The sequence below is a fragment of the Molothrus ater genome, chromosome 5 (assembly GCF_012460135.2).
Source record: "Molothrus ater isolate BHLD 08-10-18 breed brown headed cowbird chromosome 5, BPBGC_Mater_1.1, whole genome shotgun sequence".
In the NCBI taxonomy this organism is placed as follows: Eukaryota; Metazoa; Chordata; class Aves; order Passeriformes; family Icteridae; genus Molothrus; species Molothrus ater.
This window is the reverse complement of record NC_050482.2, coordinates 40,110,536-40,366,978: the sequence shown is the minus strand read 5'-3', so window position 1 is coordinate 40,366,978 and position 256,443 is coordinate 40,110,536. Positions and strand designations below refer to the sequence as shown.

At 37.4% G+C, this 256,443-nt stretch overlaps 1 protein-coding gene across 1 annotated transcript; it reads right to left on the bottom strand.

Moving 5' to 3' along the window:
• Positions 1 to 14,890: 14,890 nt before the first annotated feature.
• TMTC2 (transmembrane O-mannosyltransferase targeting cadherins 2) lies at positions 14,891 to 249,107 on the bottom strand. The gene is made up of 12 exons (XM_036401042.2): positions 248,694 to 249,107; positions 150,476 to 151,046; positions 111,621 to 112,449; positions 97,370 to 97,484; positions 88,167 to 88,252; positions 87,150 to 87,334; positions 85,448 to 85,526; positions 72,617 to 72,738; positions 59,011 to 59,092; positions 44,704 to 44,818; positions 37,748 to 37,811; positions 14,891 to 17,726 (listed from the first exon to the last, which is right to left on the bottom strand). The coding sequence occupies exons 1-12, from the start codon at positions 248,774 to 248,776 to the stop codon at positions 17,547 to 17,549; spliced, it is 2,511 nt and encodes an 836-aa protein (XP_036256935.1). The 5' UTR covers positions 248,777 to 249,107; the 3' UTR covers positions 14,891 to 17,546.
• Positions 249,108 to 256,443: the final 7,336 nt, after the last annotated feature.

The following is a 256,443-nucleotide window of genomic DNA, read 5'->3' as shown; positions in this document are numbered from 1 at the left end:
TTCCATTCAGACAGCTCAGTGTGCAAGCAGATCAAACGCGTGACTGTCTGCACCCGTCTGCGCAGACAAAGCCTCGGCTGCTTTCTCTGGCTCATCCTGCTCAGGCTGGTTTTGATGCTCCCCAAAGAAAACACACTAAAGCCATTAAAAGTATTTATGTGTGCTCTCCTAAGGCCCCAAAAGCTAAGTGCTGGTGATCAGCAGGGCTTCCATCTCTTTTTTTGTGGAAAAGACTCTGCTAAGTAATCAGACCATAAGCTGAATGCTCATTCAATTACATAGCACACACAAGCAAGAAATTACCAGTGACTGATAAAGGCTCAACAATAGCTTTACTAAAGAATGTGCCATCTTGCTGAATTTCACTTACACATGGAATTAACTACACTTTTTAACTCACTGTAAGCACAGCTCAGGTTTGATCTGGAAGCAGTAGTCAGAACAGAGTGTAACACACATCAGCCCCATGATGACACATGCCTCCTAATAAAAGCAGTGCATTTTTTCCACTTCCCAATTTGAAGGAAAAGTCAATGATCTTTATTTTATCAAGAAGGCTCATCACCACATGCTACTATCACACCATGTCTGAACAGCAACAAAATGCTCCTTTGTCCTCTTGAAGAATCACCATCCCTTATGGAAGTGTTTACTAATGCTAAACATGCTTCTCCATCTCAACCATAGAGACTAGCAAAAGTTATCCTTGGCTTTCTTCAGTGGAAAAAGTCAAGTTGCAGGTCAAACAAGCCAATATTCATAAGTTTTCAGATATTTATATCTAGCATGTAAAATGTTTACATAAACCCCTTGACAAAAATCACGGTATACAGTTTTGCTTTTCTGGCACAACAGAGCACTTCAAAGCAAGGATAAATCTTGCACAACCATTAAATAACATTTTTACACGGGCTGGTCTGAAATGCTTTTATAGATTTTCATATAGTAAAGGTCCAAAGCCCTCAGTGGCTTTCACTCTAAGATGCTATTTTACATTTTTTGTGTCAAATATGCCCAGCATAAGCACAGAATAGGACAGTTAATGATAGTAAAAAAACCCCAACTATTACAACAATAACTACAAAGCAGATTTTAATTATAAATTTAAGTCATTCACATACATTTGTACTCTCTTGTCCCCTGGGAAGAAAATAAAAATGAGCAACAGGTCAGTATTTCAGGTCAGTATTTCAGGTCAGTTTATGAAATTCCAGAACGTACTCAGATACTATTATAAAGAAGTCTTAAAAAAAAAAAAGAACAGATAACACAGTAGTGTTGCCAATGCTTAGAGCTATATGTAATAAACATAATATTAAATTCCAATGGTCCATGCTCCCATTGAGTCTATAATTTTGCACCTCCCAAGCAGCTGCATAAAATAAGGAGATCCTCATTTGTTATGATTCTAAATAATTTTGGATACAGTAAGATGAAAGATACAATGTCAAGATACTCTATTTCTGGGTGGCCAGTTTTCTAGTTCACTGCTTTTGATGGTTTGTTCCTTGATGTCAGTTTCAAAATATGGTTTCGTTTATTGGAAGACTTTTGTTATAGTATTTTACACTGATCTCATGACCTCCCTTGATCTCCAGGAATCCCATATTGCAGCAGGAAGTGGGTAACTGAGCAAGCAACTACTGCACAGAACCTTGAACATAACACTTTAAAGCAGTAAACTTCACAGGGATTCTCTCTTTCCAAGAAGAATTAAGACAGAGTGTCTTCTCAGCTGTGGTTTCTAAAAACTTTGTGATCTTTGGTACAAGAATAGGGGGCTAACCTCATTATCTTTCAAAATTCCTAGACACATAATTGCATCTTGCTGGCTTACATTGCTCTGGCAGATGCAATTGGATGTAGTACTGTTTCTCATTGACAAAGGCAAACGCCTTTGAGCTTCAGTTGCTCTGAAGCGTTAAATATTGCTTTGTTTTGCTTCAAAGGCATTTCTGCCATGGGAAAACCATCACTTTATGACCCTTCTGTATGTTGCAGGAGTGATGGGACATTAAAATATTCTCATAGCCTCAGGAAAAGGTATTGAGGAATACACCAGTATTAATAAAATAGTGAGTGGTGTTTTAAACCTTCCCTTATATCAAAGCTCCTAATGTGACATTGAAATCTATAGAACACAGTGCATGAGGAGACTGCCAGTATTTCTCAGCTTATCTTACAAGGAATGGAAGTTTGAAAAATTCAAATACACAACAATTACACTACATGAAGTTTTCCTTCACTGCTCGAAATCGGGTCCCAAGTACCTTACGGCATATACCCTAAAACTACTCTTCCAGATTTCAAGTCTCAGAAGAAAAACCTGCTAGCAGAACTGAACCTCTGTACATTAGAAAAACAGGCCTGTGAAGTGCAGAACTAATTGGGCCTGATTTCCTTTGGGTTGTGCCTCATGGAAAGATCCCTTAATGTCCAAAAAGGTGCAAACTCTTGTTTTCCAACACCGAAGTTCTCACTCTCCAATCTGGATTTGCTTTCAACATCTATCTCTCTCCTCAAACAGACTGAAGGAGGGGGAGGATGGGGGAAAGCACAATAACAGAATCGTTTTTCCCATATCCAGCTGCCTATTCTCTGTTTACTAACAGTACAACTACATGTATGTCATTCTTGATAGAATTTGGCCAAGAAAGATCACCTGGTGGTAAGAGCAGGACAGACAGACATCAGGTAAGCCTCATCTCACTAAAAGAGAAGTCAAAGTTCATCCATATCCTTGTATTTCCAGCCAAATCTTTTGAAAGTCTTCTACTTGATGCTGGTCTTCTTTAACCACTGTTTCTGTTTAGAAAGCCATTCTTCATCATACTGATCACAGCATGACAATCGATCCAAGAGTGTGCAAGGAAACAGCCTCTTCAAGTGGTAAACATGTTTACTTATGCAAAACTACTAGTGAGACAAGAAAGCTAAACTGCATGCATACCAGTTGATAAAAGGGTTTTTCTACCTGACTTTGGGTAAAAAACACCTTGTTAAGTTCAATTTATGGAGGGTTTTACTGCTTTCTTTCAAACACTTCTGTATCAGGTTTTTTATTCTCCTCTCTCTTTCCCTTGCTTTATATTCCTGTCAGCATTTGATAGTCTTTGTTTAGGTAAGTTCTCTTGTTCTGGGGAAATGCAATTCCTTCATTACTTTAAAACAAGGAAGCAACAATGGAAGATGTCATCAAACTTTTAAATGTGGAAGCTCAAAAACAGGTTAATCACAAAGAAAATAAAATCTATTCTGCCAAAATAATGGTTTAGATTCTTCTGTTAGAGGCTTCTGAAGTAGAAGTACAAGTAAATTGTATTATGAAATGTTTGAAATTAATTAACTACATGAAATGGAACAGCATAATGATTAGTAATTTTGGTATTTTAAAGTAATAGAGCATAAATTTCTTAAGGAAACATATTTATTGAGCAATTTTAAATTGAGAATGTTTTCAAAACATAACAGCTTAGAAATGGATTGCCTCTCAACCAACTGAATAATTCTGTCAAAGTCAAGAGCACTTGGGGAAAAATCTTTCAAGGGAGCAAGAACAGTTTAAAAATACACTAAACAGAAAGCATGACAAAATTTCTCAGTAATGTTAAAAGCTAAATGAAACATTAAAAATGAAGCATCAATATCTCATATGTGCCAAAAGCCAACTAGACAACATCAAACAGCTGGAATTAGGAAAAATATAGACTGTTTAACTCTTTAGAATGCAAGTCCTATCCATATTCAAGAACAGTGAGATGTTGCACTCTTTGTTATGGGGACAGACAGCAGTGAGTCATGTCAGCTCTCTTGATATTCAAAATGAACTGGCCTGGTGTCCTTGAAACAGGACACAGAAGTGAGGCTGTTAAACATTAGTGCTAGAGTTATCATGAGATAAAACCATGTAAGTATGAAAAAAATTCATCCTCAGCTCAGAATTAACCTTTGTAAATTACTCTCAGACTGAATTGATTATTTGGAAAGTCCTAGGCACAAAAAAATTAAAATATCATTATGAATTCTGAATTATGCGTAGTTGTGTGAAAACAGGTATCTTTAAATCACGTAAGAGTAGACCTGTGGGTAAAATCAGACCTTCTCTCACCATGAAACAAACACTTTTCCTTAAGGTTAATTTTATCAGACTCACCTTTGTTGCAAAGCCACAGCTCCAGAGTGTATTTATCTAGTACCAAAAATAATTAGCAGGCACTCCAGCTCTTTGAAGGGCCAACTTTAGTCAGAACTGTCTTGAGTCCAAGCATGAGAAAAACAGGAAACCTCTTTTGAAACCTTAAAGTGCTGCAAGATGCAGTGACAAGTAATATTAGTGTCTCTAACCCACTGTATAAAGGTAATTAAAACTAGTAATTTCCTTTCTCATCTCTTTGCAGGATTAACGAAACAAGGATTAGCAAATATAGAATCAAACACAGAGCTGGTAGCTCTTCAGTTTGGCAAGTGTTTGTCATCACTGGTTCATCTGTAGTGAATAAAAGATAATATTAAATTTGTGTGGGTTTTTTCTTTAAGGGCTTACTTGGAAATAAATCCATATTCTGTTTAACAACATTCATTCTTTAGTGTGCTTTCCATTTTAAGCTTGCAGCAACAAAAAAGAATTATTGCTCTTCATAATTGTTACCTGTTATGAGGAATAAATGACATGATAAATAACAAGAAAAACCTGGGGTCTTTGGGTTCAGCTCTGTGCCTTAGCCAGTAGTGGGACCCTAAGATTTTTCTAGATATGGAAGTGTAATGTGTGGGCATTGTTACAGAATGCAACAAATTTGGGATTAATTTTTCATGTGATAGACAGCTGGCTTTCAAAAAGCTTACGCATCTAATCCTTATTACAGCACTGGATTGAAAACCAGATCCGATATAAAGGTCATTTCTGCTGTGTTTCTGAAATACATTCTCATGTGATATCCTCTGTCCCTGATGTATCCTTTTCCTCTTACTGTTGATGGATTGCATTTGATGCACCAGCTTTTCTCTGACCAGTTTCAAATGATCTGTGTATTTCAGTCAGTGTTCTGCTATGCTTGTGGCTTTACCAGACACACCACTGCTTGTCCTATTTCATCTCAATGGATTTCATTGAGTTCACCTAAAAGGGAGGTGATCATATTACAATTTGGTTTTCTTAGTCCTCTTTTTTATGCAGAAAATACTTTTATTGTTTTGCTCCTAAGCATTATGTTTTTGAAAGGATTAGCGATTACCCATTCTGGGGTGAGTGCTGTGATAGATTACATTAAGGCAGGGCCTATCAATAGATCCAATCATTCTGGCTTCTCAGATGGAATAATTGTCCTCATTCATGTGCTGTAAGCATGAAAGACATCAACTGGTACAATTATAGAAGCAGCTTCAACAAAATGAACTTGTCAATTTGCTTTGTTAACACCCTCAAATATAATTCTAGGTCAGCCTAGGATCCAGCTGTATCACTTCCAGTCATGTTAACTTGTACTTCACCAAAAAGTAGATTTTTGCTTTCAGCATGGATAATATTACACAAGTTACTGTAGATCAGCTGTCATACAGTAAACATCCATGAAAAAAAAGTGTTTAGACACATCAAGTGTGAGGTGACGAGCCTTAAATTCAGCTTCCTGCATTGTTGTTTAATTAAATTAAATTAGCCCATGCTTGCAGTAACTGTTGACGGTGACTGAACCCCAGCTGGAAAATATCCTGTAATAGCTACAACAGTTTAAAGGCAAAGTTGAGAAGCTGAGAGGTAATCTACATACACAACAACAATTAACCCTTCCAACACTTTGAAAAGGTAGAGTTCATCAATACAAAATCAATATTAAAACTGAAGATTAGATAAGATTAAAATACTGCATTTTAAATTCAAAAGAGAACCCCCCCTAATAAGCCACATGACTCATTAATTTTTAAAAAGCAAGTTTACTGCTTCAGTCATTCTTCAGCTGAATCTTTCAATTGAGCTGAATTTTTGTTTGCTTTGCCTTATGCTGTAAAACTGGAATCTGCCAGCTGAATGACCAGAACTGTGGCAGAAAATGAACACACCTGAACCTATTCAAGAGGTGGGAGGTGAAGCTATTAGAAAATTCAGGGAGGGAATGATGCTTTTAGAAAAATCAAGTGATCATGCAATAAATCCCAGCTGTGACAATGAAGGTAGGAAAGAACTAAACGTGAGAACCCAATCACTGGGAAAAAAATGAAATTAGGACAGAAAAAGACATCCATTAGTGAAGTTATTTTTGGTAAATAAAGTGAGGAACACATTTTTTCACTAAAAGTTAACTCAAAGTTAAACTTTTCATTTTTTAACAACATAAAAGCATTTCAGAGGAAAAGATTGTCCATGAGGTCTGTGATAAAAGAAAACTAATTATCAACATACAAGAGTTATTATAACTGGACTTTACAAAAGCAATGAGTAAGAAGGATTAAGGATAGATTTTACCCTGATCCTCATGAGGTAGCATATTTAGATTCTTTGTTTTACATCAACTAGAACCTGCTGTTTTTAATATGAACTTCAGGCTAGAGAAATCCACATAATTTAAAGAGGCTTGGGATTTATTAGGGGTGATGTATTTGTGATTTCTCCTTTTTTGTGTGTTAAAAACACCAGTAAAATAACTCATGTAACTTTCAGAAAATACAGCTTTTTGTTTCAGTTACATTTTGTGAGAACAGAAGTAAGTATCAGTCTGAGAATCCTCCTCTTCCCCTTGATTACTTGGCTTCATCCTATCAATCATGATTACGTTCCTGGTACAATAATTACAGTTTTTAATCAATTTTCAAATATTGCTCAGTGGACTGTGAAGTGCATTTGAAGCCCATCATAAGAGAAGTTATACTGAAAGCAACTAAAAACTAATGGTTTTTGCAGAATGGGAGGAGAAGGGGTTATATACAGGAATGACAGATCATCTTCTCATCAGGCTTTGCCATTAATTCAGTACAGCACTGAAATAATTGCAAACGTGCACTTGACTGAAACGTAAATTAGTTCTTAGCTGATTACTCCAGTTGCCTTAACAACAGAAGCTCTCCCAGCATTTGGAGGGAATATATCTTTCAATAAATTTTATTTTCCCATACATACACGAAAAAAAAAATTTCTTTTGCAAAGCATCCTTGTTATAATTTGGTAATGTGATCTTGCACAGGAAAACAACAACTCAGTGATTGTGTCCAGCCTTTCTCTGCTCCAGCACTGGCATTTTAAAGCAGTTTCTGTCTTGATGCTCCTAAATAACACAGCCTCACATTGCCTGAGTAAGGCAGTAGGCTCCAGCAGACAAACACAGTGTACCTAAGTGGTTTCTTGTGTAAAGACCACTTCATGTCTCTGTTCCTGAACAAAGAATGTGTAAAAGTAATTTTTACCATGCTAGGAGATCAGAAAAATAAACAGCAGAACCAGCACAAAAATGTTACTAAGTCCTTATTACAAACAGTTTTCTACAGTGAAATTTTAGCCACTTAAGTCAGTGACAAAAACATTATCATCTTCAACTGGGACAGAATTTCTTCCTTACAAGCCAAGTAAATGAAAACCAGCAGCACACTGTTTGAAAAGCAGCAGAAACAGTACAGCAACAATTTCTGTTATTTGGGAGCAGGCCCTCAAGCAGAAGGACTCTTGAGAAGTTTCCTGTTTGAAACAGCATGTTTGTTTATTTTTTCCAGGTTTGTCACATATACTGGCTATGTCTTGTTCTCTTAGGATTTTGTTAGCAATCAAAACTTCTCTCCTCAAGAGATTTATTGCCCTCTCCCAGTTTCAAAGTACCACCAAGACAGAAATGTCCGGCAGGGGAAATTACTGCCAGAAAAGTGCCAACATATTAAAGCATTTATTTAAAAGATATAACTACCTGGACCTTTCCTAGCATTTCAGACACAAGATATACTGTGTCTAATATAGAAGGATTGGAGCAAACCGTCGCCATTGAACTTTGCAGTGAGTGACACTCCACTAAAAAAAGCCCACCCTTCAGCACTTCTAATTGGGTATCCAACCTTGTGAATCAAGTAGGCTCCAAGGGCTTAGGTATATGCACAGAGTTATCATCCCCCTTGTACTGGGTCTGCTCCACATGTTCTTAGCAATCATTAATGTTTAATTTAACAGATGGCTGGAACCTGTACAATTCCTCTTATGATGTAGAGAGTATGGTTATATCATTTCCAATGTTGAATTAAAAGTAGAAATCTAACACCAAGTGATGCTGTGTATTCAGAATAAGTTAATCTATCAGTTTCTACAGCTTTCTCAGTCTTTCTGATCTGAAATGTTTGAGGTAATGTTATGCTTTAGGTATTACAGTCTTTTCTTGTCATTCAAGAGGTAAAACCAGAGGTGCATTTTAAAAAACTATTAACCCTGCAATGAAGTAATTTATATAAAAGTTAGATTTGTATACCCTGTTATTCTTACTTATAGTCCCTTGAATGAAGCAGAAAAACTAATTACTTTTATTTATACAGTCCCACTATAGCACTTTATAGCCAGCTGGAAGGAACAAATCACTGCTCTCAAGACAGAACTGTCTGCAATGAATATAGCAGGGCAAGCAGGGACAGGAGCCAGTGGTAGGAGTGAGGTTATGGGAAGACTAAGGTTAAGGAAGTTCGAGAGATGATCTCTTCATCTTGTCACTTCCTGAGATTCTAAGCAGGGAACAGTCAAGATGAGTATGTCAATTTGGGATTTGTCCAAAAATGTAGCCACGTAATCCCTTTCAACCTAAATTTCTAAGAGCCCAAATATAAATTGGTATTTCTATAATAAGGACTAAAATGGGGATTTCTTCTGTGCTTTTTCTTTAGATGTCAGTGAGTTGTTATGGCTACTTTATAATTTTGAAGGTAGAAAAAAAGCCAAACCAACAGACATGTTTTTGAACCCTCTAGCAAATGAGGACAGTATGCTCACCGTGGTGTCTCAGCTACTGCACAGCTTTGCAAGGTAATAATACTTGATTTAAAAGAAAAAAATCCTTTTGCATTTGTACACTTTGATTATAAATGCTTTCAGGAAGCTTTGGTCCAGTTTTGCTATGGCTCTGTATTTTGTATACCACAGGTCTAATGAGGTTGCTGGAATTCCACCTCTATAAAGAAAAAAATTCATATAATCTGTATAGGTGGTCCTTTTCATATTATACTTTTTAATAAGATGAGTGAAATCCATGCATGATTGCCAGCTTCTCTCTCCTGTCTCACTCCCTGGCCATTCTTTGGGGAACTATCAAGGTCCAGCCTGTTTCTCCCAGCCCAGCCTCTCCCTATGGTCAGTGAACACTTGCTGACTTCTAGAGGTTATTTACAGTAGAAATCATTTGCAGTCCCTGTGTAATCTTTCTAAGCATACCTTGCTTAGAGAGCAACTCTTCACAAACATGCAACAAGTGATTGCTAAGGCAATCTGAGAACCCAAGAACACCCACATGCATCACATCTCCCTGCTTTGTGGGCCAGATGACTGCAACAGTGCAAAAGAAAATCTCCTGATGTAATTCTTGCCTACACACGCAGCTCAATTATATAATATCTATATATTATATTATATTATATTATATTATATTATATTATATTATATTATATTATATTATATTATATTATATTATATTATATATATTATATTATATATAGTATATATAATACACTAAGTCTTAAAAATGGCCAGTTGCCATTTTTAAGACTTAGTGTATTATATTCTAGGTGTTCCAGGCCTGACCACCGTTTAGTTTATGCATTTCTTTCAGAAACAGACTTGATCTTGAGACTCAGATGGGCTCACCTGATTGCAGGATTAGCAAAATGATGGTACCTGTAATGTCATGTACAGCTACAAGCTGTAGCTGGCATGACTGGAGAGTGAAGATCCTGCTTCATAATTTTGTGGCTCTTCTAGGGAGAAGTGAGATATGTTTCTTTATCTTTATCTTCACTTGGGGTTACCTGGGCCCAGGTGCATGCATCAGTTTTCTGTGGAACTCTGAGGGTTTTGTAGAACTAATTATTTATATGGGAACAAAGCTAAAAAAATAACTAAATACAACCACAAGATTTCTCCTTCCTTATTCTTATTCCTAAGCTTCCCTCAGAAGAAGAGAAATATTGAAAAGAGGATCAATTTGATGACACCTTAATGAGTAATTTTTCAATAATTTTGAAAATCTTATACCTTAACTTACAAATTGGAGATTAAAGCTTAAATTATGATGAAAAAAAACAAGCAAACAGCAAAGCACAACAGAACTCCAGTAAATATTATTACACTGATCAGTATAAAAAGTATTTGAGTAACAAATCTGTTCACAAATCTTAGTAATTCTATTTGCAGGGAATTCCTTATCTTTTCAAAATCATGGTCTTCATTGAGTTAAACAAAAATCTACTTTTTTTATGGTCCCCTCTAATTTACATTTAAGTATCACTACTGAGAGTCCACAAAAGTCCTAAACAGTACCCATCTCATTTCACATGGCTGTTTATTTTCTTCCTATGTCAGAGAGGAAGTTTTCATACCAGTCAGAATAAACATTAGAGTAAATAACTGATTCAGAATGAATTGGGTAAATATCTGCAGACCTGACAGAAGAATATCAGGCTGTGATGGCACCAGTGGGACACACACTTGTTCATGTGAATGCAAAGAGTGTCTTTAGCACAATGAAGTGCAAAACCCATCAACTGGATATCAAATTATTCTTAGAATGCTGAAGCCAATTGTAAGTAACCAAACCAAACCAAACCGAATCAAAACAAATTTTATTCTTTTGGGCTTTGGCTAAAAGGCATAAAACTGGTGTAGATGCTCAAGGAAAGGTCTTCTCTGCCTTTTGCTTCAGGGAAAGTTGTTCCTTTTCTGGTCTCTAAATAATTCATAAAACTAACAGAGGAGATGGGGGAAAATTTTCTATGCAAGAATATCTAAAGACTCTTTCAATTAATGAGAACTATCAGGAGACATATTCCATTAAAAAAAAAATCGGGAAACAGAAATTTACAATTATATAGCTAAAAGATTAATTGCCACTAAAACTTCATAGAGAAATGGCATTTTGGAGGGAAGAATAGTAATTAAAATAATAGATTTTAATGACAGAGCTACTACACTCTATCCATGAATTTGAAGGCATAAGTGCCATTCATTGAGCTCTATTGCTATTAATAGTATGTTTAGTTTTTTAAAAAAATTATTGTTAAATGATTTCATTAAGGAAAAGGACAAAAAACTGAGATAATGGTGATTGAAAAAAAGAAGAGTCCTACTCTACCATCTTACATCTTCATGTTGTCATATCAAAATATTCTCTATCATGATAGGAAAAGCAATGCTGTATTCCAGAAACTGTGGGTGTGCAGAAATTAGCACATTGAAACTTTGGCAATGATTTGCTTTGAGTATCAGTATAAACCAGAAGAGGGAATTGATTTAATATAAGGAACAACACACTGAATTATACACTTATGTACTGTAGAGAAACTTATAGTTGTGGTTGCAACAAACATGACCAAATAATAAAGAAATCCATTCTGTGAAAAGCTAATTTCTCATTGTAATAAAGAAAAATACTGGGCATGCAGGAACATCTGTTTTCAAGAAAATTAGAGACAAAATAAAATATTTCTTCAGAAGAGGATAAAAAATGTTTTGCTGACAGGAGGAAAAAAACCTAGAGAAGAACCAACAAAGACTCTCAAACAATCACTGTTTTCCAGGATTGCCTGTTGCAGCAAACCACTGTATTATTGGATTGAAAAATCTGTTCACCTGGGTTAAATAATTACTGAAATTAAAACTGAACTCAAGTTTAGCCATCAAAGCTCCATCTCTCTCTAGCTCTAAATAGAATCTGTAACTTAAACTATTGAAACTCTGCAAGAGAGAAAACCCAAAAATATTCATATAGAAATAGAATGTCATCAGCTAAAGGACCAGTGATGCAAGGAAAGACAGGCTCACACACAGCTCTATCAAACGAAGAAAACCCCACATCTCTCACAACATGGCTTCTGCACTTGTTGCTTCAAAAGGAAATCTCAGATGTTTTTAAAACATAAATCTGTGGTTAAATGCACATAAACAGATAGAGATTTGTATGTATAAAGAATTTAATCTCCAGCCTTACACATAAACACTTTTAAGCTCAGTAACTTTAGTAAGTAAAACTAGGCTTTGTTACTGAAACTATATAAAAAATAATTTGAGTGTACAGCAAGAGTGAATGATTTAATCTATTTCATCTTAAACCTTCCTAGAAGGTGCACTGTGGTGTTTCTGCCCTTCTGAAATGCTTCCTCATACATAACTGTCAAAGCTGTCCAGCTCTAGAACTGTGTGCCACTACAGAGAGTGCACAACAACGGGATAAATAAGATAAAGAATTTCTTTAAGAGAAGGGAGAAACATTGACTTGAAATGTGAATAAAAGTACAACTTTAAATGTCTTCCAATCAAGTGGCATAACTTGAGTCAGACATTCAGTCTTTCTCGGGTATCGTGGTTTAACCCCTGCTGGCAACTAAGCACCTCAGAGCTCACTCACTCTTTCCTGGTGGGATGGAGGAGAGAATTGGAACAATAAAAGTAAGAAAGATCATAGGCTGATTTAGGAAAGATTTAATAATTAAAATTTAAATAAATGTAATACCTGAAAGAAAACGAACAGTAAGAATAATAATAATTGAATATTACAAAAACATGAGAAAAATAAAGCCCAAGAAACACACGTGATACAAGTGAAAAACAATTGCTCACCACCAGACAACCAACACCCAGATGGTTCCCAAGCAACAGCTGCCCCCTGCCAAACTCCACCCCAGTTTTACTGCTGAGCAGGAAACCATATGGTCTGGAATATCCCCATGGTCAGCTGTCCTGGCTGTGTCCCCTCCCAGCTCCTTGTGCACCCCAAGCCCCCTGGCTGGTGGGGAAGCGTGAGTGGCACAAAAGGCCTTGATGCTGTGTGAGCACTGCTCAGCAATAGCTAAAACATCCCTGTGACATCCCTGTGACATTTTCTAGCTCAAATCTGAAACAACACTATTCTAGCTACCGTGAAGAAAATTAACTCTACCTCAGCCAAAACCTGCACAATGGGGAATATATTTTTATGTCCTGAACTTTAAAATACTATGTTCCAAGGCCAGCCTTTCCTGTTGGCAATGTTTGGTTTGAATTTATTATTTTAGCAGAAGAACTTACAACTTCTTACCAGTCTGTATAGCTTTAGGGCTTTGTTTTGTGGCATTTAGAAAAAAATTACTGATGCATACACTTTTCCATAGTTTATCCTAGAATAATTTGATCTCAGAGTTCATTCTTTGCTCTTGGAATAAAGCTCATCCCTCTAAAGGTTTACTAATTTCCCCCAAAATCTTGGGAGCCTCTGCTCCCAGCCTCCCTCATAATATCCCCTCACAATATCAGCTGTTTCTATTGATGATTCTATTCCTCTAACCACATCTAACACCTGCTGAATCTCAGGGAGATTAAATCTTCAGTATCTGTGTGAAACAAGGCAGGGACTTTTCAAGTTGCAGGATCAGCCTACCTAAGGGAGCCTATCTGATCGTAATTCAGCTGCTGATGCCTATTATCATATGTGAACTGAAGCAGTGTCTCTCCCATGCTACCAGCATTCACCTCTGTCAGGCAGAACTGCTATGGGAATGCCTACAACAGAGTGCCAAGCCAGATCCAAATGAGCTGGTATGCTTACACAGAATAATTCAGTGCCTTACCTTCATCGTAGCTGAAATCCCAGAAGTGATACAGCCATCCGTACCAGCTACCGAGTGCAAATTCAGATGAGTCTGTGAAAGCAGGACTAAAAAAATCACCAGAGAGCTGTCATGTGCCTTCAACAGAAATGGAGACATAGCAAGTATCTGTTGCCTGAAAGTGTGATTCTTGGAAGAACAGAAACATTGGAAGCACAGCACAAGGCAGACAGAACAGGGTCTCACATAGAAGGGTTCCTGGCTAAGGTGCCAGAGCAGGAGCTCAAGCCCATGCTTAGACTCTGCTTCCACAAGAAACAGTGACACAGTTCAGATGATTCGTTGCATACTCTGCCTTCATCATCTGCTGTTTATAAACACCTCCCCAGGCAAGGAAAGTCTGAAGGTGAGGCGCGACCTTCAATAAAAAAAAGTCATGACAGCAGAATTTGCAAGTCAGTGACTAAAAGACTGCTCTGCTCATGCCCATGCACGTTTTTCAATCATAGAGCAAGCCTATTAATGCTCAGGACCCGAATGCAACAGAACTAGGCAGATATAAGAATATTAGTGCTGCAGTGAGCTAAGAAGGCTCTGTCCATAGAAGATTAAAAGACAGCCAAAAGGCAAAAGAACCATGTCAATTCATTAGATCTCTGCACAGGAAGGCAGAAGATTTGAAACTCACCATATGACTTCGCAGCATGAGGAAAAGTGACCTCATACATGCAAAAGAACTTGTATGTAGGCAGAATCTTCTCTTCAGCTTTTGTAACCAATTACATTTTAACAACGTTTTTACTGACATCGTGTTTGTATGGTAATATAAAAGTATTTTGTAAATATATTAATCAGCTTTTATTCCTACAGAGTTTAGATTCAATAATCAAATATGGTAGTTATCATATCCCTTTGGCTAGATTTAGTGAGTATAAATATTAAAAAATGCTTTCAGGGAACCTTTTTGAAAATATCCACTGAAGTCTAATTCCAATAGAGTTTAGAAGAAAGCCAAATGTGACATGTTGTATTTTACTTACACTATCCAGTTCTCCCATACATAAAATAATCAAGATTACTCATTAAATTAGAACAATTAAAAAACTCAAAGTGCTGTTACAGTAACACAAAGGAATACACAGGCTATTAGTTATCAATGCTTTATTATTGAAAACAAAATTGAAATTCTTTTATCTGGCACATAAACAATTATTTCTACAAAAAGGAAAGCCTACAAATCTGATAATTTATACAAATAACAGTTTTTCAAAAAATAAAATTTTAATTTAGTAAACTTGTCTTGTGCTCTTTTTTTCTTTTTCTTTTTTAGCACTGTCTGCAATAATCCACCACAAATCCCTGAGCAGAGAGATATATTTTAAACATGTTTTAAATTTATCCCAAAAGAAGAAAGTTATCAAGCCCAGACCTCTATTAAAAAAATGTATTCAGGGACATTCTTGGTAAATTTATGGTAGTCCTTTTTTCTTTTCCTTTTCTTTTGTTGTTTTTTTTTTTTAAAGAAAAAACCAAAACCAGTTATCAATGCAAGCATGACACCGTATCACAGGAGTGCTCCCCTCTTCCCCCTTTTTGTGCAATGAATAAAAATTAACAAACAAGGATAAGTACAAGTTGAAGGAGACAAATAACCTGGTGAATGATTAAGACCAAGAAACCATCGAAGTTTGATGGCTGTTGAGCAAATAAAGCTGCAGGATACCACAGTTCTATACCAAGCTCAGTTACAGTTACTATCTATTTCTATATCTTTTCCCAGAAAGTTAGTAAAGCAGGAGAATAAGTTCAAGCTACCATTGTATTCTAACACTGGTTTCAACGATCAAGTAGAAATTCAACTTTTGATCCTTCAGTTTTGCTTTTCCAGCAAGAACATTATTTGAGAAAAACTTGACACACTCCACAAAACCAAACAATCTTGCCCCTCTGGCCTTTCTGGTGGGCCAGTTGTAAACTTAGCAACTTATGGTATTTTAGTGAGCAAGAGGAAAGAAAAGGAAATACACATAACTACAGTTTTTCTACTATACTGACTTTGAAACAGCTATTCCCCAATCTATTCAATATAGATTTAAAATCCAAGTGTAAGGGTAGAATGACCAAGAAGGTAGAATATAACTCAAGTGTTCCCTTTCCCATTCGGTACATACAATAATCACAAAGCAAATGCAAGTAAAACCAAATAAAGGAAATAGCAACATTAGAGACTGTTGTGTTAATGGCAGGTAACATTGCTGCAGTCAAGTAATAAATAAATAAATACAGCAAGGTGTTCTTCTCTACATTTTTGTTGTAACGGTGCTCAACAGTTAAAAAGGAATACATAAACTAAAAACCCCAAACCCCTTTTCAGTAATAAAGAGTTTTTAACAGAAGATCCTGAAGAAGCTTCAGTTCAAGGTGCTCTACCACTTTAACATTTTATCTATCATTATGAAAGGAATACTGAAGCAGATACCAAAGGGCCATTAAATGAAATAGTAAATTTTCTTACAAACAATAATACTTATTCCAAAGAAAGAAAGCAGTTAACAAATGGCCTGGAAAAAAGAATTACTAAAGCTTCATATACTTTGATTTAAAATAAATTATTTTTACATTTAAGATCTGAAGACTAAAACAGTAATGAGGCTAAATCATTCTGAAACAGAAATAAACTGAACCTCACCAAAAGCATATTTAGATATTTGACAGCTCTGCTGCTAGCCTGTGTCAGAATACAAACAGAATACTAAAATTTGGTTAGAATCTGAATGGGTTTGTTTAAAACACCAACAATACGAAAAGTAACTGGCAACCACCATTACTGATTCCTCTCAATCTACACTATTTTAAGCAAGATCGAATCGAGTCCCTTCAGTTATTTGCTAGCCTCATCAATGCACAACATTACTTTTTCTCCAAGTTGCTCATGAAGTCTCATTTTAGCTACCTTCTAGTATTTTCCAATCCCATTTTAATTAGTAATTGCAAAAACATAGTATGCAGAGTCCAATTTAAAGTTGGATTTATCTGATAGCAAAGTATCAGGGCCAACATCCCTCCTGCTTGTATTGCTAAATCACACCTCTGGTCTTTTTCTTACCAGCCTACATACAACATCTGGTGTAGAACACAGACAGCTCCTTGGTCATTCTGTCTACCTCACAGAAATTTGACTGTGTATCTCAAGAAAACTGCACTATTAGTTAACAAGCTGAAGTAACAGGCATATTCTCAGTAAACAACTTGCAATGCTGTCATCTAATCATGTGACAGGTTGGAAAAAAATGGGCCATATACGCTGTGAAATTGGCTAGCAAGTGGTTCAAAAGTGAGATACAGCAGCATTAAGACAAACTGCAAACACACTGGATTTAGTACACTTTTTAATGAGTTACAGTATCAGCAAAATACTTTGACCTACTATTACCACTTTAAGTCCCATATGGCTTAGTGTATACTGTGTGATTTTCCCTTCATATTTCTGTGACAGTATACATTTCAAGTACCCACCCAAAAGTAAGCAATATGGGATTTGCAATTATTTATCAAATATACTGAAACAACTTCTATCACATGCCATTGTTCCAAATATATTTGCTGCGTAACAAGTTCTTCATGAATCCCTCAAAGCCTCCCTTTTTCTGTTTCTCTAGTGGAATAGCTTCTCCTAGCAGCAATTAGGACCTCAGATCCTTGCAGTCAAGTCCAGCAAGTTCTCTGACCTGACACCTCTGTGGAAGTTCAAGTTCTTGGGTTTAATCACTTTAAGGTAAAGTAGTTCAGAGTTTTCATCATCATGTTTTGGATGTTTTCAAACCTTGTTTCTCCATGATATTCCACAATTTGCGAAGATTGGACTGGGTGATGACATCATCAGGTTTAAGTTGAAGAGCAAGGAGGTAGTTTTCTTCAGCCTCTTTCAGTTTGCCATTCAGATGGAGAATGGCTCCAAGATTCATTAGGGCAGCTGGATACTGGTAAGAAATAAAAAAAAAGAAGGAGGAATATTACAAATATTTTCAATTTTTCTTTTTAGACAATCTTCTTCCACTTAAATTACTCCCTTATGTTTGCTGATTTTTCATGGAAGCAATTTAGTAATTTAAGCAAATACAGATAACAAGAAAAAGTTTCTGAACAGCTGCTGTGTAGTTTGTGCTTCAAACAGGTCAAGCTCTAGTGCCTACAGACATAAGACTTCTCTCTTTAATGAGAAAACACAGAACTTAAAAAGCTTTAAATGTGGTAATGTTGGCATAACACAGGTTCCAAGAGAAAATTAAAGTAATCCAAGAGTGAATTAGCGACAAGAATTTAATTTTAATCAAACCCCTTGCTAATAAAGAGTTCATAATCATTGGAATAATTAACACAATAATAATTGAACTTATCCCTTTCTTCTCTTTGTCTTAATTGTAACTACTAAGAAATGCAGCCTGCTCTCAGATTCTAAGGATGTCCAGGGGTTCTAGGATATCCATTTAGATTCAGGTTGTGGCAATTATTTCTTAAGAAATTATTGAATAAAATTAACAGGGGTGGAAAAATGCTATTTTAATAATAAAACTGTTAAAATTTTGTAACAAATCAATTTAAAAGCTTATGTTGCTGGAATTTTTTTTCATGTATAGCTAAGACAAAATGCTTAGCTTGTTTTTATTTTTTTCATCTCAAGGTTATTCCATTATGAAATAATAGGTTCTTCATGATAATAGCATGCCTGATCACTGGAATGAACAAATATTACAAGGGCAGAAAAGCACATTTATGAAGCTGAAGAGTCTAACCTACCTTTTGGCAAGCACCAAGGTATTCATATCCTAGTGAGAGCACAGTAAAGGCATTTGTCAAACCAGTGCTTTGCATTTTAAAGAAAAATGAGGAAAAAATACCACACAAAGTTCACTATAGTTCTCACCCTCAGGTCAGCCTAAGTTTCAATGAGCTTTAGGAAAACTCACTTTCAAAGTCACATAGTTTTGCCTCAGAGGATAAGTGTTTCAAGCCACCACTCATCAGTGTTCTGCTCAAAATAATATTCAAAATGTGAATGGCATATCAAGTTCAGACTACTGTGAGGGTGTGCTTTAGGAGCTCTCCAGTGACAATAACTTCAGGAAAATGGTTAGACACTGAAACGGGTTGCCCGGAGAAGCTGTGGAAGTGTTCAAGGCCAGGTTTGATGGGGTTGTAGCAGCCTGGTCTAGGTGTCCCTGCTCTTGGCAGGAAGGTTGGAATTAATGATCTTCAAGGTCCCTTCCAACCCAAACCATTTGATGATTATATGAAAATGCATTAGGTAGAAGGTCAATAAAATATGTACTACAGTTGGTCTCCCAGACTGATGTGGCAATATGAAATAATTACGATGAGGAAGACTTAGCTTTGTTCCAAGCCTCTCCACTACAAAGTAAAACTCGTTACTCTTATCCTTTTTAATCAAGCTCCAACGAAATCCCTATAATTCTTATGTCAGAAACCTAAATTTTGTGGTGGAAATGTTGTTCAGATAATTCCAACGCTGTGTAGTCTCATACTATATATTCATATTTTTTCAGCTTTCTTCTTGCTTCTTTTAACCTACTAATACACACATCACAGTCTCATAAAGAACTGCGATGCCTCAAATTTTCAGAACAAATGGCTTACAGAGTTTCAAAATTAAGCAAAACAAAATTAGTTCAGCTCTCCTTATTGTAAACATCGCAATGCTAATGAAGCGGAATCTGAAGATGTAATTTTTAGATTTACTTTTTCTTGCCTTACCCTGACAGATTTTTTCCACCTTCTCTAAGTCATTCCACTGTGAATCAAACAAACAAAAACTGCCAGCTGGGTTTTATATAGTTTTATCAGTTCAATACTCTTCAAAAGAAGGGAAAGTAGGCTCCTGAAACGTAATCTATGCTACAAGTAACTCATATTGGCAGCCATATTTCCATAGCTCCATTTTTGAAATGCCAGTCTTGCATACTGTTTTGTAATGAAATAATATACTCCTTAATTGCAGATGTTCAGGGTGCTAACTGATGTTATTAAAGTGAAGAATGCTTGGAAATCAACTCCCATGTACATTCATGACGGTCTAAATACCCCCCACATCTAATTCATTATTAGACTTCAGCTTGTTTGAGAGAATTTTCTCAAATCATGAATAGGAATGTCCATTCCCTCTAGTCATCCTATTTCTTTGTTTAATGAGAGTTCATGAATGAAAAAGCTTTCCTGAAGTTATTGACACACAGCTGTCATCTCACTTGAATTATAACTATGCGTGTGCTTGCACCGAGTCAAAGCTTACAACAGATAAGGACTAAAAATATCTTAAACCTAGAAAAACTCATAGAAATAAGACACATGTTTAAATGTCCTCAGGGCTAATTCTACAGCATTCACAAAACTTACTGTGCAGGAAATAACTCAGTTGTCTCATATGGCTTCCAGAATTCCTCCCCATTTCCTCCATACCCTCTTGAAAATATGGTGTGTGTGTATGGGACTAATCAAGAACATCATATATGTAAGACTATATGCCTAGCAAAGAAACTCTCCTACTGTCATGTCTTTAATTTGATACATAATTTCACAGGAGCAAGCAACAAAACCAAATAAAATCAACAAACTGCATGCCTTTTAACTGAAATTTTCCTTCTTCTACACATAATTTTTGATTTCCTGCAGGCCTAACTAATTCTAGGCCATTCATGCTCTAGACAAAGGTATCCACAGAAAATGTGAACTGATAAATCATTCCAGGTATGAACTGAAACATTCTAACTCCTTTATGCTTCAAATAAGGAAGTGCACAGGATTTTGGAAAGACTGCTCCCTAACTTTCTAGGAAAACAGTTGCCCCAACATTTACGGTTTATTGTAACAGTCCCAAGAATTTTGCACATTTGCAAGATTGTTCATCAGTGGCATTGCTCTCTGGCATTTAAAAAGGATGGTCAGAGGATAAGAGAGCAAGAGACGTTTGCTGTAGTTTTGCTTCACATAGATTGTCTTTTATTAAAGACAGCTGATAAAACTTTTCAGTACGTTAACAAAGGCAGCAGCTACCACTGCAATAACACGGGACTTGTAGCACTGTATAACAAATGACACCACCTACTACTTCAGAGACTTGAAAGGAGAAACAGGCCTGCCTTCATTTCCTTCTGTAGACAGATGCTTTACATCAAAAATAGCTGACTGGCATTTCTATTGAGGTTATAAATGCTGCCTTTTATGGTCTATTTGGAATTATTCCCATTATTAGCATTTTACCATGGTGTGCTTGTTTCCTTAGTGGTTTTTTGGGGGCAGTGGGGGAAGGTGCTCATGGGGAGGAGGGAAAAGGAATAACAGATTAGTTAATGAATAATGAAATAACACAAGGCAAGCATTTAGTTGCCTGAGGTGGTTTTGGTTTACATTGATGACAATTTTTTCAGATTTTCCCTTAAGTACCAAAATAAAAGGAGAGCACTGGACCATGCAAAAATCTTATCAATAAGTCCTCTCTAAAATTAGAGAACTATAAAATCTTCAAATAATTCAAAATAATTCTGAGTAGTATTTCAGTATTTCATATATATGTAACCATATACAGTATTGGACCCCCAAACAGAATCAATTTTAATGACATAGAAGATGAACTGCCTTCTTGTTTATCATCTTTGGCTACACATAGAGCAAATGCCATAGCAGAAGTACAGTCCCAAACACAAAAAGACAATTTTACTCCTACATGGTCAAGTTACGGAGAGAGAAACAAATACACAAACAATGTAGCACAAATATACCTTTTGCATGGCAGAGGAGTATGAAAAAAGAACAGTCCCAACACAAGCAAGGAAATTAGAAATTGTTTTCCTCAAAGCTCTGCTTACAGATGACCTTCTCTGCTCAACACCACAGAGATCAGGGCAGTAGATTCTGAGAGGAAAGAGCATTTTGTTGGTGCTGGGGTACTTCTAAGGAAATTATGGCAATTTTTACCCCAGTAGAATCACAAGTGCAAGATGCTTCTCAATTACCCATTTTAAAGAGTCACTGAAAAGATGTTGCCAAAATCCATCTTGCTCTGAAGGAATTACTGCTGTGTCTGATACTGTAGATGCTCCAAAACAACCCCAGGACTGTTGAATGAATACTGTAATAAGCGTGGCCAACCTACCAGAAACACAGAGGCTGTGTATTGTTTTTTAAAAGTGCAATTAAGGACTCTTTTTCTTTTAAGGATTTCTTTTGAGTTAAAGAAGGACACAAAACATGAATCACAAATGAATATTTCATGTCAGCACTTCGAGTTTAAAAGGGGTGAAGAATCAGATATTTCTCTTTGATAACTGAAGACACATAGGTGGCACAATGACTGAGTAGTAAAACAGCAGAATATTAGGTCTAGAATGGCTCACTAGGCATGAGAGAAAATCGTGCTGGACTGCCGCATCTGATCAGTGGCCACTAAGTAATCTGCTGCCATGCCCTTTTTTATCCTTCTGCAGTGATAGCAAGAATTTTCTCTTGAACTTTTACTACTGGTGGAAGGAAAAGCAGGAGAGGAACATGCTGAGAGACAACTGCTGCCAACTGCATCTTACTCTCCATTGAAAACACACAAAATCTTCAGTGGCTCATGGAAGCAGACATTTTTATCAGAGTGATCTGATGTTCTCAGATAAACCAAGCAGCAGTTATGGAGAGAGACTCATGTTTCTACCTGGTTCTCTACACTACAAGGCTTCTAAAGAACTGCATTTTGCATTGTGCTGTGTCTGGTATTTTGTCACAAACAGTACATGAACCACAACTAAGACACTGATCTCCCATAAGCTGGCTAAGACAACAAAAGTCAATTGTCTAGGTACTGATAATTTGGTGCAAAAAACATTCTGGATTAGGATGACAGGATGTATTGCAAAGTAGTATGGATCAGACAGAATAAAAAAGCTGAAATTCAAAATTAAAAGGGATTTCTGGTGTCATCAAACCAGACAGCAAAACATTCAGTTCTGCTGGAAAACAAATAAAAAAATCAGCATCTTTGCAAGCTCTTAAAATGGAAAAATGCTCTGCAACTTTTCCTCTACAAAAGTTAAATACATCACTTAAATTTCAAATCTGCTTATGAACAATTTTAGTAAGTATGCTTTTGTCTCAACAACAGCTTTCAGTTTCAACAGTTAAGAGGGGAAAAGGAGAGGAAAACATTCACCCTGCCAGTATTAATTTGAACACAGAGCACAGTTTCCACTGTTCTATTAGTCAGAAATGGACCTAAACATCTGTGCTGCAAATAGGGAATCTGTGTCCCTATTTAATTACCTTAAGAATGAGCAACATAAATAGCTATATAAATTTAAAGAAAAATAGACCAAGGATCTGGAGGGGAGTGGATCTGATCCTTGTATTCAGTCATCATTTTTAAGAGTAGTAGGTTCTTAACACCAAATACAGAATAACCTTACCTATTATTTACTAACATGTCATTAAACAAAGACCTCATTCATTGTTCAGCAAATTAACAAATTATTGATTTCCAGGGAAGATGCACACCCTGCAGAAAAAAAAGGACCTCAAAAGAAAGAATAAATAAATAAATACATGTAAAAAAGTAAATAGGAATTAAATAGTTTCTGTTGAACACTATTTATATATAGTCTCGGTGAGGATAATATATTATGCTAATAAGCTAGAAAACCAGAATGATTTAATACCTGGTCACCTTAACAGCTGATGATACTACAAAACATTAGGTCGTGCATTTTTTTTTTTAGTTTTTTTTTTCTTTCTTTTAGACTTGGATACTTTCATCTGGAACCTAAAGCAGATGACACTTTAACCCACCTGGTGAAAGGAGGATATATATGGAAATTGTATGCATCTAACCTTGTGTATTTTGAAACACTGGAGACTTTCCTATCTCAAATTGCAAACTACATGATACCTACATTTAAAGGCAGAAATTAAAAGGAGAAGGAAGGGTTTCTCACCATTTTTTTTCCTATTTATTGGTGACAGATGTGGGAGCCTTCATCCACAAGTATACCATGAAATTACTCAGTTTGCTTCTGGATGGAGACATCAGTATCATTGACCCACAGCTGTGAGTCAGGGAAGAGTTCTAGACTTGGCATAGGAAGGAAGCATCAAGCATTCTACTTTGTTTCTCAAATTACCACATCAATAGGGGACATTTTACTATCAATGTTCTCCAGCCAGTGGAGATTTTTTTCCCCTCAACATCTTGTTCATCTCAACCCTCCAAGACTGCTCAGCATATTATAAATATAGTTATCCAAAACCAAACAACCATATATGGATACATGCTACATCTTGATGCTGAAAAACTAGCTACCATTGGCCTTTATGTAAGTTCAGGGCAGGCCAGTTTACAGATCAGCAAGTTAACAAAAGCATGTGTTACAACTGTTAGAGGCTGTGGATCCTAACAACAGCTGAAAACATCCCACAAAAATGTACTTACACTTGTAATTTCTGTGTCTCTAGACATTTTTTCCCAATGGTCACGCATCAACGGCTTTGGTTTATGCTCAAGAAGCCTCCTAGTAATCACTCAGTTTATACGGAAACTGTGATGGACATTTTTAGATAACATACTTGTATTACCACAATAAAAGCTAAAGAGGAACATACGTTATGAGCATTTCATATTATGGTTGTATTAAAAAAAAAAAAAAAGGGTACCATTTTCCAGACCTAAAAGTGTTTCTAATTAAACTTCTTTGCTTTCCAGCTTAAATGTTGTCATCAGTATAGGATAGGATAATCTTATTCTGTCTCCTCACACTTCAGGATTCCATTTAAAACAAAAAACCCAAATCACGTAAATTCTGTTTATAGAAATCCAACTCTCTTCAATTGGATGATTTTAATATATAGTTATGATTATGTTATAAAACACTTAACAACTTATTTACCTTATCCAGCACAAATATGCTGCTTACTAAGTAGAAAGTTTGTACTTCAGGCAACTGAAAAACCTGATGAACAGAAATGTCATCTGTACTATCATAATGACAAATAGAAATTGCTCAAAATCTTTCACTAACAGAATTCTGCCTTATTAAAACAAAGTAAGTTTATTAAAATGAAAATCAATTTGTGAGTAAATGTATTTTTACCTGCATTTTCTTTCTAAACCTCGGAAAACAGAAAAGCAAAGGGCTTTGTGTTGTTGCCTAAAGACAAAGCTCACTTTTAATTTAAAAGAAATGTAAAGAGTTAAAAAAATATAATGTACTTCACCACAGCAGCTCACATGCAAGGCTGATTAGAATAGCTGTCCACACTAACACAATCAAAACTGGCTAATCTTCAGAGAAAAGTTGAATACACAGATCATCAGAATTTTTAATCACAATTATACTCACACTATTAACATTAAAAGATGTTCATTTTTCCAATCAAATAAAGTGTCATTAGAAAATAAAAATGACTGCTGAAAATGAATGCATTATCTACTTATTTTTGCCCAGATACTCATCAAATACATTGGTACACAGAGAAGGTTGTAAGCTTTTCCAAGATGCTTGTGACAGGCATATTACATTAGAGTTCTAGTTTCGAGTAGAATAGTCAACAACTGCAGTTTCAGAAAGAAGTAATGTTAATTTCTAGCCTTGAAAATTTAACTAGGTTCTAGTTAGGGGAATCTCAATGTAATGAGATTTCCAATATTTCAACTCAAATGTTCAGTTGAACATTAAATTTCCAGCAAGCCTTTGCACCTTTGGCTGACAACTCAATTAAATGCTTGAGAACTAGATTAATATTGGTATAACTGTATGTTTTCCCAAAGTATTTATGTACTTACAGTCAAAAGACATTACTTTTAGGCACATTGTATAAACCATTATGCAACTTGACATACCTGCTCTGAGCACAAAGAACAATAATCTTGTTAATTTTTTCTAAGGCTTCCATCATGCACAATCATTATTAAGACAGTCCACAGACAAAGGGTGGTCTTAGAGTATTACAGAAAAGAAAACGCTAGGACTTTTTGAGGCAGTGCATGTCTTCCCTTTGTCCTTTTTCATCTGGCTCCTATCACTTCCATGCTTTTACCTAATGCAATAAGCTTATGCCCAAACTTGTCTTCAGTTTGATTTTTACACACAGAATTATGAGAGCAGGTGAGAGGAGAGGCACCTACTAGAGGTCCTTTGCAAAATGCTGAACTACAGTGTTCTGTGTAATTCATAAAAATTCATGCCTTACTTTTTGGCAGCCAGTAACTGCAGGTGTCCCCTGTACAGTATTCAGCAATTAAATGCATAGTACATATTAAAATTATTAACTTCCACAGTAAGTGCACGGATTTAATTTTTATTCTTACAGTTTAAAGATTTCAGGGCTTCAGTTTCTAAAATTTGGTCTTTTGATCATTAATAGTAAGACCACTAATGGCTCGCTAGGCTTTTACAAGGTTGTGACTTCTAAAAAAACAAAATTACCTTGCAGCTAGGGTAGCCTTATTTACCACATCTGAATGATGACACATGTGTTTACACTAATTAATAGCAATAATAGCAGGACATGTTCAGGTGGTAAATTGCACATTCTACTCTGAAAGACTGCATGTGATGCAGCATATGCTGACAAATGCTGTTTATCAAACAGAGTTTTTCTGTATTTGTCAGACTAAAGTTTTAAGAAATGGACACATGAAGCAACAATTTGAATAATATTTTCTTTTTGTAAAAGCATTGATTTCTAAAGGTACAAGAGGACAATTAATAGTTGCAAGACTAGCACCAAGAAATCAAAGTTCAATTCCTGCCTCTGAAATTCAGTGTTAGAAATTATTCAATGAAACCAGATGCTTGCTCCAAACTGGACCAGATAAAGCCCTCTATGGCTGGGGCAAAGTGTAATCCAGAGCCAGTAGAATTGCTAAGCAATTTTGTACTTGATGACTCAGATTATTTTGCCTCAATTTTACTACACCTATCACTCATTCTATATGAATACCACAGGATCCCACAGAAATTAACTTAGGGTTCTACCAGTGAAAGCTCATTTTTCCACCCAAACCAAAAAGTTTGTCTCCTGTGCAATTTCCATAATCTCTGCTCAGAGAGCACTTTCTTCCTCTATTATGGGTAAAACATTCAACTTGTGAACTAGTCAGCAAAAAAACTCTTGCAATGTAGCTATCTGAATAGAATTTTCCAAGCAGAATTAATGAGGGATCATGGATTTTTCAAAAAGGACAGAACATGTCTGATAATTTTAAGTGCATTTAAATGCAGTCAGAATGTGAAAAAATGAAGTAGAACTACTGAGTTGCAATAAAACTCCACGAAATAACTCCACCATAAATATATTAATCATTCACCTCCACAGAATCTAAGAGACATACAGCAAATCTTCCTATGGAATTTAATCTAGGGGTTTTATTGTAGATTTTATTTATTGTTGTTGCTTTATTGGAAGAAGTTTATATTTTCTTTCATGCTGTAATTGTTTGCAATGAGCTTGAGGCAGCCAGATGTTGAGGCAACTGGCACTGTTACAAACCATAATGCCAGATTAAAGTTATTTATTGTTAAGGAAGACAATCCTTACTGGAACACCTGAAGAATTAGTAAAACTTCCTCAGCCTAGTAATAAAGCTGTTCATTGTATGGGAGACATTTCAATAGGGTAGGTACAATGGATTGCACATTTGCTCTCCAGTAAAACTAACTGTGGTAAACAGAATCATGTGAATGCAAAATGAAGAGGTAGCCAATAAACAATGGGGTTCAGACAGCTTCAAAAAGGGACTGTTCCTTGGGGGAAACAAGCAACTCCATCTCCTCCCCATTGCACCTTCTCATTTTCAGGCATCTGATCTCTGGACTAGCTTTCTGAGGCAAAAACATGTTCAAACTGATAGTGAAGTTACTTTTAAAACCAAATTCAAAGCAAATTACTTCATACAGACACCTGCCACCCATCCCCTTCCTAGCAGTCTGCAAAAGTACAGCTCTTCTCAGGCAGATCTCAGACCAAAACCAGCCTCACTAGAGGGCATTTCTCCTCTATACATGAAATTACATTCAACCCAAAGGTGTGGGAGGGTGGGGGAGAAGATCTCTTGCAGCAAAACCATCTTGTGAGAAAGAAACTTTCTCCAGAACTTGTAGGGGAAAAAAATCTAGTAGGATATGTCAATACACAACTAAAAATCATTCCTAGATTGAGAAATACGTCAGAAATACAGATTAGTAAGAAAATTAAGTAGTTATTTATTGCAAAACATCCTATCGAGAATGTATAGTTGCTGGTTTATTTAATGGGCATTAAACTCACATTCTTATGAGCTCTAATTGCGTGATAAATCCCTTGCATTGTTTCTAGAATCAGCACTAGAACATTCTATCAGGAAAAGCCTTGCTGGATTCCCTTTTAATTGAGTTCAAACAGATGGTTTAATTTCTGAAATGCTAATCTGCTGGTGTGAGTTCTCTATTTCATGGCACTTTATTTCTGATTGACACCAAGGGCAAATTTTCCAGGCAAAGGCAATCTTCCTCTCTCCAGGAGCTGATGCAGGCAGCACAGTATCCCCTGCCATATTACTATCAGAGTGTAAATCACAATCAAGTGCATAAATCTACCCATGACACACCATCTTCAATTCCACAATTTCAGCATCTTCACAAACTATTACCTCTCATCATCTCAAAGCATAATGATTTGTTTTATTTAACTCAATAGTACAAATCTAGACTATTTAGTTTCTTATTAATTAGTTTCAAAAACATAATTTTCAAATTATTTAGTAAATTAACATCACAGCTGAGTACAAACACAAACATTGTGCAGTTCTTTTCATTCTTGAAGAGTAAACACAGGAAAAAAAGAATATCTGCCTACTAAGATGTGGAAGAAAAACACAAAAATGATAGATGAAACAAATCTGCACTCCAAAGGACAGGCCTAGCTGACTTTACATCTTTTTTTTTTCTTTAAGCATTTTTGATGGTGGACTGAACATATTTATACATGAGATAAAGACTACATGAGATAAAGACTGGCATAATGAAAATACATATTAAAAATAATGCAAGATTTCCATTTCAAGTTAACTGAGGTATAGTCCTACAAAATTTCTGAATCAAAGTCTTGACAATGAAATAACTCAAGTATTATTTGGTATAAGAATGCCTTCACTTTGGAGAATTTATGAACTATCCAAGGATTACATCATCTAATGGTACTGGACGAACATGGGTAGGTGCCCAGAGAGAAACCAAAGTCTATAAATTAATACTTCCCTGCTTAACTTCTTGAGAAACATACTAAACCAACAAGAAACATGTATGATTTTCGTGAAAACATGGTCTTTTTCTTTTTTGGAGATTTAGTCACATACCATTTTGAACCTGTGGGCAACAGAGCCTACAATGGAAAATGGTTGCATTAACCAAACAGACCTGGGGTACTTTTTTTTTTTTTTACTTTTCTTTTTGTGTGAAGAAAAGACTTTATTAGCAAGCACACAAGGGATTGCCATCAGATGTACTGAAAACCTGGTATGACCCGTGTGCTAAGTAAATATCATATGAATTATCAGAGTGTTTCCTTCTCCCAGACTACATGCTTAGCACAAAATAAGTGTTTCAACCATTCTTGGTAAGAGTAATTGATTATTGAATGGAGTTCTAAAGGTTAAATGAATTAGAAAGGGGGAGTTAGTATATAGAAGCCTATATCCAACATTTGTTTCCCCTTTAGTAAATGCATGTCTATACATTTCACTGTTCACGAAGTCGAAAGACTTGGAAAATACATTACGTCAATAATTAGACTGTAGAATGACTAATATTTATGGCAATTTTGTAAACATTTTTATAGCTAAATATGAAATTTAAAACACTCTGAATTACCATAACAATGAACTTCTGGCTTACTTTGCCAAGTGTTTCTGGGTATGCAGCTTACTGCTTGGAAAACTTTACGCTTAGGACAGCTCATGGGTGCTTGCATGCTTCCACATGAAATCAGAACATACAGAGTTTAATTTATCTCACTTATGCAGGAGAGTCACTAAACAAGTGGTGGCATTGCAATGCAGTATCTGTATAAGCAAAAGAAACTTGAATGAATGTATTTTCATTTCAGTCATTTAGAACTTGCACAGACAAAATAGCTCTGTATTGATTAGAATATCAATGTACAACAAATTATTCTAGATGGGAAATAAAAAGCAACTTAAATGCATTTTAATTCAATTTCAAAGCTCACAAATTACACTGAGCAAACCAATTGATCTTAGACATTTGTGTTTAACTGCTTGTATAATCAGGAGAGTACAAATCAACTCCCCATAACCTAGCTCTCACAAAAGTGAAAATGAGAGCTGAAATGACAGGATTTCCAGCTTGTTCCTCTGCATCTTACACAAAGATGGATCACAATATTGAGAACTAGATTTAAGTATTCTATAATTGCCCAAAAGCACATTCAATCTTTGCTTTTACAGAGCTGCTACAATGCAGGAGAAAACACACGTACGATTTTCTGCAGTAAGGCAATAAATATTCTCATGTATTTCCCAAAGGAAATTCAGTGTTTTCCACAGCTGAGTAAATCGGTTTTCAAATTATATAACTCATTCTGATATTGTATTTCAGGTACAGGTAAATATCCCCATTCCAGTAGCCTGTATTCTTTTCTTTGTCCCTTGATGGAGGTCACAGGGATGGAAAACACTACATGAGGCTTTTTCTTTCTTCTGTTGTATTTTTTTTAAGGTGGGAGACACTAATCTCTGCTGAAGCAGGAATATTTTAAGATTCAGAGCAACACAGAAGCCTGTCTTGAAGCTGACAATTGTGCACAACAACCACTCCAAATGTGTAATAAAAATATTTTGGAGGGCTAACAAATATAATTGCAAATACAGAAAGAAATAGTTTTTTCAAAAGAATAAACATTGTTTTTCCCAAATAGCTGGATGTATATAATGTGTCTGCCCTGGACTTAGCCTCAGACAAGAAGGACCTGAAAGGGGTGAAGCTAAACAAAACCAAAAGAAAATTGAGTTGGGGACTAATAAGATTTTACAAAGCTCAGGAGGAGCAGAGAGACTTTGTGCATGGATAAACTCTTTACTTGGGGAAATATTGCCATTTCTGTGCAAATACTGAAGAGTCTTCATACCTGAAATGAATGGAATCTTGCATTCAGTTAATTTTCTTGAATTTTTCTGTTCTGCACAACCTTTAAGCTAGGTCACCCTTGCACTACACACACTGAAAAATGTCACAGATATTCTGATATCAAATCTCAGAGTCATTTTTTCATGGTGTTTCAACAGAGACAGTCTAAGCAATTTACAGTAACCAAGAATGGGTTCTCTTAACCTTTTGAGATCAGAGACTGATGTCCTCTTTTCAATAAGGATGTTCCACTATCTCCTCTCCCAGTGGAGCTAATCCATGCCTAAGCACCCCACCCCTGTATCTGTCTGAATTCAAACTAAAAAAAAATTAAAAACATGTTATCTGGAAATACAGTTCTCATCACTTATGCCTTTTCTTCTTATTAGGAAACCATAGTACCTGTTTTAGTGCCTGAAATTCCTACACGCCCTGTAACAATTGGTTCAGTCTTTAGCAGGAAGACAGGAAGAACTGGATCCTGGGAAGTTTTCTTTTTCCTCACACCTTCAACAGGAGCAAAGAAAGGAGGCATTTTCAGGAAGCCAAGAGCACTGCTGGGCTGGAAGGAATCCACAGCCATTCATATTATTGAAGCAGAAAGTTTGGCACACTTGAGAGGAAGCCTTAAACAATGCCAGGCTTAGCAGCAACTGGTGCTGGTAGTAGGAAGATGTGCAGCCCTGACAAAGGGCAGGAGAAGCTGGGAGCATCTCAGAGGGCACATGAGCAGTCAACAGAAGCTCCTTCTGCTCCACTTTCAGTACAGGCAGACAATTAAGCAGATGGATCAGCTGTACTTAAAAATACAGCTCTGTGGTCATGCTGTAACACCAGTAGATAAAGCTAAAATATTACCATGTGTTCATTATTTTCAATGAAGAAGTAAACAGGGAGAACAACATTTTAAAACAAGGATTTGCAGCTGTAAATTGTCATGTTTTACTGACAATAATACATGGTGTTAAAACCATATATATACCTGTTTCTCTGGGGAATTATCTGTACTATGGTCCAGAAACCAGGAGTATGGATGGCAAGGCACCACAGTTACATTTGAATAATAGGGACTAGGTAGACCTGCTCAAAACAGCTGCAGGAGCAGCAGATACATTGCTGGTGAGGGATCTGCTGTATCCCTGGAGCAGTGTGGCTGTGACATTGGATCCAGTGTAGCCAGTTTTTCTGTCAGCTGAGGATCAGCAGCAGACAATGCAAGAATCACTGCTAAACCATCCATTACTGGCATCATCAGTAGATTTAACATAGCAGAAGCTCTTAAAAAAGTTTATGAAAATTCTCCCTGGCAACAACAGGGCATGTCCTTAACAAGGCTGGCAAAATGCAATTAAGCTTTTTCCCCTCACAATTACTCCAAATCCGGTAAAGCTACGAGAGGCAATTACTGAATGTTCATGAGAAAATCAAATAGGAAGATTTGGCACAGCAACATTGAAGGAAAAAAATATATAATAAAGTAGATCTTGATTACAGATGTTTCAAGACAAAAATGCTATATTTACTTTATTTTTTTTAAAGATGTATGTACTAGTGGAAGTATTTTCTCTTAGAAGTCCTGCCATGAATAAACCCCATGAATTATGAGCACTTTCCTTAAGAAGGCAGTGAAAGCATGTTATCTCTAAGGTGCCTGTGAAATTACAGTCAATTATGTGGAAATCACTAGCATTCTTCTTTCACCAGTTAGACAGCTTGAGGTAGAGCTTATTGCAAGCCTGAAGCCTTTGGCATGAAATCTGTACTCCAGCATTAGGAAAAAAAAAATAAAGAAGCACTTGTAGAAACTGCTTTTTAATATGATATTGTGTTAACTGATTACATAAGCCCTTCAAGTCAAAAAATGGTTTAGTCCCCCACATCATGATTAAACCATCTAGTGGAAATTGTATTTATTTTGCTTATAGGTACATTTCTCCTTTCCCCCTCACTCTCCGTGTGTGTCTTTATGTATGTTGTTACAGTAAGACATTTAATCAAGCCCTTTTGAAGTGGTAGAGTGGAAACAGCTGTATCTGACAATGTGCTGATGACATGGGGCTTAAAGCTGTCATGAGCTCCAGACTGCAAGCAGCACTAATATGTGGTTGGGATGGTAGTGACTTACAGGTCATGACACCTCCTTGAGGAATGCTCCTAAGCCAATCAGCTCAAGGTGGTGGCTCAAAGTCTTAAGGCTCTGGTGAGCTCTCTTTCATTTAATACTCTTGAGGTCACACTTCAAAGTGCCCTTTCTTCTCAAAAGCCATTGGCCATATGTGGGGGTTCTAGAGCAGCTTTTTAATGACAGGCTGCTTCAGGCTCAGACTTAAAAAATTATAAATGCAGCTCTATTACACAAATGATATCTTAGAAGTTGAACAAAGGCTGAAGCTTAATTTGGTATCTCACATGCTTGTAAAGAATGGCAATTTAAAGACAGTTTCTGGTTGCCTGATTTTTCCACAACAAAGCAAGCTTAAAGCTCACATTTTAGAGTGCCTAATGACTTGTTAAAACAATTTCCTGGTTTGTGAAGATTACAATATGTAGGGCACCCAGAAATCATCTCTGAATACAGCTTTTCTTCAGCAATTCTCACACTCAGAATAATTACTGTATAAATGTCCAAGGAACTTACGGTTTCATTTCTTCATGCAACTGAATTTACTAAAATTAGACTAATGTGATTAATGTACACTCAAGGCAACACTGCTCGAACAAACATGTGCTTCTCACTGAGAAAGCTCTAAAATTATTTTGTTTTGATTATGGTACAACACACAATGCAGTAACATATTTTTTGGGAAGCATTCATAAAGATCAAGGGGCTAGGGAGGCTAATCTCTGTAGGTTACCTACATAGTTGAAGGAAGAAAACACAGTCCTGTAAGAAATAATTGATTGCAAATAAAAGTAGGTTTGTTTTCTGAACTGCTTCCTGGATTCCTCTCTACCTCTTGGCTGTCCAGGGGAAGTTGACTCTCTGAAAGCTAAAATAGACATAACTTTGAAAATGCTTGCTTCTTTAGTAAAGTTAAAGACAAATTATTCCCATCTTCAAAGCAGCAGTGTGTTCGCCAGAAAATATTGCTCTTCTGAAATTTGTCTGGAAATTACTTTCATGGAGGATAAATACCCACCTACTGTAAATAAGGCCAATTGTGAACATTATTAAGAAAACACTATATCTCAAACACTAATACAGCCAGATTTGTTTTTATTTGCATCCAAACTCCTTTTCAGCTGGTGCAGCTATTGTATCAAAGTGTTTTAATGCTTTTACCATCTGCAAACATAATGTGCATCCAAAAGCAAGGATGGCATTCAAGATGTGGATATACATTTTAACACACCTTTGCTGTATTCAGTTGTTCCTTTACTGAGTATATTTTTCTTGCAAATACTTCATTCATTGCAATTAAGGCTTCTAATGAAAAAAACAAACTGTACTCTCAGACCTCTCAGAATTAGTTCAGTGATGAATGAATCATGGCCAATATTGCAAAAATAAAACCTTTTTATGCTTGGTTTCTTAAAAACAATAGCCTGTAAGTTTCAGAGAAGTTACATTTTCTGTAACTGAATACTGTGTTTCTGGCAATGTTTTTAGCTGCCTTAGTCACAACTTTTCTAAAAATGGATTAGTTGAATGAGAATGTGACTCAGACATGCAGGCATATGGGTGCTCACTGCTGCTCTCCCATTTTGAGACCCTGAAATAAAAGGGCTTGTCTAGGAGACAAATGCAAGAGTGGAGACTGCTGTCTGGAAAAAGCACTAAAATAGCCAATTAAGTATCTCTGAAAGTAGTAAATCAGATGGCCATTTAAACTGGACACGGGTGTAGGAAAGCTCAGCAGAGCAGTTTCTGGATCCAAAGGGCTTATACATTAGGGAGCAGATGAGGAATTGTTGTGCACACAGTATTGCTTCATTTCAAAAGCAACAAGAATGGTTGAGAAACCAAAGAATGAGATGCAAAAGGAAGATAAAATGCTGAGAACAAAACTGTGTTATGATAGCTAAACAAGCATAAAAAATACACTAAAAATTAGTAAAAGACTTGTTTACAGTATTACTAAAATCTCTTATTGCTCTTAAGGACTGTATCCTATAGCAATATTAGAGATATTATACAATATGTTATATTTGCAAAGGAACAGATGCAAGAGAGTGGAAATTTGAGTTTTGTTTCAGATGAAAATCTCTCAGGAGCTAGGCATTGGTCTAAAGTTATTCTAAAGAATAAGTGATAATTTAATTGTCTTGGCACAGTGAAAGAAAGAAGTTGATAACAAAGAAATGGATCTTCAACTTGGGATCTGGCCAAGTGGCTGGGGAGCCAAAGGAAAAAAAGGTCATACAGAAAAAAAGCAGAGTCCCAGTTTACTTGGGATGCTGTTCCATAATTCACTCATACCAAACATACTGTTTAAAGCAACAGAAGAAAGCATCTTCTTAAGCAGACCCTTTGAGCACTTAATTGTACTAGTAACAAGGCTGATCCACTGCACAGAATGAGACTTCAATGGTGTCACAGTATTCTCACTGAGAGGCTCTTTGGGGACAGACCTACTAGCAGCTAAACAGATGCACACAAGTATACATATAGGTATGTGTTTACATACATGGAATGGTAGGAATCTGCATATTACATCACATGAATACATCTAGTAGTTTGAATTTTCTGTCAAGAAATGTTTCTAGACCATTAGTGATGGATAAAAAAAACCAAAACAAAACAAAAAGACAAAGCTCCTTCAAGCACCGATTCTTTTTAAGGATATTTCGTTACCTCTTGACTCAGATAATTTTGCTGATTCTTCATATTCATAAGACAGGGAGAGGATACACAAGCCACATACAAAATACCAAAATCAATTGTGGGCATTTTCATACTGTGAATATGGTTTCTACACAGCTCTGGCCTCGACCACTGCAGTCTCTAGGACAATACCTGGATGCACTCAAAGCAGCTGGTTCAATCAGCACTAGAGAATCGTTCCAGGCACATTTAATTTATCTGCACAGATGCAGCCACGAAGTACACAGTCCTTCAATTATTTTCATTCCATTTTCCTTTGGAAAGATTGGGAGCTTCTGTCTTACCATGTATACATTAGACTGCTTACTACCAAGTAAGCCTCCTCGAGTGGCTTCTTTTTCTCCCAGTCTGAAACTAGTATGGCAAATCTGAGAGTTAATAACAACAAGCAAAATATATATGACTACTTGTGGTTTTGTTCACATTTTTGAGACATATCCCTGTAAAGTCATCAGAAAGTTGATAATGGCTGTGAAAATGGATACAAGTTTCCCACTCCACACACACTAAAATATTCTTAAAAAGTTGTAAACCATATGCACACCATGCTTAGCTAGAAAATTAAACTATCACCTAGAACCTTAAAGCATAATCATCTTTTGAAGAAAGCTGAACACCAGTACCTATTAGATTTTTACTTACACTAATCAAAGTTAGAAGAAATTTTCTACAATAAAGTGTTTTGATAATTTGATTCTTCAAAAAGGATTTTTTGGTCATAACATGTAAAGTTTGTCATCAATAATCAGAAATACCTAACCTTTAGAGCACTATTGCTATGAGCTTGCTGTCAGTCACTCCAAAGCTCTCTGAGAAACTTCAAATATATAACCATATTTATATAGGGTTATACACAATAAACTTATTTCTTAGTTTCTGAGAAGCATTTTGAGCATACAATGAAGCACAGAAAAGAAAAATTGTGCCAATCTGCAGTCAGCTGAGGGAATACTTTCAATATTAAGCTATCCTCTCAGAAAAAAGGCAAAAGAGTCTTTAATTATGCAAGCATTATGAATCACAAAGTCTTTATTGTTATTTCGCAAAGTATCAAGTAATGAAGTAAGTAGTTTTTTGAGAGTTCTTAAGAGACAGTATTTCATATGAATAAGTTATTATGGGTTTTTTTATTATATTTTGTTGTTGCTTTTGATTCTTATCTCTGAAAACCCTTTTTAGTTTTTTGGGGTTTTTTTTCAAACTTGGGTTGTTCCTTTTTTTTTAACTGCATTTGCTGACTTGTATCCTCGAATTTGGCACTTTGGACTTCTGTGACAGAAATTTTCCTAGATTTGATTTATTGCATAGCCAAAGTGTTATGTATCTAAAATAAATTCTGCCCCATTCATATTCATGATTTTTTCCTCAAAATGAAAAGGTAATTGAAAATAAATGTAATATTTAGTAAAAAAAATGGTAAGTAAAAAGTATTTTATTTCTTTAATTCCTGACGCAATGAAAATTGGAAATGAGCTTCCCTTCTTAAAAGGCATGTCACTTACTCCTATATATATCTGCTCAAACAATAAGTATTTCTTTGCCAATATACAACTACATCAGAAATAAACATCTTTACGTTTGCAAGAAGTTCATGACAGAACGAAATGCATAAACATATTATTAAAAATTCCTTAAACTGTGGCTCACAGGATAGCCTTTCATTCCCTTTTACTAGTGAAGAGATGGAATTGGAAAAGCATTCCAAACTTAACACATTTAAACATAGTTAAATAAATCTAAATCTAGAAGTCTTTTCCAAGTATGTTGGCCTGTTGGCCAAGACTTATGGCTAGACCACTTCACTGAGGCAACTTGAAAGTGCAGTGATTGGTTTGACAGATGAACATCTTCATCTGAATACCCAACAATTAACTACTAAAAGAACATATATAACACAGGCTGAGAGAGCAAATGCTCCAGCAAGAAGTTCTCCTCAACACAAAGGGTTCAGCACCATAGCATGTTCATCAACTTATGTACTGGATATCATTAAGAAGGTACTTACATTAGGTCTTAATCCTGCTGCCATTTCATAATACTTCTCAGCCTCTTCATTAAGACTGGCTTGTCTATCAGGATGGAAAAGAACAGCACAGTTACACCTCATTCTTCTCGTGTTAAAATGAAACCGTACCTAAAGAAGCATAGCTAAAAAACTAAACACTGCAACTACTCCCTGCTGTTTAAGGATATTACCCTAACAAATGCACAAAATATGTAAATCTTGAAGTTTTCTTAGAGTTCAGAATGTCCATTAGTACAAATTCTCTTTGCTTACTTCATTTTCTTTTTAGTTCTGCAATAATATTTGTACATAATGGAAAGAAATAGAGAAAGCTGAACACTTCTCTCAGGCAAAAACAGAGACATACCAGTCTTCACCAGAAGAAAATGTGGCTCACTTTTTGTTATCAGACATACTTAAATTCTGAAACTGTATATTATAACACAATGTAAGTTCTCACTTTGCACCCTCCCAAAACCACTATAATTCCAGTAAATAAAGGAAAAAAAGTCAGGGAATGTGAAGTTTTCTAAAAACTAGCTTTCCACGATTGAGGGAATTAATTCAAAAAAGAGTTCTGATTTTAACATTTATTCACATAATTCTGAGCAGGCATATAAATGTAAATCTCATATTCCAAGAGAATGAGTTTCTGGGTACCTGAAACAGTATTAGCTCAACACTTTTTCTTCTCCTTACTACTACTGTCACCATCTACATGCTCCTCATAGCTTAGCTTCTTTTCTTCTCCTGAGTTTTCAGTTTAATGTCTTCAAATAAAAATGCAGTATGTTACTAAACAAATCCAAACATGTTTTTGTCTCAACAGGTCCTTTTTATCACTTCTCTCAAATTCCTCTCTTCTCCTTTTGTCTCCACCTTCTTAATTTCCCCTTGACTTTCCATTTTGGCCACTAATCCAATGAATATCAGTTGATCACATATATTTCAAAGGAAAAATGGCAAATCTGTAAGAACAACCAAGCAGGACTCTCAGGTGGGCTACTTATCTTCTGCTACCGTTATTTGCTATTTTCACATGAATCATAGTGTTAAGTACTTTCACAGGAGACTTAGGACAGGAGATCTTCAGCAGATTTGTGTTTGTTATGTGATTACAGCTGCATTTCTGTGACACAAAATGGAAACATTAGAAAACAAGGATAAGACTGTAGGGTGGGCAGTTTGAGGGTTTTTTCCTTCTTTTCCTGCTTTTGCAATGTTACTAGTCAAAAAGTATCAATCAACTGAGCACTTATTTTATCTTGTTCATTACATGAGCCTTTACATGATTTGGTATCAGATTGTGTTCTAATTTTGTTTCTATCCACATAGATTTTAAACATTACCCACATAATATATGGAGCGGCAATTAATCCCAAACAACATATTTTTACAGCTATTGGTCTTGGGAGGAGAAAGGGAGGATAATCCCTTTCAAGTTTCTCACGTAATTCCTGTGCAAGGTGAAACCACTTCATGACTAACAATTTGCTAAAAAGAACGTGGTTTATACCTGTTAACTGTTTTAAATTACTTTGCACATGTATCATTGACTCAGCGGTTGCAGTGGTTAGAGATGATTGAATGTCTAAAAATATTCATTCAACCTGCTTCTGAATCACTCCTGCTGGGCATCAGTAGCACTTGAAAGGATTGCAAAAAAAAAAAAAATCTCATACTTAGGAATTTCAGGATTTACAGCAAAGCACTGCAAAATGAAACATGTTACAGAGCTTTTTTTTTTTTCCCTGTTTGTACGAAACTGTCAGGACACAAATCACTTCTGAAGTGATGAAATAACATACAATAAACAAGGTGCCTTTCCCAGGAGGCAAATACAAATGCTACACTTCACCTCCAAAAAGAGTTGCTGGCATGGGAGTGTGGAACACATTCAAATCCTGTCCCCCTTAAGGCCAGTGGAAAATACACGGCTTGCTCTCCTGCCACATGTACATCTTGGAACAAGGGTCATTAATTGCCAAGTGGAAATCAGTTTGAATATATAGTTCTCTGTTAAAAACAGTTTATAGAAATGAATGCACAACACAATAACCTGGTCAGAAAAATGCTAGTTCCATTTTTGAGGCATTCAGCAACAGTTCCGTTAGCTAAGATGCTGCAGAATTCTAGTTCCTATTTCCACTGCAAATTTAAGCTAGAAATTAATTATGTTAAGCCCTGAAACAGCTTTCCCTTGAGAAAAATTAAAGGCACAGAGGTAGGAAATTGCAGTAACCCTATGCCATTGAGCAGTAAAGAGCTCTGGATCAATGTCAAATAATGGAAGGACACTATGAAAAGTAACATAACTCACATTAGAGTAAAATATTAGATAAAATGTTGATAAAAAATCAGAGAGGAAGAAAAGGGAGCAAAGAGAGGTTCAGAAGAGAGTCTTTTTCATAGTTATGAGCTATATTTTAACCTCTATCCTAAATCTTTTCATGAGAACTGCCCTTGAAAACTTATCTGATTTTCCCCACTAACAACTAGCATCCAGTCTTGTTTTAAGGGAAAAAATGTTTCCACTTTTTATTCTCTCATATCTCTTAACCTGAGCTTCCAGACCAAACAATTCCCCATACGTAGCTCCAGCTGACTAACAGTGACACCTAAAAATGTGCTTGATGACACATCACTCTTAGATTTTCCTGACACCCAGCTATAAGCAGTTTACATTCATTTTGATTTTCACTGGAAAAAATACTGTTGTAAGAGACAAACACCACCAAGGCTGAGTTATTCAGATACATGTGAGTGAGAAAGGGTTAGTTTTAACATGCCTGCTGCTTGGTACAAGGCTTCAGACTGTTGATTTTTACAGTAAAATCATAGATGTCAGCACATCTACGGAGAAATTTTCTTCAGCAATTCCTATTTTAAAATGCTGAATGGCTTTCTTAATGGACCTTTTTGTGTAACAACAAGATTATCAGGTTTTATAATCAGCTGCTCTGTTGCAAGGAACCATTTATCCATAGTTGTTCTTTTTTGTTTAAAAAATCTAGATAGACTATATGCTTTGCCCTACATATATATTTAAGCTGCTTTAGATAGCAAATATAGGTTCAATATAACCTGACAATAACACAGGGTTAAGTTGTGCCTATGGTACTGTATCAGCAATTACACTCCATGTTTGGTCAGTGTATTGGGGACAGCCAAAAACACTCTTGCAGAAAATCACTGAAAAATAAAGACCCTGTAATGTAGTGCTGCTCTAATTTACACTTCTTTTTTAACAGCCAATAAACATCCTGTAACTTCATGTCACATGAGATTTTCCCAGAACAAAACCCTCTCACAAAAGCCTGGAAAAATGAATTTTTCTGACAAAATGTGTTTTTAAGCAAAGAGGTCTTTTTCCTAAATCTGTTTTCATGTGGAGGCAAGGTGAAATTCCTTTCCTGTTTCTAATTACTATGGCAGTGCCACCACACTGCCACCCTTCATTCTAGAAATGTTCATTCCCTCTCCCACATGGTGCCTTGCTGCCCATGAGCTGCCTTGCTCCTGGCAGCTCCCCTGGGCCAGGAGAGCAAAGTGAACCGTGGCCCTTGCTAACACAGGGCTCAGCCACCGAGCAGCGTCACGCGCACGCCTCACTGCTCGGCTGGGAGACTGCTAACTCCTCTAAGCAGGAGCACTGCAAATACTGCAAACATAAAACACATGACCAGATACTGCTTTAGGAACCACCCAAATGGCTGCATGACCCTTGAAGTAAGCTGTCTGGAAAACAAATTTGTTGAGAAAATGAATTTTACAGACAAGTATTACACAAGTTAAAAGTTACCAGACTGTTGCAATGAAATTAATTGCATTCATCGCACATCTCAGCCCTCTCACAGATGACTTGAATCATCTTGCATTGCATTAATGGGTTGCTACAGAAGTCATTTAGGAAAAAAAATTAATAACTATAATGTAATTAGGAAAGGGGAGGTCTCTCAATAATGCAAACAGAACGAAGTCATTATTTTTTTTTTACTTCAGATTCAGTCACAAAGAGAGGAAATCAGCAACATTGGAATATCTGATTGAAAGAGCAGACGTTCTTCTTGTGACTGTTAAACTGAGAACAGGCTATCTATAAATACAGCTACTGCATTTGGATCCAGTTAACAATGCTGTTGCAAATTTAAGAAAAAGAAATTTAACTTGCAGCACTCCAGTTCTAAATTTTCAGAAGTTGTTCATTTTTATTTAGGTTGCATTTTAATTTTTTTTCCCAGCAAGTAGGGAGATTTAAAAAAAAAGGAAAATACTTAAGCACTAGACTAGAAAAATTAATTGTATTTTGAGAGAATAGTATATTTATTTTCTATCCAAAACAGCTGTAAACCAAGATATGTCTTCATATTTCTCAGTCTTGTGACACTCCTTAGGCTAATGGTGGAAACAGCAGTAGGAGAGGAGGGAAAGATGATTCCTTCCTAATTCAAAAATATATCACTGTGCAAAATATTTGGTCTGAAAAAGAAAATATCAGAATCTATATAAAAATCTAAGCCTCTGTTATTATCTTACAGCCATTTTGGAAACCTTGCATCATCCCCATTAATATCAATTTCTGTCTCTTATTCCACAACACGTCTTTAAAATTTATCCCGTGTCTCTCACAAGAGTCATTTCATTTTCATGCTCTGTGAACTTCTATAATGTATTTTCTATCTCACAGCTGTGCAGTTCATTCAAAATCCTTACTCACTTACCAGTCAGTTTTTATAGCTCTCTAGGGTACCTAAAGAGCAGTTGGTCACCTACTTGAAATTATGTCAGCCTTTCATTTATGACTGTCTTTAGCATTCCATTTCTAGCAGTGTCACTCTGTGCCAGTTGGAGTAATCCCTTCTTTCTGTCCTCCTTTGTGTCTTGGTATCTGTTCTCCTCTTGGAATCACCTCAGCCCTCCATTGTTCTAAAGATCCTGAAAATCATCTGCTTCTGAAGAGCCAGACTCCAGGTGGATTTGTAGCTCCTCTGTTACAATGAATGAATATGCATTGCCCTTGTCCAACATGTATCACAGAAGCAATATATTTGAATTAATTGCTAAGTAGAGCAGTGAACAAGGACGGATAACAAAATCACAACCTTTAGGAAAAATCAGTCAGATGCTAACACATGGGGTTTTGAGCAAATATTTGTCAGCACTGAATTCAGCTTTGCCACCCTGACTCTTTCTAAATCCTACAGACCGCTTTAGACTCTCAGAGAGTATTAGGAGGACATTATGATCTTCCACAAAGAGAGCTGAGAATTAAGTGAAAAATTAGATCAACTGGGTATCCCAAAGCAGCACAAGGGATTCCAGCTAAACTAAAACAGGCCTATTTTTTTTTAAGTGTTTCAGTTTAGTGCATTTTATTTGGTTTTGACGGTTTTGGCTTCACACTTACAGTAAAAATTGAGAATGCAGCTTAGAATCACTGAGATCATTGCTTGTCAAGGCCTCCCAAAAACAGTACACTCCCAACCAGATCAAGTAGGGTAACTGTGGCTGATGTACAGCACAGCAGCATAGCTATTACTTTGGAAGTGAAAAAATACTCATATCCAGATGTCAATAAATGTGCTTCAAAGACCTCAAATGCTACACTCGGTGCTCACAGAGAAAGCAGATTTATTAAAGCTATTTCAAAAATAGTATTGATTTACACCACCACATTTTATAATACACATAATCATGCCACAAAACCGTCTTCTAAAACACACACAGTAAAATGAAGAATCTGACCCCTCTATAACTTTCTAAATTCAGCTGTCATGCCTAACTTACTGTTCTTCTGTCTGTGAAGTTGTAACTTTAAATGTTTCAAATTACTGAATTCTGTCTTGAGCGGTATCATTCACAAAACAATCCTGGGGAAGGGAAGGATCCTTAAAATAGCTCATACACCTCTGCCATGTCAAACTGTTGTTTACCAATGAGCCATTTGTCTTGGTTTCCTTTCTAATCTACAAGCAGTAAGTTATTTTTAAAAAATAACTTTTGATTCTACCCTCTCTTCTATAGATTCTACATCCTCTTCTTTCTTTCTTTCATTTCTTATTTAAAACGCTAAAATATAAAGAAGCCTAGTAAGATATCTTCAGCAGAGAAATAATCTCAACAACTGCTTTGTGCTAATGAAGTATATTTTTGTAATTTCCTTTTTCATGCATTTTCTATGCTTAGACACTATCTAAATGAAATCAAGCATCCTTATAGCTGTTAAGTGGACAATAGACAATAATTAGATAGTTATCCTAGAAATAAGCATGGAGGATACCTATGACAGTAATGTGAGTTAACAAAATAATGTTAAACTCATAGACAGAAGCTTAATGTTATGGAATAACCAGGCCTGACAGCTTTAAAAGGTAAAATAGAAGTCCAAAGCTTCGTTCTATTCAGACAGAGATAATTAAATATAAGTTTACATTTTAAATCACAGATTCTGAGAATATCACTAAGTGCTCCTATGCATCTCAAAGTAATTATCAGCCTGGGAATATTTAGATTTCAAATTATCATAATGTTCTGATATTATCAGAAATTTTCAATATTCTCTATTTACATCCAGATGAGAAATATGGTCTCCTCTTCCTCTTTTCAGTTGATATGCACACTAAAATTTTAAAAGTCAGGTGAAAGGAAATGTTACAGAAGGTTCTTCACCAAAGAAACGCTTGTTCTCATATGCAAGCAAAATACATTTCCTGCTTGTGAAAACAGAAGTTTTGAAGGTAGGAAATTATGATATAATAAACAGAATTTAAGAAATGCAAAGTGCTAAATGCTGCAACAGTTTAATTCCACTTCTTTGTATCTTATTAGCAATATTATTGAATTATTCAAAAGAGTTGCTGAGCTTTAAAAAGAATCCTGCATAAGCAAAGGCTATAAAGACTTTTTTCCTCCAAAAGAAGAGGAAAATCAAGTGAGGCAGATGTACAAGCACTAACCTGAGCATATGGGCTGCATTGAAAACAACATCAAATTCCGTATTATCAAGTTCAGCTGCTTTTTTTGCCATTTCAGCTGCTTCTATCAGGCGGGATTCTTCTAGGAGGAACTGACCTGCAATGGAATGTGTGAACATCAGCCCACAGGAAATAACTGATGTAATACACCTCAGACAGTATAGTCAGGAAAAGAATGCACAAAAAAACCCAAACAAACAAACCCAAACCCCAAACTAATAAACCAAGCAACAAACCAATGTCTTGGATTCAATGTTTAGTTATTTCCTGATCTGTTCTGTATTTCAATATCTTCAAAATACAGTCAATGTAGAAAAATTGCAATAAATTTGAAAAGCAATAACAATATTTTTGGAATATATATTCAAGAAAATGGAGAATGATAGAGTAAAACTCAGACATCAAGAAACAATACTCCCAAACGCCAAGAAGCCTGCCATTTGAGAACATGCCTATACAATTACCATGATCTTTCCTTCCTCAAAACAAATTGAAATAAAATAGTATCCACAAATTAAACACATTCCTGAAGAATATCCCAAAATTTGTTTTAGAAGCATATCCCAAAATCACACAAAATGATAAATTCTGTATACATACATGATAATTTTTTCAGCTTAGAATTCTACATTGTATTTGCTTTAAAACCATTACATATATATGTATACCTTAATGGACTGGTATTTTATAATGTATTTCACTAACACTAAAAGAATCCCAACAGGTAGCTTTTTGAAAGTTTCGTATATGATACTTACTTCTCACATTAAACAAATATAGAAGATGGCTAAAATCAAATGACTCACATTTTACTAATGAAATTATCATTATCATTAAAGCAAGTATAAACTGAAAAGAATGAATAATTTAGCATTAGCCAACAAGCTTTAACTGAAGTACAGTAGTTTCAAAACAAAACATGTAACATACAGTAGAACTCTATAAAAATGAGTTTTCCTTTGTAGAAAGTGAAAAAAAGAATTTGGAAGATGCTCAGCCTTATTTTCGCTCGTTTTAATGCTTTTTCAGACCTAATCTGTAAGATGTGTCAATTTTTGCAAAAATATTTTAAGGAATTCAACCATCTAGTCTCTGTGCATACATAACTTTATATTTGGAAAAACTCTCCTAAAGCCTAGTGATTATACATTTCAGCATCCCATCCTTCTCTTTTTGTCTTACTTTGTCAAGTAAAGTCTCTCAACCAAAACTCTGCCATGCCACCACTAACCACAAACCTCAGCAGGAACAATAAAAAAAATAAATATGATAAATAAATAAACCAATAAATCAATAAAACCCTGAGCAAATTATATCCTGCCATGGTAAGGGATTTTCTCTTTTTTCTTCCCCCTTTCCTCATTCATTCCCTGCTGCTCACATATTTGCTGTGTGCTTATGTGAAAACTTCCCTTAACCACAGCTAGCAAGGTCTGTACAAGCATTGTGAACCCAGTCATGCTTTGGTACAACAAAGACATTCGCAGAAGGAATCATTTCAATACAAAAAGTGATGAAAGACAGCTTTCTTAGCTTTTTGTTTTCTCTGTGGATACATTTCAGCTTGGGAGAGTTGGCAGATTATTTACTCAGTCTCCTATATCTTAATTATTCAGATCTGCAAAACTTGTAAAAACATTATGGTACCTTCCTGCATTCACAGTATAAGGTTTGCTTGCTTTAGTTACATCCACACTCTAATATGTACCACACTTAGATGCAGTAGAATACTTTGTGCTTATTGTGCTCAGAAACAGATGATACACAAAAAAAGCCTTTGCACACATGAAAATAAGTAAATAAATAAATAAAAAGAGAGAAGAAAATAGAAGAAGAAAACATAACTTGAGAACAATTTCAACCACAAGAAATTAATTTGTCTTCAGAATTATAGATCAATGGCTGAACTGTTAATGGAAGTCTCTTCTAAAGGGGAGAAAAATCTGACAAAAGCTAATAGCTTACTTTTTAAAAAAAAAAAAAATTTTTTTCTTTTGGTTACCACATCAGAGTATGCCTTATATGAAGCAGGACAAACCCATATTTGAATCTGTAAATTCTCCAAGTAAATCTACCAAATAAAATAGTTCATATCTATTTAGGCTGAACTCCTATTTTCTTTAAAGAGCAATCTTTGAAATAAACTTGACCAACTAGTATTCCAATTCTCTTCCAATGAATGAAGCAAAACAGTATCCCTAATCTTTAAGTTCATGTTAAAGCACACCAGCCATAAAATGTTAACAGTAAGATACTTTTGCTAATGGAAGCCCTAGATTAGCAGAGTGAAACACTGGTACATGGATATGCTACTGATACATTCAGCCAGGGAGGGAAACAAAGATATAAGTAAAACTTTCACTTCTTCAAAACAGCAAGTTCTAGGACTGCACATTACCGTACAAATCTGCCCTGTACTGGAGGTGGCAATAACTCATGCTGAGCGGGTGCATATATGAAACCGACTGTTTAATCCTCTATATGCAAACCCTTACAGAACTCCAGTTTAGGGCCAGTTCTCTTCATAAATGACATGGATGCAGGTCTTAAAAGCATACTAAGTAAGTTTGCAAATTATTTGAAACTCAGAGGAACTGTCAACTCCTGTGAGGGCAAGTGCTAGATTCTGCACCTGGGATGGGGCAACCCTGGGTGTACAAACAGACTGTGGAATGAGATTCTGGAAAACAGCAACATGGAAAGGGACCTAGGGGTCCTGTTAGATGGCAAGTTAAACATGAGTCATGGTACCGTGGCATTGTGAGCCAGTTGAGGGAGGTGATTTTCCCACTCTACTCTGCAGTGGTTTTGATCTCACCTTGAATATTGTGTGCAGTTTTGGGCACCATAACATATGAAGGTTATGACCTATTAGAGAGCATCCAGAGGAGGGCTGCTGATCAAAGATTTCCTTAATTGCATGGGCTACAAATAAAAGATGCTGCAGCTTTTTCAGTCTAGTGAAAAAGTCAATACCTGAGATTATTACAGATGCATGGTGGGTTGCCCCCTGCCAGTATCCAAGCACTCACACAGGGTGAGGGGAGAAAACAAAAGAGCAAAACCAAGAAAATCTCTGCATCAAGATAAAGGCAGTTTAACATGGGTAAGAAAAAAAAAACCATACTAACGCAGCAAACAGCAAAGCGAAGGACATTTCTCACCATTTCTCACAGGAAGAGTAATGCTCAGCCAGTTTCCAAACAAAGCCACCTCAGAAGCCAAAACCCTTCTTGTTTCTCTACCCCAGTTTTTATTGCTGAATATGATGTAACAGTCCATATAACTTCTATCCCTTTGGCCAGCTCAGGTCAGCTGTCCAAGCTATGTTCCCTCCCAAAAAGAGAAAGCCTTGACACTGCTCAAATACTATTCAGCAGCAGCCAAAACATTGATGTGTGTTATCAAGGCTGCTTTAGTCACAAGGCATCATCCAGGCTGCTATGAAGTTAACACTATCACATCCAGAACCAGTACAAGGTGGAAACTTTCAGCTGAAAATTGATTTGCCAAGTTCTCCTGAAAGCTGGACTAATTTTATTCACACATCTCAATTTAATTTAAAACACCTAAATAGAAAAATAATGTTTTGAAAATATTAGCTGCCATTCCTTTTAATCTTACATACTAAATTCATACAAGAATGAGCTGGATTGGCTGTGCTTTACTGCTGTGCTTTCTTCATTATAAAACAGACTTCTGAAGCTTTCCTGTCAAAGCCATAAAGAGGTTTTCCCAAGAGAAGAGCACTAGCAGGGTGTAATATTGGCAAGGTGTTGAAGGTGGATCAGAGGGTATGATCTGCAAGCCCCTGCATCCAGGAACCACTTGTGTGGGTCTAAATTTATATATAGGATTTTCTTCTCTGACAAGCAGCTGGCAAACCTCATGATTTATGAGATACTGCCCAACACCACATAGAGAGCTTACTTATTGCAGGTGTCATGATTCCAGCTCTTGCCAACAACATAAATTATGGTAGCCTGACTGTTATTTGGAATCACAACAGCTTTTGAGAAAACAGCTCCAAATACCACACTTCCCTATCTAGAGGAAAGAATATTTTTCATTACTCTTCTCCTAAACTGGAAGTGGGAAATCCATAGTCCAGGAAAAAAAAGTGAGTTTCAGAAACACTGTTCTTTGCCTGAAATGCTGCTTTTTAAAATAAATTTTTCCACATTTCTTGCTAGACTGCACAGTTGTGAGAATAAATGTGTAGTCAAGAGTTGTTAAAGACCTTTGATAGCAGAGAACTGATTCAGTATTTCACAACCCTCTTTGTAATTTTTTCCTATACTATCTAAGAATCAGAAATAGCATTAAAGCTGCTGAAATCTGTACCTGCAGCCTTGACCAAATTTACCTTTCATTGCAACCCATCAACACTGGTTCTGAGTCTTTATTTGACCAAAAACTTCTGGGGCAATATATGCAATCTACTGAAAAGTGAGATATAAGTATGTATGTAATTCAAACAAGAACAGAATATTTCCAGTTCCCAGAAATTGAAAAGAATAGTTTATTTTCATATTTTATGAATTTTTAAAATGTATTCATCCACATAAATGAAAGCCCCTATAGTTCTCTATCCTGAATAATTGTGTCCCTTAAAGAATCCTGAACATTTGTAAAGAATTTGTTAAGATATGCACCATCAACAATTTAAAAGCTATACATCTGAACTGGTAGTTCTGCTGCTTTATTGTAACAAGAAAGGTATTAATTGGTTGGGATCTGTCTCTGTGTAAAAATCTTTTATGTTCAGAGCACAAAGGCATAAGTGTGTTCCCCTAGAATGGGCTTAACTATTCTTCGCAGGCACCGTGATTCTTGATTTTACTAGATAAATTTGCTTAATTTACTAGATAAAAGTGCAATTTGCACCAATCTTTTAGTTGAAATGTTCCCTCTTGTACTTACTGGCAAACATACAAAGGTACTCTGTCCAGAACACAGTAAATTTCTAAAATAGCTCATTGTGCTGGTGTTGCTTTTGAAAAGCACTACCTTGAATGTTCTCAGAATGCTGCTGTTTCTGCATTGACTCAGGTTGCCATACAGGCTTGTGGGATGATAGATTTAGTAATGCAAGCAAAACTGAGTAAACTACCTTTTGAATAATAACGAAAAAACTTCCAATGCTATCCTAACCTAGAATTCGCTTCTTTTAATATACATTTCTCACCAAGCCTTCTGCTTCTTATCCTCTTCAAAAGAGTTTTTTACTTCTACAACATGAAAAGTGGCTCTACCAAGATTCAACTGTAAAATCTGTTTGTAATAAACCTCACTAGAAGCTCTTTCAACACATTCAACATTGAGGATTGGAAGCTGAGTATCTGCTGGTGCTTCCAAAGCATTTCAAATTTCAACAGAAATCAGAAGAGGGAGTGGATTCTGACTGACTCAATGCATTGTATCTTGTCTGATGCAGATGATGTCTTGAGAGCAGAATTATATTCTCAGTGGCAGAACCATCACTGAAGTTTCTATCAACTTCGGCTCTGCGGCAGCAATGCAGAGCTAAAGAGCTGATGCAACCAGAGATTTCAAAATGGGAAATTTAAATTGCATTCAGTGGAAGAAATGAGGAGAGATCTTGTCTCCATGTTGATTTCCAAAGTATTTGAGGTGACAAATCAATGTCTCAAGATGCAAAGTTGTCACTGTTGTCTTACTGTAAAACTTTCGTACCTCCTTTGTGAATTCTCATGGGTAGCTCCTCATGGCCAGCTGACTTCTCCCTCCTTGCCACAGCACTGCCAGCTCACTCCAACTCTCTCTCAACTAGCTAGCCCACCCTTTTATATAAAACACTCAGCCTCATTGGATATACCTATGGCCTATTAAGGGCAGGCCTGTTCCTAATCCTTGGTAATTAGTACAGCTGCAACTCTTCAGGGGTGAGATTGCCTTTAGCACTATCTCTTATTCTCCTACAATCCATCCTCCCACACAAAGTCAACAGATGTGACCTAATGTAACTGCTTCCTTTAGGAGCTCCAAAACAGATTCACTGGCTGTGAAAGAGCAGCCCCCAAAGCAAGGGTACATTTGATTAAATATCCTGCTTTTCCAGGCCCGTTTAGACAATTTCTTGCTGAACGTGGAAGATGTGATAGGAGAAACAAAGGCAACTTATATCACAATCACGTAAATGGTAGCAGCACTTCAATTTTTGCTGCTCCTTGTATCCCATTCCATCTTAATTGAAAGGTGTACTCTTGATTTCTTGCGGAAGGACTTCTGGAGACTTTCTCCCTTGAATTAGTTCCCATAGAGAAAATTCTTCCATGCAAATAAAATATAATGAAACACTAAGAAAGTCAGCAGGGTGCTGCAATGTCATTATATGCACTGGCTTGGAAAATACTTATTTTATTAGTCCTTTCTTTGTCTGAAAAACCTATCTATTGCAATTGTGCTAAATATACCACTGGATGTCATTCAGAGCATGATCACAGACAAGAGGGAAAAAAATAACTAGCAAACCTTTGGGACTTGATAACTGAACCTGTGACCACATCTGGATCACTGGAAGCTCTCACTAAACCAAAGATTAATGATGAAAATATATACTACAGAGGATCTCATGATTTACAAATACTGAGGAAGATCCTGAACTCTGTATCGTTTCCCAGACATCTGATGATGTATAAGGTTTGGAAATGTAAAATTTGGCTGAAAAAGAACTATCCAGTTGCACTATTGTAGCAGTTTCATGCTATCTCTACAAAAATCCCCATGAGACAATACTTATAGGTCAAAACACATGACTATTAGCGAAGAAGCCCATAGCATTGTTTGTGCCACAAAACCTCCAGCCACAAAGCCTCCAGCATTTTCATGTTCATTTTTCAGTCCCTACAGAAATGCTACATTTTGGCAATATGGAAGAAACATACAGACACATTTCTAACCCGGTCTCTGATCTTCACTATCTATATCACATCTTTTGAGCAGTCTAGTATATTGTGCTGAGGAAGCAGAATAAACCATGTATTAGAGATGTCAGAATGATTAGATTTAAGGCTAAACCCAAGGGAAGAGCCAGAAGCATGGAAATTCCATAGCATTTCAGGTCAGTGACCTAGCTTGTTTGGAAATACTCCGCTGCATTCCACTTGAGTGATTGGTTCTAAAGGGTGTTTGGAAAAAATAGTTATTATAGTGGTCTGTAATAATCTTCTTTTAATGTTGTGTGGTAACAGTAGCCTAGAGTGAAGAAAGGACTTAAATTTGGTTGATTGTCCTGAACAGCTCAGTTTTTGTCCTCAGTTTGGAAGTAAGAAATACTGTCAGTTAGTAGTAGCTACAGATTTTCTTAAAGTTTGTAGAGAGAGTTCTGGGAGCAGAAAGGTCAGCAGCTTAATGAAGTCTTTCTGCAAGACGGTTACATCTTCCTGCTACAGGTCTAGGAATCCTGTCTTCTTGGAATTACGTTCATTGACATTGCAGGAGCAGATATAAGCCATAGTCCAAAGTCTGGACCCTGGTTTGATGGCACATGGTATGATAAAGACAGAGACCCCCTTTCTCCAAAAAGCACATATGTTCTACGAACATGTATTATTTGAGTATCATAAACTAGTTTATAGTTTCCCTACAAAGTCACTCTATACCAATGATGGGATTTCCCAAAGATTTAAAATGGCAAAGCCTCTGTCATTGGCAGAAAGGTTCACAAGTGCATATTGGGAAGTGACGTGGTGATGGACATACTATATCTGGTTCACTTTGACCCTGCCTCATTAAGGGATTTAATTTCTCAATACAAAATCATCATGTAGCATCTGGGGTTCCCAATGCAGCAGATCCATGCACTTTTATTTATCATTTGGTATATACTGCATTTAGCTAACCTGTCAGTCAGAAACAGGATAATCCATTCACCTGGATTTATGGCTTGTGAAGTTTTATTAATTTCATTGACAAAAGTGAACACTGACCTACGTGTGGACTAGTGTGACATTTCTACCATCCACATAAAACTCTCCTAAAGAAATTAGTAAGATCTCATGAGCAGGTCATGGTTGATGTTCCTCTTTCTTATAAATACAACATTGATACTCTATTTTTCATTAGTTCACTGCTTTCTTCATAGAAGCTTTTCCTTAAATATGTGGGGAAAATATATAAATTTTTCCTGGGCTGTTCTTCACTCAATGAAGACAAAAAGCACAAAGCTCAAGGACTGAGAACAATGTGACTACATGGAAATATTATAAATACAGCACAAAGAATAATTTAGGTTGAAAAAGACCTTAATAATCATCAAGTCCAACCTTTGACTGACCACCACCATGCTCATTAAACATAGTACTAAGTGCCATGACCCATCCTTTCTTGAACATCACCAGTGATGGTGACTCTACCAACTCCCTGGGCAGCCTGTTCCAATGTCTAACTATCCTTTCAGTGAAGAAATTCTTCCTGATGTCCAACCTGAACCTCCTCTGGCTCAGCTTGAGGCCTCTTCCTTTAATCCTGTCACTGGTTGCCTGGGGGATGAGACCAACTCCCATCTGGATACAGCCTCCTTTCAGATGGGTAGAGAGAGTGACAAGGGCTCCTCTGAGCCTCCTCTTCTCCAGACTGAACAACCTGAGTTTTCTCAGCCACTCCTCACAGGACTTGTGCTCCAGACCCTTCCCCAGCCTTGTTGCCCTTCTCTGGGCATTCTCCAGCACCTCAAGGTCCTTCTTGCAGTGAAGGGCCCAGAACCAGACACAGGACTCAAGGTGTGGCCTCACCAGTGCCAAGTACAGGGACACAATCCCTGCCCTGCTCCTGCTGGCCACACTATTGCTGATCCAGGTCAGGATGCCATTGGCCTTCTCGGCCACCTGAGCACAGCTGGCTCATGTTCAGCTGCTGACAACCAGCACCCCCAGTCCTTTTCCTCTGCCCAGCTTTCCTGCCACTCTGCCCCCAGCCTGCAGTGCTGCGAGGGGTCGTGGTGACTGAACCACGTAAGGTGGCTTCACCTTACTGAACCTCAATCTAAGCAGAAACATCTAAGAAAAAAAATAAAGTAACACCTGTAAGACATAAAAATTCTCCCACTCACTAATACATGTAAGCCTAAAACTTAAAGACTGAAAAAAATGGTGCTTGAAAACTCACTGCCATCATATTTCAATGAAATATACTTTGATCCTTAAACCATAGCAATTCCAACCCATTTTCAGGCTGTGACATAGGAGTGGTAATGCAGCCATCTTTGGAAGTAAGACAGATACAAAGTGCTCATAAATTTAGGTGAAAATTTAGGCATCAAAAAGGGCTAAGAGCCCTTTGCAGAAACAGTGATCAGAAAGATGATGATGAAATTGAAAAACAATAAAAAAGGTAGTTAAGAAGTTAAAAATGCTTAAAAAGAAACAGATAATGTAAGAAAATGTATAAAAATAACTCCTAAATTATCACAAAGTCAAAAGTGAAAGACAAAGTAAAAACAAAAGTGTATTTCGGAACACATTAATCTGTTCTTAGTTCAATGAGGACATATCTAATACACTTCAGTTTTATGTAATCTGAAAGTCTCTTTTTGTTATACACCTCTAATTGGGAATGCACTTAAAAAGGCAAATGATCAATGTGAACTGCCAAATTAATTGAATGCATAATTATTATAATAAGAATAATCCATTTTTATAATGAAAAAGGAATCTTGAAACACTTTAGGCTTATTAGAAATAATGTATTATTCAAAGGAAACTATTTTAAAAGGAGGTGTCAACAGCTATTAATAAAACAGAGTTAATTTGAACATCCTGTTGGGTTCTAGACTTTTCTATTCCAACGAAGCCATTACAAATATAAGGGAGAAGGGACCTCAACAAACATTTATCTTGAAATCTTACTCCTTCTTTGTCTCTTTGCTTTATTCCCTACTCCATTTTCATCATTTTGGAGAAAGGCCACTATATGCAAGTTAAGAGGCATATAGGCAAAACCTATTTTTTAGCAGACAAGTAAAATGAACTCCACTTTAGTGGTTTTTGGGGGGTTTGTTTGGTTTGGGGGTTTTTTGGAAGGTTTTTTTTGTGGGGGTTTTTTGTTTGTTTTATTGTTTTTTGCTTGGTGGGGTTTTTATGATTATTATTATTTTATTTTTTATTATTTTATTTTTGTTTTTAAACAGCAAATTATAAATAAAATACTCCTGGAGATAAACTCTTTATACAACAAATATCACTGTAGATTTATGGTGTTCTTCATTTAAGGAAAAGCTTGTACAGAAAGCTTCAACAATTTCAAACGTCTCAATTACACTGCATCCTACTTACTGAAGAATTTTTGTTGGTTTCTTTTTTTTAGAAGAGACGAGCACATAAATATGTCACTGTTTGAAATGCACCTCATCTCTGTGCACTGACAGATTTTATACATAATCTTTCTTCAGCTTCTCCTGAGATAGGTTCAGTGTAGACAGAAATAGAGACCTTTATCTCCTTTGTCATGCATCCAAAAACTATATCCAAAATTACATAGTCTCTGAGCTTTAAGGGCACTTGTCTGACCTGAGTGAACATCCCTATGTTGGGCACATTTGTTGACAAATTTGATGTACTGATTCTTTAGATGCCATTATGTTCTTAAAATATTTAGTAGACAGTTCCTTTTAACTTGTTTAGTTCATAGGTACCTCTTTGTGGTTTCTCAGACAGACACTTAGATTCATCCCTTTCAATTCATCAAGGCAAGTAGCTCAGGAAGAATCAATAGTCCGTGGAGATCACTTCAATTATGTCATAAATCTGTTGATGACCAACATTACCAAGATCTTGCAGGATTCAAAATGACCTACTTGAGTTAAATGTTCAAAGTAGAGGGGGATGCATGACTGCCAACATCTTGAGTAGATGTGGGTATGTCAGTTTGAAGAAAACTTTCCCAGGAAAAGAAATGGAAATTAAAAAAAAATAAATACTAAGTTTGACCTCTTTTAGTCACAAATGTTCATTCTAGGCAATCTTTCGAAAATGCGTATTAAAAATATCCAATTAAAAGCCTCAGACTTTACAGAAGCATACAAACTCAGTATCCAAAAAAAATCCTCTAGTTTTCTAGTTCAAAAACGTGTATATTGTGAAAAAAAAAAGTTTTGGCGCTTCTTCACTCTCTCACTTTTTCTTCTTCCTGAGTCAAGAGAATTTTCTCCCTTCCATCTGTGAGGTGTAGCATACTGTGCACCTGAGCGGCTTGTAGCAAATCATCATCAACCCTCATGTATTTGTAAGATGTAATGGTTTTGCACCAAGTTCAGATGTTCAGATAACTGACACATGAGAGGTAGAAAGCAAGAAGGGCAAAAGAAAGGTGGTCAGGTGAGCAGCAGCCTGCATTTCTATCTGAGAGGGAACTGCCATCCTCTCTGGTCACTAGAAAAAAAGCCGCTTCCCCTTATGTCCAATGAAGTGGCATCATGACAGGAGTCTACAGGGATTTATATATCTTCAGCTTTTCCACTATTTTTCCCGTCAGACATCTTCAAGCATAATGAGTCTGGGAAACACTGCTTAAAACTTAAATCCCCTTAAATCCAAAGTCAGCCAAGTACCTATAGAAAACTAACTGTAATGCCAGCTTGAGCAGAGAAACATGCTGTGGTGGTATCTTTCAAGGAGAAACCATGAAACTGTTCCACTCCCTCCAAATTTTCATGTGATTAACTAAGCTGCCTCCTGCACCAAGTCATACCTAAAAATAGCTTTGGCTTATGGCTTGAATTAAAGCACATTATAATACAAAGGTAAGCCTCTTAAAAGATACAGCATATTGACAGTTTTTCTCATAGCTCCAAGAAAAGTCCAGAAGGTTAGAAGTCAAAAAGAACATCTGCACAACCTTGAAGCAAAAATTATAAGCCCATGCAATCCATGTACACTTGGAAGAAAATCTTCAGTCCATTCATTCCTGCTACTCCATCAACACCCTGTCATGTCCCAGCTGACCACTCTTTTCATTTGGCTGCTTTGTGAAGTATGTGTTTTTTTAGGACTGATGCCAACTACTTTATTCTCTCATCTCAACATCTTCATGCTGAGGAAAAAGAGTAACCTCTAAGATTTACATGCAAAATATGGATGTATTTCCCCAGGATGTATAATGTACCTGTGACAAGGTGCTGGAACAAATTATTGAGATGGAGAGGTAAAGCTTGAAGTGTTCACTAGAGGTTCCAATGGATTATTTGGAATGCCCCTGGTAACACACAGTACATAGCCCTCATTATTACAGAAATAGGTGGAAAAGAGAAGAGAAATAAAGCAAGGAAGAAAAGAAAGAAAAAGCAAGGATAATTTAGTTTACATTTTATAAAGTTCTGTGCCCAAAGCGACAAGGATTTGAGACCAGCTGTACTACACAGACACAAGAGCCAAGCAGAAGTAGACCATACCTTCCTCATAGCTACTTTGATATAAATGTAGAATAACATCACTGAACCAGTGAGGTGATCATAAGTTATATTGTGAAAAGATTTCACACGCATTCAGAAGAGCTCTCTGGGTATAATGCTCCAAGACCTAGTGGCTGTTAAAGAGAATCTTCTTGTGTCTGTTGCCCTTCAGCAACCATTTCGCTATGCTGTTATTCCAAACACTGACTGCATTTCACCCTTCTCTCCTAATCTGCTGAGTAGAACCTCGCTTATGTTAATTATCACCTCTGCACAATGACAAAATCCACTTTTTGAACCTAGCACACAATAAAGGAAAAGTTTTCCCATGTTTTTAGGGAATAATCTTAATTAGGAAATAACACACCATGTTAATATTGTAATCTGGTAATGAAGAAGTCAATATATCAGACATGAATGATGATTTCAATAACCATCCTTTTAGTTTATAGGATACTTGAACATGGAACAGAGGGAATATTGCAGGAAAGGACAAACAAGTGAGAGTAATGAGTGAAAAAGAAAAAAGTTCTAGACTAATAATAAAATACACTAAATCCTAACATCGTTTGCTGAGATGAACTGTTGAGACCAACCACTGAATTTGTATAAAAGATTTCTTAATAATTGAGGACAGCTTTCTTAGTAACAAAAGCTGGAAGGGGTTTGAGTAGGATTTCAAGAAACCAGCAGTTGTAACTTTTACTCATTGTCTTGAGATATACATAATACTCACATCCAATTGAAATAATGGGGTTTACATGCAAAAATATCCTTATTGTCTTTACTTGTACAGGCATAAAGAGAAGACAAGTCTTTGAACTGCAATGTTTCATAATGCAAAATAATGCAGCACTGAGCTACATTAATTTAAATACAATGACATGTTTTATGTCCAAAGGTTGATTCTAGGAATCTAACATACAGAATTTCATACTGCATAGGACCAATGATACAACATATGAGCAATTCAGACAAAGATATCACAGAGTAAAAACATGGTTATTATGTGAGATTTATTTTCCCTCTTACCCACTCATTTTTATTTATTTTACCAGTAAGAACAGAAGAGAAATGAAAATAATACACAGAGAAATGAAAATAACACACTATATATATATAGTGTGCTTTGTAGTTCCCTACCTTCTTCCTAAACTAAGATGAAACTTACAAAGTGCTTTCTGTGCTCCAATTGGCACAACATAGCTTGCATTTTAAGATTTATCCATTATCAACTTTAAAATACATTAAGAATTAGTCCATAAAGATAAATAATTTTGGTTCCCTGAGACTAAACACATCTGGAAGTGTTTTTTGCACATCTAGCAAAACCAACCCAAAGTTACAAAGATACCTCAAATTAACTGTGTGCTTTATGCAACGTGCATGGTGTAAAAGGAAAGATACAGCCAACTTGTCAGAACCTTTTGTAATACTTAGCCATTTCAAGCAAAGAAGGTGGTGGGAAGGAGGTAGATGTAAGGCCTGTAAGACATTTCAATGTACGGAACTCACACACACTAAAGTAAAATTTCTGGTTGTCCACCCACCAACAATCAGTGAAGTCAGGCCAGAACTGTTAACAATAACACTCCAGAGCATGAAACTTTGACATATGGCAATAGTCACCTTTGTTCTTTCCCAGAGAGGCAGCAATACAGAAATTCCTCTCATAGCAGGAAAGTTACGCAAAATATGAAAATCTTCACCTCCCCCTCTACAGTGAAGGAAAAATGGTAATGAAGTAATATATGGTAGATTAGTTTCTTTCCTTTTAAAGAAGATATTTTGCCAGTAGAACTTCTCAAATCTTTAATCACTTGGAGAGATTAACAGCAAGCCTGGAATACATGTTGAAATCCTATCTATCTGAAACATACCATAATGCATGTAGCAGTTTCCTTTGGTAGGATCCAGCTGAATAGCCTTCATGAAGTACTTCTCCGCCTCACTCTTGCGTCCCTAAAAAAAAAAAAAAATCAGGGGTGAAATTATTTTAACAGCATGTCACCCTGCACAATCCTGTCCAGCAAAAATTTCCACATTCATGCACTGCAGAAAAACAGCCACTACTATCACTAGGCTTTAACCTAAATAAATATAAATATTTAAGTGTTACAGTAAGTTTTGTGGTCAGCTACCTCATCAATGTCCAAGAAGTAAGGAACTGGTAGAAACAGATTGCAAAAAGTATTGTAAAGGGCTTTGGAGTGCATAGCAGTTCCATGCTACTTTTCTGGACAAGCATTACACTTACCCAAGCTAAAATCAGGGAGAAACTAGGACAGAGCTTTAGTCATGCCCTTAAAAAAAAAGTCAGTGAGGGGTGGGGGAGGGAAGGCATGTTATGGTTCTATGAAATTAAAGAATCCTAGAAGTTCTTATGTTGGAAATGACCCATAAATATCATTCATTCCCACTCCCTGCTCCTCACAGGACTACCTAAAACCACGTGACCAAGTGTTTTCCAGATACTTCTTGAGCTCTGACAGGCTGGGTGCTGTAACCACTTCCCAGTGACCATTGCAGTGAAAAACCTTTGCCCAATATGCATTCTGAATGTCCCCTGCAGCTCCATTTCTTTGCCTTGTATCCTAAGTAACACTATATACACAGCCAAAGGTAAAGTTACCACAAATGAAAGTAAATAAATAGAAAGTATTTCAGGGTTTAATGTTGAAAGTTAAAAAAAAAGTATTTCTGATTTTAATGTGGGAAGTCAGATTTTATCAGAAATCAATTCTGAAAACCATAAAACAGCTGTTTTAGTTGTTAGAAATGGAAATTTTTAAAGACAATGGTAAAAGGTACAACAATTGGTCAGGGAAAAAAAAAACCCAAAACCCACCAAACTAAGCCTAACAGAACTGATAAAAAGAATAAACTGGTAAAAAGAATAGACATTTTCTGAGACAGAGATTTCCTTATCACTGGAATCACCAAATCACTATATGGTATAGAAGAGCCAGAGCAGATCCATTACTGGCCATTATTCTTGAAAAAACAGTGATATTGGATTAGTCTAGTCTGATACTCAAACACAAATCACTATCACATATTCAGTAAAACACCTGTGACCTGTTTATCCCTATCCCCACGAAATTAGCTGCTGTGGTTTGTGCTATAAAATAGGCAGCCTGCAGAATAAAGAACAGTTAAGCTTAACCCCTGTGCAAGAAAGGCATTGTGGTCTGCACCTCTCAAGTTGCCTTGAGTGTGATTTCACAGATACAACCATATAGGCCTTCTCAAGTTTTGTGGTCTGGAAACAGACATGGCACACATCCTGCACTATCCCACAAGTTAACATAGGAATAATAATGAGGTCTGTTCATGATTACAGCTGCTTTAGATTCTCAGTATTTCCCTCAGGGGTCTTAGAGACAATAAAATAGAGTGAAGGAAGTTGTACAGCACACCAAAAACCATATGAAGACCAGGTTCCACCAAGACTAACACAGAGGTCACATTTCAAGAGAGCATCCTGGCAGAGATACGAGCAGGCTTACCATTTACAGGATTCTAGTTTCACAGAATGAATGTTCATCGGGGTAAGAATTCAGCCTTATTATTTAGTGACCTTTCTTTGGTAAACCCATATTCCTTAAAGCCAAATACACATGGCACAAGGTTCCTATCAACCAAATGGTGCAATTACATGTTAGAGTACACTATCTTATATTGCAGTGGCCCATCCTGCTTTATAAAATACCCAAACCACAAACAACAAAACAACAAACCCATAAAGAAAAATCCCAAAGCAAAAAAACATATGACACAAAACTCAGACTGATTTTTCCTCTTTTACAAGTGCAGAAGAGACATTTATATAAATATATATATATAAAATACAGTTTTTTAAAATAGCATGTAACTATAGTTAAGAACAAAAAATGATGAAAAAAATCATCAATTAAAGCAACTGGCAGGGTGAGGTGATAATCGACCACTCAATTTTTCACATTTAAGTCTAAGGCTGGCAATTGTGGTCTGGCAAAAGTTACAATGGCTTATCTAAGTCTAGCTTTGAGTCTTCAAAATGAGAGGCACTAAGCATATGTATCATTAATACTGACAGAATGAACATCTACAGATTTTGCATAATTGCCTTTTTTAACAGACCAACATTAATTAGTTTTAGCCGGTTGCACTTTGTGTCTATTTCTAGAATATCAAAGCACAGTTCATTGAATACAGTCACAAAATTGTAGCTTCTACCTACAGAATTAGAAGGCCACAAACATTTGTCAAACATGATTAATTTTTATTTACTATAATCACCAAAAATACATGACTGCTCTACTCTTTTTGGCACTTTCCAAATGGCATACTGCACTCCAGTTCAGGCTAGTCAGGAGACCTACAATACACAGTGATGACACGTGCCAGCATACATAACATCAAAAGAACTGTGCTATTTACAGGCTCAAATGGTCATTTCACAGATAAAGGGGAGAAAAAGCTTTAATTATATCAATCAAGACATAAAGTTATCTGATTAAAAACAACAAAAGCTCTATTTGTTCATGTTGACCATCACTTTCATTTATCCACATTTGACAAAAATTATTTTAAAAAATGAATAAAAGTGTTGTCTTGCAGACTGGCATTGTGAGGAACCTAGCATCACACCAGCTAAAATGTCCTCTTTAATGCAGTCTACTGCTAAAATGTCAATACCTCAGCATAGATTTAACACACATTACTTTTTGTGACAAAATATGTAAAATACAACCACTTTACAGAATCAGGCTATTTCACAATTAAAACTTAGTATTTATCAACTTGTTTCAATTATCCAATATACATCTTAACTACCCAACCGAATGCAGACACTGTATATTTTCCTTGAGAGTGATCCTGTCACTGTTCCTTTCCCACTGTATGTTCTCAGTGTTAAATAAAACAGATGGCGTAAGTGAATAAAATGATAACTTTTAAAGAAAATCCAAATAATTGTTTAAACACTTGAAAACAACTGATTTGGGACAGGAAGGCATTTGGTGTGCATGCTCACTGTTACAGTATTGACCCATACAACGGCAGGAATTGAGAGCCACTGGTAACCTCCCAATTTCTAGCAGCAGGGTTTGCAGTCATATATGCATAATTACATGCTTTGGCAATTTTACAAGGCAAAAAACTGTAAGTTTACAACAGCATGACAGCAGACTTATTTGAAGGATAAAGAAGTTATTAATAAATTTTAATGAAAATACTTGACAGCCCTGAGGATCAATAATGGGATAGAAAATACCTTTCTCCTCTTGGTCACCAGTTTACATTCAGTCCAGGTCAGGAGCTAATGAAAAGGTGCTCTATGACAGCTACTGGTCTGCTCTGGAGAAATGAGTGGGTGGTCCCAGCCCAAGCCCTAATGGAGATCCTCTGCACAGAGGTACTGGCATATTTATGGCTTTTCAGAGACTAACAGTGCAGAGACTAACAAGACAGAATCATAAAACAATCAATGCCAATCTCCTTGCTGAAGAAAAGAACTTGAACATGATGAAGACACTTTAATAATTGATTTGGAGCATTGGCTGATATTTGCCTTACTGGATCTGGACCTAAAGCATATAATGAGGACAAGCTTCCTGGAGTTTTCCATTAATAAAGAAAACATCAGTCCCCCTCTCCCCTGTCTCACACCCAAATATAGATGAATTGCCCCTGCTTACCATCTTCCAGCAATACCAACAAATTAAAAATGAAAAAAAAAATATTAAAAGTGCAGGTAAGTAATACAGGGCTCTTATAACCTAACACATAAGTTGTCAGAAATACCAACTTCAGAAATACCTCACTCTCCACAGATCACACAGACTCTAAATCAGAATGGCTGGGTGCTTGCAGTTTTGGAAGACAAACTGTTAATTGTTTAAATATTATTTCAGGAGCTTGATTTTTAAGACCAGTTCTTTGCAGTTGACTGCAAGAGATTTTTTATTTTGTTGGTTGCTTCTTCCCTAGAGACCAAAACAATGTATCTGTGCTTGCTAATATGGTCAGACATACAGCTTTTACAGACATACAAATGAAATTTAAATTACTGTTATGATCACCAAAACAACTGAAAATAAGCCAGCTAAGGGCAGTTCATTCATTAGTAGAAGACTGTATTTATTCTTAAAATATTAAAAAGCTGAGGACAAAACTAGCATTTCGATATCCACCCCAATTTTTTTTTCCTCACTTTTCTCGTTAACTGTGCCAAATTCATGTTGAGGCAGCTGTTGTACTTCAGGCTGCTGGAGGCCCAGGGACCCTGCAATGGTAGTAAAACTGGGAAAGACTAATACAGCTGAGCAGCTCTGAATAACCCTCCTGTGGAAACTATGATGACACAGTGGCAACCAGTAAGGTGGTTCAACAAATTAGGTGGTCTCTGCAATTTGAACCAACTTTATATGACATAAATATTCATCATTCTTCAAAACTTAGGAAGGTTTCACCAGTAGGACACAGACTTCATTCTTCAATATAGTTTTACCAACTTTAACTGGAAATAAAGTGATTGCATAAAGAACTTAATTTATGCTACAAATGCAGTTGACTGTCACTCTCCACATCTGTTTTGTTTGGATTTTTTTGGCAAGCATTCACATTTTTAATAAAACAGATTGAATTATGAAAAGATTTATTAATGGAAGTTTGATTAAAATGTGCACATTGATAGAGAAAAATAAGTATTATGTTACATGCTTTTTTTCTTCCTCTCTAGAATGTTTTAAAGTCACAGACTATTCAGTGATAGTAAAAAAGTTTGAAAAAAGTTTGAACTGAACCAGTGACTTCCTTTCCATGTTTCTTTAAGTTATTGCAGACCTGCACATCCTATGTCATAACCAGTTCCTTTTGCCTCACAAAAATTGTGAGGCAAAACACAACTTAAATGGCGTGATACTGAGGAAATGCGTAATAAATTCTTCAAAAGTTTTTACTTAGCTGGACTAATGAAACAGGAACTATAGAGTTGCACCTTACAATGATGTCATTGACATAGGCAAGCTCGCCACCCCAGGTCTAAATATTAGTAGTTCAAAAACAACATTAATATTTAGCATTTAGTAGCTAAAGGGATTCTTCTTTTTTCCTTCATTTTGCTGTTATTTCTAACTCTTCCCTCTTCACTCTGAATTACAATACAAATATCTTGTACCATAATTCATATGTAAAATGCTAGACCAACTGAAATATACAGGACTTGGATTATTAACATCAAAGGTCTAAAATTTATCTCAGTTTCTATCCTTCCTGTGAGTAAGGAGACAAATCCTGTCTTTGCATCTCAACTTTATTAAAATAAAATAATAACAATCAAATACGGCAGAGAAGCCATCTCAGTGTATGGGAGCATGAACTGAACTGCTCTGAAGGAAATTACACTATAAATCTTTATCTACCAATTCAAAGTAATTCACCATTTATTAAATTTTATACTAAATTTAAAATAATGTTGTCCAGTGACACATAACTTGGTCACGACTAACACTCTCCTCCCCAAACATTTCACTGGACCAGGGCCCTCACATGCACAATCCAGTCCATTGCATACTGCTTGCATAACCCAGTACATAACCTAGTTGCTTTTCGAAATAAGCCTAGGTAGAATCAAGAACATCCAACCTCCTGTAGTTTCATCTTCTATTTGCACCTTAAGTGGCTCATTTTCACCTTAATATATAACATTAGTCCTCCTTCAAATACATGCAGAATTTTTTTGAGTAAAAATCCATCTACTAGCTTCACTGAGATGCTACTGAAGTCAGTGTGATACTTTTATGAGCCAAGGTTAATAGAGAGAATAGTAACATAAACTGTGTTCTTGAGTGTACATCTGTAGTGATAATTAAAGGCATGATAACCAGAGGGTTGAGATTGAAGCAGTGCCCATTGACTTTGCGGGAATCTACTGGACCTTAAGCATTTTGGAATGTGACACAACTGCATATGAACTGACACATAGATCTAGAAATTACAGCACAGCTCAAAACTTCACTGGCTTGGGACGTGACTGAGACACACTATTAGGGTGGTATGTTTTTCAAGTATTATGTAGCAAATTAATCAATAATATATTAAAGCTATGTGACATCCATTTTCTTGGTTTATGTGTCTCCTATCACCAAAATCATTCCTGTTCTATTAAAGTATTCAAACCAATATCAAAAAGAAATGTAAGCATAATTTTTTTTCCCTTGGAGGATTTTTTATTTGGTTGCTCTGTTGTGGTGTTTTTTTTTTTTGTTTGGTGGTATTTTTAAATAGTGTATCTATTTTTAGTGTTTCTTTTGGGGTAACTTGAAGTCTAGAAGGAATTTACTTCATTACATCACTGTTGGAACCAAGAAATATTGTGTAAAGTCTTAAGTAAACTTCTAAAGAACAGATTTCATTCTATACCTTGTGATTTATTTACTGTCTAGACCCCTATTGAAATACTCACTTCAGTCATTAAGCTTTGACCATTTTGTATTAAAAATATGTAATGAAATGTGAAGTAAATTTCCAGGTTAGTCCCTTTCTTTTCTGTTCAGTCTTAAACCACATTTTATATTTTCTGATAAAGAAATGTATTAAGATCTACTCATATTTCACTGGCCAGTCAGTAGAATATAAATTCAGTATTTTCACATGCTGTTTTCACTGAGTCCTATGAATTTCTTCTAATTTAAATTTGGCCTATTTTTTCACAATTACTGACAAAATTACTACACACAGAGTAACTACAGCAGCTTTATTCAACCATGTAATAAAACAAAAAGATCTCTCTTTTGGTGGGTTAGAACTAGATGATGTTTAAGGTTGCTTCCAAACCCAAAGCAGGCTGTGATTCTTTCATGAAAGCAGTTCATTCTGTGTCAGTGATGTTCTCTGTAACAAGCTTTAGATTTATGTTGAGTAAAGTGAGAAGTTTAGGGCTCCCTCTTTCCTGTCCACAGGAAGTTAGAAACACGATACCAAAGATGAGATCCCTGAAGGAGGTTAGTGAGAGGTTATGTGCCTAAATACCCGTTCCAGAGTCATTTATGAACTAGACAGATACGGTATATTTAAATGAAAATATTCTGTTTTACAATTAATTCTATTACAGTTGGCATGCAGCCTAACACATGTCCTAAGGGGACTGGAAAGTATATCTATGGATGCAATACTTCTGGCATGCAGCCAGCCTCTGAAGAAATACAAGCTCAATAGATGTCAGCTATTGAAATTTCTGTAGTTCGGAAATCCTGTCATTCAGACTGGACGTGTTAAAGCTCCAGATACACCAGATAACCAAACCTTTTTAAAAAGGGCTCATGCTTCCGAAGTCAGTAAACCTGATTTTCCCTGCTGAAGAGGAAAACCCTTCCTTCTAGCCGTTACAAGTGAACTGCTTGTAAGCTGGAAACAAAAATTAAAACAACTCACATTTTGCAAACTCAGAACTAAATACAAACTGTGCACATATCAATTTTAACCCTGAGGAGATTTCAAGAGTCAAGAAAGCTCATAGTGTCTATGCCAGGCTCCAAAGTCAAGCTGAATATAAGACAGAAAAACAGTAATGGCTATTGCTTGGCTTAACTTGATTTCTCAGGCAAGGCATTCTCATGGATTCAATGTCATTTTTATATTGTCATGCTGTAACTTTAACTGAAGGATCCAATTTTCATTTAAAAAAAAACTTCCTAGAAGCAGTACTAACAGCCAAGGGATATGGTTTCCCAAAATGAAATACCTAAGAGCTTTCATGATCTAATTAAATTGACCTATTCAGAAAATGCCTTTTCACTAATTAAAGATTTCTCTATGTGTAGGCATTTATTGGCCCCCAAGTATTACTGAAAATATCTTTGTTTGCTTTAAAGGAGTTGATTACTAAAAGAAGAAACTGTTCTGGAAGATCATGACTAGATTTAACAGAGCATTTCAATTGCTATGTCTTAAAGACAGTCATGATTCTTTTGACATCATGACTGTTCTCCCTCATTCCTGCATTCTTCCCATTGTGTAAATCTAGAGAGACAGAAAAAAAGTAGCAATGAACCAGTGACATTAAAGATGACAATATGACAGATTTTTCCAACAGAAATGCAAATTTCCTTTCTGTGCTGAAACACCAGCAGCGAGTAATTACAGGAATCATAAATGTTGAATTTACAACATTTACAGAATGTTGTAATAGATCTATTCATCTATACCATTCTCCTTTACCCCTATATCCCATGCTTTTCTGTTTTGCCTGTCTTCCATTTAGTTCCATGTTTTAATTAATTTATATTTATTTTGAGATGACAGTCAAGCACTACACCAATTACTGACTACAGTAGGGTATTTGATAGCAACACTCTGAGTAATTTCACAACTAACCAAAAATGGCAGGATATCTCACTGGACTTCTGTTTGTCAGAAGCATAAGCAACAATCAACTGCAGGAAAAATTCGGTCACTCACTAAGGAGTAATTATCTCAAAACTTAAGAAAAGTACTAAACTTCAACATTGATACTTGAATGTCACAATCCTGTTACTTTTATATTAATCCAAAACACTGCCTATCTCTGTCATGTCTATCACTGTCTTTTCCCAAACCACATTTGAAGAAAATATGTTAAAATAAAATATTTTATAATACAGGGAATCTTCTAGGATGATTATTGCTGAATTTAATACTTGGAGCTCCAGCAGCAAAATTTTACAAGGCAAAGTAAATTTTTCTTACAGCATTTTGGGTGATTTTCCAATCCAGTAAAAAATAGGAGATTAATAGTACTGTGTGGAGCCATGTAAAATGCAAAACAACACTGTGCAATTTCTTCCAGAGAAGTATGGCAAAGCCTATAATTCCTAGATGTGACACACTAAATGTTACAAGATGAGGCTGACCCTAAGTATTTTAGCAATTAGAGTCACTACTGCAAACGATGCAGGGTCATTTGTGGGCTCAACTTCATTCAAAACAGACAAAACAAAACTTGACAACATTTATTTGTAATTGAAATAAAGCTTCTCAGACTAGCATGCTACTTTAACAATCAAGTACTGACTGATGGCAGAGGCCAGGCATTATGAGGGAGGAGGGTTTTTTAGTCTTCTCTTTAGGACTACTACAGTGAGAAGAAGAAAAAAAAATAAAAGCCTTACTCACAAATTATTTTTTTAGTAAGACAGGCAATGCCTTCTCTTCTAGAAGGTCGCTGATATAATGGAAAACAAATTACAATACATGCTCAAGGCATCACCTGGCACTGTCATTTTTGACAGTCTCATTTTCATCTTAAAGCTGAGAGCCTTGCAATTTTAAAGTCTTTCAAAAAATTATGCTTTTCGTTGTAATCTAGAAATAAAATACCTAAGCAAGGGATGAGGCTCAGATGCTGTGGTACGAAGCTACCAGAAGATTGGCTATGTTAACTAACATGTCACATTGAAAAATAAATTCCTCACTATTTAAGCAGCTTAACAAGTTACAGGCATGAAAAGCACATAATGCTAAAGCACTGCAGTTCTAAACACCTACATATCGTTTCAAAAATATAAAAGAAGGACAAACCTAAGCCCCAGACAACTGGCTATTTTCCAATTATTCTAGTAACTGAGCTACTAATCATGATTTTCAGCCACTATATTATGCTGTCCTAGCATATTTTCAAGAAAGTTGTAGCTTAGTGAGCTGTAATTCTTAGATATAAACATATAACATGAACTAATATAGGAGCTAGGAAATTCTTGTAACTTATGATATTAGGTAACAAGACTGTAAATTCATTAACTATTCGTCTGGAGATCTTAAGCTGGTCTGTTTTTCCTGCATGTACAGCAGCATGCCCAATTCCATTTAGGCATTACTTGTATCTTTTCCAGCCGAAATGATTCTCTGATTCTATGTGATGCTGCTTTCAGTAAGCATTAATACTGGCAACAGACTTGGGAACGCAGAAAAGCTGAGGTTAAAATTAAGCCACTTCATTGGAATCAAAGTAAGGAAATAAAACATAGCTGAATTTGTGAACTTTACAGGTCTGACTTTACTGCTAGGGGGTTTTATAGTAGAATTGCCTTTGGCTGGAATTTAGGAACTTGTCTGTAAATTACCTCCTCTCTTCCCTTACACCCCAATTTCACTCACAGAGAAATTTCCTATCTATATTAGCACCTACATCCACCTTTCACTACATCAGCAATCTCACATTTCTCTCCTAGAAAAGAGACACAGAGAAGTGTTCTTAACAGTTTTGTCCCAGTACCTATATTTAGAAACATGTTTGTAAAAGTTCAAAAGTTTGATTCCAACAGAAGACAGCAAAGAAGCTTCTAACACATCTCTAACATCCAAAAGCTAACTGAAGTAGGCTTTTCTCTTTCCTAAATTTACAGGCTGTGAGAAAATTATCATTAACCCAGGTAGCAAAATATAACAGAAGAATAAATTACAGTCATAGCTCAAGTTGGGATTGGGCTGAAATAACTATGCCAAAGGGAGTAGCTCTAATCTGAATCCAAAGGAAGTTTATGAAGAATGCCAGGAAGCATGTCAGTTACAGCAATTATGTATTTGCGATGGGAACTAATACTAGGACAGTTCAGTATGCCAGAAACTAGACAAAATTCATTTTTTGAATTACTGAGCAGACAGTAATCTGCAAAACTGATTAAGTGACCAAAATTCAGAGAAAAACCACATATTTTACTGCCGAATCTCTTCATCCATTTTTGTGTTGAATATTTTTTCAGACCTGTAGTTCAAAGAACTAATTGGAATTAATGCCAATTTTCAGTAAATCAAAGATAAGGGAACTTTATTTTTCATTAATGAAGTAACCATCAGAAAGATATTGTGCTATCTGTAAATACTTTGTTATCATAACATTCCTTGGGATATGTTTATGAAATCCTGAAAGTCAACAGGACATCAGCACCATCTTTTCAGCTTATACTGCTGTCAGTGGAAGGGACATCAACCTTATCTGTACATATTGTCATGAATATGAGAAGCAACAGTAATGAAGACACAAGCGTCAAGAGATAATAACAAACAAATGTGAGGAGAATGCACTACAACTATGGCAAAGATCAAGTACAGGAAAGCATGTGTGTGTTGAGAAAGGAAAGGTATTTTATTTCCTATCATAATGCAGTATTCAAGGTTCAAAGCGGTACACAGTTCTTCTCCTTGCTGAGACATGTTCTTCCACAAACACAGCTCAGATGCTCAAGTCACAATCCACACCACACATATCTTCCCTTTGTATCCCCAGAAAAATGCAAACAGTTCAATTCTACTATTAGGACTCATGCAGATTTTTCATTGCTTCCTTCTAAAAGTTGGGATAATAACACCAAATTTTAATCCTATACCTGCACTTTCACAATGAGGGGACAGAATTAAGAAAAAATAAAGTAGTGGCTCACAATGTTTGTACACTTCTGGGATTTGGGGATTTTGTTATTTTGAAGAAAAATGTGAGACCTTGTTTCCCAGAATCACTGCAAGACTTTCCCTAACAGACCTCATATTTCACACACTCAGCAGTCGAAAAAATTAACCAGAGAACTACTGGGGTAGGAGGGTGTGTGTGCATAACAAAAAAACCAAACAAACAAAAAGAAATTTGGATTTTATTAAGAAAACTCTTTACTTCCTCTCCTAGCCAGGACAGGGTTAATTTTTGCAGTAGCCAGGAGGAGGCATGGAAAGGACCCAGAGGTTATTCTATACCACCTCCCCATCCAGGAAAGGGGGAAAGGGGTCACTTCTGGATCGAGGAGCATGGTGGCATGGTCGGGTATTGCCGGGGGTTGCTGAGTTGTGAGCATTCCCATGCGAATCATTCGCCTCTCTCATATACTTTGTTATTAATATGGCTGCTCTTACTATTTGTTTTATTATTTTATTACTGTTTGCAGTAAATTGTTCTTGTTTCAGCTCATGATCTTTACCTTTTGTGCCTCCAATTCTCCTCTCCAGCTCGCTGCAGGAGGGAGAGGGAGTAGTGAGAGAGCAGCGTGTGGTTTGGAGTGTTACAGTGGGAACACTAAATTGGGAAATACTATTCCTAAACCACAACACCTCCCCACAGCAATTCCAATAAATTAGCACTTTTGTGTCAAAGATCTCCTAAGAAGAAGCCAATAACACTGACTTTCTGCTATTATTCTTAGGTCCAATATACAAAGATATCTGCTGGAAAAGCAAGATAAATATGGAAATCTTACTGTACAACCTATTTGTAGTTATATTCTAGAAGAAGGCAAACAATGGGTGCATATATTTGTCAATATCCCAGCAATTTTAATTGTTCAAAAAAAGCCTTTCCAGGACATGGAACTGACAGGCAGTGGGGATATAACACTACCACCCTGACTTCCGTTTCATGTTGAAACCTTCCCTTCCATGCAGCTTTTAATAAAACTCTGCATTTAATATTACATAGTAACACAGACCAATTTTTAAATCTTTCAAACCATGTTGTCACCTGTTACTTATACAGAAAACTTATGTTGTAATTCCTTCCCCTTTTCTAAATTCAGATACTTTTAAAACAGTAATGGATCTCCTGAATTTAATCATGTGTTCCACAATAAGACATTTTTTGCTTGAAGACTGGACAGCACAATCAAGACCATAGAAAAAGTTTATCACCAGGTGAATAGTTGAGGAACTTTCAATGGAGGAATATTCAGACTGAGGCACAAGGACTCAAGAACTATGCAGAGGTGTATCAGTACATTACAGGAAGCAAATATGAACTCACTAAGGTAAACAAGGAAACTAAATGTAGAACAGATAAAAATGAAAGAAAAATGGGAATGAGAAACGAAAAACAAATGAAAGACAGTTTAAAAACAGAATTATTTGAATTAATAAAATAGAAATCCATTTCATCTTCAAAATGTGTGAACATCAAGGAGGGACTGGCACTTTGCTATAACTATCAAAGGGAGTTAGTTTAGCTGGAGCCACAAGCACACCTACAGCCAAAAGTTAAGTAAATTTTACAGAAATAAAGAAGTCCAACTGCTCTGATTTTTTAGAACTAGCTCTTAATAGTTGAGTACTTCCTTTCACATGCTCAAAGAGATACTCCTAAAGAAGTGCAAATTCAAAGCACAAGATGTTATTTACAAAGTATAGGTGACACTCAGCCATAGGCTGCTCCAACAGCCCTGAGTCAAACACTGAATATCTCACAGAATTAATTCCATTACTTGTCATCCAAAGAACTTACAAAGGCTTTATCGAGAGAACTCCTTACTGTGCATTACAAAGTTCCTGTGCCATTACAATGTTTTTTTTCCAGCACAGAGTTGATACTATCTCAAGAATAGAGGCAATGTCTCACAAAAAAAAAAAAAAAACAAAAACCCAATGCAGTCCAAGTCCTTAATTAAAAGGAATGACTGAAACAGTGTTACAATCAGGCAATAAGCAATTTTCAGGACAAAGCCTTCCCATTCCTTTACCTAACCTACTGAAAGGAGGTGCTGATAAACTCACCGTCAGAGCCAGCAGTTTTCCATAAGTGAGGTGGGCTGGGATGTGGTCGCTCTTGGATCGCAGTGACTCCACATACCAGTGCTCTGCTTCAGGCAGCCGGCTCATTCTCATATAGGCTTCTCCTGCAGGGTCAAGCAAATGCTAGTGAGAATGCCACAAATTTCTCAAGATTTCCATAATTTGTTTATCACATAATTTTCTATGTTTTAAATGTGCAGAGATCTAGAAAAAGGCGAAGTGATTTGAACACTTGCAACCGCACACAAAAAACCTTGGAGAAACTTGAGCGAGGAGATTAAGTTAAGGCCTTATTAGGGCTGAAATAGCATAGCTGAGATGAAAACTATTGTTGGAAAAGAATTGCCAGAGAGAGCACCACCTGCAAAGCTTTAGTCAAAAGTCTCAAAGTAACAGAACTCTTACCTCATCTACTTTAGAAAAGCTACTTCTTTTCCATTGCTCTACATTGAAAAGCATGGAATAGCAGGGAGAACATGATAAATGTTTGCATTTAATCATAATAACAAGAACCAAAAACTAGGGTAGTATAAGAAAACAGTTCTGAAAGGATATTGATGGGAGGGGCAAGACATTAAAAAAACTAATCTCTGAATGCCGCTATATTTGGTCATCTACCACAACTTCTTTAAATTAAAACATAGCATCTATTAGTTTAAAATTGCTAATCTTATGAAGTCACATACAAAATGACTGAAACTGGACATTTTTCAAGGTGAAATCCTTTACAATGAGAAGCTGCGTCAAGTAATGTTGAAGAACAATATATGAATGGAATGTTATATGTTTTTTATATATATATTAGTGTTAGATAATTGTAATTATGAAGTCTCTGAGAAAGAGTTTTGCATACACAGCAAGAAAGTCTCTTTCTTCAAGAAGAAAACAAATTTCTCAAAGGTTGGAGACAGTCAATATGAAACAAGTATGTAGTGGTGAAGAATAACAGCTTTCAGATTAACTCTGCACTTACAGAGCTCTTTCACGAGGACTCTGGATATAAATGTGCCCTTTCCTGGGTCAATGACACCCTGAAAATGCCACTTGAAGATTCAGGATTTCATCATCCCAGCAGCTGGTCCATTCCTAATAAATGACTAAGTATCTTCGAAAACTTATGAAGACACAGGTTATCAAATGCTACTCCTGGAGGATCAAGAGACTACACCTGACCCAAGTAAAGATCAGCTAAGGCTGTCTCCAGGTGAGTTACAGCCTCCAGTTCTGCATTACATGGAAATTAATAATTGTGAAGGTACCAGGGAGACAGAAGAATCAAAGTTCTTTAATCAAGATTGAAGGCAACTACCACACTATCAAAACTTGGACAAAAAGATTCTCAAAGAGGAGAAATAACTCATAGCATGGGAGCTACTTTTATCTCTTTATCTTGAATATTTACAGAGGCTATGGAAGATTTTCTTCATAAAAGAAAATTGGATAAGGCCAAGTCAGATTTTTTTTTTTATGTCTTTGTCATCAGAGGAGAAGGATACCAGGCAAAACGTGGTATCACGTTTTGAATTTCAGGAGTTAGGGCATGGTGCATGCAAAATGATCAAAGTTCAGATCACAGATAAAATAAGCATGATGTAGAGACAGAAGGCATACTAAGCCAAGGTTAAGAGAAACCAACATGATTGTTAAGAACAAACAGACTTTTTTCAAACAAGCCTGCTGTATTTAGAGGCTTGCATCCCTGTCTGGGAAAAAAGTCTACTTGTTCTAAATCAAAGTTCTACATAGCATTTCGTACTCATGCACTGGTCTGGATATCCGATATCCAGAAGCACTTAGGTAATTCTGCTGCTGTTTAGGGCCAAAAAGACAGAACAATTCCCTGCAAAAAATCCCAGGCTAAATTAAAAAAAAAAGTCCAAACAGGTACGAAATCCCAAAAGAACATGAACATCACATTCAGTGACAGTAACATCATGTGATCTTTTCACTCTGTCAGCAGTCACAAGTAAGTGACACAACAATATACTTTATCTGCACAAAACAAGGTCATTAAGTGTAGAAAGGACGGAAGAAGCCAGAAGTCAAGCTTTATACTCCCCTCAAGTCCTCTGCCAAGCTGCATGCTTTAATGTAAAATGTTTAATTACTTGATTGCATACTATTTCTCCCAGAGGCCCCTGCTTCATTAGCATACAGGAAATGAGGAATCCATATTGTCCTTTTCTTTAAGTGGAAAATTCCACCCCAACCTGTTACAGCTTGGCAGAGTTTCAAGTAATTAACAACAAGACGCTTTAAGAGTAATGTAAGCAGCCATAAGTGATGGAACTATTATCTGTGGGTAGTAAAGGCTGAACGCACTGCCAAATATCAAATGGATCCAAGGTTCTTATCTATCTTTCATGATGGATTCTGATATAAGAAGAGATTTAAAACCTTGGAGTAAATGGAAATTCAATTTTTAATAGGTTTTAAGAGCTCAACGACTTCACAAACTAAACTCTTAAAACTTTGAGGACATTTCTGAGTGGGGGGGGGGGCGGGCGGGGGGGGGAACTAGAAACAAAGCTACAATATGTCAATCTAAATACCAAACTGTAAAGACAGAAACTGTATTTCCCTGAACTTCACAGATGAAAACTGGGAGGAGCTGTTGATGTCCCTGAAGGCAGGGAGGTTCTGCAGAGAGACCTCAACCAGAGAGATGAGAGATCACCAACCATATGAAGCTGACAAAAGACAAGCACCAGATTCTTCACCTGGGATGAGGCAGCCCTGGACGTGCAGACAGATCGGGGAGTGAAAGGCTGGAAATGCAGTGCTGCATAAAGGGTCCTGGCTGATGACACGTTGAACATGAGTCAGCAGTGCCCTGGCAGCCAGGAGGGCCAACCGTGTCCTGGGGACATCAGGCACAGCATGGCCAGCTGGGAAAGGGAGGGGATTGTCCCACTCTGCTCTGCACTGGGGCAGCCTCACCTTGAGTGCTGGGGACAGTTTTGGGTGCCATGATATAAGAAAGATCTTAACCTATTAGCGAGTGCCCAACAGAGGACAATCAGGATGGTGAAGGGCCTTGAGGGGAGGCCGTATGAGGAGCTGCTGAGGTCATCTGGACTGTTCAGCCAGGAGGAGACTGAGGGGAGACCTCATGGCAGTTATGACTTCATTTGGAGGGCAAAAGGAGGGGCAGGCACTGATCTCTTCTCTGTGGTACCCAGTGATGGGACCTGAGGGAATGGCCTGAAGCTGTGTCAGGGGTGGTTCAGGTTGGATATCAGGAAAAGGTTCTTCACCCAGGGGATGGCTGGGCACTGGAGCAGGCTCCCCAGGAAAGTGGTCACAGCACCAACCCTGACAGAGTTCCAGAAGAGTCTGAACAATACTCTCAGGCACATATTGTGACTTTTGGGGATAGTGCTGTGCAGGGCCAGGACTTAGACTTAATGATCCTTGCGGGTGACTTCCAACTCAGTTGATTGTGTGCTTCTGTGACTCTTTGCAGGTAATTCTCTATAGCTGAACATTTTTTTCTGAGGAACCGGTATCAAGAATTCCTATATTATAAGTAATTAGAACATAGATTGCTACAGAAGGAAGCACTGTTAGGGGGTCTGTTATAAATGCCATCTTGTAAATGAAGAAAAGAAAAAGTTGAAAATTGATAACGGCTCCTACCACTAGAATAGAATAGAATAGAATAGAATAGAATAGAATAGAATAGAATAGAATGCTATGGTCTACCATAGAATAGAATTCTATGGTCTGGAATGATCTTATAGATCATTCTATTCTCTAACGAAATAGAATCAAGCAACAGGTCACAGAACCATTAATTCACTGAAGTGAATTTATGAATTAGGCTGATGCAATTTAATAATACCTATGCCAACTTGAGATAAATTTCCATCAAAATGTCAGAGAAAACATGTATGGATTGATTGCTGTAATTCAGGATGCATTTGCCTGTCTGAGATTAAAATAAGAAAAATAATATTTGCCAATATTTACAATCATACATTGTTAAAAACTTGCAACACAAATGATTTAGGCGTTAGAAAGATAACAAGAGTGTCCATTGGCAGAAAATATGCAAACAAACGTGCAAGTAGATTACTATGTTTACTTTAACAATTACTTCTTTTGCAAAATCTTTCAAATCTCATGCTAAAATTCTGAAAGATCACACATGGACACTTTATTAATAAATCTTGTCAGATCTGTAAAGTCCAACAGAGGTAACAATGACAGAGAAAGAAATTCATGGCAGTGAAAACCTTAAGCTATAAATGTCCCTAATCAAACACACAGACATGCAGCATTGCCTGCACAATGAGTGGTGGTAATAAATTCAATCAATGACTGGAGTAAAATGAGACCAATCAGTATTTCAAAATTGTTTCCAGCTGCACAGGGGTTAGTTCAGTTAATATTTTCTGAGTTTTATGAACCCATTTCTTGTCTTATTCTACTAGAAAGCTCATAGATTATTTAACTATAATTCTCATTTACAAATGTAGCACAAGAAAAACATTAATATGCAACTGAAACACCATTTAAAGAAGTGCATACTAAGTTCATGGACATTTCTATTAATACTTTCAAAGAAATCAGAAACGGGATACCTTTTAGCTAGATTTTCACCACCAAAATTAAATCCCTATACTCAAGTGGATTTTATTTCCCACAAAGAAAGACTACTTGCAAAACTACCATTCACCAATAGGATTTTCCCATATTTCCTCAGAATATTTGGAATTTAAAAATAATACTTCAAAATAAAATTAAACAAAATCCCACAAAAATAATAAACTAGCCAAAAACTCACCACTAAAATCATACCAGGATATTAATTATATTTAAATATATTTGATTAACATAGCCTTAACAATAATTAACATATAATTAAAAATAACTAAAACTCCGTAACCACCATAATAAAAATTAAATATTTATATTAAATAATAATGCTAATAAAAGATTAGCTTGCTAGCAGCCATTTTCCCTAAAGGCTTATATTTTACTTGATAATTAAATGGAATGTGTTTGTAAAAAAAATAAATTTTAAAAAAGGACACAAGATTTTCCGACACATACCACATATTGTTAAAAAGCAAAATTAGGTAGCATTTATATGAATGTATGTTACATGGTTCTAGCTTAACATCTCATCTATTGATTTAATGATTTTTCTGTTTCAGATGCAATTAGTATACCAAGGCCATATCCTGGTAGAGAGCATGCCAGATTTACTAATCAGAAAGTTCAATAGAACTGTGGATGTAAAAGCACTGTACTTCCACAGATGTAAGGTACCCATACTGTCAGATTAAAAAAGTATGTCCCTCGAGTGGTCCCAAAAGAAATTGCTGAAAAGACAACTGAAAAATTATCTCCATAAAGGAGACAATGTAGGGTAAATCTGCCTTGCATCATCCTTATATATTCTAATTATCTGCCCCTCCAATTTCAGGGTAGTAAAACTGTAATATAGAAAACAAAATTTGACGTGGACAAGACACCACATATCAAAACACAAAGGAAGATAGAGATGCCCTTTGAAAATAAAAATCTCAAACATATACATTCCATCAGGAGTTAAATTTAATTTTTCCATAATTTCTTTTAATTGGGGGTATAAAAAATTGGACAATGATGGGGAAGTCTGTGTCTCTCTCTGTCACATTACCACAAAGAATCTGTGCCTTTGACAATGCAGCCATGCAGCTTTCTTGTGCAAATTAAGGCTGCAGATGTGCTTACCATAAAAATACACCTCTCTAGATATATGACTTCCCTCTTTCTTCCCTTTGGTACCAGTGCATAAAATAACATAATAAATCTGGAAGCACAGTTTGATGTTATACTATACTGATGTATACAGATCTACTGCAACAGATTAACAATTTTGGTTATAAATATGCAGCACATGCACATCTTCCCTGAAACAGCTGAACCATGTGAACATAGTGAGCATCAAGTTTGGCATAGACCAAGCATATTGTGGCTCAATTTTTTTCCTTTTACAGAATAATCTCCTTTAAGATTTCAAGGAATGTATTGTATTTTATCAGGGTTTTATGATGGATGGGAGTCAATCCACATTTACTTTGTCTGAACAAATTCTTATAGGCCTTAAGTAGCTGAAGCAAAGCCTTATCTGATTTAATTAGACCACTAAGCTACTTTTGAAGGAAAATACCTATAGTAGAAAACAGATCTAAATTAAGGACATCAAAATAACATCAGTTGCACCATGGAACAGCATGGACATTGCACAGCTGTTTCCTGCTGTACAAAGGCTTCCAGTGAAAGAAGTATACGACAAAAGTAGAGGCACGGAGCTCACACAAGATAGGTAATTTCATTTTCATGCCATTTCTAGGTTTCTTTAAAACTTTATTAATAGAACCACTTTCCATCAGAATCATGCCTAACTGGGATCCCTGTAGTGCATTTTCCATATTCGACTATATTTTTGGTCTGCAAATGTTATGATTACACTTATTTTCAGATTAAACCCTGCCCGTTTAAAATAAAAAAGCACTTCATTCTTAGAATCACCTTTTTCAGATTCCTACCTGAGAAAACTCAAGCATTTCACATTAAAATATATATCAATAGTCCAAAGAGCTAAAACTAAGAAAATCTGGGAACCTGGGGAAAAAAACCAAACAAACATGCTCTCAAACATTGAATTAATTACCATCTCCAGCAATCCACTGCTTCATACCCAGCTTGATTCCCTCAAAGCAAAGTCAAAAAACTAGGAGACACTGCAATCAGATTTAAGATTCATACTCAGAATCATAGAATCACAGAATCATTTAGGTTGAGAAAGACACCAATCATCAAAGTCCAATCTTTGACTGAACATTACATCAACTAGATCATTGCACCAAGTATCACAACCAGTCACTTCCTGAACACTTCCAAGGATGGTGACTCCACCACTTCCCCGGGTAGCCTGTTCCAATTCTTGACAACCTTTTCAGTGAATAAATTCTTCCTGATGTCCAGCCTCCCCTGGTACAGCTCATTCTTGTTTCCTCTTGTACTGCGGGTTGCCTGGCAGAAGAGACACACCTCCAGCTGGCTACAACAGGTAGCTGAAGACAGCAATAAAGTCTCTCCTGACTCTTCTCCAGGCTAAATATGCCCAGCTCCCTCAGCCATTTCTTGTAGGACTTGTGCTCCAGACTGTTCATCAGCTCCACTGCCCTTCTCTGGACATTCTCCAGCACCTCAATGCCTTCCTTTTAGCGATGGGCCCAGAACGGGACAGAGGATTCAAGGTGTGGCCTCACCAGTGCAGAGAACAGAGAGTCAATAACCTCCCTGATCTGGCTGGCCACACTATTTCTGATACAAGCCAACATGCCTGGGCACACATTGGCTCATTTGCAGCTGTTGCTGACCAACACCCCCAGGTCCCTTTTCTCGGGGCTGCTTTCCAGCCATTGTTCCCCCCTGCCTGTGGTAGTTGTGACCCAAATACAGGACCCAGCAATTCACCTTACTGAATCTCATACAATTGGCCTTGAGCTATTACCAATCCAGCCTGTTCAGGTCCCTCTGCAAAGCCTTACTGCTCTGCAGCAGATCAATACCCCCAACACAACTTCGTGTCATCTACTGAGGGTGCACTCAATCCCCTCATCCAGATCATCAGTAAAGATATTAAACAGGACTGGCCCTAATACTGAGCCCTGTGGAACATCACCAGGGCCTGGCTGCCAGCTGGATGCAGCACTTAGCTACTTAGCTTTGGACACCAGATATAAACTACCACAGTCTGCAAAGTCTCAGAGGGGGAAGGGCTAAAGTATCAGAATGAGAGTGGGAAGGGGGAGAGGAGGAAGCCCAGCATTTTATTCCCATCACCATTGGAGAGGACACCATTCTTCTTTCCATGGAATATGTAATAAAATGTACATATGGAAGAAAAAAATCCTTTTTCCATCCAAGCTAGTTTTAAAAGAAAAAAAAGACTTGTAATGTACACTTAGTAAGAAATTACTAGTAAAACTTCATGAGATGCATAGGAAGCATGCTGATTACTAATGCTTAGATAAGTGCAGGTACCATACTCTGCATAAATTATGATGTGGGGTATGTATTTCACAGCTTAATCATCTTTGGATCTTATAAATTAAGTGTTACACAGTAAAACTATACCAAAGTGTTTCCTGAGTTCTAAATGCTATTTCAAAATAATTCAATAAGAAAGCATCTAATGGGAGCAAGGGGCAAATGGGACAGGAGCCTTAACAATATTAACAGGTTTGTAGAAGCAGCCACATCCACCCAAAAGCATAATCAAGTAAAGTGATAGCTATGTTATAATCATCAACACCGAAAGCCTCTCTGCATGCTAAGCCTTTGTACTTATGATACAAAACTCTGCACCAGATGTAAAATCTGGCTCCCCTTTTCTCAACTGTACATTTGTGTATGATTTGTTTTCTGTCCATGTGCAATCCAGCAGATTCGCAAGGAGAAATTGAAACTTTGTGCATCATGAACTGTACTCACTCCTGCATTGTTAGCTTTTTTGTGACTTGCATTTCTCAAAAAAAAAAATTGTAAGGCTTTACCTGAAGTGCATTTGAAAATAGACATTGAGATGTTAGTTAGCAAGGGCAGATGAAGTATCACCAAGATATTTGTCTTTATGGCAGTATCTTCCCAATCTAAACCTGAACAATGCCACCCCACCATCTTTCTTGTTACTGTTTGGTATTAAAATAAAGCCTCCATGGTCCACTTCACACCACTTAACTGTCAGGAGTATGAATTACTGTAGCAGGTGGGCTAGTGTGGTTTTAAAAGCAATGTAATACAATCAACTGCACAATATCAGATTTCAAGAAACGCAAAAGACATCTAGAGCAGAGGCTGATCCTTAAGCAATCCTAATATTGGCATTAAAGTGTTCAAGATCCCACAGGGACTTTGACCTCAGGCTTTAATTGAAACTTTAAACAAAATATATTACCTATTTAATACAGCTGAGCTGGACTCTGGCCTTTGTAGCGCAAGTTGCCATGCCAAGCAAATTAATCTGTGTAACCTGAGCATGTACTTTTTAATTTACATCAAAGCAATATGGTATACAGAAAATAAATACCAAGCCAACCTTATACAGCTAGTTGAATAATTATTTTGATTCTAGTTTTAAAGTTTCAATTTTTAGTTGTTTTGGGTTCTCCTAAAGAAAAAAAATGAAAAGGTTTTGTTTCTTGGTACAAAGCCAGAGAAACATATGGTTTCCTTAGCTGAGTTGTTGCACACCTGGCAAAATAAATCACAGCAACAGGAGACCAAAATCTTCCCTGCAACTTTTTCATATGCACAAACTTAGAACATCTGAACCTGGTATTACAGTCCTGTCTTTTGCACCATGAAAAAAAAGCAAAGTCAAATGGATGCCTGCTTCTTGAGCCCCAATACTTCTTTTTCCCATTAGGAGGCAAGTTACAGAGTGTTTTAAAGGATGAGAGTCTGTCAAGAAGACTGACACACCAGAGGAATGAGTCACTGGGCCTGTCAGAGCAAAGGGCCAATAGAAGCAAGTACAGGAAAAAAAGTGTAACACAAACAGGGAAAGCAGGTGGTGCAAAGGCTTAGCACTGCTGGAGTGTTAATGCTACTGCAGTCAGAGTGCTGGAGTTCAAACCTGATTCAGTTTAAACAGTTCATCTCCTGTTTATTCTCTTTCAAGTAGGTCATGTACATCATACAGGAGAAAAAAAACTTTCCCAAAAATGTTCAATTACATGAATGAGTACTTATTAAAAATTAGAGGAAGCACTGTTTCCTTATATGACATGCCAATATGTAGCAATATATGTGCCACTCAACCAAGCAAAGAGATTTCCAGAGACTCAGAATACAGTCATGACAGTAACAGTCATAGCAGAAAATCCTCAAACTGTGACTATTCTTGGATTTCATGATAAGCTGTGAAGACTTTTTCCACATTTAAGGAGATGGGGAAGAAAACTTCCTTCTGCTACTTCCCAAGCAGATGGGGAGTGCTCCCCAGTTTCTCCCTCTTCCTCCCCAGCAATGAGCATACACGGAGTGGGGACAGCTCGTCAGGTTTATGCAGTTGCAAGTGCACAAGACAGGACTGGCCTATTTCAGTTCCTCTAGTCTCCCTTTTAAAGGCAAGAAGTGGGCAGACAAGTTTATGTAATGCTGTTTATCAAAGAAAGTGTTATAGGGAATGTGTTTATAATTTTGTCTTGAACATGGAAACAGAAATAAACACTCCAGACAGCCCTCTGATACTCAGTGACACCATATGAGCTGCAAAGCGGATGCACTCCTGATAATGGATGCAGTTGCCTTGTTCTCCTGTCACACACAAAGCAAAGAGATGACTGAAAAGGTATCTAGGATTTATCTCACCCAAATCAAGCTACTAAGTCTAAGTCAGTCATCTCAGCTCTTTTTAAAGGAGAAGTATGATTGCAGGGATTATGTGTATAATCTTAAATAGATGTCTAAATCAGAAGGGCTTCATTACTCCCCAGAGGTACAGTTGTCTTTCCACACTATAAAGAAGCATAGCTACCTAGCTCTGTCTTGTCATCTCAGGTAGGAGAGGTTAAATGCATCCATGTAGGCTTTCGTAGACACATCCAGGACAGCTTTGAACAAGTCAGTCTGAGTCCTGCTCATATAGCTGCATTGCATTCTATTCAAGTCACTGCCCAACTTTGTGTAGCCTCCTGAATTGCCTTTGCAGCATAACCTACAAGCAACACTTCAGCAACCACTGTGAAGCAAGTTCTGTCTTCCCTGCAAAAGCTGCCATCACAACAGCAACCAAAATACAAATATGAGCTATGTTAATGCTAAGTTGAAAATCTCAGAGCTCCACAAGGAGCTAAGGTACACTCAGCTGACCGTGTCTTGTTATGCCACCAGGACATCCATGAAGTGCTGGCAGCAGCTTAAAGGAAGCAGAAGCCAGAGTATGGGCTAGGGAGAGAAGGGAGGAAGTATAGCAGGAGCCAGCCTGGGCAAAGGACCGAGCTAGTCTTTGTGGTTTTGTGAGTTAAAAAATGCAAACCCTAGGAACAGAGTGAACATGGACATCACAGACCATGCTTACAAAGGAAATTGAGAAAAGCCTCCTGAACCTAAAAAAACAACCAAAAAAAGGAAAAATCTGGAGAAACTTATAGGTCATAGTGGTTTTAAGGGTAGCTTCTATTCATTGGAAAAGAAAAAGGGTAGCACAAGCCTGCTTTGCAATAGGACAAGCATTACATGCTAGAAACAGCACTGATTTATGTGTTCCAATTTTGTATTCTGAGGAACACTTTTATCAGAATTATGAAAAACATATCTACACTAAAGAGGGCAGTCAAACTTCAGAGAATTTGCTGAAGTACTGCAGTATTTCAGCAGTCAGTATAGGACACCAATAGTAAGCAGAGGTTTAATTCACACAGCGGTGACTGCGGATACCACCACCAAATTGATCAGCAAATGCTGATAAATAAAACTGATAAAACAATAATTTCACTAAGACTGGCAATGAACAAAAGTATATGTAATAATCAATTTGTGTAATTTATGGATTTTAGCCATTGGCACCAATCTGGTAAAGCTTAGTGTTCAGGGAGAAGTAACTCTCCATTGAACTGTATGAACTGCTAAGAAAGTGTTTAGACTGACATTAGATACTTTGTCACTGTGGCAAGAGAACTGCTTAATCTAGCATTTACATTTTTCAAACATACAGCATCAGTTACAACTACAATTTTTTTTTTTTTTTGTGCCCTAGTAATTGTGAGGTACTAATCAAAGGTGCCTTTTCTGAATAAGTAGTCAAGAACTGTCTAAAAGCAATTGGTATCAACCAACACATTCCCTTGCATACGAAGCATTGATGGGGGGAACCACATCAAATCCCATATGTTTCCTGTTGATCCTAATTGTTTCCAGAGATAGTTTTAATTGCTCTACTTTCACCTACTTCAAAGTAAAGATTCTTACATTGTTTTCAATCCCAAACAAGAGAGTACTGGGCCAAACACAGAGAGTGCTTAGCAGAAACACATGAGCTTTGAGAGAGAATTCCACTTACAAGCATCTTTGGAACAATAAGAACCAGCCCTCTTGTTTTTAGATCTGAGTACTATAAGTAATAATTCATATTATCTTTTTTCTTTTATCTGTTTAATGTATCCCACATAAAAATGTGATGAAGAATATGAGAAACTGAGGTTAAACAATAAACACCTCACAGATAAACAAGAAACACCTCACAGATAAATTGACAGTTTTTTGCAGTACTCAAAGGACTTCTAAAATTTTGAAGGACAGATAGCTCATCCTGGAAGAAAAATAAGAAGAATTCTCTCATTGATGTAGGCATCTAAACTATAGTATATCAGCTGGAAATAACTTTTTGGCACGACCTAAAAAAAACCTACAACTATTTCTGTGGATCTGTTTGAACACCTTGTTGGTTTACAAAGCATTTCAATATCTAAGACCCATACACACGTGGGCACATGGGGCCTCCAAAGTAGTGTATGAGAGATTCTGGAGACCAAGAAAAACACAAAGCCAGGCATTCTAAATGTAGAACTGCTACACTGACACTCCTAAGGGCATCCAGTGTCTAACAGTCTCATCATTTATTGTACCTTATCCAGCACTGCAGTTGCTGGCATTTAAGCTCTGAACCTAGTTTGGCTTGTACTGAAGGTAATTATTTTTGGGTTTTATTAGCTCATTAATTTGAGCACCATTTGCCTGGATAAGGTCTTTTGTTTCACCCTAACTCCTCAAATATCATTCTGAAGCAGTAACAATGCACTAACTTACCCATCATGTTATATAGGCTCTGTGGTGCAAACTGCCTCGGCATTTTCTGTATTGCTTCTTTGTAAACTGTAAGGGCCTCCTGAAAAGAAACACACAGTGGGAAAACACCAACTTAAAAAGCATCCTTTCATATATAAAGTAAAACCAAACTACCTTCCTTCCCCAAATGAAAGATGCAGGGAAAACACATCAGCATCAAAAATGCCACAGAAAGTACAAAATTTCTCCTTTTTTTACCTGAATTTTACCAAATTCAGTGAAGCTTATAGACAAGAGATCAAGCTAGTTCCAATATTGCAACTTTTTTACAGGCAAAACTAAGAAGGACTTTTTTTTATACCTCTTAATGACTGATGAGTTTATAAACATAAAATTCAATAGGCTGGGGAAGCATATGGGGTATTATTGATCTGCAGACATAGGATATTCTGATGATTAACTACGCTAAGTGACCTAAAAATAAAGAAATCATTGTCTACTGCCAAATAATAACAAAGCATAACCCTTGCAACTGAAGCCTGCTCCACAGAACAGATGAGATGCACTATGAAGTCAAGAAACCCAAAACTGGAATCACTTTTCAAATATGCTGTTCCTTGAATTACCATTCATTCCCCACTTTGGATGCTGGCTGGTCAGTCTGTTAGCTCTGCATCAAACACTCACAGCTTACAAAGGCTGCAAGAAAGCAGCCAGGAAGAAATCTGAAGTTTTATATTCCTGAAAGCTCTTGTATCTTGCAGGTATTGAACTTCAACTCTACACTCTATCAGCTGTGCAGACAACATGCTGCTGGTCTCTTCTCTGTATAGATGCATTAGCTGTCTGTATTTTAACCAATTAGTAACTCCATCTGACAGAGCTGGATGCAGCAGACAGATGACAGGGAATCTGTCCAGCTTCTGCATGCCTGATCTTAAACAGCTGACATAACTGTCATGGTCAAGAACACTTTACATGGATCAAAACCACTCACAACTCCTGTTCTGAAGTATGCCTGACAATGCCAAGAGAGAATTAATTTCTTTCAAGTACTGCTAAAGGTCAAACCTCAAGTGAATGTCCAGTTTCAGTTAAGTTCATCAGGGAAAATGGAGAGGAATCACAACAGTCACAGTTGCATGTCTAAATGAGATGGGATGGCTTGGGTGCAGTTTATTGTTACATTAAAAATATCCAACCCACTTTAGCAAAAAGCATTACTGAGGTCAAGTTATCTGAAAATAACACACAGTGGGATGTTTTTAATCACTGTTAAATTATTTCAACTCAGTCTTTTTTTTAGAGACCTAAATGCAAGCATAATTGCACTTTTCCAGCTAAAGATGGACTTACTATGTTTTGAATTATAATGCCTCTACACTTTAGGTTGACTGGCCTTTAATCAGGTTTAATCAGGCTTTATCCTTGCATACCAGCTACAGGGTACAAAGCCAAAACCAATGAACTAACACATATCAGATGTGAGCACTGCTAATGTTGACTCTGATGTGAGAACATCACACTGCTAATTAATAGCATTACACCAGTGGCTGTAGAGAACAAATATTCTCTGTAGACAATGCTAATCTTGATCTGGTGAAATTCAAGCAATTAATGTATGTGATATATTTTGAAAGTCTCAGTAGAAGCAGTATGTATTATTTGTATATCAAAGTTTTACATTTTATCAAATGTATTATATACAAATCTGGAGTCTTACCTCATAGTGTCCTTGTTCATGAAAAAGTTTTCCTAAGTTATAAAGACAGCTGGTAACAGAGCTTTTGTGAGCATGAGGATCTTTCAGATTTTCATCAGGGATCTCTGAACACCTCACAAAAGTCCTCCTGGCTTCCTCTGTCTTCCCTTGGTTCATCAGGATGATACCAGTATTTAAATAAGCAGCTGTGAAGAGGGAAAAATGCTATATTTAAATGGAGTTCTATTATGCTTTGTCTACTGTTTTAATTCTTAGTAGTATCTGGTAGAGATCCCGTGGTTATCTAATTTGGTTTTTGAATAACACAGATCACTCATTGGTGTGAGTGTGAACATGTAACATTTGTGAATATATAAAAGGTAGAAGCTCAGAGACAAGGAAAGAAGAAGGTGACTATAAAGTAAGGAGGGAAGGAATCACTGGTAGGCAGAGTGTTCCATTTAGTTCCTCTTTTTAGGACTGTATAAAGCATATAGCACCATGGTTTGAAGTGTTACAAAAAATACACATATACATAAAAAACATATACATACAGAGACAATTAATACCGAAGGTACAAAATTCTCAGCCATCTCAAATAGCACCACTTAATTTTGGAATCTGTTACTGGCAACACCTGAACATTATTCACCATTTTTCCCAGGCAAGAAAGAAAAAATATTTATGTTATTCACTCATATAAATATCAGGGACTGGCTGTAAGAAACAGAAAACAGGAGCCTGAAAACTTGAGCAGTAGTATCTCTGACTCAACACCCCAGATCAGAAGCATTTTAAGTTCTAGTAGTGCTGCTGAGTGTTAATATAGAGTGTTAATATATCATCTGCTTCTTACTTGTACCACATTAAATATAGTTGTTTACTAATAAACACTTGTTATCAAGGGCACAATTTCACCTTTGGCTTTCTGACTTAAATGCTTCTGAAAAAAAAAAGAAAGCGTTATTAAAGAGGAGGAAAATTTTCTATGAAAGCTATAGTCAATATTATACAAGCTTGTAGAGTCAAAATACTTACAAGCTAGTGTGGGTCTGCTACCAATTGCCAGTTTATAGTAATGCAATGCCTCTGAAAACCTGCTGTTTTCCTGAAGTAGTAATCCTCTGTATAAGGGGGAAAAAAGGAAAAAAAAAAAGAAAAAGAAAAGAGTGAGTGAGGTGTGAGGTTACTACAAAGAGTAGTACTACAAAGAGTAACTTGAAAACAAATACTGAAAACAAAACTTGGGTAACAAAGTAAAATATGCTTACTGGTCTTTCAGAGATACAAGCACTCACTAACAGTTCCATGTGAGAGTTATTCCATGTATAAAGATGAATTCCTAGACACCAAGTGCATCCATATGGCTTTAACAAAGCAGATGTTAAACAGAATAATTTTGGCTTTCTTGGAAGCCAGGAGATTCATTTACTCAGTCGAGAAAATGTTAGCCTGCAAGACTTTTTAAAGTGGATAGAATGTGGTGGAGGTATTTGTAAGTCATTAATGATTAGTCAGGCATCTTGTCTTGACCTGAAATAAGCAGTTCTTTTCCAAATGCATGATACAGTTAAGCACCCAGCCCTTCATTGCTACATTAAGGACTCCCCTTGTTGAGCAATTTCACTAGATTATTCACTATACAGCTCAGCACCTGCAATAGTTCTGTTTTTTCCTGTCTTCTTTATACTCTGAACAAATTTACTAACTGAAGAAGTATTAAAAATTATACTGAATATTTCCAGTTTCATAATAGATAGGCTTTAATTTATCTTTTTAAGATAAACATCCTTGTGAATTATGATTTATACCAGCTACCCACAAATTTCTGAGAAGTTGTCTGGACATCAATGACATGAATGAACACTGTATGCTTAAATGAAGGCCCAAAGCTATACAGTTTTCCAAAGTTTCAGAAGACTGAAAAAGAGCATATACAAATATATTAAAACCAGAATTATTTAAAAATCAGTCATTTCGGAATGGAGACTCAGACATCAGTATCCAGGGGTAAACATCCCTTGTCATCTAACTCAAAATATCCAGGAAAACACAGCTTAACACAGCTCTTCCTCTAAGGTGGAAGTGGAAGCATATTTATTTGTAGTTTCCCTAAGCTACAGCAATTTTCTTTTCTTCCTCTATGCTTTTATCTGCTGATAGCTCTTTGAACTGCAAAGAGCTTGGAATTATTTTATCCCCAGTCTCAAATCAGAGATTTTATTTCCCTTTAACATCTCAGGAAAACTTTTTTAATTAAACCAGTGAACTTCAAGGGATGAAAAGAGAAGGGAGCTTAAGTAGCCACCATCTATGTTGTTTCCTTCTTGTCACTGGGTTAGGATTTAACAGAATTGAGAAATATATCCTCTTTTTCTTCTATACTTCCTTTTCTTCTATACTGTCCTATCAGTATCACAAGAGCTCACTTTGAAACTGTTTCCCAATTAACTTCAGATTAGGTAGCAAGTAATTTTTAATATTAACAGAAGTTACATGTAGTAGGTACTTGCAGTAAAGTAAGAAATGAAGGAATATATTCAGGATATTTTTTGGAATGATACCAATGTTTGTAACTACTGTCAAGTATCTTGCAAATGGCAAGAGTATAATCATCAGGACAGAAAAAACATTTTCTGAATTTTCTAGAAGCTGAATTTTGTTTATTGTAAACATTTTTATACACTTACTTCAAGGAAGATTGATTATGGTATTTTCATCCTGTTTGCTACTGATAGCAGAAGAATTAACAGAAAAAAATGAGATGCATTGTCTGACATTTAAGCTGCTTCTTAATTTTTTAAAAAGCAAAAACATTCTCACATACACTTTTGAAACAATTTATCTAAGAAATTCCATTCTTATTTTAATTCTGGATAAATAATGTAACATAGTGAGAGAAGTAATACAGCAATTGGTCAACTTCACCAAAACAAATTACTTTGGTAAGTGTACAACACTTGTGGTTTTGTGATTAAAAGAACTTTTATTTGCAATTATTACAAATTAATATTTTGCATTCACTACATGCTCTAATATTGACACTTTTGATTTATGACTTGAAACTTTGAGGCGGGTTTTTTTTTTAAATTTCTCTTCCAAAAGATGTTTTTCTTTTAAAAGCTGTTCCATTAACTGTCAGTCTGTCAGCATGTGTCTCTCTCTCTCTCTCCTCTCTCTCATATATATAACCAAAGCAGCTCAACTGAGTGCTGAATTCCACCTAATAATTAGTGTTTTATTCGTATTTGTTATGAGGTTGGGAGAAGAAAGAGAAGAATATAATCTTACCAAGGCATGAAACTGCCTTGTGAAATTGGTCCTGACTGATCACTAGTTTTCATGTAGCTTCTGGCAGTACAAACATTATTAGATTTATGAGTGTACAGTCTAGTTTGAGGTTAAACTAAGTCAGGAAAAAGCTGACTTCTCTAGATGCAGTGGAAGAACATCCCTGAGCTGCAGTTCACACCCTGCAGGCACTGCAGATTCCAGTATCTCACCCTCCCCATGGCCAGGGCACTTGGCTGTATAAGCAAGCATCCACTACAGCCAGGAGCAGATCTGTTCCTGAAATGCCTTTAGCTTCTTTGCTTGAATGTCAAATGATAACTCCTCCTCAGAGATTTTTGGCAAAGGGGAGAAGGAGCAGAAAGACAACAAAGACATCAATACAGTGAGAAGCATTGGACATAAGCCAGAGGTGTAGCAGAGCAACTGAGACATGTTGAGTATGTACCTAACTTTTGTGGTTACAAAGACAGAAAGCCTTCCTTTTTCCTTATTCAAGGATGAACAAAAGAAAGGACATCCTTGAAGTAAGCATACTTGATTCAAAAGAGTAAGTTCCAGTGATAAACTTGGATGAAGACCTTAAAGCCTTTCTGACCCCTTTAACTTTCTACAGTTACTAAAAATGCCAAATTAACTGAATAAAAAAGCCTAACCACCAAAATGCCCCCACAAAAAAAAAAAAAAAAAAAAAACAAAAAAACCAAAAACAACCAAAATGCAGGAACAGCTGCTTCAAGTTGATACTTCCAAAACTTCTTATTCTCTTCAGCTCACCTTCCCAGTTGTAAGGCAGACAAATGAAGATGTTAAATGAAATATGCAAGTTCTGTGCAAAGACAGTTCACTGACAGAACTGGAAAAATGTGGCTTCTATAGTTCAGTAAGACAAGTACTGGGAAAGAATAAGTGAACATGAGGAAGATGATCTTCACTGCGCAGGTGACCACACACCGGAGCAGATTGTTCACAGACGGTTGTGGAGTCTCCCTCACTGGAGATATTTAGAAATTGTATGGACACAATCCTGTGCCATGTGCACTGGGAGGAACAGGGAGGTTGGACCAGATGACCCACTGTGGTCCCTTCCAGTGAAATACATAAAGATAAAAGTATTTGGAAAAGAAAAAGCTACTTAAAAAGTAGGACACGCAGTGGACAGTTTTAAACTGTTCATGAATTAATTTAGGATTAATTAGGAGACAAGTTCAAACTATAATAAATAGCAAGATTCTGGAACTTTACAACAGGATTTTTTTTTTTGCTTGCATTACTTCCAGATACTTTTACATGGAGTGTTAATCATTTATGAAATGAAGGATATGTGCTGACTGCTTGCAGGTGTAGCAAACTTCTCCAAGTGACTTAGGAAGTGGCTCAGAATCCTGTTTTTTAAATAGGAGGAAAAATAAAAGAAAAAAATGAAGACCACATTCTGACTATCTGGAAATGATGCACATCATTTCTGTAGACAGAATTGCTCATTTAGTTGATGCAGGAAAACACCTCCCCCCAAATGAATTGTTTGCAACCTTCCTGAATTCTTTAGCTGCCAACTTTTACCTATCTTGCTTCACCAACAATGAAAAATCTTCCTGTCTTCCTACTCTGCTTTGGCTTTGACCAAAAGTCACTAAATATTAATGGCCCAAAAATGTTTTCAGAGACCAGAAGGCAGTCACAGAATATAAATAAGCAGTAGATGGCCTATGTTCTTTTACAAATTTCATAAGAATTTCTTCCTGTTGGTAGTCCTACTCTAGTCAGCTGGTCTGCTTATAAAGCAAACTACTCAGTGACTAAAACCAGCATAAATTGGCCAAGTACGATACAGAGAAACTGAAACTGTCAAAGTAAACATGTGTAAGTGAAGTATTTATAACATTTTCAACCCAGGTACAACACTGAAACAGTTTAATCAATTTTGTTTACTGGTTTATAACAACTAATACAGGGCCTGTTAGCTATTACTTTGCCATGACTGCAGTCCTTCCGTGCCTCAAGCTACATTCATCCCATTGATTTCAGGTGGGATTATCTACAAAAGACTATATCTACCTAAATGCTGCACTGGCAAACAAAGAAAGGAATGAAAGAAAATCCTCTGTTATTCCCTACACAGATGTGTCTCCCGTCACACAGCAAGAGTGGATCTACTTTGCCTAAGGCAACTCTTTCACTGTCATTTGCAAGACTAGTGGGTAGAAAGGTAGGTATGTGTGCTACCACAAAACATATTTTTTTAATCAATAAGAACCCAAACATACAGAGAATAACCATTTCCTTTGCAGAACTCACTAAGTAATCTATCACTCCCCTACTAAAAAAGCCCCCAAAACAAAGCTAAACATTCACCCCCAAAACAACCTCTAATCTTTCAGACAGCACAGTAAAACTGTTATGTTCTCCCAGATCTGGGGCAGACCTTCCCAAATGCAATGCAAATTGGTCAGCAAATATTGTCCCATTTTTTTTCTGTTACTGGTACAGTTTGGTTGGGAATACTACCCTTTCAGGACAACATCAACTTGCACAACCCCTATTACCTTGACAGAGGAGAGGCCACTATGAGGAAGAGGAATAGCACTGCTCCTGTGTTTCTCACTCCCCTGGACAATGGGCCATGCTGTGCTGCGGCTGCAGTCCTCAAACCAGATGCCCATTCCCTTTCATGCGCCCCAGCAGTCAATATAGGCAGAGAGCTGAACAGAACTTCCTCCAAGAGGGGTCTCTTTTGAAACTGAATGGCAGACACAAACCATTATTTTCCTAATTTTATAAAATGGTGGAAGTTTATGTAAGGACTGTAAGTGCCCACAATTTGAAATATTGAGACCTGTAATTGAATAGCTAGGTCACTGAATACCTTTCACCTCTCAATAGAACTTTGAAAACTATCTGTACTTCATATAGGCCCTACATTGCACAGCAGGAAACCACCAGTCACCTAAGTGACCTTTGGGTGCTATGTCAAGAGCCAGTCTGATAACACAGCAAGATTATTTCAAGACATCTTTGGTTACAGCAAGATGCAAATTTTCGCTGCTGTCTTTGACAGAGGAAGAACTAGCCAGCAAAGCAGAATTAATTCCAAACAGGTTTGCAACCAGTTTGCATTCATAGCTGAGAAAAACAATAATCAAGTACTTAGACACCAGATGACACATCCTCTTTGCTTTTTAACTCAACATCCTGAATGATAAAAACTTCTGGTCTATCAAGGAAGAGGAACCATAACCTTGACCTGTTTCCTACTAGGTGGTTGCTGCAGGAACTTTGTCTTGGAAAGGTTCAACCATAGTTCAGCACAGGTTTGTATGTCAGCCTGCTTTTAGAGTTTTTTGTCTCTGATAAGGAGTTTTCTATGCCAGTAACCCTTAAAAGGCAGGGAACACATTTTCCAACATATAGAGACTAACAACAACAGACAAGGAGGAATTTTGCTTATATTGATTTTTTCCTAAGGATACAGAGTTAAACTTTTCCTGTAAAACACTGCAATCCTAGAATTTCTGGGATAGGTAGTTTGCAATAGCGGCTGCAATTTCTAAATGAGACATTAAAAAATTTAACATTTATTGATACAACACCCTAATTTTTCCAATGTAAAGTTTATGGAAATTATTATTCTAATTAAAAGAAAATAAATTATTTGAATAATGAACTTATACACACAGTCCTATATCAGTACAGGCAAAATGAGATACTCAGGAGAGAAGCAAGGGGATAGCTGATTGCTAGAAATTGATCTTTTATAGGGCACTGCATACTCCAGAATTACAACATTTCAAGTGATCAGTATAATTTTAAAGGAATGTTCAATATCTATGTCAGATTGAGAACATCCTTATAATCACATGAGAAACTCAAGGTAACATAGATTACTAATATGGATGACAAAAGAATACTCAAAACAGAGCCAGGACTAAAAACAAGTTAAATAATAAATACAAAATTGTCTTTTAACTGATAAACAATTTTACTTTAGATACTAACTGTAAGCAATTTGAAACAATACAAAAAACCCCACAAGCTTTAGCTAACAATCATAAGGTAACAAAGACTGAAAAGCCAAAGCAAACTAAAATAGTTTCTTTTTAATCTACTGAACATTGCCTTGTTTGAAAGAATAAACTATAATTTCTCTACAGCTCTGTCCTTGGTACTTCACAGTATTAAAATATATGGTTTTCTCAGTTAAAAAAAAACAAAGAAAGGTCATTTTATGCTGATTTACTACCCTATGAAATTTAGTTGAAATCACCAGAGCTACATAGCACTGAGAACACAAATATAAGATGTTCATAATCAGGTAAACCTTCAAATGTAAATTATGTAGTTATGTATTAATGCATTTTAAATTTTTTTAAATGGCAAAAGCAGCTGTAACTCAGAGCCATAAGGTACAAGTCAAAAACCAAAAATACAGCACTGAATTCAGCCATTCATCTAGTCTGTTAAATTCTTTGGATGTTAATGTATTAGTAGTCAACTTCTAAACTAACCTCACATTTCAATTTATTGAAAAGAAGAAGAGATCAAGAGCTTCTGCTTATGTAGCTTCTCTCTTTGATTGTTATCCATTAAAATTGTGAGTTAAACCTTAATAATTTGTTCTTCAGCAGAGAGCACTTGGATTTGTTACTGCTATGAGTGAACACTGAGCTGCACATGCCAATTAATTTGCATCAAATACCAAGGCATAGGGGCTTAGAAACAATAATGACCATGTGAAACACATACAGTGCTTCTAAATAACTATAAAGATACTTTTTTCCTGAAGTTCTATGGAGTGATTATTTTAGTTTCAAAGGCACATACTGAAAACCAGAAACAGCAAAACTGACTGGCCTCTTGTAAGCGCATATAAGACACATTTTCCATTAGAGAGGATTTTTGTAAAAGGCTCCCACAGAACTACGTGTCAAGGATGGGTCTAACTTGCAAAGGAGCTCTTGAGAGTTTGAGCTTAAAAGAATTGATTCATTTGTGTACTATCAAAGGACACTTCATTTACCATCTATTTTTCATGGTGGATATTGAAGCATCCAACACTGTCAAAGCCTACAAAAAGAAAAACATGATGCAAGCTTTTTAAACTACTGTTAAATAATTGAAGGTTTTGTAAAGCTTGTTTTAAAAATAAGGGATTCTATTGTATTCAATGTAGTAGTAGAAAGGCTAAGAATCAAACTTCATTTCTTATGCCCTATATATTCCAACCAGCATTTTAGTTAAAATCCTTCCACAAAAATTCAGTAGAATTTAAAAAACTCTTCTGTTCAAAAACAGAGATGAAGGTTTAGAGACATATATTTTGTGGATCAATGGAAAACTGGAGGACTAGCAGCTTATTCTGAGAACAGTGAAAAGACTGAAGTCTGATGTCTTTTATGTCCCTGTCTTTATCATCCAGCCCCCTTTCCTCTTCTTACCCTGGTATTAACTTCAGCTTCTCTCTACAACACAGTAAGAGACAAAAGTACTGTACAGGCATACAAAAAAATTAATAGTTATAATATTCACCTTCAAAACAAATAGCATATAGGAAATAGACATGTATCAATCTTGTCACTTTCTTTCCTACAATCTTCCACCGTCTTCAGAAGTTATTTTTTAACTGTGTGCAGAAGTTTCCTCTTAAAATTATGTTTTTCATACTCCTCATTGCCTAACAGAGAGGGAAATTCTGCACGTACATGTATTTGTGTAACTAAATGATTAGTAAAAACACACATATTATGAAATACAGATTTCATTCTGGAAAATAAATTCTATCATTAAATTATTTTGAGTTTCATCAATTCATTTGCTTATCTGCAAGGCAAATTAATGAAATGGTCAACTTCTTCCTTTTTAAACAAGGAAAAAATTAGTAAAGAATACTATTATGATAAACTTCATTTTCTCATATTATAAGCACTCATTTTAAACTATACGTACAGGCAGAACATTATTTTTTAATTGACTGGTTTATCTGAAGAGGCTTACTATTTGAATGCAGCTTTTGCACATTTTGTGTATCCTACAGACACACTTTTCTGCTGCACGCAGGATATTCTCTTCCAACAGCTACCTATGGAAAGGCAGTCACAGGATTCTGTCCTCCACACCCATCACGAAACAAGAGCATATGGCTGGTGGAGGTGACCAGCCTGTCATGCAGCAGAGCTCTGCTCCGAGGGCTTGTGCTGGCTGGGTCATGGCAGGAGTGGGAGGAAGGGCAGCAGGACAAGCAGGGGTGCCCAGCTGGGACAGTTGGGAATCAGTCCTTCCCCATGGGACACACGGCACCATCCCACCTCAGTGCAAAGCTTGGCATGATGCTCGCTTCCATCTTCATGATTTGGTACATTAATGAGATGGGAACTCTTTTCCCCTAATGAATAATTATTTTGATGCTCATGTTATTTATCCTCTTACTCACCTACAACAGGGTTCAAGTAATTAAACTTTATGTAACCTATGCTGCTCTGAAGTCAGTCACAGGAGAAAAGTAATTTGCTGTTTTAACATTTCAGACCTCTGGAGCTAACAGAAAGGTATTTGTCTATGCTTAGAAATGCTTACACCCACTCTGCTCACCAAGTGTTATTCAGACTTAAAAAAGAAGTCTAAATAACACCTCACTATTTAATTGAGTCTCAAACAGATGGAGAGCTACAGCTCACAACTCGTGTATTGGTACTTGTTAAGTGTAGGGGTTTTTTTCTTCTTTTAGAGCAAACAGATTTGTAAGTTTACCTTGCCCATACCCATTACATGAATACACCATAATGTTGACCAAGAAAAAATCCTGTCCACCCCACAGTTTAAGGAGCACAATTAATGAAATGACTATTAGAAAGCAACAAAAAACTATCATCTCCATTTCCAGCAAGTAAATCAGTAGGTCTCTTCACAACAGGTTTCAAAGACAATTCAACCCCAGGAAAGCCACACATACTTACAAATTATAAAGCATATCAGCCATATTGCTGCGGTAGTACAAGGCATTTCTATAGGCGCTTTCAGCTTCAGAAATCTTGCTCTGGCTCTTGAGAACATTTCCAAGGTTACCCCATGCTGTCAAGAGGAGAAAACAGTATTCATAAAGAGCTACAATCCAATTACACATGACAGAGTATGCAAGTATCAGGAAGTTTCTTAGGGAGACAAACCCCACAAAGGAACTATTTTTATGGAACAGGAGGTGAGGTTGGTTATTTTTTCCCCCAGCCCTCTGGTTCTCTGCATCTTACTGTGAGACTCACATTTCATAGAGGTGATTTACATGCACTCCGAATGCATAAAGCTTTCAGTTGGGAAAAGGAAGTTTTTTTACAAAAATATGTCTCTAGAAATTACTGTAGCCAAGGGAAAGGACCATTTTATTTCATACCACCTATAAATAAAAATCTTCAGGGTCAAATGTGGAACTGAGGCATCTTTCTAGTTTTAACTTTTTTTTGTTAAGCCTGTTGACTCTAAACGGCAAAAAAGTTTTCCAGAGTAGACATGGTCCCCATGTAAGTATTAAAATTTGACATATGACACAGGAATTGAAAGAACAGTTAGGTAAGTAACAAAGATTAAAACTATGCCATATGGATATAAACATATACTACACAGATCACTAAAATCCATTTTTTTTCTACCAGAAAAACATTTGGTCCCTTTCCATACAATTTATTATGTTACACAACATGCTTTTATAGCCCATCTATGAAGGACTTTAGGTAAAAAAATATTTAAAGCTCCACATGTATTCCCTTTGCAGTTTTGTTGAGTGGCACAAAAGCTACTTAAAAAAGGAATTGGAACTAACATTTTATGAAAACACAACCTTTGCTACTCAGAATTTAGGAAGCTAATTTAACTGGCACTACAATTACAGTGTGTGTGAACATGAAAAAAAACCCACATTATGCTTATAAATGCAAAGCTGTTTCATAAAAAAGTTATACTTTCACCCTTTTTATACTTTCACCCTTTTTTAAATGAAAGAAACCAATGGAAAGATGATGTGTGTCCTTTCCACCAAACACAATATATCAGAATATTCTCCCCTCCAGATGCACTTAAACATCAGCTTAAGTAGCAACTAACTCTGATACTTCAGTTGAGCCCTTTTCTTTTTTCAAGAATATGCATCACTTCTGATTAATGCAAAATTTCAAGGTAGTTTTAATGTAACACTGCTATGTAGGTTGATAATTGACATAGGCATTTTTTCCCTTAGAAATTGCATCACTTCCAAGCTGCTGTGGTTTACTGCAGAATCACCCCACCACAGGGATGGAGACAGCAGCAAACACAAAATTTCCTCTGAGCAGAATAAACTAGTCTTTGCTGGGAAAAAAATTAATAAATCTATTTAGAATTCATAAAAACCATGTCATTCAACTGAGCACATCATATTCTGTAAATCAAAGAAAGAAAATATGTGCAATATTTCCATAAGAAAATAAGCTATCACTTCTGTGAGTCAATTCTTTTTAGCCTAGCATTTAATGAGAAATAATTTATCAATATTTATTTATCAATAAATCAACAAAAGTTACAAAATATTTCATCATTTTGAAATATAGCTGCTAAAACTATTCTCAGGTTCACTCAACTTTTACACTTGCCTAGCAAATGTGCAGAATTCTGAAATTTCCCCCATTTTTTTACAGCTACTCTTCCCTTTTTACACAGAGAAAACAGTCTGGAAGTTCCAATGAAAGTGACTAGCCAGTCTCTATGCATTAACCCTTGGAAGAAAAACACAGACTTACATATTATTTTTAAAATTAATTTGTGAAGATATACCCTTATTTTGCTTCTGCAGTAAAGGAGCATCCAGTTTCCCATAACTGCCTGTTCCATATAATCTATAGGGAGTTTTGTTTTCATTCTAATCTCCCATAACAGAGCATTACATCAAATGACCATTTGATCTATTGATAACCATCTCCTGCCACGTAGTTATTTACTCCCAACCATTCTGAAGCTCAGAAAATAAAAGTATGCACAAAAGGATGATTCAGTTCATCTCTTCACCTGTTAGACTGGAAAGACACTGTTAACACTGTTCAGTGTAATCGTTTCTCCTCTACAATTCATTTCACCATGAATGAAACGGGTTCTAACAGTTATCTGAGTTAATTTTTAAGACAATATTTTTAAGACAACATAATTTTTAAGACAATATTTTAATGTACATTTTTCAAAATAATCTGTATCAGGTTTTTAATATAAATCAATATTAACCTATACTCTTTAATTTTAAATTTATTCCATTTAGACTTTTGTCTAAACTTGTAAAACTGTGAATAATTAACCTTATGTGATGCACTAGAAGAAGTGGCAATAGTAGAAAATAGCAAACATAAAACATGATAATCTGACAATTTATCATTAATGGAAACATGAAAACCAAGGTCTTTTCATTTATCCAAACTAGATAAATTTGATAGAACAAATTCAATACTATTTAAATACAGAACTAGTTAGAAGAATGATCTGTCTCTAGCTGGTGATGAAGCTGCATTGAACATGTGTAGAGATGATATTCATACACCATAGAAATTATGAACAGTTAATATCTGCAGCAACTATGTCCTCTTGGGTTTTGGCATATAAGCAAGAGTAAAAGAGGATGGTGTACATACATGGAGAAGAGGCTACATGAGCTACTCAAGGAACTTCACTCCTGCTTTGTCTTAAGTAATGCAACTAACCTTCAGAGGGAAAAAAGGACTTCAATTATTAGCTTCCATATCTTAAAACTTTGTATTCAAAACTGTAATAGCACTGTTTCAACTCTAGGCACATTCAGAAACAGAAGCACAGTTATATCTAAATGAATCTACATTCCTGTTAAAAGCCCACCCTATGATTCCAACTAAATTCTAGCACTCAACTATTTTCCATTTGTACATAGTAAGAAAAGAAAAATAAATATTCTTAAAAGAAAAAGAAACTAGGTCAGTAATCCTGGAATTTAGAATGGATGTTTATTCCAATTATTCTTTATAAATATTTTTCACATAATATCTACATTAGCTAAGCTGCAAAAGGCAACATTTAACATTCAGAAAATATTAAGGTGTACATGTATATGCCACATTTTAATCTTTAATTCAAAATTCAAATTTCCCCATATTGAAGACCCTATTCAGCATAAGAGAAAAAGGAAGCTGTGAATGAAAGAGCTTTGCAATAGTTCCTCTTTGCCTGCAGCTTAATTCCCTGTCCACAAACAATGAGACCAAAACGGACCCAGGTCTTTAAGAAATAATATTCCATCATAGCATGGGAACAAATGTAACTTTGACATCTCGCCTACAATGCAGTCTATTCAATGTTTACTTAATTGCTTAATTTTTAATATTAATGGGCATATTAAAAATTAAATCTATTTAATTACCTTTAAGGTTAGTCAAGTATAAACTTAAGAATCTCCTAATGCTTGAGAACTCCTATGTTATTTACATGTCTTTGCAGGAAAATGAAACTTTTTAAAGGGATTTTGTTCTTCTGTTTGTTGTCTAGGATTTAAAAAAAAAAAACAGAAGAAATTATGCAGCACTAAGTAGGAAAATAAATAGTTGTTTTAGTGTTATAATTTTGGCCATATCAAACTAGACCTCTATTAAACCTTAAAGATTGCATTTACGCCACCTTGCAGTGAGAGTAGGTCAAGTTCTCAGGCATTCTATTGCTTTCAAAATGAAAATGAATATAAAAAAATATTAGTTTCACATTTAACATGCTTAACTTCTCAACTATCTCAGTGAAACTGACAATTAAGATTTAACATGACTGAAAAATACCCGGCTGGTATATTAAACCTTCTCCAAGCACTTTCAGGCTGTAAGAGTGCAAGACCAACAGCAAAACAAGGACAACGTTGTCTAATCTAATCTGCCTGGATTTAAGAAGCACATTTTCTAAAGAAAACTAGTAAACTTTCAGCTTTCAACTGAACTTAAAAACAAGTGAGAAACAGAAGTTAATGTCTACAAACTTCTTCATTTAAATAAAACATTCCCTTTCTACTGAACCAAAGATCATGCTGTTATTCAGTGAAATTAAGATAATAAAGGAACAAAGTGTCCTAGAAGAGCAGTCAGTTGGGTTAAAAGCATGCATGGTAATTTCTTGACTCAGAAGTTTGCTTTAAATTTAAAAAAAATTAACATCGCAAATCATTAACAAAGATAACCCAAAGTATTAAATTCTGATTCCCACCTGGCACCCCTATATAATCCATGAAAAATTAGGTAATACAGAAATCTATTTGTAAACTGCCATTTTATTAATATATATGTTGTTCAAACACTTCTGAAACATGAAGAGGAAAAAATCCACTACAATTGCCTAATAAATCACTCAAATACATCCTGGTAAACATTTTAAAATAACATAGCAGAGAAAAGGAAAATTCTGCCTTTCCTTGTATATTATGAAAACATACTTGAAAACTAATGGAAAAAAATGTAAGACTTAAAAATTAATATGTAACATTCACTATTCACATGAAATTGCTGAGGTTTGGTAATACTGTTCTCACCGTATCCCATCAAACTTACTCACACAAGTTATTCTACAAATTGTTGAATGCATTAAGGAGCATGAACTAGATTATTATTTGAGTAAAACAAACTACTTGAACAAAACCTGAAGTATTTAGGGAACAGCTCAGTAATTTGTAATCAGCTTGTCAGCAGTTCTAAACTAGAACCTTTAGCTCACAGAAAAATGCACATCAAGCCAAGAAAACCTCTATGCAGCTTTACAGATATTTGTGTATTATTTATCATTCTTTAGCTTGTGAAATTAGAAACAACAGTTCAAGCTTGCATTCCCTCTGTTTAAAATCCTTCCACATTTCTTCTGACTTGTTTATGAAAAAGAAGTGAATGACAATTAGAATCTAAATTTTTTTCTTCAATAGTGTTTAAGGATGAAGCGATGCTAGTCCCAAAAGAAAAGCCTTCACTTTTTTCTTCAAGAGGGAAACAGTTTCACCAACAGAGAAGTGACAGGCTTCCCCAAGAAAACCTCTGAAAGTTCAACTGCAGACTCATAAAAACATAATGAAAAGAGTTCAACATCTAAAACGGTTTTTTTACAATACAGAGCCACTACCACTCACAAAGACAGCAAGATCAACTAGATCATGCTTATTATGTGTTTTGAGAATGGAAAAATTCATCTAAATGATACACATTGCTACTTTCAAAGTGGGGCAGTTTTTGCTTAACTACTGTACTACAGTTTGTATAAGGTATTTATATTTTTCCTGTTATTCCAAAGAAATAATGATTTTTTTCAAAATATGTAATAAATTAATGCACATAATTTGCAATAATATTCTTCTAAAAACTTCACTTGTTAATAGAACATTTTGATCAAGTTACTTCCTTTTGCTAACTTAACCACCAAATTGCCCAATTTCTTGTTTCCTAAAGGGCTAATGGTTTCTACATAACCATAATTTATGCATTTAATCTACTTTGCACATTGATTTTTTTTATATTGATGGGTATGTGGCAATGTTGAGAGAGACTGTGTTAGATATCTATCACTTCTTAACTTTTACATATTTTTCTATTTATTAGGGTTGTTATTTATAGCATTTGTTCAACAGTTCATCTGTTGATAAATTGCAGGGCTTTTGTAATGACAGCAGGTGAAAGAAAAACAAAATTGAAAACTATGCACTGCTTTGAAAGCTATCCAGCAACATGTCAGCATGGGTACTAACCAACCCATGTTTGGCAGGCAGAGCTTCGGTCTTGTTTCTCAGTTCTGAAACCCTGATGCAAATGAATGTAAAGTCATGGCCTGTTCTACTGCTGATACTCCCCCTTCATCCTCTGTGTTACAGAAATTAACTCTTCCTCCTCAAAGGACAGCAGAGTGATTCTGACAGCTCAATGAACCTGAGAGATGAGACCGAGCAGCTGCTGCTGTTCTTTGGCTTCACCATTACCTACCACCCTACAGCCAATCAAGTTTGTCACAGCCTCTCTCATGCTAAAATGATTTTTGTGAAGAGTATGGTATCAATCAGACAACTAAAATGATCCAGGCTAGGGAAAACAATGAGAAAAGGATGACCACAGTACCTTTAACATCTGATCTAATCACTGTTCTGTTCACAGCAGAGCCCAATCACACATTTGCACAGCTTTGTTAGCTACGTGTGCATTGCAAGTGTGTGAACACCATAAGACATTACTGCCACAAAGGTCCCATTCCAATAAACTTCACAATGGTCAGGAACAGAGCTATGAACGGTGCTGATCTGAAACTCTCATTATATGAGGAACTGTATTTAATTGAGGCATTGGATATAAATCATGCAAGAAAATGAAAGGAGTAGAAAAATACAAATGGAACAAGAGGACATGTCTGTGTATCCCAGTCATCTCAGGATGAACCCTGAGGAACTCTTCAAAGCCTCAGAGTGACTCAGGCAAAGAGGGGACCATGTACTAAATTTGTCAAATTATGTAACCTTCTTAACAGTAGGCTTTATAAAAAATTATCTATGATACATTCAAAATTATCACTTATGTCCAAAGTGACCAACTGCATCCCAGCCTCTTGCAGCACAGGCAGGATGCACTGAAATGTCAGCCCTGGTCCTCCAAGCTATGAGTAGATGGATCATTGTTGGTTTCTTTCCAGAAAAGGGGAACAGTGAGCACAGTGTCCTGGGAACATCCCAGAGGAGCCACGGTGAAAAGAAAATCAGCATTTGGGTTTGTCAAACCAAGAATATCTTCATATGTGCTCAAATGACACATGTCAGACTTGGAAAATGCAAATTACTTCATATCCAGGTAGCAGCAGGCTTTTTGTAACACTTCAAGATGTCTGGTTTTGTTTGCTTTGCTTTAAATCACTTAGAAAGGCAAGACAAGAGCCTGTGAAGCTTTGCCAGCCAATACATATCGCCACTGGTATGGAAATATAGGTGGCAGGAAGGAAGGTAGGTCATAAAATTACCTCCTTGCATTTATCAGTGAAACTAATTAAAGACACTACAACTATTAACTAGCATCTTTATTGGTCCATATTCAAAATACCTTCTGTATTTTAAGACCTCAAAGAAAAGTTCAGTGTGCTAGAGCATCTAAGGAAAGAGAAGAAAGTAGCATTGAGAATTCAGTCATTCTATTTCATGATCTGCTCTGCAATTTAAAACAAAACTATATGCAAGCCTCTTGTGCACACTGTAATGGCATCAGCCATCATTTACTTTTTGGATGCATGAGGATTTGCAATGATGATAGTTCAGGCTTAAGTAATAAAACCTCCCGTTACCCAAAGGAGAGGTATTTGAAATCTTAAAATACTTGTATTTATCTATCTACACTAGGACTTTACCCTACCACAAGTGGTATAGAAAGGCATATATGTAGACTGCTGTACTGTCCATAGTAAATTAATGTAAGTGGACCTGAATATGTACTGATATTAAGTCCATGACAGGTAGGAAAATGATGACATGTAACTCAATGCAAAAATTTTAAATAGGGAGGATTTTTTCCAAGTTGTCAAATTTTGAAAAGAAGATAAAATAATAAAAAAATTGGATTATTATCTAATGCACTTAAATAAACATGCTCTGCTTGAGAACCAATCCAGATAATCTCATTTTCCTCTAATTAGAAGTAGCTCTTTCTCTGAAAAAACCTCCGGCTAATTCTGCAGAACACACAAATATGGACCAAAGCTCTCTCTTTTAATCAAACTGGAAAATAAAATCTATCGTTTTCTGGCAAAAACAAAACAAACAAACAAAAACTTATGCCATTTTGCTTGATATGCTACAAAAATTCATCTTGCCAAAGCTGATTCCTCCTTGACTGGGCCTGTTTGGTTTTTTTCCCCCTACACTGTAGTTTTTAGCCCAGATGAGCTTGTTGAATGATTTTGCAGAGCATCTCGGGGAAGACAGGGGAAGAAGTAAAAATTTGATTGGCCCATGGCTCAATGTCTCATGTTTGTTTCTTTAAAAAAGCCTAGCTATTAGTTAATAATAGTTTCTTTCCTATCCCCCTGCACTTTAAGATTCACAGATTAGAGACACTGTTGCACTACGCTCCAAGTGGAAAACAATAAATCCTTGTTTCCAGACCTCTACACAAATATAAAGGAAGAATATCAGGCTTTCTCGTATCCTGCTGAAGAAGAAGCGCATCCCACACTGACTTGGGTTTCAGAGGAAATTACAGCACTTCGAAAGAACTGGAAGAGAGAACACTGTCACTGTAGAGTAAATTCAGAGTTTGAATTGAACTATAAACCACTTTCCTTCAGCTCTCCACCATATTTGGCATAACCAGACTGTTTTGCTGAGGGAGGGCTGCCTGTGGCATGCTCAAATGCCCTAAATAACTATGGCTGTTTCCCAAACAACTTACAAATGCCCATTCCTTCTACACTATTTAATCATCCAGAGCAGCACTACCATCCATTTAGAGAGCCCCAAACTGTTTCCAGGGCGTAGGGCTTTTTATTTAACTTTCAAACAATTCTATGTAGTTCATTTGAGCTAACTCATTTAAAGCTGTGTCCTAGTTCCAACCAGAACAGAGTTAATTTTTTTTACAGGAGCCAGGAAAGGTGGTGCCTGTAGTCCCAGCTACCCTGGCAGGCATAGCCAGACCCTAAAGTTATCCTCCCATCACCTGCAAGATAGAGAAAGAATTTGGGAGACCATGGGTGGGGACACTGATTTGGGGAGTAGTATTCCTAAACCAAAACAAGCTTTTAAGAGTTGCAGATAAAAATGTAATCCATTTTATTTTAAGAACTTTGAAAAATCCCGTAGGACATTTATCCTTCAAATTCTGATGCTTTTGTTATGAACAGAGACCCCGATTTATCATGGTATATCCTGCATAATTCCTGTATAGCAAACTTATATAGCCATATAACTTTATATATCATAAATGATACTTTTAATGTGCAATTCTAACCTATGATTTTGTTACCTAAATAAAATCATTGTATCTGCCATACAGTAGCTGTTACAAAGGTTCTTACTGGTGGCTGGAAACATTTTACACCATTGAAAGATGATATACCTTAAAGTAATTTCTTCTTTAAAAAGTAGCTAAAGCTGAAAATTATTATAGAAGTAAAGGAGAATATTCATGCAACATTTAGTCTAAAAAGACTTAAGTATCAGAAAGTTCTGGCAAACATATTGGGAAAATGGATGATTACTTGTTACTATGTTTCTCTGACAATTTCTAAAAACATTAACTAAAAAGAATATCAAGAATCACCATAATGACTATATATTCTGATATATATTGGCTTAGGATGGATATTATACTGCCATAAATACAGAGAAGTTTTAAAACAACCATGAACCATGAAAAAAAAAATTCTAGTCTTATGGTAATAGGTAATATGAGCTCCATTCCAGAGAGAAAAATTGAGATTAAAGTGGTTTTTTCAAAGACTAAAGAAGATTTAATTAGCAAAACTAAAACTAATTCATGAATACCTAACTCCAGATGGTATGCTCATATCACTGGTATTTCCTAACAATGATAATACACAAAACTTTTAAGTGTACGTATCAGCAGGTTTTATATGTTTAAAGTCTGATGTTTTATATGACAATCTGTGCACTGAAATCACTTTCTCTCTCAAGCTGTTTTCCCCCAAACCCACATTTTCTATTCAGTGCAATGTTATATTAATCACACTGTTTATTTTATTATTGACATTAAATGAGCCTAAGGAAAAAGAAATAACTACTGTACAGAGCAATATTTTGGGCTGTTGGGCTAAAAACTGGTTGTAGTTTTACTGACAAGCTACATATAAAAAATTTGAATATACACACCAAAACACTGAAAGGCAAATTCCAAATGTTCAAACTATTTTTAAATGCCTAATGTGATATTTATTAGGACACACACTGCCATACTTAGGAAGTACAAAAATGTGTAGTGAACAACAAGCTGTGTGTCACAGCAATAGCTATTGAAGCTCTAAAGGTATTAGAGGAGATACTGTCCGCATAACGTAAGCTCTTAATAATAAGCATATCTGAAGAATGCTGTATCTTAAAATATTTCAATTCCTTTGGTTTCCAGTCACCAGTAGTGATTCAAAAATAATAATAATAATAATGGAAAATCATGTTTTATTGCATCTTTTTTGTTTGTGGGAAATAACAGTTTCTCTACCTAGCTTAGTACAAAATATAGTAACTGTTTTTCCTCACTGAACTGAGGTGAATTTTTAGTTAGGCATCTGCTCTGTATAGCAGGTCAACTACTTCCTGGAAGGATCCTCAAAGCCTACTTGCAAATGTAATGGCACCAGGTGATTAAAATTTCATCAGTAAATATGACTAAGCAACTAATACCTCTGTGGCAGTCTAGCAGTTTAAGCCTCTCTATTTTCCACTTCTTTAATCAATGTCTGTCCCAGGTATAGAAATATATAATGATCTTCCATGTTCAGATGTGGGCTGCAAGGCCCAGAGGAAGATTATGCTTTTTGAAGCCTATTTTTGGTACAGGGAAAACTAGAGTTAATGAGGCATAATAAGCACAATTATTTTGTGTGTCATTACAATTTTATATGAAACACAAGGTAATCATCACCACAGAATGACCCTCAGTCTAACTGAAAAAGACGTGACAGATACCACCCACTTTTAACTTTTTTGTTTGTTTTTACACTTTGGGAGGCTTCCTTTGCTATAAAAGAACATTCAGATAATGAGAATTGCTTTATATCACTTGGGCTGCTCATTAAGTTGAAGGCAGAACATAGAAACACTTGTGTCTTTCCCTCCCTACGGTCAAAACATGCATACACCCACTTCAGAATCCATAAACTAAATTAGTCAGTCTTGCATATTTCTCCCTCAAGTGCTGACAAACTGTAACAAGGTACTTCTTGGATCACTTTAAAGTTATTTGAAATACTAGTCGTAACCAGAACAGCAGAATAAGACCAGTAAAGATGCAGCTAAGGCATCCCAAGTCCTCACAAGGACTCCTTCAGCCAAGGGATGGCAGCTGCCTGCCACACAGTGAAGCAGCCAGGAAAGCTGGCACACACAGGGTAATTTGGAGGCAGCTTCACCATCTTCTTCTCACTTAACTCTCCCACGGTGCATTTTCAGGTTTTTTTAAGAGATAATCCATGCTCATGCTTTTGAGTATTTTTCCCACATTGTCAGTGATTGACAAAAACAGCCTGAAGAAATGTAAACTGCAGAAAGGCTGTGGCTGCCTGCAGGAGTAGAGGCTTTCTCACCTGCAGCAGAACACGACTCTGCCTGCACTGCCTGCAAGGTACCCCTGAAGGGACCAGAAGAAAGTACCAGTGAGGTGATTATCACCCATTTCTTCCCTGAGGATTGAAGATGGAGAAGCTGCTGAGTATGTTTGCCTCAAAGTCCCACAGTAGCAGATAAGATTATAATCTTACACATATCACAACACAGAGAACCCGGTAATAAACCACCACCACATGAGACAACTCCATTTCCAAAGCAGTTCAGCCACATTAGTACACAAATGCACCCATGCTAAAAGCCTGCCTCAACAAATGCCCTTATGACTACAGCACATCAGCTCAGTGTTGCACAGCAGTCAGCCATCAGTGCCATTTAGCCTGCTAGACCAGAATACAGATGGATCTGGAACAAAACACTCATCTTTTTCTTTAGTAAAGCTGGTCTTCACAGATTCCTATTTCTTTATCAGTTTCCACACCGTGAGTTTTTTGAGGGATGCCTCATTGCTTTTTAGATTACGACAGAAGCAGCTCTTGTTCAGAAGAAGCTCTTTGCAGGAGATGAGAGAAAAAGCAGAACTATCAGGGAAAATTATCCTGCTACTCCACAATTTTCAGAAGTAAGAAAATACTGTTGAGGAGAAACTTTCTACAAGCTGAGGAAAGCAGAGAAATGAGGAGTGACAGCTTCTTAGTAGCCTAAAAATAAGGAAAACACTTCTCCACTCTACTGTTTGACTGAGCAGCCCATTGTCCCACTCTCTGAATAGCCTATTTATCACTAGAATTCATAAAACTAGAAAAAAGAGGCAAACAAAAATAAATTGTTTTTCCTATGTCAACCTCATTTAATTACTGAAGAGTAGTTTGAATTGTTGATCTCCTAATGCTTTGGCAGGATTGGCAGCCAGTCTAGTCCAGTCATGCTTGCCTGACTATATGAGAAATAGAAAATAAAATTAGCATAGTCAAAGCCAAGGATAATTTTAGAAATATTTACAATAATGAATAGAGTTGGGTGACAGGTCACATTAGCTAGGGGTGTCGTATACCCAGCCTTGTTGCAATGTATGTGGGCTAGTAAATATTCAGCAGAAGTTTAACAGGATATTTTGAGCAGATTTATTTAAGTCAGCTCAGTCATGTCTATATCACTGCTTGACATACTGTCTTTGCTTTTACACATCTTACAAGACACTTAATGTCAGCTTATATGGCAAGAAACCAGACGATCATGTACACACGAGTCTGTGCATACTGAGATGTGTAGATGAAAACAGCTCATCTTGTCTCCTGGGAGCATAATACCCAGTAGTCAAATTTCCAGACAATGCTGCAGCCAACCCTACTATTGGGCAAAAAGAAGCATGTTGTTTGGTTTTTTTTGATCACAAAATCTGCCTCATTGCAAGCAGACAACTAATAATGTCTGGGCATCTCCACCAAGGACAAAAATTGAACATGCATTAACTAACCAAGTGCATACACACTTTTCTTTCCAAGGAATTCCTGTGTTTTAATATGAGTTTTATACTGTCGCTAAACTTGTACCTCTCAGAGCTTCATATAGTCACTCTGGTGTGCTGGCTCGCTGTTCAGTTACTTCATTTCCTGCTCTCCTGTGCTAGTTTTGAAAAAAAAGTAAAACAAATGGGATGTGCTTGTTCACAATTTAAAAAACTCACTTACTGCAGCAACAAGTTCAGTAATTTTCCTAGGGTGAGAAAGTATATGAAGAAGAGTTACAAAATCAGACTGACAAACTACTAAAATGCTGCTTTGCTGCATATTTTATCTGCCAAATCTACTTTTTCACTCTCTATGAGCTCACAGTAACCACCTGCATTTGCCTCTTACTATCACAGCTTTTAGACAATGGCATGATACAGCTGTCTAATCAAAATGCACAACTCTATCAGCAGATGACTTCACACTACATAAGGAGTTTCTGAGCAGAGCACTGAAAAAACTCATGTACTCAAGCGCTGTCAAATTTTTCTTTCACAGACAGGCAAAGCAATCAACTAATCCCTTCTCACTTCTGATGAACTGTGAATAAGGAAGGCTTAGTCAATGTCTACATTGCACTCACAGGTGATATTTTGGCCACTCATATAAACTTGCATTTGTGCCAGGAGCAGTACAGCCAGGCAGCATGGCGTTCAGGATCCAAGCTGGATCTGCCATACATGCTTGAAACCACACAGCTACAGCTAAACATTGTTACTGATACCTAAACTGGCAGGTTTACTGCCTGTTTGGATATGTTTACACTAGCTGTAGTCACATCTCATCACAGCATTGATATAACCTTTGAGACGTGAATGGGCAATGTTACAAATAGCTGATATTTACACATGAGCAGGAAGGCATAAGTATTTGACAATAACTCTTTACAGTACTCGTAGGCAAGGGGAACTAGAATAATTTCCTAGGCTGAATTATACCTGACCTCATTTCCTCATTTTTATTATGTAGTATTGACATTATTTGCATCAGATGAAATAAAGGAACAGCACTTCCCTGATGCTGTCCTTTACTACTTCTTATATTTTCTAATCAGAGAAAACAGAACATTTGGTTAACTCACAAAAAATGTTCATTAGCGTGCTATATACCAGATTCCAAATGGAAAAACACCAGGGTGGGCTTTATAATACTAATAATGCATCTTTAATTTCAAAACACAGAACTAATACTACTGAAAAAGAAAGTATCCCCTTACCTTAAGGTCTCCTTTTCTCCATGTCAACGCCAAACCTGTAACATCTAATCAAAACACATTCCTGCTTTTCCCCATTTTTTACTGATGGACATACCACTGCAACTCGAAATTACATTTCTTAAAGTATTCTCTTTAGATGTTGCTAGTAAAATCAGACAATTCAAAGGCAAAGATAGACAGGAATAAGTAAAACATTCACCATAAAGAGCAAAAATTACCTTTAGCAGGGTTTACTTTTATCCCTGACCTATACAGCATCTCTTCATTCTGCCAGTCCCCATTCCTGACAACAGTCTTGAGTCCATAGAAAACAATTAATGCAGCAGTGGAACAAAAAACTAAGTTCTTCAGAAAGCGCTTTTGGGCTTTGACATAAAGGGCCCTGACACCTACTGTAACCAGCAGGCAGAAGCCCATACTAGGAACATACAGCACACGCTCTGCTATTACAAAGCCAACATAGAAAAACAGGTTTGTGGCAGGAACGAAGGGCACTATTAACAAAGAGAGAGACAGAATGACAATGTTCTCGGTTGAAGGAAGCTGCAGTTTCTGAATTTCATGCTTTTTTAGGCCATTCTCTTCTTTTGATGCAAAGCTTGACTTCACCTCCAGTGTCTTGTACTCCATCTCTGGGTGACAGCTATGCCCATTAGCATTTTGCTTGCCATTCATTACAGTTTTCCCATTGAATTCTCTCTCATTGCTGGAGCCCTTCAAGCTAAAGTAGGCAAGGAGGAGGAGTCCTGCATAGAAGGCCACAGTGTGTAGATTCCTCCAGTCGCTGACTGCTTTTAGAAGAGGCACAGCATCCATAGACCAGTCAAAGCTGAGGGTATCTGGGCACAGCAAGAGCCAGAGGTTCTTGGTTGGCAAGTAAAAGAAGGTCAGGGTACGTGTGAGAAAACTGTCCGAGTCAGCTGCTGGATTGTCAGAATTAGAAAAACTTGGGGGCCTGTTGCCCATCCAGTACAAGCGAACACCCAGCAGTGCAGTTCCCCAGGAGGTCAATAAGCCAATGCTGAAGAACAGGGTCAAATTTTTTCTCTGAAAGAAAAAGAAAAAGCATAAATCAACACTAGGTGTTTATTTGTGTAAATTATACACAACAAAGAATCAAGAAAATATCTGATAGAACTCTTTTTCAGTAATGGAAACAAACACAATAGATCTCCATCTCTGACATTTGGATCGTGCCATGTTAGGGTACATTGTTGACCTACAGACTAAAGGAAATTACTCTTTCATTTAAGCTCTATCAAGAATGCATCAAGTCAAGCCTTCAGATATTTTAGGGCTGTCAGTCCTTGCTTAAGATTTAGTTGTATAATGCTTTTGAAACTCTTATTTTAGGGGAGTTTATGGAATCTTACATTAGAGCCTATATAATCTTCTGGCTGTGACCGAAACACAAGTTTGCCTTAGCTAGATTTAAAGTCTGAAGGATGTTCCAGATCCATTTTCTTCAATCGAAGTCTCTCCCTGAGGCATTTCACTAGAAAACCAATTAAAATTTCCAACAAAGCAAGAGACAAAAACAGACACAGATTCCATATTTAGGTCTGCTAGCTCCTACCTATTAACTTGGAGCTTTCAGCTCTACCTACTCCAAAGTCCCACTTCATTTTCTATAAAACACAAAAAGTTTCACCTCCATATGAGAAAGGGCTTCTTTACATGGAGAGTAGCAGAGCACCGGAACAGGCTGCCCAGGGATGTTGTAGATTCTTGTTCTCTGGAGACATTCAAAACCCACCTGGATTTGTTCCTGGACAGCCTGCTCTAGGTGACCCTGCCTTGGCAGGGGGATTTGAACTGGACAGTCTCCAGAGGTCCTTTCCAACCCTAACAATTCTGTGATCTCAGAGCCAAACAACACATCGGGGTTTTTTCCTCAAGCACACCATAATAAACGGTCCAAAAATTTTCACATCTTTATATGTCTCTAAGTAAAATTATGGAAGCACATAGCTCACTCCACCTACCAATGTCATCATGCTAGCAACTTGAAGGATCTGCACTTATTTATGGAGTAGCAGAACATTTTCCAGCAGAAGCTGCTTCTTGGGTAAGCTCTGCTCTCGATTACATGGGCACCCTAAATGAAAGCTGGTTTACATTACTCTCTCTCTATGTAAAAGCTAAAATATATGGGGTTCTTATATTTCAATTTCTCAGATGCCTTTTGTAAGGAAAGAAAAAAAAAAAACTATTTGCCAAATAGTTACAGATACAGATTAAGTGCTTTGATTATCTTTTCCCCATTATTACAAAGAATTATTTGTCAATAATTTTTCATTTAATTAGGTTTGTTTTTTCCATCTCACACTACACATTTGTGGGATGATTATTCAATGTTTACTTAGTTATTCAGAAGCAGAACCTAACAGTAGAATGCTTTATCTTATTTCTACAAAACAATTAATTTTTCTTCTTTGTGGGTGGGATCAACCCTTGATAACATAAATTACAGACGATTGCGTTGCTCCATTTTAGGTCAATTACTAAGTTTTCTACAGTTTACTGATATTTTCCTAAGAAGACACATTCTATTAATGATAATTTATAGTTTATCTTTAATGTATCAGGAAGAAATTTATACATTTTCGCGTTTCTACAGAGTTCCTCCTTGTGAACTTTAAAACATTAAACATCAGTTAGATTCATTAATTTAGTTATGCTACATTATGGAATTTAATGGAGGCATTAGTAGGGAACTAACAAATTTATAATGGGAACATTCATGCACTTGGATTGTGAACATGTAAAAAATGCTGGCACTTTTTATACACAAAGTAAAGCCTGGGTCCAGATTTAATTTGCCATATTAATACCAGTTTGATTTACTAGCTTTTTTACATTCTGGATAATCCACAATGTTTTGGTAATATATCAGCCAAAATCCTCATCTACACATCATGATAACTACTTTCCCTGGAAAGCCTATTAGAACAACTTACTTTTATTTGTAAGCTGGGTAATACCTTACAACTCACTTCACATACGGTTTCATCCATGCCTGTCAAAACTATTTAAATGCTTATAATGTTATAAAACGGTGTAATATAAAGCTGTTATCACTGTTATCACTGAAACTCCCAACTAAGTTTACATTTGGAATAAAAAGATTATTCAGATTTCATGGATTTGCATGTATGTCCTCACAGTAAAATCTCATGTCCCAGGTTTAACTTGTCCTTTCATTCTCATCATAGTTTTCTACATGACATTTTTTCTGTCCACCCTTCTGGCTCAATAATTTTCAAACTCATTTCCTTCAAACATACACATAAAACAACTCTCAAATAATAAGCATGACTTATTTGCTCTCTCATACATCCTTCTTATGAATCTCTTATGAGACGCTGCTAAAACAGAAAGAAGCTGGAAAGTAAAAGATAGTATTTTTTGTTTCTTTGAGTTAGAAATAGTCTATTCTGGAAGGCTATGTACCACTTGAAAGATTAAGATATCCCAAATATTAAGGAAGTGAAACTTGATTAACAGATGAAAAGTGAGCTTCCATAGACTGATTAGGCTGCTTTGTTATTTTGTTAATACTTACTTAACAACTGGAAGGAAATCTCACTTTTCTGAAGTCCTAACCATTGAACTTTTCAATTAAATGCCAAGAAAGTTCACATTACAAAGTTTTCTGACAAAACCACGTGAGTGCAAATATGCTATTCCTCATGGATAATAGTGAAACCTACTAAAAATTTTCAGGTCTTTCTCATATGTTAACCAAATACTAACAACTAGAAATTTGTCTCTTGCTTCTAACCCAAAAATTGTTAACAATCTGTAGCTTAGAGCTAATCAATCTTCACCGCTGGAGTAACTATTTGCAGTCTCTCTTTTAAGCTTTACACTTAAGGCCTGTAATATCTGAATCCTCACACTTGTAGGTTTTAGAAAGAACACAGATTATCCACATACAGGATTGTGTGTCATGCTGTAACAAAACTTTTTTTTACTATTTTTTAATCATTTTACATGATTTTCAAATGAAATGTCTAAGCACTCACTCATTGAGCTCAGAGATATCTGAGTAGGTTTAGCACCCCAACATAATCATCATTATTCATCATGCTGTAAGCCACTAGTCAAGTGGAGACTGAGCTCTGGTAGATTCTTAAACTCAGTTAACTGACATCAGGAGTGAAGTGCAAATTTCCTGTTGCTGCCTCAGACAAAAATGGTTTGCATTCTTCCCCAGATTTCACACATGGATCTTTTCAATAGTCAGTAGCTTTACAACCATTTAAAATTACCTACAAGTTAAGGACAGTTAGCAATAACTTGTATAACACTGACACACCATTGTGAATTTTCAGATTTCAGAGGAGGCTTAGTCTAGAGGCAAGAAAAATCTGTCCCTAACACTCAAACATCTGTCACAACAATTAAAAGTATGATGCCTTTTTCCTTTCTCTGGTTTTTTTTTTAGTTTTCAGTTTTCCAATCTCACAGACAGCATTGGCCAGAAGGGAAAGACAAATTCATTCTCCTTTTTTCCTCTCTCAACATTCATGATTTTTGCATAGCTTTTATCCCTCAGCGCTAATATAGTCAAAGATAAAGGTTTAGCACATATTTTTGCTTTACTTTCTTTAAGGCTTTGGAAGAAAATCATTCCAGCAATTTATTAAAATTAAATAATACCCCAGTAGACTTATGCCTGCAAAGGAAGTGCTTTCAAAATGAACTCTGCTCAGACAAGCACTTTCACTAGTAACTCTTCTGAGCCTCCTGACAGCCTGTGCTACTCTGATCTGATTGTGTACATTCAGTGCAGTCCAGGAGCTGAAGAGATCCTCTGTAATGCTTGGCAGAAAGGATTTGGATTACTATACTCATGAGTCCTAATCCAGCCCATCTGCCATACGTTTTGACACCCCCATAAATCCTCTAACCTTTCATAAGTAGCCATTTTCATCTGAGAAAAAAAATGAGCACTGATTTAGATCAGATTTAACATATCTCCTGCCTGCTAACAGGCAAGTATCACCACTGCAATTTTAGTCTTTCTGACTGTAGAAACCTTTTTCATCCCCCTACCAAAATCCATCTGCATGACCCACCCACATTGCACATTTCCCTTGCATTAAATCCTAATTCCTCACTTCATTATATTGCCCTTAAATAAGGCACTGCAGCAGATTTCTTAATTGGGCAGCCACTGCCAAAACTCAGTCATCACCTAAGTGGTATCCAAAGCATTTTCAAAAGACACTGTTCTTTTAACCTCACATTGTCCATTTCACAAACAGCATTAAATATGGCACATGATTGAGACAGTCCAGAAATCAGAATCATCACACAGAAAATGTTATTCTTAGAACTCAGGAGATACAGTGATGAAAGAAGATTTGTCATCAGGGATTACTCACAGGAGTTTCTTTTCCAAATTAGAGTTCCTTAAATATATGTTGGCTTGAAAACTGGGACTTCCGAAAGTACTAAAATGCTGCCAGATCACTAGACTTACAGCATCTTCTTCCCACCCTGGGTAGAGGTTCCTGGATAACAGATCTGCCAAGTTGGAGCCAAACTACAATTCAAAAACATCTCGCCACCAGGAATGAAGCTATTTGCTACAACTCCTGCTGGGCCACAGTACTGAGATGGAAGTGGCCTTTAACGCTGCCTGACCACCTGCCCTGTTAATTCCTGCTTGCATGACCCACTAAATAAGGTTTACTCATATTCACTGGTGATGCAACAACTGACCTGAAGGTATGTTTTACCTCAGAGTTGGAACTCTGTCAACAGCTTTTACAATGTTGGGATCAACTGTGCATATTTAATGACATTTAATTCTAGTGTTAAGACCCCACACAATTTTTCTCCAACAAGGAAGTGCATTCACAAAACAGCTAAAGATTATCTGTACATAGTTTTATTGTAATTAGCCTCTAGCACAAGTTAAACAGTCATTATTGCTACTGACTTGCCTTACATTAATTAGAGTTATAAATACTAGCATTTAAAATTGCCAAAGTCTCACTCTAAAATCCTTCATTCTTTAATATGGATTTTGAAGTACCAAAACAAAACTAAAATAAAAAATCCAAACTCACAAAGACTCTAACCTCTCCATTGAAAAATAGCTATAAGGACTACAGGGGAAAAGATAGACTGCATTAAGATCAGAATCTTCAGGAATGACTGGAGATAGTACAAGAGCAGAAGGACTTGACACAGACAGGAGAACATAACAACAAAGCCTTGGAGAAGCAGATAAAAGATAACTTAGGCCAACAGAAGTCATGCAAAACCTAAGCAGGACACCAGCTCAGCTCTGCAAAGCTGACAAAGCAAAACAATGATATCACACTTAAAAGTGGGGCTCAAGGAAAAGCCACCTGAATAGGACACCGGGCACTGAAGACCACTAAAGAAGACCCCAAAGAACCATAAAAGGACTTCTGATAAGGGCTGTGACTACATAAATAATGTACTACATATATATCAAGTAAGTGGGGATAGCTAATGATTAGTGTGTATGATAAGAATTCTGTTTACCCAGCTATCAGGAAATGTTGATTAGTGGAAGGATCCTCCAAATTCCCAGCACTGCAATAAAGAATGCCTACTTTGTAATATTCAAACCCTTGTTAGAAAGTTTATATTTGGCCAATTACAGTATGAATATACAGCAGTTTGATAAATCTGTTTTCATGATCAGTGCGAGGAAAGGCTTCCTGTAAGTCCACGTAACTAAATGCTGTGTAAAAATGGTGATGCTATGGATATCTACCCAGAGTTATTCCATCTATCTGCAGCAGCAAGAACTTTACACAGGAGATTAGAAAGACATTGGGACCAAAAGACATTCCTGGACTGCCAGATTGCTCAGGGACGCCTGAGCTGTCCAGCATCACTGTTACCACTGCACAGGTAGGCAGCTGGTCATCATACCTGCATTTCCTCTAACAAGTACTGTCTCACTCAGAGGTTTTACAGCGAGGGAAGAGTGCTGCACTTTCCAGACTAGACAAAACACTAAGTGCTCACTGAACATACAAGTACGTTCAAAATTATTTTGAAATAACAGAGAAATGTTAAGAAAAATAAACTTGTATAAACGGCAGGGGCAACACTGTTTGCTTAAAGGTACACAAGTAAGAGAAGTGGAGCAAGTAATTGGCTCATCTTCAGAGAAGCATAAGAGATCATCACAGATCACAAACAACTCTATTAAACCACTGCTAGAAAGGTAAACACTGTACTTGTACTGAGGCTACAAATGAAAGCACATCCTCCAAGATACGTGAAGTAATCCGTCCACTCTTCTCAATACTAATAAATCCTAAAAGGATCTGGTTCCAACACAGAACTTTCTGAAATAAAAGAAGGAACTGGATAGAGCAACACAACAGAGTAATTTGTTTAAGTTCAAAGGGAACCAAAGGAAGATTCCAGCTGTGTAAAATGGAATCAGTTTCCTTCTACCACTGCCACACAGACTACAAGGAAGCAGGTCAGTCTTATAGATGAGTGGAACAGCTGAGGTGGGGGGCACAGTTCAGCTCTACACCTGAGCAAATGGATCAAGAGACCTGCAGAGCCCCAAGGAGAAAGGAAGCCTTGCCCCAGTCTCACAGGGAACACAAAAGCTGTACCTGGGAAAACAAAAGCTGGCCCATCCTCTTGAGTAACAAATACACATGAAAATGAGTAGCAACAGCTAAGGCTCATGATATAATTTATATCTCCTTTGTCACATTAAGTAAATCTGACCTGACAATACAATTTACTAAAGCTCTGCTTTTGGAATAGATAGATATGCAGTTTTTCTTCTTAACTGTTTCTTCTCCTTTTCTATACCATGTTCTGCCCTGCTTATGGAAAAAGAAACAAAGAGCTGGCTGGCTCCAAAGAGCACAGACTGCAATCCTACCAACCTAACACAAAAAATTGTAATTTGATGTTTTCTAAATTAATAAGAGGGCAATAAAGGAAAATTAAAGCCTATGAAGTGGTTTAATTTGCAGTGAGAGGAAAACACACACTGTTAGAATGTAAATAGACAAATAGTGACCAATGGATTTTATGACCAAAATGTCATTAAATTCCAGATTAAGCCTCTAGCAACGACTAAGCAACTTTACCACCAACTAGAAGAACGTCATCAATAACCAACTTCTGCACATGGGATAAATAACAAGTTTAGGTTTGACGGAACAACCTCTCTAGGTGTAGCAGCTATCAGCTGGAAGCCCATCAAGTTTACAGCAGTCAGTTGCTACAGTGGATAAAAGGATTTTAGAGCGGATCATGGATAACAACCAGCATCTTATGTGCGGGTTTTTCCATTTTTCTGTTTGCCTACTGAAAAAAAAAATCAAGGTGTTTTGTTTTACTTGTACTTTTAAAATATGTCAAAAGAGCCAGCAGCAAAGTAGTCTTGAAACTATACTCCTAATAAAGAAAAACTTTTCAATTTTTTAACATTTAATTGTAATTCTTCTAGTAAAGCTTTAAAACCTACAACATTTCAAAGAGAAACACAAGTAGTATTGAAAGTTCCATGCAAAACACAGAGCCTGCTTATTAGCTCAGAAGGCATACTATTAAGGAAGATTCATTTAAGATCAAGTAGACTCTTATTTCCTTAAAAAATATTTCAAGTTGATTGTTGTGCAGTTATTTTATTTTCAGATCTAGCAGTTTAACAAGATAAGGAAAAGATTGTTAAGTGACTCAGAACCTATCTGTGGGACAAACTGAGGCTAGGTTGTAAATAAAATGTTGTTTTAAAAAAACTCACCTTCCTTCTACAATCACAAAATACATTTGTTTATGAAAAGGCACCATAGGATGGCCAAAAGACACTCCAAAGTAGTTAAGTATTATGTTGGAACACAGTACCCTTTAGGAATAGGAATAAACTTCACAGTATCAGCCACTTACTGGACATTTATTTCAGATGCAGTGCTTATTATAATTAGCAGCCTGAAGGACATCTCCTGCAGTCTGGATGCAATCTGTTTAACTACTCATTTTTCTATGCTCCGCTAGGATCACAGTTTAAAAACTGGTAGCACGAAGAACTGGAGAAGCTAAAGGCAACACAGCAATGACTAACAGTCTTGGAAAGCCTTAACAAAAGTGAGAACGACACACCTTCGAGATTCAAAGTACCACCAACAGCACATGAAAGGTAATTCACAAAGAATGGTGACAAATAGTAGGACACCACCATTGATGAAAAGCTTTGTTCCCAGGTGTACTGGTAACAACTTCTCCCAAGCTCCTAGTCAAAACAAGCAGTCTGAAGCACACCCACATGCCTCCTTTCTCACCTAACCTACTCTTGCCTCCCATGTAGCTAACCAAGTAGTTTTGAAGCACTAGCAGTTAAATTCTGGATATATGTGCTTGAAAGTTTGAAGAGTAATACACTGGAATAAAAAAACAAAAAAACAACCCCAACCACCAAAAAAACCCAAAACCAAAGAAGCAAACAAACAGCACCTCAAAAAAGAACTTCAATGAACAACCTTTGTAAGACCTGACCAGTAAGTACTGCAATCTTGAGGAGCAAGATGGAGAAAACTACCATTTTAATAAGAACTTAATTTGTTCGCCTTTTTCATTAGATTGCAAGCTTTTTAATAGAATTGGTTATGATCAAAGACTAATTTAAAGAAGAGAGAGATTCGTGTTTTCTATGTTAATTACTGGGGAAGCTTTTTGTATTCATTCCCTATGGAACACACTAAACAGAAATGGCAATGAAAACCTATATGAAAATGAATAGAGAAAACAAATTAAACTTTTTGCAGCAAACAGTCTTGGCTAACTACATAAGTAATTACTGCTCAATGATAGCGAAGAGTGTTGCAAAGATATCACAGGAGTAAAAATGCTCAAATATAACATTTAGGCAATAATTAATACTACAAACACTTCAATGGAAAATTTTCTCAAAAGTATTTTTGATAAAAGCACCAGAACACCTTGAATAGGATGCCCTCTACTTTGGTTCCCTATACATGAAATATGAAGAAAACAATATAAAAAACATTGGTGTTAATTTCTTTCTCCCCTTATTCTAGGGATCCTTTTATGGTGTATTTAAAAGGATATTTAAGCATAGCCTTTTAAAAATACAAAGTGCATTACTAGAGCCTGAATCAGAGACAGAGTAAAAGGTAAAGCATTTACTGACCTCCATATTACAAAACCAAATCTTCAATAATTCAGATAAAGAGAGATTAAAGATGCTGAAGCAGAATATGGATGACAAAACTTACTTCATGATGTGGAATGTCATTACTCTCCATTAAGCTAATGTGAAGAAATGAGGCAGTTAGTAGAAACCTCCTATGAACCAATACAAAGATACTTCTCAACTGTTAGGGGGTGAAGTACTAAAAATAGGTCACTTACTGGTACTGTAAGAGGTGTGCTGAAACCCTTAACCAATTACACTAAACTTACTTGAAAGCCTGCACAGTTATCTTGCTTAGCTTAAAAAAAATAAGATCTTTAATAATTCCTGTGAGGTAATAATCTGTGATCAAATAAGTCTACCTGTAAAACAATCCAGCTTCTCTGAAGGAAATGAAAACTTACATACTCTTTCAGAAGAAAGGAAGAAAATTATTTTTTCTTAAATACATTCAGTACCATTTTGAGAATGGTACTGAATGTATTTAAGAAAAAATAATTATTTGTTTTAAACATATTTCTCATTTTTTGTTTTAAACATATTTCTCATTTTTTATAGACAAAATAGAAGAAGAGAAAGAAGTGCAAACAGAAATCACGTTGCCTGCATGTACTCATCCACATTTACACACACAAACAACACACAGAGCGAGCCTTGGTAATTCCTGGTTTGTTCAGGTCCAGTGCATTACAAACATGTTTTGAGCATCAAGGACATAAATGCAGCAGTCTTTCCTTAGCATGGCTCTGGTGCAAAAAGCCAGCTATTCTTAAATTCATTCCATTCTCACTAATGAGTGGAGTTTGGAAGTGCAGTATTTTTGAGCCATAAAGAGATGATTTATAATGAGAAGTCACTCAGTAGGAAGGCTCAAGTACAGCAGTCCTCTCTGCAAGTTATCATAACAGAAAGCTATTTAATGAGTGTGGGTTTCTTCAAGAATTCAAAAAAGGCAAGATTTGGAATAGGATGTGTTACATTATGCAGACACTCACATCACTGAACATTGCTGCTACAGTAAAACCACCAAAAGAAAAATCCTTAAAGTTGTTCCTATTTTGAGTTTTTGGCTCATTTTTTAATAAGTTCTTTCAAATGTAAAACATGGATCTGTAGGGATTAGCAGACAGACACAATTCAGTATAAAAAGATTTAGTAAAATTTAATTAACTAAGCTAAGTTGCCTAAGGTCAGCCACTCCACAGAGCAAACAAGAAAAAATTGCGGCCTGAAGCAAGACATTGTTTGGCAAAGGCACAATGAAAGACCAGAGAGGTACCCTACCTCAGCAAGCTCAGGAGAGGCCTGAGTTACCCGCAGTTCCCTGCTCTGTGCAGCACTCTCCCCTGCAGGAGAGCACTAAGGGTGCTGATGACTCAAATTCAGTTACACACAAACCTGAAGCCTCCCCTTAATCCACCTCCAGATCAAAGCTACATCCACCCTCTAATAATGACTTAAAAATAAATACATTTTCAGTAAACTAGATGCCATAACTTTTATGCATGTGATGGGGACATAACAGCTTTGCATGCTAGAAAACATCCACCTTGGCTTTCAGATTAAACTATTGAGTTTGCTAAGGAAGGATGCCAGCAAGACGGTGGGAAGAAGACAGTGGAGTACAGTATGCCAGAATTCTTAAGATCAAAATGTAGGCATAACTGACTCAGGCTGCATTTTTCTAATGAGTAAATTTAGATTGTGGCTTCTTGACAATTGAAGAATTTAAACAGTAATTATGCCTTGGGAACTTCTTGTTTCTTTTTTCCTAGTTTCCAGAGTGACCTGCTCCTTGTGCGAGTGACATTGTGTCAGCCCAGTGGAGGGAGCAGCATATAAAAGAGGGAAGCTGAAGAAAGTGGTTAACTTTGTTAATCCATGACTGCTACCAAAGAGGCTGCCTATCAAAATGTGACTTCCAAGAATATCACCAGGACAACTGCAATCTTCCATGCATGGTAAAAAAAACCACACCCATCCCGGCTTCTTCAGCAAACTGAGACTGATAACAGAAATATTTGAGAACGGTTATAACTGTTACACCTCAAGAAGTAATACTTCATTTTTCTAAGTCTTGAAAAATAGACAAGTCCCACTGAACAGAAGATACACAGTCCATGTTAAAACAAAAAGTCCTTGAGCTATCATGTGCAAAGAAGGATTACATGGCCACAAAATTCCCTCCCACCTGACAGTCTTAAATATTCATTCTACACCAGCTGCTTGTTTTCAGGGTCACTACACAGGTTACCTAGATGTCATGACATTAAAGGTCCAAATTTCTGAATCTTTCAGAAAGCTGTGACATATGTCCTTGTCCCTTGGAAGTATGCACATCTTCAACTTCACGATAATCCTCAGACAGCAGGATGAACTTCACTGCTGTGTTTGTCAGCACTTCAAACCATCCGCCCAACCCACAGATCCTTCGTCAGCTCATCATTCTCCTGTCAAAAGCACCTTAAGTCTTCCTATGAAACCTTCTTCATCTCTACCTCATAGATGGTAGCGACACTCAAATCACTCCAGAAAGTGAAAATTCTTCAAAGTTTTGCTGAAAGTACCATGACAAAATGCACCTGAAAACAGATCAAGATGACGCTTCTGTCGCCAGCTCTGACACAGATATGCTGACTGATACTAAGCAGATTGCTTAACCACCTTCTGTCTCCTTTTGCTCTGATACTCCCATACTGCCTCTAAATTCAGATACTGTATTCCTAACAGTAATAGGAATTTGTAATTATGCTTTCTATGGAATTTAAGAAGGTTCTGCCCCTAAATAAGTATCTATCATACAAATAATTAAGCACTACAGACAGCAGTGAACTCTTTTACTGTGTGATCTGGAAATTGTCATCCAGCATGCTTCTGTTGAATATTTATCCAGCCTATATAGCAGCTGCCAATGACTTTATTTTCATCTTTCTTTGCTCCTCACTCCTTTCTCTGTCTGCTTCTGCCAAACATTACCCTGAAATGCAACAATGCTTTTCAGAATGGTGCTGCCCACCATTTTATACTCAGTGTGCTGTAAAATCTAACAGGATTGAACACGGCATCCTAGGAAGTGCACGTAAATATTCACAAACTCACAGAGTAGTTTGGGTTGGAAGGAACCTTTAAAAACAATCTAATTCAACACTCCTGCAATAAGTAGGACCATCATCAACTAGATCAGGTAACTTACAGCAGCAAAAAACTCAGAAGTTGTTAGTCATTCATGTTCTTCTCAACTTTGCCAATCAATGAACAAAATCCATTTCTTAACATTGCTTAGAGAAAAAAAAATGAGAATAACCTTAAAAGACTAGGGATAATCACACATTATGGATTTACCTGGCTAGCAATATTCATTTTCGTGATGAAAAATCTGACTGAAAAGACTAATATTTTAAATTTTTACCTACAATTTTCATTAAAATTCCTTCTTGCCTACAAGAGTACATAAAAATCATTAGCCAAAATACATTCCAGGACAGAAATGACAATTGCTAATTTTTTCAGGAGTCTCTATGAAGGGACCTTGAAGTTTTTCCAGTTATTAAAAACTACATCTTCCACAATTCATATATCTAAAGAGAAACTAAACTCTAAAGATAACCTTGTAGTAGAATCTGTAGTTCTTTGAAACAATCTATGTATTGTTGGGTTGTTTGTATGAGGTGATTTCTGAGATTAATGGTTTTAATACTAAAATGATGAAAACTATGAAAAATATATAAATATCACAATGATGAAAATTCATTTTTAATCACCTACCAGCTTAAAAGTATCAACATTTCAAACATTTGAAAGTGAAATGCCTCTAAAGTAAAGAGGCTCCACAGAAACCACCACTTTGTCAAGGCTAGTCTCCAAGTTCCTCAGAAACCTTACTTGTCTTAATTTCACCAACAGAAGAAGTAAGAAGACAATGTGTTTTCCTTCCTTTTGCTCAGTAATTTTTCAGAATTATGGAAAACCCTCCTTTTTAAGAAGAAAACCAGAATATCCACGTTTCAGTCTCTATGCATTATCTGTGACAGATTCCAGACTATACAGACATTCTCTTCCAAAGACTGCCACAAGTGCACATGATTTGAGTCCTTTGTTTTGGAGGAGACCTGAGCTATGCCATCTCACTGAATAAGTATTTCAGTATCTATTTAAGCATATTCTCATCGCTCAGAGCTCACCATGCAGTACAGCAGCCCTGGTGTGCTAGAGCACAAGAAAAATAAAACATCCTGACGACAAAGAAGGAAAGATGCGTGGTTGGACAGGCTTTACAAACACTCTGCTCATAAACTGGTTATTGTATACCTAAAAGGAGGTAAGGATGGTACTCAGGGATCCAGTTTAGCTTCAAGCAACAGATGAACAAGACCTTAAGACACAATTTTTCGACTTGGGTAATGCGATAGTATAGAATCAACTGTGTCCCTACTTCCTCCTTTGCATCCTGGCCAAGGTTTACATACTTTCCACATACTATAAGTATAAACAACGAGGAGTTTAAATCAAGAGTTAAATTATGAAGAACACCTCCTACTGCCTGCAACAGGCCTCCCTTGGACTAGAGCATGAACAGCTGGGCCTGACCTCACTCCAGTCAAACCCACAGTCAGACTTTGAATCTTATCATAGAAATAAGTGGAAGGCTAGAAAACCCACTTCATTTTAATTTTTGTTACTTGCTTTCTGAAATCCCAGATTAAAGAGGTTTACATTCTTAAGCACTGGCCAAAACCATGATGACTACATATATCAGTTTGGTTTGGGGTTTTTCCTGTGAAAGCTGAGATTCTCACTGGGACAGATGTTACGAGTGCGTAGCTCACCACTCACAGTCTATCGTACATGTATGTTTTGTTAAAGGGCTGTGGCTTGTCAAAAGAGCTCTGGGCTCCTTGTCTTACTGGCTGCTTGTCTCACCAGGCAATTATGCACTGGTTCAACAGGATGTTGGGAAGGAAGAGGGAGCTTGCTCTCAGAGAGCACCAAACTGGGAAATGCTGCTGCAGTGCAGGGCTCAACAGGGAAAGCTGGGGGAAGCAATGAGCCACAAGGATGGAAATACAAGGCTTGAGAAAAGAAGGAACCACAACTCAGAGACAACTGAAGACTTTTCTAGAGACCTACAGGAGACCACAAAAATCCAACAAGGGAAAAATAAGAGGCTTTTCCCTTTCAAGGATGACAGTAGACAAGGATTAAACCTGCTTTCAAAGACAATTATTTGAATCTACACCACCCAGCAAATCTGCTGTATCTTTCATGAGTTTCTACTTTATTTTAACATTTATATTAAAAAAATACAAACACTAAAAAAGTTTTAAAGATTCTTGGTGCATTCTCTTTAATGGAAATATCCAGACAGGACATTGCTCAGAGCTCTGAGATGGCATTACTGGCCTAAGATCTAAAACAGAAAATGCTAAGAAAACTGACACACAATTTGGAACTGCATGCAGTTCTTTCTCAAGATGCAAAGAGGTGCTTTCTTTTGTACTGTCAATAAACTATTCTTTCTACAGGGTGGTTCCCCTTTGTTCTAAAAATGACACTGACCCTGACAGAAAGAAACCTTATTAAATAAAAGGCCAACTTGTCTTTATGAGAGATTTGATTTTTCAAATACAAAAGATCAACCAGCATACAGCATTTTGAAGCTAACAGCAAAACCCTTCAATTTCTCTAAGGTCACAAGCAAAATCAACGTAGGAGGAAATTTAGCTCCACAGAGAGCAGAGATTAAAAACATGTCCAGAAAGCTGGACTGCAGTGCCTGGGATCTAAGCTAGGACACAGCCCTGGAAGGGTTTCCACCAGCCCAGGACGGCAGTGTCAGTGTGCAGATGCTGAGTATGCTTGTTCATGACCTGCCACTTCCCCACCAGATTCAATTATTGCTTTTTAATCAGTTTCTTAAAGGACAAGAACTCAATAACCAACTTTGACTATTTAAGAGTCCAATTTTACAAAAAAACCACCAAACAAACAAAACCCAAATAAACAAACAAACAAAAAACAACCAAAAAAAACAAAAAAAAACCTGAAAGAAATGTAAGCATAAAAATCTTCAATCAAATGTCTGTTTGTTTACAAGTGGTTCAGGACATCAGCATATTAGTTCTACAAACACAAGAGTGACAACAGGGGCAGCTTTATGAGGGGGAGGGTGGTGAGACAGCAGAAATGTGCATTAAGATTTCTTTAAGTCACTGTGAATGTGTACAGAATAATGTAGGATGTCTAAAGATTTTGCAGGAATAAAGTTCTTTACTAGAAAGGAGCACAGATGAGTAGAAAGTGCTTGAGCTTTGTTTTTTGAATGCCCTAATTTGTTCATTTTTACCCCGAACCTACCTGAAAGCTGCATTTTAGGCCAGTCTGTCTCTTGAATATTTCCCAATTACTTACAAAGCCAGAGAGCAATGGATTCACAGAAGGGTAGTATCTAACCTTTTCTGATGATGCAGCTACTATTGCTAGAACAGTTGCTAACTTCTTGGAAGATAAATTTTCTTTTATCCCACAATTGCAATTCATGTAGAATTTATATTTTAAAATGTTATTAATGCTAAGCATGCTGTCCCTCCCACAGCTATAGCCTAGAAAAGTGATACAGAAAAGGTTTTCCTTGTATGTTAAAATACAGACTTCCAAATTGTGAAAAGAAATAAAAAAAAAACCCAAAAAATGCAATATGGCTAGCAAAAATTTCAGCATTGTTTATGTTATGTTGTCTTTCTGTGACAACATACATAGTGAATAAGAAAAGGCTTGTGAAATTGAGAGCATGCTTTAATGAAAAACACATTCAGATGAAGACTTATTGATATATAAGTATGGTTAGAAAAGGAAAATCAGCAGCTAAGAGACATTTTATTCTTGAAATTTCATTTAACAAAGACTGTGTTCCAGACAAGCCAGTTTGACACCTCTGCCCAAGCATGTTTCAGTCCCATCTAGCTAATGCTTACGTTATCCTTGTGCAGTGGTGCAAGTTCTTTGTTTTCCTACAAATATCCGTCCTTCAGTCAAAAAAAGAAAAAAAATTGAGAACTGGCATATTGGTCTTTCTTCAGATCCATCAGTGTGTTGAAGCATAAAGAATTTGGGTTGTTTTTGAAATACTTGAGCTTTGATGTATTTATGTGAGGAATGTTAAAAATGTAACCCCTAAAACCCTTTATGCTGTGACTGAGCTCTTGATCTGGACAGATCCACATGACTGAGTACTTTAAATACTGCTCTTTCAAGTATAAACATATTAGGTGTCACTATGCAACCCCTCTGTTCAACTGTTTTATGCCAGACATTAATGGAAGAGTTGAGAAAAAAAAAAAAAAAGAAAGAAAAAAAAGGAAGACTATTTCAGTTTGTTTTAATAAATGCATAGAGTACTGATTTCTGGAGAAAAGATATTCTTAAAACCAAGTGAGGAATGTATTTTGAAGAATGGTATGCTTTAAATCCTCTGAAAATTCATTTTTCCTCTGCCATAGTAAAGGTTTCCACATAAGAAAAGACATTTGCAGTCCTGAACATGTCATTGTGGCTGTGTTTACACCAACTAAAATTGCTCAAGCTCTTTCCAAATTTTAATCAAAATTGCTCAGATTAAAGTAATTTGACAGGCTGACAATTCTCCTTCCATCCCAAAACAGTTGGGAAGAAAAATTGTTTCCTTTGACTCAGCAATGTGATTTTGTATACTCTAAAAATCATAGTTAAATCATAAAGACCCGGTTTAAAATCCTTCTGGCTTGCAGGTGTATTTTTCAAATGTCTTTAGAACTACCAGACTAGCCAGGATATATCTGCTAAGTTATCTGTTAAAACACTGAAAATCTCAGAAAATAATAAATCTATAACCAAAATATGCTTGTTTTCCTCTGCACAGTAACTGCATTTTGGATTGCAGACTGTGAGAGCACACAAAATGAATAAGCTCAGAAAAAAAACCATCAGCAGTTCCAAAACTCTGTTAGTGAAGTGAAGTGAAAAACAAACAAAAAACCCACCAAGAAGTTGCAAAGTTGCAAAAGCATCAAGTACATGGTTAGGGATCATCCTACCAAGATTAAATGCATGTACTGGATAATTCTGCAATAAAGTAACTCTTTTAATCCTATGTTCTTTTTTTGATAATATTTAATTAATTTCTCTTCACATACCTAGTAAATCTTTTTACCAGTAGTTTAACGAGTTTCTCAAAGGGCATTGCAAAACTTTCAGAAAGGATAATGTTCAGGAAAAATAAGAAATGTCACTGAACCAAAGATGGGTGGGATTAGGATGAAGTACAGGAACTTGCTCCTGGGACCTGTTGTGTTTCCTTCAGCTGAGCAAAGCGGGATCTAAAAGCTTGCTCCAGCAAACTGCTCTTTCCCTCCTCACCCTCCCACGACAGAACCAGCTCTTCTGCTCATGCCGCTCAATACCTTGATAGTCAGTGCAATTCAGACCCCTCTTTCTCTCCTCACCCTTCCCACCAGCTGTCCCAACTCAAACTCTTTCTTTAGCACCCAGCTGGGACAGCTCTTCTGTCTGAAGATTGGTAAGAAGTACGGGAAGAGCAAGACAGGGCAGCAGTAAGCATGACAAGGCAGAAGGAGCTTTGCAATGCATGTGTGTGATAGTGAAACAACTCCCCCTGAAAAAAATGGGCTGGTAAGTGGACTAAAGATGAGGTGTTCAGCACAGTGACATTTTTGGTAGACCATACTGCTTTAGACTGAAGAACAATTTCGATACTGAAGGCAGAGAGAGCACAGATACAGTGAATTGGCAGGAATTTGGCTGGATAAGCTACTAGAATAACTACTTATGAGCTCTCCCATTCTGCTAGGCATACAATCTCACCAACACCTAAACAGACTACATTTTTTTTCATTGATTTGGGGGTTTTTGGTGGTTTTGTTTGGTTTTTTTACTATTGCAATTGTAAATTTATCTGGTTGAATAAAGCAACTGTTCTTTAGCTGACCATGATAATTTCCAACTGAAAAAAACATCAGCTTACACAAACAGATCTCCTTTTGTGAATTAACAACCTTCATTGTTTCATTAACATTACCTGCTTAGGGATAAGCCTGAAAGTTTCCAGCAGGGTCTGAAGAGGGCTAAAACAGCTTTGAGAAATCCAAGCTTAGCTTTTGGGGTGGATAAACAAATGAAGAATGAAGGAAGCTACTTGGAGATATTTCTGGTTGACTAATCGTCTTTGTGTTATCCGAAGTCAAAAGTTTCCCCTAAGCCTTCACTGGTCTGGACATCTGAATTGTAAAGAGACTGAAAAAAAAGTATTATTGGATATGTAGTCCCAATCATTCACCCAACATAACTGATCTCAAAGTTAACTCACATCTTCCACTGCATCTAGAAAATAAAAACACATGGTGAAGAACATGAGGTGAGAACATTCTGTACAGTTAACCTATGCTTGATATGAAAACACTGAAAGTTACTGAATGTCCACAAGAGTTGTACTTTGCAAAGCAGCATCTCTCTGCTGAGAGACTGACCAGCCAGTTGTTCTCACAAGCCAAGCCATCTGGGACAGTGCTGAGCCCACCTTTTTACCTAGAGGGAGTTGTGCAAATGGTACTTGGCCGCAGAGCACTATTCATAGATACTATGATAGACAATTCATACAATACTTTACCCTGGAAACAAAGCTAAAATAGGAATGTGAGCCTGGAAAATGTAACATATATACCTGGGAATGTATAGCTTTTTTTAGGAATTAGCTTAGTTCTTTTTACCTCATCCATTTTGGATCCTGCTTTGTACAGCCATGGGACAACTAGAAAGAGGTTGTACAAAATATTGCTGTCTTCCAAAATTTTATTATAAGACCCTACTATCAAAGAAATACTTTCATGAACAACTTAAAGCAAAGGTAGACATGTTTTTTTCTAATCATATAACAAGCACTTTGTGCACATTAAACACAGTCTTGCATGAAAACCTAAAGAAGATTAACAAATTTCAGAAATTATTTAGAAAGTGATTGTCTGACCCCACACAATTTTACCACAATGCCTGAAAACCATGAGCATGTGTTAGTTCCATTGCCAACACTGATATTCTTAAAGACACCTTCTTCTCTGTCAACCTATGAGATTAGACAACTTGTCCAGCAGATTAAAGTAATTATACTAATTCCTAGATAAATATGTCTAATGGGAATTCTTCCTGGTTTGGCCATCGTGGTTGAGCCGAGGCACTTCCATCAAGTTGTCAATCATTTCCTGATAGGCTTTCAGGATTCATGACCCTGCTGGGAAATGTTGGGTGGTGCTTTATCAGGTGCAACACTCATACAGAGAGCAGAAGGAGGGAAGCAGCAGGGGAGGCACTGGGCAAATTTGTGGAATCTGACCTTTTGCTTTGGGCACCTCTTTGGATTTTTGCCTTGTCCCAGGTGGCCAACAGCCATGCTATTTCACAGAAATCTTTTGTTTGTTAAGTATGTGTGAAATGAGGCAGTGCAAATTCTTAATGGATTGCACATCTGGCATAACAGGCAAACATGGCCCACTGAGGCCCCAGGTCTGCAGAGCAGCAAGGACATGTGCAGGTGGGAAACAACCACCACTTCAAGAGAAAACCTCCACTGTGCCCAGCTACCACAGCTCCAGCAAAGAGTGAACTGTTGATGAGTAACTGCAAGACCTGTTGACAGAACTATGGAGATAGAACAGGTTCTGGCTACAGTGGCCAGTGCAGCAGATAAAACATGAATGAAGAAACTTACCACTGAATAGCACAGATATTTCCTCCAAAAATATTTATATATATATATATATATATATATGCAAATCACATTTCTCTAAAAACTAATGTATTTCCAGTTTTTACACTGCTTTCTTCATGGTTATTGTAAATTATACAGTTTGACAAAACTGAGTCTGATACAGTTAACCTACATAAAAGAAGGGGAAGATCTACCACTTTAACTGGCATTCCCCTTGAAGGAATGAAGGCTTAATGCAATCTGACAATCTGAAAGAGAGGCAGATGAGAAAAAATTACTAAACAACTCTTATAATGGAGTTTAATTTAGGGTGTAAAATTACAAATTGAAAAGTTTCAATTTTACTACTAGACAAAATTATCACATTCTGAAATTCTTCCAGTACCAGGCCTTTTCTTGACACAAATTAATCTTCAAAATTTTAAGACTGAATATTCCATATATCTTTTTTTCTGATTAAGTCCTATTTGGAAAATTTCTCAGTAAAGAAATCTCATAGACAAAAGAGATGACTTCTAAAATTGCTGGTCTCTTATAAACTTTACAAAAGTTGAAACCTAAAACCCAATAGAGTACATCCTTCAAGAAAAAGGAATCTAGACCATTAATGCCATTTACTTCCAAAAACATATAAATAAACTTATAGCAAACCAGCCTATAGAAATTAAGCTTTTATAGAGGATAGCTACTTGTGGAACTCATGGAAACAGTCTACTATTATCATTCCTGTTCAGCAGAAAAAGAATCTACAAAGAATAATGAACTTGTCCAGGGTAATAATGGGTCAATGGTAGAAGTTGACAGAACCTGACTGTCTTAAACATTCTCATGTTGCCAAAGCAGTTTAATGCATGTTGGCACATGGGAAGTCTTTTAACAGAGATACTACAGCAGAGAGGGGGGAAGGCAAATATTGTCAGATTCCTCAGGGGAAAATCTACCCTGTGGGATAAACATTCATTTTCCTGGTAAATTTCTGTTATAACCAGCTACAAGAACAGTAGTCACATTATTTTGCCCTTTCCTCATCACATTTTTAGATTTGACAAAAGCTTCTATAACTATTAAGAAAACAAAGCAAAATTAAATACATTATTCTAAAATAATAAAGCATTTAAAAACCTGCTAGCCATTTTCAAGAAGTATTTCCTACAACTACTGCCAATTATTTTATTTTCAAAGCAAGAAGAAACACATTTTATTTGAAAGCTCTGAAGTAGCTTTAGAAAACCTATAAAGGATTGAGAACTTTGATCAAGTAGACACAGAGAATATTCTGTCTTAAACATTACAAAGAAAGGAAAAAAGAGGGGGAAAAAGAATTGTTAATGCTCATCTTGCTAACATTTTTAAGCAAATTGGCAAAACCGAAAGATTAAGTGACTCTGTGTCAAACTAAAGATTAAGTATCATTCCTTTATATAGTGATTCATAAATACTAGAAAACCTAAAGAACATTTTTAATTGCTCCTGTAAGTATTTAAAACTTTGGTCACAAACTGGAGAATCTTTCAGCTAACTGATAAGTGTATCTCTTTGTAATGTATAAAATGGACTTTCATATACACGCATAGGATTCAAACTTTCCCCAAAACTGTACACTGACTACTGGTTTGGAATTCCCATGCAAAAGCAAGAGAAAGGAAAATTATAAGAGAATATAATGTGACTTGGGTCATAGTGAGTACAGGTCCATATAGAGAGGACTAGTCAGTTTTGAGCATTGCCTTAAAAAAAAAAAAAAAAAACAGCAACAAAAAACAGACTGAAAACATACCTTCTGACAAATCCTATTCAGTTCTTTGTTTCTGAATATTTTGAATGAGGAAGGCTTTGATTATCAGTGATGAGGACTGAAAGAAAAATTTGTTCTCAACTTAGATGTTTCAACAGAATACCTCTCTACTTCTGCCCTTGGGGAGTAGGACTATGTATCAGCATAAAGCTTAGGTATTTCAGGAGGAGTGCAGAACAAACAAACTTGTAAGCCACCTACACACAATTAGTTTGCAAACATTAGCATTAATGAAGCCTGCTTTGCCCTGAATGCACATACCATGGCAAGAGGCTTTCTGCCTGATACAGAACTCAGAATGTGTTGCTGCTACTTGGATTTCTAGTATCTAAATAGGTGCTCCTGAATTATTTTTCTCTCAGGGTAGCTTGTCTCTTCTCTATTCCTATTACAATTTTAATGAAGCTTTTAAGTGCTTCACCTTTGAGAACATTGTTCCCCTGTCAAATTGGCTTCTCCTTGACTGATGGACACTTAAGTAAGTAAGCAGAAAGGTGGACAGAAATTCCAAGCATATTAATGCAATCTTTATGACTTTTAAAATAAAACTAAAAACACTAAAACTAGTTTCTGAGACAACATCATCCAGAGATTGTTAACTTGCTGAAGATCTTCTGTGAGATAGAAAATTCACAAATTTTATTTATAGTTCCGGAATTTCAAACCTATTTTCTGTCACTTTATGATCTGTGATAAAATTTTGGCCTAAACAACATTTATAGCTAGGCTATAAATTCTAGAAGTAAGTTTGGAGCTAACATCCATTTGTCGAGGCCACTTTAGGAGGATACTGGGAAGAAAATATTAAAAATATTATTTTGTTAATAGGTAGGGAGAAGTTAACACTGAGATGTCTAAAACTTCCAAGTTCAAAGTTTCATCAGGAAGAGTTTTGAAATTCCTTCTACATACAAACTAGAAGAATTAAAAATGGAAGATACTCAGAAGGAAACACAATTATGCTAATCAACTGTAATTACCAGACATGGGGTTTAATATATTTCTGTTTCTCTGACTCACAGCAAATTACCTGCTTCCAGTACTTGACATCCTAAATGTGTTAGAAGAAAGCTCCTAAATGCGTTGTCCCCTGGCCCCTTCACACAAGGAGTTCTGCTGCTGAACCAGTCCATTCCCTTGATTCCTGGAGCCCCCAATGACCGTGACAGACATCCTGGTACCCCTTACAGTGCTGGGCTGACAGGATGGTACTTTCCTGGTTCATGCCTGAAATGTGCTACCAGCAGTCATGTGTGCACTTACAGATTAGACACTAGAACTGTCAGCTTATCTTTTCCCACTGAGTTTTTCTTAAACTATCTCAGTGATGTAGATCTCAACAAGCTTTATTCTTGCTTGCTAATTGAGAAGTGCCCTGGGGTCTCAAGACTGCATTACAAATATAGTGACTGAACGACTTTCATTAATGATGTTACCTTCAGACTGACAAGTTTGGTTTTGAAGTGGTATCATACAAAATGTAGTTCATAAAACAGAAGGCAGGGGACTTCAGCTTTCTGTAAAAATATATCATAACATTTACTAATTTTGAGGGATGATATTTTCCCTTTTAGGATTGACAGGTGGAGGAAGTGACAATCTCCTGGTGCTTCACACATGTTTTTATGATGATTTACTTGACAGTAGTACAAGACAGCACAACTTTCTGAGAAGTTTGTTATATCCAGAGATAAACAATAAAATATTAAAATACATTTTAAGTTCTTCAGCTTATCCCCTGAACTCAAAAAAATCTGCTGTCATTCAATTGTCTAAGCATTCTAATGAGTTGCTAACATTTCTCTAAATAATAGTTCACAGTATAAAGATTGGTCAAATACATACTTTTAAACTCTTCTTTCTAATAAGACACTCCACTAGACCTACAGAGCAACATACACACTGTTCAGTCTTACTGACAAAGAAACTCTTCACATAGTTGAGAGATATGTGGGTCATTAGCAGGTCTTTCAGGTTCAGGGCTTTTTTTCCTACTTGGAAAAAAAAATTTCCTTGCTGGAATTTTAAAGATGATATATTTAGCTAAGACTTTGAACTTTTTTGCTTTAGGTTATTATTGACCACTCTAATGAATAAAGAGTTGGGTCCTTGGGACAGTACAGAGCTAACATGAGAGCAATTGTGTTTTATCTTTCCTAAAATAAAGCCTTCTATGGGAAATTTACAGTCTTGGAACATATAATTTAATAATGTTTAGGTTTGGCCTGCATTGTTCTTCTAAAGCAAAGGGCTGTTTTGCAGAAACTAGTTAAATAAAAGTCTTGATCACATCTTGGCCTGATCTGTTGTGTGTTTATGACAGAGTCTGAACTGACATTTCTTCTAATAAGCTTCTACAGATAATGTGTATTTACACTTCTCTTTCCTTAAGATTTACATTTTCACAGGACATGTTTCTTCTAACGAAGCATTAAGGTTAAGACAAGACCTTAAGATATCAGACTATGAATTAGGAACACATTCCACTTCCACTATTAATCTATTTTTTTCCCTCCTGGTAATGAACCTTTCCGATCTGGCTCTGTTCACACCTTATAAAAGGCTTCCATCTTAATTTGAAGGAACATTCTGACAACCTGGTGTAAGAGGTTCATTCCTTGCTAGAGAACATGAAAGAAAGTCCCTTCAAGAATTATGTTTATGTTATTCAATTCTTTATAAATTAACAGTGAACTGTCATCATTATGCTAAAACTGAATTTTTTTTTCTGATTTCTCTTATTAAAAAAAAAAAATCTAGCCCACAATTTTATGCTGGTTTTGTCTGGTTTCTAACCTTTTTACCCATAATTATCTCATGTGGAGAAAATTTTGAAAAAAGGTTTGGCTTTTAAATATAAAAATGTTATATACCAAAAATAACTTCACTCTTGCATTATGGCAGAATGACACAGTCCACAAATCTATTTCAATGACAGTTTCTCTCCTACCACAGCAAACAGATATATATTCAGGTTGAATTCACTGACCCTTATCTTCAGGAAGATATGGCAGGACACGCTTTTACAACCAGCATCTTCAAATCATTCCTCTTCTAACACCTGGCTTTTATTTTTGAACACCACCACCCAAACCTTCTTTACACAGTTGTCCTTTTTTCAAAGAAATCCCCTGCATTAACTAGCACTTTCTTCAAACAATTTTTCATATCCATATTTCTAATCAATTTTTGCTAGTAGTTCCTAAATGGTTGCATATATCCTCATAAAACACAGGACTATAAACCCTCTTTAATGCAATCCCAAGGGCAGCCTTCTGAAGTAACAGCTAATAGCATAAGTTAGCAATACTTTGAAGCATTAAGTGGAAGATAGGAATGGCAAAGCTGTATCCTGACTTTAGGTATGGTAATTATTTCTTATACCTGAGTGAACATCTGTGATCATTAGTTTTAGATTGCAATTTCTCAGAAGCAAATTACTCTGATTTCTTAAAGCCACTTTGAAATTGCACATCATTAAACTTAGGTCCCCCTTCCAGTTCCAAATGTGTATTTGAGCTCAACAGAGCACCTGTTAAAGAAACATTTGGCATCATAAAAATTGCAGCAGATGGGCAAGGCACAAGGAGGCACAGGGGTTGAATATAGTATGTCAAAAGCAAAAAAACCCCTACCCTTCTCAGATCCTCTGTACTAGTAAAAGGACAACATACAGAACCACAGAATATGCTGCGGGGACCCACACATGGGAAGGGACCTACAAGCATCAATATCACCTCTTAGCCCGGCACAGAAACATCCTCAAGAGTCACACTGTGTGCCTGTTGTCCAAATGCTTCCTAAACTCTGTCAGGCTTGGTGCTGTCACCACTTCCCCAGGGAGCCTGCTCCAGTGCCCAACCACCCTCTGGCTGAAGAACCTTCTCCTGATATCCAACCTAAACCACCCCTGACATCAGGCCATTCCCTCAGGTCCTGTCACTGGGCACCACAGAGATGAGATCAGTGCCTGGCCCTCCTCTTCCTCTCATGAGGAAGTTCAAGACTGCAGTGAGGTCTCTCCTCAGTCTCCTCCAGGCTGAGCAGACTAAGTGACCTCTGCTGCTCCTCATATGGCTTCACTCAAGGCTCTTCATGATCTCTGTTGCCATCCTTTGGATGCTCTCTAAGAGTTAAAAATCTTTCTTATACCATGGCATCCAAAACTGTCACCAGCACTCGAGGTGAGGCCACCCCAGTGCAGAGCAGAGTGGGACAATCCCTTCCCTTGCCCAGCTGTGATGCTGTGCCTGATGCCCCCAGGACAGGGTTGGTCCTTCTGGCTGCCAGGGCACTTACACCTAAGGAGGCTTTCACAAGGAGTTTGCCTTTCTGGAATTAACAATTGGCTGTAGCAGCCAGCTACTGGCAGAATATATCAGCTTACCAAAAAACTACATATAGAAAATATGACAGACTTAAATTTTCACAACTACTGACAGTATCAACAGGGGGGAAAAATGAGGAAAAAATTACTTATTTCCTTTAATGCACTGAAAAATTAGCTTCCTTAAAAAAGACTTCAAGTATTTCTAGTCGGAAAATTTTGGAGCCATTTTGCTGTATCTCTTCATGTTGTTGACAGGCTTGGAAGATGTCTGTTGATGTGAAGCAGTATGGCTTTGGGAATCACAAAAAGGTTAAGCCTGCATTTTCAGACACGTACATTTCGGGTTCTTTTATATACTTTTTTTCTAGAAAAAATACTAGCATTTTAAATAATTTGTGTATTGCAGTAATATAACATTTAATCAAAATACTGTAATCATGCCCAGAGGATGAAACAGCAAAAGAGTGCACCTGACAGACGGACTTATAAAGCTCTCACTGAGGGTTTGAAGCTGCCTGCTGCACTACAAGCAAAACACGTAACTGTATTAAAACATGAATTTATTACCCCATGGAGGCAGTACGTTGGTTGCTAACCACCAATGCCATGGAATGGAAGATCACATATCAAAAAAGATTTTATAAAATTTCACTTTTCATTACTCTGCCAAAATTTACAAGAAAAATACTATCTCCAAGTATAGAGATAGACGTATAATAAACATATATTTTAGGAATAAAGCATAATCCCAAAACACTGCATACAATAAGGACAAAGGAAAGGAGCTATATCATCTGGTTGATAAGAGCAATTCTGCTGATTAATAGAGATATTTGACCTGTACAGGTTCCCAAATTTTCATACACTCAACTTCCCAATCAATGCACTTTTTTTCCACCTTTACTTTCTCCCTTTTTTCCTTATAACTTCAGCAAATAGTCCAAAGACTTGGACTTAATTCTTTCATTCTAAATATCACAGAGAGAAAACCAAACATTTTAATTAAGATTGGTATAGACCTGAAGCTAAAAACACTGAGCAATAAGGACTAAGTCAAAGAGCACTGTCTTTATTAATAAATCTACTAATAAATCTCTGCTGCTTCAGAGTAATGTTTTAATCTCAGACTGAATTCATTTCCACTAGAAAACCAGGCTATAACTGAAGGAGGTATCTATGCCAGGTAGCTCCTACACAGACATACCACCTCCTTACCGGATGCAGATCTGCAGTCACAAATACGAGTCAGGCAGATTAACAGTGAAGAAGCTACACTGACACCCGTATCTTCAGAATTTCACCTAATGATGCCAGGGGCAATTATCAGAGCACAGAGGAGCCATCTGGGTATTTCAGAGCCTTGGAGACCAACCTGAGAGCACAAAGACACATCAACCCTTTTCATTTCAGTGTGACCACAGACTGCTGACAACGTGCCATACCATGAGCAGGGCAGTGCCAAGGCAGAAATGGTTATTTAATAGGATCTACAGCTAAGATAGTACCAGATGTATCGTGGTCTATGCTGGAGTGCAAACAATTTTCTGGTCTGAAAATTTAAAAAAGCCCACCTTTTTTAAATCCATCCAAGTTGTATTGAGAAACCACATCTTCAAAATACATCAACACAGACCTATCAAACCAATAATTAAAATAGAAATAGATATTAATTGTGCTTGGTCTTCTTTTCTTGTTTTGTTTTGCTTTTCCAAAAAAAATTGGGTTACATATAGTACCTAAAGTGTAACTTCAAGTAAGAAGTAGGAATTATAGATATCAAGTAATCTGCCACAACTGCAGCCAGGACATAGTTTTATCTGAAAGTATCCTAACATCGAGTAAGAAGCACAGTTTTGAGCAAGTAAGGAATTTTTCTTTCCTTTTTTCAAACTTCATTATTAGAGATGAACTCCTGATAAGATTTATTCTACATATTTGCAAAACACAAAGCAAATTAAAACTTTCCAAAGTTTACCTCTAGATTATTAACACTTCTTATTTTGAAAGGCCTGAGATGACAATAGTGCTAACTTATTTTGACTACAAGGTGTCCTGACAAAGAGAGGGTTCATAAAAACTTAAGTCAAATTCTAAAACTAGCAGATATGTACCATCTGGCCAGCCTCAAATTTTGTGCACTAGTATCAGTCTAGTATGATGCAGCCAAGGGCCCTACTCACTAACCTTGCCTTTAAATCCATTTTTGCAGTCTGTACCAAGGTCCCTAAAGTTAGCAAGCTTTTACAGAAGCTGACTAAAAAAATTAATTGTACTCTTCCAAGCAAAAATGTCACTACCAGAACAAAGATATATGGAGGGGGTGTGGTTGGGGGTTTTTTGTTTGTTTTGAGGGAATTTTTAAATTTTGTTGTTTGGGGAGATTTTTTTTCTTTTCTAGCTTAGAGGGGATGGTTGGTTTGGTATGGTATTGTATGTGTGTGAATCAGTAAGAGATCAGAGGACATGCAAAGAAAGCAAGGTAAAAACACATTATGCAGGTACCTTCTAGCTGAAAGGTGTTTTGAACTGGAATAAGGATACATAGTTGGGTAATTTTTGTTCTGGAAGAAATCATCCTTAGGATTTTCTTTAAAACTGAACAGGATTGCATATTCATGGAACCTGGTATCTTTCAATCCATATTCTCAACCAGAATTACCCATGAACTGTCATGTTCTTGGCTAACAGCTCAGATCAGAAGAGGTAAAAATGTAGTTGCTTAAACAAAGAAACAAAGAAAAAAATCACTCCACAAGATCGCTTATGCTGACTTTCCACAGATTTCAAATTACAAACTGCCAAAAATGCTATACATTAAACAGTCCAAAGAAACAAGAATTAAAGTTATAAAATAGGCATTTCTTCTGCTTTAAAACTTGTGAGAGCTATTTTGTGGTGATGTTTTGCTACTTTTAATAACGTTTTAAAGATAAAAGTTTCCAAGTATAGAGATAGACATATAATAAACATATATTTTAGGAATAAAGCATAATCCCAAAATCCCTACTAAATGAACATTGCTATTGCTGCAATCTCCATTGTACTCCACAGCAATACAAGCTGCCCAGGATACTTTTAAAACATGCAGACTAAAATATGCAAAAAAATTTATCCATAAACCCCCCAAAGTCCAGTTTTCTGGGAGAGGAAGAATTTAGAGACTCAGTACAATTCTACCCGCTCTTTTCCCTGCTTCCTCCTTGCCTTTATTAATTCAGTATGTCACTACACTCACTTTAAAGACTTTGTTGCTATGGGAATTTATTTCCATATTTTATTGTCAATAAGAAAAACAAGATTTTGGTGATTAAATGTCACAGAAGCTCTGACTTTAGTACAACCTAATCAAATCTACAGCCTTAAAAAAAATCTGTGTATGTGTTTGAAAGTCTTACAGTTCTGATCATAAAAAGGTACATATGTTCTACCTGGCATTTAAATGCCAAGTACAAAAATTCTCTCTCCCTTCCCCCAAAACCTTCTGGATAATTTTTAACATAATTTCCACATGCACATTTGCAATTAGTTTCCTAGAAACTCAAGAATAAAACATATTTTGTTTTCCCTTTCTCCCAATGAGGACTACACATAGTATCAAGAGATTCTTCCCTTTTGTAAGTGACATTCAAGGTTAGTGAGGCTGGAAATTTACCTTGCAGTAACTGACCCATAAAGACAGCTACAAAAATTGCAAGCATGGGTTCCTTCCCTCCCCACACTTAATCTATACTGCAGGTGGAAAAAAAATACATGCAAGAGGTACAAAATATTGTTCAGTTCCTCCAGTAAATATGCCAAAAAGTGTTTGCTATCTTCTATCACTGGCTGCTTCCACTGTAAATCTCATACACTTGTACTTCCCCCCTTTTTAATATTGTAACTGTCTACATAAGTTAATGTTTAGAGCCACTCACTAAGAAAAAGCATGTAGGTAATCATTAAATCATTACAATTTAAATAAAACTGAGCATAAGCCAGAAAGTTCAAAATTAAACCTAACATCAGAAAAATTCTCCCTTGTGACTCAGGTTTTGTGTATGGTTCTGTCCCTTCAAAAGAAGTTCTCTCAGGTTCGGAAGCAGAGCTCGTGTTGATGTACCAGGAATGGCTTTCTCTTGGGCAGGACTCTAGGAACATAACTGAAAATGCAGCTCTATAGAATAAAGTTGGGCAATGCTGTCAGAGGACTACAGTGCTGAAACTTAGATGACCACAGTTAAGATGCTCAAAGAGTCAGAAGCCTGACCTTCACACACTCAGCAGCCTTATCCTTCCCCAGGGTGCTGTAACAAACTGGAAGTCAGAACTCAGAGCATCCAGAAGCTGCACGTACTCCCTAATCTATCTGATTCTGATTGAGGATATACTTCCAGGTTTTTCCTCTTTTGACACTATGACTGTATGCCCTGACTTCTGGGAGTAAGAGGTTTAGCTTGCTATTTACCTGTGATTGGCCAAGTGCAATGGGTTCATTAGGTAAAGCTTGCCAGGAGCTACAAGCATTCCACACTTCATCAAACCAGGACACTTAGGTGTCTAAACATGACATTAAGAGGCCAATCTACAGTACTTATGATTGAACACACAGGCACAGGTATAAACTTTCTGTGCAGCATTTAACAAACACGGTCCATACCTGAGGAACACAACCATGAGTGTTTTAACCATGGCACTAAACCAGGTTTAAGCAGAAAGGCAGAATTCCTGAGGCAAATCTGCACAAAAGGAATTACACCAGGAAATGTTTAACTCATTAAAACACCACTGAGCTTTAGCACTGGAAGGTGTTTTTCCCATTCTGTGGCCAGTACCTGGTCAACTGACCCATGGGAGAAGCAGAGCCAGAGGGGAAAGGAACACAGCTTTCTAGCTAGTGAACAAATGGAAAACTGAAGACTGGCCAAAGCTACATATATTTTTTATCCCTCAAAGTTTGCAGAAACCCAAGCCCCCTTATCACAGCATAATATACATTTCAGTATTAAGCACTGACTAACCATACCAAAAAGCATGAAATTTAACTGTTCTTTAATACTGCTGTCTTAAACAGGAATGTTTTCAGCTTCTGGGAAAACAGCTTTACTGAGTTTCTTTAATTAAGGAGCTAACTAGTCACTAAGATGAAGAAAAACCTACATCTATAATAATGCCTAATATTCTGAAACTCAGTTGTTAGACAATATGATAAGCTTGGTGCTTCCAATTGATTCCTTAAATATCATGAAAACATTAAAAGTTAGAAGAGTAACATTTTCTGATTTGTATTATTTGCAAAGATTTTGTAGAGTCGAAAGTAGTGAGCCCCTCAATACCCTGTAATTAAAAACCACCATGAAAAGTCATGCTGTTGATGTCAGTAATTGGCATGTAACCTCAGAATGAAAAATAAGTGCTAACAAAAACTTTGCAAAGCCTGTGGAAACCTTCTTACCTTGTCCCTCTTAATGAGATCCCTTTTAAGCCAGGGAGAATGTGCTGGTTTTGTCTGGGATAGAGTTAATTTTCTTCATAGTAGTTAGAATGGGGCTTATTTTGGATTTGTGCTGGGAACAGTGTTGATGTCACAGGGATGTTTTAGCTATTGCTGAGCAGTGCTCACACAGCATCAAGCCTCTTTCTACCCCTCACACTGCCCCACCAGCGAGGAGCTGTGAGGGGGCATAGCCAGGACAGCTGATCACTGGGATGTTTCAGACATAAGGCATCATGCTCAACATTTAAAGCTATGGGAAGAAGCAGGAAGGGGCAGATATTCAGAGTGATGGTGTCTGTCTTCCCAAGGGCAGTGCATGATAGAGCCCTGCCCTCCTGGATGTGGCTGACCACCTTCCTGTCCATGGGAACCAGTCAATGAATTCCTTGCTTTGTTTGCACACACAGCTTTGGCTTTACCTGTCAAACTACCTTTATCTCAGTCTCTGAGTTTTCCCTTTCCTCAGCCTAAGGGGAGGGAGTGAGCAAGCGGCTGTGTGGGGCTGAGGTTAAACCACAACAGGGAAGAATGGAGCACCACAGCATACTTTGTATGCTACCATGCAGTATAATCTCATGCAGGACTGAAGATAGTAACAAACTTTCTCTGACAAACTAACCTCTCTGGTAAATTGAAGGTTCTCCACAGTTCCTGTAAATATGAAAAGCCATCTCTCTTTTTTTATTTACTTATTTATTAAAGAAGACTTTGCCTTTTTCATGCTTCTAGAGAGGCATTCTCAAATAGAGGCTCCTAACTATAACTGTAGACTTCAGGTGGGTAGATAAAAGTAATGGGGATTCCAGTGAATTATATTTTAATATTAAAATATAATCTGTATTATGCCAGTGTCAGCGACTTCAGCAAGACATCTTGTGATTTTTCATTTTTCACAAGATACAACTCTGATAAATTTGCCTTAAGATGCTGTATTTCTGTCATATGTGATCTGTTTCAGTGGTTTAAATCACCCCATGAAAATATTTTCAGGAAACAACAGCTATTTATACATATTGATGTCCAATTCAGTACCACTCCACTGACATCACAGGGACCTGCAGGAGATCAATATCTCTGAGAAGATAGTGGAGGCCAATCTTGCTTTTCTTATTTCAGGATCAAATAGAAAAGCAGCAAGGAGCTGTGGGAACTACAGGAAACAGCAGTATTAGCTACTTGAAATTATCAAGGGAGAAGTAAACTGGAAAAAGCTTATTTTTTCTAGGAAATATCTGGTGGGGGGAGTGATGTTCAAGACCACACAGGCCTCATGCTGTTGCCATCCAGCAGAGGGAAGAGAAAAGCATCAGGCTGGCTCATCCCCAAATATGAGCAATGTATGCACAGGCACATTCGTCTCACTGTTTTCAGCATTTTGTACAGCCCTAAAGCTGACAGGAAAATTAACCCCCAGCTGACTACTGCAGAATGAGAGATGCTAGGGATAAACAGGGCCCCAGCTGGCAATGGAGCCCCCAATCTCTTCCAGAGTTCTTGAAATGCTAAGGGTTACCCAGCCCACAAATGCAATCTGTAACAGCTCAGTGCACTTGAATATGTGACTCTTGTTAGGCAAAATGAACCCTGTGAAAGGTCAAGACATGTTTTGAAGCTGTAAGTTATTTATTATTTTTAACTGGAATAAAAGCAGTCTCTATGAAAAGCATATTTACTATATCTGAGTCCAAGGATGAAGTCTGTCCTGCAAGGGAGTAGCTACTGCCCTAACAGTCTAAAAACTGTAAATCCTATACTTCAAAGACATGGAGACAAGACTGGACCATGCTCACCCAAAAGAGAAATAACTTACAAAATAATAGGTTTCCAATCACTTGTGCCAAAATATCAAGACCTCTGGGTAAGTTCAGCATAATAAATTCCTTAGATGGTGAAAAACGAGCAGAAAATAAACCATTGAGTCGGATTTTAAATAACAATGAAACATTACTGCAAAACAGCATAACTTGCAAATGGAGAAGAGATGAGCAATAAGCAACACTGACTACTACATTACAAAGGCTTCAGAGCTCCTCAGAAGAGAAGAATAAAACTGCAAATTCAAATCAAGAGCAGCATTTTGTTTTGACATTGCTTTTCAAAGCACAATAGTTCTAAAAGTAGCAACTTCAAAGACTAAAGAATGCAGAAAGTGGCCTACTTGAAGTTTAGAGTGCTCTCAAAAATCAGTAGCTTTATCTAATGCCCAGCAGCATATCATCCACAACTAAGACCATTCCAAGGCCATAAAAAAAAGCAGAGTTTTATAAAACATGGTTTGGTGGTTGACCACGTCATCCATGGAGGCCCCAGGTTTACATCATTACCTTAAATAAAATATAGGCCTCCAATAAAATTGCCTTTTACAAAACCAATACTGTTATAATAGCACAGGAGGCTAGATAATGCATCCTTCAATCCAATTTGTGGTTCATGTTAAGCTATAGACAACAATAACTAATTCCACATGTGAGACAGACCTCCTGGAGGGAGATTTTAATCAAATATGTGATGGGAAAAGATACATTTCCTTATTTTGGTATAACAAACTCTCTGTACTAACAATATGTTGATCTGGTAAAATGTTACTGTATTTTAGCAGTGCAACATTAGTAGAAGTTACATCTGGTTTAGTTATTTCTGTACTGCAGTTTGTATACATCAGCCACAGAGCAATAAATACTTTATCATTACCATTATATTAAAAATGAGCTTTTAATGCATTTGCCTATCTTTTTAACTGCTGATGTTATTTGGATCCACTCATGCTTTAAAAAAGCCAACAAAACAACCAAGCAAATAAAAGAAAATCTAAAAAACCCACAAGACGAAAAAAGAACAGCACAACAGGGTTTGTATTAGCTTTGTACTATTAATTGGACAGAAGACTGTTGATTAATGCTTCTGCACTCAAGCTGAATATTATAAGTACAAAACAATTAAGCCTCTGTGCTTGCACATTTTCTGTAGTAACAAACTTGATCACAGTTCTCTCCCATATTTAAGCTCCCCCTCCCAGTCCTGTGGTTTAACTTGCACAACTCCAGCTGCTGACAGGTACAATCTCTGATACCTATCACACCTGACAACTCAATCAATCTGCATACCTGCTGTGCAACTTACACTGGAAATTACTCAAGGTCTAGAATCCTGAAAAATGAAACAAAATTTAACTTACTTCCACAATGAATGCTTCACCCCAGTAGAACAACTCTCAATTACTCTCATTTCAGACAACTCATTTATGATTGCAATAAATACAATTCCATCAAAATCTTCTGACTCAAAGACAGTGAATACCTTCTTGTCAGTCAATCAGAATAAAACAGAGCTAACCAAATGAAATGGAGTCCAGACTGACAACTTTTCCAGCCAGAGTGAGAGCATCACAGGCAGACAGGAATACAGGACCTGGCAGCAGAAAAAAATCAGCAGCCAAGTTCTACTGAAATAACCAATACACAGATGACAGAGAAAAGAGTTGGATCGTTTAGTAAGTGTCTACAATATAAATTTTTAAGATGCCTCAAGAATAGCTTCTAATTAAGGGTTAGCATTAATCTGCTCAGCTGGTCCAGCTTTGCAGCTACCTTGTTTAGAAGCCCTGCCAGTCTATTCAAATTACACTGGGATGTTTTCATGTTCTCAATGTGATAAATCAGGATGCACATGATAAGTGACTTGTGTAGTAGCCATCATTTTTTACCATAGGATATTTGGCCCAAAGATAAGAACACAATGAAAAAAAATAGGCTGGTCACACAATACACCATATCCTACCATCTGCTGGAGCATTCTTCAAGTTGCTTGTACCAGTTCATACTTTACTGAGCATTGTGAAGATGGTCAGTAGTTTCACTATTCCTTAAACATAAATAATTGTGTCTCAGTTTCCCCAGTGGTATATTCTAGAAAATGTCATAATTTTCAAAGTAGAAAGCCATAGTCTGGCATCACACAATCCCAGGTCCTTAACTAGCCACTCCTCCAAATCTGTCTCTCTCCATCCCTTGTTTCTGTGCCCATGCTGCATCTTTCCTCTCACTGCTAGTCAGTACAGCTATTTGTAGGGCAATGACAAGGACTGAATATAACTGAACTGATCCAGCTTTAAAGTAACTCCTAAAAGAAGTATCTGGGATATTTGGGGTGAGGGGTGTGGTGCTTAAAGGTTATTTTTTTTTACCTGCATTCCTGCATTTCCTCTCAGTTCAGTTTGCAGCACGGCCTAGGAAACAGCTATATCAGCTCAGCTGGACAGGGCTGAGCTAAAGGTTAGGCACACTGAAATGGATAGGAACCTTTCTACTGTTCCATTACAAAGCATTCAGTTACTGCTTACTTAGGTTGTACAGGCTTGAGCTAACCAACTTTTAAATTTTCTTTTCTTCCTTGGCTCCATTCTACACTTTTGCCCTCCATCACACTGCAAAAGACTACAACTTTTTCCTTGACTGACTTTTTTGATGTCTTTTTTTTTCCCTTTCTCCTGAAGTTGCCCTCTCCCAATATTACACTAGGGAAACATGAAGAACAAATTCCAGAACAGGCACATGGACACAATTCTTTCTAATTTTTTCAGGCTGAGCAGCACACAGCCTGATCATGTGTGCAAGAAACATGCAGCCTAGTAATAACTGAATATTCATATTTTCATTCAATGTAGTCTCTCCCCATAAAACTGTCTCCAGCAAAAATCAAATCTACACAAAGGTCTGTAATCTACAAAATTCAGAATTACTATTTCTAGCATTATAGATGACAAAATAAATTCTTAAACACAACAGCTTTCTGTCCAAGGCAACTCTGATACTGGGTGCAAAAAAAAACCCATAAGCCAGGCATCCAAATTTAGGGTACCACACCTAGGAGAGAGACCTTGTGTTCAAAAAGTTAGAATGTGGAAGCTTGGATTTCACCTGCATCATTCAGAGTTAGGATGTGGAAGCTTCACCTGCCTCATTCTGGTCTCTTCTGGACCAATTTTACTCTCTGGCCTTGGTGTGGAAAAGGAGGAAAAAGGTGAGAACAAGCTTTTCTCAATTAAAAGTCCATCAGAAACATCTGCAAAGATTTTGGATTTGAGCAATGAGTGTTTAACAAGAAAAACTTTATAGATGTTCAGAATTTTCTGTCATATGAATGTTTTTATGACTATTTAATTCCATAGGACAGGGTAACACTTGAGTTATGAACTAAACTCCTTGAAGCACTTGAAAAAGTCTCATCTTTGTGCTTTTCAGTATAAAGCCTGCTGCTGCAGATGTACATTAAGGAAAAAATAAATGCAACAACTTAATCAGTTCCCTCTTTGTTTCTGCTCAGTGTTAGATGCACAATGTACCATACAGTATTTGGCTACTGACATTCAGAGGTCTTACATATGTCATTATACATGAGTAAAAAGTCCCAAATTTGTGTGTATATATATACAAAATTATTCTTTTCCATTTTTTCAGAAAATAGCATAATAACTAAGCTAATACCTTAGAGCAGTTTAAAAGGAAACTACAAGTGACCAGGTGTTTTAACTACTTTCCTTTTATATTACAGCTATGTAGTCTGTACCAACAGAAATTATCACTGCTTTATCAAAAACTAATTTTTTTTTCAATTTATCTGGAAAAGAAAACAAAATTTTCAAATCAAGGTGTTTGAGATAAGCAAAGCAATGAAACAAAATACATTTTTGTAATCTACATCTCACTGAAAAATTTGACAACACATGTCCAAATGAAACACTGTTGTCCTTTTGTCAAGATAGTATTTTTCTGAAAGACAGTAATTTCACTGAAAAGAAAATTATGTATACTCAGCTTACTCATTTGCACAGCAAATGCTGTAAAGGACTCTTGATTTTAACTGGGGTTTCTGGGTACCACTAAAATACACAGTTTTTTGAGTGGGAAGCTAGGGGATTTGGCGACTTTTTTTGTTTGCTTATTTTACTTGTTTGTTCTGGGGAAGAAGTTAAAAAATTGGAAATACGTATTTTATTAAGGCAATAATACTAGGCGAAGAAAAAAATATGTGTCAAAGGCATGCACCAAGTCCTATGCATCTCTGTTAAACTAGAACAATAAGAGTTTTATCTTTGCCTCAGGGAGCAAAGCTGATGATATCAGCTGCCGAACTTGCACGCCTGACCAAACTAAGCTGAGTTTGCAAGATACAAGAGGATAAGAGCATGAATGAATTCTTTGCAAAAGGCAGTCAGATATCCAGTGCTTGACTCAGATATCCAGTGCTTGACAGCAAACAGAATGAGGGAGCTGTAAGGAAAGTAATTGAAAGTAAGGAAAGTAATTGAAAAAACCCATCCCCAGCATCGAGTAATAGCAATGGCTAATAACACATTGTTTAAACAAAATGCAAAAAGACCACACTAAAGCTCTTGAAATGTTCTTTCAGCATTAAACATCTGAGCTTATTTCTGGGAGTCAACTAAACTACTAAGAATTACTGTGTACTCAAAAGGACATTTAGCACCTGTTAAGCGGTGAATAGTGCCTCACAAATAGCTCACTGCAAAGGAGACTCACCTTGTATAAAGCAGAAATGATCTGATGCATTTTCAGTCGATGAAACACAAAGATATCGTACACGGCTGAAATGGCCAGAACAGTCACACCTTGCTCCTTCCACAGCATGCTGCATCCTGCACACAGCCCTGCTCCCACGATCCAGCCCCAAGTACTTGGTGAGGAGCCTCTGGTAGAGCAGTGCTTCACGTAACACATGAGGGAAAGCAGAAAGAAGAGGCAGGCTCCAATATCTGCCCTCCCTACAATCCCTGCTACGGCTTCCGTGTGGATGGGATGAGATGCAAACAGCAGGCCCGCTATCAAGGTCCAGTATCCATCGCCAAAGAGAATCCTGGAGAAGTTTGTGAAAAGGCCAGTGACTGCAGCATGTAAGAGGACATTTACAAGGTGGTAGCCCCATGGGTCCATTCCCCCAACAGCATGGTTAATGCGGAAGGAAAGTGTGCAGAGAGGTCTGTAGGACTTGTGGCTCCCACTGTGAGTAAGCAGTGTCCCCCAAAAGTCATTGTAGAAGATATGGATCCACGGCGTCTCAGGTAAAAGGTCCTGGTTTGTCTTGATAGCTCGACTACAAAAGACAAATAAAAACTTCATTTTAACACCAGAAAATGGCTACAAATGAAAAGGCTGTGAAAATGCAATCACACTGCTACATGAAAAAAATGACATTGCTTGGTGCTGCTTCAATTCAAGTTTTGAATTTTAACAGGAGGTGTTAAAAATTACATATCTATTGACTTCCTTCAAGAGCAAAATTTCCATATAAATCAGCTTTTAAAACATTAGAAACAGACATTACACTCTTCCTGTTAAATTAAAACACCCTTCAGTGACATTCTTCTGAGTCTAACCCAGGAGTAATCAGTTAAGATTTGATGAGTTATAATTAAAATGTAAAATAAATATGAAAATCTTGTAAACGTTATTGTTGAAACAATGGATCTTCCAGTATATCAGAAATAAAACCCCAACTGTCCTTTTATACCAAAATTTTAATTTAGATTTTGGAATGGATTTTGCTAACATAGGTAAACAATAAATATAGAAGTTGTTAGGAGTGAGCAATTTTCTGCTTCTGGACAGGGCCTTGTATAATGTTTTGTGCATATTTTGACTTACAACATTTTCTGCAACACCTTGCTGAAGACAGACAGCAGAATATTTCACATATGAAAATACACTTTTCAAATTTCTTGTATTTACAATTGATGGGAAAAAAACATTTTTATATTGTATTAGCTTATGAACTCAAGTCTGTCAGCTTGATTTAAAAAAAAATGCTGCAGCTTTCAGCATCTATGCTTACAACCACACTGGCAAGAACTCATGCCAGCCATTAGCAGTCTCCAAGTCTAATTCGTTACTGTAAAAATCTGTCTCCCATAGTGTTCGTACAAATCCAAAGATTTGCATTTAAATTTATGCAGTGGGAGAAGGTGTGAGACCTGCTTAGTGCAAAGAGATGACTAGAATTTAATTAGTTACTTGTATTTAAGCAATTATTTAAAGATGCATTGTTGTTACTACAGAGCTTAACTCATTTAACATTTATTTTATTAGGGTAATTAAGAATCCAGCCAACTTAAGACTCTCCTATTCAAAAAACCAAACAAGAGAGATGATTTTTATCTCATTCTCTCTTCAAAATCCCTATCTGCCTTACCAATAAATACCCTCATATAGTTAATAATTTTTCAATTCAGACGAGGAAGGGAAAAAAAGTGTGAAACTCAAGCCCACATTTAAAATGCATGACTAATTCATATTCCAATACTCCCGTCACATTCTCCATTTCCTTAGAACCTGTGAGCAAATTCCCCCCCCCCCCCCATTTTTTTTTGTGGTATTCATTTCAGGAATGTTGTCTTGTTCTGGGATGAAAAATGCTCAAAATTGATATCCTGCACCACAGAACCTCCATGCAAATACTCCAAATACCACACAGCTCAGCATTTCCATTGTCCAGAGCATCCTGCCGTAATGCTTTCAGACATGCTTCCTCTCAGCATGTCCTTTTATCTCTGAGCCCATAGAGGTCATAGAGAGGTCAGCTTAAATCCTTTAAAGATATGATGATGCTTTTTAGAATATTTTAAAATTTTCATTTTGAATTCTGCTTATGCAGTGTATCGGGTTGCCTGTATTTGTTTTCCCAACCCCACACACATTTTTCTCATTTTAGGCGAGTCACAAAAGAACACTGGAGGAAAACAAGATTGTTGTTTCCACATTATTTATCTTGTCCTTCTGTGTTGTCCTTTCTTGAAACCTAATTCCTCTGTTTGTGATTTCCATTTGTAGTATAACTCTCAGAACCACTATCAGAAACCTAGGAATTTGGGAAAAATAAAGCAGGTGTCAGGCAAGACAGAGTCCTTTCCTTGAGAAAAATATATTAGATGACAGGCTCCCAAAGGCTAAGAATGGCTATCAGATGTCAGGATTTAGAGTTGAAACCCTGAACTGCAAAAGTATTTTTTCTTGAGGAAACAATAAAAAAGTAAGTGGCAACAACATTGCCAGAACAACCACCCTCCCCCGAGGCAAAGCATTCTTCTACAAAGAGCCCAGACAGTTCCCAGGAAATGGTAGCTTTTAGTATTTATTTTGCCTTCTCTCTAAGGTGATAGTTTTCATGCAGCAGACACTCACATCGAACTCATCCCCACCAAAAGTAAACTGTTTGTATCATAAAGAAACCTAATGTACATTCCAAAGGCATTAATTCAGTCAAATCTTATTCACAGCTTTAGCAACAAATTTCATGCATCCTTGATCCTTTGCCATTTAGACCTGTCCATATTAAAAATTAAAACAAAGAAATATACAACGAAAAAAGTCCTGCACACAACAAAAAAAAAAATTAAAAGGAAGCCCTGAAGATACAGTATTGATCAAACTGTATTTGGGTACAGATTTCAGCATGCAGTTCTAGAATACTCCTAGTTTCTTGCACATGTAAATGCTACAGATTCCTTTACCTGCCCATCTGCATGAAGAATGCAGAAGCTGACAGTTCCACCTTACTCAGTGTTTAGTCACATCAAATTCTGTATTTTCTATTGATCCAAATTTTAAATAAAGTTAGAATTTGTTTCTGTATGATTTCCATATGGTTCCAAGGGCGGTAATGAGCCTTGACAGCCTGATCCCCTTCCCGAGGTTCCCACACCCTGCCCACATTCCCAGGACCTCATGTCAGGTCTCCAAAGCTTTCCCTGATACTGCCCAGGACCCCATGTGAGTCTCCCAAGGCCATCAGCCCCTGCCCCAGGGACACCTCAGCAGGGCCAGTCTTCAGCTCCCCAGGCCCTGACTTGGGTCTTGCTGAGCTGAACCTGTATCCCAGCCTGTCCTTGTCCCTAAGGAAGTGCCCAATGCCCAGGGCTTGGGCTGCCCTGGCTCCTAGCTGTGGCAAGGCTCTGTTTTTTCTCTAGTTACTGAATCACCAAGCCATTTACCCTGTTTAGTCTCCAGTTCCAGCAGAAATTCTGAAACCAACACCTCCTCACACTCTGGTAGCAGTGCCAGCTTGTCTCCAGTAAAGCCTCCTGCGCTAGCAGCCACCCTCACTCTCTGCAGATAGAAAATTAAATTAATTGCTGGCTCTGGAAGAGACTCTGGGATAAAGGAAATTACAAAATGCTGTATTAGCCTTGCTTCCAGCTTCACTTACAGTTTACCTTGAGGTTATGTCCCACAAATTAGTCCAATTTCGCTAATGGGCATAAGAGAAGCAACTCATCATTCTTTGCCAGAGCTGCAAACTCTGCTCTCACTAAAAGGCAGCAGGTCACCTGAGAAAGTCTTTTCTCAAAATTCCAACACAAGTGACATTTTACTTCCAAGTAGCCTCTGAACACGGCTGCACACTCAGGCAGGGAACTTGCTTTCTTCAATTTGAAATGCCTGCCCATTTCACACATCCCTGGAGAATGGGCTATCTTATTCAGTATACAACAAATGGACATGCTGGGGGCAGGGGGAAGGTAAGAATTAGATTCAGTTATCAGTTCTTCAGAAACAGAAAGCTGAAGAAAGAAAAAATTGTAAAGACAAAATCATCATTTCTAATCCTTGAAATAATGCTTCTGCCTCCTGCCATAAATCACATAGTTGCCACAGGTCAGTACACACCTTGAGCACGACTCACTGAGCTTTTATTCATCAAACCTAAAAATGCCAGAGATACATTCACATGTGCACATATACATGCATACGCACACAAAAAAGTTCCAGATGTTTTCAAAATTATATATGTCCTAAACTTCTGTGCTGGTGTTAAACTGATCCAGGTGTTAACACTAGGGTAAAAAAACAGATGTGACATTCTAAAGTGATTTAACGAGTTAAGCCTTATATTCAGCTTCAATATTGCTAATGGTCCCCATATGCTGAAAATTACCATCAGCATTTGAAGTAGACAACATATTTTAAAGGAAAACGAAAATTCCCAACTGTGCATGCAGGAAGCCATTGACCAGATATCTCTCACATAAAATAGATAGTCAGTGATGGACTGGCAACACTGAACATGGAGGTTCATCATTGTTTTTCCTCAGTCATTTTTAAACAGTATTAATTTAGTGTTTTTTTCTTGAATAGCAATGGGAAAATACCCTAGGGTATTTTTACAGTGGATATTAATGAAACACCCTGAGGATACTTTCAAGACTATATGTTACTTATATAGACAACAAGATTGAAAACATAGCTAAGAGCCTACTTGCTTGAGTACAAACAGCTTCACAACCCCAAAACATACAGCAGCCAAGTAAATCCTGCAGACTGCTTACAGGTTGTTAGGCAGGTGGTCCAAAAGCAGGGAAGTAGAGCTTGTCATACTTGCCTGCAAACTATTATATATATATATATATATATATACACACATATACATTGTCTGTATTGACAGGATAAAGTTAAAGTCAGAAAATACTACTTAATATGCAGAGATGTCTTAAGAAAGTAATAACCTTTAGTACATGAAAACACATTCATCTAAATGTTTAATTATAGCCTCTAGGGAACTATTTGCCATTCTGGTAGAATTCTGGTGACAATTATGTCTGACATGTTGTATATTAAAGTTCATCTTTCTCAGTTGTTAAAGTGGAATTTACCTTCAAATCCAGCAGGTAGGAAAGTTTTACCCATGCCACCTCACCAAAAAAAAAAAAAAGGCCCACCACAAATGACAACAAAAGAACCCTACCCACTAAATAAAGAACACCCAAAAATAAAAGCCCAAACCACAAACCTCTATAGTGTATATCACCTAGGAACACCTGCAGGAGACCAAAACCTGTGCATCCTCTGAGTTGCAGCTTTTGGTTTGTCTTAAGAAAAATTGTTCTTAGGTGAATCTGTAAGGAAAATCTAATAATTCAGGTGTTTTCAGAAAGGAAATACTTGGCAACTAGCTAAGTGACATATAGGATCCTGAGGTGCTAGCTGGCTTGGAGAATGGGTGTGTACATACAGATTGATGGAAACACCTAGGGTCAAGGAATTAAAGGAAAACATAACATCATAAAAGGGAAATTAGCCTACTAGAACTTTGTATCTAGTTTATTTCTGCCAATAATAATTTTCTAATTGTATAGAAAGAGCTCAACTCAGAGTTCAAACACTGAAGACAACATATAGTTTTAAAATAATTTTCCCATCTTATGTAATTACTAGTGAAAGCTATTAACTCTATACAGAGTTAGTACAGGATCCCTGGAAAATATGTTAACATATGATTACATTAATTCTGTATTTTGGACTGTGAAAGTAATTCTACAGCCAACTTCAGTTTAGTACCAGAACAAACAGGAGCTACAAGTAACAGGTCTGTAAATACTGTTTTACTTGTAAAACTTTATTGGATGAGACTTTCCTGAATTAGATATAAACAGAGTGAAAGATGGATGAGTGAGACAACTGTAACTATACCCTTAGATGATTGCAATCACTGCCAAAAACAAAGACACAAAAATACTAAAGAAAACAAAAAGGTAAAATCACAAGGAAAACCAGTAAGAACACAAAGGTCATAGTCTTATACTACAGTATAAAGACACACAAACTTTTAAAGATTTTTCTGTACTGCACTATGTCTTTTAAAGAAATTGATCTTTTAAAATAAGCGATAACTTGTCCCTTGTTTATTTCCACCAATGACTTTATCTGCTGTGGTTTGACTTTGTCTGCCAGTGACTGGCTATGATCCAGCAGTCCATCAGCTGAACACTTCTGAATTTTGAGAATTCATAATTTTGCAACTAAAGATGTAGGATCTTATTCAAAAGTAGGAAGTGGCGGCAATGCTTACATATAATACTGAATGCTATTAGGAATTGCTTTAACTACACTGAAGCATGCTGCATCTATTGATTCTCTCATTGACTAAGAGGGCTTTGAAATCTTTATGTAACTAGAAGTTCAAAACATTTTGGTTACAAGAAGGTCGAGATGGCCTTAAAATTTTTGGCCTATAAATATTTTAAAAGCTAACTGTAAAGGTTTTGATCTCTTCTCCATTGTATAAGACTTTCCATTTCTATGTATATCCTCCCATGGGGAAAGAATATGGCCTTAATATTAATCCTAAATTCACCTCACTCGCCTCAGTTTAAGATTTAGCCTGACATAACAAAAACTAAAAGATGGACTATGTGAAATTTGAAACCCTAATTAATTCCAACTGCCTGGTATTGTATTATTTGATTATTCATGCACAGATTAAAAAAAAACACAATGGAGGAAAATGAAAGAAGTAATTAATACCTTCATATGCTGAACAATTGGACACCATCAGTGTCCTCTTCAGAGGAAGCTGATAAAAACATAAGGAGAAGAACAGCTCCTGTCTTTGCCTCTGCTCCCTGAGTTTCTTCACCACAGCATGTACCATAGGTCTGGGAAAAGATACTTTCATTCCTACATTGGAAATGCTTCCTGCTATTCTCACAGCTATTTTGTAAGCTAGCTTCACTCCCAACTACACCCTGCAACACAAAATTTCTAATTGTGTTCTTCTGAAACTTCAAGACACTTTGCTTTTACCTCATAAATATTCTTTCAAATATACATCTGAAGTTGTTCTTTAAAACATTCTTCTGTGCCAAACAACTGCCTGGCAATAATTCACAATTTATTTATTTTATATATGTATGTAATGTCAGCTTCTGAAGCATGGTTAGAATTCATAGCTGGAACCCCTACTGCCTTTTCAAATCTATTTTAGATTATAAAAGTGGGCCCAGCAGGCCTTATTGGATTTACTGTTCTGCAGTACAATATGGCACCACATTATTTCTCTTCCCCAATTCCCACTGAAAAAATTAAACATAAATAATTTTTGCCACTCATGACAGTAAAAGGATAGATATTCAAAGGCTTGAGATTTTAGCAATTAGAGTAAAAATGTTGATTTTCCTATCCAAATTAAGAGAATGGATATCAAAGTACTTTTTTGACAGGTCACCTTCTGAATATACATATAGCCCTTCCAAGACACACACAAATTTAAGCCATTATCTGAAAATAGAGACACACATACTGTAGCAGTATAAAAAAGAGTTTATCAGTCATAGAACAGTCCAATGACTATTCACTTTTCTGGTTTTTTTTCAGTATGAGGCACACTGTGGAGAAAATTAAGTTAAGCAATTTAACTTCAGAAAAACTATTTTTTTCCACATTTAATCTATTTTTGTTAGTGCATTTTCAGGAAGTTTGAGGAGATTGTACAGAATTGTGCCTAAGCCCATGACTCTTATGCACTCTACATTTAAAGCCTGAAAAAATTTTTAGGTTCTAATTTTGACTTTTATTTTTAGGTAAGCATTGAAGAGAATAACCAGGAACACGTTGCCATACAAATAAAGAAATAATAAGTTGAGGAAAAACCACTGAACCACAAGACAACACAGAGACACTCTCCTTTTCTTATTTTTTGAAGGGGATGAAGGATAAAGAAATGCAACAGGGTTTTGGTGCGTAAGTTTCCTTCTTCAAGTCTTTTATTTTAGCAGTAAAACAACCCTTCATTAACAAGGCCTGATCTAAACTTAGTTTTACTGGTTTAACTGAAAAATATTATTCAAAATCTGATCAGTGAAAACAATTTGGTGCATGCATATCCACAGAGGTCAATTTAACCTTCATGCTGTCTTTAGAACTCATATTGAAGAAATATCCATATTGGTGGAGAGGGGGGAAAAAACCCAATCACAAAAAAACCCAGCTATCCCTTACCATGTTCATGTTATTCACTGTAAGAACCAAGTGATTCAGAGAACAGTCAGAGTCACCTTGACTTAAATTATCCACAGAATTGCAAGTCTGGACTGTACCACATGAAAACTATCAGACACATGCTGGTTCAAAATGATCACATCACCAAGAAGTCTCCTCTTCCCTCCCTCCAGCCCCACTATAGGATACATAAATGCATCAAACTAAAGTTCTGACATACATCAATTGTACACCCTGTATCACCTTTCCTACCCAAAGGGTATCATGTTAGCAAATTTGTGGGGTGGGTTGTTTGGGTTTGGGGTTTATTTTAATAATACTGTACAGAATAAGCATTTTCCATTTAGGTTATTCTGTTTTGGTATCTTGCAAATATTGATGCTGAAGCTTTAAAAGGCTATTTTGTACAGCAAGAAACTAGAACTCTTGCATATTTTTTCTTGCAGTATTGTCCATTTTTAGTATAACAGCCCTCACAAGCTACCCGATTATGTACATAAAATATTGCCCACAAATATATTAGCACACTATAAAAGGTACCATTTTTAGACAGCAACCTCTGCTTAGAATCTTTTTTTCCTGAAATCAGTCTGATCTAAGAAACCAGACACCACTTGTCTTTCAAGTCACTACTATCTTCCTAGTCTAGTTTATCAACTTGCCTGATATGCAAGTAATAATGATTGTAGTCATAGTGCCATTTCCAAGGCAGATATAAAATAATAATGAGGGCCAGGGAATCCTCCCTGAGGATTACCAAAATTTATTCTGTGTCAGCTACAAAGCCTAGCTACACTATCATGAACCATGAGATGTACTGCCATTTCAGTGAAATAGTCTTGAGGAAACACAAAAAGCAAAGCAAGTTTAACTTGATGGAAAAAGCAGCAAGAAATGTTAACATATAGCTGAGGCTTACATTTCTCTGTGATGATAGTTTACTCACCAGTGAATCAACCAAAATATTTCAAGTACCTTCTTAGAGGATTCCAAATTTAAAAAAAAATGCAGTACCTTTCCTTCCCAGATGCCTATTAATCAAAATTCCTACATAATATATAGAGGGCCTAAAATCTGGCTAAGAAAGCATTTGTGATAGAGTCAGACTTTACCTTCAGCCTTTGCCACAGACACATAAGACAAATTCCTGTAAGCATTTTTATAATTTTATATTTTTAGCAGGGAAAAAAGGAACTTGCTAGAGACTTATGTCGAAACCAATTTCTATGAAAACCAAATTCCCACAAAAAAGTAAAACAACCCAGATAATTAAAACCAATATTTGTTCATGGGAAGATGTGTAATGACTTCTAGTGAATAGAGAGACTGTTCAGCATAGTCCTGAAACAGGCTCCCCAGGAAAGTGTTGAAGTCACCATCCTTGGAAGTACTAAATAAATAAGTAGACGTGGTGGCACTCTGTGGAAAGGTTTAGTAGGCATGGTGATATTTCACCAAAGGTTGAACTTGATGATCTTGGAGATCTTTTTAAACCTTAATGATTCTATGAATGAACTACATTTTTTCTACTCTTCAGCATCTTTACAGAGGGCACTGTGGGATGCCCTTCAAAAATGTACTTTAACAGAGCAGATGGCACCCACTCATTTGGAAAGCGTGAATCCTACTGAAAAAGGCTGAAATTACTTTTACTGATTTGTTTCACCTTTGTGCCTCAATAGTTTATAGAGATGCAGGGATTCACAACAGTAAAACAAGTTTTGTGGCATGCCATAGCAACTGTGAAACACTAGAAATTGAAATCATAGCAATGTTTAAAATCAATTATATTTTCTCTGAATTGCTTGGTTAGAGCACCCAGATAGCAAGCAACAGTTTGGGAGTGACATCAAGATAACTAATCACAGTTATTTTGAAATAAAAATGTGCTTTACAGTTACCATTATATGCAAGTTTGTATCAAGCATACTCTCAAGGATTTTACTGGATGCAGTCAAAGACTGAGGTAAAAAAGCAGAAAATGACAAATGAATTGAAATATGTTATCAGAACACACAGGATTTCTACTATATTAGTTCATATTGGTATTGGAATAACCTGCACTTTATGTCACTGAAACCAGTAGGTTTTACAATCAATTGCAATTGGCATAAGCTTTTATGGCCTTTCTCTACACTTTTTAAACTTACAAGCACAAAAAACAAAACAACCAAACTCCATTATTTCTATGTTTTAGAACAGCAATCAGGAGGCAGGCAGTTAGCAAGAAGGATCTCAGACAGCAGTTCAGGTAAACTGAAGCCATTACCTGAATCACAAAACTGATCAACCTTCCTTGACAATAAAACTAGAGCTAAGTCAAGCTGAACTACAAAAGCAGGAAGCTTTTAACTGAAACATCCCAGATTTTCAAGTCTCTCTATTTCTATGCTAGCCAAGCACTTGCACTCCTTTCCACTAGTGTTTTCTGTGCTTTAGGGTTTTTTTTTCCCTCCAAGCAGCTTTATGTCACCAGCCAATCTATAAATGAAAGTCTGAAGATCTTCTGGAAGATCAAAACAATATTTAACTGCTAGGCTTAACTGCCCACTCTAACATTAAAGTACAACCACCCCTGACAGCAGCACAACAGAGGACTGCATTTTTTCCTGGCAGATGAGAGAAACCCAAGTGCCACAAAACATTATGGTTTTTCATAACACTGGCCTGTAGACAATGACAGCTCTAAGTTCTGCCTAGAGAGACCCACAGAGGAAAGCTGATCACACACAAAGGTTTATGAAAGCTTTAAAAAAAGTAAGTGGTTTGTTTCTTTCAGTAATCTTCATTTAAAAAAAAATGGTCCATGAGACTAAAATTCATGCAGCATTTTATCAAAGAGAAATTGTACGTTATCTTTCAAACTCCCAGCACTGCCAAAGAACAGTAATAATTTTGCTCCTCTTGCCAAAGCAGGAAGAGTGCTTGAGATTACAATAAAAAGAAATTCCAAACATGGGGGGGAAACCACAGGTAGATTAAAACATGCAACTCAGTGCAATGCAGCTGACCCAAATGAATCAAAGAACAGGCTGCCTTGGAAAGGTCAGTAGGCACTTTCAGATTTCAAAAAGAAAAAAAACCTAAAACGTCTTGCATTTGTTGACAAGGCAACAAATATAACAACATGTATTCAACAAATATTCTCTTCAAGTATCTTCTATCCATATGTGAGAAGACAAGAAATGCAGAATTTCACCTTGGAGAGAAGTAGCTTCAAATTCACATGTCTGAGCTTGAAGTGAGATTCTTTTCTGCTAGGGCATGAAGACATAGGATATGATATATAATGCTGTATGGTATTATATGATATATGAAACACATGCTTTATGTACCATTTTAGAAAGAGCAATGGTCCATTTGAATCTTTACATAAACTAAGCAAATACTATTTCCTACAAAGCTAGGGGAAGATTACCTCTTCAGAGTTCAGGAGCCGTATATACTCTCTTCCCTAGCACTGTAAGTCACTGAAAGTTTAATGAAGAAAATTATAGTTTGCTAGGCCATATAAAACACCAGGATGTAGTATTTCTGTATAATAAAATCAACCTAGAATAGTATAAGGAATAAGCAGTTTCTGCTCTACCAGACATGCTTCTCTTTCTGGGCCTCTGCATTGATCTGCTGCAAAATAATCAGGAATTCATGATTTATTTCTTACCACAGAAAATTAGTTGTTTGGAATAATACAGTGCTGTGTATGCATCATAAATTTCCCAAGTTCCTCACATGCTGTGGTACACAGAAAGAAACTGAGAAATAATTATGACATAGCCAATAAATAATTACAGCTATGCAACCCATTTGTACCATCCACTAAGACAAAGTGGCAGCAAAGGTCTATGAAGGTTTCTGTGTAGGCTGCCATGTTCTTTTAAGGAAATCTGAAGAAATATTGAGACAGTAAGATATTGCTATCCAACTATTTTAGAAAAAATTACCTGGATGATGAACATAATCAGCCATAAACACCTTATTCAAATCAACTTCATTGCCCCTTATAGTTCCTTCTTCATCTTAGTCTTTTAGGAGAAAAGCATGTAGAAATTCTTGTGGAACAGAGGTAGCTTCTGGCTCATAAGAGGCACTGGGAGTCCATAGGAAACCCAAAAGCTCACCATCATGTTTTCAAACTCACTGGAAGATGCAAGTCCCACCCTTGCAGCAATCTAACTGGGAACTGCAGCAGTGCTGAATATGAGCCTTATTTCAATTAAGACATTCAACTTAAATCCCAGCCTTACAGTGAATGCTTAACATCAACTTCTAAGAAAGATAAAACAGTCTTTCTAGAGACACAAGCAGCTGTTAATTTAATATTACAGGCCAACAAAACAGGTGAAAGTTTTTAATTAAACAGCCCTTCTGTAGGCTGATATTCTGCAATTTTATGTATAAATCAAGCCAGGTGACTTATTTCGAGTAAGTCTGAAAATAATAAAATTGGTTTCAATGACCTCAGAGATACATATGCTTATTTGTGGTTATGGCCCCAGGCAACCCTGAAATCAGTCATTCCATTAAGTCAGAAGCATGGCACAAAGCCAAGCTCCTGTAAGAGTTAAAGGTCTTGCACATAACTTTCTTTGTGTGTTTATTTGAATAGAATGGTGACTTTGGGTTTTGGGCCACCCATCACTTATAGACCTCCCATAACATTTAAAGGAGCTGAATCAACTGGATCTTAGCATATACCAGTTATCCCTGGGACACTAGCTCTTTTAACATGATGCAAAATAATTGAAAATTGATGCAACAGGGAAAAACATCAAAACAGAGTTTATCTGGAGATATTTTAATGTGTATATTCCTCTACAGATTAGTCAGGCAACGTTTTGGGAATGGTTTAATTACAATAGTAGAATAAAGAACCTAAATGCCCTTACACAGCCAAAAGAAATACACAAATACAATAAAACAAGAAATAATGGTGATAATTATCACAAAAAAAGGAAGTAATTCAGGTCACCATACTGGGTTTTTTTAGGGTCTTTTGGGTTTGTTTTTTTTGTTGTTTGGGTTTTGGGGTATTTTAATAAATAAAATAAACTCTTTTTTTCCCTTTCTTCTCCTGAGTCACGAAAAGAAGCTGCAAGAGCTAACTCATATTATCAGGACCCCACAATGATGTGGGAAAATCAAAAACAAATTAATATTTGAAGATTCACAAATAACAGTAGTCTTAGGGGCACCCTGCTAACTGAAGAAACATGCAATCATTTTCTCATTCTGGGCTCCAGAGCCCCCAAGGCAATCATAAATTACTTTTTCATTCAAACATTTTGGCAATTTTTAATTAAGGGAGTTCTCATAGTACAAGACAATATCAGAATTTCTTATTTAACCCTTTACAGCTGAGGTCTCTCAAATAAGAGAAACTCACAAGGAAAAAAAGCTACGTCAAATGATGAGCAGGAAGAAAGATGCCTCACACTTGTTATCTATACATATAACAAAAGCTATACTTACTGCTCTGTTTTCTTGATGGTGATACCGCTGTCTACCATAAAAAGTACCTCTCAAAGACAACAAGTGTCACATTGACCCAAATAAAGAGAATGAAGTTTTTAGTACTTCCTAACAGCAGTCATCCTTATCCATTCTAAAATACATGCCCCATGTCTATATTTCAGACTGTAAAGAAAAGTCATCTAACAAAAGAAAGCAGCACAAAAAATGTACTAAAATAGGACAAAATTGTGAGGATGTTTTTCTTTGAACAGGCACCATAATAAAGGTTGGCAGGTACCAATTCCAGCAGTATCAGTTCCAGCCAGCTCAACTACTACTTTGAACAGTGTGCAATAAATTATACAAGTGTGACATAAACAGCAGTTCCTCAATTGCAGTGTCAGATAGTTCAGTGCCTGCATCTGAAGTTTCAATTTGACTTCTGCACGATTTCTCACTAAATGCAAGGAAGGGATTCAGTGCAACTTTCAGTAATAATAAATATAAATTAATAAAACCAAATTATTATTATTATTACAATTATTAGAGCAACTTTTTTGAAGTGCTCCTTTCTTTATGGCCTTAAATAAAGAGAGGGAAGCATTGCCAAGAACAGCAGACACTCTGAGTTCCTGAAACTCCACCTTTCCTGGCATCCAAATGACTCCAACAAAAAGATAATGGTTGTTCCAAACTGAATTCCCCACAGTTCTAACATCAAATGGATTAACTCAGAAAAGAAAGTTGTTAATTAAACACAAGCTAAAGACAATGCACCTAACCAGTTAGCATTTTTGATCTGAAAGACTGCATCTGACTTAATGCTGAAAACAAAAACAGGATAGAAATATACATAAACATTTAGGTTCCATAGATAACTAAATGTTTTAAAAGCCAGCTCAGCTTAACTGTTCAAAAGGGAAGAAAAAAAATCCAAACCTGCAGTAGGGTCTTCAGAGTTGTTAAGTACTGATTCTTGTAGCACACCTGCAGTGCATTATGTTCTCTTCATCAAAATAGCACAAAAAGTAGTTTGCAGATACCTCACTCTGATATGACACCCCACTGGGCTTCCTTCCCACCAGGTATGTTTTGCCTTTGTGGAATTAACTTAAAGCCAGGAACAACAATCCACCTTTCCTCTCAGCATTTATTACATGGCCTCTTACTCTGTGAAGGATGCTGATCTCTCTTAGATATGTTTTTGTAATTTTTCAGAACTCAAATAGATGCTGTGTAATTGCTTTTAAACGGAAGTTTCATGGTGATGTTTTTCAAGCTCAACTGATTAAACTTGTTTAACGGATCTTGAAGAAAATATATTATTCACCTTAATAAGAATTTATGCAAATCACTGCCACTAGCTTTTACAGAAAACCTTTTCAATTAATTATAATTAGGCTTTTTAGTTGTAGGTTTCTGGGGTTTTTCCTACTAGAAAATTATCAGCATGGATTGTTGGAGGCTTTTTCAATTCTAGGAAATAAAACTTCATTATGGTGATGTAAAAACTCCTATACAAATCAACTTGTAAGTGCAGAGCCCTTTTCATCTCTGCCATTCAGGTCAATGTCTAAATATATACCTTCAAGTATCTGTGACTGGAAAGAAGACAAAGCAAATTTGTCTGTGGTGTTGATATACACAAATTACTCCTTGGCTTCAGTAGAGTGATTTTATAAGAAAAATAAATAAAATTATTCAAATAAATAAAGTATTCAAATATTGTCATGTCTCCCCATCACTTCTGAAACCCTTACAAATACACAAAGATCTCTCTCTAAATATAATATTATAAAAGTATTTTTGGGTATATATTTCAAGGCCATTTCACCATCTTAGCACTAATATAAAAAAAAAACCCTTGCTTAAGTGGATAACTGTTTTTTGAATGTTGCCAGAAATACTCCAGTAGAGAAGGTGCAACAACTCAGAAACAACACACTAACCAGCAATAACATTTGAACCTTTTTTACAGATACAGATTTCCAGTGAGGCAGATGCAAGCCTTCATATTGCAAAACTGTAGAGTTTATTATGATTAATGAAGAAGCTCCTCATAAAAAAGTGAAATCCTCATTGCACTGCAACTGATTTCCTAAACCCAGGTGCTTGTAGGTCTTCTGAATGGAGAGCCAACGAGCACCACTTTAGTTCTCATTTAATCAGCTCAGGAAAGGGAGGGAAAGTGGGAGAAGATTTGTGTTACAATCTTTCCAGTGGAGCATCTTATTTTTAGAGAACAGCACACATGCAATGAGTCTTGAGAGTGTTCTCATGAGGCTGGGGTAGGGCAAAATCTTGCCACTGCTTCATTCTACCCTCTTTCTTGAGCAGTGAAATAGCATCCCTGACAACAGAAATAATCACTCAAACCTCACCCACTCTCTTTATCAAACTCATGATTAATCTGAGAGAGGAAAGACAATATGGGAAGCAACTGCAAGGCTTTCAGCTAGAACTAGATTTCAGAGAAGCTAGGTTCTGTCTGCTCCTATTTCTCTCTTGAAGTCACTGGCTTTCAGTCCTAACACACCAGTGTTAAAAGCAGTCTAACTCTGCTCTCTGTTCTTTTCATTCTTCAGGTTTTCCCATGCTGGAGAACAGTAGGGACAGAAATTAGGCAAAAACCAAATGACTGCCTTAAGCAATCCACGTCCTACAAACTCACAGCTACTCATCGATGACAATTCCCTTCATGCCCCTTTTTCAAGTCTTCAGGCATGGCATGTTTTCTGCTACAAAATGGAAGTTCTAATCCACACTGATGGCTGCAATCATAGCTCCCATTCATAAAACAGAAGAACTGCACATAGACACATTCCCTCATCTGTCACAATTCTTTAATTCTATGTCATTTAATCAGAAATGAAAGAGTACTTGCTCTTGAAAAAGCCACTGTGAAAATGACTGACTGGTTCTACGTTTATAGCCTTCCAATCCAGATCAATGTGCTCACAAAAAGAAGTTACTTATCGCCTGCTGTTAGCTCTACAAAATCAACCAGCAAATCAAACTGATCCCCTTTGAAGCCTATATGGCCTTTGATCTAGGACTCAAAGTTTGGTGGACTAATTACAACTGCAGTGACACTTATATAATGCAGTGTTAAACACCACAGACCACATCAAGACATGCATAGAAGTACATCTACAGTGCTCAAAACAGTAACACTGAAAATTAATGTACAGGACAATCAGTACGAGTTGAACATAAAAACAAGAGTAAAGCTTTGGAGGAACAAACAGATTCATTAGAAATTTGAAGGCAAAGCAGAATATTAAATAGCCACATAAACAAGGTGGAACTGTTCTATGCTTCTAATTTGCAGGCAGAATTTGGCAGGTGAAACTTCATTAGCAATTCTCTAGGTGATGTATGAACCAGCTCAGCCTCTCATGGCAGTACCTGTTCTGAAGGACCAGTAGTAGTAAAAATGACATAATAGGTAGAATCATAAAGACAGAGAGCACCACTTTTCAACACCCTCAATAAAGCTGATGTGGTTTATTTTTTAGCAGCCACTTGGCCCTTTTGAAAGTGTGGTTATAGTCAGATGACAGAAACCACTTTTTGAACTTCAAAATTCACTGCCAAAGGGACATTATGATGCAAAATTACATCTCCTTGTTTTGCCATTAACACTGCCTAAGCTTCCAACTTCTTTCTAAGAGTAAATCTGATCTTGTTTTACAGAAAAGTAACTTGCTGGGGATTATTTCTTTTTTAATCCAAACAACTAAAATATTCACCAGTTTTCTAGATCAAATTTCCATGCAGATAGCACTTAGGGATAGTGCCATATAGTGGCATGGGATATGATTTAGTGGTGGTCTTGGACTCCATTATGTCAGAGATCTTCATCAACCTAAAGAATTCTGTAATTTCATGACTTCTAGGAAAAGGCACAATAACTTAACAGCCACTAGAAAATAGTGTTCAGGAGACAAGTCCAAATTATTAGGTATCTATAAGCTCTTTAGCTCCTGGGGCAAAGCAGTTAGTATAAATAAAACTCAGGTGTTCCAAGGCAAATATTCCTATAAAGAATTATTTCTACATGACTGATGCATTATTGACTAATTTTCCTTTTGTAAGACTCATCTAGCCAAACAAAGATAATCTAAAGGAAGAAAATTACAGCAGCAGCAGGAATCAAACAATCAGTAAATTTTCTTCTTGTAAGTATTGTGTGTAAGTATTTGTGCCCTCATGCACAAAAACATTCAATACTATAATAGCAAACTGGCTTTACACACTATAATTTCAAGAACTGTGGTTTCTGAGCATCAAGTATTTTTTTGCTGTAAGACTTCTGACTTACTCTGCTCTAGCCAAATCTTTTAACATTTCTTCAGTTCTACATAAGATTAGAAGACATTTCCCTCCCCTCCAGCTATTTTTTTCCCCCTTGTCATCTATATTCTCCCATTTCCATTTAAGAATGTAGGATTACTAAACCACATGGGGGGGAAAAAATGTAACACAATAAATAATACAATTACTCCCCCATGCTAAGGAAATGAAATTTCAATACCAAGTCATTAAATTGTCCAAATATATGATGGTCTTTGTCAGAAACAAAAACTCCATCCAATAAATGTTTGGGACTTTTTTTTTCCCCTAAATCACTTCCTTTTAAATGCCACAATATTAAAATGAATCAATTTACAGGAATTTTTTTTTCTTTGTTGATAGTTGGACTGAGTGCTAGAGGTTCTTCCCTCTCTGACCAAGTGTTAATTTAAAATGTAGCGATCAGTCTTACGAACTTAAACACTCTATTAAGCAAGTGATCAAAATTTCAAACAATTTGCCTTTTTGGATTATGCCACTTCTTAATAGTCTGGCTAAAAATGTCTTCATAGCAAATTCTCAAAATCTTGCTCCTAAAAGCAGGTCAGAAAACATTTACATCTGACTGTGAGTTGTTGTGAATACACACCCTCTCATTTTCCCCAATTACATCAACAGATTTATCATCATGCCCTCTACTAACTTTATTTCCTTCTTATACTGTGGTGCCCAAAACTGCACACAGAACCCGAGGTGAGCACCTGCAACTGAAACAAGAAATGAAAGATTTCTATTAATACTTGTGGAAACAAAAAGGACTGAAAATATTAATATTGTTCTCCATAGGCATATAGAGGTATTACTGATCTTTTCCATCATGTCTCCAGCAAAGAGATCAGTAAATGTACTGGAAGTCTGTGCAGAAACATACCTAAATTTAAACTTTTCATAGCTGTATAATAAAGAGCTTCACTTAACAAGCTGATCTGAAGCTACACTAAAGAATTCACATTTTCAAATCCACATCAAAAATAAAAATATCATACTTTGAATATGCACGCACAAAATCAGTAGGAATTCAACTCAATTCTCTTTGCTTCCAGATAATACAAACAGGGCCTTCTATATTCTGCAGAATAAATACATTTCAGAGTTCAAATGTCTGGTACTTCTACAGCAGTGCCAAAGTTTGATGAACATGAACAAGAAATGGGTTCCTGGCATTCACATTTCACTTAAATCTGTAGTTCCAGATGCTTGGCTTCAACACTAACATTAAAGAGTCATGACTTCATTTCAGAACATCACTTCTGTCCTTAAGACTTTAGTAGCAACTTTCATCACCAGTGAGTTTTATATTCATAGAAGGCAATAGCAGTCAGTTAGACGTTTGTTTAGGGGCCCATACCTGAAAAGACATCTAAACACATGCTGGCTCCTGCCATCACCACTCAGACAAGCCACACACACCACTTCCTACTACCGCCGTGCTATTTACGCACCTGATTTCTACAGCCTAAATTTGTCCACCATGTCTGACAGCACCCATTTTATTGGCACCTCTGAGTCTCCAGGGTCTTCTCACATTTATGTACAAATCATAGTCTGTCAGAAAGAACACTATTAACTAAAGCCAGAATACAGGGCCAAAAATGGCAAATATCAGCACTGAATACAACCCGTTGCATTTTCAGAGTAAGATTTCCCTTTAGAAAAAGTTTAATAGATTGCTAATCTAAGCAACTGGAGAACAAAGTGTGATTATCATAGTCTAATGGCAATTAGACATTACATTACTACATTACACTACATTACACTACTTTTCACTGTCATTCCACATGAAAATAAAATATTTGAAAAACTGAATATATAAAAACCCCAAAAGCTAGTTGTTCTCTCATAGACTTTTTCTGTTACTATGCTAAAAATAAATTCACATCACAATGTTGACTTTAAAATAAAAATGTATTTTAAAATCTCTATGGAGTCCCTGCCTTTTCATGCACTTTTTTTTTAATTGAAGTTGATTGAATAATGCTATTATCCTGATAGTAGGAATGGTATAGTGCACTTGTCCCAGGCTTTTTGCAAGACCTGCCCCAAAGAGCCAAGTCAAAAATCTTCAGACCCATTTATTGAAGCAGTTTATCTATCCCTCATTCAATTTTACTTCACTCTCAGCTTCCTTTTAAAAATATCAACAACAGGCCTAGAATAAACCAGCAAGTAACCACAGGGGATAAATAAAACCCCTGAGTTACAAACAGAAAAAAATGTAAGCAACACTTAATCCCACAACAGTATAGTAATGCTTCCTTTCTCTAAGTTTTCAGATCTTCAGGATTCTCGAATGAAAGAATGAAAACCTAAGTCCAAAAATATAATAATTACAATAACAACATACGGGGAAAAAAAAAAAAACTATGATTCTTTAAACATCTAATTAGGATTCTGCCTAGGGGCAGAATTGCTCACTTGGAGTCAGATTCCATTAATTAAGATTCTGTCACGAACAGTAAAACTATTTAGTTTGTTGCCAGTTCACTCCTTAAATGATATGTGCTGCACATTTTGTTAGGGAGATGGGTAATAATGTTGTCCCTTAACATTAGCTGATTGCTGCAGTTCAGGTCACAGTGAGCCATCTAGAAGAGGAGGAAATTATGTCTCCATGTCCCAAAGACCAACATAAACCTCCCAGCCCGGAGGAGCTTTTGTAGCTGACTTTGACAAACACATTACATCTGTGGTCTAATGAAACACTCCTTAGAGGCCGGGTACCCATCATTACCATTTGCCACACTCACATCAAGCAAAGGGGATGCAGTTCTAGGCTTGGTAGTGAACATAACTCATATTGCCAGAATTTTAATGCCCAATGAAGTCATTGAAATACACAGAGAAATTCTTTAAGATGTAACTTTAAAAAACTTCTTGACCCATAATCACTTCTCTCTAGAAGAGCAATTTAAAATATATTTACTGTGCTCCAATGAAGAGCGCTAAAAAGACTGTGGAGGAGCTCAAATGCTACAATGATGCAGGATGGAGAACTCAGTTTCAAATCCACTGAGTGAAGACAGAACAAGCACTAACTTGCTTGACAAATGAAAATAATTACAAATAGTCCTTCCTTTTTCCTTCATGAATTTTTGTTGGAAGACATTAGTTTGATGGAATGCAGAGGGATTACATCAATAACAGGAAGAGTACAAGTAATACTGCTAAGACACTACACGTTTTTCTCCTGCTGAAAAGAAAAATAGCTTCTCAGTGTTTGGGCTTCCACTCAAACTCTGCACTGAAGGTACTCATCCCTGTAGAGGATTCCATTTGGGAATTTTCTTTATTCTGTTGTGGATGGAGAGGAATAAAATGATTGTGTAAGCAAACATAATAGCCCTGGAAGAAGAATATCAAGCACTAATACTTCCGCTGAACATTTCAGGGCAGACAAATTGAAAAGACACGTAAAAGACTTAAGATTACATGGAAGTGCATATCTGGATCTTACTTCACTGATGACAGTGGGATTTTGTCAATGAATTAGTTTCAGAAAGATCTGGATTTCTCTGAATAGCCTAACATTACGAAAAATGGAAGTTCAGCATGAATAAATCAGCTGGATTTGTAAACAATCACGTTTCATACCAAATACTTCTTTCAAAGACTTCTTGTGTTCTAGTAGCAAATAAAGAAATGTATAGGCTTTAAAAATACTATATATAGTGCAAGAGTTGCTGCTCTGTGCTTATGACTATGACCAATACAATAACAAAATATCAGTCATGTTAGCCATGAATTTCTTTAAAATCTGGTACACTTGATAGAAGTTTGGAAGTGGTTGCTACTGTGCATATATACCCAGGGTCTGTCCTGTATGTACAGAGTTCTTTATTCACATATATTTCATAGAGTCACACTTTATTTGTAAATAATGGATTGTACATTACTTATAATACCAAAACATGACTTTTGTTTTTAGGACAAAAAATCTTATTTGATCCTTTCCCTAACTACTATGTGAATTGTTCATGTTTCACCATGCACATGAAATAACTTGAAGTCTCCATTACCAAACCAGTAGCAGTTTTATGGCATCCCAAGTGAGATGGCACATGAAAATCTTTTCAAGCACAAAAACAAGAGGCATGCATTTCTCGTGACGTTCAAAGACTGTCTGGAAAAAGCAGCAGGTGAGAGAAGGCAAAGGCTATCCAGTTAACAAAATTAAAAGTATAGAAAGCAATACAGAGTATTGCTCTCTGCTTACACAGATAACAGCATAATTTAACAATCTACAATTGTAAGCAAAAGCTATCAGTACTAGCACCCTTAATTTCACATAATCTTTTGGAATAATCAGCTTGAACTATGCCTGTTACACTCCTGAAAATTCCTGCTTTGTTTTCTTAAACTTTCTATGAAGTTTATTCCCTACCTCTCTATTCAGACCATGGAAGAAGTGGCAGCTCAGTAATTTCTGAACAAGCAGCAAAGACATCTTTGTTCAATGTCTTCCCAGATTAGCTCAAAAGGACTTTTACCCAAACGACTTTACACAAAAGCAAATGTCCCCAGTTCTTAGAAGTCTCATGTAAAACTCTAACATCATTCCATGGAAGCAGCATCCAGGGATAAAGGCATCTATTCACACAAAAAACACACACTTCTGCATGGGCTCCCAACACAGCCCATGCAGAGTTGTGAGGCTGTTGTGCCAAAGGCAAATTAGACCCTTTGAAAGGGAATGCCTACTTGATGAAGCTGGTACTGAAAGTCTATTTCTTTTAGCACATTTTCCAAAGCGTAACAGAACCCCTCTGTCCCTCCCACATTTCTGGACTATACACCAGCAGATGAGTGAAAGGTCACAGATCTGTGAATCAGCTATGTGTGATATGGGGCAGAAGCAAGGCTGTGCAGCCAGGGTCTGAAACACTTGGACCACAGCAGGAGAGCATGCAGTAAGGGCCAAAAGAGTAAGCTTATGCTGAGCACATAAGACATAACAGGTCTGCAAAAGTAATGACTTCCAGCCTTCAAGAAATACTCTGTGGCATTCCAAATCAATACAGCAGCCAGCTCTTTGCCCGCCCTGACCTCTAAGATGTCATCCTCTAACAAATGACCCAGATGACTGTTATGCTTTTTTTTTTTTATTATGAAAATACAGAATTACTTTTTGGCCAGAAAGACAGGATGATTTAGGTGTGAATGAGCATATAGTATTTGAGAACTTTCAGCAGAAACAAAAAGAAGCAAATTTTACAGCAACAGCAAGTGAACAGCAAACAAGCACTATACAGAAAATATGCCCATCCTGGAAGCTTTTAACAGCTGAACAAATGAAAGAAGCTCTGTGCCACCCCCAGCACACACCTCTCCAATTCACATATGTCACCATTTTCTTGGAGCCACATATACCTAATTATCTTCCTTCAACAAGGACTGTCCAGACAATCACAAAGACCTGCATGCCCACCTTTCCCTGCTACCACCAAACTATAAAAGGTGAGGGGGGAAAAAAAACCAGCAACCATCAATCAAGCCTTAAATAAAGGAAGAAGGTGAGAGAAGCTGGTTTGTTTGTAATTCTGCTGACAAAAAACCAAGAATTAAAATCACTTCCACATCTCAAGCCGTGAGGATGTGCATATCCAGGAATGACCTGGCAGCCCAGACTGATCATTCTCATGCTCAGCGTCTGCATGCCTACACAGTTTCTCAACTCTGCTTCTGGGCTCCAACCACAATGGGGAAGAAACAACTTGCACAACCCCTCTCTTGCTTTACACCTTGGGTCTTCTGAAGGAGTATTTGAAAGCATCAACACTTAACATCTTCATCTTCCATGCACACTAGCTACCTGAACAACCACCCCTCAAGCATCAGCTCGCCCCCGAGGCGACCCCCATTCTTGACTGCTCTCACAGGATGAAGACGGCAAGTCTGTCACCTCTGAGTGCTGAAGAGCATTACATTCCAGAAAAAAGTAAGGCATTTGGTTTGCACTAATCTATCTCTATTTGAATGAATCTCTTCAACACAAGGTCTTTCTTTGGGTATGATCACATTAGATGCTACACCACAAAGTCTGTTCTTAACTGGAACCCCTCACAGCTCCAGAGCAAGTACAAGTGACAACTGACCTCTTTATTTTGCTCACCGTTATTGAGAAGGCTGGGTGCTTTCAGCTGGATTGTGGTACCTCAGCTGGGAGGAGGCAAAGGAGGGTGACAAGGAACAACTTCAAGCTTTAACATATTTAAGACATTAATTCCCATGTAAAAGAACAGCTATGTATCTCTGACCATCTCACTGCAAACAGCATATCAAGACAAAAAGCAGCAGCACACATTATCAATCAAAACAATCTGCTATGAATTACTTTGTTACCTCAAACACTCTAAATAAATGGTATTACCTAAGTATTTCCCAAAGGAACAGACTCTACAAAGAATGAAGCAAACAAAGCTAAAGGACAAAGTCTTCCCAGCAGCCTTCTGACATTAAAATTTATTACCAGGTTATAAATAGAACTAATCCCCCTCCACCCCTCAAAACTATTTTTCCCCATACTCTTCAGGGAGGAATCTATCATAACATTTAGCATAAAATCATTATTCTTCCACTTTTAAAGTATTTTCCAAGAAAAAAAAAAAACACCCAAGCTTTAATTGATCCCCACCTTCATCTCCCCACATATACACATGTACTTAGTGCCACAATGTATTTAAATAATGAAACACAAGGACACACTGAAGTACAGCAGCACCTGATCTTGTTACCATCTTCCATTCATCCACATGATGTTTTCTCTTAAGTCGAAAATTTTATCATCTCAGTAACATCAGATGAGAAATTCAAGTATGCAACACATCCACCATGTTTTAAAATACCAATGGTCTACCCCAAAATAATCAAAATCTCTAAATACTAAACTAGTAAGGGGTTTGCATATGGCAACTTTTAGTCCACCCATGCATACAAATCCTGTGATAGCAAAGCTCTTGTTCATGAACCACCGATGTGGAAGTTTACATCACATTAAAAGAGACCGAAGATAGAATTTTGATGGTTCTGAAAAACCATGGTTCTGCCTCAAAATGTTTTAGAGAATGATAAATCCAGCTTTGCTTTTCCACACACCATCTATAAAACTTACTAGGTCTATCCTTGCTGCTAAACAGAAAAGTTTTTTTTTCCATAAACTGCAACTCAGCTTAAACAAGCAAACAGCTTACTTAGCTCTCACATTTGAGAGAACCAGGAGAAAGTGAGAAATGGGGCAATGAACCCAAAATAAAAAATAGCAACTATGTTAACAGTTGAAAGGAGTGAAAAACTCAGACAATAAATTCAAAGCCAAATGGATGATATCATAGAAGAGAAATACTACATGAAAGGAACACCACCATAACATCAAATTAATAAAATAAACTATTTTACAGTTTCCAATGTGCTAGATTAAATATGGTGTATAGGAAGAAGGAGGCTTCTTTATTCAGGAAGTTTAAAATCCTGTAAGTTACTTTCAGGGTGCAATTTTCAATAACAAAATGTATATGCTTTACAAAATAAGATAACTGAAAAAAGGCCTGAACTATGTAGATGTAATTTCACTTTCTTTGCTAGTAGGCATCAGAATAAGAGGACATCAGTACGACAATTTCACTGGAAAATACCTAGCTGCATCATTCATTACCACACACCTGAACTATGGTTTTCTGCTAAAACCCTCTTTCATTGAAGGGTAAACTGTAGCACACTTAAAAGTGAAAAATATCTGGATATTGAGGACTGTGAGGTTGAATCTACGTGGAGAGATAAAGCATTTTGATGAGCATTACAGGGATGAAAAGAAGTACAGCCCTTATAAATGAAATATGGCCTCCCTCCACAGTTAGAACTCTTAAGTAGAGTTAAGAAAACAGTGGGCAAGGAAGCAGCCCCGAATGTAGGTTACATGTCCTACATCAGAGGCTGTTTAAAAAACAAACAAAATAAAACACAACCTTGGTAACCGCAGAGTGAGTAGTAAAGTCCTGTCATAGCCTGAAAGCCAGCCAACAGGTAGGAAGCAAAGGAGAATTAATAAATGGCAGACTCTCAGCACAGAAAGAAGTTAACAGCAGTGTGCCCTGGGGAGCTGTACTGAGACTTACACTGTTCCATGTATTTATTAACGACCTAGAGGAGACGGAAAAAATGCTGATGGCAGGAAATTATGTAGGTTAGTCAAGATGAAACAGCACTGCACAAAGTTCCAAAGCAGCCTAGCAAAACCAAGCTGGAGGTAAATCTTCCTACATATTTAAATAAAGCCTGTGTACCTTCATGAAAGACAAGCTACATATACACTTCTAGGTTTACAGTTTATGTCTCAAAAATCTGTTCACTACCATGGCTAGTGCAAGTACAATTGTGAGTCTTATTTTAATTTGCATAAAGTGGTAGTAACCATTTATGTTGATTAAAATTCTGATAAACTTCAACAACAGGAGAACCAGATATAATACTCACAAATATACCTAAATGCAATAGAAGAAAGATTAAAATTAAAAATGTATGTATTATAATACTAATAAGTAAACTAAAGGTTTGGTATCATCCTAACAAATTCAATTTTGGTGATTTCTTCCAAAGTCAGGGAATTTCCAGAACCACACACTACTTTTGATAAAAAATTTCATGAGCAAAACGCTGACATGTAAGGATGTAATTAAAAGCAAATGCTTTTAAAAAAAGACAGCTAGAAAAAAAAGACATAAACTTTATGACAAGGTCAAAATATTTTTACCACTGTTTGGAATGTCTCTAGAAAGATCCAAAAAGCACCTCTGCTGTTCTCATTTTATTAAATTATTGAAAAACAGGTATAGAAGCAAAAAGAAGAAACAGTGAAAATAAAAAAGTTTCCTGGGTTAAATCCAATAGTAAGGATTATTGCCAGCTCTGAAGCATTGCAGAAAGCCCTCACGATATTTTGCAGGCAATTCATTACATGAAAATTATTAAATTAGTAAATCCTAGCATATTCTATAGATGTACATTTAGTCAAGCAGAACATATCTGGAGTATACCTATTTAGAAAGTAATGGACTTGGAGCTAGCTATTGCCCATGAAAAAATAAAAAATAATCTCAGGAGTAATTAGATATTCATAAGTTTGAGTTTAAATGCTGAGTAATTACAAACTTCAAGTAGAATATTGGGATATTTAAAAAAAATAAAATGTCATGCTATATACTTGTGCATGCACCAAAATATTTATTTATTTTGAGTGCCCATTCTCTCTTTGTTTTTTCTCTTAGAAAGGAATCAAGAAATCTTACAGATAGAAAAAATGATAAACGTATCTCATATAAGGAACAGCTCAAAAGACTGAGAACTTTCAAATTGGAAAAAAATACCACAAAAATGTAATGGAACAGCTACATGTAAACATTTGGTGGTATGCAGGAAGTGAACTACAAAGGGAGGTTTTTGCTTTATTCTTTCTAGCACTCACTAATAATATAGGTATTCAGTGCAGATCCAAAATGCAGATTCTTGGTATTAAGGTTCCAAGAAAGTATCACTGTGTTTCCCTCTGCTCTCATTCACATCTTTACTCACCTGCTGTTCACTCCTGCGAGCATAATAACAAGATGGATAAGCAATTTGATCCAGTATGACCACCCATACATTCTTATTAGGGAGAAAAAAGCTTATGATCGAAGAATGCTGGGAAAATTATTAAAGAAATGACAACTTGGAGGCTAAAATTTGTACGAGATAGCACTAAAAAACAATAACGTGCCTCATACAATAGCCTTTCTGTGTTTTAAGTCCTATAATGTAAAAGTCAAATGCTGCTGCTAATTAGCATTATAGAACTTACTCTCCTTAACTTAAAAGGCTTACTAATAATTTTAAACATAGTCATACAGAAGGCATCACAACTGACAACTTGAAGGCACCTGCACTTCAGCAAAAGATTCAGATTTAGAAATTTGGTATTAAAGAAAGGTTCTGTTACACCTCAAATTTCACTCTTCTTTGCCTTGCATCATACAGTCATGTTTACCAATAGCAGTAGTGTTGGTAGAAAAGCCAACAGAGAAAGTCTAAAATGCTGCCAAATTAGAGCATAGTGACTTATACCTACTCTGTAATAGTCTGAATAGCTGCAGAGTAATTGAGCATTAAGACCTGATTTACTGTGAGAAAAAGGGGCTAGAAAATGCCCAATTATTTACTGACCTTTTTTAACTCCACTCCACTGGAAAAATATATAAATAAATAAAACATCAGGATGCAACAGGAATAATGAAACAATGCTCTTACACAAAACTAGTGGGGGAAGAAAGCTCTCTAATTTAGATGAAAATTAAAAAGAACAGATTTCACTGCAGAAGCAAGAAAGTGAAGTAGGTGGAATTAACTCTTTGAAGATATTGACTCCAACAGTTTGGTACAAGTAGCAACAGAGATAAATAAGAACAACGTCCATAACTGTAGCAAAATAAAGTAGAATTACCAAGGGTATCAATACTCAAGTTCCAGGATTTTTTAAACAACCTCTAGGCAGTCTATATTTAGCTATAAAAATAGATTTTTACACTAGTCTTTATATAACTTTACTCACTTTTAGAGGAGAAATATTCCAGTACATTTCCCACATAAGTTTTAAGCAATCTTTTAAAGTAGCCCTTACATCAAATGGTGTCAGCATACCAGTTTTGAAATCAACATTAAAAAGTATCTTATGTTTTATCAAAATGTTCAGGCAATATTTCAAAGAGTCACAGATTCTAAGCAGAGAAGACTGTAAACGCTTTTTTCTTTAATAAAATAAAAATGAAGCTGTTTGGAAGCGAAGTAACACTCAGGAAGGCATCTGCAATCCAGAGAGTGATGATCTTGATGCTGCTTTAGTAAGAGAAAAGCAGCCCTGTGATTAATAACACCTGAAGAGGTCTTAAGTGTCATGATATTTTTCTTTATTACAATTCTTCCTCTTGTTCACTTAATAAAGTATCTTATAACTAGAGTAATAGACAAGGTGCATGCCAAATACATCAGCCAAAGCACTCTTTTTTAAAAATGACTGGACAGGGTTTCCTGTTAAAGAGCAATTTAGGGCTATGATAGAATCACAGAAAGTTCAGCAGTAATCACTCGCAGCAAAGATACAGGAAATAAAACGCACATACATGAAATCTGCATTCCTACATTACAAGCCACAGATACTTGTGTCAAGAAGCTTTTACTCCTGTAAATTTTCTCCTGTGGAGTAATTTTTTAGTCTGATGAACAACCAAGATGACTAGCCATCCACTATTATAGAACTTCTCTAAATATTCAAGCACACCAACAAACATTGAACACAATAACGGTGTTCACACACAAAACAGAGTAATAGTTCAGGTAAAATTATGGAGAAGATTGTCCCAGAAGGTATCGAAAAAAAACCTGAAGGACAACACAGTCATCTGTCACAGCCAGCACAGTTTCATGAGGGCCAAGTCCTACTTGTCAAAATTACATCCTTGTACAACAAGGTGACTTATTCAGTTGCAGGAGGAAAGCAAGTCAATGGAATCTCTTTAGATTTCAGTAAAGCTTTTGATACCGCCCCTATTAGGATCCTGCTGAACAAAACGTCCAGCCCACAGCTGGATAAACACATCATATGATGAGTGAGCCACTGGCTCATGGGTCAGGCACAAGGGGTTACAGTGAATGGGGTGACATCAAAGTGGTGTCCTGTCACTAGTGGGGCTCCACAGGGCTCCATCCTTGGCCCTGTGCTCTTCAACATTTTCTTAAAGGACTTGGACACAGGACTGGAAGGGATACCAGGTTTGCAGAAGACACTAAATTGGGAAGAGCTGTTGATTCCCACGAAGACAGAGAGGCCCTGCAGAAAAGACCATGACAAATTATGATGGTTAATGACCAACCATATGGAGTTCAACAAGGGCAAGTGCAGGATTCTGCACCTGAGATGGTGCAACCCTGGATGTATGGACAGACTGGAGAATGAGGTGCTGCAAAGAAGAGCTCTGTAAAGGGACCTGGGGTTTACAGTTGATAGCAAGTTGAACACGAGTCAGCAGTGCCCTGACAGCCGAAGGGCCAAGCATGTCCTGGGGGGTATCAGGGACAGCTTCACCAGCTGGGCAAGGGAGTGGGTCCCACTCTGCTCTGCGCTGGGGCAGGCCTCACCTTGAGTGCTGGGCCAGTTTTGGGTGTCACAACAAACAAAAGATACAAAGCTATCAGCAGCCAGAGAAGGGCTATCAAGATAGGGATGGGCCTGGGTCTGGAGAGGAAGCCTGATGAGGAGCAGCTGAGTTCACTTGGTCTGCTCAGCCTGAAGAAGAGGAAACTGGGGAAAGACTCATCATGGTCTACAGATTCCTCAAAAGGGGAAGCACAGGGGCAGACACTGATCTCTTCTCACTGGTGACCAGTGACAGGACCCAAGGGAATGGCCTGAAGCTGTGTCAGAAGATGCTGAGGTTGCATATTAGGAAAAGGTTGTTCACCCAGAATGTAGTCATGCACTGGAACAGGCTGCCCAGGGAAGTGGCCCAGAACCAAGCCTGACAGATTTCAAGTGTGTGAACAATGTTGTTGGGCACACAGTCTGATTCTTGAGATTCTCCTGTAGGGCCACAAGTTTGACTTCAATGATCCTTGTGGGTCTCTTCCAACTCAGTTATTCTACAACACTATGAATAATCATCACCCTTAGCATACTGCACTCTATGTTTGTATTTGCAATTTTTAAAAATAGTCAGCAGGAAAATAAGTCTTCCATCTTAGTTGACTGAGTCTTTTAGCATTATCTAATCACTTCTAACTAATAAGGCCCACAGCTTCCAATTAAAAAGGGACTCTGCACAGTCTTTTTTGCTCACAAACTTCACTCAAGAAAGCAATTAGGTCTCGCTAACAAAATTTCTGAAACCAAAACTTGTCACATTTTTCAAGTCTTTGCAGACTGACTATTTCCTTGACTAAGCAAGCTTTATCCACCTGTAAATATGCATATGAAACTGTTTCAGCTTGTTTTGAGTATGGATATTATATACTCAAAATATTATATAATTTGATAAACACATAAAGAAATCAAACAGAAATTAATTTTTGTGCCTTTGTTAATTCAAAATATCTTGGATTTTAAAAATGGTTCTCAATTTATAATGGACTCATAAGCAAACTATCATATCATACATAACACTACTCAAAAGAGAAAAAAGTCCAAAGCATCAGCAGTTTCTGAACACCATCATCAACTTTTCTCAAAATGTGAAATCATGATGCAAAGAAAAAGACAGAAAATTATAAAGAGAAATTTTTGTTTATATGCTTTCCAAGCCATCCTAGCTATCCAAGGATATACCTGTGAAGCTGATACTATCCTTACTGAAATGGACTTAGGCAACTCTGTATTCTATCAAAATATTTTATGATATATTTACAGGATATTCGAGTTGATTGGTACAATATAACACCATTATACTAATTATTCAAAAAACCAAAAATTCTATAGGCAAGATTCATAGTTTTAACCAAGTCCTGCACAATAAAGGAATAATACAAACAGATCATTCAAGGGTAATTTATACATTGTTTTTGGTTTTATTCAGGCAGCTGCTTCACAACAGTCAAGTTATTTTCTGAAGCCCTGACACCAAATGCCTATTAGTTCCTCTGTGCTACTTTTACAAGGAATGCAAAGGCAGCCCAGCACACAAAACATCTTGCACTATTTGAATCTTCAACATAATAGTCTTTTATATGGCACTCTCTGTGTTCTGAATCAACAGCTACATTTAAAAAAATTAAACCAGAATGTGAGCCCAGACAGGCAGGACACCAGCATGCCCCTTGCCCAATGTGTTACCCAGCTAGTCAGAGAGCAAGCCAATGCTACAGTGTTTGAGCACTTGATACCTTAACCTCATTTCTTAATAACTACATAATGCACCTCCTATGGTAACTGCTCACAGTGCAGGCAGGGAGGGCAACTGGGAAAATGCATTGCATCACTCTGTTTGGGACCACCAATGTGGTCTTTAGACAACATCCTGCTTTCAGGAGAACGCAGCTGAAAACAGCTCTCTAATTAGCATCAGACAGGCACAAGCTTGAGCAGAAAGACAAGGGTCAAACAGACTGAAGAGCAGGTCAAGCCACCAAAACTCTACGGGACAATACAGAAGCTACAGGGCAGCAAAGCTTCTCGTCTGTGTAGACAATAAGCTATGCTAAAACCTCTAAAGTCTCGTCCTCCCTCTCACTGCCTTACCCTTCCTAAAGAGGAAAACAAAATTAAATGGCTCTGTTGTTAGTGTGACCTGATCACTAATTCGCAGTTACAATTTCCTGAAAAAAATATAAATAGAGGACAAGTCCATATCACTTCCAGCCAAAAATGTTTATGTTATATTTAAGGGCCCAATTAGCTGATCATTAAGAAAGTATTCCCTAAAAAATTTCACATTTCCCATCATACAGAGGATAGAAAACACAAAGAAACATTTCTGTAAGGAATCAATCATACCTATACAACAACACTGGTTTATTTAATTAGAGGGACTCATGCTTTAATGAATTTTTAAAGGTAGCAATTTAAGTTCAGAAGGTTGTTTCTCAAAAGCAAAATTACTGCTGATTGTTGCTCCTAAGTAAACACTCCTCATCCCTGAAGAGATTCTCCAGTGTGATAACATACTTCAAACTTTAGATGTCTACCTCAGAGAAATTAGCACTCACCCAACTATTTTGAACAACAGCTTTAAACAAGTCATGCCCAGATTACCTATTTTTTCTCATGTCTTTGAAGGGAGTCCGGAATCCTAGCTAAGATGATAACATATACACTGAAGCTCTATTGCTGGTGGACTTCTTTTTCCTTTTCAAATTTCCTGGAAAACTGAGGTAAACACACCATTGTCTGGTTTTGCTAAACTGTCACAATTAGGACATTTCATAAACATCACATCTTCCTTAAACTTTGATTAAATGCTTGTCCTTTTTCAAAATTTCCTGTGGAAAAAAAATTTAAAAGGGGAGAGGAAAAAAGTGTTGCTCTCATCAGAGAACTAAATTTACCTGCAGCTGCTTTGCTCAGGAACAAGCTGTCATCAGCCAGCAAGACCATCACTTCTCATTGCTTCCCTGGCATCAAGTCAAATTTCTCTAAGCCCAAAGGGCCCAACCTCAATATAAAGCACAGCAAAGGCAGGAAATGGCAATGGGAAATGAGTGTATGCTGGGGAGATGTGGAGGGCAAAAACCAGGTTTACACACAGGCAAGGAGAAGGGAGCTAAGGCAGTAGGAGAGCAAGAGCAGTGAAAGGCTCAGGAATGCAGGGCATCAAAAAAGCCCTGAATGGGAAATGAAATTACATACCAAAGATGTTATAAATTCTGTTGTATTTGGTTTTGTAGTGATTATTATAAAGTGTAGAATAAAAATTATCATCCATGTGTTAACTGGAGGGGGTAAAAAAAACCCAAAATCAAAAAAAAACCAGCAAAGCACTTCCACCAAGGAGTCCAGTCTTCTCCTAATCAGTTAAGGAACTCTGATGAAATGTAATGAATAAATAGCAAGACATCATGAAATTCTTTTATTTAAGAAGGTATACAATCCTGTAAGCCATGTATCTATAAACAAATAGGAAAACATTATTTTAGGTTGAAAGGAAATAAACGAATGTGTTTTTAAAAATACTTCCACATTTTGGGACACTTCAGTAATTATCACTATGTTTTTAAAAATAATTAAGTGACTAAATGAGGAGATCACTAAAAATATAATGAGAGTTAGAGTGAACAGGTGGTCACTGTTCCAAAGACAGTAGAAGGACATACATGAATGGAGCCAGAGCTCAACAACCAAGAGGAATTGACCAAAACACTAAGATCGTTCTAAAACTCAAAATTCACAGAGGGAGGTGGGAAATGAAGCCTTGGGAAGATGAAAGAAAGGCTTGTTTTTAAGAGTCAAATCTGACATCATCACTCAAATAAAATTAACATTGAAGACATAATTCAGAGAAAGTCAATACATGACCTGACTAAATATTGCAGGCCTCAGACTACTTCAAAACCTAAAAATTTAGGGCAACAGATGTTCCAGAATAATATAGGTCAGGAACAGCAGCTCAGCATGTTAAAATAAATCACTGCTTTCACATTTGAGTGTTGTTTACAGATAGATGAATTGGAAAGGGAATAACCTTCCTAAATAGAACAATGCAATGGGACCACTTCTAAAATAACACCTGTCTATTAACTATTTACTACCTGGCATATTTTCTACATTACACATTTTCACTACAGTGAATGCTCTAGAAGCGGTAACATTTAAATGCAGATCTATATTCCTATTGGTTCAAGCTGCGAATTTAAGAAACACCTCCTGCTAAGTCTTAAGAGTGATAACTAACATGGTGCCTGACTTTCAGGAAATTTTCTTCCATGGCGAAAAAAAACCCAAATTACGTTTGTAGAACTAGATATGGCTAATACATGCCATATGTATAACGTGATAAACATGCATTCAGTTCTCATTTCAGTCATAGATAGGAATTTTTTAAAAAGTCACTAACAGTTCAGATTTTGGAGTACCTTTTTGTCTTGAAAAACAAAGTTATTTTTTTAATGCAAATCGTTTTTAATAGCTTTTCCTTAAAGAGCAGTTTTGAATGTAATGGGGCAAAAAAAAATTTTTTCCTTGCTTATGTGCAGTGTCACACTATGCTGCTTTAAATAGAGGAGAATTTAAACCTCAGGGAAAGCCCATCTAACCTCCCTTTTCAAGGACTATTATTAAAGTGAAAAGACTAATTATTTTGAAGCTTCAGAAGACTTATTTTCATGAATCTTTAAACCAACGAGTTAAGCAAAGTTGAGGTGGAAGAAAAGACAGAGAATGGAGGTGGTAATTAACCATAGCATTATCTAAGATAAGCAAGTAGCAAGTTGTGTTAAATATTTCAATCAAGGAAGTTAAAGAACAAATGTTGTAACAGCAGAATACCCTCTCTGGTTTAAGCAATTCATCAGCACCTTTAAAAACAGCAGTTTGGGTTATGGGTGAAAAGGAAGACCACAGATTTTAAAATTAACTTCAGAAATTGTACTTTAATGATTGTAGCCCAGTAAGGAGGGATGGGATCCACCTGCCTAAAAAGGACAGTGGGGATAGGGGCTTTAAATTGAAGGAATTGGAGGTTGGGGCTGACCTACTAGAGAACAGCTCTGTAGAAAAGGACCTGCGAGTCCTGGTGGATGACAAGCTGACCATGAGCCCACAGTGCCCTTGTTACCTGTCCTGGTACCATGGTACCTATCTTGGTACCTGTCCTGGAAGCCCCTGGTACCCTGGGGTGCATCAGAAGAGTGTGGCCAGCAGGTCAAGGGAAGTGATCTTCCCCCTCTGCTCAGCCCTAATCTGGAATATTGGAATATCTGGAAAATTGTGATCAATAATTCTGGTCTCCAAAATTCTGGTCTCTAGCAGTTCAAGGAGCTGCTAGAAAGGGTCCAGCAGAGGCCACAAAGATGATGAGGGGTCTGTAGCATCTCTCCTGTCAGGAGATACTGAGGGAGCTGGGTGTGTATAGCCTGGAGAACACTGAGACAGGATCTCATCAGTGCATTTAATTATTTCAAAGGCAGCTGCCAAGAAGGAGGTGATGGGCTCTTTCCAGTGGTGTGCAGCAACAGGACAAGGAGCAATGGCTATTAACTAAAACATAGGAAGTCTCATCTCAAACTGAGGAAGACCTTCTTTACCCTGAGGGTGGCAGAGCACTGAACAGACTGCCCAGGCAGGTTGTGGAGTCTCCCTCTCTGGATACAAATCAACCCACCTGGATGAGTTCCTGTTTAACCTGCTCAAGGTGACCCTGCTTTGGCAGGGGGGTTAAACTAAATGATCTCCAGAGGTCCCTTCCAACCCTACCTATTCTGTGATTCTGCAAAATAGGCCTATCAACAAAAAGGAAAACAAATTTTCTTCATTTTCTTTATAATTGCTTTTCCTATTTTCTACTACTTGACGCAAGAAGTGATCATATATTGTTAAGTGTAATTAGGAAATCTAAAAACTTGCTCTAATTTTGCTGGTGAATTCACTCACACTTCAACTAAAAAACATTACACTACATTCACATTCTGATCTGCAGCTGCTCCAGACATATTAGTTTTATGCTTTTGGAGGAATTAAAGCAAATGGATTATTTTGTGCTGAGTTGAAGTTTTTACTATACAGGACTCCCATTTAACGTATGTAATAACCCCAAAATTCAATATTCTTTTCCTTAAAAAGCATTTATTGAAGAAAAACTTTTGAAACAACATGCTCAAACCCTTAATGTAATTCAATTAGTTGAGAGGGATTCATTTAGGACAGGCCTTTAACTAAAGAATTCCTCATCTAATCACACAAAACAAAATGCAATCTTTCTGCTTTTTAAGTCACGTACAAAATCTTATTTGCAATATTATTCTACAGCTGGCAAAAGCACAGCTTGGACAAGAGTTCAGAATTTTGCTAATCCAGAATTGAATATTTTGGGTTTCATACAGAAAAATCACAGGTAGCAACATACCCCAACTTCTCTAACAACAGCTTGATCCCATAAGGCCATTCCTCACTGACTTCAGTACAGAAAAGCTCTGAGTACTAAGGAATAAGAGACAAAATTATTCCACACCTGTAGAGCTACAGGAATCCTGACTTAAGGAATTGCAGAATATGTATTTATTCATCTCCTTTTTCTTCCCCCTTTCCAAAAGAGACAGTTCAATATTACCTGGCACATCACAACTAGCTGGAATTTGATGCTATTCCCAGCACTGATCAATCAGGACCTTGACATTAGTTGGATGCATTGAGGCCCAGGACATTTTAAAGTGTAGGCTTCAGCTCATATGGTGCTGGCAAAGGTTTCACTTCCCCCCTATTGTTCACCAATCCATAGAGAATCCTTACAGATGCTGAAAGTTATACTGCAGCGAAACCAAACCTTTAAAAGAGCAAAAACAGAATGGGAATGAATGAAGCTGCAAACCAGAGTGAAGACAGCCTTTAGCAAGATTCTCTAAAAAGGAAAAACAGGCTTAGTATTTTGCAATGACATAAAAAACCCTCCACAAGCTTGAGACTTTTCTTCCAAAAGTCTTCACGAATCTGGACAGAAGCCTGCTTTGCACAAGCAGGCTGAATACCAGAATACTGATTGTAGCACTACTTCACTCCTCATCTGCCAGTTTGCTGACTATCAGTGTAATTTCTTCTGAAACATAGCTCTGCTTGCAAAATACCATTCAAAAGACTTCAAGGGTATTCTGTCTTTCAGAGAGGCCACCACATACTGTAATAAGAATCTCTTCTGTCCTCTACAAAACCATTTTATTAGCATGTTCGCTTATTAAGGTAAGGGGGAAATGGATGCCATTCATAAACTTAGTGAGAATATTCATTGGACTGTGCTTTTTAAGTTCTCCTTACAGTGTCTTCATTAGGGCACTCAAATTGCACGTTGGCTGCTTAGAAATTTAACTCTGGAAGCCACTAGTGGAGTTTTGCAGCACCCTGAAAGAATGACCCGATTCTTTCCTCCCTCATGTGAAGCAGACTGTTAATTTGGTTCCTATACTGTTGTTATGACTAAGGGCCTGGGACACATCAAGACACAGTAAAGGTGTGCAGGTGCTGTGCAAGCATGAGAAAGCTTTGCCAGTATGGCTCAGTCCCTATCTACAACTACCCATCGGTTCCAGCCCCAAGTCTCTGCAGAAGACAGGTTGCCAATGCTCTAACAGTGTGTGCTATTTCTCTGATGCAGACAAACGTCCCCAGAGCAAAAAGGATTAATCCCATAAACTCTACCTCACTTGTGAGTGATGCCAGAGTATACATGTAAGAATAAATAAATAATAATAATTTAAAGAGCAGCTGTTCAATGTTAAAAACTACAATAACAAGAATTTTTCTTTCCTTTCTCTTCTGCACCACTCCAGGAGCCACAGAGAAGTCCAACTGGAGAGAGCAGAAAGGACTTCCCTTTTCTCACACTTTTTAAACTACACAAACAGCTCTAGCTGGCAAACCTACAAGAACCTAAACCACACATAACCAAAAGTAAAAAAAAAATTGATTTACATTTCAAAGAGAAGACAAGCTATTATTATAAAACAATAATAATAAAGCCCCTGTACTTCAGAGACAAGATTAGAGTCACATATGATTACGGATATTAAAAAACTGTTTCTCAGAGTATCATTAGGGGAACAAGCAGGCACTCCATCACATGTCAGCATTTCATATTTATTCCCCTAAAAAGAGATTGGCATTTGACAGAAAATTCTGCATCTCACCATTTTGACTGAAAGCTGGGGGAGATACACATTATTCCCTTCCTTTTCATTCCTGATCCCACAAGGCTTTCTACTTTAAGCTACTGAGCAGTTCCAACATAAATACTGTCTTTAAGCACTTCAATTGCTCAACAACATCAGTTAGTTTTAAAGAGAAAATAAATACATAAGGTAAAACTCTTGTTTAGACTCTAGAGAATAAGAAATTTTGTTTTGTTTTGAGGAGGAATCATCAAAAAAACAAGAATTTGACTTTAAATCTCAGATGCCATGGTATACCAGGGAGACTGATGCTCATCATCCTCATGACCAGATAAAAGATTTCCTTTCCTTCCTGCTCTACTTCTTGTGTCTCTCCAGGTGTGTCAGTTTGGGCTCTTAGTTTAACAAAATAAACAGAAACAATCTTCACCATCATGATTCTTCCAGGTTGTTATCCTAATGCCATCTGCTCTGGCCTGGTTAACAACAGCTTCCAAAAGTAAAAGACACGGTGAATGACACTCATCCATGCTCAAACTCCAGCATTTCCTTAAACAAGTAGAACAGGGTTGGTGCTGGCTATTGCAATGGCAGATCAGTGGAAAATGTTGACACTAGCAGGGGACATTTTAGTGAGTATATTACAAGGAGAAGTGAGATTTTTAGCTTTCATGGAGATCCATGCCTCAAAATTGGAAACAGTGATCCAGAGCTGTAATACTCAAGACTACAGGGACATTCCAATAGGCTCTTCTACTCCTGACAAGCTCTTTCCTTCCCAGCCTCTCTTAGTAGGCTCACACGCACAACCATTATGTGGGTAGTTCTAGGAAGAACACTCTCCTATTTCACTCAAACTCTATCTTACTGCACAGACAGAACTGGTCATTTCCAACTTTTTTCCTTCTCTGCATGACGGTATAGCTTCAGTAAACTTAAGCAAATATTGTTCTTCTCCTTGTTCTCATAAGCAAGGCACACAATACCAATGGCAATGCAAAATGTAGCTATATGCTGCTTTTATGCTTAGAACCACCATTTCTATGGATCCAATGAGGTAGAAAAAGCAGAAAGCATTCCAACATTAAAATAGTCCCTACACAGTTTTGTAGCATGCTAGCATCAATGATCCTTAGCTCACACTCTCCAAAATACCTTTATGACAGAAAAAAATACCAGAACATTGGTTGCTCATGACATCACCAAACAACTATGATGTGGTAACTATCAAAACAGAATGATAAACGTCTTCAGGAGTTTGTCTGTCCGTCACAGGACAGACACGTAATAAGTGTCTGCTTTATTCCTGGAATATGGATTTCTTGATAAACTCTGGAGTTTGGATCATATTTTCCAAGCAAATTATTACATTGTTTATCACCTGAGCTAGGGAAAGTAAGCAAGCAGGCAAAAGACAGCAAGGAACATGTCCTGTGATACTGTGAAAGCTGGCAATATGGTAGGTAACTTAACACAGCTAAGAGACTATTGACCACACAGAACTAATATGCATGTGAAGTCCAGCCAAAACACAGTCAAAACTGCAAGTGCTGAAGTGCCAGTGCTGGAAGAAAAAGCAAGAACAAGCTATCATTTGATTAAAAGTTAAAGTCATCGCTATATAAGCTACTCTGGAGCAAACACAAAGGCTCAGCTCTTGAGAACAGCTTGAAAAGCACTCCTATGCTAAAGAAAATAACAATTAGACTTTGGAAACAATACCTCTCTGTTGTTATCTGCAACTGGGGGATAGTAAGATGGCATGTCAACCAAGGTAAGAAAGAAAAGTACTTAATTTGTATTAACATTTTTCTCTTAGTTAACTTAAATTTTCCCTAGAGGTTTACACAGGAAAAATATCACACAACATTCAGTCAATGAAGAGCACTCTAACTTATGAGAGGCAAACAAGCTGGAAGTGAATCACATTTTGAGTGCTTTTCTTGAAAATGTTTCCTCTAATTTTAACTAAGTAGTTAGTTCTCACCTTTCTTCTGTTCAGCAAGCACAAAGAACAAGAATGTGTCTACAGCAACAGCAGTGCTGAACAAGAAAGCAACACTATTAACTTTGAAGCTGCAGAGCTGCCTGGATCTGTTCTTGATGTCTATCACAGTAACAGCACTGGCACAAAGGTGCCAGGACTCATCCTCTGGGGTTATTGGTTGGAATCAGGCTCTGGTTAAAGTTGAAGTGAATCTGCTGACGACTGCTCAGACTATAAAACAACACGTTTCACACCACAAAAGCACCAAACATTTCTGCAAAAGCCAGCAGCATAACAGACCTACCAGTTCAGATCACATGGACAACAAATGTTAAGCCACTGGCAGTCTGTTGGACATCAAGGTTATCTGCTATTTTGGAAAGAAAAGGTACAGAAAAACTGTATCAATGATGCAAGAAATGTGAGACATGGATGATCATGATGATCATAACATTACCCTGAATGTTTTCTAGTTTGTATTATGAATTATCCTTACTCTTCTAGTACCCCTAGTAAATCAGACAGCTCTGCTGCTGGTACATGCACACAAACCTTACACACAAGATTCCAGAGCACAACACACTGCAAACACATAAACACATCTTGCAACACACTGAAGTCCCTCCAATAGTTTCTTAAATATTACACAGTTCCTTCACAGCTAAAGGGAACAAGGCATTCCTGAATTTACTATTTGTTTCTATAGATATCAGTACAATAAATATACACATCAGATCCATCGCACACGGGGAAAAGAACCAGCAAACTCACTTCAAAGGAAAAAAGGATTTTTGCATATTTTACCAGAAATACAATTTTACATGGTTTGAGATGTTTAAACATTTCACTGCTTCCTAGAACTCAAGCTACAGCTAGACTTTTAGAGGGTAATTTTATTAACTGCTCAATTAACATGATATTGTAAAGTTGTTTTCTATGTTTGAATTATTTTGTATATATTAACAAAATAATTTATATACTGATAACTACAGAAAGCAACTCTTAGGCAATGCAATGTCTATCTCAGCCCTAAATTGCCCTTCATTAGGCATGATTATACATTCATGCCAATCTGACAAGATTACTGACTGGGATCTCAGATCATCATACTGCAGGAGGTATTTCCAGAGGTTCAGTAATGTCTTTCCTTTCCACAGTACAATTACCATATTAGTTCCACTGTGCTACGTAAGAGGAGAAGATATACAATTTGTTTTTCCAGAGTCCAGGACTAGAGTTGTGATGGACAACTCATTGAATGGTGAGGGATTTCCCTCAGAGACAACACAACTCTGCTCTACCTCCACCTTACCTGCAAGCAAATCCTACCCTCAACTTCTTTAATTGACAAGTGATTTTGCTTATGGTTAGTACAGCTTTCTCAACACATTCCTTTCTTGAAGTGGTTTAAAAAAGAACGTCCATAAATAGAATTTAATAAATTTATTTAACAAATTTGACCTTGTGACTGCTCAAACCCTGCCCCCCTTTCACTGAACTTGGATTTTGCCAAGAGACAGACGGAATAGAGTCCAGTGTTTCATTCATATTTTTCTTCTGGCCAACAAAGAATCCAGTTTTGAAATCACAGCACTTCCTTAAATTCATAAGGCCTGATTTTGATTAAGCAAAATCAACCTCACTGAATGAGAGGTCTCTAGGGAGGAAGTAAATAGTTCCAATTTTTTGTCCTAAATTCAATTCAGACTAGGTGAATGTGATCACCTACGGTGATCTGAAAGGAAGTCTGAAAGAAAGACTGCAACCCTAAGAAGAAAAATTAATTGGCAAGTTTCTTACGCATGCAAGCAGACTAGGTCTATAATAAAGCTGTGAGATGAGAAATGTTTGTATGGCTGGACTACAGATTATATCCAGGATTCCCAAGACATCATGAAAAACAGATTGCATAAAGGTAAGGTAAGGTAAGATAAAATGAGGTTTAGGTCTTTTTGGGGTATTTTTGCAGGGGGAGAAGGGGTAAGGATTTTTTTTCACTTTTTTGCAAGTAGGCAGGTAAAATTTTTTTCTATTTCCCTAACAACATTAATGTATTTGCAGCTGCTTGTATTTAATTACATGATCCTCAAAGAGGAAAAAACCCTATTTATAACAGTATGTTCTGCATTATATCTTTTGATTTGCAGCACTTTGGCACACAAGAAGAAGTTTTGATTCTTATTGTTTCTGCAAGCCAGTTCCTCTGAATTTAGACTGAGGACATGAAGATGCTAATTACTTTTATGTTGATTCCTCCTTATTAATTTACTTATAGCAAGGAGTGTCACTTGCATTCAAAGTCTCAGATACTCTGTATATAGATCAAAAGACATCACTGTAACATGCAATATGCTTTGAAATTTAAATATCAGCATAAATTGGATTTATTTCTCTAAATGAGAGAAGCTGTGACAACTTGCAGTGAATTCTACATCATCAACATAAGGCTTCAAAACTTTGATTTCCTCTACCATCAGAATCATTGCCATAACTCTTACCCTTATCTCCTTTTCAAATTCTGACATTTCTTTTAACCTTGTGATCTCTAACAAGGTTGATCTGAGGAATTCACAGATCAGTGAAGTAACCTGGTGAATACATCCAGGTCACAATTCCTAATGGCACCTTTCTGTTTTCCTTTTTTAACCAACAAAACAAAGAAAAAAGGATACCTCTCAGTCTAGAAATACTGACAGGACACTGAAACTCCCTCTCTCTGCTTTGTTTAAGCCATGAGGAGGTAACAATGTGAGTATATGAGAGTCTTTCAGGCAGCAAGGCTCAGATTGGCAACACCCACCTCTCACAAAGTCTGTTCAGTGCTCCCTGCAAACTGCACATAATGACTTAAATCTTTGGGGCTTGAGCCCAAGATCTGATGAGATCCTCCAAAACAATATGATACTGCTCTTCATTGCATCCTATTGTACTGACATAATTGTTCAGATTTAAAACCAATAGCAGCTGAGAAGCATTCCAGGTCATTACTGCAACAAGCCTAAACCTGGAGTAAGTGACCTCCACTGGTACAATCTTTCCCTGGAATTCACTTGCTCCCACTGTTTACAATACTTGAACATCAGCTCTGAACCCAGCAAGACTGTTTTCCCTGAAGCAAGTTTAAGTTTAAGCCATTTTGTCTGATATTTAATCTTACTCATTAAGTAAATAGGCATTTAACCTGTGTTTTGGACTTACATGAGACTTTCTGTTGAAATAAAGTACAAAATTGGTTAGTATTTCAGAAAAAACAAACAACAAAGAAATGAAAACTTTCTTCTCTGAGATTACAAAACAGAAAAGTTAAAATACTTGAAGAAACTGTACCATTCTCAGAGGGAAAACCTTCCACAGTCTTAACAGACTGCACACTCACTACAAATATTATCTGTCCCCATCATACCTTTTTTCTATTATGTTCATTATGTATTCTTTTAAAACCTGCTGTACACAAGCACATCATTATAACATGTAAATTCTTTAGTTGCCAACTTCATTAATGTGGGTGAGCTGCATTAAATAATGCTGTTTTCCTCATTTGCTAAATGAAGAGCATTGAAATAATCCACGGAGAGAGAAAGAAGCAGGAATTGGAAACTAGACAGCTTAAGTCTCCTTCTGAATACATATATTTAGCATTAATAAGTGAGGAGGTAAGGCAGACATGTATATCTGGACATAGCAGTAAAGTTAAAATTGGTCCAAATACACCATCGGTTTTAATTGTCAATAGCTTTTCTCAAAAGCACACAAGGGAACAGTGAATGCATCGGCACTCATGCATGTGCCCACGCATTTTAATGATTCTGTCCTAATTTGCACACACACAGTTTGGAGGGGGAAAAAAAGAGAATAAAAGCTTTTTAAGGTTTGGAAAGATTGTACTTGAACCACACGTGTAAGAACTCAGAGAATGCCTGCTCCAGTGGAGTCTACAGGAAGAATGAATTATTTCCTAGCCTCTTACTCCAGGATCCTAACATCCTCTTGGAGAGCCTGTTCACACAATGCACACCAGAAGCTGACAAGTTTAAGACTCAAAAGTTCAAAACATGCATCTTGGCTATTTGCATAATAAATGTTCATATTGTTTTGACAGAACTATTTTTTCCACATCCTAAATATAAAGCTAAAGCTGCTACATGATTTAATGCAGACAACTGATGGGAACAAGACTTGTACATTCAACATCGATTTTCAAGCTTAAATATATATTGAAATATATACAGAAGATCATATTTTCTTGTTTTTCATTTGACATATCTTGCTTTTATTCTCAGATATGGCTAATATCATGGGAAAGGGGTTTTGTAGAGGGTTACAAGCATGCTTTAAGATCTTTCTTTAAAACAACAAGGAACAGTTTAATTTGTGGACTCTTGGCATTTGGAAGCCAACAGCTGTAGAAAGCTCATTTCATTTGAAACCCTACAGGCAAATGCTCTTGCAGTCTCCAAAAGCTACATCAAATCATACAAACTGTTAGTAAGATGTTGTAGTCAAAAAACTTGCTTATACTTAAAAAAGCTCAACACATGTAATTCAACTCTTGTGTCAAAGTGAATCAATCCAATACTCCATCCAATATTTTCAGGAAGAATTACTACACACAAAATTTTCAAGTAATTACTTAACAAAGATGTTCTGTGCAAATCATGCAAAATGGAGAGGAACTGTAGCAAGCTCAAACCTCTGCTTACTTGTAAAGGGGCTAGGAAATAATTAGAATATACTGCATGATAGCAAACCAGAAATTTCTAAGACGTTAAATACTGTAATAATAAATTATTTGCTTCTATTTTCTGCATTAAAAAACCAAAATTAGTGCACCTATATCACTGCAAGAAGTTGCTTTAAAATGTCACAGCAAAGCCTACTAGCTTCATCTGGAAGAAAAGTAGCTTTCAGTCCATCAGGAGACACATCACGTTTACCTACATTTTAGAAGATGATTAAACAAATTCTATGGCCTCTATAAACCAGAGATCAAGCATTTCATTTTTTAAACTTTAAGATTAACTGTTAATCTGCTTACTTGAGTATATAAAAATGAAAAGTCAAACTGAACTAGGAAGCAATTCTTGTGCAGTTTTTACTACATAAGTTAGTTATTCGGGTACTAAATTACCTCAATATGTAACCAAATCACCATCATCTTGCTGAAAAACATAACTAACATTTAATGGGAATGAGAATGGCAATTCTTTTAAATACTTTATAACAATATCCTTTAGTATTCTGAGATAAATAAAAAGAGGTATATTCCCAAATTTCAGAAAACAAAGCCAAATAGAGGGCAGCATCTGTAAAAGAGGAACAGATTGGCAAGGTAGCAATGACAGCCTTGCTGCTTTGACAGACTGATGTTTTCCATATTTATCCTCTTATAAGAATTTTATTTAGATATTTTTAACTGCAAAATGTCTAAATAAAATACACCTCTTATCTAACTAAACAGCAAATGATATTTTACCAACAAGTGCAGCTGATTAGTAAAGCTGCATTCATTGCCTCCCAAATGCTAGAAATCAAATTTAAAAACAGTGACTGCTTCCAGACGAGCTACAAATTTAGTGCTTGTGAGACAACAGCTATGGGTACCTGGTTACACATACTAGCTACAATAGTCTCACATGTGATTTTAGTTCTTGAAATGTTTAAATTAAGCATCCATTAAATGAAATTTGGGGAGTCCAAGTATTTTATTGTTTTAATAATAAAATGTTTCAAGTTACTGTCTCAACCTTTCCTTTTACTTTTAAGAACTCTTTCCACATTAGTTTGTTTTTAAAACTTCCAGCCCAAGGAATACCACTGACTAGCATTCTCACAGGCTACTGCTTTCCACTGTCAGCTTTTGGTCAAATGCTTATTTTATTGCTCATCTACAGAATATCATGAACCAGTAGTGTTGGCTTGCTTCAAATATTGGATGGCAGCAATAAATACCTCTAATATTTGCCTTCTGCAGCCATTCCACTCAGAGTCATTTACAAACCTTGATGTAACAAGACCTTGACCATACTGACACAGCCTGATAATCACAATGGCATTACATTTCACACAGAAGCTGGAAGTAGAAAGCAGGAATAGGTATTCCCACACAAACATAAAGATTATTCAGCCTTGGATCTGGATAACTAATAGTGTATACTGTGAGTATTTAATAAAGAGAAAAAAAAAAGAGAAAGAAGATAAATATTCTGGGTTTATACAGTAACAGGAAAAGCCTGATGGTCTACAAGAATTCTAACTATTCCAACTGGTTTTGTCCATTTCATTTTATCAAATTACGTATGCCAGTAAGCCTCTCCACTCTAATGTTAAAAAACAACAAAAAAAGGCCTCTAATAACTCTTCCTTCTGTCCATGCTGAGATCTGCAAAATTATAATATGCCCGGAAAAGTCTGGGCTAGGAATAGTAGGGTGCAACACTCATATAATTCAGGAACAGCTATTTCATCTACTACAAGGCAGACTATGGTGCTATGAAGACAAACTTTTCACTTCCCTTGTCACCTGTCAGTGCTTCAATTTCACCATTTTCTCTGTCTGACAGCTGACCTTGAGGTACAATTCTGTCTGCAAATTCTTTTTTTAAATCTCAAAATATGTAGATACTCTATCAGTTATCCAAGCACCTTTTTTCAGATTCTTGTGCACAATGCAGCACGTACCATGTACAGACGTAAATTACCATAATAAAGAAATTGGTACCAATTTAAGAACAGAACAATATTGTATATCCAAACATTACCTCTGAGCTAGATATCACATTCAAAAATATTTAAATGGGTATAGTCACAATTATTTTTACTTCTTCTATGCAGGCCAAGCTTCTCCACTGATCACCATGAAGACTATGGAACATAGTAGAAGAAATTCAGAGCATTTCCTCTAAAAGGCATCTCTTCTATACAGAGCCCTTCATGCTTCTCCTAAGTCATACAGGAAAGAAAGGTTCAGCTTATCTGTCCTGAACTTATTAGTGGGTTTAGTAATGGGAACAGAGGAGGATTTTCAGGTATGCACTGCAATATGAGGGACAAACCAGAATTTTTACCCAAGACATTAAAGGGAGGTGACAACATTCAATGTTTCACTATTCCTCTTATTAACAAGCCAGGAAGATTAATTAATTTAGACTAATGAGGAGGGGGGTGGTTTCACCTTCTTCCAAAGCATGAGCAATCTATCACAGCTATAGAGCGGATGTTTTATTGTTTCTAGTTACATTAAACTGACGTTCTCTGCTCCAGTTCTTAGTATCTTATCAAATCTCCATAGCTGAGTCATGATAAAACTCTTCCTCAAGTCAGATTGGCAGAGTGCCACTGAGATTTATAGGTACATATTTCTCCACATCCTTATTTAACATGGTATATATGCTTACTAAGCAAAAGCCTCTGATGAAACAGACCATTGCAGAGATATTTCCCCCACCTCAGACTCAATTTTTTGAGGCTAATGGCTCCTTCCCAACTCCTAAAAGACATAAGAGATGTACTCAATAGCTAAGAACATATGGTTTGTGGTTACATACTGGCATACGAGGCAGATGAATCCCTCCAGACCAGCCATGTACCACACGCTGGTACGTAGCAGACATGATTCTAGCCAAATTTTTCCAACAAAAAACCCAGCCACAAATTGTGGAGGTCATTTCAGTTCAACTGCTAAGTGAACAGCTCAGCTTTTAAGACTCAGCTGACTCTGGACTCTCTAGGTTTTACTCAGCTCTGCTTTTTCATCTTTTGGAGAACTCATTGTCCAGTTTGTATTGAATCATATTCATGCCACATTAGACCCTCACAGCATGAACCAGCTTTGGGCCAAAAGTCACTGTCAAAAACAAAAAATCCTTAACTTAAGTGTGGAAGTTGCTGTAGCCAGAAGATGCACATTGATCCATCTAACCAAGTTATACGGCAAAAAGAAAATCTGACAGCAGCTATTTACTTAATGTCGTGGAGGCGGAAAAACTAAATCATAGGATGAATTTGAGCACATTTTCTTAATTATCAAATTAAAACAAGAAGTTATTTTAGCACTTCATTTATTAGAGTGCTACTCAGAAATCTCACACTATTTTCATTATAGTCTTCCAGTGTTCCTGGTGTCCAAAGACTGAGAAATTATGTGCTAGACTTTTTAGGACAGCAAAATTCTCAAAAAGCCTTCAGTAACACTGCTGATATTGAAAATTGTGCTTGACATTTGAACAACATCTTACCCAGCTGTCAGCAAAACACACAGTAAGCGTTAACCTATTCCATCACTATGACTTTAGACAGTCTTTTGATTGTATTTGTATTACTTTGAACATCTCCCAAATGAAGTAAACTACAGAGAATTAAGAGTTTTCCTAAGATGCAGTTTGTTAGGAGCATGAAATGTTCCCTATGCTTGTTTTCATTTCAGTCATTACAGAACATTTCTGTACACTGATAATAGTATTGTGTTTAAAAGCAAAGAATCATGACCCCCAGGCTTTACACTGTCATTCTCTAAGGGCTACCCTCCAGAGGGCCACAGCTCCAAAGGCAAAAACATCTAGATCACACTTTAAAGCAAAGCTCCTAAGCTAGCTCTGAGCAGGCCTTCTCCACAATGACAAACATCAACCACACCAGGTGAAGATCAGTGAAGGGTCAGCTCTAGTAAGATAAAAAGATCACACATGAAGGTAACGAGGAATTTCTGCCTAGCCTTGAAGTGACCACATACTTAAATATAATCTCTGAATACTACAAATATCTACAGCTTACATCCCACTTCTTCAGTTTTATGAAAGTAGATATTTGTAATATTCTGACCACTCTCTAAAACTGCTTGATTGATTCAGTCTCATCAACATCAAACATCTCCATGCCCTCCAGAGCAGCAGCACAATACCAATCTTTTATGGTCCCTGCAGTCACAGAATCTATGTCAGGGTTATAAGGGTACACAGAAAAGAAACTTGAAACCACTAAGTCCCAGGAAGGAAACCCAGCAAGCACCATGAGTGCTTCAGGCAGGGTTGCTCTAAAATGAATCACTAAGGAACAGAAAAGCTCTCTGGCAGCTAAACTTCCTCTAAACACACCGGCTGGAGTCATCTGCTGCAATGAGCTGTATTTGCTGTTTCTTTTTTTTCCCCATCTGTTTAAACAGTAGAATCTTGGAAAGGATATGATCAAATTGTGATTCCATGCTCATTTGAAAGAGGAAAGGCTTTCAGTGCTAGAAAATGAACTGAAAAAAGGAGTACATTAAAAAGCTTATTCACTCTATTTTTTTTCTGTAAAATGACTGCATACCAAAAGTTTTGTTCTGTTTGTATCATGTGAAATGCTGCAGAGGTATAAAGCTGATGAACTAGGAGACACCAAAGACATTTTTCATGAGATTGGATGGTCTCACAAATCCCATTCCTCACAAGAAACCAATTTTTAAGTCTGTGCTTTTTCTCTTCTGTTTACAGAAATTTTTTTAGAGATTGATTACTATTAGCTGTCTTGAATTCCTTTCTTGCTACATGCATTTTAATGGAATAATTTTCGTTCCATTCTGTACTAAACTTAGACACATTGAGCAGCTGTAGGCTCCTTGACTGGCCAAAAGAGATGAAGAACTGGCTCTAAACAACTAGCAACTAACCACTTCAATCATTTGCACCATTTCAATTAGTACCAGTGGAAACATGCTTTAAATGTAGACAGTCTTAACTGTATTTTCATGACTTCTTCCCAGTGATCTAGCTTGGAGATCAAGAACATCATTTATATTTGCAAGCAATGTGATTAGCTTCTACTTCAAACGAGTACACTGGACTCCATGGAAAGGAACTTCATAACACGGTTTGAGATTAGTCCTATGAAAGGATAAATTTTAAACAATTCTCACGTCTTTACAGTTCAGTTGCCTGAAGTAAACAAAAAAATTCATTAAAAATTCTGATCTCACACCCTAGATATCTGGATTGTATTTGGCTACTGAGAGCTTCCACTTCAGCAATGAATCAGAAGCATTTTCCTCCACAATGAATAGTGATGAAAAGGTATTGCTCTGAGGTAACTGGAGCTCTGATGCCAAGTAAAAAAAAAATCCTAAATATTTTATTTATTTAAAATCCATTGTTACTGTAGGTGCTTTCATTCAGTGTCAAATACAGCCAATACTTCAGTGCATGTATGTGAGTTTTGCTATTTGGGTTTAAACTAAGAATAGATTTTAAGATAAGAAATGCCAAAGCTAAAGATTTGTACTTGCTAAAATGCCAGAACAAAAATAGAAGTCCATCCTCACTTCTCCCACGAGAAGCTTTGCAAAAGCACTTTCAAACTGGATTCCTGAACTGTTATCCTGTGTACCTCTGAAAACATTAGTTACAAAAATTCTAGGTTGAACAATGGAATTTCCCTGTGTCAGTTTTTCCCCTCCTCTATATCCTGAAGGATACTTCTTTCATATAAAAGCTATTCTCGTCTCTTTCTAGTCTAAGGGTCCACCTATAGGAAAATTCCTTCTCACACTATTTTTCTTCCAAATAGATGCAAAGACTCTGATAAGAGATTTAGTAATGGTAGGTAGGCAGAGGGGAGCAGAATCCCTTTGGCACACTCTGAGATTTAAGGAAAGAAAATGCTGATTCAGACCAGATGAGCTGTCAAATAACTTTGTGCACAGAAGTTTAACATTCGTAACATCATCTCACTATAATCATTACACATTCTCTTATATGAAAAAGAATGTAGCTGTTGCTTTCAGTTATAATAAAGGGAAATACAAATCCTTAATTCTGTTGGTCGATAGTAAGTACTTTATTACATTGGTATTTCCTCTGTAGCTCATCAAGCCCACCCTGTGAATGAGACAACTGAGCAGCTCTGTAAGTATCACTCACAACATGGTATAGCTGAAATACATGCTTTTGCACAGATTTCTTAAAAGCCATCAATTAAATGTGAAGATCACCATAGATTTGTTGCACTCAATAATATTGGCCAACGTGTGACGGATGCAAACTGTCAAAAGGAGAAGCATTTCACTGCAGGGCACTTCAGCACACTGCACCAATTCTTGGGCTATCATTCAATGCAGGTGTCACTTCTCACTGTGCCAGGAGTAGGAGGAAAGAGCCGCAAATAGAGGACAGAAGATGCAGCCTGGTATCAAAGCCAGCCTCTACCTTTACTATTTCTATACACAGTACTTCAAACAACTCCAACCTGAAGCACCTTGGAACCTCTACATAAAATGAGACTGGCTTGTCTCCTCCTGTACATAGTATTTAAAATAATTAATTGCATCTCAAATGTTTCTGCACAATGCCTACATGTTTCTGTTCTGCAAGACTACAGCATTGTTTTTAACCTTTCAAGAGAGAAGTACTTTTATTTAAAGATTCCTTCTCACGCTGGTTATTCTTCTTCCTGATAGAAATGAATATCAATTTTATTAACAAGGAGGAGAGAAGCACTATGCATCGTTAAAAATTAATGTCATCTTTTAACTTTTTTGCCAGTTTTGCACCATCTCCAAACCACAAAAACATTACTCCCATTTTACAGATGGTGCTGGAACAAAGCCAGATTTGCCATCCATTTCTGTTACAAGATACAACGAAATCTACTTACCTTCAGGGCTACAAAACAGCAGCACATATTGAAAAGTAATATATTACCACCATTTCAGTTTCAGATGGAAGAAAAAATACTTCACCACCTTCACCCAAGAAGAATTTTGAACACCACTCCATCAAAAGCAAGTGAATTAAAAGCAGCTTCTCAAAAATGTAGAATGGGATACAAGTTGTACCAATCCTCAGTAACTTCTAACAGTATTTCCAGTATCAGCATGTAGGAAAGGAGAACACATGAGCTCTACTCTTACACAATTAACATGATTTCACGTATGTTCAAGGCTTCCCTAAGCATTTTAAGATAAACCAGCATGGCAGGCTGTTTCAGTTTCATCCTTCTTTGCAAAAGGAAGTCACAATATCCTTGGCTACAAACCTTCACTCTTGTAGACGATGCAGATTTTCTACAACAGATATTATGTAACCTTCTTTTGATGTAGCCAGAAGAAATATGTCATTAGATGATGCACAGCATATCTTGTTTCTACTAATCCAAGGTTACGCAGTACACGCAGCTTAAGGGATCAAAGAGATGAAAAGGTCACATGTTAAAACAAAGGAAGAAAATGCTAAGTTTCTAAGACTGCTATCTATAGCCCTTCCTAGTGATTATATGTTACTGCATCCATCCTATTGTCCAGACTTAAACACCAAAATGAAAAATGAAGATTTTTTTTTAATTTCCTCTCCCCTTGTACAAACAGTCATAAAGAACAGCATAATTATGATGTGTGTGTTAATATGCAAATTCAAAATAATGATAATGAAAGGTATTGACAATCCTTCTATCTTATCATCAGCTTAGGACAAAAAAGCTCAGCAGTACTTATTAGGTAGGAAAATAGGACACCAGCAAAGATGATCAATACAAATCATCTCAAAACCACTACTCTGCATCTGGTGCCATCATTTTAGTCATTATGGGATAAAAATGCTTTTCAAATAAGCTAACAATTCCAGTAGATTGCATCTTTCTCAGTTGACCTTCAGCTACATCATCCCCACCCCCCTCACCACTGCAGGAAGTTTACAGCAGAGCTAGAGACAAATCTCACAGCACCAAAGCTGTGCCTGCCACCACTGCTGAGCCCTAAAGCCAGAAGGAAGACCAATGAATCTAACATTATTCACAACCTAGAGACACCTGCAAAGGACAATAATACACACCCTGTTTCAGTCTAATGCCTTTTTTGCTACAGGATAGCATCTGCTTGGTTTCACTTGCAAAAAACAAATTGGAGCATCTGAAATATGTAATTGTGGCTGTGATGATTCCTATTTTGCCATGAAGCTATCAGATAGAACAATACTATTTGTAACACACTATATCAGTTCTATTCTTTATAACCCAACTGCATTGTTTCTAAGTTTGTGGTCTGCTCTGGCCCTGGAAATGCAGTTTTATTTCAGTTTTATTTTTCTGCACAAGAAAAAAAAAAATGATACCATGAATATATTTCAGAAGCAGATAGAACAGAACTCCATTCCTAATTACATTAAGAGGAAATAGAAAGGACAGTTTGTCTGAGACAAAAGAACACTGTGTACCATTTTGCTAAAGCAATGCTGGGTGAGATCACTGGTCTGTTTTCCCCTTAACATGTTTCATCGCCAGTTAAGCTTTACCTTTTAATAGTAAAGAGCATCTACCACCAAGAGCATTGAACAAATCATTGAACATGACCAGAGGGCAAAATGTGCTGCAGAAACAGACATGCATGGCTGGCAGGTGTGACCTCACACCAATATATAGCCAAACCCCTCTTGCTATACACTCTCCTCCCCAGACTGAGCCCTCAGGACACTCACAATGCCATTACGAAGAAGTTTGGTGTCAGGCTTTCTGTCTGCAGTTTCTAGAGGATTTGGTGGGGTTGCTTCGTTTGTTTGCTTGAGGTTTTGTTTGGGCTTTTTTCTCTCTGAATCAAGCAGGGTAGCTGAAGAGTGTATATATGACAATAGCCTGACTATAAAAAATTAGATGAGGTTTTATGGTATTTCCCAGTATTCTCAGCCCATGTTAAGACAGAAAGCGGGATTCTATCATTATTACATTTCTAGGTACACACCAGTGCTTTTAAAGACATCTCATAGTCCATGAGCAGCAGAAGCAGTGCTGTTTTCACCAGCACCTCCACACCCCCTGGAGGTGTCTATCCCTGAAACACACATTGTGCAAACTGAATAAGGAAGAAACAGAAACCAAGGAATACTCATTTCTATGGAACTATTTCTCCACCACACAATCTCCTAATTTAACCACCCACAGAAACTGCTTGTAATGGGGAAAGGGTATTTGAGCTATAATGTATAGTTTAAACTACACATATAGTCACACAATGACAGTGATTGAGGCCCAGGAGAAGGAGGAAGAACTTGTAAGATGGAAATGAAGGAACACAACCCCTGGTTTAGGTTAAAAGAACATAACCTCTGATTTAGGTCAGTCAGAGAGACCAACAGGATTGCCAGCTAAGACACAAAATAGAAAAAAAATGGGGAATGGAAAAGATACTATAATAATTCATGAGCATTTTTCCCCCAATCCTATCCCTTGCTCTACTCCACATAGACTCAAGAAAGTCCTTAACATTCTACAGTCCAGCCAGATAGTTGCTTTGAAAAGGTAAGATCTGGGACACATTAAAACAATCCAAATCACAGACAGTTAATTTGAGTCCTATTAACGGGAATGTACTGATGAACAGTGCTGTCCAATGAAGTTTCTTTCCCTACATTTAGTTCAGAGTCAACTGAAAAACAAAATTACTGTGTTGCTGAGGCACAACTTTGCTCAGGCGAGTTTGCTCATAGCACCAATTTAAAACTTTTCCCCTGTCTCAGCAAATAGTCAATTCAAAAGCAACGAGCAGCACAGAGGGAAAATGTAACAATGAAATCCAGTCAAACAGCCCAAGTTTAAAGGCTACACTATACTAGCTGCTAGAAGTTCTCAAAACAAAATTCCTGTCTTTTTAAGAACCCTTTCCCCTAAAAGGTCCTTTTCCTACACATATTCTTTACACTTCTATTGCACATACATAATGCACCTGGTCTGCTTGGCAAAGAGAGATGACCAAAACAGATGAATTTTTATGTATGCAAAAATGTACTAAGACTTTCAAGAACAATCTGACTGCATGACAACACAAGAGTGAAAACTTTACAGTGAGCTTCTATTAAAAAACCCCACATAACATGTTTGTCTAAGCACGTGTAGTTCCTTAAAGAGAGAAACCAGCTTTGACAGCTATAGCATGTTTTATGAATACAGCAAGGCTCTACATTTTTTCTTTTTATCTTGGCTCATACAAATAGCTCCATTCAGTTACCAGTTTATTCAAAACTGATTAACCTCCAGGGAGTTGCAAAAACAGGAGAGCTTATTTTCCAATCCATCAGTAAAATGAAAGTGTGATCTCTCTTAGTTCCACAAACAAATCTGGAGGGACAATGGTAAGCAAAATTAATTAGGTCTAGTCCCTTAAAGACAAATACCTCCCTTGGTAAGTAGACATTAAAGGGAGGGCTACTATAATTTCTCTTAGTTATTCAGTGTATATAAGGCAACAAGAACTTAAAAAGAATCCACCATTCACAGGAATATTCACTGAATCAGCATATACTCTAGGTTGGGAGAGACCTTTGGAGGCCATCTTGTCAAAGCTGTTACACCAGACAGGGCTAATTTGGAGGAAGATCAGTTTGCTCAGTTTGCAAAGATCAGTTTGATCAGTTTGCCGTTACCTTGATCAGTCTTCACTGCTTAAGGGCTCCAAGAGCAAAGAAACCTGAGACACCTCTTCCAGTGCTTAGCTACATACACTGTGGACACTTATTTGCCTTTTAACTAATCAGAGTTTTCCTTCAACAACATGTGACTGCTGTCTGCCATTTCCATTAAATGAGTCCTATATTTATCTCCTCTAAATGCTCTCCTTTAGAGAGCTGAAGTCAGCAGTCAGATCCCCCTTAGTCCTCTCATCTCCAACTTGAACCAATCCAATTTCCTCAGCCTCCCCTCCTACACTTACACCTTGACCCCCAAACCACCTCAACATTCCTCTGTTGGACTTGCTCTTCTTCATAAACTTTTCTCTTGCACTGGGAAGCCCCATACTGGATGCAATTCCCTAGGTGCAAGCTCCCAGGCATTGGCTAAAGGGGAGCCACTGCTTACCTTTACCTTCTGGCTGCACTTTTCCTCATATGGAACACTACCTGGTTGGCCTTAACTGTCTCAAGAAAGCAAAACAATAATATCCAAAATACTGCAACAATATTTAATTTAAAGTAGCCTGATAAAAGCTAAAAAAATACCCTAGGAAAAAAATGTAATTCAAAGTGTCATTCACTGTTTTATAACGAAAGAAAAATTAACACTGAACATGTACACTGGGGAAAAAAATAAGTAATAAAAAGCTAATTTTCATACTAAATAATTATATACATAACTATCTAATATGTCATGATAGTAGAGGTCAAAAAGAATTAAATAGCCTTTAAACTTAATATTTCTTGATTTTTAAAAAAATAATTATTTGGACAATTAAAATAGCATGTTAGAATAATTCTGTTTGGATTTATCTATTGTGTAGGAAAAACAAAAGAAAATGTCTTTTTTGTGCTATGTTTCTTCAGTTCCTATTAGCTGCACTAGATACATGCAGATCCTCCAAACAGACAGAGGATTAAGCTTTTGAAGAGCCTGCCTGAGCAGCCTAAGCAACGGCACGCACGGAACCAGCGTCCTGTCGGCCAAACAGGCTTTGCTCTGAAAGGCATCTGGCAACAGAATTGTGGTCTCCATTTATGAGCCTGAAGATCAGCAATGAAACCCTACTGATGAACTGCACAAAAAAAAAGCTGAATACGCTCTTACAAACCCTTAAATCACAGCTAACTTAAGAATCATGAAACACAAAGTATTTATGGCAAGGCATTTCCTTATAGACTCTTAGAGAAGACTAAGCCATCTGCTTACTCAAAAATCAATCCTGATGAAATTAAATGAAACAGGATAGTATTGCATGAGATCACAAGACTAGTACTTAGGTGTTGCAGAGCAGCGTTTTGCAAACAGTTGAGCTCAGGATGATGGGATTCAGTATGAAAATTACAAATTTATCACCATCAACAAGGACCTAAAATCATCATTTATGGTACCAGCCCAGGAAAAAATAAGATAAAAAGGAGAACTGGAAAAATCCTTTAAAAATGCTTTTTAGCAGGTGTCAGATAGCAATTCTGCCAGCTTTACAGAACACAACAATCTGGCAAGATAATAAAGCAGTCAGTTTACTTATGTGGAAATCACATGTGTACGTACCAGTGGACTAACTTGGGATTTCATAGAGACCGTGCACTGCATCAGGGATTTTCTGGAATCTCAACACATCACAACAAACATGATTATTCACACTAGAAGTTAGATTTTGCTCATAATGCTTAGAATATTAGCTTTGCAATATTGAAGTGTTCTGCTGCAGCAAAATCTATTCAGTAAATCAGACAAAAAGGATTTACCATGTCTTTCTGAAACAAATGTTTCTAGCCATTTTTGGTTCTGTTCACTGTACAAAAACAACATTTGTATCCCTTAGATGTAAATGATTTTGGACATTTGGGAGGATAAGATGTTGGACTACATGACAGTCATAAATGCTATTTCCACATTTTGAAAGATCTGTATTCTCTCATTCAACATTGTTTTCATGAAACATGAAGTATCAAGCACTGATTCTGCTCAGAGGCTGCTTCTGGCTGAAAGCCCTACTAAAACAGACATTCTGATTCTCACCTAATATTGTAAGTGATTTTAACAGACTTGTTTCAGACTAGAGAGATGAGAGGCAATATCAGCTGAGCATCTTTGACAACCTGCATTGTAAAGAACTAAAAACATACATTGTAATAAAAACCTTTACACAGTTTATTATACTGTAAAACATTATAGGAGGCTCACTATTTCATACATCATGTTTTCAACAGTAGTTCTTTAGCTTTTATTCATGTACAATTAAAAGTGAAAGCTAGTCAGCAACCAGAGAAATGTAGTTTACTCAAAAAAACAAGCAAAAAGCCCCTCAGTGCAGTGAGGGTGCTGCAGTGCCCACTTATGCAGCAATGCTGGATCTCATCACTAAGAGATTCTCTTTATTTTTTAAAGAAAGGCATACTGATCTTAAAAAACAGTTAAAAAAAAAAGAAAAATAAAATAAGATAGCAAATGGTTCAACTGATAACACAAGGCTTTGATTTGCTCCAATAGTTGGTGTAGTTCAATATACATCCACTTTCCCAGATCTTCAAAGTCCCCTCTTACTCCCAAGAATCACCCCAGTGAGGATGCTGACCAGAGGTCTCCTGACCAGCCTCACCCACATGCCCTGCCCTAGCCAGGGCACATCCTGAAGCTTCCCAGAGTGTCCAGGGTGGGAGAGGATGCCCCCATCACACAGGCACTGCTCTGCCTCCAGCAGCAAAAGCTAACAAGGGCCCATGCAGGACAATCATGTAAATGACTTGCTGGAGCCCACCTGGAAGCAACCCTCAGAGGAGCACTGATATTGGCCACTAAGCTACTGATGTTGGCCACTAAGCTTCCCACTCTGCTGCTGTACATTAACAGGAAAAAAAAAAGGTAGTAAGTGAATGAAATACTACATTTTTCCTTTTTGGGATTCAACAGGATTATTGCATTGTGCATCATCACAGAAATCTAGAAACAGTTTGAACTAAAAATAAATTTAAAAAATCAAAATATGTAGAAGCAACAACACTACACACATTATGTAGAAGGGTTGCTTTTACAGCCTTACACTTTTCTATGGAAAACAGATTTTATGGATTTATGTTTTGGCCATAAACAAACCACAAATTTCAGGCTTTTTAATAACCTGATGATGTGTGTGACTGGTTTGATATCTGATGTACTAATTCTCCTGTAGAGAGTCAGATTGTAAAATTTTGCCCTCTAATTGCATTGTTTGGCTTCATTTATTATTGTTATTTATTTACTTGTGCTACAGATGCAGCAACTCAAATATCAACTAAATAGAAACTTGCTGTACTTGTAAGGCAGTCTGACTCTCCTGCTCCCTTTCCCCTCAGAAAGCTGATAGAGTGAACACTGAGGAGCACTTCAAGAGAAGTGGAGGAAAGACAATTTGTCTTTTCAACTTTTCTGATGGCACAAGATGGTCCTTTTCTCTAGACCAAAATTTCACCTACCTCTGGATGAGAGAATGGCAGGAAGAGCTCTTATAAGCACAACCCACCTCTTAGACTCACTTCAAGCTCTTTTAAGACACCTCCTCCAAACTCCAATGTTCTTTAGTGAAGATGCAGAACTTGTCCAAAACCCAGAGACTATAGATTTTAACAGACAAATGTTCAAGAAACCAACTCACCTCTTTTTCACACTATACAAAGACAAAAAGTGAAGTGAATGGAAATGATCACAACTGCAGAAATTATGCATTAGGCACAGAAGCAAATATATCTGTCTTCAGCTGTCTAGGATGCACAGACTGCAAGTCTTCATTAAAAACAAATACTGAAAAAATAGCAAAGCACTTAAGCAGAATTGTTGTATAGCCCTAGACTACAGTTTTGTCCAGTAATTCAACACTTTTACAAAAGGAATAAATGACTGAAAGATAAAAGAATCTTGTATAATTGAGATCACAGGATGTCATAACATTTCTTTTGTGCCTTACATTGTGAATTTATGTGAAAATATATTTTTTTAATGATTTTACTCAAAGTCCTTTTGGGCTTTGACAGTGCTTCAGTTTGATATTTTCTAGCAGAGCATGCAGGTAACAGCACACTTGCCTCCTCTTTTTTTCTTTACACTAGGTATACATAACATTTTTCTGACATACAACCTTTTGCAGCAGATACTCCAAGAACAACTGTCTTTCATCTGTATATTACCTTCTTCCAGAAAATAGCATCTGGCGATTTAGAGAACAGAAGTTTTTCCCCCTGTGGGTTAGATTTTGGCATTAAAAAGCAAATACTGAGCCAGAAGTTTCCCTCACTAACAAAAGTGCTAATTCAACCCTGCCACACCTCAAAACACACCAGTAGAGCTCAAGGTCACAATCAGACCCTCCATCACCAACTAACTAGCAACCCATTGTTTAAATGTACTCAGCATCCCTACACACTCAAATGCAGAAAGGTGACTTTCCCATCTCAAAAATACAAATTTGCAGCCACTCCCACACTCCCATTTTCATGTGGCTCTGAACTGACAGCATGGTGAAAGCCTAACCAGCCTTATACTCTCCTTTATTTGACTTGCTCTGCTACAGAAGCATCTGCCTCTTACTCTCTATGTAGGTTAGGAGGAGATTTTTGGTTTACTTCTAAGGAAATAATAGCATAGATATTTTTGTGGAGTGTGTGTAGAGCTGCTACTTCAAAGTCATGTAACTAAACATTGTTTCTCAGCATAGTTGACTTAATTGAGTGTGGGTTCAAACCAATTTCAAATCAGTGTTTCAAGAAAGACTTTAATTATTAATATTATTCTCATATAAGTGTCACCTGTCTGTAACAATGTATTTTAAGTGTCATGCCTACTGGAGCTATTGTGTTACCTGTGCAGGATTCCCTGCATACATAAATCAATGAGACATGTCTTATTGAGATCTAGCACAGAAGAAACAGGAGACCCCACACATGCAAACACACAAGATTATATTAAAAACAGGGTGGTAATCACCTCAGGCACACCCGTAAACAGAGAGGAACATTTTCTCAGTAAGAGGTCTTTGTTGGTAATTTCATTATAAAATATTTACCTAAGCTCTTTGCTCTTTTCATTCTGTGCAAGGGACTTCAAAAGAGCTCAAGGATGGGACAGAGGCCCTATCATATATCAACTTCAACCACAGAGCCATACTGAAAATTAAGAATAGGTTATTTCCCCTAGGTCAGTATAAACTATTCCTCCTTCACTTTTAAAAAAATGTTAATTGGGGGCTAAATAAAATACTGTGTTTCACTCCTTTGGTTTATGCAAGAGTACTCCCTTCAGAGAGTCAGCATCCTTCCAGTGGCTGCCTAGCATAAGTGATTTTAACAGACTAGAGAGATGAGGGGCATAAGGATGCTGAGAAACATGAGGAAGGACACTGCACTGCACAGCTACCAGCACTCTCTTCCCAGATCCTAGCCAGACTCAAACTCAGCCGCCTCCCTTTTTTTTCTTTTAACCTCAAAATATGATCTCTTACTTTTCAGCAAAATATTGTAACTTCCAGCTTCGAAGGCTTTCCAGGGTCAGCAGGGAACAGGCTCTTTCCTTTTGGACCTATTGTCCAAACATACTAAACATGCAGTCAGAGGAGAGATAAAAAAGGCGGGAAGAGAGCTGGAAGGGCAGACTGGGAGAAGCAGGATGCTCACTAAAGAATAGTAATCTTGACTCCAGCCTGATGCTTACTGAGCATATAAATACTTTTGCTAACCATTTTAGGCACTTTTATTTCCAAGTAGTACTGCAGGACTAAAATCTTTCAGAGCTGCAAATCCCATTACTAAAATCATGGCACATTACAACAAACATTAATAAGGCTAATGCAATCATATAGCTCAACTTCTGAAAATGATTCACAGTAAAAAAAATCCATTTCAAAAGTTTGAAGGGTTAAATAAGAAACATGCAAGGTGTCAGAGCCAAAGACACAATGAACAGCATACATACATATCTTAGTACCAGACTTCCCCACAGACCCAGAGAGTCACATCTGCACACAAAGGAAACGACATAAATGTCAACAGTCCACTTCAGGAAAGAAATAAGCAGCAGCACTGGATCCTAAATTCTTGCTACCTGAGTTACAAAGTACCATTATTTTTGCTCAATTTCACAGTGGATCAGATGCCTGGGGATGCTGAAGCCTATCCGACAGGCTCCGGCTTTCTCTGGTGTCTCCCAGGGCCAGTTATTCTCACATCCTTCACACTCCTTTGCCTAAAGCCTGGAGGCATTATTCCCTGTAAACAGTCATGCTGTTACCCGGCTTAGTAACCATTCCAAAGACAACAAAGTAATTCTGTCCTCCAAAATACACTCTGGTTTCCTATCAGGTGTAAAGCCCTCCAAGATAATGCTCAGAGCCCTATTTCTGCCTGTTAGTATTAGAGTCCAGGGAAAAAAAAAAAATCAAAGCCTTGTTTCATATTTTTTTGTTCTTCTGCATGTTTGCTTTTAAGCACACATCAAATTCTTTGATACTCTACTGTGAACGCTGAAAAAAAAAAAAAAGAATAAGAATGCTGCTTCTACTTTCTGTACTGATGAGGAAAACAATCCCCAACAAAATGTTTTAGACCACTTTATCACTTCAGAGGACTTTACAAGAAATACTACATTTCCAGAGAGTGACTTCGACCTCAATGCCATTGATTTCACACACAGCTGAAAGATGGACATGAAGTAATTTCAGTCACAAAATAGGGGGATGATTTTCAAAAACACTCATCTGCTAAAAGCTGCCCTCAAAAAGGACAAACCAAACATGTCTGTAATGAACAACTGGAAGGCTATTAAAATATTTTCTAATAAACATCACATTAGAAGTTCAGAGCCATAAATGTTGACCAAAAAAATGCTTAGAAACTTGTTTTCAAAGACACATTATTAAGTACATGAATTAACCTTTTTGTTGTTGTTGTTGTTGTTACAATAGCAAGCTGAAAGTGGTGAACTGTGTGAGAACATGAAAAAGGAGGGAAAGGTTGGTTTTTAGCTGAATAGGCTGCCAGGCCAATACTAAAGGCTTCTAGATGAGTAGAGCACCAGTAGACCAGCCACAATGTGACCATAGAAAAAATGTGTATTTCATTTATGTAGTCCTGTGTCACATGAATTACCTTCATAACCTTTACATGGGCAATGCTTACTTACTCAAGCAAGGCCACCACTTCAAAGCCCCCAAAATGTATACAGAAATAGCCTTTGATCTTCACCATAGCAAAACCAGGCAGATGTGCAGGTTCACATCACCCACAGCAAATCCTATAATCCCTCCCTCCACCTTCCAGGCACAGGCTGCAGATGACATTTCACATAATCCCTCTGAACTTCTCAGTAAACCTTGCCTTCCCTTGTCAAAAACCCAACTGTTCAAATAAATACCACAGGACACTGCCATGGCTGCATCTTGCACCGACCCCAGAAGGAGGAACAGAGCTAGTTACAATGATTTAAAACAGAAGCTGACAGCCCAACTACTGATCACTGGGAACAAGGAGCCATTAGGGTGGAAGCACTGCATTTTAGGAGATTGCCCAGCTGATAGTTGCATATTAGCAATTTCTACTGGGGAAACAAGTCTCCTCTTCTATGGCCTCTATTTCCTTCCTGCTGTAGTCACAGGTTCAAACAGGAAAAACATCCTCCCTAGGAGGAAAGCACCTTTTACAAGCATCCCTCCTCTCTTCCTCCTCCAGCTATAAAAACAATATAACAACAAAAATGTCACAGTTCCTGCTCAGCTGTCATCTCCGGTGTAGATGTGCTCTCCATAACCCTAAATGCCAGACAACTCCAGGAATAAAGGGCTCCTCTTCCAGAGCTCTTCTCATTCTGCTTTCCTTAACCCACAGAAAGTCAACATCACCAGAGCTGGCCACAAGCTGCCATCTCTTACATATCAGAACAAAACCAGACTCACCTTTCAGTGATCACCAACCTCCTTCTTCTAGGACTGTCCTAAGGCTGTGCTAGCTATTCATTGTGTTGGTTTTAAACAGTGACTATGACACTAATTCCTTCTTTAGGACTGGGAAGGACCTCTTGGTTCTCAAGACATGGAATTTGCTCCCACCTTCCCTGAAGAAGTTTGAGGGCTGCTACAGAAGTCTCAGGTTATACTGCACTAAAGATGTCAAGTGCTGAGTGCAAATAGCATTTCAAAGACAGCTTCCTGACAAATAGGGTGTGCCAGCCACCAAAAACAAATACCCATAAGAGAATGTCTGGTATAGCAAAAATGGAAATGTCTCCCTCATCTTTTTTTGATCAGATTTGAATGGAAGCCAAATGGGACTCTGGACAAAATCGGGAGCCAGCACTTCAAAGAGACAGATACCAGGGAGGGGAGGGATAACAGAGTGACTGGCAAACATCTTCCTAGCTTGAGTTGCATCTGCATCTCCATCTGTCCGTTGATCCATCCATCCCCACCTGCAGCTGAGAAAGCTGCTTCTTTAGGAGCAGACCTTGTCTACACTAGGGTAACCTTTGTTGTTAAGGAATCTGAACTGCATAACCAGGAGGGAAGCACGTCGTGACTTTTTTTCTGTTTCATAATTATGCAAAGCTAAAAATCTACTAATTCAAATGCTTTCAGCTGTGCATTTCTCCTCTCTAGTCTCCTGACTCTCAGCACTTCCTAATTCAACCATGGTTGTAGGCAGACCTTTATCATTGCTAGCTTTAAAGGAAATCACTTAACTCAGCCCAAAAAAAAACTGAAAGCACCACTGAATTAAAAAGTATTCGGGAAATCATAAAGGGGGGAAAAGATAAAGTCTTTATAAATTTTTTAGACACATTTTTAGCAAACTTTTAGTCAGGTATGTTCTAGTTCCTTCTTTATTTACTGTGCTAAGAAGATGCAAAGCAGAATTCCCAGATGTATAGACAAATACAATAACAATTATGCTATTTTTAATTCAATGTTTTAAGTAGAAATTTTGAACAGAAAGCTCTTTAAACCAAACCAAGCATTTTATTTTATTAGCTACATGGTAGCTACATACATAGCTAGTTTTCATTTACTCCTTCATGGAGTAAGACATTCTCATAAAAAAAAAAAGAGAGGAGATGAGTAAAATTTACTACGCATATTTTCTCACAAGTTGTGTTGTTTACTATACTTCTCAAACAAAATCAGCAAATGTCAGCACTCATAGTTATATGTTTATCCAGAAATAAAATATTATACTCTCCTATTCCAGGTCAGAAAACATTTTATTAGCCCCAGACTTTTATTCCCAGTAGGAGAGAAGAAAAATGCAGCAAATGCTAATCAGCTTGTAAGCACCTCCATATTATCAAAATATCAGCACAGTCAGAGATGTCTCTTAACTAAGTTTGCAATAGTTCAGAGGGAATATTACACTTGATCAGTTCTCATTTTGTTTGTTTCACTGAAACAGAATCAAATGAAGCCAACAGTTGTGTCTTTATACAACCCACAGCCTCTAATGCTTAGATCTTAACATCTGAGGCATAAGGAAAGCAGAGGAAGAATACCACTCCTTTTGATTAATTTTTAATATCAAGTGAAGGTTTAAAGGTCTACATTCTTTCTGCTTCAATTTAATTCTCCTTTTATTATCATCAAAACCAGATTCAATGACTAGAAAAATTTTGCCCCCCTAGTAATTTTCAGACATTACCCCAGGTAGCACAATGTACAGGGATATATATTTATACATAGCCAAAAGCTCTCTTTTTCAGGGTTTCCTGAAAAAGGTTACCAGCTAAATAAACTCTCTCCATAAGGTGTGCTCCTTGCCAGAAACCCAAAGAATACACTGACTATGGATGAGAACAGAGTTTAAGGAGAGTAAAGTCAACATAACCTTCTCTTCCTAAAGTCTGGAAAAACAGAATGACTTCACAGCCCACTTTAGAGCTAATCCTAGCTTGGACTTTTTCACACCAGTCAGAGGTAAAAAGAAACTAAGTAAATTCCAAAGTGAAGAAAACCTCAGAACCAAACAGCCCAGTCCCCTCCCAAGCAGCCTGAGGTTTTGGTGCCTCTCCTGAAGACTGCTGCCTGTTACATTCAATGTAACAGGCAACAGAAGACACCTGCTTCTGAGAGCCTATTTGGAGAATCTCTTGCAGACTGTGCAGACAAGTACAAGCTATATTTTTGCACTCACACACAGTGGTAGAGGCCACCTAGCAATGGTGAGGAATACCATTAACAAATAGCATACTCTCTTCTTGCAGCAACTTCATTCTTTCAATAAATTTTAGGAGTGATTTAGAACAGCAGTACAATAACACAGAAATCAAGACCAAGATCTAGATCTCGATTAAACTTCATGACCAAAACGTTATGTGCAGGTGAAAGGCCACGAGTCAAAACTAAAGGTGGTACTTCCCTAGTGCAAAGCAAAGGAGATGAAAATACATAACAACATAGCTACTTCACTGTTCTCAATGTGTTGTGGAAAACCAGTTAACCATCCATCAATACTGATAATGTGCTTTCTTTTATTCCCAAACTCTACCAGAGAAGTTTCCTTTGTTCCAAGTATACACCAAACAAGTTGGTAAGATCCTTTCTTATCCAGCACAAAATCAGAAGGCAAAAAAAAAAAAAATTTAAAAGGGCAGAGAGCAGAGAACAGAAAACAAAAGACACAGTACTGTACTACATTCTTCCTAACTACTCATATGCATTCATCATTAACAGAGAAAACTTTACATTATTCTCATATAATAACTTCAAATTCAGACAAAAAATAAAATGTTATAAATAAACCAATATGATTTGAAGTTTGAAGATTCATGATGGGACCTATGCAAACCGAAGGGGCAGCTATATAACCACACAGGGAAAGGATGCTGTTATCCTTTGCAGATTAGCCACCAAGGAGTGCAGCATACTTCACTTCAGCTTTACATTCTGCTTATCCATATGATTTATACATACGATAGCTATTCATTCTTTTAATGCCTCTGATAAAAGCCTAACCTAAGAATGTTAAACCCTACATGAACCATGATGTAGTTATTCATTATGTACTTTAATGTAGTGCGTACCAGAGCAGCCAGATAAATGAGTCTACAATCGTTTTTGTACATTTTAAATACAGCCTTATCTCCTCATTTGCTGGCTTCCTTGATAGGAACTTCTAACTATGACTAACATGTAGAGTACACAGTATCTTAAGTACCATATCCATGAGAGGTGAGAGCTTACATTCACCAGTTGAGAGTCAACAGCAACATCATTACTTTACAAAATGGGACAAAACATTTAACAATTTTTGAAAAGCCAGTGTTTCTCTTCCTTCTTGGAAGAAAAGAAAAATAAATATTTGGACCTTTACAGTCTTAAATGGAAACATTCCTAAATTTCTTGCCAAGAATTTGCTTCCCCCTACAATTAGTGTATGGTATGCTATACAGTTTTCTTTAGTTATTTCCTGATAGCATGTTATTTCTCCTTACCAAGTACACTATAGTACTTAGTAAGCATAATGTCCAGCGGAGGGCAGAGACACTAATACCATACCAAACAACTCCTAGCAAAGCAGTTTCCAGTCCTTCCACACTGAAAAATGGCAATGTGATACACCGCCAAGGATTTGACTCAGCTATCAAAGCAAAATGCTGCAAGGACTTATCCCAAAACATCAGAATTCAGCAATGTCACGATTAAACACATAAATCTTTGATGTACCTTCCTTAACTAAAACTTACCATTACATTTACAAGCTACCTTTGAAGCAAATGTGAAACTGTCCATTTACAGAGCTGATTCTTGTGCTTGCAGCTCAGAACAATCCACGGAAGCCTAGCTTGATGAAGACTGTGATATAAATCTCTGCTCAAGAACTATGCAAGGCTTCCAGTATCAAGGAGGTTAACACATTTGTTTCTAAATAAATCTCGTAATTATTAAGTGGTGTTCACACAACTCTGAAAGAAATTTTAAAGATAATCAACATTTTAGGATATCAGGCCTTCTTTTAGAAAAGGTTGTATTTTCCCTGAGTTCAGAACACAAACAGATTAGTTCATGTGTAAATTGGATGCACTACTCACTGGCATAGTAGAGATTAAATTTCAAATCAATCTTACATTACTGGTGGTAACAACACTGTCAAAATAACAGAACTCTATAAAAACATAATATGCAACAGATATATGCCTATTTCACAAATCATGAATACATCATTTAACAATCTTGCAAAACAAAACTGGAAGAAAATGCTGCCATCATGTATGAAGGACACCAAGTCCTAAGTGATACAGAAGAAATTATCTTCAGGGTAACTAAGCTGGGAACATAGTCCCTCCAAAAATGTTCCCTCTGTGTTTGGCCTTTTAAGCACTCTTCTAAACTGACAAGATTAAAAGCATACCTAGAGGTGACCTGGAAGCACAAATTAGTATTTAAAGACAGGATATTCAACTAAGGAATATTCTTACTGACAAAGGAATGATGCTTTAATAGTAGAAATTGCTTTCACTGAGAAATCGGTTCTAATGTCAGGTAAAATAAAGGTTTTACTGCTAAAGTGCTAAGAGTACCCAAGAGAGCATAGAAAATTGGGGATTTATGTAGAACAAGAAACACAGATGGAAATCACTTTTAACTTGTTTATCCATGAATCCAACTCAATTACACGCTCTAAAAAAATTCTTTCACTATCAAATATTAAACAAAATTTCATAGAATATTTAAAACCAGCCTCTCTCACTGTGACCCAAGAAATACATTTGATTTACAAATGTTAATGTGATTATGCAAATGTCAAAACCTTCATCATGTCCTGCAAATAGTACCATCCTTTTGGGAGTTTCATCAAACCAGCTTATTTTAAAAATGTGCTTCTTCATCTCTTAATTGATTTTCTTCTGTCCCGCCTCACCTCCAAGAGGTAGCAAGTAGGAATTGGGCTGATAGCTTCCCTGCTAGCCAAGCTCACTTCTGACAGCAGAATGCAGCTGTACTTAAGGATGCCATCAGTCAGACAAAAAAAAACCCAAGAAAAAAAAATTAAGAAAAAACCAAACAAAAATTAAAAAAAAAAAGGCAAGGCAGGAGGAGAAGCCAGAAAGCCAGGCTGGCCTCCTAATCACTTGTTCAGATTCCTGATGCTCTGATGAAGATGCAGAGAGCAGTCACCAACATTTCTGACAACCTGGGCATCCACCCAACACACGTAACACAGATGCTAAAGACAAGCTGAAGCCCTGCCACAAAGTTTGAGACAGACTGTATTTCTAAGAGCATTCTTCATGCTGTCACTCATTATCAGTGCTCAACAATAAATCAAGAATACAAGTCATAATTACATTCTCTGCTATGTAATGAAGCAGCCACATGCAGCTTTCTTTCCTTCCCACCAACTGTGAAATTTAAAGGTTCAAGAGCAAGATGCTTACAAGGCTAAAAAGGTCATTTTTTGTCTTATTCTGCAACAACATGAGCACCATTAAGCTCAAGTGCACTCTTCATGCTATATGCTTCCTTCACTACAGAATACGAGCACTTAAGCGGTTTTGCCCATCTCCATTTCTTCTGCACTGTATATCCTCACACTGTCTTTCCACAGAGGAAAAGCAGAGGCCCCACCACAAAACCCATTCCCTCATTATATCTTTGCTCTGCAGGAGAGAATTATGCTTTTGCCTAGTAAGAGATACAAGGCCACTGTCTTCCTAAGAAACTGTTTTCATAAAAAAAAACAAAAAACACAAAGAACATATGGCCATAGGGTACTCTGTAAGAATTCTCTTACAGGGAACCATTTCATAGCACACTCAGAGAATGCTGGAGTAATTGTACATTCACCTTAGCCACTAAAACCAGCCTGTTTCCATTTCACTGTCAACAATGACTTATGGTAAGACTTTTTATCTGAACAAATAATCAAATTGCTTTAGGAGCCTCAGTTTTACATTATCATACACCATTATATAAGCACAATGGCGAAACAGATGATATCTAACTGGTAGAAGGATTCCCAAATCCTTTGAACAGAGATTGTCCATTAACCATAAAATTAAGTAGGCCATGCAATTGCACAGAAATGAAAACAAAAAGATCACATTTATATAGAGATTGGTTAAATCACTAACCAAGAATATTAGACATGGAGGCATGGTTTTAAAAACGCTAGTGGAAGCAACAGTATCACAATGCAGAAATGCATGCACATGGCATGGCAACACTTGAGAAGATCCCTGTGCTACCAGCAGGATTCAGTTCATGGAGGGATCAGACCAGGCTATTGAAATTCAGGAAACCAATATTTTATGACAGCATAAAATGAAACAGTGCTCAGATGTATGTATTCAAAGCATTTATATTCTCTTTTTTTTTAGCTTAGCCAACACATACTTTATATAGCAATGATGATATCTTTAAAAATTATTAAATTATCTCTGAATTGTTAAAAAATTGCCACTAGGAGAGTGTTAGTTAACACTACAGGTACCGACAAAGTTAATCCCAGCTTTGATACCAAGCATCAAACCAAGTGATTACAAAAGCAACTGCAGACTAAGAATAGCATTAAACTTCTGAAGTCAGTTTCCTATATGCACGAAAACATGTGCAACAGCATACTGGAACTGCATCTGCACAGAACAGACCAGCCAGGTCAGTAACATCATCCTTCAAAATGGTCTGTGCCTTTTTAATTGTTTTTTCCTCAGGCCATCTATCTATGCTGCAGGATAAATTTTTAAAAAGCACACCCAAAAGGCAGTAAGTGCAAGCCATGCTGCATTTCAGATGGGTGTTAACTTGGATTTTATTTCTCTTTTGAATAGTAATTCAGTGACAATTCTTTCTTTCTTTCCCATGCAGCATTACTGAGACTTGCAGCTCTTGTGATAACATATGCTCAAGAAACAGCTGTATCTCAGGCAAAGAGACTTCCTAACAACTCACTTCACAATGTCTGATTGTTCTAATGCAATTCGATTGCTGCTGCTGTGGTGGAAGAGATAAGCCAGGCTTATTAAACTGTTTAAAGAACACCAAGACAGAGGACATATAAGAATACAACTGAAAACTCTCAAGATGGGAACCTTGTCAATTAAGAACAAACTGTTACAGGCAATAAGCAGCTGCTAAGCACTTCCATAGGCTGGGAACAAAAATTACATTGTCTCACAGAGCTCCACACGCACTTTCCACCCTACCCTATCACCTTCAAAAATATCTGTGCTGCTATTTCAGATTTAATTATTTTTTTTCCTGTCAGTCTTGAACTCATTTACAAATACTTGACTTTCAAAAAGATACTGTGAGGCACAAACTCTTTTTTCATTGTAACTCAAGACTCAGCTTCCTACTCCACTACTTGAAATAAAGAGCAAAGCAAGACAACTTTAAAGCTTATTTGGCACTTCTTACTCTCTAATTTCCCTACCCCTCTTTTTTTTCCTCATCTGGCAAGCATTTCAAAATTTAGCATGCAAGTTACATGGGTTCAATTCAATTCCTAGATTAGACTGTTAACCCTAGATATATAAACAACTTTCAAGCTCCAGTATGAGGGGTGTGAGCAACTCACAAGGTTTTTGTCCCTAAACCTTGCAAATTTCAAGAAATGCAGGGTCAAATCTGAAAAACCAGAATCTTATCCTTCTGGCAAAAGGCCAACATCCCTCCTCCATCCAACCCTTGATGTATGTACCTTCTCTGGATCAGTGCCAGGTTGTCTCAGAATGCCCCCAGGAAGGCTGAGAAAGGGACTGAAAAGGCCAGAAATGGTGAGAAAAGTTTTGTAAGAAGAACACCCAATACCTCCAGCTGATTATATAGTGGTATCACTGAATAATTGCAGCAAAAGGTTTTCTGGGTCTGCTACAATCATGCAAATTCGGTTCAAAATGATTCACAAAGGAGTTACTAAATGAGCACTGACAGCCTTGTTTGCTAAATTTCATCCAAGCATCTTTCTCCCAATCTTAGAAGTATGATAATTGCTGAAGCCTCTGGTACTTCCCCATGAAAAACAAATTAGGCTTTAATGAAATATGCAATCTCATTCCATCATACTGAGGCAGATTCAACCCTGCTTAATATTCCACAGCTAGTACTAAGCAGCTTCTGGAATCCAGGGTAGCTCTGGCAGATGAAGCATCCCCAGCAGTCCGTAGGCGTTCGCCTGCCTCCCGCTCCATGCCAGGGATGCCAGGCGCGTGCGGAATGCGCGTGTTCCATCGCAGCAAAGCCACCTGTGCAACACCAGCAGTGGGCTGGCAGCAGCCAATGGGACTGCCCTTCCTAATGGATCCAGAGAGTCCTGAGTCTCATTGCTGAGATGTTTTTAATGGCTGCAATTTCATTTTGAATTTTTGATTCCCAAGTCCATCAACAAACATAGCAAACTATTAATTAGGATACAGTACCATCGTTTGAGAATAATTAAATAAGACTAAAATTACAACAGGTGTACACAGGCAGGCTGCAGTAAATCCTACACACTTACCTTGGAAATCCACATTTCAGTTGATTTCTGATGAAAGCTTATTCCATTTCACTTTTAACATCCCAGACTTTCAAGGCAGAAATCAAGCACACTTTTAAAGAGGTATAGATTACAAAAGAGGGACTTTCCCATTCTAGCCTTCAGCTACTAAAACTGGACTGAATTTCTGAGCTGCATTAGATGTGCTAAGTTGACTTCCATAGAGTGAGGGCTTGCATTAGAAGTAATTATGATTTTTTTCAAGATCGGTGGTGATATCACTTCACATGCATGCCTGCTCCTTCTACTTTTTTTAGTGTTAGGCAAGGCTTTTTCTCCTTCCTAGTAGCTAAATCTAGAGCATAATAAAGGACTCTCTATTTAATTTTTCTTCTAGTAAGGCACTGCATTCCTACACAACTTCTGGGTACATTTTTTTCAGAACAAAGAAATCACAGTGCTTTAACAGGTAATGTAACACTTCACATTTTTATACGGCACTTTGAACGCATACCATGGTGCTTACAGTAGCACCAACACAAAAATAAAACCACAGAAAAACAGTCTCCCAAGTGAGACCACAGTGGGAAAGCATGTATCCCTGAAGGAGAATGCTGTTCTATCACATTTCCAAACAGCTTTGTAAAACGAAGCCAGGCAGAATTAGCTATTATCCAAACACTACTTACTCGCAGAGCACAGTGTATTTCTCATTCCGAGTGCTGCTCCAAGGGGCAGAGAGGTCCCTAGTCTGACAATAGCCTGCTACCAGGTGGAAACAATTAAGGAAGGAAGCTCTCCTCCACTCAGCAAATTATTTCCTAGCAATCCCTACTAAAGCTTGTGCCACGACCTAATTTAACTACTTCACTTGCATCATGTCTCTGTCTTCCTGCAAGCCTAGGAAAAGACAACTCTGTGAACTCTCCTTGTTTCTCCAGAGTATTTTGATTTCTTTCCTTTGTTGTAATTGTAGCTGTTTTTAAAAATCAGTCTGCCTTCTTCTTGCATCAGAAAGCTGAAATAAGGAATATCTTTTTTGTTGTGTATCGGCCTAATTCTGTTTACTATCTATGTATTAACTTACAGCAGCTCAGATATAATAGCAGAGTATTTTCTTGGATTTTTAGATTTTTTTTTAGACATAAAGAACAGGGGAAGGAAACAAGAATAAAAGATTATGCCACTGATTTTGTGATGATATTTTTCTAGTAATCCTGCTTAAAAAAGACTGATATTTGTTTGCACAGTAGATCAACAATAATGCTAGTCTCACTCTACCTTATCCTCTTTTTATGTGATAGTGTTCTCATCCAGTATTACTGGCAAATAAAGATTTTTAAAACAAAGGTTAATGTGATATATTCCGCATATTTTAGCAACACTATTTGGTCATCTCTAATATCTTTGTCCTCTAAAGCAAGAAACCAGTATCCACTCCTTATTAACCAAGATGATTATTTCTAAAGTTTAGTAGTAAACAACCATACTCAAAGGAGAGAATCCTCTCATGCATGTAGGAGAAGTAAATGTTCGAAAACATTTGACTGAAATACTAAACCATTATGAATGGAGACAGGGAAGAAGTCTCTCTGGTAATGAAAATCATTGAGCCTGCACAAGCTGCACACTTTTGTTCCCTCTAAACAATATTATTACTCCCATAACAACTGTAAAATAGACCTAAATATCTTAAAAAGATGAATTTAGGCAAAATAAATCTTGCTTATACTGCTACTATGACATCAGGCTCAAGTTTTCGAATCAGAAATTCAGGGTTACACAGCAAGAGCTATCCTATCAGTATCAGCACTGCAAACCACTTACCCACACACACACAAGAACATGCATAGCAGGAAAAAGTAGAATTCAAATTACTTCCAGTTATGTTTCCTCTTTATTCAATAAAAAAGGCATCACCATGTTTGCCAACATCAAAGGTAAGGAAGAATATCACTTCCTGTCTCTTTCTCAGAAACAGCTAAGGGAAGAGGATGAGGATGCAGCATCATGGCCTCAAGTGCAGATTTGTCACTCCTGAGTCTTTCACTGACATCCTGAATTTGGAGAGGAAGGAAAAGTCATCAGTACCTGAGTTAACATCACTTTACCATGAGTACAGATACCCAGTGCATGTAGTAAAACTTTTAAGTCCAATGCCCTCAAATACACAAAGGTAACAGCAACAGAGAGAGCAACCACAGTCTCTGGATCTTATTTCCTAAGTGCGTGGACCAAAGGAAAAAAGAAAGGGATGAAAATAACACCTCACTTTGAAGAGATGAAGTAGGAACAAGGCAATTATGAATGGGACATGGGTAACAGCTCTTCCCCAGCAATGACTTACAACACCAAAGGAGCTGTAAAAAGCAGCAGCAGGAAACACAGCAGGGAGAACTCCAACACACTTAATCCTTGGTAAAGGGAGCCCAGCTTAGAGAGTCTGTGGAGCTTTTTACACCACCAGAGGGGCAGAGAGCACCTAATTACTTGCTATAATTACCAAAATTCATTAAAAAGGGAGTCCATTCTTCTGTCACCTTGAGAAAAGAGTTTTGGAGGGGTTTTTTTAGGGAGGGAGGAGGTGTCAAAATATATTTTAGTCCCATCAAAAAGATTACTAAGAGTCCTTGAATTTTACATCATCCTGAAGAACTGAACAGCCTTGTTCTGAAAATATGAAACATTAGCAAAACTGTCAGCCCCATAACATGATCATTGCTTTACTTCCTTGGCAACAAAAGAAACTTTTAATGGAAAGAGATTTAAAGTACAGTGTGCACATTCCTCTCCAGACTGCAAACTTTTCCAACAGACTGTAGTTACAATACATCTGCTGACTATCTCTTCTAGAAGGGATTTGTAAGGCCAAACAGGTCATACACAATTTAAAAGCTTACAACGCCACTCAATTAAAAGTACATTACTCTGAAAACAGGAGTTAACCTCCTCGGTTCTTCTTCATACATGTTCAGGAAAGAAACTCCAAAGAGGTCAAGAAAAAGTCCTTAAACAGAAGCAGAATTTGATGGAATCAAATTCTAAGCAAAAACTAAGCAAATGTATCTATGACTTCTGCTTACACACATCTGTGCTGGGGAAAATCCTACCCTGAAGCACAGGCACAAAAATTGGTGTTCTCCATCTGTGCATTGGACTGATGCTGGTTTAAAGCTGACAGTGTGCTCAGCCTGTTGTCTTCAATAAATAAATAAATGGAAGTGTTCTGCAAAAGGCTGCTCTTGCAAATATATCATCAACTATTAACAGAAGTACTGCAATAACTAAGCAGTACTGGCCTTGCACTGTCAGCAATACTGCTCAGCAATCCAAAATTCAAACCAGTACAAAGAAAAACTGAGTAAATACCAAAACACTAAAATACCTGTAAAAGAGGAAAAAAAAAAAACAAAAACATTTGCCTTAAAGCACCTGCTAATAGGTCTGCCTGCATTACAGCCAGCAGTGTCCAGCTATGTCAATGCAAAGACACAGGTAAAGCTGCCTCACCAAAAGCACTTTTGTGTCATTTTTCCCAGGTTCATTTTCAAAACTGTCATCAAAACACAGGGAATTAACAGCTAGTTCTTCCACAGTAAAGAAGAAAAATCTGAGGAAGGTTGAAATGCAGCACAATTGAAAAACCTAGACAAATTCAATACACACATCAGAGCAAAAATACAAAACAAATCAAAAAAACTAAAAAAGACCCAAACAAAACAAACAAAAACAAAGAACCCTCAAAATCTATGAAATAGACTGGAACCACAAAGTAAAGCTGTCGAGAAACTGCACTTTACAGAGGCTAAAAATACTCTCCCCCCTTGTACATTTTCTCCTCAAATAGGAGGAACAGATGTGAATTCAGAAGTTTCAATATTTGAGCAATTCTTCTGGTAGCAAGAATGCCACAAACTGGAATTCCTGAAAATTGCCCTGGAAAAGAGATTGTAAATCTGCAAGACCCAGAGATATCCACTGGACAGCAAAGTAAAGCTGCACTAGACTCAGTAAAGAATGGCTAAAGGAGGATTTGATTTAAGACCCCTCTCAGCATTCACAGAAGGACTGTGTGGCACACTAGGAGTTAAAACATCACTTTTCAAAGCACAAACTACAGTCAATATGGGAGAAAAGCCCTCTTCAAAATCAGGGTAAAATTAATTCAAACATTGCATTTATATTCCTTTCTTTCCTGCCACTTGTTTCAGATGAAAAGAAGGGATAAAAGACAGTCTCCCCTTTCCACTACATAAATGCTTATTTCTTGCTTTGAAAGAAAAAACAGAACAGACACATTAGGTTTTTTGTTGTTTTTTTTTTAATTAGAAAGCCATGAGGCACACACAGGAACAATCAATCACAAAGGGCTCTGTTTCACTCTGGGTTTTTTAATGGTGACAGGATGGTATTCTTAACACTTTGTGCAAAAAGCACTCAGGTACTAATTTTTCCAAGATGCACTAGCAGTTCAGGCACTGCTAAGCAGGTTCCTATGCTCATGCCTGGGTTTTAGCTCTGGGCAGCCAGAAGCAAGTGTGGCTCCTGAGGTCCCCAGACACACTGTGAGTGGGTACCTCAGGCTGCTGCTTCCACCCGCAGCTTTTCAGATCAATACTGCCAGCAGCAGGACAAAGAGAAATGCTTCAAGACTAGCTGACTTTGGAGCTGAAAACATCTTCAGACAGGAATTTCTGATACCTCACTGAAGGGTCAAAGCCAAGCCGACACCGGCCACCTAATATCAAAGCCACAACCTAGAAAAAAAAACTAAAGGGAGGAAGACACATGTTTAATCTCATGACATCACAAGACTTTGCAAAAATACATTTCAATCTTGTACATGTAACATTCAACAGTTACACAGGGATTTATACTGCACAGAGAGGCTAAAGGTACAAAGGTTATTAATCCCAGTTCCTCAAAGAAGAGTGTTTGTAGGTTGAAATAATAAGGCATAATCTTTGTATCACCCCTGTATTATTTCTAGATATTGAAAAAGTTGCTATTAAACAAAGTGACATGGAAACTGTAGAAAAGGCAGTCTGCAATACCTACAACACTTGAAAAGGTCCACGTACCAGGTTCCAACAAAACTATTGAATTTGCCTAGCAGAGTGAAACATTATGTCAAAATGAAAAGAGAAAGTAGATTGCACTAATAGAAGTTAAACCTAGATTAATTTAAAATTAGAAGATTAACTTTTTACCTGTAGGAAAACAAATTATTTAACAGAAAATTATGTACACAAAGTGGAGGCAGTTAATCCGAGCAGTATGTTTTCAAGCTGTCTATTCAGTATTTATGGAATGATTTAATCACCGACCCTTCTCACTGCCAGCCTCCTCACATTGCAGATTATACCCTAAACCATTTCCAAAACATTTCAGTGGGGATGCTTTGTAGGACAAGAACTGAATCCACGGCAGAGCACCCTTCCTGAGTACAGTTAGTTCACAAATGCATGCTGAAGCTGAAAATAATAGGAGCAAAACTTTTAAGAGACATGTTTCCAGGGACAGTTAGGAATCATCTAAAATAAGGGATGTGCATTCCACTGAGCCTCACAAACAATACCAAATACAACAGGACCAACTCAGCAGCTCTGTACTTTTGATCTCTTGCTGCCTAGCACCCAGCTCCTCACCAGATATCCACTGAGAACACTTTCTGCATTGGATCACAACAGACAGCAGGTCTCAATCAAATTTGAGTACAACCTCATCTACAAACACCCACTTTTTCCCTCTAGCTGTCACAAGCAGGGATGCCATCACAGGGAACTGCTGACACCACATCACTGCTCCACACCCCACCCACAGGGGTACTGGGGACAGGGCACATGCAGCTGGCATCCCTGGGGGACTGGTGATGGGGGGAGGACTGCCTGCCACTCATCCTTGGAAATCAAATCTGGGATTTGATTTTGACCCCTCCCTTAGCTGAAATAGGGCAATGGTACACAGGTTCAATGAGGATGATGTTGCTCATCTCCACCAGATCAGCCGGGGTCAGGGCCAGGTTTCCAGTGTCCCTGCAGCTTTGCTGAAGCCAGAGGAATCAAAGGGGAACTCTGACAGCTGCTGCAGGATTATCCCAGCAAAGCAGGACAAGCTGAAGGCTTTCAGCAAGGCCAACACACCAGTTCTGCAGCAAACACCCTTGGAAAGCAGCACATCCTCAGGACTGCAGATGCTCCAGATCTAAAAGGGCTCCTGACCTCAACAATGGGAAGACTCTCATAGATCTCCCTGGCTGGCACAGGTGTCCTAGAGAGTGTACTGCAGCTCATGAGCAAAACTGATGAGTAGAACGCATTTTACATAAACACACTGGTTTCCTACTATTTTTCTATTTTATCATCTCATAGTGCTCAATAATTTCATGTAATATAGAAGGGACATCATTACCTGTATTCACCAACACCAACCCTGACACTCATTCTGACCAAATACTTACAAAAGTGAGGGCAGCAGATTTCACAAATTATAAGAATCAATAAAAGCATCAGGTTTCGAGATGAGAGCAATGAAATTTAAAGAATCCAACCCATCACTGAAGAAGCTTTCCTGCAAGACAAGACAAGTACAAGCTCCAAGCAGGTTTGTCCTTGGCCCATAGAAGGTATGGTGTAAGAGTGAGGTAGGAGAGAATAAGTGAACCCAGACAAAGCAAATGACAACAAAGAGTTTGTCATAAGATTTTAATATCTCTTAAAAGAAGATATATTAAAAAACAAACACAACATCACAAAAACCAGGAGACAGAAGAAAATTAATATTGACTTGTAGACGATTAGTTGAGCTTGTATCACTTTCACAGTTCGTGGTCTATGATGATAAGAAATTGCTTTTATTCCCAAAATTTTTTTTCTGATAGTGTTTGGGTTTTGTTTGATATTGAAAACAAGCTATCCCTACAGATAAAAATGGAAAAAAAAAACCAAAAAACCAACACAAGAAGAAAATAATGTTAAAAAAATTAAAACAGAAAAAATTTGCAAACTACTACTGAAAAGTATGCACAGAATTATTTACCTAGAGAAAGCTATAGGCTAGTCTTTGTTAAAGATGCAAATTTTATTCAGTTAATCAACGGATGAGTGCAACTTCAAATATAACACTCTGAAGGCTCACATCACCACCTCAGGCTAATTCACAGATTAGCTGGTGGCACTACTAAAGATTCCAAGCTTAAAACCAAAGTAAATATTTATTAACATGAACCACTGCATTTTGATTCAGTGATTTAAGAAATATAACTACCTTCAAGAAATACCGAATCCCTTTTCTCCCTGAAAGAGGAAAACCGAATTTTCCAAAAGCTTTCTAAAACATGAAGGGAAAGTTATGAGCATGTGATATAAAAACATTACCAAAAAAAAAAAAGTACAGCAATCTTTTATTAAGCACAATTAATTTTAATTGTAATAGTCAATCCTTTAATGATGGTTGATGAGAAACATTGCACACAATTTGCCTTCCCCACAACAATGCTCCAGATACAGATTTTCATTATCTCATCAATACCCATAGCATGAAGTAATCAGAAATAAATCATGAGCAAAATCTCTGAGATTTTTTTATGTCCTTGAAAAAATAGGACAGTCAACAATGTTTAGGCTTATACAAGAAATCCTACTAAGTAAAATAAAAAATGGGTAGGGGTAGATATGAAGTATGTTGGTTTTGGGTGGGGGCTTTTGTTCCAGAATAGGGGCCTGAACAACAAGGTTTTAGGGCTGGGATAGCTTCAGCTATTGTTTCTATAGTCTCTCAATTTCTATACTCTATATTCTAAATTTATTCTATAAATTTCTAATTTCTATAGTCTCTCAAGGATGCAACTCTAGAAGGATTAGACTGCTTCAGAAATCATGTTATGATAATAAATTAGAAATTATAGAGTTTATGCTTTTGAACCACCCATACTGCAGATAAGCCATTTTTGGACTAAGTCTGGTGCTGGTCTCTCTCTCAGTTTTCTGGCTACATCTGCCCTGAAGATAGAACAAAAACTCTAGCACATGCCAGAAATATAGCTCAGATTAACATGGAAGCACAAAAACAATGCTCTTTTAGCTCAGACTCTGAGTATATTTAGATCTTGGAGGAATTCAAGAGTACGCACTGTCCATATGTCACCCTGGATGATTTCCTGCTTTCCCTCCTTTCTTAGGTTGGACAGAGATTGCAGTTGTTCCTCATATTTATAGAGTCTCCAAAACTCCAACTTAATCACCTTTAAAATAGAACATTATTGCTACATGAATGTAAGACAGTTAACCATAACAAGTGATAAAACCATTATAAAATGAACTAGCATTCCTGAATGCTCAGTATAATTTTTTTTTTTTACTTTTACATATAATAGGTCTTGTTATTGCCTTCTGAATTTTGCCATTATCTACCTACCACTTGAATTGTTTTCACAGCATTACCTTGAGCTTTGGTGAGAGCAGCACTTCCAAGGTACAAGAAAACCTTCTCTGCAATTGCTACTGGCTCACCTGTGTCCCATTTCACATGCAGACCAGTTCTGCCACTAAGTACAAGGCCAATCTCACCATGCACAGAGCACAGATGCATTAGAAGAAATGCTGTATCAGCTAAAGGTGAACACAGGCCATAGCCATTAACACTTCTAAAGCATTCCTCTTACCTAAGAAAATGGCATATCAAAAAAAAATATGGCAACAACACAAAAATCTCAGTATTTTCTTCCTGGTTTAAGATGAGAGAGGGAGATATACAAACAAGCTAATGGGGATGGGGAATACTATCTCCGTTCTATTTTTATGGTAAATTGATAGGTCTAATTATGTAATGCATTTCTAGCAAAATCATGCCAACATTAAACATCAGGCAGTATACAGGGAACTACAAGAAAACTCATAAAGCTTCACTTATTGCTCTTGAGACCATTCACCAAACATTTCAGTAAAACTCCACACTGAGCTGGTCTCTGAATACATTAGTTGCGGCTACATTTAAAGTTTCAGACCACAAGTCTTGGAAGCGTGGGAGTACAATGTGTCTTTACAAATAATTTCTTCTTTAACATAAAAATTAAGTTTTCTTTTGTCCTTGAAGCTAAGACATGGTAAGAAAGAAGAGCAAGTCCAAAAAGAGAGACAAAAGCCTATCTACTTGGAATTAAAAATGTGTGTCTACTATAACAATAACCTAAGCAAACAGGGAAAACTTGTTTAATTCATACAATTTAATCTTATAACAGGGTAATAAATGAATGCCATATGCTGTGTAGTGCCACATTTGACACTCACAGTCAGTTCTCATGTTGAGAGGGATTTGAAAACTTCTTCAGTATGAAGTATACAAAGCACAAGGCACAGGGCCACTTTTCGAGAGTTTTCCACAGCTTTATATCAACTATTTCTTCATAAACATAGCCCTAAAAATAGCCTTGTCTCTGATGATAGCTCAGCTTGGACTTCCATCCAAACCACTATTGCCAAGACGAGGTTAAAGCCTCACGCTTCATTAGCCACACAGCAGCCTTGGCAAGGGCCAGCTCAAAGCAGCAGTGCTCTGCATCATCACCGTCTGTCCCAAACTAGGAATTAGTGTGAGGAATAGCCAAAAAAGGCAGTCACAAAAGTGTAGCTTCTCTAGCAATCAAGCTTTTCCACAGCATCAGCTAAGTCTCTGTCTTCAGTCACATTGTTTTATCCATTTTCCTTTCCCAAACAATTAATCCCTTTTTTAGGCCATATTGTGTCTTTCTTCTTGAATGGGCCTAAATCTATCAAGCAAGTCATTGCTCATTTCTCCTACTTTGGTTCCAGCATCTGTTTTCTGTATATGTCTTAATAACTTTCTACTGTAGGAAACGAGAAGAGAAAACCACCCAGGGAGACAGAGAGAACAGGTTTGAAGAGCAAGATGAAAACACATGAAAGGCAGGAGTGAATCCCCAGAGACCTCTCTGGCTTCCCTGGTACCCTCTGACCAGATTATCAGCACTGATTGCTTACCCTCACTTACCCTACTAACAGTCATCCCTTCAGACCTGCTGACCATGCTGATGGCATGATCGATCTTAGCTTGTTTCCATCAAGCAAACAGGTTTAAGCAGTTTGACCCAGCCTGGCTTCCGACAACAGGAACAGCTGAGATTGCCAAAGCCTAGGGATAATGTCTCTCAGCAAAGACAGCAGCACTCATACTCTGAGAGCAATTCTTCTCACAGCTTGTCTGCTGGGTTTGGATCTTTTGCATCTCCCACACCTAAGAGCCAACAAGGTCTGTATCTCATTTTACCTTTTCTCTTGTCTTCTGTCTTACCTTTTCCTTTTTGCCAGACCTGCCCTATTTGACACCATAATGTTTAGATGACTCGTGCACACTACTTGGTGTCTAAGACACAGGACCACTGCCCTTTTCCATGCATTACTCTTCTCATACTTTTCAGTCCAAAACTCCTTGGGGCAGAAAATCTCTTCTCAAGAGCTTCTGAAAGCACCCTAAGGTATTGCTCCCTACACAGTTGGATAAAGCAACTGAAGTGAATGAAATTGCATCAGTATTTTATCAGACTGAAACAGAAATGCTTTAAACCTTAAAAAAAAAAAAAAAAGGCAAAAAACAAAGACTGAGTAAGAAGTACAGAAGTATTTGCCCCAGTCATCTTCTGTGCACACAACAGCCAAAGAATTTGGTACCAGTGCCATACGTTCTGTTGCCTTGCTGCTTTACTTCTTTGCCTTCTTGCCCACTACACCAAGTCTCTCCTCTCTATTCCCCAACAACAGCTGGATTGTGCAATCCACAGGGCAATGCAGCTGGGATAGTCCTTCTCCATTCTCCAAACACAGGGACACTATTAATCTCCAGTTCTACACCTACCTGTGAGGAGAGAGAGAGCAAAGACAGAAGGAAACTTTGCAGCCTGGGTCTGACCTCACCTAGAAGGTCATGTTCCTCCCATCACTGCGTTCAATCCATGCACATAGAGAAAAACAGCCTGAGCATGCCAAAATGAGGTCACTCACAACAATGAATGGTAACTATTATTTTCTTAAGACCTCAACATTTCTCTCTTTATGCAAGTCCATTGTACAAGGGAGCAGGTTGAGCTTAAGTGAGAATTAGGCTGCAGCTTTTTAGTATGCCCTAGGTAAAACAAGTGAGCATGCACAAAGGGGACCTGATAATATTATCCACACGTGCACTATTGTGTAACCGTTTCCATAGGCACAAAGGACTGTCAAGCTGCCATAAGACTTCATGCTAATTGCTTTGTGAGTGTTATGAAATGTAAATTAGAACTCCCTCAAAAACCTGGAAAATTTCACATACCTAAATCTCACAGGATAATAGGAGGGCAGTCATTCAATAATATTTCTCACCAAGAAATGTAAAATTAGGCTCTGCAAAGATGTTCTGCACAAAGAGACAGATCTGGTAGTGTATCAGATCAGTTGTTTTGATGCACATGCAGCTCCAAATCACATTTGCAAACTGGTGAAACATCTGGAGGGGAGAGCCTCAGATGGTGAGAACGATCACAATTATGGTAATACCCACAGCGTTTCTTTACCAAGTGTGATGTAAAATTAAGTAGTTAATATACATGATGATTAAAACAGTTGACACAATTATCAAATTTTGCATGACTCCTACCACTGAAAGGACAAGGTGGGGGGGTAATTTCTATTTTACCTTCCTTCCTCCAAAAGAAAGTCTCCTGCCACTAAGTTTTTCTGAATAATGAAGCATAATAATGATACTTATATGTATTTGTGCCAAAAAATATAAAATAAAAACATATTACAAGCACATCCCATAAACATTTTCACTGCTTCATTATTTAGGACCAACCAAGCATTTTATGAAATGTAGTTATTTATGATGTTTTATATACTGCATTTGTTTATGCACAAAATGGTTCCCTACTTCCTCACTGTGGCTCTTCATCGTTCAGCAGCAAGACAGGTCAGACTTCAAACTGTGTCGCAAGGGTCTTATTCTCATATCCTTGCAGGCCCTCTATCCTGCAAACACTCAGCCATGTGTTTAACTTTATGTATGCAAGTAGTCTCACTGAACTCATTCATGAAATTCTAGCCTTATTTAAATTGCCACAGGTTTTACCATTGATTCCATTTAGACCCAGATTTCATCTAATGGGACTATTTACATCTGAAAAGCTGAACACATGTCCAAGTGTTTGTAAAACTGAAGTCCCAACAGCAAAGACAAGGCACGCTCTGCCATTTTATCTCTTACTAGCATATCTTACCTACAGAATTATATGCTTTATTTTTGATTTTAACTAAGGACAAAATCTTCACTAAAGCAGATTATTAAGTTATATTTATCCTTCTTTTTGACTATTACTAAGCAAGTTATCCTCTCCAATCCGCAGGAAATAGATAATGCATAATTAACTATTTCCTGCAGAAAAGCATAATTAACTTCTTTAAATTAAATAATTAATTTCCAATGCACAATGTTTCTATGCACAAACACTGACTCTGCTTAGCAGAAGAGTTCAGTTGTTCATTTGTACCTCAAAAAAGAATAAATTTTGGCAGCTACATGAATAACAGCTAATAAGGTGTAGTCTTCTTTCTTTAATTAGAACAGCAGAAATAGTCAACCAATCTAAATTGAATTCAATTACATCAAAGTTTATTAAGTTTCTGAAGCAACACCTGAACTACAATCTCTGCATTTGCTTCCTCATCTAGTTTTATTTTAAAACATGGATAGTGTTAGCTGACCCAAGCTTTTTTGTTTTTCTGAACAGAAAAAAAGGAAACCCAAATATTGCAAAGTCAGAAGAGATCCTTCGCTACAGAAAGTAAAAATTTAGCAGTTCCTGATGCAATTCAGAACAATGACTAAAGAAATAGAACTCTTTAAACACAAAACAAACATATTGCTTTTTCTGATTACTTACTATACTTAGAAGTATGGTAAGTAATCAGAAAAAGCTTTTTCATACTACTTACTATATTTATAAGCTCAGAAACCCCCAAGGGCATAACTGGATAATAATTTAATCACTCTGTTGGAAAAGTCACTGATTGCAGGGCCCATCCCTTTACTTTATCCATGACCTGTGCTTCTGGTGCTGATGTAAGATAGCATGCCAGTACAGATGGGATGAAAAATTTTGTCTTGTTTTTTTGTGTGTGTGTATATATATATATATATATATAGCTAGATGTACAATTAAGTATGCATATTAAATGCAACCATCCTGTTATGAAAAGGGTTCTTTTGCATCTTACAACACAAAATACATCACAACAAGAAGTCCTCCTTGAGCACTAAGTGAGCACAAGTGTGCTCACTTAGTCTTGGCAAAGCACTACCTGGTACAACTTCGGATTCATTCTTAGAATTATCACAGTATCTGCTCTTTCTTAACAGGATCAGTCTCTGCTACTGCACAGACTTTGTATAGGAAGAATATGTCCAAGAAAAACACGGAGGGAAAACAAACACTCTCCACTAATACAGCATACAAGAGTATATAAAGCACAACACTGTACATTTCCATACTCTACATGCAGATGTTTCCTCATGATTTCTTATCTTGAAAGAAGTATGCAAAATAAAGTGCTCTCAGTGCCCCTGTTCAAGCAAAAACCTTCAGCCATCACTCCTACTGTGCCACACAAAGAACAGCTGTCCTTAAATCCTTGACCACAGCAAGATCCAGTGCAATCTGTATTTTGAAGCAGAATTGTTTCAGTTCCACTACACAAGCAGGAAAAAATTTGATAAATTATTTTAATCACCCTCATCACTGAAAATTCTCACCTGCATCACTTGGACTTTTTCCTTACAGAAATACTTACAGATAGCCTGAGGCACAGGCATTAATAAAATAACTCTTTATTCTGGAATCTTGTAATCTTCCCCATACTTACATTTACCCGTGTCTTAGTTCTTTATTTTTATGCTTTAGAGTCATTTTACTTATTCAGAAAAGAGTACCCTAACATTAGGATTCAGTAGTAAGAAACTGAAGTTTAAATCATTTTGCTGTAAAATAAACTCCTGTGCTTTTTCACATCATTAACAATTAGAGAGCATAGCATCAACACAAACTGAAACCCCCTGCCCATAGTAAGCTACAACACAGAGAACAACAAAATCTACAAATTTCAGTCTGCAAGATGTTCAGAACAAGCCAAGCACAGAACCAAACTGATAGACTGACATACCACCAACTGTGCCTAACAGAGTGCTACCTTGCTCCAAGCTACTGCATCCAAGCCTTTCAAGACACGTGTGGTACTTATCACCATGGTACCTGCAGATCTGTACTATCCAAATTTCCTGCTTTAAGAAGCCTTCTTCTCTAACACTGTTGTCAAGCAGCACCAAGATCCAGAGCTGCAAAGATGAGCAAACCTTTTTTCCTGCAAAACTAGTTTATTTCTGTACATATCAAGCCAACAGCTCAGAATGACAATAGGGTTAACACTTATCTTAGCGATATATGGACAAAACACAAAAGAAGTATTCCGATACAGTTTGTATTTTCATCATTAACTCCAGTTACTCAACTCCATCAGGGTAATCCCAGGTTCCACTCAGAACACATACAAACCTACCCGTTCAACATTAAACAAAACTGATTTAGTGAGACTTTCACAGAATTGCAACTTTTAGGAAGGATCTCTGGAGGTCATCTAGTCCAAGACGCACCACACTCCATTCAAATAAGCAGGTTCACCTGGAGCAGGTTGCACAGGATTGTGTCCAGGTGGGTTTTAATTACCCCTGGAGGAGGAGAGTCTCCACAACTTCTCTTGTCTTTTAATCAAAGCAAGTACAGTGCTACAGCAAAGCACACTCCAGAGAAACCAAAACTGCTCTGGCTAAGCAGCATCTAGACACCTCATAGTTCTTGGTGAAAGGGAAATCATATAAAACAAGTTCTTTTCTTAAAGCCTAAGCCATCATTTCAAAATAGCCAGACCCCTTATGAAGGCTTGAACCATCCAGCACAACAGACGGTCAAAGATGTGGCTTCAGCTGCCACAGGTTTGCCATGATAATGAGCAGGAACGGGGAGGGAAGGAGCCAAGCAGTGACAGATTAGTGACTTGCAGCATCACTCAGGGCCATCCTGACACACAGCCCCAGGCTCATTTGGGTGCAGCAGGCACTCCTCTAAGGCTTCACCTGCCAGCCATACTCCATAAGCCACATCACCACAACCATCTCCATAGCAGGAGCTGCTTTCAACAGCCAGGCAGAGCAGGAATGTGCCTGGCAGCAAACAGAAGCACAGACAGAACTCCAGGAGATCCAGCTTGGCTTTGTCTTTTTTACCATGAGTGCAACAATGTGAGGAACCATTTTCTTTGTGGCCTTTCCCCATTGTTAAGTCCTTCATCTTCTGGATAAAAGTATATTTTGAGAACTCTCCAGAAGCGTGATGTTTATTAAAGAGAAATACTAACATTTTTAAGAAGCCAAGTGATTTACATGCAAGAGATGAGTAATGTACTGTGAAATGGAATAGAACATATAACTACTCTTTTCACAAAAATAGAAAATTTATTCAAGTACACTGGTGTTACAAAGAAGCTACAAAGAACTGTGCTAAAAAATAAGAGCTGCTAGACACAAAAATGCCATTTGATTAAATTTTTTCATTATGCTTAGTACATTTTCTTTCAGCAGGCTTTATTTATACAGCCATGCAGCATTTAAATTATTTTTTTGGCACTGGAACCTTAATTCAGATCAAAGTGATTTTAAAAGCCTAAGTTTTCTTCTCCTTTAATTGTAAAAATGTAAGACATCAGAAGTTTAATTCTAAATAATTGGTTAAAAAAAGGAAACCTTTCTTCTGTGACTAATGCTAATTTTGCCAGAGCAACACTCTTTTCTTACTTTAAAAAAAAAAAAAACAAAACAAAACAACCCCCACAGACAAAATGACCTTTAAAAGTTTCCTCAAGTACAATTGAAACTGTCTGAAGAAAATGAAACACATACACTGAAAATTCATGGAATTTATTACAAAGAAATTCTTGTTATAATTCAAGATTTTGCACTTAGGAAATACATAGATATAAGCATACCATACCGAGAAGTATCTTCCCAGGAGGTGTACCGTGCTTCTTTTTGGCATGAGAGCTGGAAGGAGGCCTGGAAAGCCAAAGAAAGGATAGCAGAATGGGAGCAACCTTGCTAGAGACTCACAAACCCAACTTCCAAACCAGAAATTATTTCAGAGAGTTGCCCAGGATGATTCACCAACTAAATACTGGCACCAAAAAGGTCAGATGGGCCAATACAGAGAGGCTTACTCCAGGATATAAATATTCTTATCATTTTAGTGATACCTAGAGTGCTGATGTAAAACACACAAAATCAGGTTTGTTAAGATCCTGCCTCATATGTGAGTCTAATTTCTTCATCTTCTTATTAAAATATTAAAACTATCAACATTGTTGCTACTACTAAGTGGCAATATCAAATAAATACAGTATCATATACAAGAGAAGGTATGACAGCACCTTCAGTGTCACATTACTATTGGAAATGAAAGGATAAAATAAGTCACAGTGTTCCTTCAATTTTTCTTTATTTGAAAAGAAAAAGATCTATTTTTAAAAAGTATATGAAGCATGAAAAAATGAGTATAGCACAGAAGGTTCATAACCTACAGAACAACAGCTGCAAGTTCCACCCACAGAGTCACACCCGACACAATATGGGCTCCTACTTCAGTAAGAGAAATCCACAGTGATATTTGGAAACAGGAAACTTAGGAAAGTTACTCTAATGGCCAGAATTGACTGCAGGCATCTCATCTGAATTTCCAACTGGATCTAATCCTCTTCTCAAAGTAGCCCAGTACAAGTCCCCTCAAACAAAGGAGCCAGCCAAGCATAACTGATTCTGACCCAGGAAAGTTGACAGGCTGTGAAATGAAACCAAGAAGATTCCAATGTTTCCAAAGTGCTACAATATCACAAAGACTAAAAATACCAACAGGATCAGTCTGCAGAGGAGAAACTACTAAACCAAAAGGAAGACTTTTAAGTGTATTATTTAATGTGCTCCTTTGCAAATTGGGCAGCAAGAACCTCCCATGTATTTTCAAAGGCCCACCACTGAAAACTCACTCTGAAAACAGTATCAAACTATATACGCACACAAAAGACTTGGAGAAACAGAAGTGGCAGACTTTTGAAATTCCCACTTCAAGATTTCATGTGAGAGACTGAAACAAATAAATCATTTACAAAAAAAAAATTTAAAAAAATCAAATTATCCTGGATCCCAGATTAAGAATGCCAGTTCTTCCCAGTTTGCCTCCAAGATGTTGGTTATTATTTAATTAATAGCATGTTTCAATGCAAAGCGTCTACTAAAACCCTGTCACATGTATAGGTATTAATATAGTATAGAACTCCAACTCGACCACTCACAACCTCACTTAGAGCAGGTTGAACCTTAAGCATGCTACAAAACACCTCTGGGAAACATCCTGGGGTAAAATGCAGGCACAGGAATTACAACATACATGGTTCCAAAACCAGTCACACACTGAATATTTACGATTGAAATGACAATGGGACAGACCTCCCCTGCCTGCCTTCTAGAGGTAACTTCAGCACACAGCAATCTTTTCTACACACAAGCTGGTTTCTTCCTGAAGTCTTTCATCTCCTGTTGGAATCTGGATGAAGACATATCAAGGGGCTCTTTGAGCATAATAAATGCCTGGATTTCAGGGCTTGGTTTTAACTGTGATATTCCACAATAAAGGGCTTGGCTGACCCCTATCTACAGACAGGTTTTTATTTTCCTTAATTCTTAAAGATCTTTATAATGGACAACATCCAGTGACTCAGAGGTTTTTCCTCTTCCCCCACTAAGTATTTATGTCACCTTAAAACTGCTTCAAACATCAAATTTAGGAAACTATTTTCAGTGGAAGAGTATTTCTAAGTACTTTACTCATACACTGGAACTCCATGCTGGCTTTTTTAGTATCAAAGTAAATAGCCATCACCAACTTCAAAAGTGGCTGAGAAAACATAAAAGCTATTTTAAAAAGCATCAACTGAGAAATATTCCTGCATAGAAATTGGAGGCTGGATGCTGCAAAGGCACTCCTGATCCATCATGACACTGGAAGCCCACACACTTAGCCAAGCACCACCTCCTAAATAAAAATACCTGATTCACAGAGAGCCATACCACTTTGAGATACATTCCCTTGTATCAGAGGGAGAGAAAAATCTTGGACAAGCAGTTAACTCAAGTTACACTTAGAGCAGGCAGCCAAGCAATTGGAAACACTATGTACAGAAATTAAATGCTATCTCTAAGTTGAGGCTGCAGATAAACACTTGTGGTATATCTTTTAGTTAGGTATTTGAGAGTGTTCAGAGACTGGTTTCCCACTTAAGCACTGAGTGCAGGTGATTCTACAGCAATGATGTGGAAGTGGCACACTGGAGTCTGGCTCCTGGGCCCAGCTTCCAATATTAACTGCTATATGTAAAAAGCCATAGAGGTGAGAAGACTGCACAGAAATCTAGGAAGGGCATTGGCTGCTGTTGAGTGGGTTTGTTTCCATGACAATTTTGGTCATTGAATAGTGACCCTGTTTCAAGAGTTCAAGTCTTTTTTAGGATTTAAGTATGCAAATTACCAAGCTGCATGAAAATAGCATACAGGCACTGGCAGGGACTTCACAGCAATAGTTCTGCTACCAATTACTGCGCTGTTCCCCTGAATGAGAATTGGCCTAGCCAACTGAAGCATGTAGGAGCTAAAAATCATACAATCCTCTCATTAGCAAAATAGCCTAGGGTAACACTAAATTCAGAAACACCCATCCTGGACACAGGATGCTAAATTCAGAAAAACGTGTCCTCCCTTGAAACCCAGGTCAGAGGTCAGGGCAGGGCTTCTGGGGTCTACTGAGAAGTTGGTGAATAATAAAAGATTCCACAGATCAGTCCAGTCATCTAGAAGCAATGGTTTGTACAATCATATAGAAAATCCCCATTCAGTCATCTGTCAGTCTCTGGCTTGCTGGGCCAGCTGGGACTGGGAGTGCTGCTGAGGCCAATGTGCTTAAATCCTGGACAGAAGGAAATGATCTGAGGCAGTCAACAGTGACCCCTGTGAATATATTAAGGAGCCTTTGTGGCAGACTAATAGCAAACCTGTCTGTTGGAAGAAAGATGCCATAAAAGACAGGGTCTCAAATTTTAGCATACAACAGAATTCTGCTATTTAATATAATGATAGTATATATACCCAAAGTGTTTTTACAGATTACATCGATTCTTAACAGTTTTTTTAAGCATTGATATGGGCCAATTGAATAAACTACTGGACAAAAAAAAAAATCAGAATAAGATAGACAAAAAATCTTATGCTGAAAGCACAATATTTCCATTAAAACAAAAAGCAATTTAAAAGATGAAGAGGTAAAGGAAATAAGGGACATGAAGACAATAAACGACTACTATTTACCTCCAACTGAAACCTGCCACTATTCTTGAAAAATTTCCTCAGCAACTAGGACAATGAAGGCTAACAGAGTAATTCACAGTGTCCTAGGAAATACAAGGATTAGTATTCAAGGAAGCCACTTTTACTTTTTCTCCCTCTCGAAGCTTAACGAGGCAAGCTTAACGAGGCCAGGAATGGTCAGTGAAGCATCATGAGGAACCTTCCCGAGTTACAGAGGCTGGGTCACAAAATTTTATTGGCTTCAAACAGTTTGATTTACCAATTTTCTTTTTCCTTGAAGTAAAACAGAGATTGAGAGATTACTTGATCCTTGGCTGCTGCCCCAGTGATCCAGCTTGTTTCTTTGTTTCACAATCAGCTGTCATACACAAACAGCAGCAACCCTGTGCTAGCCTGAAGCATCCTCTGAAGACAGAGCCAAGTGCATGTCGCTGCCTTTGGAGATGTCATGTCGCTGCCTTTGGAGATGTCTGTCATAAGCCATTCACAGGTTCACAAAATATTGCAATTGTCCTGAAGTAACAAACGGAGCAGCAGTGTTGACACGCTAAGTAATAATTAGGATGCCAGTCCAAAGAAACACTTTCCTCTGACTCTTCAAGTTTCATTCACCAACAGGCTAGCCTTTGGGGAAAAATGGTTTAGTATGGAGCTCTGCAGAGGGTGAAACTGGGAAAGAAATTGCAAAATTGACACCTTCTTACTAGGGAGGGACTGCCTGTACAAAAAATAACAGATCTTAACTCTGGATGACCATCCCGAGACAGGATAAGCACCTGATCTAGCAGATGTGAAATGAAATCCTACTGCCATCCTGACTTAAACAACCTGCCCACAGAACAAGCTCCCACTCAAAAGGATCATAAGGAGAGTTTATATCGTCAGTCACCCCAAGGAGAAAAGCAGAAGGAGTCAAAGGTTGCCAAAGCCTAAGGCAAACAATAGGCTTCCACAATCAAGAGAAATTTCAAAATTTATTTTAAAACTTTTAGCATAAGGTTCAGGTCTCCAAATAAAATGCTTCCACCTTTCAAACAATCATTTCAGACAAAAATTAGGGTTAAAAGAACAGATAAGGAAATGGGCACTTTTAAAAGGCTTCTTTTCCAAAAAGCAGACTATTATCCCAAAAACTGAGTAGAAACGATAAAATATACAGAAATCTTTTTTTTTTTTTTTAATCGAACATAAAACACTGGCCCAAAGAACAGATTGACTTCTACATAAGTAACAATAACACTAAGCATCTCTGCCTTCAGATTTAGTCTCTTTCTCCAGCTTTTTTTTTTGGAGCAACTCTCACCACAGGTTGCCAGCAGTCTTGCATCAGTTTCAGCATCAAATATTTCAGCTGAAGAAAGAAACTACATAAACAAACAAACAGCAAAGTCTGATTCAGTCAGCTTCACAGAAAAAAAGAATAAAAGAAAGAAACAAACCTAGCAGCAAACAACAAGGGAAGGGCAAACTTCCAGATGAGGAAGCAAAGGAGCTCTAATTCATCACTCTTGCAGCTATCAGATGGTTAACAAATTGAGATGAGATACTTCTGAGCCTTTCAGCGACTTTCGCTCTGGCAAACTTAAAGGATTCAGAAGTGCAGCTGGAATACATATGGGAGATGTTGGAGAAAGTTGAACACTTGAATTTGTAACTCCATTGTGTGCTGGAAGAACTTCCTGCAGATGAGGCGCATCCCGTCAGCGACTCAGGGAGACTCTCCGTCTGCTAACAGGCATGAATTTATCCTCTGAACCAGCTACCAGAAGTGACATGCTTTATGTTAGTGTTACATATGCAACAAGAATCTTAAAATAAAGCCAGTGGGGACATAATTTCTTTTTTGCTTTCTGTCATCTCTATACTACAGTAACTTAAATGGAAAAAAAACAAAAACCAAAACAAACCACCCACTGATATTTTGGATGAAATTAAGATTGCACATTTGGATCAAAGTGTTTCATTCAACATAATTTTTCATGCAGAAACCTTTTTTAAATCAAAAGCCAAATACATATTTAGGTTATGCTCAACATTTAAAAAAGAACTGGTATTAATACAATATTATTGTGTCGGGTTCATCCCATTAGACAATCAGTTGCCAGTTCACTTGCTTAATACTCAGCTACAACACAAACTCAACTACAAACCTTTACTACACAGCCTAAGTTACTCAAGCATCTTCTCTAAGTTATCTTTACTCCTCTATGAATATGTTAAAACTCCTGTTTCATATAAAAATTATCTTTATGGTGGTTTGAAATTAGCATGCAGAAGATGGAACAGAGGGGACAAAGGGAAAACACTACAGAGAAAGCACACAGGCCCCTGTCTCCCCATCATCCACCTCCTGGAATTCAGAAGATTGCAGGTACCTGTAAACTAGAGCTACTAAAAGCTACTGGAGGGGCGCACTCAGAGCTGAAAAATTGAGAAGACGACAAAAAAGGGCCATAAAAATCACAAATGTAAATTAATAATCAAATATACACACACAACAAGGAGACAGATGGCAAGTAATTTTCCCCAGTGAACTTACACTTGTTCTTCTAGTGCACGTATTTGGGTCACTTGCTAGATTAAATCTCATGTGGCAGACCCAACAGAGGTACTGTCAAATGTGTATGGGCTCAGCCTGTTTTAAAATGATGCAAGTCTGACACTTCAGGGTGAAAACATTTAACAGGATTTTTGCAACATAGTCTGGAATATAGCCCAGCGACTTTGAAACAGGACTGATGGATATTTTCTACCATCAGCAAGGCTGCCCCATTCAGGCCTGCTAAATAAAATGCAGTGTAAGCTAGAGAAAGTTGGTCTGTGCTACCAAATTTCATGGAAGAGCCCTACACAGACAGAGACAAATCTGTACTCATTTTCCAGAACACTGATTTTGACAATGTGTCACTGAGACAATACATCACTCAAGGTTAAAGCTTCCTACCATACTCCCCCTAAAATATGCCTTTCTTCTGAGATTTAGAAGAAAGGACCACCTCAACAGATGAGCTGCTTCTTCCATGTTTACTGTAACAATGCATGACCTCGGATACACAGAGCACTAAATCTTCCCCTCCCCAGCCATGCACTGACAGTGACCTGTCTTAGTCAGCACAGGCCACATGAAGGATGACAGCTTCCGTGTAAGGCACTTGCAGGTCAAATTGCCAGGTGGGCTGGTGGGGCTTAAATGGCAGGCAAAAATGGTCATGCCTATGTGCAAGCCTAATTGCAGCAATGGGTCTCCCTCCTGTAAGACTGGTAGACACTGGCATGAAACACAAACTGTGTGTGCAGAGATTAGCCCCCCCCCCAGCCTTTAATCTGGCAAGAAACTGGATTTAACACGGTGCAAGAAGCAATATCTTCAATACATCTGCAGGAATGGAAATTTCATTCCTCTCTACCCTGTTACCAGTTTCAAGATGATTTTGCTTAACAATAAATAAACCTTCATTAACAAACAATGTGAGCTACAGTAGCATTAAGTATTCCCCCCCCTTCTTCATTCATCTCTTGTTTTGGGTTACTGCATACCACATTCAGCTTAAAATAAATAAGTAAAAAGAGGGGGGAAATATATCTATTTGCTTCTAGCTCTAGCTGAACAAGTAGGTTTTGAGCTGGAGAGGTGAAACTCCAAGTAATAATCCACACACGTAACTAGAAATTATCACAGCTGTCTGTAAGAATTACAGCGGCAGGGACAAGGGTGGCAAAAGCTTATGTTTTCTAGGTCTACATCTATAGAAAAAAAAAAAAAAAAACAAAAACATCCAACAACACTGGCGTTTGTGTTTAGAAACTGACTAGAACTGACAAGTGACACTTTCATTCAAGGTAAGCAATAAGTCAACTGCTCAAAAATATTGGGATTGCACTGACTACATGCAACATATCTGCTTAGCCCAAAAGAAACGAGTTAAGCAGATTAATGACAAAAAGTAAGAACATGTATAAAGTCAAAGCCCAGACTACAAGCAAGTTTGTTATATCACTGTCCATAGAGTCCTTAGTTTGGTGCCATGCTGCTGCTAAAATATTACATCTTACCACTGGAAAATTGATTTTGCTATAAGAAGTTTTATGATGCCACTTAATCTTGCCCAACCTACATAAAAAAATACAGAAAGCAATTACAGACACCCTTTATGTAGTAAGTTTGATCACTATATTAAAAAGAGAACAGTTGATGTAATTTCAATATAATAGCAAAGGAAGTAGAATAAAAACCATGGCAATATGCTGCCCTCCTGAAACAAGACATTGCTGGTTCCTAGCTCAAATGCACAATCTTGGTTCAGTTCAAGTTAGTAGCATGATCCATCTCCTGCATGTGTCCTGCAGCTCCAGCATCGACCTCCTTTTCTACTGTTACATTTCAAGCCAGCTCCTGCGGGGCAGCAAGATTCTGTGATTACACTTAAAAGAATACTCTGAGTCTGAGCCTGCCTCTTTGAATAGATAACCCTTTCTAGTTCAACAATTACTAGCACGAAACAGCCCTTCTGCCTTGTCCCTTCCTGTGCTGCAATTGAAAAACATCCTAATTAGATGACCCCACATACAGATATGCCATTAACTGGCTTTTACAGCACTCTATTCAATGCCTAAATCTTAGCTACAATGATGAGAAGTACTTTATTTAGTTAGGAGGTAAACACATTAACACAGCAATCTTTTAGAATACCTTTTAAACAGTGTGAGATTAGTACTAGCAAAATCTGTGTGTGATTATCTTTTCCACACTTTCAGAGATGACACTCAAATAACATTTTTTTCTAAATGTATTAAAGCACACTCAGGCAAGATCAAGAGTAACCTTGACATCCACATCAACAGCACCAGAAAGTACTTCATACTGCTTTCCATGCCTAGTCCATTTGAACTGGCCAGCAGGACAGGCTTTTAGGTTTGTGCTTGAACAACCCAGGTTTTGCCCAAACATTGCAATATATGCTATGTAGGGTTATGTAAATATTCCACAACTCCTGCAGTTCTTAACTATAATAAGGAGATCTAAAATAGCATCACTGTATCAAAATATTCACTACTTCCTATTGATCCAACTCAGACCTCACATTTCAGGGAAACGGTAGACTTTTTTTATTGTTTATGAATGAAGCGTCAAAACTTTCAAATAGGTTTAAGAAAAATCACTTAGAAAATTGGAAGACTCACAGAAACCTAAACCACTTAATTGCTCACAGGGCTTCAAGTACATGTAAATGACCTGGAGGGCTGAAGCCTGAATTGCCACATTCTGCAGCCAACTCTGTTCCCAGCCAGAGACCTATACCAGGACGAACACTTGGCATTTGCTTCCAGTATAATAGGTTTAATAGTAGCAAGCCATGAAAAGAGGGGGGAGTATTCTGGAAGCGGTGACAGATCTTAAACGCGGCAGGTGCACTGTAATACCGCTTAAGGGAGGAAAATTCCAAGTTTAGTAACTAATTACTGCAGGACAGGCAGGTTATTTTCCAAGGCAAATACCTAATCAAAGACGCATCTGACCCTTTCGCATCCCATCAGCGAACCGGGAAGTTCAACTCATCATCCTGATCAGGCACATCCCTCGTCCCACCTCGCCGTGCTTCCTCCCGTTTACTCCTCTCACACCAAAGGCTCCAAGGCACCAACCCTGCCTGACAGCTGCTCAGGGAGTTCGCTGGCACCGTGAACCTGAGCCATGCCGTAAGACCCTCCGCTCACACAGCCACCCAGGGCACTCCTCGCTCGCTCCCGCACGGGCAGCCCCGCACGCGTGGCCAGCCGCCGGCTCCCGCGGGATTCCAGCCGCGCCGCCGGGATGGGACGAGGCCGGGAGAGCCGCCCCGGGCCGAGCCCCCCACCCACCCGGCCCCGGGGCAGACGGTCTCCGGCCTCAGAGGGGAGAGGCTGATGAAACGCTGTCAAAGTCAATCTCGGCTCACTTTTTGGATGGTTTAATTCCAATGGAGCATGAATCACCCCAGGACGGTTAATAAGTTTAGCCAGGCGTGCTGTTCTCCCTAACAATACATTATAATTATGCATCTGTTTTAAATGCGATCAGATTAAGTCACCGGAAAAGGCGCAAATCGAAATTTCCCCCGACTAAGAACAGCGCCTTTCCGCAGCTCCGGCGGGCAGGTACGGCCAGGAGAGGAGCAGGTGGGCAGCCCGAGCCAGCCCAGCGGCGCTCCGGGCCGGCGGGGCTCCGCTCCCCGCGGCCGCCCAGCGCAGCCCGGCAGCGCACGGCAACTTCCCGCGGGCGCTCGGTGCCGGCGGAGCGGGGGAACGGGACGGGAGGCAGCCGAGCACCCCGCTGACACCGCGCATGAGGGACCAGCCCAGGACATGCCAACTTGGATCGGCGGGTCCCCGCCCGCTGCATGGGGCCGGAGAGGACTGAGTCCGAGCCGTCAAAGCTCCGGGACCCTCCGGCGCCGCCCCGGGCACCAGGAGCGGGGCGGCCGAAGCTCTGCTCCCGACAGGTGAGGAACCCCCGCCCGCCCAGCCCCGCCGCTTCCCGCCCTACCTGTCATCGTAGCAGAAGTCGGCGCTCAAGGTGTTTAAGTATAGGGCGAGCCCCAGGGCACTGCTCAACAACTCCGCGATCATCTCTCCGCCTGCCTCCGCCGCCGCCGCCGCCTCTCGCACCGGGGCAGCCTCCTGCCCTGCCCGGCCTCCCGCTCCAGCCCCGCCGCGCCTGCCCCTCGCGCCCCCCGGCACCGCGGGGCGCCGCTCCGCGCTCCGCCGGCGGCCACAGCCTGACGGCGTCCCCCGCTCCGCCGCCCCTACCCCATGGCAGCGGGGCGATCGGCGGCGACAGCGCAGTGGGCTGAGCGGAACGGGACTGAGCGGAGCGGGGCGCGGCTCCGGCTCCCGCCTTCCTCCCGCGGCGCCCCGGCGCTGCCGCAGCTCCGTTCTCCGCCCGCGCCCCCCTCGCTGCCGAGCCGGGCACCGCCGCCGAGGCTCTGGGAGCGCCCGCGTGGGGCGCCCCGGGCTCCCACCGCGCCTGCGTGCGGGCCCGCCCCGCGCGCCCGCCCCGCGCACCGCCCCGCCCCGCCCCGCGCGGCGGCGGCGGCGGAGCCGGGCCCGTTCCCGTTCCGGCCCCGGGGCTCGGGCTGGGCCCTGGGCCGGGCCGTGTCCCGGTGCCAGCTGGGCACAACCTGGGCTTATTTCCCTTCCCCTATGCTCCTTGTTCCATTTTCCTGTTCCATTCTCTTTTCTCTTTGACTTTTTTCCCTTTTCCCTTTTTCTCTGTTCCCCTTTTCTCTTCTTCCTTTTCCCGTCTTTATTTTCCTTGAGTTTCCCTTTCCCCCCCTTTTTTTCTTTTTACTCAGCCGTGCTGAATAGGTCAGAGTAGTAGCAAAGAGAAGGGCTCTACCTATATTGGGGATGGATGCCAGAGCAAGGGGCTCCACACTTGCCCACAGCCTGCTGTTTATCAGTGTGAACATCCATAGGGAGCATTTAGCTTAGCTTACAGATAACCAAAATCACTGAAACTTGGCAGAGAGGGTCGGAAACAAACACACCCCAAGGCAGGGAGTGCTGCAAGCTTGTGCTCCCTCAGGACATCCCCACAACTGCAGCCCGTGAGAGGAGGGGTGGGTATAGCCAGAGATGCACACTTTGAGTAGAACACATAAATGGACTGGAAAGGTAAGCCAGCTATGGAAAATAATCCACTGAAACCATCTTCCAGAATTCATGGGATATAGAGGCATGAAGTTATGGAAAGGATTTGAGTCCATCAAGCTGATTATTTCTTTTTTATAGAAAGTTTTTAAAACATTGCCTCCTTTCGCTGCTAGCCAGCCCTTTTATGTAACTGTTTCCTCATGATTTCCATCAAGTGGCACATCATGCTGTCCCAGAAGAATGGGAGTCTGTTCATCAAGCTGTGTCTAATAAATTGGGGAACTTTTAACAAGTTTTCTTTCTCCCCTATGTGATTATTTAATGCTGTTCTTTGCAACCTCGAAATATACGAAATGCATTAAGACCTCTTTTCAAGCAATGCTCAAAGTGCTCCTGGGAAGTCTGCCCCAAGTGTCACAAACATCTCAGCTGCTTCTACTTAGATTCAGGGAGTGTGTTATCACCATCAGTGGCAGTAATTGCAGACATGGGGGGAGGGTGCATTTTTTTCAGAACATTAAAGCTTTGAGGGGCCTTATTGAACCCATTAGCAGATCACATTGATCTGGCATTAAACTTTTCAGCCTGAAGCACTGAATATAGTAACCTAGATTTTAAAGAGTTGGTACTCTTTGTCAGAAGACCTGTGATCCTTCCTTTCAGACACCAATTCTCAATATGCTTCTGGACCTACTGCCAAGAGCCCAGTGATCACAACTTAGTCCTCCTTGCTGCAGTGGAATTGCTGAATTCACACACTTGGTTTGTACAGCTCCTTCTGTAGAACATCCTAATAAATTCTGCATAAAAAGCAGTATAATTGCTGCTGAGTCATAATGGCAGACGCCTCTTGTTATCCATCAAAAGCATATGTATTTTTTCTTCAAAGAGGTAGGACTACAGACTGGAGTAGATGGGGTCTGGCAGAAAAGCTTTAGAAACAAAATAGATACTCCAGGGAAAAAAGTTTAACAAAGGCAGGCACTGTCTAATAAAAGCAAGTGTCAAGAAAGGGTGGGATGAAATGTGTAACCATGTAGAGTGCTTGTTCCCCAGGACAGCCCAAGTGCTCCAGGGTGGCTGGAACCAGCCTGTCCAAGTAGATTTATCTACACTACAAGAATCCACAAAGTCTGTATCTTGCAGACACATTTCTTGTTTCTTGCAGAAAGAAAGGGCAGGCTTCCTCCCAATGGCAAGAGCTGTCTCCAGTGGAGATAACCTGCTTTGTAGAAAGATACAGATGGCAAAATGTGCATGCAGCACCCCCCCTGTCAGCTCTGGGACTCCACAAGCCAGGCCACACCAGGGGCAACAGCCGGAAAGAGCCAGCGCAGAAACCTGGAGACAAATTGAGCATAAAAATTATTGATGCTGTTAAACAACGCCACAAAAGAAAACAAGAGAGTAGAAATCAAATAATGATAAAAGAATTCCTTCCCTTCTTAGAGTTAGTTAAAAGTATTAAATGCATGTAGTTATAAACAACATGATATTTTACTTTATCATTGAGAGATATCGGACAACATTCTGACTCATAGCAGATTTACAATGTGATGTACACGAACCACAAGGTGTCAGAAAAGCTAATTTAGAAGTTCAGATCTGTCACTAAGCAAATATTTTGAAAACAGTCTTCACCTCCAGCAAGTCACAGGCTGTGGTGCCAGGGAAGAGGGAAGAGGTGTAGGGTTGTAATAACACATAATAATAACAACAGTAATTGTAAAGACAACTAGAGTTACTTGGTCTAACAGCTGATCTACTGTGTAGACCCTAGTAGGCAAATTCACTTTGTTTTGCTTTATTGCAAATATGACAATCAAAGTTATTTGTTCTAATACCAGTTGGGAAATTTCTTCATTAAAGACATTATGGACTCTGAGTCACCATGCTACAAGATATTTCACCTAAATGGTGCCTGAAAGATTAAGTTGTGGCACAGCATGTAGAAATACATGTCTGTCACAGTGACAGATTTGGTTAACCGGTCACTGAGGCTGAGACCTTAAATGTCAGGGTAATGCATGTGGTACAGATCCCTCAACAGATTAGATTAGACACTTCAATTTCTATACACTGGGTTCATTTGCTGGAGCTTGTAAAAAATATTTGTGCCAACTTCCTTAAAGCATCTGAGAAGAAAAAGGCTTGAAAGCTGCTGGGGTTTTTGATTAGAATGAGGTAACTGGATATTAAATGTTACTATAGGAATAATTGGATAATAAGTGGATTTTTTTTTGCCAGTTCTTACGCTCAGATACCATCAAAGAAATGTCATAACATACTGTGCCAAATCTTGAACAATCCAAATGACACCCAAAGATGTAGCTTAATGAACCTCAGAAATGTAAACTTTGGTCCATTTTGAAACACCCATGCAGTCAAGAATAAACTAGTGTTATCTAAGGAAGGAAAAAAATACTTTATTTGATCAAAAATGCAGAAAAAGGAGTAGAGGAGAATGCTTTAGCCAAGTGCTGCTTTCACAATTAGTCACGAATCCATAGAGGTAATGTTGTTGGATTCTGTGGACTAGGAATCCAAGCTGTTGTTTTCCTTTCATGCTAACAAGATCATGTTAATCTTCAAAGACACCAGTATTTCTGCTTTCTCTAAGAAATTGCTTTTTGGTTGGTTTTTTTTTTTTTGGTTGTTTGTTTGTTTTGGGCTTTTTTTTGGTTTTTTTCCTAGTGTTATGATAATAATAATAATAATATCAGCAATGACAGCCAAAGCAAAAATAAGTTGCAACTCCAAAACTGTAAAATTTCATGGAAATCTGTATGAAATATTGTAGATATGACAGTAAAAGTTAAATAGATGCAGGAAAAACAAGCACACACAGGACTTTCATCAGTACTTGGAAGAGATTTTAACTGAACACATTTCTTAAGGATGTACATTTCTGGGAGGCACCAGTTCCTACTTTAGATCAGTCAGTGGAGCTAGAGTATTGCTGCAGAGCTGGAGAGAGAGAGAGGGAGAGAAAGGGAGAGAGAAAAGCAATGCATTTTTAACTTGACCTAATCTAATTATGCAGACTCTCTCTACAGAGAAAAAAAGGCACTTCACGGGAAGTTTCTTCTATGCACAAAACATGCAGGAGCATTTGTATGACTCATAGGTAAGCATATCACAGTGGCAGAGAAAAAGGTAATTTTTAGTCTTTTTTGAATTTTCAAGGATTATTTTCTTAATATTACTCCATTCTAGACTAATCCTAATCTGCTTTGCATATTTATCTCCCATGTCCTTTGAGATAGCTCAGAGAGAGATCAAAAAGAGGTTTTAATCCTTCTTGTTCAAAGTAAGTGACAGTATAAACTTACTAAATGCAGCTATGTCTATTTGTCATCTCCCAGAACATGATGCTCTTACTGTTTTTCTCATGCTTTATAAAAATAGCAATATGCCAGTTTTGGGGTTTGGAATTTGTTTGGTTTGGTTTGATTTGGTTTGGTTTCGTTTGTTTTTTTTAGGTTGGGCTTTTCTGTAGTTCTTCTTATCAAAACAGCTCAAAGAAATACAGATTCTTAAAAGGTGGCTCTGGAAGTAAATTAGAATTAGTCTCATTTTATACAGGTGGAAATCAAGGCAACTGGCATTTGCGTCAGTTTATCCAAATCATATGAGAACCCTTTAGCAGAAGAGGAATCTATCCAAGGTCCCAGCCATGATTCCAAGTCATTTATTTGCTTTCATCATGAGATCATCCTTCCATTCACAGTAATTGATATTTCCTTAGACAAAACACAATGGAATTATCTCAGGGATTAATTTGGCCTAGGACACTAATTCTGAGAAAAGTTCTACTTGACAGATGGATGCCTGCAACATAACCAAGAGGTCTGTGGTGTGCAGCCTAGATTTTGTGCAGGTGGAGGATAGGGAATATGAGTTGTGTATCATATCCTGCCTCTCATAATTTCTTGGCAGCTGTATTGCTCGGTAGATGGAAAAGTTTCATCAGCAGCTGAAAATCTGTTCCTTGTCATCTTCCTTCCCATAGAAAGAAGCGAATCATTGTGCTGTCTGTAAGTCCTCTACTTTTCAGGCTATTGACACTTCCCTTGTGATGCAGATGTTGAAAGACAGTTTTTACTCTAGATCTGTCTGCTTCTACTTTATTTGTCCTTCAAATGTACAACCTGGGATATTGGCTGTGAAAATTGGACAAAAAATGATACATCTCTATGGCAGGAAGATCAGATCTTCATCCCACAGCAGAGCAAAAGCAGCCAAAGATGCAAGTGTAATTTCCACCTCAATCCCTTCAGATTTTCTATGGAATAACCTAATTTACTTCTTTACCTTGGTACAATCCTGGCTTCCTGCTGTATAAGCATGAAGTAAAGCCAGGAAAACCATGATTACTCTTATTTCAGAGGGAATATGTCAACATTACCAAAACATATTTAACACCGGCACAAGCACAATTCTCAAGAGTTAAATAAACAAGGGGAAATTATTATAGGGAGTAAACCTTTGAACCCCTCTAAACAGAGTCATTTTGATTTTTCATAATAATATTGGAACTAAATGACATTTTTTACTGCAATGTAGACAAGCCCAGAGAGGATAATTCAAGTAGTTCTAGGTTCTTAATTAACAATATAGCAGAAACAGCAACTAAATTAGCAGGAATTAATGTTTCTTCTCATCTGCTTGCTCAATTTGAGGAAAGCTTCTCTGTATACATGAAATCCTGAATTGAAATCTCGGGTGGCCTCTGTCTCCATACTTCAAAATATAATTAGCACATGCTAGCAATAAAGTGACATTAAATTTAATTTTTAATGAAATAAACACACTGCATTTTTAGTGGTTTAAGGACATTTCTATGTTAATTTGGAGATAAGGCAATTTCTTCTTTTATTTTCAAATATGGTAAAATGCAAAATATGAAACATGTGAGGGTTTTTTATACACAAGATTTGTAGCAGAAGTTTAATCAATCCTGCAGAGCATTTTCAGCTTTTAAGTGATCCAGTGACTCAGGAAATGCAGGTGACCCAGATTTCTCCCCTGCTGTGTCACTCAAACAGATAAATACAGAATTGTACACTTTCTGTGAACAATGGGTTGATGGCTTGACTACTGGCTATTGCATATACATGCTGGGTTCCAGTTACAATGATGTGTGCCATAGGATGCAATGAAATGAAGGTTATAATCTCCAGGGTGCACACCAGAAATAAAATTCTTTGGAGACTCTATTCCAGTACTTTTCCCTCCCATGTACATTGGCAGAGAGGAGAGAACTCCCTGTCTTTTGCAAAGTAGCCGCTTTCTAATTTATTTGATATCTTCTTATTTTTTTATTCTAGTAATGTTGGCTTACTTTGTTTGCTTGGGAAAGTACATCTTGGAAAATGTACCTAGTGCTATGTCCCATGAAATTTACTATCACCAAACTGGCCTGTCTATACCATGGTGTTTCCACACTGGTAATAACAAACTTGGACTTTGATCAATCTCTAGCGACCTTGAGGAAAATTTACCATCAGATTGTTTGTGTTATAATTTTTAGATAAAGTTGGTAAAAAGAATGTTATTCCTTTCTAATTCCATTAAGAATTTTTGGAAAACAACAATGTCCTGCTGAATACATCTCATGACTTCCTATGTCAAATCTTTAATTTAATTTCCTCAATCTGCTAATGAGTAAGAGATGCAGCCTCCATGATCAATAAAAGGATTTTCCCGTATGCTGGCTACCATGTGATTAAATCCTTATTTTGTAGGGCAGGTACATTGCCAGGGATTATGGATCATGTTTGCAGCTGGTATAACTTGTCACATCTTCAACAGAACTGTTGCAGTTTCAATCATCTAGTGTCTATTCCTTAATACAGTGTGGCATGGAAAGAGATAAACAGGTCTAGAGAATGTTGACATTTTAAATTCCTTCCTACCATATTTTGCACAAGAAAGAGCATTAAATTTGGCTATGTAAATAGAACCCAGATTTAAAAATAACCAGGTTCTCTTATGCATCAAGGAGAAAGAAGGATATAAACCAGAATTATTGGCTTTCTGTGATATTTTATATTCAATTTTCTCTTGTTACATTCATGCCATGTAATTGCGTGCACATGTGTACATGCGTGGTCCTTATTGTGCAGGGTTACAGCCGGATTCTTGTTCATATGCCAGAGCTCTGCCGGGGGTTCGGGGAGCTGCTGCCTCACTCTCCTTTATTCTGTGCACAACAATGAATGCTCCTTCCTATATCTGCCAAATGCATGGTTTGATCCCATTGATATCCATTTGGCATCAGGCTGTTACTCACTAACCCTTCACCACAGCTATTAATCACACAAACATGCAAGGTAGGTCTGCTCAGTCGTCTTGTTGCTATTAAAGTCCATTGCTGAAATACATTTTCCCGGGTGATTCCTGCCTCTCCAGACTATTCCCAGCGCCCACTACGTATAGACCCATCCAAATCACTGGGCATGTTCCAACTGTTTTGAAGAAACTGTCTTTTCCATTACCTCAGAGTTACCCCTCTTTCCCTGGACTCACCCTCAGCACTGCACTGTTGTACATTGCAGCATTGTTGTACATTTTAGCAAGGGACTTGGAAGAAACCCACACATTTTAGAATGCCATTTTGAAAATTAAACTGACTGCAA

What these genes read in the sequence shown, in the direction of transcription:
- TMTC2 (XM_036401042.2), bottom strand. Translation starts at nt 248,776, where the DNA reads ATGATCGCGGAGTTGTTGAGCAGTGCCCTGGGGCTCGCCCTATACTTA. An exon ending in GCTGATATGCTTTATAATTT is followed by an intron (nt 88,253 to 97,369) that starts GTAAGTATGTGT and finishes CCCCTTATACAG; the next exon opens with AGGATTACTACTTCAGGAAA. An exon ending in TAGCAGACCCACACTAGCTT is followed by an intron (nt 87,335 to 88,166) that starts GTAAGTATTTTG and finishes CCCTCTTCACAG; the next exon opens with CTGCTTATTTAAATACTGGT.